This window comes from Dama dama, chromosome 28 (genome assembly GCF_033118175.1).
Source record: "Dama dama isolate Ldn47 chromosome 28, ASM3311817v1, whole genome shotgun sequence".
NCBI classification, from domain to species: Eukaryota; Metazoa; Chordata; class Mammalia; order Artiodactyla; family Cervidae; genus Dama; species Dama dama.
The window spans coordinates 59,669,689-59,937,322 of NC_083708.1; the positions used below are offsets into that span (position 1 = coordinate 59,669,689).

Here is a 267,634-nt window from a genome sequence, read left to right on the forward strand (position 1 = left end):
TGTGAATAAGTACAATAGTATGCCAAATATGGTGCTTAGAAGAGACCCCAGCCAGCCTACAAGCCGTTATGTGGAATTACAATAGTCTTCCCCACTGCACTCACTTACACAATGATTAAACATTTCTTTGGCCCTAGGCAATGCTTGTTCTGAATATAGATTTGAAGTGACTTCTGAATTAGAGCTGCTAGTCTTACTGCTGAACAATACCATTACTCAAACTCAACATGCAAAGTCAGCAAACACCTCTCCCCACCTTACATATTTGCACTTGCCTGCATGTGACATCAGAAAAAATTTGTTTGAAAATGATTTATGGTACAAGATGATCTTCAGGCTCAAGATGATGAGATACTTTGTGTCATCCGGTGATGTATACTTTTACTGACTTCAGTGAAAGAATGACTCATCAGAATCAGATCCTGGGTAATATTTTGGGAGTAGTTAGGAAAGTCTAATACCAGGCAAAGACCAGCATCTTGGTAAAGCAGTTTGATTTTCTCCAGAGGCTTCTGAGATTGTACCAATTAGAAAATACTTGCTAGATTGTTGCAAAACTATTCTAAATATTTCAAGCCTTTAAAACTTGTTATAGGCCTTGTGGGGCTTCCCTGGTGGCTCAGACGGTAAAGAATCTGCCCGCAATGCAGGAGACTTGTAGTTGCCACAAGAGAATTCTGGCCTGTGTAGGTCACTGAAGCCTTTAGCTGTACTGTGTATTTAGATTCATGTGGCCTGATTCGATTTATTAATGTATTAAATATAATTCTTTTTGCCTGTTGATTAACAAAATAAAAATTCATTTTTAAACTTATTAAGACTTAAGGCCATGTTAAGACTTACAGCCTTTCAAATTTTTTTTTAGAGTAAGAAATTTGTTTAGGTTTTTTTTTTTTCTCCTTCAACAGTTTTCTTCTACTCTAAAAGGGTTGCTGTAATGTTTTCATAGGTATCTATCTAAAGGAATAAGTATAATGTGGACTACTGGGTGGATAAGGTGATTAAAAATGTTTAAAAAACAGTCAACGAGTATTTGCAGTGTGCAAGGTACTAAGCTATTGGCCAGGAGCTAACCCAGTAGTGGGAGAGGCAGAGAATTAACAGGCAAAGCAAAGAATTAACAGTACTACAATGTGGGGAGGGTAATAATGAAGATAGGTGTCTCTTTTTCTATAAATCTATAAAACGAATTCAGCCTAGATGTGCTCGGGGAAGGTTTCCCATAGGAGACAACGCCTAGGTTGAGTGTTACAGTAGTTAGGCAAAAGGTATGGAAGAGAACCTGAGCAAAGACACAGAGGTGAATCGGCAAAGTTCCCCTTGTTCCTCTAAACTGAACAGGTTCCTTGGTCACTGGTAGAGGAGGGGCTGCCCCAGCCCGCCCACTGTTTTAATCCTAACAGAGAGCCTTTAGCAGATAGGCAGTGCAGTGGTGATTACAAGGGTAGTTATTATGACTAAAATGTCAAGTTTACCAGATAATCCCTGCCACCTCTACATACAACTCTTTCCTCATTTTCCAGGGAATCATCATAACTCAAACAAACACAAGCCTCTTTATTAGTTTTCTAATAACAGAGTACCACAAAGTGGGTGGCTTAAACAACACAGCTTTCAGTTTTATTGTCTCATTGTCTGGAGACTAGAACACCGAAGTCAAGATTATCAGCAGGGTTAGTTCCTTCCAAGGGCTATGAGGAAGGATCTGTTCCATGCCTCTCTCTCCTAGCTTCTGATGATTTGCTGGCACTCTTTGGCTTTCTTTGGTTTGTAGATGCATCATCTAGGTTTCTGCCTTCATGTGCACATGGTGTTCTGCCTATCTGTGTCCAAATTTCCCCTTTTTACAAAAGGTACCAGTCATATTGGATTAGGGACCCACCCTATTCCACTATGACACCATCTTAACTAATTATATCTGAAATGATCCTATATCCAAATACCTCACATTCCAAGATACTTGGGATTAGGATTTTATATACATTTTGAGGAGACACAATTCAACTCCTAACACTCCTTTTCCAATGTAAATTCTATAATTTCACGTTAGATCCTAATTTCAGAAAATATTTACCAGGAATATAAATGCTTTGTTGCTTGTTTTCCATAGTTAACCTAGCTTTTTCTACTCATTTACATAAAATATGTATATTGTGTTATTTTCACCGTATCATATATTTCATGGAGTGTTTAGAATTTAGTAACAATGTATCTATTAGATGTCACAGTTCAGCTGCTGTTGCATTAAATGTTGATCTTTTCCCAAAGATGGTTATCCAAACAGTATGTTAAAATAAGCACAGCTTAGTTGCTGACACAGAGTGATTAGGACTGCTGATCTTTGAGGAGTTGAACAGTTTGTAAAACAAGAATAAATGTATTAAACTACTGTCCAAAAATGGTGTAAAGAATAATACACAAAATGGTCCATCTTTTAGTTACTTAATAAATAACAAGAATAAATAAGCATTGGAAGCCTGTATTTTATACTTATCATTAGATAATTATGGCATTCCCATAGATAACTAGTTTTGTATTGGACTGGTGATAGCTTCCATATGCAAAGGACAAACGATAGTTTTTCACATAAATCACCTTTTTTTTTTTTTTTTTACTAACGCTGTAGGTACCTGATCAGAAGTGTAACTTTTATAAAAAAAAATTTTTCTCTGCTTACAAAATGGGTCTAATATCTACTCTCTAGACATTCCATTGTCTTTCGATTTAATTTTTACCGTTCACAAGATATACACCAATATTGAGAGAGTACAACTTCTGATACTAGCTTTTTTTATTCAAAGCAGAACAATTCAGTTCTGTGCGTCGTTCAAATCCTATTCATTTACAGGGTAAAGCCGGCTTTGCCGAATAAGTGGATGCAAGCAGCTATCTGGAAAGGGCAACGCAGAAAGTTCAGTTAAGGTTCCTGTAACCTGATAGTATCACTGTTCTCTCCTGCAAGTCTAAATAGGTTCCAAAAATCTTAGTTCTTCCTAGCCAGTCGATGAGACAGGTTTTGTTTCTGGCACTGTTTTAATCAGTCTCGAACTGTTCGGTTGGCTTCGTTTTCAAGTTCCCGGTTGGTAAATCACTGTGGGAGCGTCCCACGACAACGCCTACCGGAATTTTAAAGGTTTTTTTAAAACCTGCTTTCCTCACCGGCCGGCTTTCTTTTCTCCCACTCACGGGCTTTTCTTTTTTCTCTTCCCCTCAATTCCTTTTACACTCAAGCTGTGTAAGGGGGATTTAAATTCCAGTCCGGAACTCGGAATCGCGCGCCTTGAATGACGGGAGTCGTAGTTTTCGTGACTTCTCCCTAACCGCTTTTCGCGCAGAGTCCTTCCTGCAGTGATAAACTACAACTCCCAGAATGCGTGCTCGGGCTCCCGCCCCCCCGCTGTGCGCACGCGCCCTGAGGCCGCAGGATTTGAATCGGCGGCGTTGTTATTGACGCCATATTGGGGCCGGCGGCGGGTGGAAGAGTCGCACAGTGGACGGGGAAGCGGCTGGACGTGTTTGCTGGAGCTCCTGCCGCCGCCGCAGCCTCTCAATCTCGCCGTATCGACCACCGCTCTCTAACTCTGGAAGCTGCTCGGGCGTCTTAGGAGCCGCGTTCTAGCCTCGCCTCTCACGGGGCCGGTATTGACTTCTGAAGAAGCCGGTCTCCGCGCAGGAGCGCCTCAGGCGCGGCGCAAAGCCCGAACGGACGGCGGGGGCGGCCGGAGCGTCTCCCGGGGGAGCCGCGCCTGAGGCGGCGGAAGAGCCCCCCTGACGCGGCCAGCGTGAGCCGCCGCCACCGCCCCTGCGGCTCTCGCCCCGGCCGGCCCGGGCCACTGCCCCTGCCGCGGAGCCGGCGGCAGCGGCTCTGCTGCCCTCGCCGGCGCTCCGCCGCCCGCCTTTCCGCTGTTGAGCCTGTCGGTTAGGCTCTCCGGGGCCCCGCTCTTCCCCGCTTCCTTCGCCCTCCCTTCCCTGACGCCACCCGAGCCCGGCGCCCCGGCCATGGCCTGCGGAGCCACTCTGAAACGGACTCTGGATTTCGACCCGCTGCTGAGCCCGGCGTCCCCGAAGCGGAGGCGATGTGCGCCATTGTCGGCGCCCACCTCTGCCGCCGCCTCCCCGTCGTCGGCCGCCGCGGCCACCGCCGCTTCCTTCTCGGCCGCCGCCGCCTCGCCGCAGAAGTATCTCCGAATGGAGCCATCTCCCTTCGGCGACGTCTCCTCCCGTCTCACCACAGGTGGGACCCGGTCTTGCGGCCGCCCGGGGGGTGGGGGCGAGGGATGAGGCCGCGGGGCTGGGGGTGCAGGACGGCTCTCCGCCCTCAGCAGAGTCCTCCGCGGCCACATTTCTCCTAAGGAGCTCTTTGAATGTCGGAGACATGATGGGAATGGCCTGATACCGGGGGAGGGGGTCGGGGGTGGGGTGGGGAGGGATGGTGCCTTGCCAGGTATTGTGGGGTTGAGGAAGGTCTTTTTCTTTGGGCCCGAATGACTGGAACCGAGCGTTTCCGTAGTCTGGAGAGCCCCAGCGGAAATGATCAGAGAGAGCGCTACACGGAAATCGAGGCAAACGAGGGGTCACACATTTCACCCGAATCTCGATGGCTGTCTCCCAGAATCGATTGGTTGCACCCTTTGACTCTGGAACTGGGTGGTTTGAGGCCAGGCGGCCGCCCCTCTTCCAGTTCAGACATGGCTGATTTTAGTACGGAAGGGGTGGGGGTGGGGGAGGGATGTCACTGGGGCGAGATCTAGGCCTGTCATTAATCACCCACAAGAACGCCACTTTGGCTGAGTCAAGACCTGTTTCCCTAGCAGGGTCAACAACAAAGAAAATGCTCTTCCCGAGTACTGTAATACGATCACACTATATAGGTCTAGACCTTGAGAAACTTGAACTTTTAATGAAAAGCGAGTTATATTGAAATGCGGGGCTGAGTAGTTGCTTTAGTTAAAAGTGCTTTATTTCTGCCCATGAAAGTATTTTGGAAGGAAAGGGCTAGGCCTTGAAAATAATAAATCAACCCAGGATTCCAAGGGACTTCAGAATATTTTTGCTGTTCATCTTGAAACATTTACTGAAAGTGACTGGGGAGCTACCTCTTGACTGCTTTTGTACTGTGTTTGTGTCCGTTTTTTCCTGTACTTTGAAAATGCTTGTGTGCCCCTGGCGTAGTCTTAAGATAGGCTTATGTGGACTGGTAGTGTAAATGTTTCCTTTGTGCGTGTAGCATGCAAAGGTTTCATGTGTGAGCCTTTGGTGATAATAAGATCTGTAGACAAAGCCTTTTCATAGCTTGATTTACGTATTTATCGTTAGCTTTAAAAAGAAAATCTGTGGGCAATATTTAACTCTACTGGTAACTTGGTTTGGAATTGACATAAGTTTTGTTATTTTTCAGGTCAGACTTTTAAAATAATCTTTTTCCAAATATATGGGGAGATCCTCAAATGCCTAGTTTACCATCTTTTGCTGTTGGAACAGTGTCAAGAATGAGTTCCTGGGGATTAATACTATTTTCAGAGTTTGTCTTTTTAGTGAAAGACTGTCACTGAAAATTGAAATGATACTGTGGAATCTGTACTTAATAAGGCCACTTAAAAATAGCTCTAGCTAGCCAGCAATAAATTTCATTGGAGGGGGGTGAATTAATACAGTGTTAGGTTTGGGAGTTAAAGTATATTGCAGTGCTAAAATAGTCTTGAGCATATAAGGTAAGTCAGCTAGGGGCTATATTTGTCCTCACTTTAAAGGGTATTCAGAAAGAATTGTGATTCTTTGCAGATCTGTTATTTCATTGATGTATTTGAAGCATTCACTAATGCAATTGACTTCACATTTTCTTATATTTCAGTTAAGTGGACCATTACTATTATAATAGTAAAATGACTGGAATTATTGAAATTGTTTAAGCCTGCTGATTCAGATTCACATTTTTCCAAACTATTGGTATGTTTTCTGTTTTTCAAGGTGTTTTTGACATCCGCTGTAAGTTTGATCATATCCTGAATTCTAAAGTCACACACTAACTGATATTTATTGAGTTCTCTGAAAAGTGTTTTTTCTAGCTATTTCAATTAGAGAACAGCAGTTAAAACTGATTAACTTTTGAGTTGCTAACATTTACCTTTTTAACTGTGGTCTTGAAGTGACATTTTTTTTTTTTTGCATGTACTTTAATTTAGCCTTATGTTTACACGGCCGGTTTTGGGCTTGTTCTTGTGTGGTTTTGGTAATGGTGTCATAATGGGAGCTGCAGTGTTGTGCAGGTATCACAGAGCTTCCCAGTTTTCATGTCCTCTAACTTGGAAATAATTTTCCAAGTACCTAATTTTTAAATTCCTATTTTAAAAGTGGTGATTCTTTAAGCTTGTCTAGAGTGAATACCATATATCTTTAGCAGAAATAAGTAGCTAGGATTGGAAATGGAAAGCAACTTACCAAAATGAAATTGACTGGGGCTCTATGGGAGTTCTTTCTTTTCATTTCTGTGGGTTCAAATATAATTTAAACAATTCACAACTAGACTACTGAAGTGCAATTTTTTTCAGAACATGTGTATAATTTATTATGAATTTACTTTTGTTCTCTGGATATATTTATATATAAGTATTTTCTGATACGTTGCTGAAGTCATGTTGTCGCTTCAGGAACTGAGTATCTGTTTTAAGCCCTAGCTTTGGTTTTTTTGGTTGTTAGTCATCCCAGGAAGGTTTGACTTGATGACTGTTATTTAAGTCGATATTTTTCAAACTATTGCAACTTAATAATAGGAAAAAGGAAAGAACTGGCAAATAAAGTTTTATTGGAACACAACCATACTCATTTTTTTTGAAGTATTGTCCATATCCCTTGCCGGCTACAACAGAGGGGTCAAGTAATTGTGACAGAGATTGTATTTTCCCAGAGACCAAATATTTACTGTCTGGTTCTTTTCAGAAAACGTTTGTCCAATCCTCGTTGAGGGTGTTGGCAGTGAGGTTTGTAGTAATCTCAGCATGTGGAAAAAGAAAAGTGCATGATAACTGGAGATGGGGGGTGGTGGGAACCATTTGCTGTGGTTGGAAAAATGAATGCCTCTACTTAGCTTTATTCGTACTCATCCTGGCAAGTTAATTGAGAACTGGTTTCAAAGAGTTCTATCCTTGTTGATTGGTTTTTGAAGCCTCTCAGAATATTATCACTTAGCCAAAAGATTGTCATGACATTCCCTGGAGCAAAAATATTTTAATAAAATCGAAATACATGGGGCTGTCAATCAAATCCAACACATTGTTATTCATAATTGTATAGTGAATGAGTGAGTGGCTGAATGAAGTGATCCTTCTGTGAACTCAACCTATTTGTGAATTTGCTAGACAGGTTTATACACATCATTTGACTTGTTACCATTGCTCTAGTCTGCCTTAGGAATTGAGTTGGATGAAGAGTTAAATTCCTTTGTAAAAGCTCATTGTATTTGCTGGAAACTTGCCATTAAGAATGGAAATTGCAGCTTGTGAATGGGGAAGGGTTTACAGGAACTTAGATTGTTCTGTAGACATTGATGCATGTCTGCAAATGGAGACACCAGCTGGCTTAAATGAAGTATAAATGGTTCTACACAAACAAATGAGATGTCTGTTGGAGGAGGCAACATTTCACTTCAGATGTCATTTATATTGAGCCAGAAGTGTTTTTAATATTTTGTGGTTATTTAGACAGCTGTTAGGTTGCTTCTAGTTTCTCGGTGGATTTGGCAAATAAACTGTTTTTAATGGTCTTTGTACTTTGGACTTTAAACCTGATATTTTATTTAGGACTGCGTATGTAGCTGTGGTTATTTAATAGTCCTATGAATTATGCATTTAAGAATCATGTAAGTTTATAAGCCATTAAAAGCAGAGTGCAGTTGTATTCATTATTAAGCTATTTTGTTTTGGAAGTAGAAAAATGAGAGCCTATCTTGAGCACAGAAGCACATAGTGTAAACGTGTCTAGATCAGAGAGAAGATATGCTGACTCTTTGTTAGGTGAAAATGCTCTGATGTAAAGGAGAACAATAAAATTTCTTCAGTTTTCCTGAATGGCTTTATAGGAAAAAGAATATACTGTGTATTACTCAGGCCTTTTCCTAAGTGTTTAGATAGACAGGAAGACAGTGATAGAAATGCTTTCGTTTTGAAAGGCTGAGAAAGAGGTTATTTGGAAGTGCCCATTTTTGTGTGTTTTTCCTCTTTGAAAAGAAACCTTTGATTATTCTTCCACTAAAAGAAAAATGCATAATGATAGCATAGGTTAAGTTTGGACCACTTGGGTAGTTGGTTCACGAAACAAGAAAATGAACGGTATTGGGTCTTTTCTAGTGCTCATAAGTGAATTGTGTACAAGGTTGAGTCGTGTCTGACTCTTTGTGACTTCATGGACTGTAGCCCACCAGGATCCTCTGTCCATGGAATTTCCCAGGCAAGAATACTGAGGTGGGTTGCTATGCCCTCCTCCAAAGGATCTTCCCTACCCTGGTTTCAAATCTGCATCTCCTGCATTGGCAGGAGGATTCTTTACCACTGAGCCACCTGGGAAGCCCCATAGGTGAATTAACTGGCAACTTACAGTCCTTGCAAGTACTTGGTAGCACCAACAGTTACTACTACTAACCCTGTGCTAGTCCAGAATGTTGTCTGTGCGTATGTGAAACCACAGTGCATTTCTTGACTTTGAGAAGACTGCCTCCTTTCAGAAAAGTATGAACAGTGGAATACTTGTTAAAGCCTATATCAACCTGTCTGGCATCTGCAGATGGTGAAGAGGTCTTCACAAATGATCTTAGTTTAAGAGATGCATCTTCAGTTTTACTACTGAGCATAGGACTTCTAGAACTCAGCAGCTTACCATTGTTTCTCAACTTTCTAAACACACCTGAGAAATATCAGTGGCAGTTTTGTAGCAAAGACTGTTGGTGATCCCCAGGGTTGTCCCCTGGATTTTGAGAGGGTAGGTGGGACTTGTCTAGTTTGAGAATTACCTGCTATACCTTCTCTCTCTTAATGTGTTATACAGAGTTTTAAAATATTTACTGAATGTATTTGTTGAATTAAGGTTTGGGCAGTTTAAGATTATAATTTCACTTCTTCTGGACCAGGTTTTCTTTTTAGACTATTTTGTGACAATAAAGCCACAATATGTGACATATCTTAAAACTGTGATGCAGACAAATGAGTAGTAACAAGAAATTTTGCATTTATTTTAGTTTTAAGACTTGGAATAGTATTTTGAGGCTCTTGAAGTACACCAGAAGTATTCCTTCTTGTTTCTGAATAGTGACGATAAACATGGTGCTGCTGCTGCTAAATCGCTGCAGTCGTTTCGGACTCTCTGTGACCCCATAGACGGCAGCCCACCAGGCTCCCCCGTCCCTGGGAGTCTCCAGGCAAGAGTACTGGAGTAGGTTGCCATTTCCTTCTCCACATGGTTATGTGTATTACAATATTTGAAATAGCCCCATTTACAAGGATTTTGCCAGTTTCAAAGATTTTACATGATTTTTAGGAAAAATAATTTGTAATGTGAAGTTCTGAGCTTTCATTTCTAAAGGAATTGAATGATTTTAAACATTTTTTTTTTTTTTTTTTGATGGGAAGATACCGCAATTATAATTGAGCAGGGAGAGAATCCTTGCAGGTAAATCAAAATTCTAGTGTCAACTTTGATATTTATTTTGAGCCCTTTGATCATAGTTTTGCATTGTGCCAGATTGTATAATCTTTCTTATGATGATAGGTTTTTGGGGGTAGTGGTAGTGGTTTTTATCCTTCCAGCACTAGAAAAAGAGCTCACAATATGCTTGTAGTTTGTCTTAGAGTATAACTGCTTTCTTCCTCTCTTTACAAACTAAGTCATTAATTTTTGTATGTCACATATCATAGATCATCCTGAAGTATAAATGCTTACAACATTTTGGTTGTATTAAAACTATGATTTTTTTTTCAGTAATACAATTTTTGAGTTTGACTGTATTTTTAAATTCTCTGTTCATGTACCTGGATTTTCTTACCTTTATTAAAAAATGTAAGTACTTCCTCTGAAAGTCACTTATTCAAGCTTTTGTGAACCTTTGAGTTTCAGATTCTAGGCTGGTTAGGCAAAGAAAAGACAGTCTCTGGGTACCAACAAGAGCTGCAACTGCTGGTACTTATAAAACTATCTAAACGTGAAGAAAAATACCATAAACTTTATGGTTTATCAAATACTTATTTTAATTCTCTGTGGACAGTTGTCCATATTAGCATTATTTTCACCTTTGACAGGCTGAGCATTGAAATTGGCTTACTGATTACATCACACTTTTACTTCTGAAGCTTATTTATTGACTGTTTCTGAAATTGTTTTAGTCTGTAGTGTCCATTCAGACTTTGGTTTAGTATTTATTTTCATTTCCCTTAATGTTAATTCTTAGAAAACTCCCTTTAAAAATCGAACTAAAGGGAGGAAGTTTGGAGAGATGGACCTAGAAGAGTTGCTTTTCTTTCTTTTCTTTTTTTTAATAAAAAGCATAGCATCATTGAACTGATGTAGCAGTTGAATAGAATGGGGGTAGAATTTGAAAGGTTGTAGAAAGCCAGCTTTTCAAACATTGCTTTACTTGAACTTTGCCTTTTGTTACAGAAGATTGCCTTGTTCCTAATGCTGATGCATAATTCTCTGTAAGAAAAACTTTTCTAAGCGGTATAATTGGTTAAAACTGTAGGAGGTTTTAGGTGATTGTGACAGATGGGGGAACCTGATCCATGGCTCAGGGTGAAATAGTACATTATCAGAGGCTGTTTTTGTACTCAGCATGTGTGGTAATGCTGACCTGTCAGTTTAGAATAATTCCTAACTGTTGAAACACCAGTAAATCATTCTCGTTAGTTACAAATGCCAATCCTCAGAGGAAGCAGTTTAGAGACACTTGAAGCATCCCTTGTATAAATATCTGAATGTAATACAAACATTTCTTATAATTACCCTATTACAGTCAATGATTGTATTTGCAGGGCTCTAAGTAGATGAAAATTATGTGCCAAAAGCTTACTACCTTAACAGTCATAGAGTTTGATATTTCATTGCATGAAGTATTAGTAGTACATGGTGGTGCATCCCTCTATTCTAACAGACATTCTGTTTTTCTGATTGATTTTCACTTTAGGTACTCATGGAATATTGGCTAGGTGTGCTAGTATGATACTGGAGAGGGTAGTAGATGTTAAGAGGTTAGGCCTTGAGATCAGGCTTCAGTTCAGTTCAGTCGCTCAGTCATGTCTGACTCTTTGTGACCCCATGAACTGCAGCAAGCCAGGCCTCCCTGTCCATCACCAACCCCCAGAATTTACTCAAACTCTTGTCCACTGAGTTGGTGATGCCATCCAACCATCTCATCCTTTGTCTCGTCCCCTTCTCCTCCCGCCTTCAATCACTCCCAGCATCAGGGTCTTTTCAGATGAGTCAGTTCTTCACATCAGGTGGCCAAAGTATTGGAGTTTCAGCTTCAGCATCAGTCCTTCCAATGAATGCTCAGGACTGATTTCCTTTAGGATGGACTGGTTGGATTTCCTTCCAGTCCAAGGGACTCAAGAGTCTTCTCCAACACCACAATACAAAAAATCAATTCTTTAGCGCTCAGCTTTCTTTATAGTCCAACTCTCACATCCATACATGACTACTGGAAAAACCACAGCTTTGACTAGATGGACCTTTGTTGGCAAAGTAATGTCTCTGCTTTTTAATATGCTGTCTAGGTTTGTCTAACTTTTTTCCCAAGGAGTGTCTTTTAATTTCATGGCTGCAGTCACCATCTACAGTGATTTTGGAGCCCCCCAAAATAAACTCTCTCACTGATTCCATTGTTTTGCCATCTATTTTCCATGAAGTGATGGAACCAGATGCCGTGATTTTAGTTTTCTGAATATTGAGCTTTAAGCCAACTTCTTCACTCTCCTCTTTCACTTTCATCAAGAGGCTCTTTAGTTCTTCTTAACTTTCTGCCAGAAGTGTGGTGTCATCTGCATATCTGAGGTTATTGATATTTCTCCCGGCTTGATTCCAGTTTGTGCTTCATCCAGCCCAGCGTTTCTCTTGATGTACTCTGCATATAAGTTAAATAAGGCTTGGGTTTGCCTTATTCCAGCTGTATGCCCTTTCAGAAGACATTGCAGTAAAGCCTCATTTTCCTCATCTGTAAAAGTGTGCACTTGATAGTGGTATCTGCCTTCTGGGGATGTCATGAGAGTTAAGAGCATTTCCTGTCCCTGAGTGCTGGAGATAGTTACAGTTGGGCAACCTCAAGTGGGACTTTTTACATTGTCCAGCAGTCCTGCCATTTATTCAGTGAATAACCTTGCCTTTTACTTCTACTTCATGGAAAAAATAGAGGCCATCAAATGGCAGCGTCTTCATTTTCCCAGTACCTACTCTACTAGTGTTTTTGAATATTTTTTTTGTTTTTAGTATCATTGAGGAGGATTAAATGAGATAATTAAAGCCCTTTACATAGTGAGGAAAGGATCCCACTTGTCTCCAGAGGAACCTTATCCTCTGGTTTTTGTCTGTCAACCAGATCTTTGCTTTTGGCTTTAAATAGTGTCAAGCCTCCCATTATAAAGGAAATGAAGCATCTTCATTTTGGCTCCTGCAGTCATCCAGATTCCTCCATTTCAAAACTAGATTCAAAGAGATTGCAGATAGTCTGCTTAAGTCCACGGGGCTCTCAACTTACTCCCAGTATATTTGTACCTCAGATGGCTTTGTCAAGCCAGCGATGACTTCCATGGCACCCGATCAGTCCTCATCTTGTTTGACCTTATTTACACTGCTGACACTCCCTTCTTTTTGAAATATCTTGTGTATTTTAATCTTCTGTGACAGCACTGTTTTCTTCCACTCCTCCAGCTGTTCTTTTTGTGTTCATCTGGCCATGAGTTCTTTAGTTTCTAGGTTCATTCAGTTCTACTTCTGGCTGGCTTAATAGCTCCTTTAAGTGATCACACATGCATGCATGCTCCTGACTTCCATTTCCACCTACAGGTGACTTTCTAATTTAAATCTTTAGTTCAGGTTCAGCCATGGGAAGTTTAGACTTTGTACTGTCATACCTTCCCAGAAGCCTTTCTTCCTCCCACAAGTCAGAATTTTCATGAAATCTTTTAATTTTTTAAGTATTCACAGTTAAGTTACAGAATACATGGGTTAAACAAAGATGTCTGTAGGTTTCCAATCAGTGTCTTCTGGTGTGAAGTATATATATATATATACACCATATATATACATGTATATATGTATATACCAAAGTGTATGTATGTATATATATATATATAGCAGAAATAAAAAAGCAAATGTGTTTATTCACTATCAGTCACATAATGAACATGTTGATTATGTTAATGTCATGTGATGAATCTCCTTAAGTAGGACCGGTCAAGTTTAAATTGTTTTACAGAGTTATTTTCCTGGTCGGGAAGGATATGTGTTAGAATTACAAAAGCCATCCAGGTGAGAGTGGCAAAATAAATGAGATCATCCTTAACGTTTTTGTGCTTGTAATAATCTCAGCTGCTACTGCTTTCCTTGTCTTCCTCTCCATTTCCTGGCATGTCCAATAGTACATAAACCAGCCACTTTTCTTTTTAATTGCCACAGTAAGACTTATTTTAAGCAGAGGATAGAAACTTAGATGTCCACAGTTCCAGGCAAGTAATGAGTGAAATAAACAAGATGGGGACTTGTGAATTCCAGTCTTGCTCCTGACCTGCTGCATCACCTGGAAACTCATTGGAAAATGCTTAGCCCAGGCTCCTTCCTTTATAGGGTTCATTTTAACAGAATCCCTAGGTGATTTGTGTGTGCGTTAAAGTTTTAGAAGCACTTGAGAACTTATACCCAAAAGGCAGCAGCCACTCTTGAGCTGAACTTTGCCACATAGTCCAGTACCCACCCTCAACCACTGCTTCCCCATCAGCAGTAGCCAGAAATCTGATCATTCAACTTTTGAATGATGGCCACATTGTTTTGAAAAAAGTTCAGGCCAGACATGTCTTTGGACTCCATTTAATTCATGAATCATCACTTTGCAACCTCTGGTTTCCAGATATGCTGTATCTCTATTTATGTGTGTGTGTGTTTTGGGGGCCCTAATAAGTTGTTATGAGAAACAGGTTAGTTTAGCTTGCTTGTGTTGCCCTATAGTCCTCCTCAAGGAGTCTGCTCTTTCTCCTTCCAGACCTTATCTGGTTTTGATGGCCCATGGTTATTTGAAATAGAAGCTGAAATTTGGCACTAAATGTTTTCCAAAGCTTGCATATTTGGTTTTGGATAGTTCAGTTTCTTCTTTCTTTTCACCATCTATTTCTTTCATTTTTTGTTATTACTCTTTTTCTAGCTTGTAAGCTACTTGAGAAGATATTTGCAGACAGTAAAGAAGTAAACAACAAAAGCAGCATGGTTAGCACACGGAATCTAATGCAACATAAATAGAGATATGAAGCGTCGTGTGTATCGGGGAGGCACCACCTGCTGACTGAGCCTGGCTTGGACCTTGCCTTAGTGCCTCTCACTGCGCAGTTACCTTGTAATTTACACTTAGACCTGAGGAATTAATCAACTGAGCCATTTACTTCAAATAAGTAACTATTGTATAGTACCAGTGAAGTGATAGAACTTGACCTGTACTAATTATAGTTATTCTTCTTCTTGCAGGGGATAAATGAATGACTCTAATGCAGTGAAATGTAAATTTAGAATCTGAGTCAGTTGCCTTTAAAATACTGTAGCCAGTACCCTGGTGTTATATAAATATATGCAGCCATATTAATGTTTATTAGGATTTGTGGTAATCCAAATAAAAGTTAAAACTGTAGATATACCTTGACAGTCTTGTGTTAAAATTTGGTTCCAGGTTCCTTTTAACATAGCAGTAATTGTAAAGTAAATTTAAAATGGCATCAGCTCATTTTTTTAAATTGGATAACTCTTGACTGGATAAGAATATTATCCTTAAGCTTCCCTCAAAGGAGTCAGTAAGAACTATTCTAGTTTCTGATGAGATGATCAAGGAGAATAGTTGAAATTACAAAGAAGGCCTCCATGGCAACTCTGAATTGTCTACTTGATAAAATACAGACACGGCAGTGTCTGTAGTTCGGAGCTCTAGGTTTGGTCTGTTCTTTTATTTGGAACAGTTTCAGTTTTAGGTCTTAATAGCTACTGCAGGTTTTCTGTACTTAATTGTGTACAGTTTTTCCATTTCATTTGTGTTCCTCCCTAGAACTGACAGGCTTTCAAGATTTATTTCATTTTTAATCCCATTGTTTGAGTTAATCTGTTTAGATGAAGTTTTAGCTTGTTTGTTTTCAAAGATACTCCATAGAGAAATTAGCATGTAAGGTGATAATAAACTGGTCTTTCATACCTGAAGTTGAAACTGTTAATGTTTGATCTAGTAATTATGTCAGTAGAAAAACAGGAAGTCCATACAGGTCTGGAGCAAAAATTTATTTTCACATACCACCAGTTTTTAGACATCTTATGGTATGGACTCTACTCTAGAAAGATATTTGATGATGACCCTGCACCCCCACCCCCCCATTTTGTGATTCTCCTTTAAACACATTTCTGATTGCTTCTAATTCCATTTTCCATTTGCTCTCAGTCTCATCTTGATACTATTTCTTTTACCATCATCAGCAGCTTTTTTTTTTTTTTTTAAATCCCTGCCTTCTCCTGTTTATATTGTTCACCTTGTTCATTGTGTCCAGGGTTTTTAAAGCAGTCATTGGCAACTGAGATGAGTAAACAGGCTTTATTGTCTCAGGCCAGGCCTTTTCTTTTCACATTTACCTAGGTTTTTTGCTTATATATATATATATATATTTTTTTTTTTTTTTCCTTTCAGAAATTCCAAAGGAATAGGCTCACTGATAATCTGCTTATTACAGAGAATTTATTTAGCAACTTCAGTGATATTTACTAGATTTGGGAATGAAAATGCCCTTAGTCATAAATCTGCTAATACTGACTTTCACTTAACCTAGTAAGTGCAAAAAGTCTTAATATTTTACAGTTAACCTTTGAACAGTGTGGGCTTGAACTGACAGATCCATTTATGTGGATTTTTTTTCACTAGTAAATAAAATAGTAAATACATGATCCAAAGGTGGTTAAATCCAAGGATGTGGAACCCTGCTGATGTGGAGGAACCATACCCTTGGATACAGGATAGAACTACAAGTTACATGGACTTTCAACAGCAGGAATTCTGCACCCTAAAAATCCCCATGTTGTTCAAGAGTTAGGTATATGTAGTTTTAAGGATTTTGAAAAGGGATATACCACAACCATTTGAGTGTAGATTGTCGTGAAAATACATATTTTGGTCTGTGGCTTGCTGCAAATTTAATGTATGCTTCACGAACGAAATATAAAGTCTGCATGATTAAAACTGGAATGTGCAACTGATGTTAGTGAAGCTTCACTTGACTTTCTTTAATGGACTAGTAAATTTGTTGGCAACACAGTGTCAGATGTTACATGTACTTGGAATAGAATGTCATTTTAGTTCCATAAGAGATGGCTAGATTTTAGTTTAAGATTAGTGAATATAGGTACTTTGTTGATGCATGTAAGGCCTTTATCCCGCTGGTATGGAAGCAACTTAAGTTGACCAGATATGTAAATTGAACTTGTGAATTCTGGAATACTGAATGTTGTGAGATTTCTTGGTTATCGGCTTCAAAACTGCATAGACCTCTGAGCCTATATATATTGAACTTGAGGCTTGTATTACTGGTTGTTACTTTGTTGTTCAGTCACTCAGTGGTGTCAGACTCTTTGTAACTCCATGGAGTGCAGCACACCAGGTTTCCCTGTCCTTCACCATCTGCCAGAGTTTGCTCAAACTCATATGCTTTAAGTCGGTGATGCCATCTAACCATCTCAGCCTCTGTCACCCTCTTCTTCAGCCCTCAATCTTTCCTAGCTTCAGGGTCTTTTCCAATGAGTCAGCTCTTCGCATCAGATGGCCAAAATATTGGAACTTCAGCTTCAGCATCGGTCCTTCCAATGAATATTCAGGGTTATTTAGGAAAAACATATACTTCTGCTTTATTGATTATGCCAAAGCCTTTGACTGTGTGGATCACAACAAACTGTGGAAAATTCTGAAAAAGATGGGAATGCCAGACCGCCTGACCTGCCTCCTGAGAAATCTGGTCAGGAAGCAACAGTTAGAACTGGACATGGAACAACAGACTGGTTACAAATTGGGAAAGGAGTATGTCAAGGCTGTATATTTATAATATTTATAAATAAGCAGCTGTCATGCTGCTTATTTAACTTATATGCAGAGTACATCATGAGAAACACTGGGCTGGGTGAAGCACAAGCTGGAATCAAGATTGCCGGGAGAAATATCAATAACCTCATATGCAGATGACATCACCCTTATGACAGAGAGTGAAGAGGAACTAAAAAGCCTCTTGATGAAAGTGAAAGAGGAGAGTGAAAAAGTTGGCTTAAAGGTCAACATTTCAGAAAAGTAAGATAAGATCATGGCATCTGGTCCCATCACTTCATGGAAAATAGATGGGAAAACAGTGACAGACTTTATATTCTTGGGCTCCAAAATCACTGCAGATGGTGACTGCAGCCATGAAATTAAAAAGACGCTTGCTCCTTGGGAAAAAAGACGAACCTAGACAGCATATTAAAAAGCAGAGACATTACTTTGCCAACAAAGGTCTGTCTAGTCAAAGCTTTGGTTTTTCCATTAGTCATGTATGGATGTGAGAGTTGGACTATAAAGAAAGCTGAGTGCCAAAGAATTGATGCTTTTGAACTGTGCTGTTGGAGAAAACTCTTGAGAGTCCCTTGGACAGCAAGGAGATCCAACTAGTCCATCCTAAAGGAAGCTAGTCCTGAATATTCATTGGAAGGACTCATGCTGAAGCTGAAGCTCCAATACTTTGGCCACCTGGTGCAAAGTACTGACTCATTTGAAAAGACCCTGATGCTGGCAGTGATTGAAGGCAGGAGGAGAAGGGGACGACAAAGTATGAGATGGTTGGATAGCATCACCAACTCAATGGACATGAGTTTGAATAAGCTCTGGGAGTTGGTGATGGACAGGGAAGCCTGGGTGCTGCAGTCCATGGGGTCGCAAAGAGTCAGATACGACTGAGCGACTGAACTGAAATTGGACCATTCACTAACACTGTTGATCACGTGTTACCAGTATTAGAACATCTTAAGAGCACCGTGAGGCTTGGATGACATAGTTCTATCATAATAAGTATAAAAAGCAGTGCTGCAGCATTCAGAATTCTCCAGCTCTGACAAGTGTTGACAAAGATGTGGAGCACCTGGAACTCACATTACTGGTTGGAATGCAAAACATTCAGCCACTCTGGAGAATGGTTTGGCAGTTTCTTAGCCATATAATCAGTCCATCCAGTTCCACTCCTAGGTATTTACTTAAGAGAAATAAAAATTTGTGCACCTATGGGCTTGTACTTGAATATTCATAATAGCCCCCAGTTGGAAACAGTCCAAATGTCCACCAGAAGAAGAATGGATAAGGTGTGATGTATACCATTTATACACAGTGGAATACTAATTAACAAAAAGGGATTGCTGGTTGATGTAACATCATGTATGAATCTCAAAACCATTTTGCTGGGTGAAAGAAGACAAACATCTACTCTTTATGAGTTTCAGAAAACAAAACTGACAGCAGAGAAAGTGGCGGCGGTCAAGGTGGTGAAGGAGAGAGCAGTCGGGCTGATAAAGTTCTCTTCTGTGGTTGTGGCGGTTCCAGAACTACATGCACTTGTCAGGACTCATCAAATTGTACATTTAAATTGGTGAACTCATTTGTAAATTATGCCTTACAGTTCCTGAATAATATCTCTTAAATATTAGATGGTATGGAGATGTATAAAGCTAAAGTTTTAAAAGTTTTACCATACCATATCTTTCTTCTTAGGCTAGAACTTGTTCAAGACTTCCAAATGAACAAGTTGTTACAGCTCTTCTTTTGGTACATTTTGGTTGTGCTTTGGGTGATTTTTTTGTGAAGCAAAAGGAAGAATAAGTAATCTTGAGAACAGTTGTGTCACCACACTGATCAAAGAATAAGTCACACAAAAGAAGTTAAGGCCAAATTATATTGTGCTATTACATTTGAAGTCTTTGTGAGTAAACTTTGAATGCTTTGAATGGCACTTTTGATCAGCATGATGGTAACGGAAAATAAAATGATAAATGAGTGAAGCTTGCTATGAGATCGAAACATCATTACTTTAGAAACCTATTAAAGAATTTTGCTACTGAAAGAGTTTTTTTTTTTTTTTTTTTTTAAAAAAAAAGGATGTGTGCCTGACCTGGTTGGTACAGGATGTTGCACTGGTTTTATTGGACCCCTCTGTGAATCTTAGGAAGCCTGTTTCTCTCATGGTGCTTAGCTGTTCAGTAGACAGCTATTTTATTTCACATTGGTAACTTTGTTTTAAATTAAAATTTCACAAAACAGAAAAAGAGACACAGATGTACAGAACAGACTTTTGGACTCTGTGGGAGAAGGCGAGGGTGGGATGTTTTGAGAGAACAGCATCGAAACATGTATATTATCTAGGGTGAAACAGATCACCAGCCCAGGTTGGAGGCATGAGACAAGTGCTCAGGGCTGGTGCACTGGGAAGACCCAGAGGGATGGGGTGGGGAGGGAGGTGGGAGGGGGAATTGGGATGGGGAATACATGTAAATCCATGGCTGATTCATGTCAATGTATGGCAAAAACCACTACAATATTGTAATTAGTCTCCAACTAATAAAAATAAATGGAAAAAATAATTAAAAAAAATAAAAATAAATGTTACAATTTCACATAAAGGGAAAAGGACTGAAAATGACTGTTTAATATAAGCACATGTTAAAACATTTTGAGAAATGTTCAATACATTCAAACAACCATCCTGAGGTTAGTCATTCCAGTGTGTGATTTTTGTATTCATGTATGTTTAAAACAGATTTGTTTATGCACAGAATTTTACATAAGTGGAATCATCACTAGATGTCTTTAGCAAGATTATTTTTTATTTTATTTGCAAGACTTTATTTTTTAATTGCTTTCTAGTGATAGTAATGAAACTGGCAGAATCTAAATGCTTAAGGGACTGATTGATAGGACCCCTCACAGTCTTGCAAAAGCTTTAAAAGTTCTTACTGGGGAAATAAACTGAGAAAAGAGGTATGAAATTTAACTGTATACCTAACAAAAACTTATAGTATTAAATTTTTCAAAAAGGATTGTCTTCATTTTATATAAATCTTTAGCCTTCAGTTGCATTTCAGTTCATTTTTAAATTGCATCATCTTAGAATGGTGTGGAATTACACTCCATTATATTTACAAAACATTTTATTGCCTGTTACTTTTGTTTACTTTTGCTTTGGATTGGGATTAACAAGCTTCCTGGGATGTAGTTTCCCATGGATATCCTATGAATTTAAGAACTCTGGTGGTGGTAAGAAAATCTGTTTGGAGGGGAGTGGGACTCTCAGGGAGGGATTTTCTGAAGAGGCTGGCTAACTGTCACTATTTTGAATTAGAAGTCTTCTAAAACTTATCCCACTGGCCTAAAGGATATGCTTCTTATTTTTCATTCCTCATTTGATGGTTGTGGTTCAAGAGGATGGCACTGCAGTGTAGTGGTTTTTAATGCATATCTGTGGTGTACCAATCAGTTTACATGGGTTTTTACCCCAGAGATATAGGACAGAACTTTGCTGCTAAGGTTGTGATATTCATCAGTTCTGTTGAGCTTAATAATAAAATAATGATAATAATAATAAGCCATGGCTGCTTAATGTATCACATCAACTGTGTCATCTTGCTGACCTACTGCTGTCACCTCTCACTCTTGTGTACCTGTATTTTACATACTTCTTCCTGCTTCTAATTATTTATGGTCTTGGAAAAGCCTGTTTAATAGTTCTCTGTGTGGTGAATAAATGACCTTGAGTCTGGTACTCTTAGAATCTGAGTGAAATACATGTTTCAGTTCAGACTCCCTTATCTTTACCATTGAATGGAAAGCTTATTATTTTTTTTTTTTTAAACTAATGAGTGCTCAGAAAGAATGGTATTTTGAAACAGCTGGATTCCAGGTGGTCTGTATGTGCTATTTCTGAATGAGTGTCCCCATTATGCTGAAATGAATTCCTCCCAAAATACAAGTTTTCTAGATATTTGAAGAGACTATTTTCAGTAGAACCCAACCTATTTTTTTAACCTGAAAGTGTTTATCTTGCCAAATTTTGGCTTCTTTTCTTTTAGAACAAATTCTGTACAACATAAAACAGGAGTATAAGCGCATGCAAAAGAGAAGACATTTAGAAACCAGCTTCCAGCAGACAGACCCATGTTGCGCTTCCGATGCCCAGCCACACGCGTTTCTCCTCAGTGGGCCCGCTTCACCAGGTAATGAGACAACTGACGAGTGAAAGGAGATGTTACTTACTATGGGGAAGAGGAAGACAGATTGCCTTTAGTCATAAAGCTGCTATTTCTCCTTGATTTTTGACAAAACATTCATATAGGCAACTCATGATCTCTTAAAGATATGGTACAAAAAAGGTAATAGCCACTTGGATTCCCATGACTTAAAGTCAGCTATCCATCCCCTAAGTGGACTCCTCCATAAATGCCATGATTCATAGCATCTATTAAAGAGGAAAAAAAGAAATACAGCCATATGCTTCTCTGTCAGGTATAGATGTACCTTGCCGTGACTAAATACTGCATTTTACGGATTTCCCATAATTATTTAATAATGATAGACTTGAAATTTCTCCTATATACCGTATTTACAAAAATGTCCCTGAACATACACCCTCACACACACTTGTCTTTTAGGATAATGCCTAAAGGTTGATTATTTTGATCCTACATCTTTTTTTACCTACCTTTTATTGGAGAGGATAGTTTGCAAATACACTTCTTAAAATTTAAGATGTAAAACTGAGGGGTATTTGAAGTGAAGGGGATCAGTCAGTTCAGTTGCTCAGTCAAACTCTTTGCAATCCCATGGGCTGTGGCACACCAGGCTTCCCTGTCCATCACCGACTCCTGGAGCTTGCTCAAACTCATGTCCATCGAGTCGGTGATGCCATCCAGCCATCTCATCCTCTGTCGTCCCCTTCTGCCTTCAGTCTTTCCCGGCATCACGGTCTTTTCCAGTGAGTCAGTTCTTCGCATCAGGTGGCCAAAGTGTTGGGAGTTCCAGCTTCAGCAGCAATCTTTTCCAGTGACTATTGAGGACTGATTTCCTTTAGGATTGACTGGTTTGATCTCCTTTTCTGTCCAAGGGACTCTCACGTGAAGGAGATAAGTTGGTGAAATTTGGTAAGGGGAGGTGAGGTTAGATACAGGCTTGTATCAGTGGGAAAGCAAGCTCCTCTATTTGTCAGTTTACTTCTTATAAAAGCAATTAACTGGCAGCCTCAGCAAAGCTGAGATTCTGAAAGTAAATAAAGATAGCCTTAGTTTGGTAGCTGTGGACTAAAGCTGGTGTGCTTTATTCTTGTGTATCAGTACACAAGAATTGTGGTGTTCTGTTAACAGCTGACGCTGGACACAAGACAGACATACTTATTAGTTAACTGGTCCCAGCCATCAAGTAAATAAAGAGCAAGTATAAAGAGGGATTGGGGCAGATAAACAGGACAAACAGTTGGTAGCACATCTGTGTATTTGTGTTTATAGAATACCTGCAGCAGTGTTATCATGGGTGACTGTCATAACTGAGTTCTAAAAAAGATTAATTTCAGATGTTCTTCAAGAAAAGAGGAATGATGTTTTTGGAAAATAAAAGTACTCTAAGTAAATACTTCAAGAGGAATGCATTCTGAAAAATCTATCACTATCTAAGTGGCTGCTACATTAATAGTCTTTAAGGATGCTGAACTGTAAAATTTAATGCTGAGTATTAGGAATATATTCTCAGTATTTATTTTTACAAAGTCTCTCCTAGCTAATTAAAAGCATTTACTTTGTTTGTATTTTGTTATTCTGTCAACTCACCTTCACACTTTCCCCCCTTATATTTGATGGCATACATCTTGCTGTGTCTTTCCAAAGTTGTAAGCTGATAGGATTAAACCTGATTTAAGACTAGGGAAACACTGCTAAAGACTGATGGGAAATGCTTTTATATGGGCACTGAAAACACTCACATGAAACCACCTCAGTTAGATGACGCTTTTCTATGGTGGCTCTAAATCTGATGTGGTTTTTGTTCACTTTGTACATAGGGACTTCATCGGGAACATCCTCACCATTAAAAAAAGAACAGCCCTTATTCACTCTACGGCAGGTTGGGATGATCTGTGAACGTTTATTGAAAGAACGTGAAGAGAAAGTTCGAGAAGAATATGAAGAAATATTGAACACAAAACTTGCAGGTACGAGATGTTTTAGAGTCTTTCCAGAAACTCATCCAAAGAAATTCTTTCTTACATACATTTTACACATCAGTTAAATTACCCCTTGTATATACTGGTAGGAGTATTCTCTAAGAACCAGAGAATTTCAGTTCAGGAAAGGAAATGAACTTGGCTATAGCCATGGCCCTCCTTAGTGACTTTAAGCAATAGTACTTGTTAGCCATGTAGATGAGCAGCAGTATTAGGAAACTAGATATTTCTTTTGGTAATACCCTATGCTTTCGCTGTTTCCAGAGAAGCCTGGCGGGCTACAGTTTGCTTGTGGGTTTTTTTTTTTTTAAAACTCTTGGTTGTTTTTTGTATTTCTAGGTTCTGCTTCTATCTTTTTTTATTTTACTTATCCCGATTTTGAACTTTTTATCTTGTATTGGGGTATTAGCTGATTAACAATGTTTGAGGTAGTTTCAGGTATTGTTAAGATTCCAGATATATATGACACGTCATAGATAATTTCTCCCTCTCTGACTTCACTCAGTGTGACACTGTCTAGGTCCATCCAGGTTGCTGCAGATGACACTGCTTCGCTCTTATTAATGGTTCATAATGCTCCATGTTGTATACATAGACCACACCTTCTGTATCCAGGCCTCTGTCAGTGGACATTCAGGGGGCTTCCATGTTTGTAAATGGTGCTGCAATGAACATTGGCCTGCATGTATCCTTTCGGATCACGTTTTTCTCCAGATACATGCCCGTGAGTGGGATTGCAGGGTCATATGGTAGCTCTATTTTTACTCTTAAGAAACCTCCAAACTGTTCTCCATAGTGGCTGTACCAATTTACATTCCACCCACAGCGTAGGAGGGTTCTTTTCTCTCCACACCTTCTAGCATTTGTTTGTGGATTTTTTGATAATAGCCATTCTGACCACTGTGAGGTGATGTAGTTTTGATTTGCATTTCTGTAAAAATAGCGATGTTGACATCTTTTCGTGTGCATATTGGTCATCTGTATGTCCTCTTTGGAGAAATGTCTGTTCAGGTCTTCTGCTCATTTTGAGTGGGTTGTCTGTTTTGATGCTATTGTCATAAGCTGCTTGTAAATTTTGGAGACTAATTCTTTATCGGTCACATTGTTCGCAGAGGTTTTTGACTTTGTACCTTTCATGATAATTTTGCATCAGTCTGAACACTTGAAATTTAACTGGCACCGCGTACATAATTTTATTACAGTATCAATCTGCTGCATTCTTTTAATTATCCAGAAAATTTTTTTCCATAAAATGTGATAATTTGAATGTAGTAAATAAAATATGTACACCAACATAATCAGACTTTCCCCCTTGATTTTTAAGCCCCAGATTTAATGGATATTGATATTGTAAACTTCACGATTAGGGAGTTAAAGTGCTAATATAGGTGAGAGAATTTGTTAGTTATATAACATCTTTTTCTGTGGCATCTAATTAAGTTACAGGTGGATATTTGGATTAATTACATATTTTACTGTGCTTTTTTGTCCTGTTTCCTCTCATTGTAGTACATTACCATTCACAGACCACTTATAATAATTTTCAGAGGAAAAATATCTTTATTTTTAATAAGTAAAGAAATAAGCCCCACCCAGCTTATACATGAGGTTATGTGATTTGAGCTGATGTGGGTTTCCTAAGCTCCATGCTCTTTCCATTTGATAAGCTATTATTACTGAGGTTGTATGTTTAAGTGCCAACTTAGAATTGTTTCACTATATGTATTGGACTTCTGAGTTTCTCTGGCCTTGATATATTAAGAGGGCATTTTTACAAATCATGCAGTTGACATTTACCTTTATTTATAGAACAATATGATGCATTTGTGAAGTTTACACATGATCAGATAATGCGACGATATGGAGAACAGCCTGCTAGTTGTAAGTATTTCTATCTTTGAACCAAATACAAGACAATCTTATGGAGATGTTTGTTGTAATTCATTATAATTATCTTCATACACAAGAGAACCTAACAATATCAAGGAGGAAAAGTTTGGAGGAAATAGGCAGTAAAGTTTTATTCGGGCTTACTACTTCTGCTTGCTTAAATACCTGGGGCGGTGTATCAGGGGCGAAGCTTGGCGGGCGTTTAAGTTCTGACTGAACTTTCATTTTCCTTTTCTCTCCCTTTAGATGTGTCATGAATCACGTTTTCTGCATTTATGGGCTGCCTTGTTCCTTGTTGAGTTGTTGCAAGAGGTCCCAATTACGACATGCAGCAATGCCGATACCCCTCTGTGAATACAGGTTATTTCAAGCTTTCGTCAGTGGCAACCACTCTTAGGCAGCAACCGGATTTGGAAATTTCCTTGATGTCAGTACCACCCGGATGTGGACCTTTACTACCTGTGTTAATGCCAGTGGCCTCATTTGCTGTATCATTACAATTTGGCTTCTATTAATATGTTTGGCAAGGATTAAAGCTGGTATTCTAAGAACATGCCCTTCACTGGTTGTGTAAATAAAACTGTAGAAAGACACTTCAGATGAAGTTAGTGTGATTTTAATTGTGCACTACAACCAAGCTATAACCAGTTATTAATAATTTAGAATGTAATCCCAGGACATTATTAAGCAAATAGCCTACAGTGCTTCCTATGAACTAGTGAAGGAGGAGGGCATTTCTGTATTCCAGGACTTCTTTGGGTTTCAAATGGGTTTATATGATTTCCCTGTTGGGATTTTTTTTTTTTTTTTTTTTTGGTAGTTTTTATTTATTCTATCAGTCTTTTTAATGAATGTTTATAGCTGCATCCCCCCCCCCCCCCCCAGTGTATCATTGTTTTACTGCCCTTGTAGTACTGGAATTTAGTTGGAAGAATAAATCATTTACTTCTAATCTGCTTGTTTTTAATGTACAGATGGGTAGTATTTGAATAAAGCCAGTGTTTTAAATGTAAGCATTTTCCAGGAATCAATTTTCTGATAAGATTTCAAAATCATTGTTTTCATAAACTGAGTTCTGATTCCAAATTTTCTCTCTTCTCATTGCATGATAGAAGGTTAGTTTTAACGACTGTAGACTTTGAAGGAAAATATATGAAAGCATCATTCAATACATCTAATTTCCATTCAATACATGCTTTCCGGACACAGTTTTCCTATAATGAATTGACCAAAAAGTGCTTCAGTGAATTCTTCTAAATTCTATTAATGTATTTCTACTAATCAAGTCATAAATATACTGAGATATGTTTATAATTGACCTAATTAGTGGAAGACAAAAAGGATTTTTTTCCTTTTTTAACTTTAGTAATTGTATTTCACCAAAATTATATTCTTTGTCTAAAACAAGGCCAAAAAGTGGTATAGGGCCTTGGCAAGACCCTCAGGTAACGCATATGCCCGTGAAGTGCTTTAGAAACACTGATGTAGCACAGAGTGGCTGTAAGTGAGGTGGATAAGCCTACCTGGTCTGAATGGGCTGACGGACAGTCAGGGCCAGACTTGTCTTTGTGGTGGGGAGACGACCGCATGTAGGGTGTTGAGCAGCATGTCTGGCCTCTGCCACTAGATGCCGGTAACGCCCTCCCCCAATCTCGACAACCAAACACTGCCTCCAGACCCAAACGTCAGGCCAGGGGACGAAAACGGTCCCCGGCTGGAAGCCGCCGGTCTAGTGGGACAGCGTTTTAGAATGCAAGGGTGAGTAAAAATACAGAGGAGTGAGGATAGAATGTAAGTAGGCTTTCTCTCTTCTTCACTCCAAAATGAACATTCTTTTTACACAACCACGTAACTTTTAATGCAGATTTTAAGTTTATAAAAGAGCTGGTCTTTGTTTTAGAGGATATGCTGTAAGGAAAACTGGTGCTGGCAGTCTGAATGGGGCCTCAAACATTTTAATTCTGGATTCAACTTTGATCAAGAACAAAATTTCCCCACGGCCAAATTTCTGCTTATCCACCTTACCCCAAAATTCTGTCTTATGGGCTGCTTCATGATTTTAACTGATTGAGTGTGTGAGGTAATTTCAGAAAATGAAAAATGTGGGAAACTTTTGGATTTATTCACAGTTAAGATGTAGATGGACCCTCTAGGTGGTGATTAGTACAGATACAAGCTGCACTTTAGTTCCCAAACAGCCCTGAAATTGCTTCCAGTAAGGACAGAATTTAGGTCCAACAGTCATCTTATTCTTTAAAGGCGGTGCTGGCATTGTGCTGTACTGAGTCACTGTGATGTAACCAGGGTAAATCACCGGACATGATTCTCTGTAGGAAAAACGGGCACAGGCAATGTGGAAAAATGTAGTAAGTTTAAAAATATCAGTGCTATCTTTGGCCTATGGCAAGAACTTACATCCTCAAGAAAATGGTTGCCAAGTGAGACATTTCTTGCATCCGCAAGGTTAACTGGCGCCCTTTGCAGGTTCTACCCCCAGAGACTGCTTTAGAAGACGGAGGGGAGGTGAAGACTTGAAATCTGACATGTTCCCCAGCTGATCCAAGGTTGGAAATGGTTGTATCTGCTTTTTTGGGTTACTCCCCTACTTCAGAATTACACAGTGACTGGTGTTAATAGGTGAATATCCTGCTAAAGCACCTGAGGAGCCTGTCCCTGTCTCCTCATAGATGGGGGGCTCCAGCAGTTACCTGCTCCCACCTTGGCCCCAGCTGGGGAGCATTAGCTCATTCAAAGGCAGGGCCAACAGTCCTCTCTCCTGCACCCATTTTCCTTCCATATGTAATTCTCATAAACATAAAGAACTTAACAAAAGACTAAGTCTTTTGATCCTATAATCCCTCTCTAGGTTATTAACTATTTTTGTGTTCTATAATCTTCAAAGCAAAACTCAGGAGAATTTTCTAAACTTCCATTCTTCTCCCACTATTTTGGTCAGTTTTTATTATGAAAAAAATCAAAAGCTAAAAATACAGTCCGACAATTCTCTTAACAGTAACAATTATTTTGCCGTTTCTGCTTTGTATGTATATTGTTTAAGAACCTGTAGCCCACCAGGCTCCTCTGTCCATGGGATTTCCCAAGCAAGACTGTTGGAGTGGGTTGTCATTTTTCTGACCCACAGATGGAACCCAGGTCTCCTGCACTAGCAGGCGGATTCTTTTACCTCCTACTTAAAGGAATGCTTTCCTAATCTAACATCTAGTCCATATTCAGGTTTTCCCATTTGTCCTCAAAATGTCTTTTGCAGCATTTTTTCTCCCTAAGTGAAGTCGCTCAGTCGTGTCCAACTCTTTGCAACCCCACGGATTGTAGCCCATGAAATTTTCCAGGCAAGGGTCCTGGAGTGGGTTGCCATTTCCTTTTCCAGGGGATCTTCCTGACCCCCAGGGATCAAACCCAGGTCTCCCACATTGCAGGCAGAGGCTTTACCTCTGAGCCACCAGGGAATCCCATTTTCTTTTCTCCCTAAAGCAGAATTCAATTAAGATTCTGACTTTCTGGAACAACTAAGCTTGTCATCTTATTAAATGTTTGTCACTAATGTCAGTAAACTCTATCCCTTTAAACATCTGTAATCTGGAAGTTAAGTCTAAAGCATTTATTAGTTTCATGTTAAGACTTTGGTATAAGATGATGCTATGATCTCTCTCATTATATCACACAAAGTGATGTGACAGGTGAGGCCTGCCAGGCTTTGTCTTGACTCTTCAACCACTCGTTAGCCACCACCATCTCCCACATGGCTAAATCTAATCAACATTTGAGGCACTTGTTCAGTTGGTGGCAAGATACCACCACACTGGCCTGACTGTCTTTGCTTTGCTGGCCGCTGGCCTGGTCTTCCTCTGAACTTGAAAGCATGTCCAGAGTTGACCTGGGGCTCCTTGCCTCTGCTCACACTCACTCACTCTGGTGAGTATCAACTCCTCAGCTGATGGCATCTCCATTCAGAAGTTTTTCAGAGTCCTGAATTCCTCACATCCTTCGTCCAATCTTGATGTCCATCTAAAATCTCAACCATCTCTGCGACTACCCTTGTAGGAGACATTTGTGTCTCGCCTGGAGGATCTCCGTGACCTCCCAGTTGCTCTTTGGCCTCATCTGTGCCTCCTCGCCTGTTCCCGTCTGTCCTCATAGCCAGTGATCCTTTAACGGTCTTTCTGAAGGACGGCTCAGACGGCTTCCTGCCTGTAAAAGGTGAAGGCCTGCCCGTGGCCTGCGGCCGCACCTCACCTGCTCTCCCCGCCGCCTCGTTCAGTTCTGCGTCGCCTCTTGCCCACTGCCCCGCACCGGCCCCCTCTGCTGTTCCTCCAGAGCGGCTGGCGCTCTGCCCTCAGGACCTTTGTCCTGCTGCTCTCTGCCTCAGATGCGCTTCTTCCGTAAAATCAGGGCTAAATCTTCTCATTCAAACGCCATCTCAGGCAGGCCTGTTCAGCAGGATCTGCTTCCCTTTTGTTTTGTTTTTTTCTTTCACATTGTATAACTGCTCTTTGGGACTGACAGGATGCAGTGAGGGCAGAGACCTGTGCTCAGTGAAGTACTACAAGTGCTCATGATACATGCTCAATAAACAATCTGTGAACAAATCAGTCACATTTTACACCTAGATTTTACCAGCCATAGTCAGAAATGAAACATGATTGAGGGCACATCTGACTGAAGGGGAATGGCTGGAATTACTGGGAAAAAAATAGTGACCCAGTTGTTGTGAAGATACACTGGAAAATGTCACAACAGAAATCTAGTCTTTGATCATGTCCATTTGGCAAAGGCTCTGCTCCATGCCCTCGTTTCAGGGACCCCTAGAAGTTTTGCCTCTAACACATGGATTCCAAGGTGTCAAAAGCCTTTTGTGTTTGTGTTTATACATTGGTTCGCATCATGAATTCCTTAATTTCCAAGTTGACGGCCCTTTGTGCATATGTACATGTGTTTCAATTCTGCTGAACAAGAAATCCTGGCATCTTCTAGATGAAGATAAGACATTTCTCTATCTGGACTAATGCTACGCTGGTAATTGTCACAAGGCTTTGTCGGGCTAGACACTTTATGCTCTGGCTTGCAATTGATTCTTTATTTCTGGTACCTTGGGATTTACTTTTCTTTTTAACCCCGACAACATTATGACAATTTGTCTGGGGGTACATTTCATCTAGCACTTAACAGTTTTTGAAGCGGGAATAGGGAAGGGAGCGGTTATCCATTAATGTCATCTTGGCTCACCTTGTTGCCACAGGGCTAAGGAGCCCTTTATACTTACATAATACCTCCTTTATACTCCAGAATTAACGAGGCTTAAGTTATATATTAAGTCTGCTTATATTAAATTTGTCCTCTGAACACACAGACCTACAAGTGCATAGTTCTAAGGTCTTCAACTATAATAGTCCTCACTGAATTTGGACTTTTTTCCTCCCAGTCATATCTGCATGGTAATTTTGGTATGTTAGTATACTCAAAAGACACATCCCAGAATTCTCTTGGAACCAGAACATTAAATAATGAACTTGAGGTCTCTTTGCTTCACTATCTTGATATGAGTTCTTATTATGGAAGAGATTCAGATGTCATTTCATCTGAGCCTTAAGGGTTGATGTGATTTGTAAAGATCTTTGAGGCTCTAAGACTCCATGATGGGTCAACCTGAAGTACATTATTTGCTGCCTTTAAGCAGAAAGCCAAACAACTTGAGACTTTTTAAGTTGTAAGACTCCAGGAAATGGGGCAGTAGAAGCAGTTTTAGAACCTCTGCTGGAGGAGAAATGATCCTCTAGAATATCCCTCTTCTATTACATAATCTACGCACGTGAAGAATACCAGTGCAAGAAACTGGTAGAACAAGTGTTAACACTGTTAGATCAACTGCAGATCAACTGCAGATCAACCGATCCTCCCGGAAAATGAAAGTGAAGTTGTTCAGTCGTGTCTGACTTTTTGTGACCCCATGGACTGTAGTCCATCAGGCTCCTCTGTTCATGGGATTCTCCAGGCAAGAATACTGGAGTGGGTTGCCATTTCCTTCTCCAGGGGATCTTCCCGACCCAGGGATCGAACCCAGATCCTCCTAGATAAAGGAATTTATTACATTTATATATTATTCATGTTTAATAATTTATTCATAATTTCTTCATGACTGAGAATTGCAGTGATATTCTGAGAAAGTTTCTAGTTGCGTGATACTTGTTCGATTTCAAAGTTCTCCAAAGGGGCTTTGATACACTCCTGTTTGGGGTTAACAGTCTACCTTTCTGTTTAAACATCACACAGGGATTCCATACTTCTTTTTTTTTTTTAATAATAATTTTTTTTTTCAATCTAGACATTTTTATTAAATTCCATTAAAAAAAATAGTAAAACATTTGAAAAACTCAAAGTTTATAAAACACACTTCTTGCCAGACAATCTTCTTTGAGCCGTGTGTAAATATGACTGGTCTTCCTCTCTTAAGCTAACTGTTGTCTTTCTGGCTTCACTCATTTGCTATCTAGCAGCCTCCCCATGTTAGCCTTGCCACATGGTCAGTCTTCTGTTTGGTAGGCTTTATAAATCCCAAAAGTTCTAATTCAGAGACAGCCCTAATAAACCGGGCACTGGAGGCTATAGCTAAGGAAATTCACCACACATTTCTAACCAAAAAAAGGGGGTTAAAATCTCAGTGTTAAAACCTCAGTTGGGGAGCTGAAGTACAGTTCAAATGCATACTACTAAATTAAACTGTAACTCTTACTGGAAAACATTAAGTATAATTAGCATCCACTGTCAATGAGACACAAATGGAAAAGTGCTCACCACTTATCTAGTTCTCATCTTTCAAGGAGTATGAAAATTGCTTCCCTGCCAACTTCAAACTACGTCAATAACCTAAGAAACATAGAGAATTCAATAATGACCGTTCTGGGACATTTTTGGTGAACTTTGGAAAATGACCTTTATATAAGTTTCAGATCAAATAGTTTAGATTTGTCTCATTTTAAATTCGAAGTAAGTATTAAGGAACAACTTATTCTGGGATGGTATGGTTCTATCTCTAGTGTAGATCCAGAGAAACTATATTCTGTAGGCTTACTTGGAGGTTGTAGAATTGATTTCAAAAGGATACTGGATAATTTCATTCCTTTCTTCTGAGGTTACAGAATTTGCGTCCATTTTTTCAGCAGCTGTCACAACTGTTGCAAAAGCCTTTTGAGAGACAGGACAGAAGAAGATAAAAATCTCTGCTGTTGTCAAGCATCTTTTACTTTTTTGCTCTTGATGGCTCTGTATTTTTAAGCCAGGTCAAACACTGCTGCTGCTGATAGCTGACACATTTTTAAAAAATTACACCAAATTTCAGGGTCTTAGAACCACACTGATGATCACTTTAAATAAGTACACATTAAAAGAAAGTGGGATGGTTCCCAAGTAATCTTATATTTCAGAGAACTAAGAAATGTGCAGAGAAAAACAATAAAAATTGAGAAGCTGAAAAGGTTGAAAAGCATGAGGCGGTCTTGTATCCTCTACTCCCAACCTCCATCACCCAGGAAAGTGCCTATTTTTCTTGGAAGCAACCAATTACCATATTTTTAAATGGTGGGTGACAAGACATGCTTCAAATAAGGCCTTTAACAAAGTTAACTTTTAATACTCTGAAGAGGGAAAGAATAATTATTAAAGAATAGTAACAGCTGTCCTTTGCCTTGCCAAGTATTCCTTGTTCTTTCTGATTGCTAAATCTGTTGTACAGTTATTCCAATATTTTCTTTTATCCAATAAGGGAAATGCTAGTTAATAATACACTGTTTTATCTTGTGGGACAACAGAACTGACCTCAACTGTTCAGCTTCTGTTAAACATACTAAAAGGTACTTATTTCGACCTGGCAAGGACACAGCATTATTAACAGAATTGGCTTGGTTGAGGCTCATGGGATCAGCCTTCTGGGGCTTGGGTGGAACTGCTGAGCAGTTAGGTGCCTTTTTGGAGAAACTTGCCAGGTGATTTATAATGCTTTCCAAACCAAAGAGAGGTGACTGAGAAAATAAGAGGTGACTTCCAAAGAACCCAAAGTATAAAAACAGCCCGAGAAAGGCCACGGCTGGTCAGACACACAGACAGCTTGCTCGTTCCCCCGACCTACCTCCGACCAGTCCACAAGGTTGATTAGCCTGCTGCACTCCAGGTGCAGTTTATATGCTATGCAGATGTCTGGGGCAACATTTGGAATGCAACCTTCTTCACTTCTCAGCGCTTCGTTCTAAAAATAACAGTAAACTAAGATAACTACCTTTCAGAAATCACAAGGAACAAAATCACAAATTAACTAACCCCCTACCCTGAAATCTGCATGCTAATAAGTGCGGTCTGTGGTTTCCTTTCTTTTCTGAGTTGTGTTTACTCTCCAGTAGCTAACCGGTTGTTGGCCAAAACTTCCCCGGGTCCTGGTCATTGGATGGACATTGCCAGGATCAGAAAACAGGAAGTTTTTTCAATTTCATCATTAATTATTAACCTCTTTTTTTCATTTAAATCATACATTATTCATTACTGAGACTCTGATGCATTTCTGGTTTCCATAAAATTTTATGGAATTTTGTGGATTTTCAATAAACTGCCACTTCCAACACTGCTAATTACCTGAATTCTAGCAATTACTATACTATACTAAGAGACACTAGCACACCCCTACCAGGACTACCAACTGTCCCTCAAAGACGACTGTGGTCAACACTGCAGACCCGAACCCCAGAAAACCACCAGTGTTTCTTCAGCTAATTTGAAATCGATGGTTCTTATTAAGAAACAAAATCTCTTTCAAATATACACATGTGAATTATATGCTCCCCCAAACTGCTGAAATCACACCAGTTCTCTTCTGTGACTTGATACTAGCCAAAAAAAGATGGATTTTATAAAGAGTGTTAATTTGTGGCTTATATAATAAAAATAATTGATATTCTGTGCCTTAAATATGAAATTATTCAATTACCCCACTACCGACATTACTGTCACCATGATTGACACCTCCCTACTCAGCATCCTCTCACAACGCTTGCTTAGCATGTTTGTGTGCCGTTTCAGACGGGAAACCAGTCCATCGGAACCCTCCTCATAGGCTTTATCAGTCACTTCTTAAGTATCCTCTGTTGTAAGATTTCCAGGTGCTTAAGTTGATAACTTATTAACAAATTAGCAATTTAATATTAACTTAGCAAATTACCAACAAATTACTTTATGTGTGTTTATACCAACTAACACTTTAGCTTTCTGAAATGTTTAAAGTGATCATGGTACCTGTCACTGAACTCTTTGTTTAAAGAACAACTTGGAACTGGCAGATATGTCTGGAGCTTAGGAGCTTTACTGCCAGGATATTGCTGGCTGGCCTCTACATTCAGTTTTGGAGATACTCTCAGGGTAGGTTTTTCTTTGGTTCAAAATCCAAGATGAAATTTCAAAGTTTTTCCTTTTTCCATCAGAAATAGTCATTTGGATTTTTTAAGTAATTTCACTGAGTCACAAGGTTTGACCAATTATCTGCTGTTACATCTGTAAGAAGGCTTTCCCTTATTTTCAAGAGTAGTAGCATTATACTCAAGTAACTCCTATGGCCTGGTTTTATTACATGAAAGAGAAGACAATCACACAATGATCAAAAGTTGGCAGTGTTAGTTCACAGGCTCAGAAAAAAGCCCTCTAAAATCTAAAGAGCTTTTTAAAATATCTGAAAGAGGTACAGCCCTGAGCTGCCCACTCCCTGCTCATTAGAACAGCAAATTTACACTATTTCTGTGATAGACACATAAAGCCTGGAATCTGGACTGAGCTGTCAGAGTAACGTCCGCTTCTTACCTTGAGGTAGTAATAGGGGTTGTTGAGTGCGGTGTGGAGGGCTACGCGGGGGGCGGCATTCAGGTGCTGGCGAAGGGCGTGGGCAGAGCTGAAGTAGAGCGTCTCATGTAGAGGCTGGGTGTCTGGAGGCAGGAGGTACTCTCTGAAACAGTCAAAGGCAGCTATCAGCTTTCAGATGAGCACAGGTTCATTTTCAGTATAATGTTTTTGTCACTCACCTTGAAGGACTGAGCAATTTACTTAAAAAGCAAAATCAACAACAGCCAAAACAACATAAGTATCAAATCCAGTGCAGCCATCATCCTCAATTCTACCTCTTCCATGTAATATTGTTTAAAACTTCTACTGTCTGGAGTAAAGGAAACTATATCTTAGTTCTGATTCAAACCTCTAGGAACAAATGTATACAAATTACATTTTTGCTCAAAATCTTTAAGATAGAATTTCTCAAAGTGTCAATGAATACTTTCTTAAATTATTTAGGAAACATGTCATATCCCTTGCCATAGCAAACATTTTAACTCTTGGCAGTGTTAAACACAGGCCTCAGACCTGGAATTAAGAGTTTAAAAAATCTTTTTGGATCATGGAGATAGCTCTCATAGAAGAAATATATGTGAAGTTTATGTATGAGAATTCCTCTTTATAGGCAGAAAAGGCTAAATTTTTGCTTCAGAGTATTAAAAAAACAAATCATTTATCATTGAAATTTCAATTACTGGAAAAAAACCACTAATTTGAGATTCTTTTGTCTTATTTGAGCTAGATAATAAACCAATTTTAATGAAATCTGAATTTTAGAAATAAAGCATTAAAAGCTTCACTGTGAATACATAATAAGCCTGTCAGCTGGTCTGAGCCATTGAAAGTACAGGGTTCCTGGGTGGCCCAGTGGGTTGCGAATCAGAAAGGGGAAACTCTGGTATCCGTAACCCAAAGGCAGAGTAATAAGTCACAGACTTGATTAGAGCAGTTAATTCACAATGCCTTCATAAAGATTCCTGAGACTTAGTCAGTCCTGGGACTGAAGTATTTTGGTCACATGACAGATTCCCACCAGTGCAGGCAGCGCTAAGCAGCTTCCTCAGCCCATCCACCAGGGAAGTCACTCTTCTTTCCGGTGTTCTGGCTTTCTTCCCCCGCCCTGGAGAGGATGACACTGCCCAGAAAAATCCCACAACACTTGCTCCACCTGCGTGGTCTGGCTTTGAGGAGGAGAGGAGGCAGCGGGGGTGTGAACCACGTATATCATGCCCCAGCAACCCCATCCTGCCCATCTCGAGAGCCCCAGACCCTCGGCTCACTTCACTTCCAGATGCTGCTCCTTCCCGAGTCAACTGGATTAGGTGGTTTAGCCGTAGCCGTGGGAATGGTTTCTGTGATGCCGGCTGCCTCCCTGGATGGCTGGCTACTCCTTTGTAATTTCCGACCACAAACTTTTCCTATCCCAACCTCAGGCTGTCCCCAATCATCATACATGATGGTCATTAAAAGATCATGCTGGCGTCCCTACTCTGTAACAAGGACTGGAAATCTAACAAGGCAACCAGATCAGGTCAATTTCAGAAAAGATACTGTCTCATATTTGTCCTTCTCTCCCTTTTTAAAATTCTTATATTTAATGTTTAGAGATTCAGGTAATTACCAAGGTAGAAGACCTTTTTAGATGGGTATCTAAAGAATTTCCATCAGAGTCAAAATATTTGCCTGTATTTTGTTTCCACTGGGCTACATTAGTTGCGCAGCAGTGATGAAACATCACCATGTATTAGAATTCTTAATCCAAATACAAACACGGAGACTGACACAGAAATCTGCAGCAAGGCTGGCCCTGGAACTCTACGTGATCCTCAGGTCACAGTCCACACGCAACAGAGGTGGTCTGAGGGGAGCTGGTACGACCATTCTAGTACCCACAAGGCGCACGAAGCTGAAGCTTGCATTTCGGTGAAACAGTTCACTCAGTGGCAACTTATTCTCATTTCTCAGCAGTTTCAGCAAGAGCTGCTCATGGTATACTGGGAACTCTGCTTGCTTCCTGGAGTCTAATGTTTGTTATTTATCTTTTAAGCACTTCTTTTCTCCTGAACTCCAAGCTCTGTTGTAAACATCTGTGTTGTGAGCCTTGGGGACAGTGTGGGGAAATGGGATGGGCCTTCTGTCACATGTCAGCAGACTGGGGTTGTTTGACTTTCCACAGGTCACAACCTCTCTCGGCTTTAGCTGCCACATGACTCCTTGGTCCCGTTTAGCTCTAAAATACTAAACACTCCTAACCTCTTCCCTGATGGGACACTCAATCTTGGCAAAGATGATACATCCTGGTATGGAAATTTTTGTGATTTCACAACACAATGCAGTTCAATCATGATCAGTTTTATTTCAGTAACTACTCAGAAAGGTGAAAAGTCAGACATATTAATTAGATCAAAGGTCATGAAAAAGGAATGGCTGGTTGGTTGCAGAGCCTACAATTTGGGATCTGTGGCAATTCAGAAAAGAACATGACATTTGACCTATAAATTATGCCACATTACACTGTAAAATTGTTTTTAGCAACTACGATGGTCACAACTTGGGAAAGGAGAACTAGGCTCATGGGTCTAGAAACTAGAAGTGCAGGAAAGCCCGGTGGAGCAAGGTTAATTCTGCGACTTCTCCAAGGTCATCTTTAGCCAGGAGGTCACTCTAGCATTACACTGCATCACTTTTATGTGACACATTTCTCTCACTTCAACCTTCCTTTTGTCACACTTGGTTGACCCTTGTGACTTCTGTCCTGACATTAGTAATTTCTCCCCAGTGACCAGGAACAACAACTGCCCCCACATGGTCCTGGAAAACGGAACTGTTCACTTACAAGAAGGACAAGTAATTTATCAGAAAACCACTCTTCGTCTTCAATAACTGAATTGCCTTTTTAGTACTTGATTCTATTCAGTACCCAGTCTGCTGCCGAGACTGAACTGCCATTAAAAAATAGGATAAGCAATGATAAAAAATAGTCCTTTTCCTACTTTTAAACTATTTGATCATTTTATTTTGAAGACTTCTCATTTTTTTTTTTCTAGATGGCATGTCCCAACTGCAGGTTAGGTGGGTGATTTTACAGACCTGGCTTTTGGGAAATCCAAACTCAGAATGATTTGAGTTTCTCAAGAAAAGGATCATCTTAAAATACAGGCAGGACTGGTGTACTTCTAAATGGACTCTGAGCGCCTTTCTCACCATGCACTGGTGCTGACATGATCATGAGCTGCACTGGTCTCCCTTAGAAACCCTTCACTCAGGATAAAATAGGGCATTACGGCTGGGCTGGGCTGGGTTGTCTGTTTTGTGGGCTTGGCCCAGATCCAGCACGCTCTGAGCAAAGACACAGCAAGGATAAAGCACAATGAAAATACCTTGTTACTAGAAAGGGGAAAAATCATTTTCTATTTCCAACCCCACTTCCCCTCCCCGCTGTCAGCATAATGAACCAGGGTAAATTTAAGCCTGCATTCTACTCAAGAATGAACTAAGTCATCTGGTTAGCTGCTTTAATAAGGATGGGAAAGGAATCAACATTAGCAGTCTAAGCTGCACGGAGACACTTGAGAAGCATAAAGCCTAAGCTGGGGGCATCCCACACTGCTGGAGGACAGCTACCACACCAGCGTCGTTGGGGCAGAAGGCCTGACTTCGAGCTCTGCAGACTCACCGCGCCAGGCTGTCAACGAAGCTCACGACTTGTTCTCTGAGGACTTCAAACCTGGTCTGCCTCTTACTGGCGCTCCTTAACTCCTTCATTTCCAGTAAGGACTGTGGAGGAAAGAAGAGACCTTCTGTTGGGGACTCTGAGACAGGGAGCCCCTCAGAGGGGAGCCCTGCCGCTCCGGCAGAGGCAGCCCATGCCCTTCTGTGTGACAGGTGTAGAGACGGAACCAAATCGAGGTGGGTTGTGTTTATTTGTCATCGTTAACAACTGGGAAGAATCTCTCCTCCTGGGTGTTTTGCTTCAAAAAAACATCAAGTGACTTTTCAAGGAATGAGGAGAAGGGCAGTTTACTTCATTACTATGTTATATGGCAGTGCGCTCACTAGCCACAACTCTTTACTTCGTTTAAGAAAAGGACTTCCAAGAAGAGGAAAAAATCCTTGCTCTTTGCCATGCTAACAGGATGGACTCCATGTGTTTTGTTTTGCTTAGACTGATATTTTATTCTACGTGATCATAACTTGGTATCATGGTACAGAGAAGGTTCTTTATTTTGCCAACCAAGATCCTAAAGTGAGAACTATCTGAAAAACGCTATATTGGACACACTGTGTGGATAAATATACATTAAAAAAAATAAATAAATCAAGGAACGTATATAAAATTAATGACTTAGTCTCTTTGGAGTCTCAATTTGACCAAACTGAAAATCAAATACATCAGATAAATAATCAGATTTCTTTTTGCAACCATGTTCCCATTTTCCCTTACTGATATTAATTAATTCTCTTTCTCCCTGAGGCTATCAGAACGGCTTCTACCTCTATGGGTTAGTAAGTTCCAGATTTCTACAAAGAGAATGAAGATAGCTATGGGGTAAACGGGATGTTCAATTCATAAGTGAGTTTCAAACTCTGCCTTGTTCTTAGCTGTGATTTTAAAATGAAAGCAGAAACACCCGAGCAGAGCTCATCGGGAGCACACAGGAGCATTGGGGACGCGGCTGGGAGGGAGAGGGAGCGATCTGACCTTCTGAAGGTGATAGAGGTCCGTCTTCTGAAGCCCCTTTGACTGTGACTGAGAAGTTTCTTCTTCCTCTTTGGTTTCTGTTTTTAATACAAAACCGACATATAGTAGCTTGGGTAAATCCATTCAAGAGAAAAACACTTCTACTACTCCAAGGGGAATAAAGTTTCATCCTTTTTTCTTCTTTTAATGTGGCAAGAGATCAAGGTTCCATCAGATAAATGATCTCTTCCAGAGACTGAAGGTCAATAAACATTACCTAAGTTACACTACAGAAAGATCTTCAAAAAAAGCAGCTACTGAATTTTAAAAATGTGACCATAATGAAAATAAACTCCTCCAAACTAACAGGAAAATGATTTCCAAATGTTTGTGTTATTATAAATAGCTTTTTAAAAAAAGTTAAACTGTGTTCCTCTGACTATGCCATTATTGATGTAAACAGTACAAACCTACACTCTGGCAAACTTAGCCTTGATCTTCTGATTCACTATATTTGACACAATGCTACTTACATCTAAAATGGGCAGTACGTGAAAGTCTTGAGAGAATCTATGGAAACACAAAATGCATCATGGTTCTTTAGCACAGCAAACAGAAAACTGTATCTTATAAAAGGTGTAGTTGTGTTTCTAAAGATCATGAAACTCTGAAAGCCTCTTCCTGGCGCAGGGCAGGTTTTGGAATCTCACACTCTCAAGGCTTATCTGGCCAAACCTAAGATGCAGCTGGACAATCTGCTTTGTTCTCAAAGAATAAGTTTCTTTTTAGCTAGTGATAATTCTCGGTTCAAGAAGGACATGATTTAAGGTTAAAACACCTAATAAACTCTTCATCCGATTTCAGTAACATGTTGCAGAGCCTTAAAAATAAATCTTGTCTGACACTCTCACCTACCAAACCCTCCAAATGTAATTTTAAACCTAAACTGTAATATGTAATAACTGTCAAGGAACCAGAGATAGCATATAGTCAAATATTACTACTGGCCCAGTATGGGAGGGGAGGGTTAATTTCACTTCATTATTAATAACATGGCACTTCTGAAAATAGAGAAGTACATTTATTCAAGACACTGGTTTTGCTCCAACTTATAAAATTCTTCTGAAGACTGTCATCTTAACCGCCAACCTTCCCATTTCTGAAAGGTGCACTCCTTTATTTAGTATTAGCACAAGAGTTGTTCACTAGCTTCTGTTACACAAATTCTAATTAGAATGATTATATCTGCAGTTTCATTTCACAAAAATCCAAGTCCGATTTTGTAAAAGATTGAAATTTAGCTAATTTATCTTATATTCTTCTAAGTCTTCTGCCCTATTTATATCCTTAAGGGTGGTCCCTCACTGTCCTAGTGACCATAATTAGGTGGTAACTGTGAACTGGAGAGAAAAAAACAATGAGATGGCAGTTAAGAAATATGTGAGCTCTAGGCTGGATGCTACCCTGGCTAGCTGAGATCTCGATTCGGAGGATTCTCTTCCTGGGCTTTAGTTTCTGTTGCAGCTGGACTCAATAATCTCTGTGATACCAGTTTTAGTCCTTTACAACGTTTATGATTGAAACTGGTTCAGCTCAGACCGTGGTGCAAATGCAGTATAGAGCAAGGCCTGTGCATGACCTGGAGGGAGCCCCGGTACTGTGGAGTGTGTCAAGCAGAAGGGCTCTTTCAACTTCCACTGGCTCAGCAAAAGCTGTTTCCTAAATCCAAAGTCTTTAAAGACAAAGGAACACTTGCCAAACACAGGAAAAATTGATAGAGACATTCTAAGTGAAATGTTTTCACCATGCCATGTCCAATCTATGTGCTTATATGTACCAGGTTGCCTCTTTTCCCGAGGCTCCACTAAAATTTCCCTAAATAGGGGAAAATAAGAAGGGCACAGTCATTTTGTTTTACCAAAGGAGTACCATACCTCAGTGCTAGAAAGGGAGCAAGGGGAGAGCCCACGAAAAGTTAAACATCAGTATCAACCCACGGAGCCCCCTCAGAACAAAAAGTCCTGGCCCATCAGGCACAGACAGGCCGCCGGCACGTGCGCGGGCGCCCCGGCATCCGGCAGACACCAGCTCCTGCGCCGATCACGAAAGACGAAGGCAGCTGTGGGTCAACAATGAGGAACGCCAGGCGGCTGCAATCCACTGAGGGCTGAGAGATCCAAGCTTTGCAAATCTGATTAAAGCAAACCTCAAGCATATTGTGGTAATCAGCATACCAATGAGCCTCACTGCTGGGAAAGCAGTTCACAGCTATTAATTTTCAGGCTTACAAATAACTTATGCATGTTTTTGAAATCTATAGAGAACCTGATGAAATGCTTAAGAAACAACATCTAAAAGGGGTTCTTAATTATGAGGCCCTGCTACCCCCTCCAATCTCTTTGATTTCTTTTTGCTGCCTTTTTTTTTTTTTAAAAAGATAAGTCCTCCAAACTGTCCATCTGGAGAAAGCAATATTTTTTCCTGACCATTTGATAGTTTTCATTGTTTTAACCAAAGCTGGAAGAGAACCATTTGGCCTAGTTGTGGTTGTCAAAGATGTGCTATTCTGAGGCTTGGTATACTGACTGATCAAAAACTCATTATCTCTTCATCTCTCAGCACATCAAAACATGGGGTTTTCCATGTTATTCTAGTCAAATGACTGTCATAGCCAGTAGAATTGGCAAGATATTATATTCTCACCATCAAGGCTCTGAAACTGGGCCAGGAACTCCTCTATTTTCTTTGCTGTGTTGCCAAGCTCCTTTGCAGAAGATGACTGAAAAACCTTCAAACAGTTCTGAAGCATGGCCATCAGCTCATCCTTGGCCAACAACCTAGAACAGAATCAGTGGCAAGGAATGTAATGCAACTGAAAAGTCAATATACTTAAAAAACAGCGCTTACATAGTAAATGTCTCTGCTCAGAAGAAGACAGTATAAAATCCTTTATGTGTAGCTACCAACTATTTTTGGAGAGATTTTCCTCAATGGATGTGATATTCACAAGTATTGAGAAGTACTCAGAAGAGTTCTCATGATGAAGCTCAACTTGGAAAATTTACAAAGATCTGGGTCCATAGCCCGGCTCTGGCACTTGCTATTTGGTAATACAGAACATGTTGCTAAACATCTTTGATCCTTGGCTTCCTTGTCTCTAAAATGGAAACAGGAACTCACAAATTTCACAAGTGAGATGGAGCCTTAGGAATTCAATCAGAAGGCGCGTCTGAAGACTAGCACAGTGCTTACTTATCACACAGCAGGCACTGGAAGGTGGTTTTCCTTGCCTTCAGATCTAAATGTAAATTAAGAGACAAGAAACGGCCACTGAGGACATAACAGCACATGCTGAATGAAAGCTCGTTTGAAATGACCAAAAAGTGTATCAACGATTCCCTTATTACCAATTTGGCTAGGCTTTATATCTTCTATGAGCTTTATTAACACCAGTCAGTAAATCCACTGAACTTTAAACTGGTAGGCAATTGTGTTTATTCTATGGCACAGGTGGAACGACTGTGCGACTCCTTCCAGGCCACAGAGAAAACCTTTGTTAGAAACAGAGAAGGGTGAGAATTCGCCTGCCAGTTCAGGGGACACAGGTTCGAGCCCCGGCCTGGGGAGACCGCACCTGCCATGGAGCAACTAGAGCCTGCGCTGCTGAGCCCGCCCCCCAGAGCCCCCGGGCTGCAGCCGCTGAGGCCTGCGCGTCTCAGAGCCCGTGCACCACAGCAAAGAGAAGCCTCCACTCGCCGCACCTGGAGAAAGCCCGTGCACAACAATGAAGACCCGGCACAACCAGAAGAATTAAAATAAAATGAAAAAAATTTTAAAAGGAAACAGAGAAGAAACACATACTCTAAAGTTAAGATCCTGTTTTCAGGGTCATTACTTAGAGGATCTCTCCCCTAAGATCATAGTCAGTAACAGGACAGTGATTACAAGTTCTTAAATTAATCAGGGAAAAACAGCCAAATTCAGAATCTGGGTGATTCTGTAAAAACTGTCTTATGTTTGATATTTTCAAGATAAAAATTAATTTTTCAAAATAAAAATTTAATATTACTAAGTTAGAGAAAAATAAAGCTAAGTAGACTATGATTACCTGGAAATTAAGCTGATCACTTCAACTAGAATTTAAACCCAAACCAAAAAAAAAAAAACCCCACCACAAAGACCCTAAAACAAAAACAAATGAAGAAAATAACCAATAAATGTAGAAATGAGAGCGGTGGACAAAAAGTAAACTTTTTCCACATTTTAAGAAAAAATATAAAATCTCTTCGTCATTCTACAGCAATGAAATAATTATCCAAAGTGTAATCTTTATCTGTGAATGAAAGGCAGTTAACAGGTCAAAGAAAACCAAGCCAACACATTAAAATCTTGATTACATTTGAGATTATTTAAAACTTCTGGCTCCCTATTGTCCAGACAGAATCAAACTATGAAGAGAAGAGAGCTAACTCAAAGTCAGACACACCTGAACAATCTGTCACCCCCGACCTTTAGCCTCACTCAGACAGATGAGACTCAGGAAAGAGCCACACCGCCAGGCTCCCGCGAATCACAGGCACGGGCTTGCTGGCAGGGCTGAGGAAATGCTGGTGGAGGACGAGCCCAAACCAGCAGCCCCCGAGGACTGACCAGCTTCCCAGGTCACAGGCAGCCACGCCTCTTATCCCTGGGCAGCTGACAAAACTGAATATTGAGAAGGGTGAAGCCTATTATTCATCTTCAGGATGCAGGAAAAAATGGCATCATGTCATATAATTTTGAAATCAAACTTTACTAGCCGTAATTTTTAATATGACCTTTGATTTGGGAAGGGTGGCTCTTTCATCTCAGGTATAGAAGACTTCTAGAGATTCAGATACTTATTACTCTTTTTATTCTTAGCCAAAGACTATGTTCCTATTGTTTCCAGAGTAAGAAATGACCTTACCCTTTCTTAAGTATTCCCAGGTTTGATATAAAATAAGACCTGAAGTAACACTGATTAGAGCTAGCAATGTGATCAATCCAATAAAATCATTAATTAAAAATTTTCAATTCAATTATTTACATAAAATGAACCAACAAAGATACCTGCTATCATCACTACTCTTCAACATCATTCTAGAATCTATTCTACAATGAATTAAGAAAAAAGAAGCAAGTAGTACGAATGTAAGCAAGGAAGATGAAATTTATTATTTGCACATGATATGACTGTAAGGTTTTGAACTGTGTGTTGGAGAAGACTCTTGAGAGTCCCTTGGACTGCAAGGAGATCCAACCAGTCCATCCTCAGGGAGATCAGTCCTGGGTGTTCATTGGAAGGACTGACGCTGAAGCTGAAACTCCAATACTTTGGCCACCTCATGCGAAGAGTTGACTCATTGGAAAAGACCCTGATGCTGGGAGGGATTGGGGACAGGAGGACGACAGAGGATGAGATGGCTGGATGGCATCACCGACTCGATGGACATGAGTCTGAGTCAACTCCGGGAGTTGGTGATAGACAGGGAGGCCTGGCGTGCTGCGATTCATGGGGTCGCAAAGAGTCGGACATGACTGAGCGACTGAACTGAACTGACTGTAAGGTTAGAAAGTCTAAGAAAGCTACAAAAGTATTAAAGCATATAGAAGGGTGTTTGGATATGAGGTAAATACATATATGTGTGTATATGTACACACACATTAATATCTTACACGTGAAAGTGAAAGTCCCTCAGTCGTGTCTGAATCTTTGCGATCCCATGGACTAAACAGGCCATGGAATTCTCCAGGCCAGAATATTGGAGTGGGTAGCCGTTCCCTTCTCTAGGGAATCTTCCCAACCCAGGGATCAAACCCAGGTCTCCCACATTGCAGACAGATTCTTTAGCAGCTGAGCCACAAGGGAAGCCTAACTATGGAAAAAAAGAGCATATTCAAAATAGCAACAAAAACTATAGAATGTTATAACAAATGTGTAAGACATAGCAAAGTATGAAAACCCTGAATAGACATTTTCAGTTCCAACCTTCAATACTGTAAATAAATAAATTCATTCCAAATTAATCCATATTTCAACACTTTCTGAAACAAAATTCCAGTGGGCATATTTTAAAAGCCTAAAGAAACATTCTAAAATCTATCTAGAAAAAAAAATTAATGTCCCTAAAACTGAGGAACAATGTTTGTATACTTGAGTATGTGTAGTGGGGCTACTAATGTATCACAAGGGATAGACTGCAGTGAATAAAATCAGACGGTACTTTGTACAGAAACAGACCAGCATGAAATCAGGGTCCAGAAAGAGAGGTATGCGTGAGAATCAGTACATGGCATAAAGGCAGCACTTCAAATCAGTGGGGAGGAGATGGGGAGTATTAGAAATAAGTAGCTTGAAAAAAACTGACCACTACCTCAGCATTGTTCAGAAGGAATAAAAATGTGAATGCAGTGTGAGAAGTGGGGAAAGAACTATTCCATCGATCACGAAACATTAGAAGGAAAAAAAAGCACTTTTTAAGTCTGATAATACCCAGCGTCAGCAAAGGTGTCTGTCTCAGACAGCTATCCGGGGCAGGTGTGCTTTAATACAGTTGTGATTGTATTCTGGACTCAAAGAGTGAGCGTGTGCACTCTGTGAAAATAGTTACACTGATGTGCAGACGCGAACTCACCCTCGTGGTAACTGTGTGTAACAACAGACCATTATAAACAACCTGGACACAGAGCAAACAAGGGACTGATAACACCAAGTCTACACTTTCAAAACAAGAGACACTGTGTATCAGTGGTGAACAGTGACGGAATGCAAGTGATGACAGCTAATATTTCTAAGCACACATGTATACACCAGGCATCATTTGATCTCCACAACACTGTATGATACAGATACTATTATCATGTTAAGAAATGAGAAAACAGAGGCACAGAAAACTTAGGCAACTTGTCCAGAGTCTGGTAACTGGCAAGCTGGCCTCTGAACCTAGTCTGGCTTGGTATCTATGCTTTAACCAATGACATTACCAAAGCACCTTAAGTAGAATATTAGGTGCAAAACAAGTAACTACCAAGACAAAAACCAACCAGACAAATCCAAAAGACAAAAAAAAAAAAGAAAGAAAAATCCAAGCTGCGGAACACTGTAGATAGTATGATTTAACATGTTTGTACCAGGAAAAATCAGGAAGTACAAACTGCCAACAGTGAATGGCTGGCTCTCAGAGTTCTGTAACACAAGCACTAATGTCAGAAAAGCAGTGTTATGTTCTCGTTTAAATTACTTGCCACAAAAGCGGAAGGCAAGAACAAGAAGCAGGAGGTGAAATCAGAGAGAGGGAATGGGGGGCTAGATCATGCAGGGTCACTGTATAGACTGTGGTTTTACTGAGTGGAAATGGGAGTTTTGAGCAAAGGAGTGACATTATCTGACTATATCTCATCTCATGTCATCTCATTTCGTTTTCTCGCCACACCATGCCACCTGCAGGATCTTAGCTCCCTGACCAGGGACTGAGCCCAGGCCCTGACACTGTAAGTACAGAACCCTAACTCCTGGACTGCCAGGAAATCTCTTTATCTGGCATATTTTAAAAGGATTATTCTGACTTTCGTTTTGAGAAAAGTCTGGAAGGGAGCATGCACTGACGCAAGAAGTCAGTTAGGAGGTGATGGCAATAATCCAAATGAGAGATGATAGTGACTTGGACAATGGCGGTACCAATGGGAAAGGTGTTAAGAAGAGGTTTGGTTCTTGAAATATTTTCAAGGCAGAATGCAAGTTTTTGGCTTTGAAAAATCGGAAGGATAGAAAGAATGCAGGAAGATTCTAGGTTTCAGAGGAAAATCAGGCATTCAGTTCTAAACATGCTAATTCTGAGATATATACAGATATCCAAGTGGAGATGTAAACAGGTAGATGGACCTAAGAGTCTGACACTCAGTAGAAATGTGTGGGCTTTCGATTAAGCCCTGAGGGACCGCGATGTTAGAATGTTAGGGAGAAGAGAAATCACCAAAGAGGACTGAGGTGGGGGGGAGCATGCACTGAAGTATGCAGAAAACCAAAAGAATCCAGGCCCTAGAAAGTCATTAACGGAGGAGTGACGAACTGTGTTAGATGGTGATAATAGGTTAATGCAAATGAAGACTGAGATTCAGAAACATGAGGGTCACTAGTGACCTTGACCGAAAGAGTGCAAAAACCAAATCAGCTACGGAGAGACTGGAGAGAAACTAGAGACAGTGTGATATGCTTCAAATTGTTGTGAATTCCATCTAGCACTTGCTTTCAAAGAAACAGAATAAAATTGAGAAGAAAATACTGTTGTCCTTACTGTATTTGTCGGGGGTGGGTTCCAGGACTCCTGCAGATACAAAATCTGAGGATGCTGGAATCCCTTATATTATATGGCACTGTATTTGCATATCTCCTACACATATCCTCCCAGATACTTTAAATTATCTCTAGATTACTTACAGAATCTAATACAATATAAATGCTATGCACATAGCTGCAAATACAATATGAATACAAAGTAAATAGCTGCCAGTGCACAGTAAACTCACATGCATCCCCCCCCCGCCTTTTTGGAACTTTTTAGAGTTTTTAAAAATATTTTCAACCTGTGGCTGCTTGAATCCATGGGTGTGGAACCTGCAGGTAAGAAGGACAAACTGCATCAAAACTTAAAAGTTTGACTCAGACCACTTTGAAGTAGGGGTCCCCAGCCTCCAAGATCTAATGTCTGATGATCTGAGGTGTAATACTAAGAGAAATAAATGGCACAATAAATGCAATGTGCTTGAATCATCCTGAAACCACCCCCTCAACCCAACCCTGGATCTGTGGAAAAGTGGGCTGCCACAAAACTGATCTCTGGTGGGAACATAGGCTGGGGACCGCCACTTTAAAGAGAGAGGAAACGGTGCGTCTGAGACAGGTCTCATCAGCGCTGAGAAGGCTGTTCTGTCCTGAACCAACTTGGTTCAGTGATTGTATCACTTTTGGGTAAATGGGTCAAAAAAGGCTTGTGGTACTTAATGTGTTAAAAGTTCTATGGCTTGTTATTAAAAAAAAAAAAAGTTTCCTAAACTAAGACAGAGAATCATTTAGCAATCATTAAGAGCAATCACCCTGAAGAGCAATGAGTGTTCTGCTTCATCATGCAGAAAGGCAATAATTTCCGGTTAAGTACTGATTATATAAACGTCTGATTGAGAACAGGCTAGAGGAGAAACTGGTCAATCCATGGCTAATGCAAACATCTTCTGAATAATGAGTTCTCAAGTTCTAGACAGACACTACCAGCACAGCTTTGAAAAATATTCAAATATTCTAGATTCAAACCTGCAAGTACTTCAACAAAGACTAGAAGAAAGCAAAACTAAAAGGCTTGCCAAAAACACACTCACAGAGACTGTCTTCTTCCAGACAACACAGCAAAGCAATTACATGTGATCGTAACAAGTGAAAGAGAAACCAAAATTGCCTAATTCCTTCTAAGCCTTGATATTTCATATTAGAGGCCACTTCCTCCAAGAAACAGAGGGTAACTGTCCAGTCTATTAGTTCCTTAGCACACTAGACCTTACCCAACACAGGCCTTGTTATCCTGTATTGTACCTGTCTGTCTACTTATCCACCTTAATCTTCCCTACTCAGCCAAGATTCAGCATGGGTAAGGACCAGGGTCATCACTTTCAACAGGTCTAGTGACTCCACATCCCGAATAGTAAAAAAAAAAAACAAAACATTTTTTTGAATGGGTGAACAAGACAGTGGCCACGCAGTGAAAAAGAATTTCACGACCTCAGGTGAAGAATTTCTCTATTTTCAAACTGGCTCCTGGAGGGAGCACCTTGAAGCCACGGCCCTTTGTGGAGCACCATGCTCTTTGTGGCTCAGACGGTAAAAAATCTGCCTGCAGTGCAACAGACCCAGGTTTGATCCCTGGGTCAGGAAGATCCCCTAGAGAAAGGAATGGCAACCCACTCCAGTATTCTTGCCTGAAGAATCCCACGCACAGAGGAGCCTGGCGGGTTATAGTCCATGGGGTGGCAAAGTCAGACACGACTGAGCAACCAACACTTTCACGCTTTTTGTACCATGTCAAAATGAGTCAATTTTACCATATGGTTAGAAACACTTTAGCAAGATAAAACATGTAAATATTTTTACTGATGTACTACAAAAGTATAACCCTGAGATCAGAAGAAGGAAAGCTTTCAAACAGTTTAATTAGCTACTTCTGATTTTTTTTAATTAATTATTTCTAAGCTACCCATTCCTTCTACTAGCAGAAAAGTGGTAGTAGGCACTAAATGTTTAATAAAGAAAAACTTAAAAATCAAATGCAGATCTTTCTTCTATCTGTTGAGATAAAAACCACAGCTCACTATGAGCAGCAGAATACCTTGGTCTAGTTTTGGAACCAATTTGACACCAACTGCCTAAAAAAGCCATCCAACTTCTTTTCCAGCTTCATTTCTTCCCTCAATCTTTTTGTATTCCTTTCTTATTCTCCATAATTATTTAGAAGCACATTTCTCAAAGTGTGGCCCCTGGACCACCTGTCCAAATGTTGTAAAGTGCTTCTTAAATTGATTTCTGCTGACCATTCCACCCAAGTTTCGAGCAGTCATGTTCAGAATCTTTGGGGGGAGGGCAGAAATTTGTATGTTTAATGCTTCAGCTGATGCTTACATACACTAAAGCCACTCAGCATCTTTTGCTTTAAAATGAGCTTCAACAATTCAGCCATTTGTCTGAATTTAGCAGCAGCCCACAGAAAACTGTGAAGGGCTTGATACGACGCAAATTGAGGATTAGCAATGCCTGTTATAAAGAAATCATATTTTAGTGCTGCAGTCTCAGAGAGCTTCTGCATGGATAAATCTTGATCATGAGAAGTTAGATTATTATTATTTGGGAAGTGCCTCACAGACTGTGGAGTTCTGCCATTTTTCATAACAAGATCTTCAAATATTATCAAAAGTTAACCTGCAAAGTCAGGAAATAATGCATTATTTAGATTCTAAACCTCTAGTCTCTTTGAACTAAGCTAAAGTGATCAAATGTCAATATTATTACTTCAGTCATTTTTTTTTTAAACTCAATGAAAGCTGAGCTGACCTGCTAATATATTACTGTTTAATTCAAAGCCTTATTCAGAAATTAAAATAATCTCTTTCAGCCTTAAGTAAATTCTTCAGCTATCAATGAACTTGAATTTAAAAATCTGTTTCTGTAGCAAACTCATAAGGTTCCACTTGGGACACACAGACTAGACACTGTGGCTCCATTCATTAAAGACGTCTGCACACTGTGCCAACATGTCCTCAGGATGGAGTGTGGGCTGAGTCCACAGGAGCCTGCTCTGCTGGCTCATCTTAAAACTTGGGGTGCCCTCTCAACACGGACTCCTGGCCACAAACCCGTATAAATTTCCGTTTGTGCCACCACTCGAATAACTGGAATAGGGCTGAAAACCTGACTGAACGTGGAAGATCTGGAGTTAAATTCCAGCTCTGCCAACTGCAGAAAAGCCCCTCACTGCTTCCGGCTTTGGTTTCCTTACTGGAGAAAAACAACGTGGTGGCTCGAGATGAGCGATTCTCGGTTGATAGTAGAGGGGCCGAGGGACAGCAAATTCTCCTGAGAAGGTGGGCCCAGCCTGAGAACCACGGCTGCGGGCCCCACTGGTGCTGCTGGGGCAGGGCAGCGTGCCTCCATCCAGCTGAGCCGTCAGCGGCCCAGAAGTGGAGGACTTCATGATTTATGTCAACCCTTCAAATCTTACTACTGAGGCATGATTTTTCAAATTTTAAAAGTCTGAAAAATTCTTGGTCTAGAGTTTGATATTTAGGTGGCTGTCTAGAAATTCCCTCCAATAGAAAGCTAAAATGTTCCTCTTAACGTCTTTCACAGCTGACCAGAAAAACACACTCACCTAGCTCACTGCTCAGTTAGCATAACTTTTTTTTTTTTTTTACCACTTTCTGTTCCCAAGCAGTGTTTTAACTTAAATATATCCTTTTATAATGACACATGCTTGAGTGAAAATTAACCAACTCATATCCTGTATAGGAATGTGGTCTTCAGGCTCCAAGAGTTGACTGACAGAGGAAAGGTTAGACATGCAGAACCACTGCACTCATGTCAGATTATGACAAATTATAAATGCATGCTCTCCACACATCAATGTCTGTTATCTACATTTAAAAATAACGGTGATAAAAAAAATTCTAGAGGTCTTTTTCGACTTATGAACAGTTGACATTTTCAACATTCTTTTAAGTTCCTTGTAAATATCTTTTAATTGAAATATAATTGACATATAACATTACAGGTATACAACATGATTCAATATATGTATATACTGTGACATGATCACCACAATAAATCTGGTTAACATCTGTCATCTCACATAGTTTCTCTTAGCAACTCTCAAGTACACAATACAGTATTATTAATAGTAACCATGCTGTACATTACAATCCTAAGGTTCCTTTATAACTGGAAGTTTGCACCAATTCTGACCACCCCCTTCCCCTGGCAACCATCAATTTGCTCTCTGATTCTGTAAGCTCGGTGTTAAGGCAGCATTCCCTTCTTTTTATTTCTGAATCACACACACAGACACACACACGCACTCATCTGCTACCCACTCATCCATCGATGGACACTGAGGTTGACTCTATGCCTTGGCTATTATAGGCAATGTTGTGGTAAACACGGTGCTGGTATCCTTTCGAGTTATTGCTTTCATCTCCTCCTGATAAACACCCAGGGGTGGAAATGCTGTGTCATAAAGCAGCTCTATTTTTAACTTTTTTGCGGAATCTCCACTCTGTCTTCCATAGTGGCTGCACAATTTACATTCCGACCAACAGGGAAGAAGGGTTCCCTTTTCTTCACACCCTCACCAATACTTCTTATTTCTTGTCTTTTTGATAACAGTCATTCTCATGGGTGATATCTTAATTGTGGTTTTGATTTGCATTTCCTTGATGATTAGTGATGTTTAGCACTTTTTCATGTACCTGATGGCCATCTGTATGTCCTTTTAGAAAAATGCCTACTCATACCCTCTGCCCGTTTTCTACTCAGATTTTTTTCTATTGAGCTGTGTGAGTTCTCTATATGTTTTAGATACTAACCCTCCTCAGATGTATGCCTCACAAACACCTTCCCCCATCTGCAGGCGCCTTTTCATCTTGCTGACGGCTCCCTACGCAGAAGCCTTTTAGTTTAAGACAATCCCACTCCTGTGTCTTTGCTTTTGGTGTCAAAGCCAAAACACCATCGCCAAGACCAATGTCAAGGAGCTCATTGCTTATGTTTTCTTCTAGTCTTATGGTTTTAACTCTGTGTTTGTCTTTAATCCATTTTGAGTTCATTAGTGGTCCAGTTTTTCCAATTCCATTTGCTGATGGCTGTTCTTGCCCCATTGTATATTTTTGTCCCCTGTGTCATAAATTAACTGCCCATGTAGGCATGAGTTTATTTCTGGGTTCTCTATTCTGCCCCATTCATCTACGTCTGTTTTCACGCCAATATCACACTGTTTTGATTACTACAACTTTGTAATATACACTGAAATCAAGAAGAATGTCTCCACCTATGTTCTTCCTCAAAACTGTTTTGGTTCTTTAGGGTCTTTTGCAGTTCCACACAAATGTTAGGAATTTTATACTTTTTAATGGTCACAAAATATTTCATCAAGTAGACCTATGGTTATTTAAACATGTCAGCTTCCAGATAAAAGGGATTTTTTAAGAGAAATACTGCCATTCAAGTAACTCTAAACAAAAAGTTCAAATTGGAAATGTTACTAGACTATGTTTCTAATAGTACTACAGTTCTTCTTTCCAAAGAAACATTCAGTGATCATTTTTAACTTATTTTCTCTTATGACTTCAATTATTTGAAGACAGGAGACAAGAATGTCTGGTTTCCTAAATTCAAATGTTTCCTATTTAGAATGACTAAACTGACAAGTGTCCCTGATTTTTTGTTGACATCTAATCTATACAAAGGGGAAGAGAAGAATTCCAGTTTAAAGGGTGGCAGATTTCTTTCTCTCTGGTAGGTCCCAGATTCTTGCCTGCCCTTGCTGTAACTGCTGTATTTATCTTTAGTTTTTAATATCCATGTTTCTGACCTCAGATTAGCAATATGACTGAAACGTTGCTTTCTATTCATTGGTTCTGCTTTACTCAGATCCCCAAATCCCTATTTTAGACCTGAGCAAAGAAAAGTGGAATGTATAAAAGTTTTAAAGTCAGATCTGAATTAGAATCCTAGTTCCATCAACAGCTATAAGATCTCAGGAAAATTACTTAAACCCTATCTGTGCTTTAGCTTCACCTGCTATCAAGTGTGGCTAACGGCATCTCCCACAGAGGTGCACCTGGGCACTCGACTGGAAAACGCACCCGCAGTGCCTGACAGAGCGGGCCCTCACGGCCTCTGACTGGCCCTACCCCACAGTGCATCCCAAGCGACCACTGTTTGCGGCTCCTTACCCTCACTTAGAACGGGCATTCTGGATCCTGACCCTCACTGACAAATACATCTATGAATTTGCAAATACCCAACTGGAAAAGGAGGGCAATTACTGATCATGAGGTTAAAGAGGAAACCCAGCAAGAATCAACTGGGTGCTTGAGATAAGTGTGCCGACCTGAACAGAAAACCAAAGAAAGCTCAGGAACATTCCAGTTGAAGTATATAAATATACGGAAATCTCTTATTGGCATTTAAAGAAAATGAAATAAAACATAGCTTTTCAGTGGCAATCTAGTTTCCATGGGGAGTTATTTTTCCAGATAGCATAAAATTAGTTTCCTATCTTAAGCTGCACCTGCTGGATCACTAACACTTGCATTATTAAGTCTCGGGACTGAACGTACTCTCGATGTGAACTTTCCTCCCACTGTGCCCATCTGTTCTTTTCTTGTGGACCCAGGGGAAGCCAAGGCTTGGTAAATATTCAGTTCTTAGACTTCTTTACGATATTTTCATATGAACATTTATATCCACTGAGGAAAATTATAAGACTGTGTGCAAAAACAACTCACACTTGGATTCCCTTCTCTCACTACCCAAGTGGTCACTATTTTTATGAAAGACTAAGAAGTCACCATACACATAAGTCGTAAAGACAAGGAAAACAAATAATTATAACTTTAAAAGATAAACTTGTCAGGAATAAGTGATCTTTGATATCTGATAACAGCACCAAGATACCTTATTTATTCATATAATCCTAGAAAAAATTCATGGCTTAGCCAATGTTAATGCTGACAGAGCCAGCTCAGGCTAGCGAAGGCATCGAGACCACCGCCCGGTGGCAGCCACCCTTCACAGGACGCACCTCACTCAGTGATGCTGCTCCGCGACCCAACCAGACTGGGGCCACGTGAGCGTGCCTGCCGTGACTACCTTCCCTATCATGACGGCAAGCTGGCTGGACTGAAATGATCAATACCAAGGTTCTCCCTGTGTGCTATCAACAATTCAGAAAGCAAACACTGATTTCACTTAAAAAATCCAAGGTTCAGAAACAAGGTAAAACTAGCAAAGAAATGGATGGTCTCTACATTAAAAACACTATATAAACTACAAACATAAAATTCAAGATATATACAAATATTAGTTACAATGTGGCTACTTATGAAACTCCTTGGCAGGCAGAGTTCTGGAAGCAGGTGTTATTTATTGGCAGGCTTAGAGTAGATAAAAAAGGAAAAAAACCACACTACCTCAGCAGCTGCAAGACTGATGCATACTCCTCTGAATCCCATATGTTCTTTTCTAAACACATGCAGTACAGCTCTCTGATCTGGAAGTGAACAGCACACTTGTGAGGGACCAAAAACGATCTACTAAGTTTGCACATTACTAGTTTGGAAAAATCATAAATGAGTGGGTCAAAGAAAATTTTTCATTCACATGAAAGCAAAATGAGATCATATTGGGAATGGCTGATGTCACTGGTCACTCTGCAATAAGAAAATTATTAAAACGATGATGTGATTACTAAAAAGAAGGTTTAATGACAGAAAATAAGTCATTCTTACATGTTATATTTGTTCTGTAACCCTCCGAGTTAAGGATGCAAAGATTTAGGAATACAGAATTCTTCCATTGCATCCACTCTAAAGATGGTTCACAGGTTTATGTTACGACCCAAAGGCCAGTAGGGCATAATTCTGCAAGAAGCAAAAGTACTACTTTCCTTTAGTTCTGGGTATAATGCAAGGTTAACCATTAGGCGGTCTCAAACAGATTCCTTTTTTCATTTCACTGAAGTGGAGGATCAGCTCTCTCAGTGTAAGTGACAAAGTATTAAAGAAAATAAATTAAGGTGACTTGGCACAAGCACCCTGGAGGGAAAGCACTGCCGCCTGGATTCACATGGCTGTTTCTGGTTGTGGCCCTCAGAACAGAACACAGTTTCAATCACCAGTAACGTGCACAGCTGGGATGGGTTTAGACTGTGCACACACTGCAAGATGTGGATCTATTGCAAATTCTGAGGCCTGAATGCTACTAAACTCAAAGGGAAAAACCAGTAATATTCCTGCATCAGAGATTCCAAATGAGTTAAGTTCTGGTTACCTGTCGCCCCAATGGGTACTTGGGAAGAGAAGAAGTAAAGTGATGAAGACATCTCAAAACCAGGAAGTACTTCGTGTGGTAAACATGCAGGTTTTCTAGTAATGACTGTGTTTCCTCCTAAAAAAGTCATTACAAATATGTAAGCCAGCAATTAGTAGAATAATAAAGTCTAATTTCCAGAAAACTGATGAGAAGACAAGATTCAGAATTACAAATTAACCTTAAGTCTGAGAATTCATCATGCACACAAAATCTAGGATAACAGTTGGATACTCTTTATTTAGTATCAAGTCTGGTGATATTTTACACATACCAAAACTAAATTAATTTTGTAACTAATTTCCTCTTGTCTAAAGCACTGCCACAAAGACTTGGCCCCTCAGAAACACAAGTGTGCAAACGAGCACCTGCTGGACGCTTGCCCACGTCCGTCACCTGGAGTGTACCACAGCAAGGGATGGCCACCATCCCCTAGCTTCAGGGGCATGAGGGGGTGAGGAGATCACCAGAGCCCCCAGTGCCAACGTAACTAACGGCCACTGCGGTTCCATGATGGTTTAAGCCACCCACGCAGCATTACAGGAGCTCAGTCCCCTGACCTGGAGTCAGCCCATGCCCCCAGCACTGGCAGCAGAGTCTCAACCACGCGACTCCCAGAGGAGCCCCCGTTGCTTCTCCCATGGTCCTACGGAAGCTGTGCTGAAAGGGAAGGAGAGACTGCAGTAGCGACACCACAGGTGACCATGCTACATCTCTGCTTTCTCACTGGGCATCTCGACAACTGGGTTTGTTCACTTTACCGACTAAGCAGGTGAAACTGAAAATTAGAACCCTGAAGCCAACAGCTTTGTAATTTAGAATCCAAAAAGTGTGATTCGGGAGGCAGTCTTAAGAAACCTATGGGACGACCAATCTCACAGATCAGTTTCAAAAGGCTTTTCTTTGGAGGGGTGATGGTTGGGAGAGTTTTCTAGAACTTTCTGAAGTGTTTTAAAAGGGATTTTAAAATACTACACCCTATCATGCATTTTTCATGCTTCAAATCCTTTTATCACTTATTTCTGTAACATTTTCTTAAGACGATTACGATCTGTGGTACCATCTTCAAATTTTTTCCTCCAATAAGAAGTCAAATAAAAAACCTTAAGTACAGAGCTGTCTTTTTTCCTGCAATACCCTGCAGATACCCAAGATTTCAGTGGTCAACCACGCAGAAAATAACTCTCCAGATATCAACGTGCTGTGTTTAGTCACTCAGTCGTGTCCAACTCTTTCCAAGCCCACAGACTGTAGCCTGCCAGGTTCCTCTGTCCCTGGGGGTTCTCCAGACAATACTGGAGTGGGTTGCCATGCCCTCCACCAGGGGATCTTCCCGACCCGGGTTTCCTGCACTGCAGAAGGATTCTTTACCTGCTGTGCTACCCGGAAAGCCCCCAGATATTAATACACTCAAACAAATCTAAGCTATCTAATCCAACAAGTCTGATACACTTTCCTGAACTCTAACTTACCTAGAAATCAATTCCTTGGTCAGCAACCTGAGTCATTACTTGAAAGCACACGGCAAATGAAAGAAAAGCTCTTAGTAGCAAAGTTTTTTCCTGCCAGTATTTGAGTTAGGGGGTAATTTCTAACGAAGGGTATTTTAACTGCTACTGTCAGAGTACACATAAGCTCTATTCTCACTATAAGCTGTAACATAGAGATGCATGGAGCCACTAATGGCTTGCCGTGATATGTGGGTACATAAGCTTGTAAACAGGGCACTGTTCCAGAGAAGAAGGAATCTGTTACTGAATAATGACTGTCCTTGTACCACCTCTTACTTTTGCTTTGTGGGCTAACTATAAAGACAAACAACTGGGTGATACAGTAGAAATGAACATCTTCACTAAATTTACTTGGATGTGGAGAGAAAAGAAATACTTGACACAGTATGGGCAATGTTCCACGTTCCAGGAATTAGATGCCCTGGAGTAACTGGGAGAAGAAAGATACAAACATGTTTTCTCCCAGACAGTCTTTGTACCTTCACACTTTCCAGTGTGCATCACATCCCTGTGATGACTAGAATTCTAGCCTTGAAAAAACATTTTGTCTTCTTTTGTTTTCTTCCTATAACATGGCAGATATTTCATCTGAGGAAATGGAAGTTCTGATTCCAACACTGAAAATAAAACTGGCTACGCGGGACTAATCAGAAGATCTGTTATACCTCTCGAAGGGATTTTCAACAGTGATTCTGACCATCCAAAATCTCTGACTTAATGTGCTGGCTTCAGAACCTAACTCTGTATAAGAAAGATTCCACTATTATTTATATCTGTGTGCTTATCAGCTGCAACAGAAAACATCACCAATGACTAATTTAGCTTTTTCATGTAACCTGTCCTCTAAGTTCTTTGTCTTACTGAGACAGCTATCTGCAAATGCCTTTATGTGTGCAGGGCAACAATTCCTAAAGCACTGTATGAACACGCTTTCATAAACTTCAGCCTGTAAGAGGTCCTGATGCAAGAGAAAATCTCCCTCTTAATACGATACAGCAGCATCACACCACGCTCATGCGGACACAGCCTGCTGAAATAGCTCTCCCGTTTGCTAGTCATTAAATTTTTCCTCTGGAATCTTTTCCATACCCTAGTCATAGCTGCCATTGTTTTATTTCATAATGGTGTTTGGATGGTCTTTTCAACAGAGATGCACTGCCTAGAAATATTTATTGTTTACCAAAGAAATGTTTTTTTCTGTTGTGAAAACATGAAGACCTCCTGGTCTCTACTGATCTTTGAGACAGACACAGGAAAACAGTGAGCTGCAGGAAAAACAGCACAACCAGCCCCCTTGCTCCTCCCAAACATCCCACACAAGCTCCAGCCTCTCGTGCTTTCTACTCGCTGTGGCTCTGCCGAGAATTTCCTTCCTCTGGATTCCTGTATGGGATGCTCTGTAACTTCCTCTTTACTCAAAACTCACCTTCCTGATGAGGCTCTTACTTAAAGTCTCCATTTCATTCCCAGGGCACACTGCCAGGATTCCCTTTCTCTCTCACTGTTTTCTTCTTAGCAATTACTACTCACAAAGATGTTTTACCGACTCACTGTGATAGCAGGTAAGCTCCACAAAGGCAGGGGGATTGCTTGTTTTGTTCACTCTTGTACTAGATTAATACTTGGCCCACAGTAGGCATTCAAGAAGTATTTCTTGAATGAAGTAGTACGTGAATGAATGGAGGCCAACACGCAGTCTCTTTCCTCAGTAAGAGCAACTGCTGGAAAAAAAGACCGACCACTGTTGTCTTGCTGGATACGGGCCAGATTTAGTAGTTTTTCAAAAGAAGACCAAGTCTGAATTCATGATATAAAATTTCTCTATTTGTAAATGCTGGCTCAGATTAAAAAAACAAAACCACCATGGACCTAAAAAATCACAGTGATAGCCAGCTGTCAGCTGCCAGTCAATGTGTAATAAGTTCAGTTCAGTTCAGTCGCTCAGTCGTGTCCAACTCTTTGCAACCCCATGAACTGCAGCACGCCAGGCCTCCCTGTCCATCACCAACTCCCGGAGTCGACCCAAACCCATGTCCATTGAGTCAGTGATGCCATCCAGCCATCTCATCCTCTGTCGTCCCCTTGTCCTCCCGCCTTCAATCTTTCCTGACATCAGGGTCTTTTCCAATGAGTCAACTCTTCACATCAGGTGGCCAAAGTATTGGAGTTTCAGCTTCAGCATCAGTCCTTCCAATGAACACCCAGGACTGATCTCCTTCAGGATGGACTGGTTGGATCTCCTCGCAGTCCAAGGGACTCTCAAGAGTCTTCTCCAACACCACAGTTCAAAATCATCAATTCTTCAGTGCTCAGCTTTCTTTATAGTCCAACTCTCACATCCATACATGACCACTGGAAAAACCATAGCCTTGACTAGATGGACCTTTGTTGGTAAAGTAATGTCTCTATTTTTTAATATGCTGTCTAGGTTGGTCATAACTTTCCTTCCAAGGAGTAAGCGTCTTTTAATTTCATGGCTGCAATCATCATCTGCAGTAATTCTGGAGCCCCCAAAAATAAAGTCAGCCACTGTTTCCACTGTTTCCTCATCTATTTGCCATGAAGTGATGGGATCAGATGCCATGATCTTAAGTTTTCTGAATGTTGAGCTTTAAGCTAACTTTTTCACTCTCCTCTTTCACTTTCATCAAGAGGCTCTTTAGTTCTTCTTCACTTTCTGCCATAAGGGTGGTGTCATCTGCATATCTGAGGTTATTGATACTTCTCCCGGCAATCCTGATACCCACTTGTGCTTCTTCCAGCCCAGCGTCTCTCATGATGTACTCTGCATATAAGTTAAATTAGCAGGGTGACAATATACAGCATTGACATACTCCTTTCCCTATTTGGAACCAGTCTGTTGTTCCATGTCCAGTTCTAACTGTTGCTTCCTGACCTGCATACAGGTTTCTCAAGAGGCAGGTCAGGTGGTCTGGCATTCCCATCTCTTTCAGAATTTTCCACAGTTTATTGTGATCCACACAATCAAAGGCTCTGGCATACTCAATAAAGCAGAAATAGATGTTTTTCTGGAACTCTCTTGCTTTTTCGATGATCCAGTGGATGTTGGCAATTTGATCTCTAGTTCCTCTGTCTTTTCTAAATCCATCTTGAACATCTGGAAGTTCATAGTTCACGTATTGATGAAGCCTGGCTTGGAGAATTTTGAGCATTACTTTACTAGTGTGTGAGATGAGTGCAACTGTGTGGTCGTTTGAGCATTCTTTGGCATTGCCTTTCTTTGGGACTGGAATGAAAACTGACCTTTTCCAGTCCTGTGGCCACTGCTGAGTTTTCCAAATTTGCTGGCATATTAAGTGCTGGCAATGTGTAATACAACCGTTTAAATAAGCCATCTCCAGTCACATAAATTATGTCTGTCTGTCATTCGTTCAAAAATCACTACTACTTACTCAAATGACATGGCCGCCATCATTAAGGATTACTTTTTTTACAGCAGCCAATGACTATGTAAAACTGAAATATATATATTTATAGGTAAATAAAACATGATTTGTAGATTAATATGTGCCATGATACTTAGTTCTTGCATTTATTTCTCTTCTTTCCAGAGTACTATCAGTTTCTTGTCTAGAATTATATGCATGGGGTGAAGGGTGAGCTCAAGAAAACTAAATGAAAGTATGTAAAAGTGACTGAATTTATGCAACTTATTCCTTTCAATTAATTCACCGCTCACTGAAAGGTAGTAAAACAAATTTTAGGATTAAAATGCATCAGCTGTCCAAGAACACAGCATTTTCTTATTTATTATCTTGACAGAACTAAGCGTTATTTTTCTCATTAGAGAGAAATTTTAGCTGAAGATGATTCCCACGCTGGACTTCTCACATGGCAGCTACCTAGAGGACAGCAAACCATGGCTTTCTCCCAGCTCCCTGGGTGGAAGGAGTGCTAATCTTCTCGTCTCTCTCAGCCCCTTGGGCTCCATGCTGCTACCCTGGCATTTATATCAGAAACATTTGAGGAAGGGTTTGGATTGAAACTGCCAATTTCTCACACATTACCCTGTTAACGCCTAGCTTGTCTGATCACATTTGGTAGTTTGTTTGGAGAGATTTCTTTTTTCCTTCCCTTTTATTATTTTTTCCAATAGATTTTCCCCCTTCTCTTGTCTTTCAGTTCTGCATCAAAACAAAACAAAACAAACAACAGAAAGAAGAGGCAGGCGGAGGTGAAAGGCAGGTCTCCACCACACTCGGGGTGAGCATGCTAAACGGTCACCACGAGTCCCTGCCCCGCCTCTAACCTGTTCTGTGACTTCAGATATGTCACTTCTTCCTCTCGGCTCCAGTTCCTCACTGGTAACCTGTTCTGTGACTTCAGATACATCATTTCTTTCTCTCGGCCCCAGGTCCTCACGGGTAACCTGTTCTGTGACTTCAGATACGTCACTTCTTTCTCTCGGCCCCAGCTCCTCACGGGTAACCTGTTCTGTGACTTCAGATACGTCACGTCTTTCTCTCGGCCCGTTCCTCACGGGTAACCTGTTCTGTGACTTCAGATACGTCACTTCTTTCTCTCGGCTCCAGTTCCTCAGGGGAATTAAATAAAATAAGCATGCTGTATCAGGTTATCTTCCTAACAGCAATTATGTTACAACTTTTAAGACCTTCTCTTACTTTCAGCTCCTAATGGAGTTTAAATCTAGTTGGGCACATAAGCTCAGAGACATGAAATACTGAAAAGTCAAAATAATAAAACTTCAGCTGTCACCTGCAAGAGACTGAATTTCAGTCTTCTAATACCATGAAGTTTAATGCTTTAACAGGATGCCACACAGCTTTAAATAAGATTTGAATAAAAATACATAGACTTATTTTCTTACACGAGGTATATGAAATTAGTCACTCATTACATAATGAGCATAATTAATTTCTTGACAAGACAGGATCAACATGTATAGCAAATTATTACTAATATAGAATGTGGCTGGTTTAGAGGGCACAAGACTAAAATGGACCCAATCTTAGATATGATGTTGGGACAGGCATAAAAAGTACTAACTGGGAAAAGCTGTTAATATTCTCCCTCCACCAAAACATTTCCTCATAGAAAGCAAGAGAACTTTTCACTACTTACTAAAAAAAAAAAACAAAAAAAAACTTGTCAGTATATCAAAAACTAGTATTTTTATTATAAGATAAAAACTATGCAAATATGATATGAGGCCAAAATCTTCTAAGCTCTCCTTAATATCTGACTTCAAACAAAATTTCAGGCACAGGAAAGAGTAAAAATTTTCTTATTATGGTGAATTTGAAACTTCTGTTTAAGGCATGTCTGACAGCTCAATTTCTCATGAAATAGAGTTTCATAAATTAAAGATTAAAGTTAAAAAAAAAAAGAAAGCTTGATTGCTAAAGCAAAACTTTGGAACAAAAACATTATAAAAATATATACAGTCACTGTTCCTGCTGTTTCATTTAAATCCTATAGCTGTTTACCATAATAAACTGCCTGATTTAATTTCATTTAAACCTATACACTAAAATGAAATTTTAATGAGGAATCTAAATGATTTAACCAGTCAGAAGAAAAGTTATTAATCTGTTTAATGAACAAATAAATAAAAATTTTAGCATTCTAAAAGAAACTTCAAAGATTATTTGTTAAACTTCTATTAAAGGTTTGAAAGCTATTGGGACATCAGAAGTTTGAATTAATGGGAGCTTGAACAAGTCCATTCTGCTTAAACTTAGAAGAACCTACTTGGGAGCTCTGAGAGCATACTTTCCAGGCATTGTACACAGCTGCCTTGGGCAGACTACTCAGAAATGAGAAAATGCGCAGTCTTGACTCTTTCATCAACTATACATGGCCTTCTAATGTCTCACCTTAGTTTGAACTTCTTAATGAATCTTCTACAAATGTACATGGTTAAGTTAGCTAAATTTTTAGATTTAAGTACATTCAAAAAACTCATTCCTACAGTTTATGAAATACAAAGCTGGTATATAATTTTAAAGCAGTTATTTATGAAACTAAGGGTCCATAATCTTAAGGGAGTTGAAGTGAGTTTTTCTGTTTGCTTTTTTTAACATCTTGATTCCAGTCAGAATACAAGTGAGATCAATCATTTGTTAGGCTGCCATTTACTAGCTTAGTTCTACACTTAAGAAAACAAGGTAAAGGGAGACAATAAATGCTGTTTTCTTCTAGGGAGTCGTCTGGGCCAGTGGTTCGCAAAGAATGGTCTCCAGCGCAGCAGCGTCAGAAGTGCCTGGGGCCCTTCTGGAAACGCAGACTCCTGAGGCTGAGCTCAGGGCGGCACAACCAGAAACGCTGGGCGCGGGGCCTCGACACGCGTTTCAGAAGGGGTTCCGGTGTGTTCTACGGTCTCCAGCAGTCACTGAGAGTAAGCAGCAAGGAGATTCTTAGAGCAGAAGCAATCTTGATATAAAGAATATAAATTTCACTAGATTACACTTTGAGATCTATGTCTCAGAAATGTAAGTGTAGAAAATGAGCACAAAACTAACAGGAGGTAGGTCTATATAACGATATGCTCTACATGACTGTATAAGAGGATTATATATTCTTTGTTGTATGTTCTACGTTATATATCCTATGTCACAGAATATATAAAACAGTACATTTAACTGATATCTTAATTTTTATCATGGTGAAAAATAAATAGTAACTATTACTCTTGCCTGGGAAATCCCATGGATGGAGGAGCCTGGTAGGCTGCAGTCCATGGGGTCGCAAAGAGTCGGATACGACTGAACATCTTCACTTTCACTTTTCACTTTCATGCACTGGAGAAGGAAATGGCAAGCCACTCCAGTGTTCTTGCCTGGAGAGTCCCAGGGACGGAAGCCTGGTGGGCTGCCGTCTATGGGGTTGCACAGAGTCGGACACGACTGATGTGACTTAGCAGCAGCAGCATTTCTGATTTACATTTATAAAAGTTTTATTGTTCTATTTGTTTTAAACTCACTCTCATTTGCTGAAGGACTTTGATTAACACTAACCCTATGGAGAAATCATTACTAGGGATTATCCAGATTCAGAGACAAGGCTATTAAGGCTTAAACAGGGTAAGTGGTTTCCTTAAGTGCACAAGGCTACTGAGCAGTGGGAGCTCAAACGCAGGGTTTCTGAGGCGAGTTGTCCCCTGTATCACGCAGCACCATGTTACTGACTATCATCTGGAATCGTCCCCTGTATCATGCAGCACCATGTTATTATCATCTGGCATTCCTTTCCAATTGTTTTTATTATAGAAAAATACACATAAAATTATCACGTATTTTAAACCAAAAATATAGAAAGATAAAAAGAAAAACATCATAATAAGAATAAAATATTCAAAGATATTTTTGGTCTAAACTAGAAAAACCAATAAATTAATTTTTCAGAGATAACTTCTGTCCCTTGAATTCAGCAGGTAGCCAACATACAATTTTTTCAGGTTAAAGGTGCAAATCTTTGTTGCTCCTTCATATTTCTTACTATGTAAGTCCCAAGAAAATACACCTCTAAATGATTAAATATGCAATCCCAAAAGGAATATGGCAAAGATGATAACAAACAGGTCTGAAAACTGTAACAAACATAAGCACAGTACAAATAAATGCTTAGAAAATACACAAAAAGTTACTGAAAAGCAAAGTTAATATTAGACTATAATGAACAGGTTCAAAATTGGGAAAGGAGTATGCCAAGGCTGTTTGTTGTCACCCTGCTTATTTAACTTATAGGCAGAGTACATCATGCAAAATGCCGGGCTGGATAAATCACAAGCTGGAATTAGGAACCCCAGGAGAAATATCAACAACCTCAGATGTGCAGATGATAACCACTCTAATAAAGAGGAGAGTGAAAAAGCTGGCTTAAAACTCAACATTCAAAAACAAAGATCATGGCATCCGGTCTCATCAGTTCATGGCAGATAGACAGGGGAAAAGTGGAAACAGTGACAGATTTTATTGTCTTGGGCTCCAAAATCACTGTGGATGGTGACTGCAGCCATGAAATTAAAAGATGTTTGCTCCTTGGAAGGAAAGCTATGATAAACCTAAACAGCACATTAAAAAGCAGAGATATAATTTTTGCCAACAAAAGGTCCATATAGTTGAAGCTATGGTTTTTCCAGTAGTCATATATGGATGTAAGAGCTGGATCATAAAAAATGCTAAATGTTGAAGAACTGATGCTTTCAAATTATGCTGCTGGAGAAGACTCTTGAAAGTCCCTTGGACAGCAAGGAGATCAAAAGAAATAAACCCGGAATATTATTCACTGGAAGGACTGATGCTGAAGCTGAAGCTCCAGTCCTTTGGCCACCTGACGTGAAGAAATGACACACTGGATAAGACCCTGATGCAGGGAAAGATTGAGGGCAGGAGGAGAAGGGGGCGACAGAGGATGAGATGGTTGGATGGCATCAGTGACTCAATAAACATGAGTTTGAGCAAACTCAGGGAGACAGTGAAGGACAGGGAAGCCTGGAGTGCTGCAGTCCATGAGATAGCAAAGAGTCAGACATGACTGAGCCAACGAACACAGCAAATTTCTGCAACAGGCCAGCCTAGACATTCTCTCCTTTTGTCATCTCAATGGTTAAAATTACTCTTTAAAAATCCCTCTTGACCTCCGAAAGTACACTCTTGACAGAAACTTCTAGCTGGAAATACACTTGGCAACTCACTGACTGAATAGAGCTAAGCTGTCTAATCTTAAAAAACTCAATAACATGCACACATCCTTTCCCGCTGGTTCTTAAATTTCCTCTATATTGAAATAACCTACTTTAGTGTCTGAAGACTTCCTACACTGCTCTGAAAAGATTACAGACTTTATTAAAATGATTATTAAATCCAATCTAGAAGTGATTTTATATTATGGCCTAGTGTGGATTCTGCATCAGAAATAATGTTTGATAAAGGCCATTTTGCATTGTGATTACATATGTAAACTATAGCTGAACAACATCAAAAAGAAGCCATTCTCAATATATTTTGAGAATTTTTTTACAAGGAGGTAAATTAGTGTTTACCTGTATAGAACACATGCCCTCCAAAAACTAACATTCTTTTATTAAAAATTTAATACATAGGGAGCCCAACCTGGTGCTTTGTGACAACCTAGATGGGTGGAGTGGCAGGGGAGAGAGGCTTAAGAGAGAAGGGATACACTCGTATATAATTATGACTGATTCACACTGATATATGGCAGAGACCACCATAACATCATAAAGCAATTATCCTCCAATAAAAAAAAATTGAAAATAGTTTGTATCAGTAAAACCCACAGAGTGCTAGGGCTTAACTTCAATGTCATCTTAATTTTAGTACAATTTTCTAATAAACTTTTTCCTTAAAAAGATATAAAGAGTCTGAAAATAAGTGTACCATCATACGTTCTAATTGTAAGGGACTTGTTAAATACATGAAGGTACATTCATTCAATAAAATATGATGCCACTCTTATAGCTATCTGTAAAAGAATAAAATTAGAACATTCTGTAACACTATATATAAAAATAAGCTCAAAATGAATTAAAGACCTAAATAGAAGACTGAAAACCATAAAACTCTCAGAAGAAAACAGGCAGAACTCTGACATAAATAGTAGTAGTATTTGCCTGGCTCTGTCTCCTAGGGCAAAGGAAACCAAAGCAAAAATAAACAAATGGGACCTAAATTAAACTTAAAGCTTTTGCAAAGCAAAGAAAACCAACAAAACGAAAAGACAACTTACTGAATGAGAGTAAATATTTACAAATGATACTACTGATAAGGGATTAATATCCAACATATATAAACAGCTCATACAACTTCAAAAGAAGACAAACAACCTGATTAAAAAATGGGCAGAACCGAAGAGACATTTTTCCAAGGAGTAAATGCAGACAGGCGACAATTACTTGAAGATTCTCAACACTACGGATAGACCAGGAAATGCAAATCAGAACCACAATGAGAGAGCACCTCACACCTCTCAGAATGGCTATCATCAAAAGAACACAATAACAAATGCTGGCAGGGATGTGGAGGAAAGGAAACTCTCGTACACCGTTGAGGGGAATGTAAACTGGTTCAGACAATGTGGAAAGTAGTATGGAGGTTTCTCAGAAAACTAAAAACAGAATTACTATATGACCTAGCAATTCCACTTCTTGATATGTATCTAAAAAAAAACCCCAAAATACTAATTTGAAATGATAAATGCACACAATGTTTAACCTAAGTGTCCATCACCAGATGAATGGATAAAAGAGGTGGGGACTACATATATAGTAGGATACTACTCAGCCACAGAAAAGAACGGCATTTTTACCATTTGCAACAACATGGATGGACTTATAGGGTATTATGCTAAGGGAAATACGTCAGGCAAATACTACACATCACTTACATGTAGAATCTAAAAAACAAACTAGTGAACGTTACAAAAAAGAAACAGACTCACAGATACGGTTACCAGTGGAGAGAAAGAAGGGTTAGGGGAATGTGATTAAGAGGCACAAACTACAATCTATAAAATAAATAAGCTACAAGGATATATTGTACAACAGGGAATATGGCCAATATTTTACAACTATAAGTGGAGTCTAGCCTCTAAAAATTATAAATCGCTGTATGATGTACACCTGAAACTTATGTAATATTGTATATCAACTATATCACAATAAAGAAAGTTAATCTAAAAAAAAAAATACAATGCCACTCTTTAGTAGTGATATAGAATGATTTCCAAGATTAAGAAAACAAAACAAAATACAAAATAGTGTATGTATTTATCTTCTGTAAGACAGGGGAATAAACCTCCAAAATATATATAATTACTTGTTACTTGTATATGTGGAAAATATCTCCAGACTAATACATAAGAAACTAGCAACACTGGCTGTATTCAGGGAGGGTAAGCGGGTAGTTGGAGGATTAAGGTGGAAGGGAGAGGGAGGCTTTTCACTGTATATTATTTTTTGCCTTTGAATTATGTACCATGTCCAATTATTATTTATTTAAGAAAGAAAAAAATTCCCTCTTTTGATATTCCCCATGCTGTATAGCTAACTCATAATTTTCTAAGCTCATCACGTCTTTCCTGGCACTATATTATCAATATGTAATGATATTTTTTTTCCAAATCAAATCAATATCCACTTAGCAGTGGGGCCCTAAGTTGCATGGCTTCTATTTCTGACAGCCCTTACAAGAACATTAAATGAGACCACCTACAGATTCCAAAACCACTATGTGGAAAAGAAAGTTGAGATCTGCAAGTGTTTCCAAAACAGACCACAGGAGAAACCTCATGTTCTAGCTTTTCCTTCTTGATTTAAAAAAAAAAAAAATAAAGTCTTCCTTTAGAACTGAGGTTTTACATCACCTTTAAGAATCACATTTCTATAGGATTATCAAGATCCAATACTTCACTATGCAAAGCATATTAGAGTGTACAGTTTTTAAAAAATAAAACTCAATAAGTTTTTTGTGTATATTCTTTTTAATGAAGGGAAACAAAGAATAAAACAGCAACAAATATATCTATACTCCTACCTTCAAAGATTTGTCACTGGTCAACAGTGCAACTTGCTTTTCTGAAGACTGCTTTTCCACATACCTAAAATTTTTACCACCGCATACACAAAAACAGAGAATGAGAATTTTAAATACTTGAATAGCATACGGAAATAAAGAACTACCTAGATTGGTGGCCACATTCTTTCATTTCTTTTCAAAAATAAATTCAAGTCATGGTCAAGTCCTTAAATCAGGTACATTTCTTAGTCTAGGGGTCTAATATTAAACAAAGGTCATAAACCCCAGAAACAGGAAATGTTACTTATAAAAATTAACTAACAAAACTGCAAATTACGCCCCCCTGCAAAAATATTTTTCTTTATGCCAAATGTCTCAATTAAAAACAAATGTGTTTTATTTTGCTTTAAATAAAAAAGTTATTTTTCCTTTACCCACTTCAAAATTAACTGGCTCTGAGATCCCTTATTTTGCCCCAAGTCTTTAACAAGATATACTAAATATGTACTTCTCTTTTTACCTTCTAAATGATGGAAGACGTCGGATGTTTTCACATTGATTAGCTGATAAAAAACGTATTCTTCTCTTGGCTTCTGGGAGATTACAGCACAGAACACTGAGGGGCTGGGAATAGAAATGTTCTAATAGAGAAAGCTGAAAGAAAAGTGAAGATTCAATATATTTGCTGTATTTGGCAGTAAATCTCTTGCTCCATGTCTGCTAAATATTAAGGTGTTTTTTTTTTTTAAAACAGCGAAAGTATTTATGGCACTAATATATTTAATAATGTCACAATAAAACTGCAAACAATGCATAAATGTCTATACACCTAGAATATTTTAGGGCTCCAATTTTGCAGACAAGGTCAGAAAATTGTAATTTCTGAAGTATAAACTGAAAGAAACGAACATAAGTGGATAGATCAGCTATCCACAGAAGCTCCTTACTTACAATAACAATAGCTGTGATGGAGATGTGACTGTGGTGTGATCTAACAGTCTAACAGGTGCTCAAATATTCCTAAGAAAATACCAATCTAAAATCAGTCTAAAAACTGGTCTGCTAAATAAATAAAAATGCTATAAGAGCAGAAGCTTTGCTTACTGATTAAAAAAAAAAAAAAAACACGCAAAATGACGCATGTCCAAAGAAAGTGTATCTTTTAAAACTCAGTTTTGTCATGGAGGAAAAGACGGCACATATTTGGTAGATACATGTGGTCCAGGAACTAGAGTGCTGTGGTCTCTCCAGTACAAGGGGGACTGATTTTCCAGCTTCTACCATAACTCGTAAGATGTATTTTACAAGACTATCCACATGTTGAAAACTCCTGACTCTAAGCAAGCTTCTCACAACCAGTTTGGTTTTTCCACATACCTTGTACCAAAGAGAGAGCTCCCTAGAGAGTGTAGAAAACTAATTCTGGTCACTGGAAAACAGTACTCCCCCCACCAATTCCACACACTAACATCCTCCTTCCTTGCTGACATACGGTTATATTAATGGGATTATATTTATTTCAAAGTTAGCACTACTTTCTAAACATGAGAAAAGTAAAACCAAACACAATATGGGACTTGCTGGGGAGGAGGGATGGAACCAAGTCACCTGAGTTAGAGGACAACTGTAGATAAAACAAGTGTATTGTCAATATTTGGGTCAATTAACAAGTTGGTTGTATCTACCTAATGAGGGAAGGACTTAAACATATAGCGATTATATGCCCTATTGCACCTCCTACAGAAACAAAGACTTACACATAGTATTTCCCACTGATGACTAAAACATACATTCAAAAAACTAAATTTTAAACATTCAAAACATGAAAATTATGGCATCTGGTCCCATCACTTCAAGGCAAACAGATGGGCAAACAGTGAAAACAGTGACAGACTATTTTCTTGGGCTCCAAAATCACTGCAGATGGTGACTGCAGCCATGAAATTAAAAGACGCTTGCTCCTTGGAAGAAAAGCTATGACAAACCTAGATAGAGTACTAAAAAGCAGAGACATTACTTTGTTGACAAGTCAGGTCCATATAGTCAAGGCTACGGTTCTTCCAGGAGTCAGGTATGGATATGAGAGCTGGACCATAAAAAAGACTGAGCACCTAAGAACTGATGCTTTTGAACTGTGGTGTTGGAGAAGACTCTTGAGAGTCCCTTGGACTGCAAGATCAAACCAGTCAATACGAAAGGAAATCAACCCTGAACATTCATCGGAAGGACTGATGCTGAAGCTCCAATACTCTGGCCACCTGATGTGAAGAGCTGACTCATTAGAAAAGACCCTGATGCTGGAAAAGATTGAGGACAGGAGGAGAAGGGGACGAGAGGATGAGACGGTTGGATGGCATCACCAACTCAATGGACATGAGGTCTGAGCAAGCTCTGGGATGTGGTGAAGGACAGGGAGGCCTGGCGTGCTGCAGGCCATGGGGTCACAGAGTCAACACAACTGAGCAATGCAACAGCAGCTGAGGATCAGGAAAACTGGATGGATGGGGTACTGAGATTCTGCTGTCTGATCCTGGCCAAGCTCTTAATCTCAGTCTCTGCTTCTCAAGGGCAAAACTGGAGATAATAATACATATCAAAGGTTCAATGTTAAATAAAGTACCTAACATAAACAATAACAATAATCAGGAACCTAAAAAATCATCTAATCGGATCCCTTCATTTTACAGATGAGAAAACTGAGACACAGAAAGATGAAGTAACCTGGTTAATATTTTAATTATTAACGAACAGTCTTTATTCACACTCATTCCTTTCTGTTTTTGGCTGCCTGGGTCTTTGCTGCTGCACTTTCCCTGGTTGCAGTGAGTGGGGCGATTCTCTAGCGGGTGCGCGCAGGCCTCTCACTGTGGCGGCCTCTCTTGCCGCACACCAGGCGTTAGGCACACAGGCTTCGGTGGCTGTAGCACGCGGGCTCAACGCTCCCGGGGTATCTTCCCCGCCCAGGGATCAAACTCGTGTCCCCAGCACTGGCAGATGGGTTCTCAACCGCTGGGCCCCCAGCAAAGTCCTAATGCGCTTTTTTCCACTCACGTTCGCAATGGTATGTGAGCCTACAGTTTACACTTCCTTTTCCTTCGACTGCAGTGAGATATTCTCCTGCTGGTCTTCCTTCCCGTTTCTAGCGTCCTTTTCTGTGGCTCACTCATAGGGAGCTTGCCTTCGCGGCCTGCTCTTGGTCCTCTCCTCACTCCTCTAGGCGATACTTCATCCTCACGGCACAGCTTCAACCACCTGCCTTTCAATGATAAATCCTAAGTATTTCTAGTCCAGATCTTTCTCCTGGGTACAAATTTTTATATCCAACGTGCCCTAAATTTACCATCCACAGAAAGAAACATCCTTTTCACAAATGGGTCCTTGGCTTTATTTTAACAGGTACACTTAATAAAGGGTACCAAACTCCAAACCATCTGCTAAGCTAGAACCTGTGTGTATGTAAGACGCTCCTCTCTTACATATCCCATCAGCCACAAGATTCTGTCTCCTCTTCACATCTGTCTCCTCCTCCCTGGTCCCACCATCACCACCCTAGTTCAGCCCTCGTCCTGACTCGTCTGGACTGCCATGCTGTGCTCAGCTGCATCCAACTCTTTGCGACCCGTAGACTGTAGCCCGCCAGGCTCCTCTGTCCACGGGATTCTCCAGGCAAGAACTACTGGAGTGGGCAGCCATTCTCTTCTCCAGGAGAACCTCCCAACCCAGGGATCAAACCCAGGTCTCCTGCACTGCAGGTGGGTTCTTTGCCATCTGAGCCACCAGGGAAGCAGGACCCCTCCCACGGAGCTCTCTCCCTCTGCCGTCGCCTTTCCAGCCTCGACCCAGCAAGCTCCTGTCCTTAGGATACACTTCTGTTCACTATGGAATCCCCAGGCATGTTTCTCTTTTTTTTTTTTTCCAGAAAAACATCTACTTCTGAATTTTTTTTTTTTTATACATTTCAGTGGGTTTTCCCCAGGCATGTTTCTCGAACAGCACGGACTACTCAAGAGCTGCACTTCTACTTTTCTGCCTCCTTCAGCAAACAATAAGAAATTTGAGACAGAGATTTCTTTGTCCTCTGTATCTCCAGGGCTTAGCGCAGTGCTTGACTTACAGTAGCCTCTCCATAAACACTTATGAAGTAAATAAATAAATGAATGAAATGAAATGAATGAGAGAAGTAAAATTAGAAAGTTGTTATATTTCAATTTTATTAATATCACACTTCCCTGGTGGCTCAACTGGTAAAGAATCCACCTGCAATGTGGGAGACTGGGTTTGATTCCCTGGGTTGGGAAGATGCCCTGGAGAAGGGAAAGGCTACCCACTCCAGGATTCTGGCCTGGAGAATTCCATGGACTGTGGAGTCCATCGGGTTGCAAAGAGTTGGACACGACTGAGTGACTTTCACTTTCTTTTCACTGCTAAGGTAAATAATATTTTATTGCTTTAAAATACTCCTTTTAAAAAGTCTAAGTTGAAAAAACAAGACACATATTCGCCATAAGAGTTAACACTCTTGTGTAATAAAACACTATAGTGTTTAATGTAAAGGAAGAATACATCAGAGTAAAGAAATAATTTGTAATCTTCATGATTACATGAACACCACATGAACATGAAACATCCTTCTATACTCTTGGGCTGAAGATTACTAATACATAGGTTTTAATGAACTTGACAAATAGCATGTGTTCACAACAATTACACTTTGCTAAGGTATTTCAGGTAGTGGCCAAGAGAAGGAAATACTATTAACTTTGAAATTACTGGAGAATGGGGTCTGTTTTTAAATTAGGTGTTATTTAGATTAGGTTCATGAATTTTCTTCTGGCAATTTATGAAACCTTAGTGGAAATGCATTCACAATATACAGGAATAAATAAAATGAACACACACATGTGCAGGGCACCACAAGCTACAGTCTGTAGCCAAGTTTTATAGACTCAGGAACTGTGACGGAGAAGGCAATGGCACCCCACTCCAGTACTCTTGCCTGGAAAATCCCATGGATGGAGGAGCCTAGTAGGCTGCGGTCCATGGAGTCGCTAGGAGTCAGACACGACTAAGCGACTTCACTTTCACGCATTGGAGAAGGAAATGGCAATCCACTCCAGTGTTCTTGCCAGGAGAATCCCAGGGACAGGGGAGCCTGGTGGGCTGCTGTCTATGGGGTTGCAGAGTCGGACATGACTGAAGCGACTTAGCAGCAGCAGGAACTATAAATCATTTTTTTACACCTTTATAAAGGATTGTTTTAAAAATATATTTCCTTGGCTCTGTGGGGTCTCAGCTGCGGCATGTGGAGTCTTCGCTGCACCATGCAGGATCTTTCCTTGTGGTGCATGGACTCTCTAGTTGCAGCACACGGGCTCTCTACAGTGTGCGGGCTTAGCTGCTCCCAGGCAAGGGGGATCTAAGTTCCCCAACCAGGGATAAAACCCACATCTGCACTGCAAGGCAGATTCTTAACCGCTGGACCACCAGGGAAGTCCCAATACGGTTATGTTTAAAAAATAGGAAGATGTTCAACAGAGACCACATGTATCATGCAAAGCCAAAAATAGTTAATATACAGCCCTTTAAAGAAAAACTTTGCTGACCCTTTATATACATCATTTCTTAGGTAGAAAAGCCCATTAGTGCTCATCAGATTCTCAAAAAAGTAAGTGCCCCCCTCCTCCCCCACCAAATGATTAAGAATCACTGGAAAGGAGAGAGGTCTTTTTCAATTTTTAATATTCTAATTAACATATTCCCTACATTTTGATGCAAGATAACAAAGGATTCACCGAACACAGAATAATATAACTTGAATTTACATAGCCAGATCTTGCCATTTAAAATGCCTAATTATCACACTAAAAAGTCAGTCTGAAATAACACAGAAATTTATTTAGAATCAGCTTGTGAACTTTCAAACCTACTAGTGTCTTCTTACCTGAAGTCCTTTTATAAAGTTTTGAATTGAGAAATCATGATACAAAAAGATGTTGGTCAGAGTCTGCAACACTTTTTCACTCAGCTTAAACGGAAACTGAGTTGTAAGAAGAAGCTGAAGGACAGAAAAGGCAGGCAGGACATACTCCCCGTTAGTGTGCTCTTCACAAACATCAAGTAAATAACGAGGCAAAAAGCGATCCTGTAACACAGTACCTATGAGAGCCGTACCAGTAGCTAGACTTTCTGTAGGACAAATATCGACCAAAACTTTAAAATAGTTTATAAAAACAGTAACAACAGAAGTAGTTATTCATTCTACATCTTCAAATCAAAGATGTCCATCTTCCTCCATCCAATTCCTCATTTGTAAAAGTTATAAAAATATCGCCTATACAATCTCTTTTCTCCCTTCAGAAGTCACTGAAGAAGCTGTAGGCTTTGGAAATTTTTATTATTTGGTAAGATTTCTTTTTCATCTATGCACAGTAATGAAGAGTAACACATTCAGTAACACTGCTGAATGAGAAACCTAAAATTAACAGGTGTCTATTTAAAAATTATTAAATTGGTAAATTTGTATCACTCAGCTAATTTTCAATGGCTGCACTGAAGATTTTAAATCTGAAAATGAAGTCATACTAGGCTTTTCAAACTGAAGCAGAGTTATAGAAGGCCAACTGAATTTGGTCACAACCAAGCAACTTTAAATACTGTAGCTGGAAAATTTCCCTCAGCTGTCAGTGGATACCACCTTTAAGGGGAAAAAATGTCAAAGTGGTTATTAGATAAGTGGGAGGTCATTATGAGTTTAAGTTACACAGCAGCTCAAAGCACTTCTTCAAGGAGCTGAGCTCAGCGACAATTCACAGACGGTCAATACTAAAGAAGAGCATTTCCACTCAGGTAGAAGCAGAAAGCTGAGCTCTGGGAATACCTTAGTACTTACTTTTTGTCATGAGCAGCATGACAGGAAAGAGTCCATGAAAACTCCAAATCATTTAACATAAAATGTAAGTGTCAAAACATTGCTACTGTTACTCGGGAGTCATTAAATTCTGTAAAAATTTATTTTAAAAACCTGTAATTTTCCATTGAGTAATGACTAGTTAATAAGTAGGTAGATATAGAAAGATATGATTGCTTTTTCCATAAAGCTTCTATTTTAAGTGACGAGACCAAACTATACATTATAAAATAAATAAAAATACTAAAACATGTGTAGGAACATATACAATATCATAGTGAGACATACAGAAATTTATCACTAACGTTTATATTTATAATCTACTCTCGGAAGTTTTCTTTTCATCCTATTGCACTGGTACAAGTTTTTCTTTTTACCTTATCAAGTACTGTAGTCAGGTGCTCCTTACAAGACAAAGACTGGAATAGTTCTATACACAACAGAGATGATACCGCATGAGGAAGCAGCCGATGGATGACAACAGGAGATGTGGCAATTCCAAAAATGAGTATTAGTGGAAATTCATGGAGATGTTGACTAGTTTTCAAAGGAAATTACAAAAATGGAAAGTCTTTAGCAAATATATTTCAATACATTATTTTAAAATAAGACCACCTTTATTTAATGCCTACTTTATAACACATTGCTAAGGAAGATCATTCTAAATAATAAAAAATTTTAGGTCATTCATTTTCCTCTGTTATGGGAGCACAGAACTAGCTATTTCCCAGACATTTCAGCTCTGAAATCAATCTATTTAATAGATCCTCTCATTTTAGTAGTAAGAACATGGTGGTCCAGAGAGACCGACTGCTTCCCTCTTAGGTTATACAAAATCAAGTGTTAAAAGAAGTGTCAGATACTACTCAAATTCTCATCCGAAGTTTGAGCCACACCTAGTCTTCCTCATGGTTAGACATCTAGCCTAAGAGTTCAGTAACACGAAGCTCACTAATGTATGGACATTTCTACACACTATGTCATCCCGCCATAATAGCTAAGCTTTAGAAAAATTTTCTTAAAAACATGTAAGATATTTTTAATGGACATAATTTAAAATGTTACATACTTTCCCTGCATTCTTAACTCACACTCGCTGAACATGATTTATTCTTAGCATTACCAGGACGAACACAAACGCCTTGCGCAGACCAGAGCGGCAGGGCTCCTTAGAGCTCCTTAGATCAGAGCCCTCTGCATCGAGGCTGGGGATTTTGTCTGTTCCCTCCTACTGGCTACTGCTTCTCACTCTTCTCCCGGTATGCAGGTCTCCTTTCACGGTATAAAGTGCTAGAACTCTATTACTGCTTAAGTTTTCCCTTCTTACTTTCAATAGTAAAAGCAGTCCCAAGTCTGAATTCCAAAAAGTACAGCTTTTATATCACTATTCTGTACTGTGCATTTTTTCAGCATGTTAAATCTGTTCAGTGTCAACATTAAGAGAAGTCTTAAGAATCTGGAAATCTTAGTTTCAAATGGGGGGTGGGGGAAGGTCTATCAAAGTAAGAATTATATTAATATTAGTAGATTCTCACACAATATAGGTTTATGCAAATATAGCTGTAACTATTAAGCAAGTTAACATACAGAAGATGCCAATATAAATTACATCGAAAAAACGTACCATGAGAAAAGCATGTCACTGGGTTTTTAAATAGGGTTAAGTTATTTTAATTCCAAGTCTCACAGGATTGTCTTGAAGTTCCAGTAAGATCCTAAGTTGTTTCTCATTAGAAACCCATATAAAATAATGTTATTTAAAAAAAATTTCTTGCTCAGTAGAGACATGTGTAACTCAGACCTTCTAAGTGGAAAGGTATCAGAAAATAAGACAAGAACAGCTCAACCTGGAGTAGCTCATCCATCTAGCGGGCAGGTAAGAAACCCACAGCCTCGGGAGAGAAACGACATTTCATTCTGCTTTATCATTCTAATAAAAGCTGGCTAACTTGCCTTTTGAGTCTCATTTTTGGATCAAAAAGCACATGAAAATCTGATAGGAGGTTTTAAACATTCTATTTTATAAACAATTTGAAACCATAATCCATTAGCATCAAAATGAAGATTAAACTGCTATGCATTTTCTCTGCAAAAGGTTGTTTTTTGAGTTAAAAATTACAAGTCTTCTTAATAAAAAGTTTTGTGAAAAAGCCAGAAGATACGCCATCTACCTGCTGATAATGATAAAATCTTGGAGCACTTTTGTGGTGAAGCTTTCCGTATCCTTTAGGATAAGCACAACAGGAGGAGGCTGACACTGGCAAGAAGAAGTCCTCTTTCTCCTAAGCATTTTGGAGTCTGCCTTCTTTCGAGCCATGGTGGAAACAGAGAGTTAAAAGTAAGCTTCACCACCCAAACAATGCTATAAGGCCACAAGTTGATATACTGTCCTTCATATTTCACAGTAACATTATTTCTTTTATTTCTCCCACATAATAAAGAGAAATTCATTCCAACAGTTATTAGCAGTATCATTCTGTGTCTGACATGGGAATAATAACCAAGAAGAAAAAAAATTCAGTAAAATCTATAACTCATGTGAAATATTTATATTTCCTGCTGTCTGAGAAAATGACAAGAAAAGCATGTGGAGAAGAGAATATTTTCTATAAAATTGATTTTTCTGTTCATAGAATGTTATATTTTGCTTTGCTTAGGGGAAGAACCAGTGTTTCTAATTAAAAACTATAATGAGGAACACTACTTGCTGCTCCACTATTGTGAAATTTCAAGTTGAAAAACATCTTAAATATCATCTGACCCAATCCCAACTTTTAAAGATTTCTGACCTAAATCTCAGGCAGTATTTGATTTCCAGAAACAAACTGTGGATCAAATTAACATATTCTGGTAAACATTCAGTCAGTCAGTCAGTTCAGTCGCTCAGTCGTGTCCGACCCTTTGCGACCCCATGAATCACAGCACGCCAGGCCTCCCTGTCCATCACAAACTCCTGGCCGGAGCTTACTCAAACTCATGTCCATCGAGTCGGTGATGCCATCCAGCCATCTCATCCTCTGTCATCCCCTTCTCCTCCTGCCCCCAATCCCTCCCAGCATCAGTACCAGTTTAATAAATGAAGTTTAATAAACTTCATTTATGATGACTTCAGCAAATACATTCAGCAGAAAATGTTACTACAGTAACTTTTCCCATACTACCGGGCTACAACAGCATCATAAACTAAGACTGTGGCTTTTATGGTGCAGTTATTCATGAATCATCTAGGTTACTCAGTTTCACCAGAGATGTCATGGTAGAATGAAACTTCTATTTATAGTATCTGCCTGTTAAACATACTTTACTTACAGAGCATTTATTCCTCGAGAACGCCAAACAGGGAACACATGAGATTTATACATTATGTGTGTGTATATATATCTGTGTGTGTACCTCTTGATGAAAAGTGAAAACGGAGAGTGAAAAAGCTGGCTTAAAACTCAACATTCAAAAAACGAAGATCATGGCATCAGGTCCCATAACTTCATGGCAAATAGATGGGGAAACAATGAAAATAGTGAAAGACTTTGTTTCTACGGGCTCCAAAATCACTGCAGATGGTGACTGCAGCCATGAAATTAAAAGACGCTTGCTCCTTAGAAGAAAAGCTATGACAAACTTAGACAGCATATTAAAAAGCAGAGACATTACTTTGCCAACAAAGGTCCATCTAGTCAAAGCTACAGTTTTTCCAGTAGTCACGTATGGATGTGAGAGTTGGACTATAAAGAAAGCAGAGCACCGAAGAACTGACACTTTTGAACTGTGGTGTTGAAGAAGAATCTTGAGAGTCCCTTGGACTACAAGGAGATCAAACCAGTACATCCTAAAGGAAATCAGTCCTGAATGTTCACTGGAAGAACTGATGCTGAAGCTCAGACTCCAATACTTTGGCCATCTGATGCAAAGGACTAACTCACTGGAAAAGAACCTGATACTGAGAAAGATTGAGGGCAGGAGAAGAAGGGGATAACAGAGGATGAGATGGTTGGATGGCATCACCAACTCAACTGCCATGAGTTTAAGCAAGCTGCAGGAGTTAGTGATGGACAGGGAAGCCTGGCGTGCTGCAGTCCATGGGGTTGCAGAAAGTTGGATACGACTGAGTGAATGAACTCAACTGAATATATAAATATGACTATTCCTCATCAAACAATGGGTACTGAAAGCATAGTTCTACTGCACAAAATTAAATGACGAGGAACCCAAGAGATAATATATTAAAGTTAAAGCCACTGTCATAGAGATAGAATCTGCAGCAGAACAAATTCCTGATGCTGTTTTGTCATTAGATGACATTCTCCCACAAATAAAATGACCCTCTAAGAAACTAAAAACTAGGCTGCATGTCGATAGAAGAAAACTTCTAGATTCTAGTAACCTTAGGAAAAACAAGTAGCTACTACTAAATTAGCTACCTAGTGCTGCATAAACATATCCTTATTAGATGAAAACAGTGCTAATTTCACTATAATTCCAAGTCTCTTCAATCATATGCCAATTTCTTGGCAAAAAAAAAAAAAACTGTCAGTTTACATTTACCTGTGTGACACTCATATACCAAGCGGAAAGAGAATCCATTGAATAATGTACATTTTTCTGGGTGACCCGATCACTTTCTTTTTCTTTGGATTGCACATCTACTTTGCAGTCCATCAACTGTGAGACCAGCTTTTGCAAAAAATGTTTCATATCTACAGAATATAAAACATAAGAAAGAATATTCCCTTAAAACAAATCTAAGACACCTGAAACTTTTTGATTACTATCTCAGTAGAACAACATTTAACACATTAACTATTAAGGTTCATTAGTATCCTCTCCTTAATATTTAAATTTTATTAATTCAGAGTAATACTAGGAGAAAGTTTGTATTTATTTATTGTAACGAAAGTGTTACCTAAGCAAACGTGTAAACATGAAAACTACAAATTCTATCAGGAATAATATACATTTAAATTACACTGGACAGCAAAAGGTTTTTAACAAAAAGAGATCAACAGTATTATTTACCTAAGTTATTTTACTGATTGAACTCTTCCTCATAATCATTTATTTTTTCGTGGCCATCCTATGCGGCACGTGGGGTCTTAGTTCTCTGACCAGGGATCAAACTCATGCCCCCGGCATTGTAAGTGTGCAGTCTTTAACAACGGACCGCCAGTGAAGTCCCTGTAGTCATTTTAAAGATGTCCTAAGGACTTTTACTTAATTTCAAATAGTATATGAACATGAATATAACCACTTAAAGCCCTCTGTCAGTCCAAATCTAAGCACATTTGATTCTATTAGTGTCTACATCCTTCATGATTTAATGGCTCCACCGAGATTAGCTCTGGCAATGGACTATTTTTTTTACACCGTGGTGGTCTTTCAAAGTGGGATGATACAATGATTTGAGGCTGTAAATATGAGCCTATGTATGTAGTCTCTTCTCTGTTGGGTTAAATAAGAGTTCCTCAGTCCTCAATTCTCAACTTCCTGTTCCAAACTGTCCAAGTTATTAAAATTTTACTGGCTTCAGGAACACATCTTGGGAAGTGCCTGAACTATCACTGGTAGTGAAGCTGATATGATAGGGGTAGGGCCAAAACAAACTGAACAAAATTGGTCAAGGCTCTTGCAAAAGTCAAGGTTACTCTGAGAGGCACTAAAAAACCTCATCCTGCCAGAAGTGTGGTGCCACGCTGTTCCCACAAATTAAAAAGGACAATGAAAGCGGGGGACAGAAAAGGATGGAGAAGGTCTGTAACATCTTATCAAGGTTGTTAGAGCATTTATTTTACCTGGACAATCTTTAGCTTGCAATGAGACTACATAAGGAGTGACATTACTCTGAAGGACTTCTGTCAGACTTCTGAGTGTTAAATCATGATCTGTTACATTCACACCTATGGGATAATAAACCAATATTATACCATCATTTTTATTATTAATAATTTAACAGTAAGAAAAGCAACTTCACATGCCAAGTGAATTACTAAGTAAAACATTTTCAAAACATGATTAATGATAGAAACTAAGAAAATATACTACATAAATGAAAAGATCTCCATTAAAAACACATACAAAGAGGCATGCACTATACTTGTCAGGAAAGGTATTTAACACAACTCTTCTTTAAGAAAAAAAGCAACAAAAACTACTGGAGATGTGTAATTGACCCTTGAAAACATCTTAGGAGGAATTTCAAACTCATAAAGAGCTTTTAAAATAATCATTCAAAAATAAGGCCCTTAGTGTGACCCTAACTTAACAACTGAGGAGAATCCAAACATTAATACTATTAAGTGATCACAGGAAAATACAGAAGATGAGTTGAGCTATGTTGATTTTTGAGGGAAAAGTCTAAAAATAAATTAAAACTTTGGGTTCTTTAAAAATTTATTGTATCTCTGGTTCTCATTTCCACAAATCAGTTTTGTGCTCTGCATGCAGTTATCAGAGTTGACTGGCCATTCCCCGACTACTTTGGAAAAAAAACATTCTATACACTGATAAGTTCCCTAACGTCACAATCTGTGATTTCTAGACAGTGCCTTGATGCTTAGGCAGGTTCCAATATCAGACATTGGGAAACAGCTTGAGACTTGCTACTATAAAACTTCAACGGCTTGGAAGGAAAAAAAAAAGTTCCGAGTTATCCAGACCACCAGTAAGCAATTTTTTTACCAGCAAACAAATGAAAATGTTGGCAGGCTATTTTTAAATGGATGTATTTCTGATCCTCTGAGTACAGATATCAAAATGACATTTAGCATGCATTACGGCCTACAAATGTAACAATGCATCTCTGAACAGAGTTGGGAGTTTAATAAAACAATGGTTTATCTTTCACTGACTGCCTTCATTAGCTACTTAACACTAGTTCCTTAATAGATTTGTCTACCGGAAACATGATAATCAACAATGTCTTTAATTGGAAAAATGTTCTCCTCAGACCCCTGACTTTATCACACAACCATGCATCAGACAAACAGATTCAAGGGATTAGATCTGATAGACAGAGTGCCTGAAGAACTATGGATGGAGGTTCCTAACAATGTACAGGAGGTGGTGATCAAAACCATACCCAAGAAAAAGAAATGTAAAAGGCAAAACGGTTATCTGAGGAGGCCTTACAAGTAGCTGAGAAAACAAGAGATGCAAAAGGCAAAGGAGAAAAGGAAAGATAAACCCATCTGAATGCAAAGTTCCAAAGAACAGCAAGGAGGGATAAAAAAGACTTCCTAAGTGATCAATGCAAAGAAATAGAGAAAAAGAATAGAATGGGAAAGACTAGAGATCTCTTTAAAAAAATTAGAGACACTAAGGGAACTTTTCATGCAAAGATGAGCACAATAAAGGACAGGAATGGTATGGACATAACAGAAGCAGAAGATATTAAGAAGAGGTGGCAAGAATATACAGAAGAACTATACAAAAGAGATCTTAATGACCCAGATAACCATGATGGTGTGATCACTCACCTAGAGCCAGACATCCTGGAGTGCGAAGTTAAGTGGCCCTTAGGAAGCATCACTACAAAGCTAGTGGAGGTGATGGAATTCCAGTTGAGCTATTTCAAATCCTAAAAGATGATGCTGTGAAAGTGTTGCACTCAATATGCCAGCAAATTTGGAAAACTCAGCAGTGGCCACAGGACTGGAAAAGGTCAGTTTTCATTCTAATCCCAAGAAAGGCAATGCCAAAGTATGCTCAAACCACTACACAATGGCACACATTTCCCATGCTGGCAAAGTAATGCTCAAAATTCTTCAAACTAGGCTTCAACAGTTTATGAATCAAGAACTTCCAGATGTTCAAGCTGGATTTAGAAAAGGCAGAAGAACCAAAGATCAAATTGCAACCATCTGCTGGATCATAGGAAAAGCAAGAGAATTCCAGAAAAACATCTATTTCTGCTTTATTGACTATGCTAAAGCCTTTGACTGTGTGGATCACAACAAACTGTAACAAATTCTTCAAGAAATGGGAATACCAGACCACTTGATCTGCCTCCAAAGAAACCTGTATGCAGGTGAAGAAGCAACAATTAGAATCAGACATGCAACAATGGACAGGTTCCAAATTGGGAAAGGAGTACGTCAAGGCTATATATTGTCATCCTGCTTATTTAACTTTTATGCAGAGTACATCATGCAAAATGCGGGGCTGGATGAAGCACAAGCTGGCATCAAGATTGCCGGGAGAAACATCAATAACCTCAGATATGCAGATGACAGTACCCTTATGGCAGAAAGTGAAGAGGTACTAAAGCGCCTGTTGGTGAAAGTGAAAGAAGACAGAGAAAAAGCTGGTTTAAAACTCAACATTCAGAAAACTAAGATCATAGCATCTGGTCCCATCACTTCATGGGGAAACGGTGTAAACAGTGAGAGATTTTTCCTTCTTCCAAAATCACTGCAGGTGGTGATTGCAGTCACAAAATTAAAAGACACTTGCTCCTTGGAAGAAAAGCTACACCAAACCTAGACAGAATACTAAAAAGCAGAGACATTACTTGGCTGACAAAGGTTCATATAGTCAATGCTATGGTTTTTCCAGTAGTTATGTACAGATGTGAGAGCTGGAACATAAAGAAGGCTGAATGGCAAAGAATTGATACTTTTGAACTGTGGTGTTGGAATAGTCTCTTGAGAGTCCCTTGGACTACGAGGAGATCAAACCAGTCAACCCTAAAGGCAATCAGTCCTGAATATACACTGGCAGGACTGATGCTGAAGCTCCAATACCTTGGCTACCTGACGCAAAGAGCTTACTTATTAAAAAAGACCCTGGTGCTGGGAAAGATTGAGGGCAGGAGAAGGGGAGGACAGATGATGAGATGGCTGGATGGCATCACCTACTCAATGGACACGATTTGAGCAAGCTCCGGGAGATGGTGAAGGACAGGGAAGCCTGGCGTACTGCAGTCCATGGGGTCACAGAGTTGGACGCGGCTGAGCGACTGAACAGTAACAGCCAACTATCAGGCCGCATAACCTGGCAGGAGAGAAACTGAACACCCAACAGCACACGCCAGCCATCACTGGGCCTCAGTTTCTCATCAGTAAATGGAAGGGGTTTAAAACTAAAACGCACTGAAAAACTGGTCCACGGCATTACAACAACCATCTGCTGGAGTTTTGTTACTCAGGGTGGTCCCGGGATTGGCAATATGGGCATCAGCCGGAAGCTTGTTAGAAATGAGCAAGCTTAAATAACCAGCAAATAAGTCTGGCCCCACCCTAGGCTTATTAATGAAAATCTGTGTTTACTAAGATCCCTGGAGATTATTTGTAGGTACATTAAAGTTTGAGAGGTACTGCCCTGAATATCAGGAATAATATTTAGGTAATGAACAGTGTTAGAGGCAGTATTAAATAATAGAATTAATTTCTTATCTGAGAGCTCACTAATATAAATACCTTGACTAAATACTAAATTGGAAATACAATGAAGAGTATGTTTGGAATCCAAATAAATCCAACTCTCCTTTCAAAAGGAATGAAGAATATTTGCTAATATTCCAAAGAATTTTTTCCAATATCCTGCATTCCAGATGTTTAATTAAAATGAGATATTAGTGATGGATACTTAAGAACCTAAAAAATTTGCAATCTGCAGTCTGAAAATAACATATATATTTCATCCAACCTCCCTGTCCAAACAATTAATATTAACACAATATTACAAAATTTTTAAAAATAAGCACAGGGAAATAAAATTAAGGTCAGAGTAATTTCACCGAAGATATGACTTAAAAAATATAAAAGTCACATCTATCAATATACTGATAGTTTATTACTGAATTCAAATCTCATATTAAAATAACTAATGAAGAAAGAGTAATAGTAATACAAATTTATTGCCCCTTCATTTTTCTGACAAAAAGCTGAGGAGGGTACTAACCCTTGGTCAATTCCTTTTAATTTACAGATGTATGATTAATGTAAGAACACTCAACTGGTTTTCAAAGTATGCAAATTTTGATCAATGTAATTATGCAAATAAAAAAGACAAAACAAGTTTATCAGAACAGGTGATTCCCTACTATTCTCAACAACAAAACCACTTTTTACAAAAAACAAACACACATATTTGTACCTAGAACAAGAGCAGCAGTTGGAATTTCTCTGAGTTTTATTTGACAGCTCCAGTCTTTAGAATTCTTCTGGAGCCCAGAATGAGATGTTTGCAGAAATTCAATGAGACTGTCAAATAGGTTTTTATTTAATTCCTCCTGTAGTCGCTACAAAGAAAACACAAAACTTCACAAATTATTTTTAGCAGTAATCTGATACATCTTTCCAAGTCTGAGAAAGAAAACTGTCATAATTTCAATTCCAAAGATCACATGTAAAATGATTATTATACGAAATTAAAAAATTTTTCTCCTTAAATATCCAGTGAATAGTGTTTTGGATTCTTTCCTTTAAAAAATGTCATTTATTCATTCAACAAGCATTTTCTAATCACCTTACAAGTGAAAAAAATCTCTTCCCCAAGAAAAGAGAAGAACTGAGCTAGAACACTTAACGATTAAATTAAAATACACTGTTCCAATATTGTTTGAGCCAAAGCACCAAGGAGGCGACGCAGGAGGTGACGGTGGATGAAAAACATGAAGAAGGAAGAGGAATGGGCAAGGAGAAGGCAAGCAAGGAGGAAAGCACCAGGCATCTGGGGAACCAAGACAGCGAAGCATAAGGAGCGTGAGAAGTGGCCAGGAACGAGACTGGACAACACACTCAAGGGACAGACCAAGGAAATGCACATCTGACGCTGAAGCCTTAGGATTCTGTCCTGTGGGGAGAACCATTAAAGGGATTTGGGGCAGAGGTATGATTAAATCGGGTTAAGAAGTGTTAATCTGGTCAATCTGTGAAGGCCAGATTAGAGGGATCACAGGAGCTGTACTGGTGGGGCTGGAAAACCCCTGCAGCCTGGCATACGGCTGGACCTGCCCAAATCCTATTGGGATTTGGCCAATGGTGGCACAGGGGTAAGCAACAGACCTGAAGGGTTTGACGTCAGAGGCAGGGACATCAGTTAAGAGGATACATGACCATTCAGATTTTTGAAACTAGAAACCATAAATCCAAACTGCTTCAAGGGTCCCACAGAATACAGGAAGGAGCAAAGCCATCAGGCGGAAAGCAATAGAGGGTGGTGGGAAGCAGTAATAAACTGGAAGTACATAACCCTGTCCCCTAAAGACACAAAGAACAAGAAATACAATCCTGTGTGGTCGAACAAAACAAGTACCCTCAAGACGTTAGTCCCACATCTACAAATCTGCTATAGGGGAGAAACTTTTCAGAGCAGAAATATTAAGAACATGGCAACTGAAAAGGGGGATGAGAGAATGAAGTAGTTTAGAATTAGCTTGATTTCTTAAATGTGTAACTGAATGGATAATTTAAATAGAGTGCTACTATTTATACTCAAACATGTGTATTACCACATGTAAAACAGATGAGCAGTGCAAGTTCAATGCATGAAGCAGGGCACTCAAAGCCAGCACTCTGGGACAACCCAGAGGGATGGGGAGGGGAGGGAGGTGGGACGTGGGTTGGGACGTGGGACACATGTACACCCATGGCTGATTCATGTCGACGTATGGCAAAAACCACCACAATATTGGAAAGCAATTAGCCTCCAATTAATTTTAAAAAGTGCCACTATTTAAAAGTAGTGAAGATATGAAAAGGGCCTATGCACTAGGAGCCACCACTGTAAACATACATCCCAATACCTGAAGCTAGGCTTAATACCTGAAACAAGGGTGTTGAGGTTTGTTTTAGGGTGTACGTATTATGCTTAACCAAGATCAACTATACGTCATCAATACTCTTATAAATTGGTAGAAAGTAAAATGGGAAGCCAACAAACATGAGATGTATGATATTAAAGAAACATTAAATTATTTAAAAAAATAAAAGGGATTCACCTCAGTTTCAGATTTCATCTGCTGCCATATTAACTGGTAAGTTTCAAAGCGAAGCTTACTGTCCTCAGATGCATTTTCCCCTTTATTAAAATAGTCCTCTAAAAACACAGAAAGAAGTCAGTCAGTTTCTTTTTTACATGGTAACACTTAGGAAATCTCTGTGCAAAATCACACAGGAAGTGACAGGACTGAATTTTTTAATAAATATTAGAAGTATATATATTTTAGAATAAGATTCAGTATCCTTTATATTTTATTTACATCTATATTTTTACTATACTAATGGTATTTGTAAGTTCAAAAATCTTTTTAATTTTGATTGTATTTCTATCATTTTTTAAAATTTTCTAACAGTTTATTTAATGGTTTTGGTTTGAGGTACATACATTTAGTATTAACATACTTTCTCTATTTGCTCTTATTATAAGGTTCTGTATACTTCACATATCTGAACTCTCCTTTATTAAATGATTCTCACTCATTTAATTCTCCTTTACGAAATGATTCTCCTTCATTTTTCTGCTACTATTCTTTCTTTCTACTTTCATTCATTCAATTCTCATTCATTTAACTGCTACTATTATTCTTTGTTCAGCTGAAATAGTATAGCATAGCTTTTTATTTAGTCTGCATTTTACATCCTTCTTGAATGTTTTCCTCTAAATGGTTAGCGATTTATCAACATGCTATTTATTGCAACGGTTTTCAAACTCTTTAAACCATGATCCATACTAAGGAACACATTTACATCATAATCCAATACACGTACATCTATGAAAAACAAAAGGTCCTATAAAAGTACTTTTCATTTTCACGTGATAGCAAACATTTTCCAACATGTTTTTTAAAACTGTCAGGACCCACTAAATTGATTTCATGATTCACATTTGGGTTGTAAACTTTCAGTTTAAAAAATACTCACTTATTGAAAAATCTATCCTTTCTCCCACCAATGTAAGATGCCCTTATGGTCTGAATACTTACAAATACACTTGAAACTGTTTTTGAACTTCTTTTGTTCTACCAAATCCAACTCTGCTGCTGCTGCTGCTGCTAAGTCACTTCAGTCGTGTCCGACTCTGTGCGACCCCATAGACAGCAGCCCACCAGGCTCCGCCGTCCCTGGGATTCTCCAGGCAAGAACACTGGAGTGGGCTGCCATTCCTTCTCCAACTCTACTCCTGTACCAATTCTGAACTCTTAATTATTGTAGCTGTGTAGTACATTCTAGTATCAAATAGATCCAGCTTCTTCCTACCACCATCAAACATCATTCTCTTTCAAAAAAATTTAAGACATTCTTTCAAATTAATTTTGTCACTTCTCAAAAACAATTATACTGGTGTTTAACTGGATAAGTAAAATCTGTAGACTGACTAGGGAAGAAGTGATATTTTTAATATGCTAAAAAAAATTCACATCCCGAAATACTACAGGTCTCTTTTTTAATATCTGAATATGTAAAATATCCAAATATTTTACATGCCTTATAGTTTTCCACTTTTCTTCCTATTTCCTGTTGTTTACTGATATTTTATTGCAATAGCTAGAAGTGTCATGGTATTAAAAAACAACTGGCAAAGTACATCTTTTTTTCTGATTTCACTGAGGTGCTGCTAGTATCCTCTGAACAAGTTTTGAAGTTAACTGATAGTTTGGAATAGAAATTTTCTTTCAAGTTGAGGAACTCTTCCTTCTGTTACTTAGTTTTTGATAAGTACTGATTTTTAAAATTTATCGAAAGCCTTAGAATATACTGAAGTTATCATATGGTAAAAGTATAGACAAGATTACAGAATACAAATGCAAACCAAATAAAAGCAAGAAGATACATGATTATTAAAAGATAAAACATAATAACACAGGTCACTAAATAGAAAAAGCTATTTTATTTATTTCTTAAATTTATTTTTTAATTGTGAAAAAGTCATTTTAATTTGAAGAGTAGAAGCATGTAAAACATTAAAGTGGTATATCAAGATATTACTTTTTTATGCTACATCAAAATATATAATTTTAACTATTAGAATTTGGAGGGAAAAAACAGCAGTAGGACACTTTAACCCGCTGTCATTTATAGATCTGGTAGGTAAAAAGTTAAAAAAGTAAGTACTAAGAGGAGCTGAAGACAGCAAGCTCTCCCTGTTGACAGGTTCCTTCCCACTCCTACTCTAGACGCTTCGCTGGGATGGACACCCCCTGCAGAGCCAGGCCTGCTGCCTGGCCCGCCCCCTCCAGCTCCTGCCCAGGTGCCTTACAGACGTGCAGCCATCCGCGCGACGCTGAGGCGAGGGGGAGGTACCACCCTTTTATACATACACGCCCAAGTGTCTTCAAGCCAAGGGGACAGATGGTGAGGAATGCAGAGCATCTTCCTACTTCTTCAGGCAATTTATTTCAAGAACTGAAGCCAGCAAAAGCAAGTGCTAAAATTTGTATTTGTTTTCCTCATTTCTGCTCCACTTATAATCAGGGTCAATTCCCCCTAAGAATTTCATATTAAAACAGTATCTGTTTGCCTTTAATCACCACATACATACCAAAAAAAAAAAAAAAAACCACCTCAAGTACTTCAAAGTTCAAACTATACAATTATACATATTAGCTTTACTAATACTAAAAATCTTTAAACAAATCTTAGTAACTTACAGCTGAAATTCAACACAGAAAGTTCTAAGCAAAAACTTGCCTCATATTATGAGACGGTATTAAGTAGTGGTTAGACCGTAAGCTCTGGAATCAGCTTGATTTCAAATCACAGCTCTGCCACTTGCTAGCACTATCACTGAGAAAGTTCCTTCTAGTCTAAGTATCGTCACATACTTTAGTGGAGATAACAGTCTAACACTTATTTCACAGTTTGCTGAGAGGATTAAACAAATCAACACGTGTGTGTCAGTCGGTCAGTCGTGTCCAACTCGCAGCCACCCCATAGACGGTAGCCCACCAGGCTCCTCTGTTCACAGGATTTCCCAGGCCAGAATACTGGAGTGGGCAGCCATTTCCTTCTCCAGGGGATCTTCCCCACCCAAGGATCAAACCCCAGTCGTCTGCATTGCAGGTGGATTCTTTACAGACTCGGGCACCAGGGACGCCCAGCTAGTCTCAAACTGAAGGATTAACACTTTTAAGGTCTACTTTCTGGGATGATTTAGAAAAATCCAATTTTATGTATTTGAGCTGTTTATTTTCTTAGTCAAACAATAGGACAGTCCAGTTTTTCTTTTCTAATACGAAATTAGTGCATGAGTATACTTAACTGCACATAATTTTCCCATCAGAATGAATCTTCATAGTACTGAATATTGAGTGGAAATACTCAATATGCCTGAGAGGAGCTTTTAAAAAATACTAACACCTGGGTCCCACTCCCAAAGATTCTGATTCAGTTGGTCTGGGATAGGGTTTGGGCATCAGTGTTTTTAAGAAACTCCCCAAGCTGAAATATGAATAAGGGCGACAGGCTGTACCACTGTCAGCTTGCTAGCTGTGAAATTGTACTAAAGGCACGAGACATGCTACCACAGGGTAACTGAGAGCTCAAGGGAACTCGCTCCACTTTTTCCTACAGCTGCACATGAATCTGCAATTATACTGAGAAAATAATCTGTTTTTTTTTTAAGTTCCTCAAGTGATTCTAATCTTGGGACTTCCCTGGGGGTCCACTGGTTAAGACTCTGTGCTCCCAATGCAGGGGGCCCAGGTTGGATCCCTTCTTAGGGAACTAGATCCCACATGCTGCAATTAAGAATTCAAATGTGGCAAATGAAGATCCTGTGTGCCACAACTAAGACCCAGAGCAACTAAATAAATACATAAAAATAACTAATTATCATCTGCAGCCCCAATTGAGAACGAGTGCCATAAACATTTTCTGACTGATAACAACATCTTGAATTGTTTGAAGCAGTCAAGTCTTCTAACTTGACCACTAAACAGATATCTGGATATAAATAGAAGAAGAGGGAGTATTTTTTTTAATAGTTTAATTTTATTGAAGTATAACTTACAAATAAGAAAATCTGCCCAGTTAACAGTTTGGTACGCCCTAACCCAGGTGTACACTTACGTAACCATCCTATCCAGAGAACATTCCCATCACTCAGGAAAATCCCTCTGGCATTTTTGCAGTCAACTCTCCCTACCTCATTCCAAGAAATCACTGGGACTTTTAAGACAATCTCTTTTGAAGAACGGTAACCCTTCGAAGGAAATTTCAATTTGTCTTGTGAAGGTATATTTGGATCCTCTTTTAGATTAGAGCCTAGGGCAGTGCTAACCACTTTGTCCTATGCCTTCAAACATAACTGCTGTATCAACACGGTAAGTGAAGCAAGCTCAGGCAAGAGAATTACTAATGCATTAAGAGTTAGGTTAGTTCAGACTTGAGGGAGGAAAACTAACAAGTCTCATATTAAGATATTTTACCTATTGGCACAGAGATCTTTCTCTTCTTGAAGTTTGGCTTAAACACAAAGCAACCCTACAAAAAAGACAGAGAAAACGGCATAAAGTCCAGGCAGACAAGGAACAGACAAGTCTGACCAACATCGTATTTAATGAACAAACAGGTTTTTTAAGGCATTTCTGTAAAGTGCTAAGAAATCATCTTTCTTCAATCTGAATTATAGAAGGAAAATTCTTAAACAACAAAGGAATTACACATTTCTTTCTCCTCCCTCCCATGGGAAGCTCTTCTTTTGATTTTACTCTTTGAGACCTAATGTAAGAGAAAAAGAAAATAAAAACTGATGAAATTTAAACCCATTAAAGCTCCATTTTTATAAAACCTAGTGAAAAAAGAACATTAATACGAACATTAAGATGATAAAAAATACGGACACCTTCCCATCTCTAAAGAAATATTCATTATTTAATTAAATTCCAAGTATCTAGAACCTTGGCAGGACACAGACAATTCTGGCTACTGATTCACCTTACATATCTTTCTTCATCTGAAAAAATCCTTATTCATTTATCCATTAAAGTTAGACTCAAATTCACCTGCTTTGGGAACCCTTTCCCAATTTCTCTAATCAGAAGAATTATTCCTTCCCCTAACATCTCACAGTACTTGCATATCTTTATTTTGCTTTGTTTTAAATTATTTTCACTCTGTAAGATAGCTATTTATGGGTGTCTCCCCAGTTAGTAAGCGCCTTCAGAGTACAGACTGCATTTATAGCTCATAACTGCATTTATAACTCATAATATTTATAACTCATAACTGTCTCCCCAGTGTTTAGGGTAGTGTTAACATATACATTAGGCAATCAGTATACAAAAATGGATGAATGCTCGTCAAATAATTTTTTTGGTAATTTCCTAGCTACACTGAGTGTCATATTATTTGACTAGTGATACACAGGCCCCAAGCTGCTGGTCCTGTTTGTTCTGCAATCCTAAAGCTGTATCATGGACAGCTTCTTCAAGATTTCCATTTCTATGAAAAATGAAAGAAATACACCTAGGAAAAGCCATCTCAGGATAGATCCAAGGAGTGCTGTACAAATATAAACTGGCCATGTGAATTGTTGTTGAGTCGCTAAGCTGTGTCTGACTCTTTTACGACTCCACGGACAATAGCCCGCCAGGCTCCTCTGTTTCATGGGATTTCCCAGACAAGAATACTGGAGTGGGTTGCCATTTTCTTCTCCAGGGAATCTTCCTGACCCAAGGATTGAACCCATGTCTCCTGCATTAGCAGGCAGATTCTTTACCACCGAGCTACCTAGGAAGCAGGGTCCAAAATAAGAATTGTGTCTTGGACAACTGTATCTGCAACTAATGGAACGATTTAAAATACACAAGTATTTTTAATTTTTTGTTTTTTTTTTTTTTTAAGAAAAATCTTTTGGTGCCATGGCAAGCTTGTCACTGCCTCCTTTCTATAGCCGCCTGCGATTCGGGAGCAGGAAAAGGAACTATGAAGGAGTGAGATATGAAGAGCCCTGGGAATGGATCCTAATATATGGCAGTGGGAGTAATATCATTGTTCACTTTGAACTACTGATCAAGAAATGGTGCTGGAGATGGAAGGAGATGGAAGAAGACGGGAGGAAAGCCAATAGCCAGAAAACATGACAAGGAAAGAGAAGTTTAAAGAAAAAAGGAAGATGGCAGTTCCATAAACCAATGAAACAGTCCTTAAAGATTCTCATTTACACAAGGTGTCCTTCATAATTATGTTAATACAAGCATCTGTTATGTCATAAATGCTTTCCTGAAAAAAGAAAAAACCATAAACCTCTCACAGTCCTGCAAGATATACAAAAACAGGAAAAGCTTAAGCAACAAAAAGGATGAGGGGACAGACCACTCAAAACCTATGGAACCAACAGGAAAGAAATTCAAAAAAGGGGATTTACGTATACGAATAGCTGATTCATTTGTTGTACAAGGACAGGACTTAGCAACTGAACAACAGAAACTAACAGAACATTTTAAAACAACTATATTCCCAATAAAACTTTTTTAAAACCTATGGACTTTATAACCAGGGCAAAATACAAACAGCATCAACCCTAAAAAAAAAAATACTAGCAGTGACAGCTCTTTTGGCATTTGCATCTAGCATCACAGTCGCTCATACTTAGTATGCTTAAATCCTACGGTTTGTAGTTTTTCCCAAATATGTAGTCTTGCAAAGTACTGAGTCTCATAATTTTATTCTAATGTAGTTTTAATCAAAATTAAAAATTAAATCCATGGTATATCCTTCATTAATTTACTGTTTGTACGGAAGAAAAGTCTTTGCAACTATATCTGCATTCACAGGTTTATCACATAACTTAACTTTCAGGAGCTTCCAGCTGTACTCCTAATATTACCAAGCGGCACTTAAGTGTCTAAAGAGGCACTAAAAGAATTTTCTGTAATGATGAAAATATCTGCGTCTATTTTGTTTACCACTTGTACCTCGGTACCTAATAGCGTTTGGAGCACAATAAACAAGAGAAGGAAAAAAGAGGGCAGACTAGGGCACATCCTCCCGGGATCCGACCTCCACAAAACAAAACTTAAAACCTCCTCCGAGGCGAAACACTAAAGCATTTCGGCGTTTTCGCTCCCCAAGCAAAGTTGGCCTCCACTAGACGCAGAGCAAAGATGCCTCAGCTCCGCCCGCCGCTCCTTCCCCTCGAGCCAGGACAACTGGACAACGTAACCTCTGCTTCATCGCTCCTCCACAAGAGAATGAGGCAGCTATGGAGTCCTAGTGGGCGCCCGCCCCCACATACCTTGGACACCGAAGAGGTGGCCATGGCTGCAGCAACCCGTGGAACTCCAGATGCACTCGGGATTTCCCGCGCTCCCTCGCGGCAGCGGGGCAGAGGTCAGTAGCCGGCCACGCTGCTGCTTGATTGGCTGGCAGCAGCCGTCGGGGCGGGCTTCCGGCGCGCGGAGGCGGGGCGTGCGGAGAAGGGAGGAGCGAAGTCCTGGACCTTCCAGCTGGAACCCGCTTCGTGGAGTAAGACATGGCGTGCGGTTTCCGCAGGTCCATCGCCAGTCAGGTACGGGCCCGGGAACTGGCATATGGTGGACCCCTGAGCCACCAAGCCCTTTCACTGCTGCGAGCCGGGAGGCCGCGCGGGTTCTGCTGATATCCTGTTCGTTTTTCCCGCCTGCTTTCGGCTTTCAGGAGGTGCTGGAGCGGCCGAGGCAAACCCCGTCGAGGGTTGAGCCTGAGGCCCAGATCAGTTTTCAGGGTGAAAAGCCTGGAAAGGCGCACATTGCTTCGCTCGCTGCTCACTGTGCTTTCCCTGGAAAGAAAGTCAGTGGGCCATGCCTAGACCCTCTAGAAGTCAGAGGTCCGTTCTCTTAGTGTAGTTGATGATGGATCTGAATGTCCGTTTTGAAAAGAGTTAACTTCAAAACTAGTCATTTCTCTTGCAGTCATTTTGAATGCCAGTCCTAGCGTTATTTTCGGTAATTCCAAATATAACTCCCTATTTTTCTTGATTCTGAGGCACATTGTTCCTGGAAAACAGTTTGCCCCTGGAGGGGTGTAGGGGCAGAAGAGGCAGCCAAACCAAAGATGAGAAGGAAGGGTTTAAGCACCTCAGACCCAAAGCTGAGAGTAAATGGAATATGGGTTCTTTCCCGGCATGGCTCCAGGGTAACTTGAGAAACAGTTGTATGAACTGGTTGCTGCAGTGCAGTGTGTAACCACTGTGTTAAAACCATGTGTGCAATGCTGAGGGAATATGGAGAAGACCTCTTAGTGTCAGAGAAGGCTTTGTGGAAAAGGTGTTGTTGCGGAGAGGTTGAGTAGAAGTATACTAACTGAGGAGTGAGATCTTGGTGGGGATAGGATTTTTCATGAAGAGCATGCCCGTGGACGCATGAGAGAGCGTGGCATGCTCATGAAACCACACTATTTGGGTATGACTGATTCTTCAGGATATACCTCTGATGCTTACTTCAGCAAGTTCTTTTGATTCTGTTTTCAAAATAATATCTTGAATTCATCCACTCTTCTCCCATTGCTGCTGTTCCTTCTGTCCCCCATCCCAAGCCAAACTACCATTGTCACCTGCATCAGCTACTTACAGCCGCATTCTGCTGGGTCTGTCTCCATTGTTGCCCTCTCTCCAATCCATTCTCTGTAGCAACAAAAGTGACTTCTAGAGCATAAATCAGATCACTTATCTGTTTAAAAAACTACACAAACTCACTGTCAGAACCTTAACATCTTTCTTTCCAACAGTAATTCATGCCACTCTAGCCCTTCTTTCTATAGGATTGTAACCACACTGTAATTTTCTTGTTTTCCAACCTAGTAAGTACTTTGCATTGCCATCACATTCGGATTGCATAGATTATTCCCTGTGCTTGAGGAAATGCACTTTGTACCATGACTTCCTATACTAGATGGAAGTTGCACAGAACAATAGTTTGTAATCTATGTGCATCCTTTTCTATTCTGTACTGCTTCATTTTTCCCCAAAAATGCTGGTTGGAACTCACCGAATTTATTCCCGACTGACAACCTATAGTTTGATGAATACGTCCTCCAGTTATTCTCTGTCAGTCCCTGTCTGCTTCTGTCATAACACTTACAAGTTCATTATTTTGTCATATTTTACTTATTTTGGTGTGTAAGTGTCACGAAGACAGCATGTTTTCTTCACTGTTTTTCCCCCAGATCAGAAAAGTGCCTGAAATATACATGTGGGGATGTAATATAAACTTTTCAGCTTCTCCAAATGAGTTCATAATTTTAAAACTGTGAGATGACATGGTAAAAGTGCAAAGAATTCAAACTCCAATCCTTTCATTAATGTAACAGATTTACTCTTGGCAGCTTTTAGTTAATCTGTTAGCTATCAGATGATGGTATTGATTTCTAGTTTCTTGCAAGGGTTGATGATGGTGATGATAATGGAATACCTGCAGCGTTTTGCTGAACTTTACAGGACTACTGATAAGCTTTAATGGTGTAATATTAACACAGAGGCCTTAGTGTTGAAAACTGTGAAGAGTTTGTGATTTTACCCTGCAAGGTAGTCAGCCACAGTTCATGGACAGTGGCAGAAAATATAAGAGCCCTGAGAGAAAGAAAAGGATTATATTATTTCATTATTCCCAGCAAAAGTAGTAGCCAGAGTGTCAACATTTTCTTGCGTGGATTCCCCAAGCTCCAACTCTTCCCAGAGGGTGAGTTGTGCAGAGGGTCAGACGACGTGTGTTCTATAGGAGCGGACCCTGAGACTTCTGTAATGACAGCGGGCCTGTCCCCCTTTATTCTGATGTGCAACACTCTTTTCGTCTCACAAAGCTGTTTGTTATACAAACATCCTTGAAAAGATAGTCCAGGACAAAGAGCAGTTTGGGTTTTGCATAAGACTTGCAGAAACTTAGAGTCCCATAGAGATTTATCCTCCAACCCTCAGCTAGTGGTATGCAGATGAGGTGTTCAGTACTTGATATTAGTATCTCATTTAATCATCTCATCCATCTTGTGCTCTTGGCAGCATTATCTCCACTTCATAGAGGAGGACACTTAGACTCAAGAAGATGGAGAGAATAAAGTCACAGAGCTACAAAACTGTGGAGTTCAGTGACTAACCAACCCGACTGACTCAAAACACAAACTGTTTGGATTCTGTAGAATAACCTTGGTAAAATGCTCAGCGCTCTCTCTGGCTCGGAAACATAATGACACAGTATAGACTTGTTTCCCTTTCTCACTTGCTTTTCCTTTAGGTTTTGATGCTGAGGATAAATTAAGCTAGTTCATGTTAATTCCTTTTAATTTTGAAGCAATTTCAAACTTATGGAAAAGTTATAAGAGTAGTAGAGAGAACTCCATATACCCTTTTTCCAGATTCACCAATAAATGTGTTACACATTTCCTTCATCATTATATCTGTATGGTCTGTTTTGCTGTATCATTTGAGAGTAGGTTTCATAAATTATACTCCTGAACCTCCTAATACTCAATTGTTTACTTCTAAGAACAAGGCTTACCTTAGATAACCACAGTTCAGTTACTAGATTCATATCACAATGATAGACTTTTTCTAAAATTTAATTTACAATCCATCCCAGTTTTGTTGATGTTTTTCAACAGCCTTTTTTTTTTCCAGTATAGGCTCACCGCATTTCATTGTTATGTGAGTGTTACATTTTAAAGACCTTAAGCTCCCCTCCTCATTAATTTATTATCTATTGAATATATAAATTGATAGAGGAGATACACTGATGACAGTGAATAGAAGACACGGCTGCCTGACTGCTGAGGAGTTGTGTTGTCAGATCTCATGTGTGACCTCAAGGAGCCGTTAAACCTGTCCAGTTGTTGTCTTCTAGTCCTAAGCTGGAGTATCTCCCCAACATAAATTTTGCAGCTTAGGACTGATAATTTGGAAAGATACTCTTACACATTCGGGTGAACCACAGCAACGACTGTATTATCTAAGTGTGTACTTTGCTTCCAACCTATTCTCACGAGCTCACCAGCGTTCAGTTCAGCTTCAAACCACAAGTTCTATAAGAGCCATGCTAAATTCTTTCATTATAAATAACTGCAGGTAACTTGCTGTCATATCATTTGGGAAGTTCTTTTTTGATTTAAGTCATACCTTGGACTATGCCAAAACCTTTGACTGTGTGGATCACAACAAACTATGGAAAATTCTTCAAGAGATGGGAATACCAGACCACCTGACCTGCCTCCTGAGAAATCTGTATGCAGGTCAAGAAGCAACAGTTAGAACTGGACATGGAACAACAGACTGGTTCCAAACTGGGAAGGAAGGACGTCAAGGCTGAATACTGTCACCCTGCTTATTTAACTTATATGCAGAGTACGTCATGAGAAACGCTGGGCTGGATAAAGCACAAACTGGAATCAAGATTGCCGGGAGAAATATCAATAACCTCAGATGCAGATGACACCACCCTTATGGCAGAAAGTGAAGAGGAACTGAAGAGCCTCTTGATGAAAGTGAAAGAGGAGGAGGAGAGAACAGCTTTGAAACATGTATACTATCAAGGGTGAAACAGATCACCAGCGCAGGTTGGATGCATAAGACAAGTGCTCGGGGCTGGTGCGCTAGGAAGACCCAGAGGGATTGGGTGGGGAGGGAGGTGGGAGCCGGGATCGGGATGGGGAATACATGTAAATCCATGGCTGATTCATGTCATTGTATGGCAAAAACCACTACAATATTGTAAAGTAATTAGCCTCCAACTAATAAAAATAAATGGAAAAAAAAGAAAGTGAAAGAGGAAAGTAAAAAAGTTGGCTTAAAGCTCAACATTCAGAAAACTAAGATCATGGCATCTGGTCCCATCACTTGGGGAAGCCATGGAAACAGTGACAGACTTTATTTTTGGGGCTCCAAAATCACTGCAGATGGTGACTGCAGCCATGAAATTAAAAGACGCCTGCTCCTTGGAGGAAAAGTTATGACCAACCTAGACAGCATATTAAAAAGCAGAGTCATTACTTTGCCAACAAAAGTTCGTCTAGTAAAGGCTTTGGTTTTTCTAGTGGTCATGTATGGATGTGAGAGTTGGACAATAAGGAAAGCTGAGTGCTGAAGAGTTGATGCTTTTGAACTGTGGTGTTGGAGAAGACTCTTGAGAGTCCCTTGGACAGCAAGGAGATCAAACCAGTCCATCCTAAAGGAAATCAGTCCTGAATATTCATTGGAAGGACTGATGCTGAAGCTGAAACTCCAATACTTTGGCCACCTGATGCGAAGAGCTGGCTCATTTGAAAAGACCCTGAACCTGGGAGGGATTGAAGGCGGGAGGAGAAGAGGACGACAGAGGATGAGATGGTTGGATGGCATCACCGACTCAATAGACCTGAGTTTGAGTAAACTCTCGGAGTTGTTGATGAATAGGGAGTCCTGGTGTGCTGCAGTCCATGGGGTCGCAGAGTCAGACACGATTGAGTGACTGAACTGAACTGAAGTTTCAGCTGATACCTCGTTTGCTGACTATTTGAATCTTTGAACTAGTTCAGACCTGAAGAAAGTCTGCGGATGTGGGAATACTGGTGCACTGGCTTTTGCTGGCAAACATACACCAGGGATCTGGTTATATTAGAATCAGAAATGAGGAATAACCAAGGATAATTGATAGTTTAAGTAATTCAGAATCTGGAAAAATGATCATCTTTTAAGAATTTTGAAAGTCATTGTGTTGTAGACTGTTATCTGGATAAAAATATAGAACTAACTTTCATAAGGTATCAGTTCTGCCACCCTATGTGTTTGGCTGCTAAAGCATAAGGATCTTTTGTTCATCAGCTCAATTAGGATTTTTTATGTGGTTATTGGAGATTTTGATCTTGAACCTGGCAAGTTAAACCTCCTAACTGAATTTCAAGTCTATGTAGACCAGCCACACTGATGGTATATTTTTTGACTCTGTTCAGTTCTTGACGATCAAACGTGGGACTTATGTGTACCTGTGTGTAAGGGAAACAGATTGTTGAGAACTGCCCTCAAGCTGATTGTCTTTTTCATGCCGGGTATCTTGGGAGCCAGGTTCTGTTACATTAGCATCTTTGACTTTAGGTTGCCAAATCCAAGGCTTAGAATTGTACCTGGCACATTTTAAGCATTCAGTAGGTGTTAGCATTATTGTGTTATACACGGGAATCTGTGGTGACAGGTTCCCAAACCAGATCTGGCATGTGTGAATTTTCGCTTTGATTCTCCCTATAAGACGTGGTTCTTCTTTCAACCTCAGGTTTCCGCTTTGCTCAGTTCTAAGTTATTTAGTTTATTTTTCAGAGACTGTGCCTAACGTTTTGTGGTTTTTATTCCTCTGTCTTCAGGTTTAATTTTTGAGCCTTAGTCTTCTTTTAGTGTTTTATTTTCAACTGAATAAACTTCTGAAATATTCTTTAAAAAATTTTTTCAATCGCTATTGTGAGGCCTCAAGTGGATAGCTATCAAAATGCCCTTGTTATATCTGTGGTAGCCCCAGATGAAACCCAGGAGAACACCTTTACCTAAAGGGAAAAAAAAGGAAATCTGTAGCCAAGGAAACTCTTAGGTCACTTTCTCATTAGAGAAAACACTAATTTCAATATCAGAGACAGTTGAAGAAAGTCTTATTATTTCCAAAATAATTCGGAACCTATGAGACTAAGGAAATGAAAAAGCATGCTCTCCAATATTCGATAGTGGTTCTTAACATTTTCTTATTTTTTTGTGTGTGCCCCATCCATTTGAATTATACTCCTCGAATTAATTAAAAACCCTCTCTCATTTGGGCACTGATTGTTAACACAGGAGGCAGCTGGTATATCCCTATGCGGTTTATCTCTAGCTTTGTCTACTTGAGACGGGAATCACCTGAGAAGCACTAAAAACAATACCTAAGCCCAGGTCCCCTGGGCTGTGATGGGGTAGGGGCCTTGATGTTCTAAACCTTATCAGGTGATTCTGATATTCACTCAGGCTTGGTAGCAGCTAGCTAAGGATGACCACCAGCGGAAAGGTGTAGTACAGTAACCCCCATGCTTTACCTCACATTAGAATCAGTCCCAAGAACTTTTGAACATCTGGTGCTCAGGTCACACCCTGTATTAATTAGAATATTTGCACGTGGGAGCCAGACATCAGTGTTTTCTAAAGATCCCTGGGTCATTCCCATGGGGGGCAAAACGTGGGAACCCCTGGTATGGTGATTAAGAATAGAAGATACAGGTTTAAATCCAGCTTCTTTGATAAGTAGGTGAGTTCACTGTACTTCATTTGTAAAATGGAAAATTATTTAGCTACCTTATAGACTTGTCATTAAGATTCAGTGAATTAATATAAATACAGTGCTCAGGATTGTGTTTTATATATTGTATAAATGCAGTATTCATTAGTCATTATTATCTTAGAGTTTTGAGGATGTGGTATTTTGAACCCCCTTGCCACACCACTCTCCCCAGAGGCTGCTGTTGGGGACCTAATTATTATCCACCAACCTAGGCGGAAACTTTAGCACCCGTTTGGTCAGACCATTCAGGATGGCTGTTCCTTGCTCTCTGTATATTCTATGCTGACCAGACCCTGCTTCACTCACAAGACTATCCAATCCTCTTAATTATAGGGCTTAATCAGTAACTGCCTACTTTCTTGACCCCTCCCTCAGCTGCTGGTTTTTTGGTAACTGGTGAGCCAGCCTAACGTCAGTTCCGCCTGTCAATGGTAGCCTCTTTCTTCCCCCAAGTAGCAAAAACGGCTGTTGTCTCGACTGCTCTGCAGGGGGGATGTTTTCAGGTCTTAAGCTTCAGCCTTGTAGGATTTTTCTGTCTGATAAGTCATTAGCGTCGGTCTCTGTCTCCTGGTCCCTTTCTTTGGGGTCTCCAGGCTGGGCGTCAACAAGGCTTTCAGGCCTGCAGGGTGCGGTGCACAGCCCCATGTGAAGTTAGGTAACCAGAAAACTGTTTATGTGAACCATGCTGCTAAATTTTCAATAGGAATTCCTTAACAGTAGATCCTTTTATAAAGTTGTGCTTAATGGAAAAAGCCTTTCTCATTCTTGCAAAAGTAATACCTGCTTATTGTAAAGAATTACAATAAAGGTACCAAGAATTTTTTTTGGAATCTCCCCCATAAGTAGTTATCATCACTAATGTTGACCTTTATTTTCGATACATTTCTTTGCAGGTATACAGGTGGAAAAAAGGAAGGATAGATAGGCTTTTTATAAAAATTGGGCTATATTGTAACCAGTTTTTTTTTTAAGTTTTACAATGAATAATGTCTGACTGCTAAAAGTATAATACTATCATGATTCCTCATATATTCATAACCTAAACATAGTTTTAAGTAAAAAGTGTTAAATACAGTTTAGCTTGAATTTAACAACAACAACAAAAGTACATTTCAAAGAATTATTGATATATTTTCTAAATGAGCCCTCACATGACTATGAGATCATGAACAGCATCACAGTTTGGAGCGTTTATTTTTTTATAATCTTAATGTTTCAGAGACTCCTCTCTACAGAGAAGGAACTGGTGGTTACCAAAGGGGAGGGGCTGGGGGATCAGACAAAAGGGGTGAAAGGAATGAAGAGGAATAGCTTCCAGCTGTAGGATGAGTAAGTCACCAGATACAATGTACAAATGAGGAATATAGCCAGTAATCTTGTAGCAACTTCGTATGGTGGTAGATGGTAACTGCACTTATTTTGGCCGTCATTTCACGCATCGTTCTGTTGTATGCCTAAAACTAATAGAACATTGGATGTTAATAAATTTCTTAAAACCTTGGCGTTTCAGATTTAGGCAGTATACATGACATAGCTGGTGTAACTATCCTTTGCCTTTCCAGATTTGTTTCAGTAACTTTGTCAAAGTTAGTAACACTTAGTAATAACATCCGCATACTTCTATTCTCTTTATTTTTAATTAAATATAATGCTTACCTGGTATATGTCTAATCTTCATGATACATTGCTTAATTGGCTGCCTTTCTTTGTGAGTAGATTTTTCAAGAAGGGCATTTTTTTTTTAACTTTTTTAAAAAAGAAATTATGACTTTTCAGATAAAAAAATCCTAGACATATCAAAAGGAGGGTTAATCACTGGAAAATTAGCATGTTTAAAAATAATATGAAAATAGTAGATTTAGAAATAATATTAAAAATCTTCATTTTAGAAGTAAAGCAATAACACCAGATTGTTTAGTTCTGATTTTGATTTTCCAGAGTCTGATACCACAGATGCAAACACCATACAATAATCTAATGTTACTTTAAATTTTTCTGATTTTCATATATTGGCAACTAATTCAATTTAAAAACCAGCTGAGCAGATGGAACAAGTGTATCATTTTGTAGCTTCTCCAGTAGGTGAAACTGGCCCTACATAAATTCTAAATTATTTTCTTTAACCAGAATGTGATCTTTGTGAACAGGGAACATGGTGACAAAGTAAAATACATTTATTTCACCTCTGGAGTCTTCTTGATTGGGGGCTGTATTTTTGAAATTTAGTGACTTGACCAGGATGTGTCATTTTCTGTGTTTTCCTGATGTAGTCATTAATTTTGATCTGTAGATTCTGTTTGTTTGTCTCTCCTTTTTCCTTTTTAAGATGATCTTTAATCATGGAGAAGAACACTATTAATACCCATGTACCCATCACCCAACCTGAGAAGTAAACTATTACAAATACTATTAAATGCTCCTGGGTATGCATCCCTGGTTGCAAACTCTCTTCACATGTGAGGTTTTGTGTTTATCATATGTGTGCATGTGACTTACTACCTATGAAAGTACCCCATATAGTATTCTTTTGCAAGCTATTAAATTTTATATAGGCAGTAATCAAACTTTAGTTATGCTTCTGCAAGTTGGGGTGTTTTTTTTTTTGTTTGCTTCAAATATTAAAAGAGATTTCTCCATGATGGTGCACGGAGATCAGGTTCTTGTACTGGTGAGTGGTGTGCCACGGCAGTAATATACCACAGTTTAGATTTAGTTCTTTATTTCAGGGATGCTCTCCCTTTTATTGACAATTATGCCCTGTCACCTAGGTCACACCTGATTCTAGCTGTCGCTGATGTGAACAGCTTCACATGTGCTTCCATTTACTTACCATTGACAGCACTTCATCGTGTCGAAAAGGCTGCTGCCAACACAGACTCAGCTCAGGTGGATGGAGTGAGCACTCACAAAGACCCCACTCTCTGCCAACACAGACTCAGCTCAGGTGGATGGAGTGAGCACTCACAAAGACCCCGCTCTCTGCCAACACAGACTCAGCTCAGGTGGAGTGGGGTTAACACTCTCAAAGACCCCACTCTCTGCCAACACAGCCTCAGCTCAGGTGGAGTAGGGTTAACACTCTCAAAGACCCCGCTCTCTGCCAACACAGCCTCAGCTCAGGTGGAGTGGGGTTAACACTCTCAAAGACCCCGCTCAGTCACTGAGGGATGGAGACTCCTGCTCCCTACTTTTGGATCGACACTTTCGGTATACATTGTATGCAAAAGTGAGATAGAAACTAAGCCCCTATTGCCTGTATCAGTGACCTTGATAGCACTATCTTATATTTACTTTTTCTTTTCTCTCACTCTCCCCAGTATATCACTTCTGCCCTCAGAATCACTTCCCAGATAAACTGCCTGCATGCAGTCCTTTTCCCAGGCCCTGCTTCTGGGGGAGCCATGATATATCTATGAGTACTTTCTATTTTTCTTAGGTTTTGTTAATTCATTTCTATGACTGCTGGTAAATAAGACTAAGGGAGGAGACTTGCTAAATAAGACTGCTCCATTCTGCTTGAGAGTCTTTCGCATCTCTTCTTGGCATGCCGGAGCTTGGGTTTGCACTTTGCCTCTAGACTTGCTGCCACTGGAGAGCCAGTGCCTCTCCCTGTCCACTTGCTGCTTGGCGGCTGTGTTTTGGTTTTTTAATTTCTAATTGAAGGGTGATTGCTCCACAGCATTGGTTTGATTTCTGCCGTCCGTCAGCCTGAACTAGCCATAGGTGACACTTGTGCCCTCCCTGGTTAACCCCCCTCCCGCATCCTGCTCCCCCGCCTCTGAGTTGTTGCAGAGTCCCAGTTTCAGTTCCCCAAGTCCCACAGCATTCCCGTTGGCTGTCTCTTATTTTAGGGACACCAGTTACCCTAAAGTCAAGTTACCTTTACCCAATTTTATGTACCTTTGTTGGATTGCTTTATGTTTTTTAAAATGTATATTCTGACTACATTAGCACTTTTATGTTCTATTTTCAGTTCTGACTACACTCTTCCTTTGTGTTTAATTATTCTATACTGTTTGATCAGCAGACTCCCTTTTTATTTCACTGTGTTTCAGTCGTTTAGTTCTTATTATATTCAGACATCTTGAAGCCTTTGTGAAGGATGTCTCTGTATTAACTTGTATTTTTCTTCTAGAGCTCTTCGATCTCTTGTATGCCACATTCCTTTCATTCTGTCTTTTTCTCTTTTTCTTTCAGCCCCTGCCCGTTCTCTCCTTATCCAGCTTTCTTTGAGTTTGTCTGTTTTTCATGCCTGTTCTTTTCCATCTTACTAGTGCTTGACAGCTCTGCCCAGACTTTGCATTTGCTTCCGCATTGTGTGGGCAACTTCCTTACTCTCCATATCAGCATTCTTCTTGGCTCAGCTCACTTTCGTGGTTACAGAATATCACTCTGCAGCTTTCCACTCCTCTTCTGTCTCTCCAGGAGGGCGTGGGGACCTGTACGCATTACTCCTGAACTCTGACTTGGCACATTTTTGCTGCTAGTTCTGACATTTTTCCATCTTCCTATCAAAATTTCTCCTATGCCTCTTCCTGCCCATGCAACATAGTATCAGGATTTCCTCCCTGTGACTGGGGAGTACATTGTGTTTCCATCGTGGAGGCCCTCAGAGTCTGGCCCTGGAGTCTTCACTTCTGCTGGGAAGTGCCCTCAATCACGTCTCTGTTTTACCCGTTCTCGCCTGCAGATCTGCAGCGTCTATCAGTCATAGATGGGAAAAAAACAGAATTCAATGTTTCCTCTCCAGATTTGGTGTATTCATGCGATTGTTAATTCAATTTAGGAGCCTTGCCAAACAGGGCTGCTCTATTTCTTCTCAGAATCTGCTGTATCTTCCTTGGTTTCCATCCTTGAAGTTCATAACTTTGGGCCACGCCTATGGTGTATTTGTTGCTGGAGAACCAACCAACCTCTAACCTTCTCTCCTTTCTCCTCTTCTTTCTTCCTTTTCATTTTAATTTGTTAATGGTTAGGAAATGGGAGATGATTAAAGAAGACTTCTTTCTACTATTAAATCCCAAAGTCTGTCTTTTGGGTTTTAATTGTGGGAAAATACACCTGGTGGGCAACAGAGGATGAAATGGTTGGATGGCATCACTGACTCTGTGGACATGAGTTTGAGCAAACTCCGGGAGATAGTGAAGGACAGGAAAGCCTAGCGTGCTGCAGTTCATGGGGTCGCAGAGTCGGACACAACTTAGCAACTGAACAACAACACATATAACCAAATTTACCTTGTTTTTTTTTTTTAACCTTGTTTTTTAATAGTGTTTTGTTGTTGAAGTACAGTTGATTTACAGTGTTTAATTTCTGCTGTACATCAAAGTGATTCAGTTGTACATATATATACATTCTCCTGTTTTCCATGATGGTTTATCATAGGATACTGACGGTGTCAATAGTTTTCTATGCTATCCAGTAAGATGATATTTATCCATTCCATATATAATAGCTTACATCTACTAATTCCAGCCTCCCACTCCCCCTCTCCTCCACAAGTCTGTTCTGTTTGTCCATGAGTCTCTTTCTCTCTTGTAGATAAGTTCATTTGTGTCATATTTTTAGATTCCACATATTTGTTGTTCAGTCGCTCAGTCATGTCCAACTCTTTGCGACCCCATGAACTGCAGCACGCAGGTTTCCCTGTCCTTCACCATCTCCTGGAGATTCCACATCTAAGTGCTATCATATGGTATTTGTCTTTCTCTTTGACTTACCTCACTTATTATGATAAATTCTGGTTTCATCCATGTTGCTGCAGATGGCTTTATTCTTTTTATGGCTGAGTAGTATTCCGTTGTGTGAGTTTCACTCAGGGACCTTACTGATGACTGTAGCCTGGGAGACAGCCACTTCGCAGCTCTGGTGAATTGCTCCAAAGAGGGAGGAAGAGAAGCCAGTTGAATCATGGGTGTTGGCTAGGGAATGCGCACAGTCAAGTTACATCTCAGTAAGAGATTGCAGCTAATCACAAGGAGCAAATGTCTCAGTTACTTATTTCAGTGCTTCTTCAGATATGGGAAGATTCAAGAATCTGGATTTATTAAAATTCTTTCTAAGGAGCCTGTTTTTCCAAAGCACAGAGTGCCTCATTCTGTTTTTTGTTGGGTGTATTATTGGTCAGCAACTACAGTGGCTGATGACTTAATTTGTGTATAACTGCATGGTGAGTGACAGTCTTTTATTTTTCAGAGAGTTTAGATATATTTAAAATAGGCAAATATATAATAGAAGAATAGGCAGAAGATCTTATTGCTGTGGGTAAGTTTTGGCCAAAATAAAACCCTTTAAAGGAAGAAGGAGGTAACATTTATTACTTGCTTGTGACGTGACACAATTTTGTTAGTCCTCGCAAGAGCCCTGGTTTATTATCAACAGATTTGTACCTCCACTTTTCAGGTAGGAAAACTTAAGCTCATTGATGTAGAATGACTTTGTCAAGGATGCACAGATAGTATAAGTGGACCCTTTATTACTGATGTAGCTGTACTGGCAGGAACATTTTGCAGTATAAACATGAACTATTACAGTCTTTATTTGGTAAATGCTTTGGAACTATTTATCCACTTCTGGGCAAGTGTCTTAAGGAAGAAAGCCTTTTTTGTGAAGTATACAGTAATTCAGTTCCTAAAGGCTAGAATTTAAAAATAAAGACTGCACTTTGAGATTTAAACTTAAAGAATCAGCATATGCTAGGTCAAAGTAGAAATAGAGCATCTTAAACATAAATGATGGCTCCAGGTCTGCAAGTTTTAACCTTTTTTTAGGTTTATGAAATTTACCAATTTCTTTTGATATTAAGAGGATAGATATTATTATTCATAATGGGGGTAGCGGCTTTAGTTTTATTCCTCTTCTTCTGAACACTTACCAACACCTCTGAAGAGGATTAAGATTGCTTCTTAATCTCTTCCAACGTTCTTTTTTTATTCACCCCATTGTTCCCGTTCCCTTCTCTCACCAGCTATGACTTGACCCATTGCAGAGGCTGCATAAAGATTGAGGAACTAGGGGAGAAAGGTGAAGACAGTTTTAAATTCATTATGACTGTGCTGCTGTTTCACTGTTTTGTTTTCATGCATTTCTCGTTGAAAGGATATAGGTATGACATAGGGATTAAGTGTAGGTTCTGCTTATAAGATAGCTTGTGTTCACATCTCTGCTTTTCTGCTTAAGCAAATTACATAAATTCTATGAACTTCAGTTTCATCACTCATGAAGTGAAGTCTACAATAGTGATCCATGGGATTGTTTCGGAGAAAAACTAGGCATGTAAGAAATCCCTGTCATGTGAGAATCATTCAATAAGTAGGAATGTCTCCTCCAACAAACTTCGAGTTTCTGATGAGGGCAATAGTTCACAGCTGTGACTGTTACAGTCCGTCAGTGAGCCTCTCAAAAATGCAAGCGAGTCAACTTGGTAGAGCCTGGGGGTCAGGTTCCCGCCCCCACGTTATTTGTTTGTTTGCTTGTTTAAGTAGCATGAGATTTTTGTCTTTTATTCACTGCTGTATCCACAACTCCTAAAACAGTGTCTAGCACAAAAAGACTTTATGAATGAATAAAAGGCAAATTATCTTTGGTCCTCAGTGGTTTATCCCTACTCTTTGAAGAAAAGTTTTTTAAATTTACAAATATGAAATTCTTCCTTTTTAGTAAACAGTCCTGTTTGCCAATATCTGGTCAAACCCTGGCATGTTTGACCTCACCCGTGTTCACGGTCATCCTCAACTCCTGGCAACCACTGATCTCATCTTCAATCTTAGAGTTTGGGGCTTTCCAGAATGTCTAATAAGTTGAATCGTAAATTATACAGTCTTTTGAATCTGGTGCTTGTCATGTAACAAAGTACATTTGAAGCTCATTTGTGTTGTGGTTCAGCATTTTTTAAAATTGTTGAGTAGCATTCTGTTAATCTGGAACAAATATGTTAACAGTCTTGCTCTGTTTTTTTTCTTTTTGTTTGATTTCTAGCTTTCCAGAGTGTTGGATCTTCCACCAGAAAACTTGATCAAGTCAATATCTGCAGTTCCGATTTCCAGAAAAGAGTTAAGTATAATATATTTGTAATGATCTAGAATGTGATTGATTTTGTCAGTTAACCAAAAAATGCAGTTACTCTCCAGTTTACGAAATAGTCCTTGAAATTATTCTTAATACATGATTTAATGTGTTACTCCCATGGCTTTAAATAATAAAAATTCTGTACTTTAATACTCTGACATGGCAGATTATATTAATATTCTCTTGTTTTGATGTTTAGTGTAATAACTATATGGCAGTCTTTGAGAAATTTGAAATGAGGCTTGATGTAATTCTGTAACAGCAAATAAAAGAACTAAGATTCTAGTTAGAAAATCAGAGTTTTTGAAGAGATCTTAGAGATTAAACACCTATCTAATGCCTGAATACTATTGTACCATGTTTACTGCTAGATTTTTGGTGGTTTTTTTTTGGTTTCAGTTTTTTTGCTTGTTTCCATTTGAGGACCCCCCAGTGATAGAGAACTACTGGCTAGGGCTACATATAATCTATATAGTTGCTACTTGGATTCAGAGAGATCTGTTTTGTGACTTTGGTCATGCTCATTGATGCTTTATTTACCAGCTGACTAGAAAATTTCAATACTTGAATAAAATACTTTCTCAGTTCATTAATAATGACAAGAAATTAGCTACATAGTAGGCTTAATGCTTTAAGCTTAAGTTCTCATTATACTGTTATGATACAATGATACCGTTATTACTGTACCATCATGTCCTTAAATATTTGTCCCCTTAACTTTGTTAGGATTTTAATACAAAGTACAATGAATGTTCTTTTTCCCAGAATAGGACAAATGGATAAGTGGAAAAGAAAGAGAAAGGCTACATATGGTCTTGTAAAAGAGCATCTTTAAAATAGCCTGTTACAACTTCATCTGCATCGAGTTCCAAGAATAGAGGAAACCACTGACCAAAAGATGGGCCTTATATGTAAACTGATAGAGTGTTGCCAACAGTTACCTACTTTATGAATCTGTAAAGGACATTTTGCATAATCATGAAAATGTCTCAGTTTTTATTTTATGTTTCAAAGACCTTTAGTAAGCTGAACTGTCTTGACCCATCTTTTGTTTCTTGTTTTTTTTCAATGAGGTAACATTATTTATATTTCACATAGACAATATTCTGTATACAGTATGGCATGCTATGTCACCACCAAAAATTTAATGTTCCATCTGTCATCATACAGCTGATCCCCTAACCCATTTAATTCTCCAGACCACCCCTTCCCCTCTAGTAACTAGAACTCTGTATCTGCATGTTTGATTTGATTTGTTCACTTATTTTTTGTTCTTTATACTCCACACGTGGGCACAATCATATGGTATTTTTCTTTCTTGGTTGGACTTACTTCATTTAGCATAAAATCCTCAAGGTTCGTCCACATTGTCCCAAACGGCAAGATCCCGTCTTTTTCTGAGGCTGAGTAGCATTCCATCGTTCGTGTGTGTGTGTGTACATCTTCTGTGTCGATTCATTTTGGGGGCACTGGTTTGTTTTATACCTTGGCTGTTATAAATAATGCTGCAGTAAACATATGGGTGCTTGTATCTTTTCAAATGAGTGTTTTCATATTCTTTCGATAAATACCCAGAAGTTGCTGGGTCATATGGTAGTTCTGGTCTTCTTGAGGAATCTCCGTAGCGGCTGTACCAATCTACATTCCCACCAGCAGTGTCTGAGTGTCCCTTTTTCTCCACATTCTTGTCAGCACTTGTTATTTCTCACTTTTTTGACAGTACCTGTTCTGATGTGAGGTGATACCTCATTTTGATTTACATTTTCCTAGTAATTAGTGATGCTGGGCATCTTTTCACTTGCCTGTTGTCTTGGCCCCTCTTTTGAATAAGATTTTCTATACCTGCTTTGAGTTCCTTTGGGCAGTTCCACTTTAGCAGTCTGAAATACTAAGACTTTGTTTCATAGAAAATAAATAATGAGGAGGACCTCAATTTCTCTAGTCTACCAGTTGAAAATTCTGCATATTGAATTTGTTTAAAATAAAGGAATTGGTACTGCTTTGTCTTCATAACCCCAGTTACCCTTTAGAGTACTGAAACAAAGCCTAACTGTCCTGTATTTCTAAAGTGCTATAACATGCCAGGAAAATTAAGAGATACTGTTTTTGTTAATGTGGTTTATTTAACGTGATATGAATCTGTTTGTTCAGGTAGTCTAATTCTCTGAATTATGTAGTTGACCCTTGAACAGCGTGGCTTTGAACTGCATGGGTGCAGCTGTATGTGGCTTTTTTTCCAGCTAGCATGAACCGCGGTACTTCATGATCCATGGTTGGTTGAAGTCAATTGACTACAGAGCCCCAGTGGGTCCAAGGGCTAGTGTGGGCCCCTTGGTGGCAGAGCCGGGTCCTGGAGTCTGTAGCTGCAAGGCCCCCCCTAGTGGTCCTAGTGTGGCAGCCCACTGGTGGGTGGTACTGGGTCTAATATAACCCTGAGGGTCCAGGAGGAGTGCCATCATTGGGGGGGGGGGGCGGGGGGAGGGCGGCGGGCCTGGGCCCTCTGGCGGGCAGGACCAAGTCCCAGGGAAGCTTGGGACTCTGGAGGTCCTGAGATACCTGACCTTCAGCTGGGTGGGGCTGTGTCTCTGCCCAGAGATGCACTTGGCCTGATGTGTCCCATTATTGATGCTGACAAGCTGGGCAGCAGGGCTGGGTCCTGAGGTGGCTGGCTGTGTGGCCAGGGGACCCTAGGGCCTGGTACAGGCCGGCAGATGGGTAGGGCTGGGTCACAAGACAACTGGCTCCAGGGCCCCGGGGATCCTGAAACTAGAGCTGCGTCTCTTTTAGGGAGCTAACTCCGAGGGTGGCTAGCTGCAGGGCCCATCGTCCCAGAGCCAGTGTTAGCCTGCTCATGAACAGGGCCATGGCCTGGAATAGTCCTGGGGCTGGTGATGGCCTCCCGGAGGGCAGGGTCAGAGTGACCCAAGGCTGGCGATCGCCCACTGGTGAGTGTGGCCATGTCCTGACCCGGCTGGCTGAGGTGCCCAGGGTGTCCTGGCGATGGTGTTAGCCTTATGTTGAGTAAGGCTGTGTCTTAGTGGGCTAAACCATATCATTTGCTGCAGGGCCCAGGAATCCCAGGGCTGATGCCCACCCCAGTGAGGAAGGAGGGTCCCTATGAGCGTTTGTGGCAGCCTGGGGATCCCTTGGCTATTGTCAGCCCATTGTTGGGTGGGGCCGTGTACGTGGCCTGGAATACCCCAGAACTGCTGAGGACTGGCTGGGACCCACACTAATAAGCGAGAAGGAGGATTTCAGAATGGTCCTTACCAGCACCAGCTTCCTCATGGAGTGAGCTCCCTAAACTGACTGCTGTCAGTATCTCTGTCCCAAGTTGTGCAGCTATGCTTCGTCACTCAGCCGTGTCCAGCTCCTTTGCGACCCCATGGACTGTAGCCCACCAGGCCCCTCTGTCCTTGGAATTCTCCCAGCAAGAATTCTGGAGAGGGTAGCCATTTCCTTCTCCAGGGGATCTTCCCAACCTCGAGATCGTACTTGGATCTCCTGCATTGCAGGCGGATTCTCTACTGTCTGAGCACCAGGTTTTGTTCTCCTAGTCATCCAGTGACTTCAGCAGGTAGTTGCTTGTTAAACAGTTGGAGTTTTTGTGTGCGTGCAGAAGGAGGTTGGCTCAGGGTCTTTGTATTCTGCCGCCTTGGTCACTGCGCAAGGCTCAGGAAAATTCTTAATGGTTATTATTGACTAGATTCCTTAATGTAATCTGAAGTTACACAATTTTTTAGACGTGTGTCTGGATTTCAAGAATGATAAGGAAGTTATTTGTGCTCCTCTGTTTTGTGTTGAACTGAAAGTCGCACAGTCATGTCCGACTCTTTGCGACCCCGTGGACTATACAGTCCCTAGAATTCTCCAGGCCAGGATACTGGAGTGGGGAGCCATTCCCTTCTCCAGGGGATCGTCCCAACCCAGGGATCGAACCCAGGTCTCCCACAGTGCAGGCGGATTCTTTGCCAGCTGAGCCACAGGGAAGCCCATGAGCAGGTGAGGGGCTAGAAATAGGCCAGACAGACAGTGGTCCAACCCAGCTGTTCTGCCCAGAGTCTCATTCTCTACTTCATTATTAAACATTCAGTGTTGGTGATTATGTGGAGGTTTGTATATTATTTTTATACCTTGAACAATTTCAAACTAGAGAAAATTTATAGAGACTAATGTAATGAATACTCATGTTCACTTTCTAACATGTCAGGTCTTGATTTTTTCCAAACTTTGTTTTTTACACATCAAACATTAGTTACTGTTGAAGCCACCTGTATGCCATCCTTCCTTAGAGACAGCTGCTCTTTGCAGCAAATGATCGTTTTCACTAATCAGTTGCCTGGTTTCTTTCTTGGTTTCTTTGTTTTTGCATTGTTTCATCACCAACCCAATGAAAAGAATGGCAATGTCTGTCTCTTTAAGGAACTACTGGGTGTTAAGAATAATACTTTTCTCATGTTAAAATTCAGATTTCACCGTTTTTTAAGAATTTTGCTTTGGTCATCTGAAGGTCAGTGAAGAGGCTTGAAAGAAGGAAGTATTTGAAATAGTGGAGGAAAATTTGTAGAAGAGGTCAAGAGACTTGAGCTTTTTTCTGACTGTCTATTAGTTGCAGTAGACTTTTAGGGGAGACAATGAACTTGCCAGACATCATTTTTCACATTTGTCAAATAAGGTGGTTGCTGTGTGTCTCTTACAGAGATACCATAATGCTACAGCTGGGTGATGGAAGAGGAAGAATTTTATAAGATAAAGTATTCAATCAGTACATAGTGATGATATTTCTAATTGCTTTGCTTTATATTTTGAAAGCGTAACTTCTTCTGATAAGAATATGTCAGTGTAGAGAACCCCAAAGTGATTAGTCTTTTTTTGTTGTTTTTACTCTGGTAACCTTCTTAAGGTAACAGTCTTTTCCTGTTTCTCGTCTGTCTTTAGAGAGGTAGCCGACTTCCAGCTTTCTGTGGATTCTCTATTGGAAAACAACAATGACCATTCAAGACCAGACATTCAAATGCAAGCCATGAAACTAGCAGAGAAGGTACTTTAGCACTATTACCTCTTTTGACATTATAATAAACATGTTAAATAAAAAAATATCCTGCAGGCTATGTCAGCCATAATAATGGATTTAATAGTGTGTCTTTGTTCAAGACACCTTGGAAAGTATAATTTAAATTTTAGCTGCATACTATAAGGTTAGGATGGTTTTTGAAATTAGTTATGAAACACTCCTCTTGAGCTGACAGTATTCAGTTTTTTGATTAACTACTTATAGGAAGACTGAGTGTTAATTAAATTTATAGATTGAAGCTGGATGGCCTTCTGAATTCTGGAGAACAAGTTTGATAAATTAGAACAGTGGGCTGCAGTTTTAAAAATGAGTTTCTGAGAAGATGAACATTAAAATATGAGAAGAAATGATAAGCTGTAAATAGAACCATGATTTCAGAGAAGTGGTTAGATGATTTAATAAACCTCTCTCATTTCTAATTTCTCTGATGGGCTCAGTATCTAACAGAGGAATTGAAAGGATTGTGGAGAATGACCGCATCTGAATTGTTAGTGTTTAATACCTTCAGAAAGAAAACTCAGGAAGGTTTGAGACAAAGTTGTTTTGTTTTGTTTTAAATAGGATTACTGCATGTGATACTGAGGAAGGCATGGGTATGCTGAAGAGCCCAAACTGTGAGAGTCACTTTCACAGGAAAATGTGTAGAGAATGCGTATGGCAGAGAGGCTCTGGTTGCTAAATAGATGTTCATTTGACCGCAAAAATCACCCCAGATTTGTTTTCTTTTTTTGCCACACTTCACGCGGGACCTTAGTTCCCCAACGTGGAGTTGGACCCGCAGTCTCTCACCCCAGATTTTTATCAGGAAGCATGCCAGGAATAAAATTCTCCTAACTACAATATTTATTTCCTCCTCCTCCCGTGAGTTCTCAAAAATGAAAACTGGTGGCTCCTCTGTAACACCAGGTATCTCTTGAAATAAACTTAATGAGTCTCCCGGCTGCTTTGAACATCTGGATGGTTAGAAATGGAAAGCGTGTTCATTAAAGACCAAATATTTACATTTTTTACACATTTAATGGGGGTGTAAGTTGTTTTAGTAGAGGCCCTAACAGAGTATCATGTTCTATCACTCTTATGAAAGGTGGGTAAAATAGAGAGTTCATTGCATGTCACGGTACGTAAGGTGGGGGTAAAGTGATGGCTCCTTTTTTCCACATTAGAGAATTTGAGGTGAGAGCATGGGAAAGAGGAAGAGAGAGTCTCTGAACAGAGTAGCATCCCAGTCGGGAAAGAAGAAAACGTGAGCACCAATGTAACGGCAGCTGGAGAGACCCGCTAAGCCCAAGTCCAGACGCATGGCTATGAGAGAGGACACACCTGCTGTCCTTGGAAGCCAGTCCTATAGGATTAGAGCTGCAGAACTCACTAGGCCTGTTTTATAACATTCCTGTTTCACTTTATATCTTTTCAGCTAAAATGTGACACAGTGGTGAGTGAAATCAGCGCTGGCCAGGGGACTGTGAATTTCAAAATCAACAGAGAGCTGCTAACAAAGGTGAGGCTGGTCACGGCGCAGCCGCTGCGCCTTCTCCCATTCCCCTGCTGCAGCGGCAGTGTTTTCCCTCTGGTTCTTAAACTGATCCCGCCGCCTCTTGCCTCAGACGTTTTGCACGTTCTGATCCCACCGCCTGGAAACCCCCCAAGTTCAGTCTGCTTGTCCGGCACATCTTGATGTTCCCTGGCAGTGCCTCTCTGACCCCTTCATTCATACGTGCTCTTAACGTGTATATGCCTCCTTGGCAGAATTTAACTGTAGTTGCTGTTTTACATTTTTCTTATTTGATGAATGCCTTTTGCCCTTTAAACTCTAATTTTCATTAGGGCTTAAAGCATCTGTTTTTCTCACATACCCGGTTCCTAGTACAGCACCAGGCCTGCAGTAAGTGCGAGATAACCATTATTAAATGAATCAATGGACTCCGTATTGAATACAGGAAAGGTACTGTGGGGTGCCACCCTTTCGTAGCCTATAATCTGTTGGAAGCATAAGGTGTATACAAGAAAAACCATAAGACTCTTTTTCTTTTAATAAAACAATATGAATTTTCTTAAAGTGATTGGTATAGTAAGCATAAGAAAGACCAGAGATGGCGAAATAGGCTGACCTGAAGAAGCTGGGGAAACCTCACAGAGGAACTGGGTCTCCGCTGAGTGAGTGTGGAGGACAGGTAATCCTAGATAAGCAGGGGTGCGAGACCCTTTGAGTTTTATCTCAGTTGAACTTTAAAATTTATCATAATGCAGTTTGGTCTATTATTTAAAAAAAAAAACACTATTGTTGGGTAGGTCAGGCTTTGTATATACTATGGTCTTTAATTGCAAATAAGGATAAAACCCAAACTTCTAATATAGTTTCTTACCAAGATTATGTAGTTTACAGATATTTACCCATCAGCCCTATAATTCTTCTGAAAGAGTTAGTGTTTCATGCTTGTCTTTAGATCTTTGAACTTTTTTCTTTTATCTTTTTTCCCACTGTTATTTGAAGATTAAACTTGTTAAACCAAAATCTGTCACAGAGACAAGAAAGAAATTTGTTTTGAGCTTGTTAAAAAGTGTCTCTATCTTGTTGGGCTCTTGATAACATTTCTTGTCAACTTAGCAAACCAGTGAATCTAATGTCCCATTTTGAAATAAAGGACCCTTTCTCCCCAGCTGCTCTCAGTGTCTGCAGGAGGGGGGCGGCTCAGCAGTGTGCCTTTCAAATTTCAGGCCCCTTGATGGACGCCAATATTTTACTTTTTTTGTTTTCCCTGAGATGGGAAAATGTGCTATGGTAGATGAAGTTTGCCTTTATAGCCAGCTTAGCTTAAGGAGATGTGGTTTATATTTTGAGGCAAGGCATATATTTTGTTAATAATTTAAAATTTCAATGGTCGTGAGTTTTCATGCTTTATTACAATTAATTATGAGGTTTTTCTGTGGTATAAGGATGCCCACTAGCTCACTCATTAAAAATATTCGCAAATCCCTCTCAGTTGACAATGGGGGGAAAGAGTAAGAGCTTTGAGGTCCAGCTGCTCTTCCTCATGTGGAAACCCTCCCTTCATTGTAACAACTTTGAGGCTCTGGATAATAACGTGATTTTATTGTCCTTAGTTAAAGGACAAGCAGATTGCTTGCAGCGGCCCTGCCCAGTGTCACAGTAAAGATACACCCTAGAGCGCACCCATAGTTTGAGAAAGGAATGTTAAGCATTGTACCTGTGTTATAAGTTATGATTTAATAGTAATTCTTATCTGCTCAAAGCCTAATTTCTTCTACACTTGGCGCCATTATTTTGGGGCCTTAATATTCATTTGTGAGTCTCAAGTTTCCAGATCACATTGAAAAGAAAATTCAACCCTCTCTGGACCATTATAAAACTTTGTTTCCACTTTGAAGTTATCAAGATTAACATGTAGCCAATGATCTATGTCCAAAACTTAATCATCAAGCAGAGAATTATGAGTTTGTCATTGCTTACACATGTACAAATTTAGCCTTGCATAAAATGTATCTGTTCATGCATTGCAATTGAGTTACTAATACTGGCAGAAATGGGATGATTAACTGTTAGCTCAGGTTTGGAACACTAATAGCAGTTTATACTGTCTTCATATAAATCATCCTCAAAGGTAGGAGGCTAAAATGTGAAATTAAAAGCAGTGCGAACTGCCACAGCTCTGGGACTAGATAATACATTTTTGGGGGCTGGAGGAACTTATCACTGTGAAGAGCTCTCACTTTGGCACCAGACTTGTTCCTGGGGCTTCCCTGATAGCTCAGTTGGTAAAGAATCTGCCTGCAGTGCGGGAGACCCTGGTTCAATTCCTGAGTTGGAAGATCTGCTAGAGAAGAAATAGGCTGCCCGCTCCAGTATTCTTGGGCTTCCCTGGTGGCTCAGCTGGTAAAAGAATCTGCCTGCAGTGTGGGACACCTGGGTTTGATCCCTGGGTTGGGAAGATCCCCTGTAGAAGGGGAAGGCTGCCCACTCCAGTGTTCTCGCCTGGAGAATTCCATGGACTATGTAGCCTGTAGGGTCACAGAGAGTCAGACGTGGCTGAGCAACTTTCACTTTCACTTTTCAGAGATGACTTTCAGAAGCAACTGTAGCTTCAATTAATAGTTAGTTCAGTTTACAGGGAGGAAAAACAGAAAATGAGTTTTAACCACATAGGGAAAAAGCAAACAAAATCCTGTTTTTGTTTTTTGGGTTTTTTTGGTGTGCCTTAGAAATAAACAATGAATAACCTCATTTTTTATTTCATATACATGCAGTTTTGTTTGCCAAATTCAACTGTGCATGCTCTTCCAAAACTTAAGGAAAAGAAAAAAAAAGACTCATTTAAGTGTCTCTAACTTTGCTCATTATTTCACTAGTTGAGTTTATGTCAGTAGGCAGTGGTTACATTCAAGTCATGTGTAGTCTCAGTTGAACACATGGAAAGAACATGTTGAACACATGGAAAGCAGAACACACGTTTCTGCTACTAAGGAACTGATCTGCCATTCAAGCATTCTAACTTCATTAGAAGTTCTGTTGAAAGTTGTGGAGAAATACTGACTAATAAAGAATTCAATAAAATGGCAAAATCCATCTACAGAAAATGGAATGGTGGTAGGGAAACAGAAAGTACCAGCCAGTTGGCATAGTCATTAATTGGCTGAAGCAACCCAAAAAGTGAAACTTTTGAAAGATTTAGTTTCTGTTAAGTTCTTTATGTACCTGCATTTACATTACCAAGTATATCTTACCTTTAAACATAAATATTGGTGAATAAATGACCCCTAACTTATTTCTCTTTTGTAATATCAGGGAACTTTACTAGCTCTCTGACATTCTTCTTTGTGCCCACTAATTCAATAAACTCCTTGCTTATTATTTGCCAGGGACTATATTACTGAAATCTAGAGACAAAATGGCATGTGTCCTGGCCTCAAGGAAAGAAAAGCATTGAAAAATCACGATGTAATGTGTAATGGCTAGACACTGGGATGAACCATGTAAAGAAGGCATGTGTAAGATGCAGTCCCAGTGTAAAGAAAGAAGCACATAAATCTCTTCTCTTTTTCCTTCACTCCATCAGAGTAAATCTGTCTTGAGGAGGCAAAAGATAACCTTGAATTAGGATGAAAATAAAGAATATCCTTGGGAGATAGGAGGGCAGGCATTCCAGGCAGAGGGGACAGTTGGGCCAGGGTACAAGGAAGAATACGGCGTTGTCTAGAAGTCAGAAGGTGACTGAGTCTGATTTGTATGTTGGATGGCCTGGGGAAGGATATGACATTACACAGTGGGAAGGGCCTTACGTGCTCTGCCTAACAGTTACAGCTTTTTCCTCTCTCATTATTTCTGCGGTGTGTTATGTGTACCACAGGTGGCGCCTGTGATGATTCTTTGGTATTATGCTAATGAAATTTATTTCATTTTAATCATTATATATTATCTGTTACTGTAAAACAACACTTCTAACTTGTGATTTTTATCAGTATTACAGTGTGCTTTTCAACAAACCAATTTCCTCAAAATTGAAAAAGTAAAAATGATATGCATGTAAAAATCAAACCAGAAACTGCAAAGTCACTTAAGTGGTAAGAAATCATTGAAGCCTTAAAACAGAAAGTAAATCATGGCCGACTCTTTGTGACCCCATGGCCTGTAGCCCACCAGGCTCCTCCGTCCATGGGATTCCCCAGGCAAGAGTACTGGAGTGGATTGCCACTTCCTCCTCCAGGGGCTCTTTCCAACCCAGGGATCGAACCTGCGTCTCCTATATTGGCAGTCGGGTTCTCTATCACTGAGCCGCTAGGAAAGCCCATAGACCTGATTAAATATGTATATTATATAAGATAGGCACTACTTTTCTGTTTTAGTTTTTGTAGCAGTGTAGCTGACAGATGATGAGGGTCTAAACCAGAGGAGAGAACTAGAGTGATATGTAGGAGACAGCACATGCAGAGCTTGGTGACTAAGAGATGACTGATTCTGGAGGTTGAGGGTAGAAGGTAGATCTTAGGAACTCCCAGGTCTCTGACTTGGTTAGCTGGAGGGTTCAGAGTGAAGTTTGTAGAAATGAAGAATGTAAAAAGAAGAGGAGTATGTTCTGTTTGAAGTGCCTGAGAGAGATGCTCAATCCTGGGTTGTGTAGATCAATCTATAGCACACGATTCTGGTAGGTAAGTGGTGAAGTCTTAGGACTTTACACCTAGGAGAAGTGTAAGTAAGGAGCTAGAAGCGAGAAAAGAGCGCAGCAAGGGAATCGGGTGGGCATTGAAAGAGGAATCTGCAAAGGAAAGCAAAAGTCAGGAGAATGATGTCACTGCAACCAAAGAAGGAGGGGTAGTTTCAAGGAGAAGGGAGTCGTCATCCATCAAAATGGTGCTTAAAAGTGGTTACCCCTGGGGAAGGCAGAAAGGGATGAGGATTAGCGCAGACTTTCGCCTTATCTTAATTTGTTTAATTTTTTTAATTTTACAAAAAATGAATTGATAAAAATAATAAACACAACTTAAGTATTCAGCTGGGTTGACATTTAAAATACTGATTTTGAGAACACCTTCAGTGAAGCAGTAGAGAAAGAAACTATATATAGTTAGCAGGTGGGTTGAATTGTCAGTGAATGCTTTGGAAGCGAAGCGCATAAGGTAGTCTTTTTTTTTTTATAAGGTAGTCTTAAAGGTTTTTGTTTGTTTGTTTGTTTATGCCAGAGAAATCAATTATTCAAGAGTCATTTCTTAAAAGAGAATTGTAACTGCCAGTACCTTTTTTGGAGTCTGCCATCCCTTAACATAAAAAGGGATAGAAGGTGAAAAGGCTGGATAAGCCGTAACCTCTGAGTGATCCAAGTATGAATTACCTGTAACATTTGCCGCCCTACTTAGAAGCTCCTTGTGACCCATATTCTTGGAGTAACAAACACTGAATGGGTCCCTCGTGTGCTGTAGACAGTACTGTATTTAATGTCTATATAATCCTTTCTCTCTGCGGCTTAATGCACAGTGTCAGTGAAGGATTTTCTCTGTGTCTAAATGGGAAATGTGGCCCATTTTAAGATTGTAAGGCTTAAAGATAACATAGAAGCTTCTAGACTTGAGCCTCGCACTCTATGGAGGCTTCTTAAAAGTGTTGCTTTGTTGCTTCCTGCTGCCTTTCTGCCTTTTCGATTTAGTGACTGTCTTAACCAGCCCTAATGATAGAATTCTTCATGTCAGAAACTGCATTTTTAGGACTTAAAATCCTGTTTGTAGAACAAAATCAGTAAAAGAGTAAGTAAAAATCTATCAGTCATTTCAAAATCCTACAATAAAAAATAAATAATGAATAAATGCATCATCACCCTTAGCAAAAAATAAAGTATGAATTTTGTGACCTGTATAGTAATTCTATGGTGAATAACTAAAAATTAACCTGGAATATGTTTTGACACTTTCTGTGGTATTGCCTCATTTCTTACTTGGCCAAGAGGCACTTGAGTTATGATTTTTATTTGTTTTCTGCCGTTACTGAGGTCATCAATATCACAGAAGTAGCAGCACCATGCCGAGTTAACACTTAAGCTGTGGAGTGAGCAAAGTTTTTGCAGTGTGACCTAGGGAAAGTTACTTAACCAGTCTGAGCTTCTGTTTCCTCGCTTGTAAAAGTAATACTCATTTCAGGGTAGTAGTGAGGAGTAATATATATAATACATATAAAATGTTTAGTACAGTGCCTGGCTTGTAATCTGCATTCAATAAATATTAGATGCTGCTTCTGGTTTTATTGTTGCTATTTGCTATGGGACTTTTGGCAGTTATCCCTCTAAACTTGAGTTTCTCCATCTGTAAAATACCTACATCATTGGCTGCCGTGAGGATGAATAGACATGATGTGTAACAGGGCACAGAGGCCCCACAGATGTTAACTTGTGTCACGACTGCTCTGATTAGCATTAGCGATCAAAGGAGGCAGTGCTGCTAACTGCTGTAAAATTCTCAGCTCCGTAAATCAGAATGAGAAAATTAGCAAGAATTAGTTCCCAGTAACAAAGTAATTAAGAAAATTGCAATTTTTCTGTATCATTAAATCCCATACCTTTTACTCTTTAGACTGTACTGCAACAGGTGATTGAAGATGGCTCAAAATATGGATTAAAAAGTGAACTTTTTTCTGGCCTCCCCCAGAAGAGGATCGTGGTTGAATTCAGGTGAGTACCTACCGATCATATGCATTCGTTGATCAACTGACTGGGCAGGTGGGTGTTTTACTGTTATCATCTAGGTCTCACAAAATTACACATGGAAAAATGAAAAATCAGTGAGCTTATGTTCTTAAAGTCACAGTGAGTTGATCATTAAACCATGAATAAAACTTGTTGAAATTTAACCAAAAAAAGTACCTAATGGTTATTATGGGTTTTTTCCTTTATTAATTATGTATTAATAGATTTTTTATTTGTTTTTTTAGAAGATCTAGTTCTTCATTTTAGTGGACTCTTAAGGTACATATAATGGTTACTATCATATTAAGAATTGCAAAGTAATATAGTTACCAGAAAACAAGCTTTTTGTGCTTGTGACATATGTGTATGTATTTTTAGCTTTATTGAGGTATAATTGACAAAATTATAAGGTAACATGTGCAGCATGATTTGATATATATATATATATATATATATATTTACACACACACACACACACACACACAGACACAGTGGGGGGATTTCCCCAACTGAGTTAATGAATAGCTCTGTTACCTTACGTATTTACTTCTTTGTTTGTGTGAGAACATATGTTCTACTTGCTTAACAAGTTTCAGTTATACAAGACAGTGTTATCAAGTATACTCTCCACGTTATACTTTAGATCCTCAGTACTTATTTGTCTTACAGCCGGAAGTCTGAACCTTTTACCAGCCTCCTCCTATTTCCCCTGGCCTCCGGCCTCTGACAGCTACTTCTCTATTCTGTTTCTAGAGTGTGACTGTTTAGTCTTTAGATCTGACATGTACGTGATGGCACGCAGTGTTTGTCTCTGTCTGTCTGCTCATTTCACTTGGCATAATGCCCTACAGTTCCATCCGTGCTGTTGCAAATGACAGAATTCCCTTTGTTTTTAAAAGCTGAATCACAGTGCATCATATAGACACACCACATTCTCCTTACCCTTCATCTGCGGATGGACACCTCGGTTGTCTCCGTGCCTTGGCGACCGTGAATAGTGCTGCAGTGCACATGGGGGATCAGCTGTCTCTTCAGGATACTGATTTTCTCTCCTTCGGTTGTATGCCCAGGAGTGGAATTGCTGGTGGCTCAAATGGTAAAGAGTCCACCTGCAATGCAGGAGACCTGGGTTCAATCCCTGGTTTGGGAAGATCCCCTGGAGAAGGACATGGCATCCCACTCCAGTATTCTTGCCTGGAGAATCCCTATGGACAAAGGAGCCTGGCGGGCTACGGTCCATGGGGTCTCAGAGTTGGACACGCCTGAGTGACTGAGCACACACACTCGGATTATCCCAGATCAGGCGCCTTTGTGCTCTTTGCAAGTTCCCATATGGCCTGGCGTACTTTCTTTTTGGCCTGAGATGTTCCAGTCTTGCGCAGACCTGGAATTGTCCATTTCCCCCAAGAAGTCCTCGTTCCCTTTTTGTGAGGAAGGCATTTAGAAGCCAAGTTCCGGCTATAGGAGTGCTTATTACTACTGGAACTCAATTTTTACTGATGTTACCAATTCAGATCCAACATCCCAGGGTCCATTACATGAAATGCATATTATTTAAAATTACCAGAAAGATAGCTTGATGTTTTAATATGGCTCTGCATAGTCTTCATGATAACTTTCTTACATGCCATCAATGAAACCATCTAATCTTTGAATTGTTCTTAGGTAACCAAAAAAGAAAAAGCGATCGCTTTTGGAGTACGGTTGGCAGGTGACCGCTCATGACCATTTTTTGGAGAAATTGTATTTGTCTTATTCAAAGCTAGGGGAAAGTGTCGATGAGCTGTTTTCTCACTTAACTAGAACTTGCTAGAGCCTTTGTCTTAGTATATGTTTTTGTGGAAGGTTTTTTTAAGTGGATGTGGTAAATACGATTTCCAGTTTCTTAACTCATAATTTATTGTGATAACTTAAACTTAGTTATGATTAGCACCTGGATAATCAGAGGTGAATGGGGTTTATTTGTACTGTCTTCTGCCACTCAATCCTGTTCTTAGAAAAAGCAGGCCTTCTAAGACTTGGTAAACTCGTCTGTGTATGACAAGGATTGATTGTTGAGTAAGCTAACCTTCTCATGGAGCAGGTACAGATTATGAATAAATCTTGTGCTTCCAGTGTGCCCCAATCAGGATGTTTAAAGTTCAAACGTTGTTGCGTCGAAAGAGCAAAGAGACCTCTGCAGTCATCCTCACAGCAGAGAGGAGCTACACTAAGGCCATCCCCCAAAGAAAGCTGCTTGTCGTTTCAGTGATCTCTTGCATAACAAGCCACTACAAAACTTGATGCGGGGAATGGCAAGCTTTAGCTCATGGGAAAAATCCAGCCTGCTGTATTTTTGTAAGTTTGGAATACAGTCTTAGATGTTCATTTACTTATTGTCAGAGTGGCTACTTTGATACTCTAATGGCAATTGAGTACAATAGACAAATAATTGAGATAGAGACCACATGGCCTAAAATATTTACTGTCCGGCTCTTTAAGAAAAAGTTTGCCACACTACTGATGAGTGTTTTAAAAGAACAACCAGTTGTTTTATGTTTCATGTATAGACCAGGAAACTGGGGAGAGCATCGCCTAATGGTTTTTTTGCTTGCCTGTGGCCACTTAAGCAACTCTGGTCATCTAGACATTATACTAGGGCTAGAAATCCAGGTAACTCACTTACTTTTCTGCTGTCTCACCTGTGGGCTGGCCAGGCATCTCTCTGTATTCTCTCTCCAGCAGAGTAGCCATACCTCTTTACAAAGGTGCTCAGGACTCCAAAATAGTAAAACATCTGGTCTTGTAACGGGTATATCATCACTTATGTCACTACTGGTCAAAGCAAGTCACAAGATCATCCCTGACTCGGGGCAGGGAAGTAGATTATATCTCTTAACGAAAGAGTGGCAAAGAGTGTGTGGACACTTTGAATTCTTTTCCTTCTGTCTTTACAGTGATGCAGCATACGTACCCTTCTCTGGGGAGGCACTTCAGTACTCTTACACTCCTTGCTCTCACCTAACCAGCAGTAAGGGAATATCAGGAGGAAAGTGGTATAATATCTGTTACTGCACATTCGCCCTTGAAATAGTGCTATTGCCAGTTTCTTGAAATGTGAGGAGTTGCCACCCATGCTCCTTAATGTTCACTTCCTCTTTACCATCCCTTCTCCCCAACCAAAATCAAAATACCAAGACTAGTCTTTCTTAGTCATTGATTCTTTGGTTTTTCTCCAGAGCTTTTATTTCCCATATGATACTCATTTTTGTTTATGCTTATAAGAAATGTCTAAAAATAGCCTGTTCCATTTGAGTTGTATTCTGGAGGCTTTTTGAACTGCAGTTTGTTTACTTACAGATTTGCCTCTCTCAACTTGTTCCCAAAGGAGTTAAGGAAGGCTGGAACTTTTATAAGCATCTGATCATTGATGAAAGCAGAGTCCATTTCCCAGCAGTCATCTCTGCTTTCTGTTATTTTTCATCTGGCATTGGTGGGGGACTATAGCTGCTTCCTCCCTTAGAAGTATTCCAGATTCTGTGATTCTTACTGTGGTTTCAAAAGAGAGACAGAGAGGTAGATGGGAGGGTAAAAAGTGATAGAAAACATCCTTCCTGAATTTCTTCTGAAAATGAGAGAGGGGGGAAGAGAGAACTTATTTAAATATATAGTATCCTTAATAGACCAGGTGACTTCACCCCAGAGTGAAGACATAGAAACTCTGTGTTCAAGAAACTGCCCCAGGGACTTCCCTGGGGGCCCAGTGCTTGAGAGCCCTCCTCCCAGTGCCGGGGCTGAGGGTCGGTCCCTGGTCGGAAACTTAGATCTCACACGCCTTGGGGCCAAAATGCCGGAGCATAAAACAGAAGCAGTGTTGTAACAGGTTCAGTGAAGAGTTTTTAAATGGTCCACATCAAAAGAAATCTTTGAAAAGTGGAAACTTGGCCCTTAAATTGAGATGATGATGGTGATGCTAGGTCAAGGAGCGTGCCCAGAGTCACAGAGCTAACTCTGAATCCTGTATGTTTAACCTTTACTGCCTCCGTGGTACAGTGACATATGGTTAGCTTCCCTATATTTTGTCAGACCCAGGAGGAGTGTGATAAAGTGCCAGGGTAGGTGGCTGTCTGCCTTGGACTCTGGTTTTCCCCGGTGGGCATAGTAAGACCTGAAGCGTCAGCAGTGGTCGCCTCTCTCCTGAGTCAGCCCTTCCTCTTGTGTTCAGATCTAATCTTCAGGAGCACAATCAGCAGCGGCAGCCACTCTTCTCTTGTACCAACACGTGTTTCCCCACCCGCTGCTGTTCCTCCATGTGAAGTGTACCCACAAAACAAATTGACCTCTGGGAAGATGGGAGTCCAGGAGATCAGGGTACCAGTTTTCACTTAGTAACTGATTCAGTCATCTAGAATGGGACAGTTTATTTCTCTAGTCTCTTATGTGTGGAAAATAAGAGTAATAATATCTCTTTTCTTACAAGATTGAGGAAATTACATGAAGTAATACTTCAGAGTTCCAGTAAAGCATCCAAGTTGTAATCCATAGTAGTTACTTTGGTTGCCAAAGGAATTGAATTTGTATTTTCCATTTCATTGTATTCCCTTCTGAGTAGGAATGTGGTGCCAGAGAATGTCAAATTGATATTTCAAGGGAGGTTTTTTGAAGCTCTAGACAGATTTTTCTTTTAATTCTAAAGAAAAAGTACCAAAGTTCTAGCCAAGAGGCACATTAAAAGATGTTCAGCACTGCTAATCATCAGAGAAATACAAATCAAAACCACAATGAGATATCACCTCACACCTATCAGAATGGGTATCATCAGAAAGGTCACAAATAACAAATGTTGGCAAAGATGTGAGAAAAGGGAACCCTGGTGCACTGTTGGAGAGAATGGAAATTGGTAAAGCCACTGTGGAAAACAGTATGGAGGTTTCTCAAAAAACTAAAAATAAAACTACCATATGATCCAGCAATATCTCTCCTGGGTATATATCTGAAGGAAAAAAAACACTAAAAAGACTCATGCACCCCAGCATTCACAGCAGCATTATTTACACTAGCTAAGATATGGAAATAATCTATGTGTCCATCAACAGATGGATGGGTAAAGATGAGGTTTGTGTGGAATACCACTCAGCCATAACAAAGAATGAAAATTACCATTTGCAACAGCAGAGATGGACTTGGAGGGCATTGTACTAAATGAAATAAGTCAGAGGAAGACAAATGCTCATGTTATTATTTATAGGTGGAATCTAAAAATTAAGCTAACGAAACAACAGAAAAGAAACAAGCACAGACAGAGAGCACAGACTTGGGGTTCCCAGGGGGGAGGGGCGAGGCGGGCGGGGCAAGACCTGCAGACTGCTGCGTCTGAACCAGCTGCACGGATGGATCGTGCCGCGCGGGGCAGCATCTTACAGCAACTTTAAATGGAGCTTTTTCTTTAGAGGTTGCGATTCACCGTTGTGCACCTGAAACATACAATGTAAACCAACTGTACTTTTTTGCATTTTTAAAAATGCAAAAGCTATGCAAAAACTGTATTATTAGCTAGTATTTTTATTAGAGAACAACCTTAGTTTTTAACAATTCAAAGAGGACAAAGGCTGTGCAGTGAGAAGGCAGTGTCCCCCCTGCCCCAGAGTCTCCTGTTTCCTTACACAGACAGTCGGCGATGTCAGTTTCCTGCTTACCCGCCTAGAGATCATACACCTTACACATTGTTCTCCTCTTTCCATTAGACAATGTATCTTACATTCCTTTAATATCAGCACATCCATGGCCAGCTTATTTTTAGTTTTTTATAGTTTTCCTTTTAAATCAGCTATATTGAGGTATAATTATACAGTACAGTGCAAATCACTGTATTTCAACATGCAGTTTAATGAGTTTTATCAAAGATGCCAGGTCACATAACCACCACTACCAGTTATGATACCACAATTTCTGTCTTTTTTTTTTTTTTTTTAACCTTCGTCTGTATTACTCCCTTTTACTCTGCTTACTTGGGATTTAGTTTGAGCCTCCCTTTCTAGTTTCTTAAAGGAGAGTCTTCAATTATTGATTTGAAACCTTTCTTCTGTTCTGATATAAACATTGTCACAGTATAGATTGGTCTGCTTTAGCTACACCTCAGGAATTTGCTAGTAAGGAGGCAGTCCTGAGGGTCACCCTGTCGGCTGACCTTCTCCTGGGGATCACAGTCCTTCACCGTCCTGTTCAATGTCATGAAACCAGTGTTCCATAGATCTTTCTAGTTTTCTAGTTGTTTAAGGCAGAAGGGTAATTAAGCCTAAGCCTTGTTCTTCTCTCCTCTTCTCTTGACTAGAAGCAGGAGATTACTTATTTTTTAATCCCATAGAAGAACATTTGCTTTCTTTCTAAATAACGATTACACGAATTTCCTTATAGTTTCATAATTTCACAATTGTATACAGATATCTGTCAGATCAAGGTTTTAAACTGTAATACCTTTAAAAAGGTAAATAACAAGGCTTTGGAGACAGACCACAAGTAAGCTCTTGTTTTTACCACTTTTAACTAGCTGTGTCCTAGTTAATATCTTTTTTTAATATTGAAAACTTAGGAAATTTTCAAACATACACAAAAGAGAGAAAATGTATATTAAGCTCCATATGCTCATCATCTATGTTCAAGAGTCCTCAAGATATTGCCAAATGTACTTCATTATCTTTTTTCCTTTTTGTGTCTCAATTTTCTCGTCAAAAATAAGAGATGAGAGTACCTCTACCACAGTTCTTCTGACTGTTGAGTCAGTGCCTGTAACGTGCGTCAGGCTGCCTGTCGGGGAGTGAAGGTGCTTTAGAAGCATTAGGTGTCGATAAATCTTAATTGCAACTTCTCAAACACCAAGAGTAACAAATGTGTTGCTTGAGAATTTGGAATGGTAAATTCTATTTCTGGTTATCCTGGGAAGCTTTCCACATAAATATTTTTATATTTTTGTTTTAATTTCTGATACAATAAATATTGATAGATACTACTCATATAAACAAAATTCCTTTGGGGTCCACAATAATTTTTAGACATTAAAGAATTGAGAACCAGCACACTAAACTTAATTTCTAATAACGTACCTTGTTTATGTCAAAACAATCTCTCTGAATTTCTTCATCTTTTTACCAGGCCTCTGCTGTATCCGCTTGCTAAGTGTGCTGCTTCTGTGTATGTTAGGTGACTCCTTCTTGAGACACAGGATCAATTTCCTAAGGATGGTTCTTTCTGAGATCTAATTTATCTTTGCTCTAAATGTCTAATTTTTAAAAATTGTTTATTTTTGGTTGCGCTGGGTCTTCATTGCTGCGCACGAGCTTTATCTAGTTTGGACGAGCAGGGGCTACTCTTCATTGCAGTATCTTCTCCTGTTACGGACCACAGGCTCTAGGCGCATGGGCTTCAGTAGTTGTGGTACATAAGCTTAGTTGCTCCTTGGCATGTGAAATCTTCCCGGCCTAGGGATCAAACCTGGGTCTCCTTCACTGGCAGGCAGATTCTTATCCACTGTACCAGCAGGGAAGTCCTCTAAATGTCTAAATTTTTAACTGTCTTTGTCCAAAATTACGAAAGGCTTTTGTCCACAATTATATTAAACTATAGCTATGACCTAATTCATTTTAGAATTCTTGTTCGTAGAACAGAAAAAAATAACTTTTACAATTATCTTGCAGTTCACCTAATGTTGCCAAAAAATTTCACGTTGGACATTTGCGTTCTACCATCATAGGTAAGTGCTGTTAGTTTCACATAAAGTACTGAACATGACTTTTGGAGCAGCATTTGGTAATTACAGCCTTATGGTTTAATGCTTAAGTAGCAAAAGGACAAAGAAACAAAAAAATGAAGTTTGTATGAGATTAATGCTAGTTAAATATGACCCCAAAATGAAAAAAATTGGTTTAAAAATGACAAAAAGAAATTTGTTTCAAAACCAAAAGATTGACTCAGAAACCAGGTATGTATATTTTGATTTTAACTTGTTAAAAGTATGTATGCATATTAAGAAGAACTGAAAGATGCATAAATGAAAACAGTTATATGGGGTTGATAGTCATCCTCCCAATTTTTTTTTTGTTCATATATTTTGTTTTAAAAAATAAGCTCAGTCTGAGTCATATGAGTACTAACTGGAGTTTTCAAGACTGAAAATTGAAACAGGCCTCTCCTAACAAAGATGACTGTGATACTTCCTGGTTGTAATGGTTGAGTGTACAGCGGACTTATGATTTCTACTAAAACATGACATTATATAGTAGCCCATCTTAAAACTGCAGTTAGAATTGTGTAATATTAGAATTGGAAGGGACTTTAGAGTTTATCTCATGTAATCTGTCTTCCAGTATAGAAATCTGTCTTTTGCATACTTAAAAGAAAGTGATTTAATCTATACTGGAATACTTTAAAGATTTGGGGAATGTCCATATTTGTGGAATAGGTTATATTGCACTACAGTCAACTCTCGTTGTTACAAAGTTCTCAAGCAGCATTACAAGAGAGGAAATGACAGGACTTGACAAAAAAGAATATAAGAAATAATACTGTATAAGAAAAGCTATGTAAGTCAAAAGCATAGGAGTAATTGATGGGTAGAGCATGATAAACTTGTTTGACAATTGTTAAGGGACATGCTTGAACCAGGAAGAGATAATATTTATTGAAACTTACCATGTTAAGTGTTTTCATGTGTTATCTGAACTAGTTTCACAGTAGCCCTGATTAGTAAGTCCTGTTGGTTATAGATGAGGAAACTCAGACACCAAAAGTAACTCCCCAAACCAGAAAGCTAGTAAAGTATAGCAGCAAGGATTTGAAATTAGGCGGCCTAATTCCAAAAGCCTAGGTTCAGGCATTTAGTTGGATTTATAAGCCAATAGGTGTTTCCCTGGTAGCTTAGCTGGTAAAGAATCTGCCTGCTATGCAGGAGACCCCATTCGATTCCTGGGTCAGCAAGATCCCCTGGAGAAGGGATAGGCTATCCACCCCAGTGTTCATGGGCTTCCCTGGTGGATCAGATGGTAAAGAATCTGTCTGCAATGCTGGAGACCTGGGTCGGGAAGATCCCCTGGAGGAGGGCATGGCAACCTACTCCAGTATTCTTGCTTGGAGAATCCCCATGGACAGAGGAGCCTGACGGGCTACGGTCCATGGTGTTGCAGAGTTGGACTCAATTAAATGACTAAGCACACACGAGATAATAAGGTACTACAAAAAACGAGGGATACAGTCTCAGTGCCAGCTGCGAAAGGTGAATTCTGTTGCTGGGACTGTGTAGTTTGGGGAAGTCTAGAAGTAGGGAAACTGGAGAAGTAGCTACTGTAACTTGTCAGTTAGGCCTATTGGTTATTTGCAGAAAACTAGATCTCTAGTAAAAGCAGGAGGGAATTTACAATGGGATATTGAATAGCTTGCAGAGTTGTTGGGAGTGCTAAAGACTCTTTGGATTAAGCTTACATAGATGATGCCCAAAACTACCACAGAACTTCATCATCAAGGGAGCTTCTGCCTTTTCTTCGATTACTGCCGCTGCCAGAGTCAGGAACCTACCATTATTCCTGGTTTATTGTACCTTCGAGAATTCAGAGAAGCAAAAGAGGTCACCCCATCCTATCTTTCACTTCCCTTGGAAGTTGTGTGACAGGACACTAGGACCTCCAGAAGTGACGCCACCAAGAGTCAGAGCCTCCACCACTGTGCTTTACAGAAAAAGTAAAGGTAGCTTGCTGCTCACCATCTAGATCACAAAGGAAGTGGGCCTCCTTGCCCGTGACTTCTGGAACCCTCACTGCGAGAGGTTCCGGGGTCTGTGACTGTCAGCTTCCCAGCCTCTGCGGTATGTGCAGAACGGAGTAGATGTCAGAGGTCAAGCCTGCATCAGCAGTAAGAAGGATAGAGGCCTTGGAGTCCTGTGTGCCGTTATTTGGGGAGCAGCGTGAGAGGTTGGACTTCATAATTGAAAGGAGGTGGAGTGAGCTACTTAACAAAAATCCATATGGCTGAGTTCTTTAGGGAACACCCAAACTATATATTCTTTGTTAATTACTGAGACTGTTATTTGCTGTCCTTGGAATTGACTTGGAATCACCATTACTCTGTGTATTTATAACCTCCATTAATGTTGATGAAAATTGTGAGATTTAGAATAATTACATCCTCCAAAATAATTTTTACTCCTTTTCCATATTATAGATGAAAACACAATAATGAATGTTTTTGTTTTTAAAAAAAAGTTAGTAAATTTTATCAAGAGAATTTTCTGTTATGCTTTGATATTAGATGGTTCTTATGCCAAAACATATAAGAATGAGAAATTATGTATTTTATTGATTACTAGGAAATTTTATAGCAAATCTCAAAGAAGCTTTAGGACATCAAGTAACAAGAATAAATTATCTTGGAGATTGGGGCATGCAGTTTGGTAAGTAAGTAAGTTCAAGGTTTTATTTTTCACATCATTGTTAAGTTTAATTTGTTTTAATATCACGTTACTTGATCATCTGGGCAAAATATGGGCCAACTCCCATTGGATGAAGTACTGCCTCCTACCTTTTTTTTTTTTTTCCTGATGGCTCTTTTCCATAAATCTTGTATTTTACTTATTAGAATAATTCTCATCATACAAGTAAGTTTTGGGGAAAGGAAACTTCATATATACAGAAAAAGCCCTGAAAAATATAGACTTTTGTGGTTTTATTAAAGTAGCTTACATTCATTAGTTAGTTAAATGTAGATGTAAGTATTAGGGGAAAAGTAAGACTAGGTATACACCCTTTTCAACAGCCTCTCTGGGTCAACCTATAGGAAATGGGATTTGTCATACCCTGAGCCAGTGGCCTAGAGGAAAAACAAACTGGGATATTTTGGCTTCCCCTTAAATTATACAAGTCATGGGGTGGGCGACTGGTCAAAATGAAAAGAGAGGAAGAAAAGAGTGAGGCCCAAACAGTTGAATGCCACAGATTGTCTCTAATGTCATGAGTTTACTGAGAACTCTTCCCAGCTCATATACTGCAGTAATCAAGGTGTGGGATGACAAGATAATGAAGCTGATGTGGTAGGGAAGGACTAGGAGCATGTAAAATGCAAAGTCCTTATTACAATCTCTGGCAGCTTCCATGTGCATTGTAAGATCCAGCCCCTGTGTCAGCTCGGAAAAGCATTCTCTGACACCCGACACGCCCTTGTCCACCTTCTCGCGTCACCGAGTTCCTAGCGTCCAGCTCTACCCAAATGTGCTTTTCTGTGACTGTGTTCTTTTGTATGCTGCTCTCCCCTGCCAGGTGAGATGTTCCATGAAAGCGTGGGCTATGTCTTAGTTATTCTTGTATCCATTGTGCTTGGCACATAATAGGCACTCAGAATGATGAAAGAATCTGTTTGGGGAAGTCTTTCACAGTCTATTCCAAAAGAAAGGCTTGGTAACGTTTTCAGTACTAAATACCATGTTTCATGTCTACTGAAATGAAATCAGAGTTTCTGAAAGATAAATTTATCATGATCTCTTATGAACGTTATCCTCTCAGTTAATAAAAATCTTTTTTAGACACTAAAAAGGATAGAACTTGAACCTAACAGTGCCCTTACTATTCATTGTGGAGGAACAGAAAACATGCCTCGCATTTAAAAAACCCACCTGCAGCTCACAGTGGGCACTCAGAGTTTTGGGCTCTAAGCCCAACAGTCAGATTTAATAGATGGCATCCACTTTATATGAGTTTTTCTGATTCCGGCAGTTCACAGCCATTAGCAGATATGTGATTATGATATTCATTAAATTTTAGCTGCAGGGTTTTAGTGTAGTGGTTTTTCTGTAAAGAACTACTATGGTAGAAAGAAAATCAGTTTTTTTCTTCCATAGTGCCATATGAGAGCATATTGCATTGAAATAGAAAAAAATTGTTTTTATTTACACCTGAGAATAATAATTGATTCTGTACCTCTCTTGGGGACATTTTCCAGATTTATGACTTCTAATAAATTTGATTGTCAAAAAAAAAAAAAAAAAAAGAACTACTATGGTTAATGATCTGTCGACATTTCCATCAAACCATCATTGTTAAAGAGTTAATTTTGGCTGTTCCCCTATCCCATATTAAAAGTTGGCTGACAGTTCTTAAGTACAGAATTAGTTTTTGGAAATGTATTAGCTTGAATGTCAAATGGAATTGGCCTTTACTTTTCCTGTCTCTATTTTTTAGAATGCTTTGGGTGTCTTTTTACACCCAACTTTCAGGACCCTGAATCATGATCACATTTGCTTTTGCTTAAAAGTGAATAGTGCTGGTACTTACTTTAGTCACCCTTCTAGTTCCTGTCGAAGCTCCAGAGATTACCCACCCTGTGTTTGGTAACAGTCCGCGCTCTGCTGAGCCTGTATAGAAGGATGCACATCATCGAGGCCCAGCAGCAACAGCTTCTTTAGATCCGAGGCTGGATACTGACATAGAAACACATTCATTTTTCTAAATTGTACTGCCTATAATTACTCTTGGCCCAGGCTACATGTATCCTTCAAATCCAAAGTTGTGGTCACCTTTTAGCAAAATACCTTAAGAATATAAATATTCACAGTCTGTACTGAGAATTTCCATTGTCATTTTCAAACCTCAACTATTATTTTTTGAAAAGTTCAAATTAATACCATCTCTGAATTTTGAACTTAGAAAAGACTAAAAAAACCAAAAACTTAAACAAAACAATGGCAAGTGAAAGACAAATACATAGCCAGATAAAAGCATTCTGTCACCTTGAATGAGATGAGAAGAGTGATCAGAGTCTTACTTTCAGTTATTTGAGAACTAGTCACTGCAACACTAATCTGATTCCTGTATTTATTTTCACATCTACAAATTTTAAGAGGCATCATCTGAACTCACTTCCCGTCACTGTCTTTTCACAGGTTTTGAGCATCTACTGTGTCCAGGGCCTGGTAGCACGATCTCCCTCTGCAGAGTAGTTGCTCAGTAAATGCTTGGTTTACTGATATCTTGTAGGGAGGGAGGTGCTGGGCACTGTTAGCACAAAGATAAATTAGTCCCAGACTCTGCCTTTGAGCTCATAGTCTTTTGGTTTCTGTGGAATTAATTTCAGTGAGCCCTTCTATATATATTGAATTTATGATTCCATATACTGAATTCGGCTTGTGTCAGTTTATGGGGTAGTAGGACATGATAGTGTGTGTTTTGCAATATCCTTAGGATGCATACCCGTTCGCTGCCATGACTGTTATCTACTGTTCCATTTTTTAATTTTCTCATTTTTGGATTATTGCGGCAGGTCTTCTAGGAGCTGGCTTCCAGCTGTTTGGCTATGAAGAAAAACTCCAGTCCAGCCCTTTGCAGCATCTCTTTGAAGTAAGTTGGCGAAAAAAAATTAGAAAATGCTTCATCTTTTTTCAGAGTACAGTGCAGCTTGGTAACACATTTTTACTCCTGAGGGACTTTAAACAACAACAACAACAAAACTGTTCCTTAAAACAAGGACCCAAAATTATTGAAAATGTTGCTTATATTTTACTAAGGACTTACTTTAATTTTCTTATCCAAATATTTCTTTTATTACTATTTTAGTTGATTTGGGACAGTGTTTATTCAGGTTTAGAATCTCGGTATAAGCACACACAATATCGGATTCAGCAGAGAATCCTGTTGGTCTTTTATTTGTTGTTATGTACTGCAGCCTTCTTCGCTCTGATAACTGTTAACTCATTTAGACTTGAGGAAACATGAGCTATGCGTCTTTGCTCGTGTTCTCTTGTAGAGGGGAGGCACGTGTATTTCTCCAGACTGTGCGTCCTTTCTCGTTTGTCTTTCAGCTCCTTTTCCTGGCTTTTGCCCAATGTGCACGTCTTTCTATTCTACCTCATTTACTCCCTCGGACACTCTGCTTTTCTGTCCTCAGTTCTTCTGGAGCTCATGAATAAAGCTCTTCCTGTCCAATTAATCTCCAGGAACGTGTTTCCTCTTCATTGTCCCAGTTGTTCTCTCTGGGCCTGACAAGGAGCACGGATCCTACCAGCCACTCTGGTGACATATGAGGGATCAGACCAAGGTTGTTTGTGAGGAAGAGTGCTTGCCCAGCAACACCCTGCCCCTCTAGCCAGAGCCACAGAGAGCACGTCGTTTTCATTTTTGTTACACTATTTAGTAGTTAAATTTAACAAAACACATCTGATTCTTAAAGATCTTTAACGTTGTGATTTCCTCCTGAGCTTGTACCTTCACTTGCATTTTAAATACCTGTGTTTTGATTTATGAAAGTGCAAGTGTTAGTCACTCAGTCATGTCCCACTCTTTGGAACCCATGGACTGCTCTGTCCATGGAATTCTCCAGGCGAGAATACTGAAGTGGGCTGCCATTCCCTTCTCCAGGGGGTCTTCCCGACCTAGAGATTGAACCCAAGTCTCCTGCATGGCAGGAAGGTATTTTACCAACTGAGCCATTTGATTTATACTGTTAACCAAAAGATCCCCCCTTTCCCACTGAGAGTTTTATGGATAGTTGAGAGTTTAAAAATGAGTAAGTCTTTATGGTTGTCAATAAAGTATGCTGCCTTAGTGCCTGGCATTTTACTGTATTATTTTCTAAAACTATGAATAATCATGAGTATTTTTACCATGAGCTTAGTGAACCTTTCATCAGATCCAGGCCCCAGAGACACACCCACAGTGCAGAAGATGCAAGAAACCACTTGGAGATCTTGTGTTGTTCAAAGAACATTCTTTAAGAATTTAGAGTACATTTTGACATATGAGAGTTACTCCTTGCATTTTTTTCCCACCCAATCTCAGAAGTTTTTAATTTAATCCTGATAGTAATAAATATTTTTAGCCCATAATGTTTTAAATATTGTAGTAAAATTTGTTCTTAAACTCTCTGGCAACCTAAACATACATTTTATTCTATGCAGTTTAATACAATTTCCTGCCTCTTGAGACTCATAAGAAGAGGGTTTTCAGATGTCTGTATTAGAGATTGTTGATTGACAGACACACATAAGGAACAGACGAAGGGGGTACTTTAATGAATAACAAAAAACTCAAGGCACAGTAGTATTGCTTTCATTAAGTGTTCTTTTGCCTAATAGCTTCATGGTGGTGGTGTTTTAGTTGCTATGTCATGTCTGACTCTTATGTGACCCCATGGCCTCTCACCTGCCAAACTGCTCTGCCCGTGGGGTTTTCTAGGCAAGATTACTGGAGTGGGTTGTCTTTTCCTTCTCCAGGGGATCTTTCCAACCCAAGGATCGGATCGAACTGTGTCTCCTGCTTGGCAGGTGATTCTTTACCACTGAACTACCTGGGAAGCCCTAACAGCCTCTTAGAGGAGCAGTATTTATAGACAAAAGAGCGCTAGTCAAACACACCCACCTTGCTGTTTGTGATGGAAGACAGCAATCCATGAGAGCACTTACCTGCTTTCTTCCTCCTTTCCTTGCTGAATGGAGGGAGATGCAGAGCCTAGTATGGCAGACTCTAGGTTATCTTATCTTTGCGCTGTTTTTGCAGACCCAGTTTTATTTTAAAATTATAGTTGTCACTGTAGGTTACCTCCAGCAACAGCTTTTAATATAAATGAGAAAGTTTGTCCCTTTTTGAGTGGTAAGCAAATGTTAATGATTTTGTCCTGTTTCTAAACAGAAAACCTGAACCTTGGTCAAAGCCATTTTTTTTCCTTCTCAAGTTACAGATGGAGCTCTTTTAGAGGAAGGAACTGGCTTCTTGGTCTTTTATCTGCAGCCTCAGACACCATGCCTTACAGTAAATGCTTGAATGAATTTGCCTCTTCTGTTTAAGTTATGGCATAAAGAAACCTTTTGTAAAGCTCCAAGGAAGGGCTAACTATCACAGGATACACTATCTAGCATTTGTCCCAAATCTGACTTATTTTGCAGTTTGCTGGTGAAGCACCCGAGTGCCAAGCCCAGGAGTCCAGCACGGGCAGCTTTGCTCCAGAGCGTTCTGCGTGCCGCAATGCCTCACCCCACCACGGGCCCTGCAGAGTGCCTTTCTGGGCCAGTCCTCCCCACTGGCTGTGATTATTCATTAAGTGTTTCCCTTTCTTTGAAAGTTAAATTGCCGCACCCCAGGCACCATTAGTAGTCCAGCTTTCACACTTTGAGTCTTCTGGCGCATTTGTTTTGAATTTGGCTGTGGCCGTCCAGGAGCAGATTTCATGGCCTTGGGTGCCTCTAATCTGCACCTTGACCAGTATCCCCGCAGTTGCAGTTTCTTAGCCAGGTTAGAAATCATTTCATAGTTTCAGCATTTGTTTTCTGTGATGAGAATACTTAATCCAGTCCTTGCTCTGCCCCATTCCCACGCGTGTGCTTTGCTCTGTTTAAAACGTTGTTCTCTGCGCCTGGAGTCATTCTCTGACCGGGACATCTGGCCATGCTGTGCATTGACCTAGGACTTTTTTTAACCAACATTTGAAACCTTTCCTTTTCATTTGTTCTACTAATTTTTCACAAAACAGAGAAGTGGCTTTTAATAGTTCCTCCCCTCCCCCAAATTGGCTGATGAGTTAAATAATATATTTGCTGTTTAAAATTCGCACTATTGATTCAAAGAAAACATTGGTAGTAAGTTTTGCAATAGTTTTCAAAAAGCCTTCCCATTAACATAAAAGAAATAGTTCCTACAATGTTAATAATGTTAAATGTAAATCGTAGACATATGGGGGTCATAATTTACTCAGTTTTAATGATTTTTAAAAGTCATTTCTCAGAGTTCCTCCTAGATTTAAGTTACTTGAATGGACCTTTGTAAAAGCTAACTCTGTACCTTTAAGAACATAGAGCCCAGTCACTTTTTTCTGTTTTCGGTTTTTTGGTTTGGTGGCTTTTTTGTTTGTTTGTGTTTCGCTACAGAAGGTTTTAGAGCTTCACTCGTTGATGTTGCATATTAACTGTATTTTGAGAACTATAGAGATTCCTCTGAAATATGAGCAGCCTCTCATAAGAGGTAAATATGCCAATACAGTGTGTATTAGCCTTGTACGCTATCACTGGCTTTTTTTTTTTTCCCCTTTGGTCCTGCCACACAGTTTGTGGGATCTTAGTTCCCTGATCAGGGAGCAAAGCTGGGCGCCAACCAGGAGAGCGCCGAGTGCTCGCGCTGGACGCCAGGGACGCCCCCGAGCAGTGGCGCGGCGCGTACAGGGCAGAGTGGTCCCTAAAGGATTTCATTGTTTTCACCCTGCCCCTTTTCTAAAGGATGTGAGGTAATCACAGTGATGGGCATTTAACAGAAAAGACATAGAAAGTTGGAGATAACGTATTACTAGGTAATGTATATGTAACAGATTTTACCCTGAGTTTCCCGATATCAGTAGCAAAATAATAAAAAGAAGATAGGGCAGGACCAAAGCACCAATTTAATAAATGATAATGTTTACTTGCTCCCATTTTTTAAAATCAAGACCATGGTTTTTTTTCTTTCTAACTTTAGAATCTCAAAACAATTTCTCAAAGTAAATCAATGCTATTTCAATTCTAGACATATATAAGATTATATATGCAGTTAATAGTTCATATTGTTTAAAGAATTGAATTCAAACGTAATCTGTTGGTTTAATCCACATTACTTTTTTTCAGGGAAAATGATTGTTGTGATTGAGATGGATTTTACTTGTTATAACATCTACAAGAAGTAGCTTTTAAATTATAAACCTGAGTCTGAACCCAACCATCACTTTTGAGAGTGGTGGGAGCCAGCAAGTGAGGGATTCCCCACCTCCCAGGTCACACAGAGGCTCTTGTGTTCATCCCGAGGGAGCTCTCGGGACCTCCGCTTGGCTTCAGTCCACACTACTCTTGACCGACAGGCCCGGGATCCGAGCCTCTGTGATGCCCTGGAGGCGCCCAGCTCTGCTTGTGTGACAGACTGCCCCGGGAGGTCCTGCTGGGTCTGAGGTCCGCAGGCTGAGACCAGCCTCCAGGAGCGGGGACCCTGGGAGCGCCTGCCCAGCCTGTGCTGCCCCCGCAGGCCCTTCTCACTCTCCGCAGTTCTGCCCTCTCTCCTGGCAGCTCCTCTGCGTCACCATTGCTCAGGACTTGTCTTCCCCAAGGCCACATGCTTTCTCCCTCACCCTCTTCCCCTCGGACAGCACTATAGCCTCCCATCGTTCTCTGGGTGTCCTTAGAACAGGAATGGAAACACCGAGCAAGGCCAGACTACATGGTGAGAGCTCAGTCATCATCTCACCCCCTGAAATGTGGGAAGAACAGTTTTTTCAGCAGAAAACAGTATTTATTAGGCATGTGCATGGCGATCCACAGCAAGGCAGTAACTGTCACCCTTTGATAGAGGTGTTAAGATATCATGAATGTAATTATACACAGAGAATAAAAATCAGAAATTCCAAACATTAAAAGAAGATAAGGGATGGTAAAATGCTGTTTATATGCTGCTGCTGCTGCTGCTAAGTCAACTTCAGTCGTGTCTGACTCTGTGTGACCTCACAGACGGCAGCCCACCAGGCTCCTCTGTCCCTGGGATTCTCCAGGCAAGAACACTGGGGTGGGTTGCCATTTCCTTCTCCAATGCATGCATGCAAAGTCGCTTCAGTCCTGTCTGACTGTGCAACCCCATGGACAGCAGCCCACCAGGCTACTCTGTCCACAGGATTCTCTAGGCAAGAATACTGGAGTGGGTTGCCATCTCCTTCTCCAGTTATATGCTGCTAATGATGCTCTAATGAGGAGAAGTTTGGTCATTAATACATTAGTTATATCCAACAATTTCTTTTTTTACCTAGGAAGTTTTGACTTTATTAACTGATATATTAAATTACAGTAACATGAATTTGAATTTCTTTGATATTTCATTTAATATTAGGAATTGGTCTCAACCAGAGAAATTTGTGATCAATACATGAAACATTAAAAAAGCTTGTTTGAATTATAGTCAGGAATTTGTGACATGTTATTTTCTAAAATATGAGATCAAAATTAAATTCATTTTAAGATAGAGCAGATAATGAGATAAAAGAATCTTTAGTGTCAAAGTTACGCTCACCATCCTTAGCAGTTACTTTCAGTTTTAAAAACAAGAATAAGCAGGGGCGGGGTTAGAGCCCTGCATCGAGGAGTTCAGGTGGGCACATGCGGCTCCTGTATTCTAGAATCAAGCTTAAGGACTGAGCGGGCAGTGAGAGCATTATCTGCTACTTAATTCTTCACACTTATTTCTTTCATTTGGGCAGATCATCCCAAGAGCTGATTATAATTAGTCAATTAATTTAGAAATAAAATGTCATGCTTTTTGGCAGTCCCAGCATTTAGAAATAGAAGGAATGATTAAGACTCCTTTCAGGAAGTCTCAGACATTTATTTTATTCTCTTAGCTAGTAATGCCGCTGGCTTTTGCATTCTAGTAACCTAAGAGAAAAATCGCCTCTCCATCCTCAAAAACACTTTTATTCAGCCACACTGTTACATATCAAATGCAAATTTACAATTTCCTTTTTATTCCCTTTGAGTCTGGATCTAACCTCAGAAGGGGGCTGTCTTCAGAATACATACCTTCTGAGGGTAGTGGATTCAGAGTAACTGTATATTGAAAAGTGTAATTTCAGAAATGCATTGTATAAAATTTACTTTGAAGGAAAAAGTATTTCTTTTCTAACATGCTAATGAATGTTAATAGTTTTATATAGCATGTTTACAGGCAGGTTGTTAAATGCTAATTAAGGCTCTTCTATTGTTCTGTTTGATAGTGTCAGTTGATTCTCAGTAATGTCTGGTTTGTCCCTACAAATTGCTGAAATGCCAAGGTTGTCTTCATGAATTAGGAATGGCTTTTTGTTTTAGTTATTTCTATTTTAAATTTTAAGAAAGGGAGAAAAAGATTCTGGTGATGTTTTTCCTAAAATATTCTTATCAGTATTTTGGGTGTATATTAGATTTTTAAATGTTTGACTGTTTGAGTTTAGGATCCTAGATTTTTTTAAAAATCTAATACTTTTCCTCTTCTGAAAATAAGGGGCTTTTTTTGTATATTTACTTCTAAATATACAAATGTGCATGCACGCACACACACCCCACACACGTGTATGTGAGAGAGAGGTGGAGAGAAGAGGGGCGGAGAGACAGAGGGAGGGTGGAGATACTAATTGTGAATAACAAGCCATTTATAGATATATGTATGCCTTTACTTCTGCAGGCTGGGCTATTAAGCAGTTGTCATTGGATAGATCATTCAAAGGTCAGGAAGTCTGCAGATTACTATTTTGCAATGGGTCTCTTTTTTCCTATACCTTACCAAGAATCTTCTTTCCCAGTGTTCTAACTGACTTATTCATAGAACCATGTAGAAATTAATTCTTTATGATAGGTATCAGATCTCCCAAAACCACCCTCAAGTTAAAGATTCACTAGAAGGATTCACAGCACTCAGCCTATGGTTGAACTCACAGCTAAGATCTGTTGTAGCAAAAAGATGCCAAACAAAACCAGCGAAGGGAAAGGCCGATGGGGGCAAGTCCAGAGGGGATCAGGGGCAAGTCTCCAAGTCCTTTGCTAATAGAGTCACCCAGGACGTATTTAATTCCTCCTACAACAAATTGTGACAGCCTGTGTGAAATGTTGTCTACCAGGGAAGCTCGTTTGGAGGCTGATTATGTAGCCGCCCTCTGTGTAGCTTGGTACTAAAATTCCAGACTCTTGGAAGAAAAGCAGATGTTTAGCATAAACCATATTGTTCGCACAAGCAGTTTAGAGGCACTGTGACCCAGTCTTGCTGGTTAGATTGGTAGGAGCATTCTCAAAATTCAAGTTCCCCGGATGGCAGCCAAGAGCTAACCTTGCAGACAACACATTTTAAGGATAGCAGTTTCTAGACCAGCTGTGTTATTAACTCTTTTCAGAGTTGGACACAACTTAGCGACTAAACAACAACAGGCTTTATTTGAAAGCACTTATTTCCTCACTTTTGCCATCCCAGTAATTAACTTGAGCCAGCTATGAAAGATGAGGACTTTTTAGCTTGAGGTAAATGTTTAATACCCTGTTCCTGTTGTTGGTAGTATCCAGTGGGTGTAAGCCACATTGTAGTTTAGTCTCTAAGTCATGTCGGGGTCTCTGCGACCCCATGGACTATAACCCGCCGGGTTCCTCTGTCCATGGGATTTCCCAAGCAAGAATACTAGAGCAGGTTGCCTTTCACTTCTCCAGGAAATCTTCCTGACCCAGGAATCGAACCTACATCTCCTGCATCGGCAGGCGGATTCTTTACCATCGGGCCGCCTGGGAGGCCATGAGCCACATTACGGTTGTCCTAAAGTATTCTCCACAATGAAACCACTTTTTCTACCTGAGTGCTGCTACCATGATATTTTAAGAGGATGTAAGGGTTTAGAGGTCTCATATTTTTTGGTAGTTTATTTGCCAATTTTTTTTTATATCATGCTACTTTAATAGCTTGCTGGAAAAAGTATGAGGCTAGTGAATGTAGTGCTCATGTTTCACCCTGGAAGTGAGTTACAGCTTGTAAGTAAAATCTTTATCGTCCGTCATGCATCACTTCAATATTACTTGAGCTATATTGTTGATATTTTTTTTTTATTGTTGATATTTTTATGTCAGTTATCAACCTTGTATTTTAGAGACTGGAAGATGATTCTGTGAACACAAAATCCTAGCACTGGAAGAGCCCTTAATAAGCCATCCGCCTGCACTCCCATCACTGGCTGGGGCAGAGCTGAGCCAGCCAGGACAGACCGTGCAGAAGCATGCTGAAGTGAATGCTTCCCACGGTTCTCGGGAGCCCAAGTTGGAGTATAATTAAGCTAACTGTCCCACAGGTCTTCCTGTATCACATGTTTGGTTTTCGTTTTTTTTTTTTTTTTTTCCTGGTCTTTGCAGATTTAGAGAAGAGTTTAAAATGTTTTCATTAAAATAACTGCTAAATCATCCTTTGGCCTTTTCTTTCCCAGATTGAACTAATCTATTGTCTTCAGCCTTTTCTCAGAGAAGTCGCAGCAATAATAATTTCACATTTTTTTTTAAAGAAGAAATGCTAGCTTAGTCTAAACCAGGCATTCTTGACCTAGCAGTATGTGAACTTGGATCAGAATAAAAAAAATCACACATTATTTTCATTAACCTCAATCAGAAATTTAATGTTTTCCTCTGTTACTATGTCACAGATATTTTTAAATATTTTGAACATTTACATTTCAGTGTGATTACTTCCTGTATTGTATAATCTTGTGTCTTTCACTTTATGCATTTTGAGAAGGGGTCGGTAGGGCTCACCAAGGGTGCAAAGCAAAAAAAAGAAGAAAAGGTTACACTCGTGAGAAGGGCGCTTAGTAACCTTTAAATAAATCCTCAGGATTGTTTTGTTTTCTTCTTTTCTGTTTTGAAGATAACAGTGACTAGTAGTGTACTTCATCTAATGTACTATGATAACTTTAGGTTTATGTACAAGTTAATAAAGAAGCAGCGGATGATAAGAACGTAGCAAAATCAGCACACGAATTCTTCCGGCGACTGGAACTCGGCGACACGCAAGCACTTGCACTGTGGCAGAAATTTCGGGACCTGAGCATTGACGAGTACATGCGGATCTACAAGGTGCCCCGCTCGCCCGCTGCCCTCTCATGTAACAGAGCGCTTAGCTGGCCTCCTGGCTGCAAAGGCTGCTTCTGAAGCTCAGATCTGTTGTCTGTCACTGAGCTGATAGCTGGGACTCACATGCTGTCCTTTGGGCTGAAAGTGAGAGCTACGAAATAAATTTAGAGTGAACTTCACAGGCTGAATGTGAAGTGGTGTCCTGATGCTTCGCTTCAGTCTGGCATTTCTTTTCTTCTATCATCCCTTCACTTTTTCTTAACCGTTGTTTCTTCTCTTGCTTCCTTAGGCATATATGTGATGGCTATAAATTTGTTCATCTAAGAACATGTTGGGAATGGGAGAAATAACAGTTAGTAAAAGACATATATAAATTCTTTTCTCATGGACTTTACATTCTAACATGGACACAGCAAATTAAACAAATTCAAGTCAGTACAGATTAAATAAGAACGTGACAGTGTGTTCAGTGGTGATGCGTGCGTGGAGAAAAGTGAAACAGAGGAGGGAGGATCAGGTGGGCTGCCTGAGCAGGGTTTCAGCAAAGAACCCACATGGCTGGAGTCAGGACCGAGGTGAAGGACAGCGGGAGCAGGGCCCACGGTCGTAGAGTAGGGCCGGAGACGGGACGTGTTCCAGGCCTGTCCAGGTGAGGTGAAGGACAGCGGGAGCAGGGCCCACGGTCGTAGAGTAGGGCCGGAGACAGGACGTTTCCAGGCCTGTCCAGGGAAATGCCCACACCTGTGCTGTCCAGCCTGGCGGCCTCCTGCTGCATGTGGCCATTGAGGCTTTCAAGGGCTCACACTTCGGTGTGAGTAGTGTGACTGGGAAACTAAATATTCACTTTTCTTTCACGTGCATTTGAATAACCACAGGTGCCTAGCAGCTCCCCTACGGGACAGCACAGTACCACTGCTGGGGGCTTGACTGGTACGGGGGGGGGCCACGAGAAGGGCGGGGCGCCAGAGTGACTTGATTTAATCCTTGTTTTCCCCATCTGTGTGACAGACTGTAGAGCATCCTGTTTTGTCTTAGGGTAAGATGATAGGACTTGTAAGTAACTCTTTTTCCTTTTGTTTCTGAACCCTCTTAGCGTCTAGGAGTACACTTTGATGAATATTCAGGAGAATCGTTTTATCGTGAAAAATCTCAAGAAGTCTTGAAGTTGCTGGACAGTAAAGGACTCCTGCAGAAAACACTGTATGATCAGGTTTCTGTTCTCTAGAAAGTTCTTTGTGTTCTTGGAAGTTAGTATTGGTGTATTCTCTCAGTAAAGACCGCAGTCTGTGTGCAGCCTTCCCGGCATTGTTACCATGCTTTCTGCCGTTCAGACTCGTTTCCCACAGGCTGTTTTGTGCTGCCTTAGCAGAATCCTGGTAAGCTTGGGAGGAAGACTGTTATTTTGTCTTCACATATGAGGAAGCAAGCCCAGAAAGTGTAAAGTGATCTAAGCTCACACAAACTGATAATGGTGTAACTGGAATAGGGAAATAGAACTCTTCATACTCAACCCTGCCTCTTTAAAAAGATCCCATCCTGTTCTAAAGGGTTTAAAACAGCTTCTGAAAATAGCTATAAAACAACCCAAAGCTTTTGAAAGAGTAAAATGAGGAAATCAAGAAGCAGGAGCAGAAAAAATAATAGGAAGTCAGGAATGATATTAGTACGTCATGTGGCACACACTGGGATCCCGCCTCTTTGCTTACCGTAGGTTCCTGATTTAGTTTTGAGCTCGTCAGCCAAAGAAGTGGTTCCTTCATAGGAGCCCAGGTGTGTGTAACACAGAAGCAAACCAGTTGCTTAGATGTACCATTTTGCATAGCACCAACGAGCAGCTTCTCTCAGCATCCTCTTAGGAAAGACAAGAGGGTGTGGTTCACAGCATCCTCCATTGTGTCCTTAATGAAAATTTTTAGATCGCCATATACAGATTCTAATTTTTGATTGGGCAGGAAAAACAGTAACAAAATTTGGTTATTTTATTACTCATAGTTACTCTTGCATGTTAAAAACTAACCCAATATTGAATGTTAAAATAACTTGGATTTGAAGAACATGTTTCATGGTTAAACTGTAGTTGAAATCTCATTTTCAACTCAGTATGTTAAAGTATGAGTTTAACAGTATGAGTTTAGTTACCTCATCAAGCTACATAATTTAAAATGATAAGTAAATATTAAACCAAATACCTACTCTTAATAGTTATTCAAGTGCAGATTGCCTCCTGTTTTTCTTCGTTGTTGGTTATACTGCTTATTGCTACCTAAGGAATAAAAATAGCTTCTGGTTTGCCAGAGATAAGGTTACAGATACTGTATTGTTAAAGGCCTTAATTCATTATGTTGTTTCAGAATTACCTTTTTGCACTTTCTAGAAAAGGCACTGCTGTAGTGGATCTTTCAGGGAACGGTGACCCCTCTGCAGTTTGTACTGTAATGCGAAGTGATGGGACGTCTCTGTATGTGACCAGGTACGTGTCTTACATGGAGCTCATCGCTAGAACGTAAGATCTCATGTTCTTTGTTCTAGGATTAATGTAAGAGAAACCATTTCACTCTCAAAGCTGTATTCAATTCCTACTTTCTTAAAATCTCTTGTTTTCATCACTCAAGATATATTTATTGAGTTTATTTTTATTGCCATTTATAGTTCCTGGAAAGGTTTAATAGCATCAGAAAAGTAAGTGGAAAACTGTTTATCATTAAACATCATAGACTTCCAGCGATGAATACACTTTTCTACAGACTATAAAATTGAAGTGCCTTGTTGCCAACTATAAATATTTTACATGTGCACATTTCCAGAATGTATATGCTACCAGGAGCTCATGTTGGCTCAGTGGTATTGTCGCTCTGTAAAGATCATCTTAACAGGCACAGAAGCGCCAGTCCTCATTCTGATTTGTGGTAGAATAGGCCACGGGAGAAGTAGGCCATGTCGCTTACATTTTGTCATCTCTCTCCAAGAGGAACAGTCTTTATCCGTCTTCACTGGTGGCTCAGATGGTAAAGAATCTGCCTGCCATGCGGGAGACCTGGGTTTGATCCCTGGGTCGGGAAGATCCCCTGGAGGAGGGCATGACAACCCACTCCAGTATTCTATCCTGGAGAATCCCCATGGACAGAGGAGCTTGGCAGGCTACAGTCCATGGGGTCGCAAACAGTCGGATAGATGTGACTGAGTGACCAAGGACAGCACAAGTTTATCAAGCACCCTTATTTCTGGGATAAAGCTAATAGGAAGGAGAAGACAGGACAATAAAAAAGCCACACAAGCAAAACACAGCCAGACTCAAGCACTGCTGACGGAGGTTCCGGTGTCTCCCATCCTAGAGTCTCAGATGACAAACCACTTCTGTAGCATAAAGTCATGGTACATTGTTGTTGTTGTTAACTACCATCATTTTTTTCCCAGACAACTGTAAACACCATCCAATATCTCACTGTCCCTTAGAAAATTATTTTCTATTACTTTTTGGCATTTTTTTATGCCAAAGGCCAAATTTTTATGCCAACTTTTATCAGTTCCATATAATTGGACTTAGGCACTTATATATCTAAGAGTTACAATTCTTTTTCTAGATACAAAGATATACAGTAGAAACTTTTTTTTTCTAATAAATGCTAGCCAATTATTGCTGGACAGATTAAATAAACCTTTGAGTGTTTGTTATAAGAAATGTATTTACTCATAAGTAACAGGGAATTAAATCTGTTATCTTGTAATAAGCTATCAGTTCAGTTCAGTTGCTCAGTCGTGTCCAGCTCTTTGCGACCCCATGGACTGCAGCATACCAGGCCTCCCTGTCCATCATCAACTCCTGGAGTTTACTCAGATTCATGTCCATTGAGTCAGTGAGGCCATCCAACCATCTCATCCTCTTATTCCCTTTTCCTCCCACCCTCAATCTTTCCCAGCATCAGGATCTTATCAAATGAGTCAGCTCTTCGCATCAGGTGACCAAAGTATTGGAGTTTCAGCTTCAGCATCAGTATTTCCAATGAATATTCAGGACTGATTTCCTTTAGGATGGACTGGTTGGATCTCCTTGCAGTCCAAGAGACTCTCAAGAGTCTTCTCCAACACCACAGTTCAAAAGCATCAATTCTTCTGTGCTCAGCTTTCTTTATAGTCCAACTCTCACATCCATACATGACCACTGGAAAAACCATAGCCTTGACTAGACCAACCTTTGTTGGCAAAGTAATGTCTTTGCTTTTTAATAAGCTGTCTAGGTTGGTCATAACTTTTCTTCCAATGAGTAAGTGTCTTTTAATTTCATGGCTGCAGTCACCATCTGCAGTGATTTTGAAGCCCAAAAAAATAAAGTCTGCCACTGTTTCTCCATCTATTTGCCATGAAGTGATGGGGCCAGATGGCATGATCTTTGTTTTCTGAATGTTGAGTTTTAAGCCAACTTTTTCACTCTCCTCTTTTATCAAGAGGCTCTTTAGTTCCTCTTCACTTTCTGCCGTAAGGGTGGTGTCATCTGTGTATCTGAGGTTACTGATATTTCTCCCGGCAATCTTGATTTCAACTTGTGCTTCATCCAGCCCAGCATTTCTCATGATGTACTCTGCATAAAAGTTAAATAAACATCGTAACAATATACAGCCTTGACATACTCCTTTTCCTGTTTGGAACCAGTCTGTTCATGTCCAGTTCTAACTATTGCTTCCTGACCTGCATACCAATTTCTCAAGAGTTAGGTCAGGTGGTTTGGTATTCACATTTCTTTCAGAATTTTCCACAGTTTATGTGATCCACACAATCAAAGGCTTTGGCATAGTCAATAAAGCAGAAATAGATGTTTTTCTGGAACTCTCTTGCTTTTTCGATGATCCAGTGGATGTTGGCAATTTGGTTTCTGGTTCCTCTGCCTTTTCTAAAACCAGCTTGAACATCTGGAAGTTCACGGTTCATGTATTGTTGAAGCCTGGCTTGGAGAATTTTGAGCATTACTTCACTAGCGTGTGAGATGAGTGCAATTGTGCGGTAGTTTGAGCATTCTTTGGCATTGCCTTTCTTTGGGATTGGAATGAAAACTGACCTTTTCCAGTCCTGTGGCCACTGCTGAGTTTTCCAAATTTGCAGGCATATTGAGTTCAGCACTTTCACAGCATCAGCTTTTAGGATTTGAAATAGCTCAGCTGGACTTCCTTCACCTCCACTAGCTTTGTTCATTATGATGCTTCCTAAGGCCCACTTGACTTCACTTTCCAGGATGTCTGGCTCTAGGTGAGTGATCACACCATCATGATTATCTGGATCATGAAGACCTTTTTTGTACAGTTCTTCTGTGTATTCTTGCCACCTCTTCTTAATATCTCTGCTTCTGTTAGGGCTGTACCATTTCTGTCCTTTATTGAGCCCATCCTTACATGAAACGTTCCCTTGGTATCTCGAATTTTCTTGAAGAGATCTCTAGTCTTTCCCATTCTGTTGTTTTCCTCTATTTCTTTGTATTGATCACTGAGGAAGGCTTTCTTATCTCTCCTTGCTATTCTTTGGAATTCTGCATTCAAGTGGGTATATCTTTCCTTTTTGCTTCTCTTTTCAGAGCTATTTGTAAGGCCTCCTCAGACAACCATTTTGCCTTTTTGCATTTCTTTTCCGTGGGGATGGTCTTGGTCCCTGTCTTCTGTACAGTGTCACGAACCTCTGTCCATAGTTCATCAGGCACTCTGTCTATCAGATCTAGTCCCTTAAATCTATTTCTCACTTCCACTGTATAGTCCATAAGAGATTTGATTTAGGTCATACGTGAATGGTCTAGTGGTTTTCCCCACTTTCTTCAATTTAAGTCTGAATTTGGCAATAAGGAGATCATGATCTGAGCCACACTTAGCTCTTGGTCTTGTTTTTGCTGACTGTATAGAGCTTCTCCATCTTTGGCTGAATAATCAATCTGATTTTGGTGTTGACCATCTGGTGATGTCCATGTGTAGAGTCTTCTCTTGTGTTGTTGGAAGAGGGTGTTTGCTATGACCAGTGCGTTCTCTTGGCAAAACTCTGTTAGCCTTTGCCCTGTTTCATTCCGTACTCCAAGGCCAAATTTCCCTGTTACTCCAGGTGTTTCTTGACTTCCTACTTTTGCATTCCAGTCCCCTATAACTGAAGAAGAAAAGGATATCTTTTTTGGGTGTTAGTTCTAAACGGTCTTGTAGGTTTTCATAGAACCATTCAACTTCAGCTTCTTCAGTGTTTCTGGTCTAGGCAGAGACTTGGATTACTGTGATACTGAATGGTTTGCCTTGGAAAGAGAGATCATTCTGTTGTGTTTTGTTTTTTTTTTTTTTTTTTTAGGTATTACTGCTATTTTATTTTATTTTTTTAAATTTATTTATTTATTTTTTCAGTGGGTTTTTTCATACATTGACATGAATCAGCAATAGATTTACACGTATTCCCCATCCCGATCCCCCCTCCCACCTTCTGTTGTTTTTAAGATTGCATCCAAGTACTGCATTTCGGACCCTATTGTTGACTATGATGGCTACTCCACTTCTTCTAAGGGATTCCTGCCTACAGTAGTAGATACAGTGGTCATCTGAGTTAAATTCACCCATTCCAGTCCATTTTAGTTCACTGATTCCTAAAATGTCGACATTCAGTCTTGCCATCTCCTGTTTGACCACTTCCAATTTGCCTTGATTCATGGACCTAACATTCCAGGTTCCTATGCAATATTGCTCTTTACAGCATCGGACCTTGCTTCTATCACCAGTCACATCCACACCTGGGTGTTGTTTTTGCTTCGGCTCCATCTCTTCATTCTTTCTGGAGTTGTTTCTCCACTGATCTGGACTATATTCTTCACAAACACTGAATTGCTATGCTGTACATCTGAAACTAATACAATATTGCAAGTCCACTAGACTCAAATAAAAAAGAAAGAAATGTGTCCACTCAGAATGGAGACTCTGTAACTATTCTTATCTGATATCTTTTGCAGACCTATCATTAGGTCCAGATTTTTCTGTCTATTTACCTTAATACCTGTACGTTCCACTTTTTTTGGGAGAATAACTGTCTTTTTGCCAGGTGTAGAAATGTTTGATTTTTCACCTTGCTCTAATTTCAGTTGTTTCTGCCCCTCTGATGGTTTGCTTATAGAATCAAACTGTGTGTGTGCGTGTGAGTTAAAGGAATTGTTATAACAGACAGACGAAAGGACAGGACGGTACTGACAAGAGCACGGGCTGAGACTCTGCGTGTTTGGTCTGAGGCCGTGATCATCAGTCACTTAACTTCTCTGGGCCGTGCTTCCCTACGTGGTGAACGAGACCTGAACTCAGTGACCTGGCATTTCTGTCAGCTTTCAAATTCAGATTCTACAAACTCAGCCTAGGACTTTTTCTTACATTCATCTCTTTTTTTCATTGGATCAAAAAGTTTCTCTTCATTTTTGTCCTTGGGTCAAATACGAAAATATAATGGAGGTGTATATTTGTGACTTCATTTTTGGGATAATCTATATCAGTGTTTTACAACCATCTTTTATTGTAACACTTCTCAAGAGCGTTTTTAGCCATATTTTTCTTTGTGCCCACCCTCATGAAATTCTGTCACCACATACTTGTCTGGATTACATACGTACGTGTTTTATACATATGTAAGAATTTTTTTTGGCCCCTCACAAGACAGTTTTTGCCTCCATTCAGAATTCATGCTCTATTATATCAGGAGCATGAGATGAGTACAAATGGCATATTGATGACTCAACATTTCAAAGACCTAGGAACTTTTAAAAATTCTTCCAGCGTCATGTAGTGTTAAGCAAAAATATCTTTAATTTTTTTTCTTGCAGTTTACTGAGATACAATTGGCATATAGCACTGTGTAAGTTTAAGGTGTACAGCCTAATGACTTATATACATCATGAAATGTTTGTCAGAGTAGACTTAGTGATCATCCGTCATTTCATGTAGATAACAAAAGTAAAGAAATAGGAAAATTTTTTTCCTTGTGACAAGAACTGTTAGGATTTACTCTTAACAACTTCATTATGTAAAATATGGCAGTGTGAATTTATCATTTTGTACATCATATAAATTTATCCTTTACCTGTGAGTTTATACCTTTTGACTACCATTACCCAATTCTACCCCCCCATCCCTTCCCTCTAAAATTCTACAAATCTAATCTCTTTTTCTGTGAGTTTGTTTTTTAATTATTATTGACCTATCACACTGTTAGTTCCTAGTTCATAGCAATGTAAGTGATTTTGTTTTTCTATATATTCAAAATGATCACCATGGTAAGTCTAGATACAATATGTCGTCATACAAGGTATTACTTACTTATTGACTATATTCCCCATAAGGTAATTAAAGTAACTTGTAAGTTCAATATTTAAATAATGTTTACTTAAAATTTCATAGTTTATGGGTTTGTTACTTTTAATATTTCATATTGTGTGCAAACTGGATACTTAACCAGAGATAAGTAGAATTTTAGTCAAAAGAATTTATGGTATTTTTCAAATACTTTAGAAAATATTGCTTATGAGTGACCCAAGGCTTTGGAAGAGTACCTAGAAGACACCTGTTCAGGTGTTGTATCCCCTCTGCTTTAAGTATGTTCTAGGAAAGCATATCACGGAAAAGTGACAGGAAGGCGATTCTTTCCAGTAAAGGCTTAGCAAATCGTAAAGCGTTTACCTGCGAACACTTTGCCTGGAGCTATTTAGTTATTATTACTACTTGTCCCAGAGCTTTTATTTATTTTTGATCTTTGCACAGCACTTTCATAATTCTTTTCCCAAAGCTGATTTTGTTATTATTGCTTTGCAGCTAAGCATGGTATTGGGATGATAGAAGCATGGGTCCTATACCTGAGGCTGAGGAATAACAGTCGCTCTTAATTAGAAAAGTTTCATTGCTATTAAGTAGGTGAAGCAAATTATTACCCAGATCTGCGTAGTTAGTTAATCTACGGTCATTTTTTTTTTTTTTTTTTTTTCAGAGATCTTGCAGCTGCTATAGATCGAATGGAAAAGTATAATTTTGATAAAATGATCTATGTGGTAAGTAATCACAATAAAAAACAAAAGGTTATGATGCCTGCCTCATGAAAACTGCAGAGATAGAAACTGAAAGCCCTGTTGAAAAACTATGCAAAAATAATTTGTCAAACTATAGAAAGAATTCAGTGGTGTGTTTATGGTGGCAACCACTATGTTTTAAAAAAAAAACTTTAAAAATGAAAGTGTTCACATTGCTTCATATTAAAAGAAAATTACACAAAAGAATGGTTATGTGTAATGAATATATATGTGTCATAATGCATTTTTTAAAACTAGTGTTTTATCTTAAATATTTTAGGACTCACGAGTTTCAGAATAGTAGTTTCCATATTACCTTCACTCTTCCTCAAAGATAATATCTTATAAATGATGATACTTTGTTGACACCAGGAAACTAACATTGGTAGACACCCTAATTAAATTTCACCAATACTTACGGACACTTGTGTTAGGGTCTGGATTGTGGAAGGATGGGGGGATGGTTATGAAATTTTAACACATGTATATTCGGGTAACCTTCACCACATTCATAATACAGAACTGTGCCATCACAAAACAACTTCTTCTATGGCAGCTCCTCAGTGATCATGCCTTCCCCCGAGCCTCACCCCGGCAGCCACTGCCCTGTTCTTCACCGTACAGTTTTGTCACTTTGAGAATGCTCTGTAAATGGATTCACACTAGGTAACCTTTTGAGGCTGGCTGTTTTCACCCAGTATAATGAATGCCCTTGAGATTCACCCAAACTATTGCATATGTCAGTGGTTTGTTCCTTTTATGCTGAGTAATATTCTAGTCTCTGCTTCCCTTCCTTTCTTTCCATGTGAAACCTTCGTTTCTCCTAAGGGGGGGAAATTGCTTTTAAATATCTCTTTAGTGCTTGGTTTGGCCTCCTTGGAGATCAGGGTACCCGTGGCTGAGAGAGGAGTGATTCAGGTGGAATATTCAGTGGGGCGCTGCAGCTGTCCCTGCTCTTGCAGAGCGCTCTGCTTAGACATTCTTCCAGTGGCATCCTCTTCATATGTGTATTTAAAACTGATCTGCTGATAATGACTCCAGCCTGTCAAAACTCAAATATTTTAGTATGATTTATGTCCAACATATTGTAGATTTAATGGGCTTCCCTGGTGACTCAGTCGTAAAGAATCTGCCTGCCAGTGCCAGAGACATGGGTTTGATTCCTTAGGTCTGCAAGATCAACTGGAGAAGGAAATGGCAACCTACTCCAGTATCTTGCCTGGGAAATCCCACGGACAGAGGACCATGGTAGGTCCAGTTCATGGGGCCGCAAAGAGTTGGACACAACTTAGCGGCTAAACAACACCACTGTAGATTTAACTTAAGACTGTTCTTTTATTTAAATACACTTTTTTTTTTTTTTTCTCAAGACAGATAAAGGGCAAAAAAAGCATTTTCAGCAAGTGTTCCAAATGCTGCAGATCATGGGATATGACTGGGCAGACAGGTACGATCTGCATGATTCTAAAGTGCCTTCTCAAGAGCATTCATCTGTTGCTAGATCAGTCATGTCCAAAAATGTACCAGGTTGTTAGACTTTCGTTCAAACTTTACTTGTTTCAAGCTGTTAGTGTGGAAAAACATTTGTTCTTTGCACTTAGTTTTATTATTGCATGGTTATATTGATTTCTATCTTCTAAACATTTAATAAATGGTTTTATTAGATAACTGCTCTCAATGGCTTGATTTTCAAAATGCTTAATTCCGATCTCCTTTTTTTCATAAAGGCAACTAAAAATCTAATCATCTCCTGTGACTGTGAAATGAGGCTGTGTGTTGAACATCTTCTGTGTGGTGTTCTGGCACGCAACACATCACAGCATGTTTCACTTTTTATTGATTACAGGAGTTAAAAGCTCAGACTGTTCTCTATAAATGTCTTGTTACATACTTTGATCAGCAGCTTCTTCCGTTTTCGGTGAACTAATTGCCTGCTGCTCCATTTCAGGTGCCAGCACGTGCCCTTTGGGGTAGTGCAGGGAATGAAAACTCGGAGAGGAGACGTCACTTTTCTGGAAGATGTTCTAAATGAGATTCGACTGAGGATGCTACAGAACATGGCTTCTGTAAAGAGTAAATTCATTGTTTTGTTACAGGCGTAACTTACGTCCACTCTTATGTTTTGCTGGACTTCTTGTGCAGTGTGATTTATTCTGACCATCCCTCCTTGGAACTTTCACTAACCTTGTCAAAAATAGCTTCACTAATTGAGGGCTCCAGGGTTTGGTGCTTGCTACTTGGCTCTGGTTTGGTTCGGTAATGTGAATCGATACACCCCAAGCCTCTTTGCCCAGGCAGCTCCAGCATCATCACGCCACAGCTGGAGTGATCATGCAGAGTTCCTGTATTCCACAACTGAAGCAAGTCACAAGTCTCTTGGCTTTGTGTAAGCTTCACCCTTGGAAAAAGAAGGAACAGAAGTAAAGAAGTCTAATGTCTTACATGGGATATTTGTAAGAAAAATCATGTCTCTTCCCTTTTAATGAAGGCTTGGGAAACATCATTATCAAAGTTAAGTCTGCCCAAATTAGGAGAGTCAAGTACCCACTGTGCCCGTTTGTTCTTGATGCTGTCCACATACGTTTTGGCGGGTTTCCCCAGGTGGCGCTAGTGGGAACGAACACGCCTGCCATTATAAGAGACAGAGGTTTGATCCCTGGGTTGGGAAGATCCCCTGGAGAAGGGAATGGCTACTCAACCCAGTGTTCTTGCCTGGAGAACCCCACGGGCAGAGGAGCCTGGCGGGCTACGACTGAAGAGTGGACACGACTAAAGCAGCTTAGCATGCAGCACATCTGCACTTCAGCCCTGGGTCTTGTCCAGTTTCACGCAAGGTGACCGCAGCTACCTCTGTCCGTTTCAGCGACCAAAGAGCTGGAGAACCCCCAGGAGACAGCAGAGCAAGTGGGACTCGCAGCCCTCATCATTCAGGTCTGTGGAGACTGCTTCCGGGGGGAGAGCCTTTGAATGGGTACTGCGACGACTCCGCATGCTGAAGGTTTCCTGTCGTTTTAGGACTTCAGAGGTTTCCTGCTGTCTGACTACCAGTTCAGCTGGGATCGTGTTTTCCAGAGCCGCGGGGACACGGGAGTCTTCCTGCAGTACACACACGCCCGCCTCCACAGGTGACACGGGCGGCGGGGAAGTACAGGATGGCTCTGGCCTCCTCAGGGTGAGGCCTGGGTGGAGTGATTCCAAGACCAAAGGCGCTGTTTTCTGCACTTCTCCCACATCTGACATTCAAAGCTAGGTGCCGGTGGACCTCCTGTTATATGTGGATCTTGAGAGGTTTTTTGAACATTTATTTATTGCACACCTATGTAACAATGCTTTTCTGTGTATTACCTTACTTAGCACTCAGAATAATCCCGCCAAGGAATATACTCCATTTTCAGATGAAGAAACAGATTTAGGAAAAATTGAGGCATCGAGTCAAACAGTGTTAGCTTCCGTGTCTAGGACTAGATTAAGGAGAATGAGAGTATGCATGCTGGGATGATGTTCCTTACTTGCAGTTACTCGTACCCCAGCTGACTTGCTTAATCCTTTGTTGTGTTTAAACTTCTGACAACAGTCTGGAAGAGACTTTTGGATGCGGCTATCTCAATGACTTCAACACTGCCTGCTTACAAGAGCCGCAGTCTGTTTCCATTCTCCAGCATCTTCTCAGGTATGGGGTCCTCACGAGGTCGTCTGCTGCTGCTCCGTGAGGGACTGTCGTCATTTGCTGACCACTGAAGTGAACAGGCCAGTGACTGCACACAGCCCTTCTCCAAAGATGTGACCAAAGAGTGAGCGCCTGCCTTTAGAGAGCAGACGGAGGGCATGCTCACGGCTGATCCTGAGGCTTTAAAAATAGCATCACCGTTGAATCAGCCCAGATGCCTAACATCCCTTAGGTCGCAGTATGAGAACGTAAAGCCTGGTGAAAGCATAACCTTTTACGTTTCAGAAACGATCATCTTCTCACCCTCTGTGATGAGTGGAGGCAAGTCCCTGCCCTTGTGCACCTTCCCTGAGACCATAAGCCTTTCATTTGCTCTTGGCTCCAGTGAAGCCTCAGATATAGGGGGCAGGGGGCCATGCCTCTGCGCCCGCACCGGCATCATCGGTGAAGCCGTGCTTGTCAGGAGAGACTGATGATCTCGGGGATACCTGGAAGGGATGTGGGTGCTTAGCAACAAGGGCATTTTCTCTTTTTGCCACACAGTGGTCTGCGGTTCTTTCCTGGGAAGAGGGGTTAGTTTACCTACATTTGGCTTACTTTTGAGGAAAAAAATAAGCCAACCTGGTTTTCTTGGCAGTGAAAAGACTCTCCTCGATTATGTTCCTAAACCTGGCTGGAGCCTGTGTACATTTAACAGCTATGATTTAAGTCCTTGCTTTAGGCTAGGCCCACAGGATTTCAAGATAATTTAAAAAGTACCTGCCATGGAGGTATTTGTAAGAAAGAAAAATGTGCCTTCACCTTCAAATTTACACAGGTTGTTTTTCATATGTCTAATACCGCTAATGATATCAAGTCAACCTTTCACTCTCTTTGTCTTAGCATCTTAGCTGAGTGTAATACGTGCCCAGCCTTCCTCTGCCACCCACTCCTCTCATCTTTCTTTCAGGTTCGACGAGGTGCTTTATAGGTCATCTCAAGACCTTCAGCCCAGGCACATTGTCAGCTACCTTCTAACTCTAAGGTACTTTATAAACTTGCTATTTTCAGGCATTAAGTGTTTGAGACCTGATATGACAAAGGACCTTTCTTTCATCTAAAGGCTTCCCATAGACAAGTCTGTCAGCCTAAACAATTACACTTTAGGTCCCAGGGCTTCTCACTTCCTCTTTGCACGTTAGCAGTTAATGTCCGTTCACTCAGTGACTGAAGGTCCTGTCACTGCTGTCCAGTGAACGGGAACCAACAGCTACATCGTGGACGGGCACAGAGAGTGCATGTTAGGACAGAGTGGACATGAGGGCCGGCGTTAGGACTCTCAGCCAGCCTCGAGATTTCAGAGCGGACTTCTCAGAGGAGGGGTGTAGATGTGAGTCAGGAGGAACAAGGTGGCAGAGAAGGAAAAGCCCAGAGCTGAGCGAGAATGTGATGCGTGAAGAGCACTGCAAAGGCAGCTCTGGGGGAAGCGAGAAACCACCTGCAGCCTCTCGCTGTGTCCTGAAGCGTTCCGGCTCACGCTGGGACAGTGAGGGCCATAAAAAGGTTCTAAGCAGAGGCACAGGAAAGTCAGTCTGATCGAGGGTAGAGGATGAATTGGAAAGCGAGTAGGTGACCCTTTGATAGAAGTTTCGCAGTGCTGGTTTTAGAAACTCTAAATAGAGGTTGACTCTTATAGCAACAAAGTTGTATCTTCTTATAAAGCTATTTAAGAAAGGAAGTATTTGCTTTCACTCAAGATTTATTGAAATCAGATTTACTGGGACTTTTTTCTTGACCGTGCTTTCTACCTGTCTTCCCCAGATTTACAGGTTTTTTGTTTTCTTTTAATTTTCACTTAGACATATAGACATGAAGAAGCCAGAAAATCTCTATTGTCACTTAATCATTAAAACCAATGTCATAAGCATCATTTCTCTGGCACAGTATTGTTCTTGCTGCTGTAACGTAAACAGAAAAAATACTTTAAGAGTGGCCAGTGTGTGCAGAATGGGCTGATAACTAGTCCTACGCCACCACCTCACTATACAGAGGAGACAGGCCAGGCTGTTACACGTCTCACCCTGAGGGATGCCTAAGTGAAGGAAAGCTAATGTTAGAAGATAACCCCTGTGCTTATAAAACAGTGAGATCATAACCTTAAAGCAAATGAAGTTGTAATCACAGCGCCCAGTATTATCAACAGTAGCGTTAGTGTTGGTCGCTCAGTCGTGTCTGACTCTCTGCGACCCCGTGGACTGTAGCCCAGCAGGCTCCTCTGTCCATGGGATTCTCCACGCAAGAATATCGGAGTGGATAGCCATTCCCTCCTCCAGGGGATCTTCCCGACCAGGGATCTTACCTGGGTCTCCTGCATTGCAGATCTTTTACCATCTGAGCTTACCAGGGAAGCCCTAACAGTGGAACCAGGACCAAAACTCTAAATCTGGAGTTTGGTTTGTTTCACTTTGCCAGTTAGTGACAAGCAGTGAATTCAGTCTCATCCCTTCAGCTTTGGAAATGTCCTTCAGTGGCTCTGGGCCTTGACCTGTCTGAACTGAGGGGCTGAGACGAGATGTCAGGCTCACAGGTCACTCCTGCTGGTCCTGACCCCGGTCTCTCCTCTCTCAGTCATCTCGCCGCGGTGGCACACAGGACGCTGCACGTCAGAAGCAGTCCTCCCGAGGTGGCCGGGGTACGTCGTCTCGTTTCTCCCTGTCGTCTCTGGCGTCCTCAGCCTGTTGTCACTGAGTCAGTCTGGTAGATGTTCTGGAGCAGCACCCTGTCGTCAGACGGCGGCAGCGTGCTTAGATGCTCAGGCAGTCACTGTAGTTTCGCTGTAACAGTCACTGTTACTTCCCACCACAGACACACGTTCCTGCATCGAGTGAGTGACGAGCTCCCCTCATCTGAAGCTCTGCTTCACACGGTGTGACTGTCACTCCCATCCCACCACCCTGAGTACCAGTTTTCCCGAACAAATTCTAGGAATTTGTCTTTCTTTGCTCACAGCCAACCCTCGGGCACTTGGAGATATTGTTCCTACTTTAATTTAGAAGAATGTTAGAATTACTTCTAAAAGCAGTTTTACTTATTCAGTTACAGTTAGCCTGTTACTGAATTGACCTTTGATCATTCTTTGATTTATTTTGTAGGCCAGACTTCACCTTTTCAGAGCTGTCCGCTCAGTCCTAGCCAATGGAATGAAACTTCTTGGAATAACACCTGTATGTAGAATGTAATTTCTAATTGAATTGCTTTTAAAATACTAAATTCTAGTTATCTATTCTTATATGCCTTGCCATTTAGAATAGAATTGAAACTATTATTCTGTGTCAGAATCTGTATTTTATTGTCTACATTTTATTAAGTGATTTGTCAACTTATTAAATCTTTATCTTTAAAAAAAAATCATCTGAGTTCCCTCATGGTCAGTAAGTGCTAAACAGACTTTTATAAAACTAAGTGAAGTCTTTTTAAAGTCACTTTGGTCTACTGGAGACAAAGGGCTAGAGTTTAAACTCTGGCTTGAGGGGTTTTTGCTTTTTAATAGAAGTACGGTTGGTTTACAATGTGACATTAGTTTCAGGTGTACCTAGTGATTCACTATTTTTATATATTACACTGCATTTAAAGTTAATACAAAATGACTGTTTTTCCCTGTGCAACTCGATATATCCTTCTTCTTTACCTGTTTTATACATAGTAGTTTGTATCTCTTAAGCTCTACCCCTTTCTTGCTTCTCCCCACTTCCCACTGGTAACCACTAGTTTGTTCTCTGTATCTGTGAGTCTGTTGTATTATTTCTGAGATTCCACATATAAGTGATGACAAGAGTATCTGTCTTTCTCTGACTTATTTCACTAAGCATAACAACTCTAGGCCCATCCATATTGTTGAAAATGTCAGAGTTTCATTTCTTTATGGCTGATATTCACGTCTATGCACATCTTCTGTTGCTGGATACTGTTGCTTCCATGTTTTTGCTTACAAACAATGCTGCTGTGAGCACCGCTGGGGAGGGGGCATGTAGCTTTTTGGTGTTTTTGTTTTTCTTTGGATATATACCCAGGAGTAGACTTGCTGGATCACAGCTCTCGTTTTGGTTCTTTGGGGAACCTCCGCACTGTTTTCCACAGTAGCTGCGCCCACTTACCTTCCCACCAACAGGCAGTTACAGGCCTGCTGTCTGCACGGGCGCACACACCCGACTCGAGAGGCACCGGGGCGGCCCCAGCCTCGACCAGCCCAGGGGGCTGGCTGTGTCTGACCAGGGCTGGGCTGCCCAGCATGCCTGGTGAACTGCTCCCTCCCAGGGAGGATTCTCCACCGGTGTGATCGCCCTTCCTCCGAGTCCCCCCGGGGCACCAGACTGCTGCTTCTCCGCCCTTCCTGCTGGTTGTGTGTGGCTCCTTCTTACAGCCTCGGCTGTACAAGCCTTTCTGCTCATTTCCAGTTACTTCTCAGTGAGACCTGTTCCGCCTGCCGATGTATGTGTGTTTGTGGGGCGAGGGGAGTTCTGGCTTGAGGTTTCTTACTATGCCATTCATCCAGAAACTCTTCTTATAAATATTTTTTTTTTAACTTGTGCAGAAAAACCTCAGTTTTCTTAGGATCATGAGTGTTCTTCATAAATTTAGGGAGACCAAAATTAAGCTTTTTTGCCGATACAGCTGACTACTTCCAGAGAACAGATCTTGTACTTACCTTTTCATTGCTGTGTACAGGTAACTCTTGGCACACTACATGAACTGGGGCACTGAATACATTTGAATAACAAGGAATTACTTTACAGATACCGGCTTAGGATCTTTGTAAATTAGTCCATTAAAGCATATTTGGAATGGAGTTTCCCAGTTTCGTGTATCTGCATATTGTTAAGTACATTTTCCTGCTTAGGGAACATGAGTAGGATGTGCTCTGTTTGATAGGTTCAGCTATCCTCATCTGAGAATTTCCATTCTGATCTGCTAAAATTTATTCTAACTATTGCTACTAGAAGTCTTCTGAATACCAATGACAGTCTATTTTTATGCATAGAGAGGCCAATTAGCATGAACTAAAGCTTCTTTAGTTGAGTGAGCTTAGTTTTATATTGGCAAGTATGGTATATACATTGTTAATCTTAGAAAAGACTCCAATTTTAAGTGAATTAGCTTCCAGATTGCTAATTCTCTACGTAAAGTATCAATATTTCTTCAGCATAAATCAGCCATGGAATAAAAACGTTAAGTTGGGACATGTTTTACAGGTCTAGTATCCCCCGCCTCTTTGAAAAAACATTCCCCTTCCCAGATCCTTAGTATTCCTAGCTTCCTTAGTATTTGAATCTTGAGTAAAATGACACAGGGGCAATGATTGTTAGAGCCAGGTCTTTGAAAAAGTAGCTCCGTGAAAGAAATGTACATTAATTCCTATAGCCTAGAGCCCTATAGTCTTCACACATTCCTTTTGTTGTTGTTTAATGCTAGCTAGAGTCTCTTATATAAGCCCTTTTTGCAACTTGATGAAAGTTCGCATATAGAAAGTAGAAAATTTAATGCTTTGGGCTTGTGTTTATGCTTAAGCATTGTCTTAATGGTCATATCTACAATACAAGTAGTGAGCAAACAGATTTCATATAATAAATTAAGTTTATTGCTGAATTTTCCCATATCATAGAAATTTTTTTTAAAAAACACTGAAATTTCACAAATTATCGAGAGCCCAACAGTTACATACTTTATTTAAAAAAGTACAAAAGTGACATTAGAAATATTTTTTGAAGAAAAGTATATCCTTAATAGCAAAGAAATACGAGTCCAGACAATGAATGGCACAGAGCCAGCACTTAAAGGGGCATTCAGTCACCACCCATACGTCACTGTCTGAGTTTCTAGATAGATTCAGTTTGAGAAGTTACACAGTCAGTCTGTTTCTGAACTAGCCTGTCTTGTTTTTGCCTCCCTTTTGTAAGAAAAGAGCTCGGTCTTCACTGCTGCGGGGACTAAAGACTGTACATGCTTGGAGAATAAGGAGGGGTCAACCCTTCTCCCCTGGTACCTGAACAAGAGAACAGTTAGTGCAGAGACGGCTTTGGCACTTTAACCTGTAACATAACCCCAGACCTCACTAATCAAATATTGCAGCCTCGCATGATTTTTTTTTAAAACACCACATCGTCTCCATACTATTGTATGTACATTGTTATATATACAATAATAAAAATCCTTCATTCTTAAAACAGGTTGATTCCAAACAGGTCACATTAAAACTCATTCACATAGCTTTCTTCTTAATTCTTAGACCAGTTTTTGTTTTTTAAATCTACCTTCTGAAATTGACTTAAGGCTCTAGTTTAATATAAATGGTTTAGTCTTAGTAGGAATCTCTTTTGAGGCTAACGTCACACACCGATGACTCTCTCTTTTGAATCTGTTTCTCCTTGTTGGATGGACGTAGTGTCTTGTCTGGGTAATCCATAGAGATATATAGAGACACAGACAAGAAGTGTACCCAGAGCAAAGGTGAGTGCTGGAAAGGAAAAAAAAAAAAAGCTTAATCTGTATTTGTGCCCTTAAAACTACATCACGATGATCAGTTTAAAATTTTGAAGACTTTCAACTGTGGGCTTACACTATCAGATTGTACGGAAAATAAATTTTAAGTGTTCTGTATTTTGATGGTAAGGTTTAGAAAAGTAATCAATTGGAGCACCACCCCCCACCCCACACACCAAAAAAAACAAAATGGTGAGGTCAAGGGAGTGACAGTCACCGACTACATACTTTTCACGAACACACGTATCACTGTCTGGGGTCACTGACCAAGAGCATACCAACATCCCTATATGCTGACTCAAAGAGCAGTGGAACATGGATTTTCCATGACACTAGAAACCTGTTCAAGTTTAGAGTAAGAGGTAGTTGGCAAATTCAGAAAGTTAGGTGACTAATGATTCAAACCTTTGAGGATTCCTGAAGAGCATATGAGGTGGTGATTTATTTTAATAAGGAAGCATATTTTCTGCTAACCTTTTTTTTTAATCTTAATTCTGAAAATCAGGACATAACTGAATTACTTGCCCAAAGTAGGCATTATATAACTCAATCTTTGTGTCAAACTGTACATTCTGTTCAAAACTAAGCCATATTCTATCTTAGGGAGTACAATGGCAGAGTCTTAATATCTTTAAAAAAAAAAAAAATGTCATGCAGAGAAATTACATCGAGCCATGGATTTTAATTCATCCCTAACTAAGAAAGACTAGCTTTTCCTTCAGAAAGGGGGGGAGAGGGTAAATTAATTAGAACATCTAGAGTAGGGCCTAGAAATGGTAAGCAACTGGCTTTATACAGAACACCTGTGTGCCAGGCACTGTTCTAATAAGCACTTCGCCTAAAATAACCCTAGGAGACAGGTGATCTTGTTCCCTATTTACAGACACGGAAACGGAGACATGGGCTAGGTAACTTCCCCAAGGCTGTTCTGCTAATAAATGGCACAAGCAAGATTTGAACCATACCATCAATTTTTTTCCTAAGATACTGATGTTCTTCTATTTGCATTTATAACAAAAGTCAGTTTTAAAATGAAATGTAAACATAGGCCAGATCTGACTCTTTTACTTAATGTTGATATTTGACAGATTTTCCTCATGTATTAGTTTATGGTATAACTGGTAAGTCAGTATCTCTGCTTAAATAATTCAGAAGACAACTAATAGTGGATATGGCTAGGGAAAATTATACTAGAAGGACAAGCATAAAGGAGGTGCCAGAATGCCAGCTACAGTAATGAATTTCTTATTTTACATATTAAATGAAATAAAAGATAGCTTTATAAAAGAAAATTTAGATTTGGATTGTAGTTTCAAAAGCAGTTTATACCCAAGTCTAAAACAGGAAGGTACAAGCTAAGGGGGAAATGAAAGAAGTTTTACTATTCTTCCCTCAAGAAAAAAGCCCAGTTTACTGCAGTCCCTGTGGTAAGGAACCACCTGCTCAGGCCCTTCCGCTCCTTTGCTGTGTCATACTGCACTCACGCTGAAGCACCTGAGCAGCCTTGTATGTAAGCCTGCGGAGCAGGAAGGCCCTGCCTGCAGAAATGCTCTTCCTACTGAGTGGCCTGCTCACTCTCATATAGAAGTAACACCCTCAGTTTAAGCTCTGGACCCACTGAAGTAACCTGAGTCCCGAGAACCCCACATTCCACACAGATATGAGCTGCTGCACTTCTGGGATAAATGACAGCGAAACTAAGCAATGTCTGTAAACACTGGAAGCAACTGCCATACTTAATAAACAATGAACCAAGGAAGTGAGAAGCTCTTCCCTGTCAAAAACCTACAGTACCAACTAAGACATACTTATCTGTAACCCGAACAGCATCACTGAAGCAACGGTAGAAAGGACAATGGCAGCTGCCGCAGAAAAGCCTTTCATGATGTTGTCTGTGTATTTGACCACAATGGACGTGTAGAGGCCTCCAACGCTGGCAAGCACTTGTGGACAGAAAGAAAGAAAGTCTTAACACTCAAGTGAAACATTCTATGACGGTGGGGCACTTTTCATCCTCAGAGATGCCATACTAATTTACCTAGGAAAATGCTGTTTTCCTTAGAAGCAGCCGTCTGAGAGTTTGTACTAAAAGTTGAGTCGTAGTTCCTACAAAACATTTCCAGATGCCCAAAGGGCTATGTACTCTACTAAACTGTACACACTTATTGCTAACACATTAGGTACTTCTGATTGTGAAGGCAAAAATTGCTTTGGGATAGCTTTGCCACAAAAGTAAGTCAATAAAATCAAAATTACATTTTCAAGCTGGTATTCTCAGTATCAAAGGAACAATTTAAAAATGCTATAAAGGCTTAAATGACATCTAACTTTTATTACATACTATATAATATATTCTATATTATATAATCTATACTATATTACATAATATATATTATTATATTGTTAATATTTTTTTTTTAATCTACCTAGAACCTTTAATTCCTGGATACTTACAGATGACAAACCAGACATAATATGTGTAACCAAAGAAAAATCCTTTTTCTTTAATTTCAGCTCCGTCTGACAAGTAGACGCCAACTAATGTCACAACAATCCCCGATAGATACATCTGAATGTTTCTCACCCAAAGGGAAGTGTCTGAACTCTTTAAAACTTTTTCAAAATATACTCCTGAAAGAAAATTAAGTATGCAAATATGAAATAGATATTAGAAATTAAAATGTCTTTCATTTAGAATAAAAATCTAAAGATATGAAGTATATGGTTTAGGAAACAAAACATTTCACACATTAATTTAATGCACGTTCATGTTGCTGGCTATGACACAGGGCATACTGAACATCACCAATCTGTATTTTTACAGAAATAGAATTAATAACCAAGAGGGAGCTTTCTAACCCACATTTAATAGGAAGTTCTTAATATTGTTAAGTTTCTGCCTTTATGACAGCAGTGAGCTAGATCACCAAAGCTGTCTACTATTGCCACTGAAACACTTGGCCTGGTCAGCTAGAAAACTATATTGTTAAGACTCAATTATCTTAATCATACTCCTGTAGTATCTGCTTAGTGATGAATACTTTCCACTTTGCAAAATAACCTATATAATCACCACCAGGAATTTTTTTCAGAGTAAGTAACACAACCAAAATAAAATTTAAGTAGAACTTGCTGAGTGAAGCCACTTTCCTTTAAAACGGGTCCACAGGCCAAGTTTATACACACTGTCAGAAGGAACATGAATTCCCTAACCAGACAGTATGTTTTGTGTATATGCGCATTTTTCTGCGGTTGAGGACCCATCGCTTTTTAAGTGCTCCAGAAGAGCACGTAACTTCTCCCTCCAGAAGCCACGCAGCACAGCTGTAAGTTCTGAACGTAAAATGAACGCGCGTTCAACAAGGACATTAGAGAGTTTCGTTACAAACGCTAGAGACTCCGCCACTAGACCCATCAGCTAAAATGAAGTGAAAACCAAGGCTTTTTTTTTTTTTTTGATGAACCTACGTTGGAAAGAGCCAGAGAATGGAAACAAACATAATGGCTACTCCTATTTCTAACTTTGATTTTCCTCATCTGGAAGAGCCATTTAACTGTTCAGTTCTACTCCAAGCATAGAGGGGTATTAAACCACCTTCTGTTTCCTCACTTGTGTCCTGAGAGGTTGAACTAAACAGAATGCTGGACACACTAACTGTTCAAAACAGTGCTAAAAATCAAACAGTGTGTTACTTCGAGTGTAAGTCAATTTTTGTTTCTGATTTGTTGTTTAAGAATAAAAGTCTAGCACAATGCTGTCATTAAGTTTATTCCTAAATTTAGATCTTCCCCTCTCATCAGATGACTAGAAGAGAAAAAGATTACTTTCCTAGTCAAAAATCAAGTACTATAAAATAAAAAAATAGTCTTAACTCTTGAAATAGCACAAATAAATAATAAAGATGTATAGCTCTAACTAATATACCCTTTCAGTTTCTTCTCTGTTGGAACTATTTCTAAAACATCTCATTTCTTACATTGCACTTAACATTCATACTTTTGTCTCTTCTTGATTCAGTGATGGATTGCTTTTCCCTTACACATGTGAGTCCAGATTCCATTTTTATCTGATGTTAGTGGTTTTGATTCTTCTCTCCCTTTTTGGCGCTTACTTCTGGGTACTAGGTTTTCCGAGGTATTTGCCACCTCCCTTTCCTCCCTACTCCATAATTCCTAATCTGTTGAAGCAGAGGAAGAAATTGAGATTACCAGGGAAATACAGATAGCAAGCTGGTAACTAGCAACCTAAAGCAGCCGAATCTAGCCTGAGGTCAGTGCCAGAAAAATACAAAGAGGTACTTGAGCTTTCTGATGGCTAACTTATTCCATTTTCAGAGGTCTTTTTTCATTTATTTTGGGGTTCTTAGGTGGACTAGGGATAGTCAACGATGACAAACACATTCTTACATAACTGCAAAAATGAGTAAGGACTGAGATCTAAGCTGAGTTAAACACTACTACGTGCTCCCTAGAAAAACAATTTGACAACTGAATCAAGTGGTGCTTTTATGATTTACCTGCAAATCCTGAGCACAATACAGCAATAGCTATAGCGCCAAATCCTAACAGTGGATTCTGTTCCACCTGCAATAGTAATGTTTTAAAAGTTATTCTTAGTGACTAAAAATACAACTCATCCAAGAGACCAAACAAATGAATACAAAACTCTGTTTATACCGAAAGTACGTGTCATCATCAGACACAGCTTTTCTATAGAAGACAGGACCAAACAAATGCCACCCGGGGACAAACGAAAGTACTGAAGTTAAAAACATATCAGTCAGATCACAGCCACAGTGACTGCCTGATAACCATGTGCGCCTTCTTCATAACAGCGGCACCCGAGCACAGAACTGTGCATAGCCCATCACTTCATGGGAAGTAGACGGGGAGACAGTGGAAACAGTGTCAGACTTTATTTTGGGGGGCTCCAAAATCACTGCAGATGGTGATTGCAGCCATGAAATTAAAAGACGCTTACTCCTTGGAAGGAAAGTTATGACCAACCTAGACAGCATATTAAAAAGCAGAGACATTACTTTGCCAACAAAGGTCCATCTAGTCAAGGCTATGGTTTTTCCAGTGGTCATGTATGGATGTGAGAGTTGGACTGTGAAGAAACCTGAGCACCGAAAACTCGATGCTTCTGAACTGTGGTGCTAAAGAAGACTCTTGAGAGTCCCTTGGGCTGCAAGGAGATCCAACCAGTCCATCCTAAAGGAGATCAGTCCTGGGTGTTCACTGGAAGGACTGATGCTGAAGCTGAAACTCCAATACTTTGGCCACCTCATGCGAAGAGCTGACTCATTGGAAAAGACCCTGATGCTGGGAGGGATTGGGGGCAGGAGGAGAAGGGGACGACAGAGGATGAGATGGCTGAATGGCATCACCGACTTGATGGACATGAGTTTGAGTAAACTCCAGGAGTTGGTGATGGACAGGGAGGCCTGGCGTGCTGCGGTTCGTGGCGTCGCAGAGTCGGACACGACTGAGTGAGTGAACTGAACTGAACCGCCTGTCGGCCTTCCCAGGCAACACTAGTGGTCAAGAACCCACCTGCCAAGGCAGGAGACGTAAGAGACATGGGTTCGCTCCCCGCGTTGGGAAGATCTGGAGGAAGGCGTGGAACCCCTCCAGCATCCTTGCCAGGAGAATCCCACGGACAGAGGCGCCTGCTGGGCCACAGTCCACGGGGTCACAAAGACTCGAACATGACTGAAGCAATTTAGCACGCAAGCAGCAGCCAGCACTTAACTTTAACTTCTGACACCACCATAACTCAGGCCCTTATAGGATCAATCATGGAAATGATGACACTTTGACTCGTTTTATTCCCTATCACCTATGGGATAAAGGACTTGTAAGATTTCCAGCTTTACTGAATTTTTATCAAATATTAATAGCATGACTTTTACATACCATATACACTATTTTATAAAGTAAATGAATAAAGAGGAAGCTGATACACAGCTCTGATTCTTAAATAGTTCATTAATGTGAGAGACTGACATGCATATATATTCATAATACTTTGCTAACAGATGCAGGCATATGGACCCCCTACCTATTGTTTCAACTTTATTTCCTCTTTCCTAAACTAACCCTCAGGAGCCTTCATCAGTCTTTGCTCAGAGATCAATGTTATCTGAGTGGTAGCACTCAGGAACTAAGGGTTGAGACACATGACTGTAATGTGACAAGCACACAGCTTGTTCAAAACAAATAAGCTTGATAAAGCAGAGTGTTACTTTAAGGACCTGAGACAGAAAATATCTGCGCGAAGATAAAAGAAGAAATAGAAGATATTATGGACTAATGATTCTCAAAGTATGGTCCCTGGACCAACAGCAGCAGCAGCGTCACCTGTTAGAAATGAAAATTGACAGGCATTCCCCAGACCTACTGAATCATAAACTGTTAGCCTCCACCCTCAAAATCTGTTTAACCTTCCTGTTAATTCTGATGTACACTGATGTTTCGAGAACCACTGCTATAGACTACAATGGATAAACATGGATGCTTTCCTAATATAAACTATAAGACTGGCATAGAAATGAGAAAAAAATAATGGAAGGACACTAGAAAGCTCAGGCTACTAAATACAATGTCTGGCAAATTCTTGGCTTTTCTGCCGGTTTAATCTCTACCATTAGCAAAAATGGTGACAGACACTGACTGCTTCTCTGGGCTTAAAGAAGTCAGGTGTCACTAGTTAAGGGCATCTTCGATGAATTCTTATTTTATAGGAACACTAAGAAAAAAAATTAAACCTACAGTATACAAAACCAAGAGGAACCAACCAGGAATTTTAGTGTCAAAAAAAATTGAAAGCTCAGAATAAGTGGAGGCTTGCAAAAATACTATAAAACTTTGAAGAAGGCCTTTAAAAGAGAAGAAAAAAGTGTTTCTTTGGCTAGATGACGGACTGTTAGCAAGAAAATAAGAGTTACCCAAATCTAGTTTCCACTTTCTCTGTGAATAATGATTTTAAATGAATGAATGAATGGGGAGTTAAGTCCAAGATGTGTGGTTTGCTATCATAAAAACACCCACCTAAATTCAGAAGCATCTTGACCAAGAACAGTACCACGTCAAGGTGTGTTCACTACATCTGTGAAGATTACTGGGGCATGGAAACTGTGCCAGAAAATCTGAATTGGCAAATACTGTCCTGATTTTCAGATAGGCAGAGAGAAGGAAAAGCTGCAGAAATTATCAACAGCAGCTTCAGACGTTGAAGGCAGGCCAGTACACTGACCAAAAGCGCAGACTCTGGAGCCACACTGCCTGGGCTCAAGCAAGCTTGAGCTGTGGACCCACTGCTAAGCTTCTCTGCCTATCAGTTTCCTCACATGAAAATGGAAATAAAGACACACATCTCATATGACTGGTGTGGGCCTAAGTGAGTTAATGTGAGTTAGAACATTGCTAATAACTAGTGTTGACTGCAGTGTTGTTACTGTTACTGAATACAAGCAAAATCACACCACAGATGACTTGTAGAGCTTAAAAAGTCCAATGGTCATCACACACACACACACAAACACACACAAATGGTGTGGCTTCCATAAGACGACGACACACCAAACTGTCTTACTGAAAGGATTCCTAGTTAATTGATGAGGGGAATTCCACAGAAATAATGTTCAGTAAGAAATCTGACAGATTTGCATAATATTTTTGTTATTAAGACAGAGAAATGGAGTGAGGATAACTAGTTCTATTCATAGCTGAGTGAATGCTCATGTAGCAAAGTGCTAATTAACAGAATAAAACCAAGCTAGACCTACCACCACTATCAACCAGCCAGGCATATGAATGAGCCTTGGCAAGTCTTCAGCTGCCTGCAGGCCTGGCTGATATCTTGACTGCAACCTCTTATGAGACCCCTCAAGCCAGAATGTCTAAAAGAGGCCAGAGCTCCAGTCACCCTTGAATTCCTGATTCATGAAAACTGAGAGGGATAACAAATGTTTCTTAAGCAAGAGAGAAAAAAATAGTCAGAGAGATCTAAAGGCATGTCCTCAGAACTCTGATCCCATCTGTCTAAACTTTTCAGTGAAGATCCAGGAGACATGCGTGTTGCATCTGCAGAAAGCCTAACAACATTTCAGGAAAAGCTAACGACCAGTAAAAGGATGCAGAGACCTCAGAGGCTTGAGCGTTAACCCAAAGCTAACAAGATGGGCTTAATAAATATAAACACATCTTGCACTTCGGTTTAGAAGCCTGCTGCACAAATCACATCTGAGAAAAACTGTGTGTGTGTGTGAAACAGCTACATGTGGTTATATAATCAGTTACAGAATGGATAGCCACCTCCAACCAAAAAAAAAAAAAAAAACCCTGATACAACCTTAGGCTGACGGAACAAGTCTAGAGGTAATTAGCGAACTACAACTCAGCTCAGTTGGTAAAGAATCTGCCTGCAATGCAGGAGACCCGGGTTCAATCCCTGGGTCGGGAAGATCCCCTGGAGGAGGAAATGGCAACCCACTCCAGTGTTGTTGCCTGGAGAATCCCATGGACAGAGGAGCCTGGCGGGCTACAGTCCGTGGGGTCGCAAGAGTCGGACACAGCTTAGCTACTCAACCACCACCAACACAACGCACGCTATTCAGTCAACGTCTGGAGACAGTATGAGCTTTGGGGACACACCGAGGAAAAACAATGGATAAATGCGTCTAGAAAAGAAGTACAAGGCAGCGCGGGGACAAGCCAGGGGTCACAGAGTCCCCAGAAGGCACATTCTAGGAAGAAACAGGTCCTCTCAACAGGGGACAGAAAAAGACACGGAAGGTAGGCTTGTGACAGTGTTCTCAGACATTCCAAGGGCCATCATGTGGAGCTAGCAGGGGTCTGAGTTACTCTGACGAGAGCAGGGAACAAGAGGCAGTTACAGGAGGCTGCATTCTGTTCAAGATACGAAAGAACTTTCTAGCGTGCTCCACAGTCGAATTCTCTGCTTTAGCTTACTAAGCTTTTCATACGCGTTACCTGTGCGAGGTGGACATTTGCTAAACATGTAAAGTGGTCCTGGAAGTTCATGTTTAACTTTTAAGTGTTTGCATTACTTCCCAAACAAATTATTTCTCCAGTGGTCTACATCCGAGTACACGTGCAGTACATAATTGATCAGTGTTTGAAATGTCACCAAGAATATAAGCACATTTGAACATCATGTAAAGACAATAAATACTAATTTAAAACTTACTTTCTGAGAAAAAAAATTCTTCGGCCAGGACAGAAAGTACGTAAGAAGCTGCCTTTTCCTACTTTCACAAGCTCTGCATACCTCCCCGGCTGCCTTCCGCTCCTAAAAGACCATGGGCCCGCTACGGTCATACCACCCTGAACTTCTCTGATCTTGGAGGCCAAGCAGGGTGGGACCTGGTTAGTACTTGGATGGGAGAACCCATGGTCTACCATTTGGGAAAAATATGCAGAAGGAAGCTCCTGACCTTCAGGTCCTCCACTGTAGTTCTACTTCCTACTTCTCTTTGGGAAAACAACCAGTTAAAGCATATAATACTTAAAAAAAAAAAAAAAAAAAAAATCAGGTATATACCTTAACATTTAACTCTTGAACTAAAAGTTAGAAGTGAAGGCACCTCTTGCCCTATTTTAGTTATCAATTATCAGGAAAACCACTGCTACTCCCCTACAAGCCCGACTGTTGACGGTGGCTGTATTTACAAAGCGAGAATTTTTGTGACTGCAGGAGAACCTGGAAATTAGATGGGGAAAACTGCCCAGTATTTCTGAGAAAATGTGTAAAAGAGGCCGAGAAGTTCTGAGCATATACACTGCGTGGGAGTTTGCACAGTTTGAGTCACAGGTTAGCTATTAACTGGAACTTTGGATAAGTTACTTCCTCTCTCTGAAGTTACTTCAATTTTGTTATCCATAAAATGAAGGAGGGGCATTATACTGAGTTTAAGATAACATCCATCTCTAACGTATTTTATGCACATTCTCCTCTTTAAAAAAAAGAAGCCAGTATTCCTCTCCTTAGCAATAACATTTTCCTAAGGGGCAAAAAGGATATATGTAAGGCAAAGGTTATTTTCACTCAAAGAAATAACAATCAAGCTCCAAGCATCAGCATGACTGTCTGAACTGCGTAAGGCTTTAAAAAGTTTCCTAGCTTAGTCACATTAAGCATGTTTTCTTACCACGACCTTGGTGGCTTGGGCTGGTTTCCACTGTACAAGTGTGACTCCCCCACACAGCATAAACACTGAAATCCACTGCAGCTTGCTGAGCGTCCGGTTTAACATTAAAACAGTACAGAGAGCAGTGCAGGGAATCTTCAGCTGGTACGTCACCTGAGAACCAAGCAGGCGCCAATGAGCTCAGCTAACACTAGACTCCGAGACAAATCCATCTGGTATCATTAACAGAGCTGAGAAGAATATCTGACAGTGAGAGAAAGGGTTAATAAAAATGCTGTCACCATAAAACATGCCTTTTAAAGACTCTGCACCTCTGATCACCACCCACCTGGTACACCGCCGCATCCAGGTTGCTAAGAGCTAGGAAAGCCATGTTGTTCTGGACAGCGTACACCAAGGAAGGCACACTCAACTTCATCAGCTCCTTGGGGCTCCCCAAGACATTCTCTCTTAAAGATGCCTTGAATCTACCCAGATTACCAGTTTCTCTTTGAAAACAAAAAGGGGAAAGGAGAGGCGGTGAGGAAGAAAATGAAAGGTCATCCTATTAGACACCATCACAGGTAGGGTAGCTACAATGCGTTAAGTTCACTGATAGAATTTAACAAACTTAAGTTTATTTTTAGAATTTTTGACTAATTTTAGGTTTATTAAAAGAAATATACCAACAATATGTGAAAAACAATTACAGTTTCTATTTGGGAAAATATGGCAACTTGGTTTACCATCATCCACCTCTGGTCAAAGCTCCAGGGGCTTCTGAATATATGAAGTTATGAGATAACAGGAAACCAGAATTGCTGATATTACCCATAAAAAATTAATCCCTGCCACTTTCTGCCATTACATCAAGTTTACCCTGATTATTTTTTAGATTACTCAGACTGCATATCCATTTAAAACAATTTTTAATTACAATAGATTTAAATTGCAAACAAAAGAAAAAAGCTTTAGTACTTAAAGAAGTTACTTGAGATTAATTTATAAATTTTGACCTGCATCACTCAATGAGATAGGAAGAGGAACTGAGTGATGTAGGTCAATATTATTTGTAAACTAATTCAGTGCTTGTGCAATACGGTGGACAATAAATCTTTAGATAAGCATATTCTCATAAAACTCAAGTATGTATCTATATAACTTGGCAGGAAATCTGAATAATTAATACCAGAAAAGGTAAACTGTATCTACAATGTACATAAAGTTCACTGCTGCATATTGATTAATGCATGCTTTTAAGTATTTTTATTTTTCTGCAGGAGGAACTATTAATAGCTAATCTGACTCATACTTTCCCCTGCTATAAATCAGCTTATTTATTCCTTGAAAATACATATCAAAGAACACTTTTATAAGCATCAACACCAAAAAATACTACATCAAAAGGCTCCTAACTACAGCTCAAAATATCCTTAAGAGGACCATAATGCTGCATTGGGAAGACTAATCTATGTCAACTCACAATGAGCCTTCAAATTTTCAGTTAACATATTAGAATCAACAGTCACTAACTGGGTATTTTCATACTAAATAGGGCAAAAATGATTACCCAGGTTCTGAGGGGGAAGCAAAAAGTCCATAATGTTGAACTGACTACCCATGCCTTTTCACCATAGAACACTCCAGCACCCAAGAAAATACTTAAGACAGGAAAGTCGGCCTGGACCACAGAAACACAAGATGTCCTTAGTTATAGGCTGTCTGCTGCCAAATTCAATACACTCCACACCACAATGGGAAATCCTTATGCTGAAAACTAACACACACACACAGCTAGAGGGAGGCGACAAAAGCCATCCAGAAGAGGAGAGAATTCAAGAAAGATGACTGTACTGGGAAAATCTACATAGGAAAGATTTCCAGACACCTGAAGTTTAGCCCTTTAAACCTTTAACATTCTTTTTTTTTTTAAACACAAATCTATAATGTTCTATATAATTCTCCACACCTTAAAAGAGTATAAAGAAAAATTTCTCAAATTTTCCCTCAGTTATAAAACTGAAGATAAAAAACAACTAAAAAGAATCACAGAGGTCCAACTCAAAGAGCCATTTTAACAGGTGATATATTAGAAAACATAATGGAACATTTTGTCATAATTCTAAGAAGCCCTTATGATGGAAGAAACATAAACCTTACCGAACCCTGCTTTCACTGAACCGTTACTTTATGTCCTTCCGAAATACTTACTTTTCTACTGATGTATCTTCAGAGTGGTTCCCTAAAGAACTCCTGAGGTACCAGTTTGTACCCATCTTTTATGTTCTACTCACTTTCATGTCTGTTTATGTCCCACATAGGATTCCGCAAGCTCTAGTTTAAGGGCTGTTTATCCCTCCTCTAGTCCCCAGCTACGGGCAGCGCCACCCCACGTCCTCTCCACAGAGATGCTCTAATCCCTCAACAGTATCAAGTGAACTCCTGGCCATCCAGTGCTCAGCGCGGGCCTGTTCATCACTGACTCTCCTGCTCTGCACGAACACGGGCTGCGTCCGGATCTGACCGCGTCTCCTACGAACCACCACGCCTGCAGCGGGAATCAGGGCTGCCGTGGCACCTCTTCTCCATGTCACTTCTTACCACTTCTACACTTGTCAGCTTTCCCATCAAAAGAAGGGCCTGTGAGACGTCACCACTCAGTCTGAACCCTCTGCTCCTTCAGCGCGGCAAACCAGCAGAGTGTGGTGGACTGTGTCCAGATTAACCTTCAGGTCTGTGGCTCCTGATTAGATCCTTTTTATTGGATCTTTTTCCTTGGATGCTTAGGAATTACTACTTCTTCATTGCCAGGAAGGCTTCAGTATCTTTATCTGGTTTCTTCTCTAATGCAGATATTGGAGAAGCCAAGGTCTACCAGAATGCTATCAGAGGAAAGCTCAAGCTTCACCACAGGATTATATCAACATTATGTAATTATAACAAGACATTTGGAAATAAGTTACAAAAAAATAGCAGCGATTGCTAGAAGAACTTGTAAAAGAAAACAAAAGCTCAAGAATAATTAATGACATTGTATAGTAAAATAAAGGTCCATATAGTCAAAGCTGTGATTTTTCCAGTAGTCACGTACAAATGTGAGAGTTGGACCATAAAGAAGGCTGAGCGCTAAAGGACTGATGCTTTCAAACTGTGGTGCTGCAGAAGACTCTTAAGAGTCCCCTGGACTGCAAGGAGATCAACCCTGAATATGCACTGGAAGGACTGATGCTGAAGCTTCACTACCTTGGCCACCTGATGCAAAGAGCTGACTCACTGAAAAAGACCTGATGCTGGGAAAGATTGAAAGCAAAAGGAGAAGAGGGTGGCAGAGGATGAGACGGCTGGAGGGCGTCACTGACTCCGCGGACACCAGCCTGAGCGAACGCCCAGAGACAGTGACGGACAGGAAAGCCTGGCGTGCTGCACTCCATGGGGTCGAGAAGAGTTAGACACCGCTTAGCAACTGAACAATAGTAGAATAAAGAGATATAGGCGGTATAGCAAAGAAGAGATGGGAATCTTAACACACAAAGTTTTAAAGAGGTAAATTATTTCAGTATGAGATTAAATCTTGCTTAATTTTAACGTATTAAGAAAACAGCTCCAAAACTTAGTTTTACTCATGAAAGTTAAAATATATATACACCAATGTATCTTCCAGAAAACACTAGTAATCATCTATCCTTTTGTTTTACCGTTAAGTAGACAAAGATAAATGATCAATTTTAAATATACTACAGCCTTGAATATACTAGTGAAAGAAACACATAAAAACCAAAGGCCATTTTTTCTTCCATTTTTCCTGATATTTTCTTGGAAATCAAATCCCATGCACTTTAATGAGTACATTTTGTTAAAAACAAATTTATTGAATTTAATTATATAAATGACATTGTGAGATAAGAAAAAGCATGTCTAAAATCAAAAAACATATTTAAAAAAATATATATAGCCTGTCCCATTATATTTACTGTTTGATTTTTATCACTGGAAAAGAATCTATGTTCAACCTCTTGTTACCTGAAGAAATGCTGAAGCTCCGTGTTGATTGTAGACAGATTCTGCTGCCGCCTACCCCCCTAAATTTCCTACCAACCGGCTGAAACCAGTTCTTTCTGATCTATGTTTGGTCAAAAGTAGGTCTCATTCTTCCAGCTCCTGATCTGACGAAAACTACTAGGAGACCTAAAATCCTTGGCTAGGTTACCAAGGCACTGTGCAAAATGGAATAATAATACAGCACAAGTTACTCATGAGCTTAAGAAATTTCAGTTTTGCTTACAAATTTCTTATCTGCAAAGTTAATCTTCATTCATTATTCTAGGTAATACTATGAAATAGTAAAATAATTTTCTCCAGTCTTATAGGGATAAGTAGTTCAAAGATTTAAGATGCATTTATTACTAGACACACCCAAAGTAATACGTATATTTACACAGCCTTCTAGGTTTCTTTAGTCTTTACAGGCTGTGGTGGACAGCAGATAACAAAAAGCTGACTTTGTTCTGAGACAATGTGACAATGTTTGCACTTCCTTTTTCGTATCACAAATGACAGGTGTAAATCAAAAGTGTTAATTTTAATAGCTATGACAGAGTTTAGTAAAGCTAACTAGCAATTTTCCTGTGAATTGCTATAGTAATTATTTTATGAACCTAAAACATTTTTACATGTATTTGTTTTATGTTTCAACTGGATTATAACTTAGAAATCAATAACTTCACATTCAAATACTTGCTTTTGCATCAGACTGCTAAGCTGCTCCCCTCTCCACAAAACAGGATGTCTGTCTCCTTTACCACATGAGAGTGGTCTGACATAACTCATACATATGCACAACACTGTACGTTAAAAGATAATTATTACATCTTTGTTTTACAGTTGCAGAAGCCTACATACAATCCAAATATCCATCAATAGAAACTGGTCTATATAATACATCTGTATAATAGAAAACCACACAGCTCTTAAAAATAATAAGAGTTCTATGTATGGACATGGAACCATCTCTAAGATAAAACATTTAAATGGAAAAAAGTTAAAAAGCAAAGCACAGTGTAAACTTTGTATGCACACAAAATTACAAGCATTGTACATACATACATGTACATGCATTTTAGTTACATGCACTAAAATTCCCCAATCAGACCATGTAAACCTTAAACCTTATTTATCAAAGTAAGGTACCACCCATCAATTCTTCCCCCCAGTCCCCATTTTTTTTGCACTAATTTCTGATAAAAACAAGTATAATTTCATATTCCAAAAATTACTGAAACTTCAAAGTAAAATCAAACAAAGATGGTGGAAAACTCCAAATTAATTACAAACAAACCAAAAAGTAAAAACAAACCTGTCAGTTTTTTTCATGAATACCAAAATAACACTGATGGAGAAAAACAGAACTAACCCAAGTATTCTAAAACGCAGTCTTTTTACTGTATGCTCCAAAACTAAACGCAAAAAGAACTGCATACAAATACTGAACTTTAGTTAGTAGGTTTGCTTTTCCACAGCTGTAGGTTAGAAATTCTGAATCTACTTATTATGTATTCTAGGACTGAGCAAATAAGTAAATATCTTTAAGATAATGAAAGTCAAACTTACCATCATTGGAAAAGAAAATACAGAAAAGGGGAAAGTTGTAATGAACCCTGTGGTACTGGGTCAGAATTGCAGGTCTCAACAATACTGAACTCAGTTACATACATACACATACAGAAACAGAGTAACAGATGCATTCAACCACGCTACCCTGCTCTGGTTACTGAAAGGGCCCAGAAGTAATGATAGCCCTCCGGTACCAATGTGCACATCATAAATACAGACTCTGGTTTCTAAATACCATTCTTGTAAAAAGGAAAGGTTTCCTAGAGAAATGTATGATTTCAGGATTGGTGCAGGGAACGCACCCTTTGTTATGCTAAAAGAAACTACTCAAAGATTGGTAAGAATATGAGAGAGACAGAGGAAGGAAAAAAAGACAAAAAAAAAACAAAAAACGGGGAAGCTTGAAGATGATCCCACTGTCCAAATCTGAACAATGTGAGCACAGAAATAAATAGTGATAATAATGGATTCCAGCCATCATAATAAAATAACCCACGAATCTCACTGAGAGGGAGAGGTGGATGGAGGGAGTGGAGGACAGAAGGAAAAGCTTCTTAGAGTGGAATGTCTGTGTGTGTGTTAATTGCTCAATCGTTTCCAACTCTTATGCGACTCCATGGGCTGCAGCCTGCCAGGCTCCTCTGTCCATGGGATCTCCAGGCAAGATACTGCAGTGGGTTGCCTTGCTCTCCTCCAGGGGATCTTCTTGACCCAGGAATCGAACCTGGGTCTCCTGCATTGCAGGCAGATTCTTTACTGTCTGAGCCACCACGGGAGACCCTTAGAGTAGAAGGCCAACCAATCAATGTGTAGAGACTGTTGGAACTGGGAAATTACCATTTGGAAACATCAAATCAAAAAATGAAGAGAAAGAGGATATTTACCTAGTTTCAAAGTATCTCTCCATAAGATACTTATTAGTTACAAAGAGAAAATTGGTGACTTTATTTGGAGAAACCTAGCAGGCACTACCTTAATCAAGAAATCCAAGTTAACTCACCAGTAATGGGGGCAAACAGACACCATGCGCTTCTTGATAAGCCACACTGAGGAGTGTCTCTTCTGTGATGTTCCTGACCAAAAACCTGATCATGACAAAGCGTTCAGCAAACAAACTGAGGGATATTCTACAAGGCAAACGGACTGTGCTCTTCAAGAGTGGCAAAGACATAAGGAAAAAAAGACGGAGGAGCAGTCTCAGGTTACAGGCAGCTAGAGATAAAACTAAAGTGTGATTGTTTTACTATTAAAGGACACCAGTGGGCAACTGGAAAATTATCTAAGGTCTGTGAATTAGGTAACAGTATCACGTCAATGCTAATGTCTCAAATTTGATATATGTGAGTATGTAACAGAATGTTATGTTTTTTTAGAAAGTATGTGCTGAAGAATTTAGGGACAAGGGCATCTTATGTAAAACTTGCTCTCAAACAGTTCATAGAAACTTTATACACACATACAAACGCACAGAAATCAAGAATATGATAAAACACACATGGTAAAATGTTAACATTTGGAAATGAAAACTTAAAAAATAAAATTACTAACGTGTCTAACAATGCTACTACTAAATGCTTGTCTTTGCCCTGGCTAGTCACTTTACAGCTCAATTATTTCATTGTTCTAAAAGACTTATAATCAGAAAAGTGAAAATCAGGGAGCTTTCTAATGCTGTCACTGCCAGTCACTTTCTGGGGATCTTTGGCAAATTAAAACTTCCCTCAGCCTTGGATTTCTCCTTACCGAAGATGAAATAATACCTAAGGCTAAAACAGCGGCAGAAGCATCCAACAAAAATAAGCTGTGTTTACCTGTGTGTCTCCCTCACCTGCTCTTAAGGGGAGAATGTTTCCTCAACACCTTCCTCTCTGGCAGCCTGCCGTCCTCAACAGCAGCAGTCCTGGCCGACTGAAGACGGCAGCTGCAGTTGCTGCATCTTAAAAGAGGATGTTTGGCGCTTCACACAGCACATCTGACAGTGATTCACGGTGTTCCAGAGTCTGGTCATATGTTCATTGGGTTTTCAAAAATTCATTTTTTCACAACAGACCCCCAAAGAAGCATTATTCTTTGGTTTTTCTAAGGAAATTTCAATTTATTATATATTATAGCAATAGTGCTAAGGTGCTGGCTAGTGTTCCTTCGTGCCAGAAAGCTGTGGTGTGCCTTATGGAGAAAACACGTGTTAGATAAGCTTTATCCAGGCATGAATTACAGCACTACTGGCCCCGAGTTCAATGCTAATAAGTCAACAATACATATTAAATGAGGTGTCTTTAAGCAGAAACAAGGTTCTGTGGTGACCAGCTGATGAAAATGTTGTGCCAGAGGCTCACATCTGCTCCTCTAGGAGCAAGTTCAGTGATCACTAATTCAGTGTTTGTGGGAACTACTGAGACAGCAGGAATCAACTGTTTATCCAAAGCCATCACCAGGCCTGTGGCCTCTACTCTGAGAAGCAGACGCTTCTCTTCATCACTCACAGTCAGCATGCCCACAGTCCTGGGCTCTGATAAGCTTCCTTACCCCCAATTCCTAACAACCTTCTCGTCCATGCTCCTCAAAGGGGTCACAGGGACTCACCATAATTGGGGCGCCTTGTTAGTCCCTGGCTTCACCCTTCTGGTGATTCCCTAATGCACTTGAGAGAAAACCTGGACTCCTTCACAGGCCCACAGTTCTTCTCGACACCCTGCCCGCACCTCTCCCCTCTCACAGCTCTCCAGTGATCTGTGGTTGTTCTCTAACACACTGATCTCTTTACCTTCTCTCTGCTCTTTTCCTGCCCATCTTCTGCTCCATCTTCAGGTCTGTGTTAATATAACTTCCTCATATTCAAATGGAGACCCCCCTCTTACTTATTTACAGCATCCTCCATTTATCCTCTGGTGGCTCAGCAGTAAAGTAGGAGACCTGGGGTCGATCCCTGGGTCAGGAAGATCCCCTGGAGAAGGAAATGGCAGCCCACTCCAGGATTCTTGCCTGAGAAGTCCCATGGACAGAGGGGCCTGGAGGGCTACAGTCCATTGGGTTGCAAAAGAATTAGACACAACTTAGCGACTATGCAACAAACTACTTATCCTCTTAACACCACTCACTGATTATTCATTTGCTTAACATCTAGTTCTCCACCAGACTCAAGCTCCATGTGGACAGAATAGGTCTTTTTAATTTGCAGCTATATTTCTTACATCCTGAAAAGTGCTGAGCAAATAACTGGATAAATGAATGAATCTGACTATTGCACTACATCTTTTTAGCAGTATATTCAAACAAAGCATGACTATGTTTAAAATGTTTGTTTGGGACTTCCCTAGTGGTCCAGTGGTTGGGACTTTGCCGTCCAATGCAGGGGGCGAGGGTTCCATCCCTGGTCAGGGAGCTAAGACCCCACATGCCTCCCCGAAGCATAAAACAGAAACAAACCAAAAAAAAAAAAAAACAAAAAACATAAAACAGAGGCAATATTGTAACAACTTCAACTTTAAAAAAGCCAAAACATAAAACAGAAGCAATATTGTAACAAATTCAATAAAGACTTTAAAAATAGTCAACATCCAAAAAAAACTTAGAAAAAAATGTTTGAAGGTAGTGAACCACAGATTATTTGGACATGGCCATGACACATTTCTAAGTGAACTTAATTATAAGCAAGACGTTAAGAACTTTTAAGAATTGTCCTGAGTATCTGCCCCCATCTCCACACAGTATAAAATGATACGTACTTACTTTAACAATTAGCCAAGACTAAGCATACTACTGAGCAAAGAGCATTACTCGAGAGACCATCCGGGGCAAGCTTTGCACAGGTCAGAAACAAGTGAGGTTCTAGAGTTGTCAACTCAAAAAAGTTATTGCCCTTTAACATAGCGTAAAGCGTGGGAAGAAGTGAATAAGCTTTTACCTCCTTTAACAGTTTTTTCCATTGAAATGGTAGATCACTTTTTTCCTTTTCTGTCATTATCTAAAACTTTCCAATCAAAATTTAATATTATCTAATTTTTACATTATTTTTTTGGAACATAGGGAAAATGTATTAATCATGAAGATCTAACTTATCTTTTTTCTTCTCAGAAGAGTCTCCAAGTTCTAAATCTTAAGTTATTTCTAACATAATTCTTTCACATTCTCCCACGATATCCTGAAATCGTCATCCTTTCTCTCAGATGATAAAGTGTTGCTTCTACTTTGAAAACAAAGTAAAAAAAAGTCCAATGTCATGTTTTTAGCTTTAAAGAAGGAAATAGTTTAACATCATGTGGTAAAGCATTTTCAAACAATATAAGCTCAAAATTATGAAATCAATTTGTTTCTTATGTATACCAACCAACAAATCAATTCCTAAAATTTCTGAGTAACAAGTATCTTCTGATATTTAGAAGTCTCTCTATCACAGCAAATAAAGCACTGACATCCAACCTGGCTTTTTTTGGACAAACTACTTAACATCCTATTTGCCTTTGATTCACTTTTTTTAAATTGACGATTTTAATATGTGTATAAAGAAATTACAGCATAGAGAATATCTGGAAAGTCTACTTCGCAAACTTCACACAGCTATACCAAAAAGACAAATATAAAGTTGCAGGTGCTTTCATGTGCTCCAGCTCTTAACTGTTCAATCATAGTCCAGCCATCTATTTTATTCATCTTGTCCATATTCCAAACTGCTTTGGGTGAACCGTTATAAGCTAGTGTCTTTCAAGATCTAGAATCAACTTGCAACATTTTCACTGGGTATGTTTCCCACACAGCTCTGATTTCGTTTCATTAGCGACTGTCTCATGACATATTGCTGAATAAGCTGAACAAGTAATACACAATGTCCTTTCATTTCATTCTGTAGCTATCAACCTGTGACCTAACATTGTAAGATAATTCTTTCACTGTTTTACCATTCCAAGAAATTAACGTTTTCACAGATGCCCTCTTTATTTGCTCCAAGAAATTGTCCTACCAACGTGTTTTGAATAACCACATAATGTGCCAACATGTTTCTCATTAAAAATTACGTTTGCTTTAAAATCCAGTAATTTCAAATTCATTTCACTTCTTTCCTGCTTTATAATTTTTTTCCAGTGTTTTTTCCCACTTGGAAATTCCTTGTGTTTTAAATGATTTTTCTTCGCAGCCAAACTCTTGCTAGCCATGTCATGTCAAAATGCCAGCCATGAAAACTCTGTATCATAATTCTTTACTTTTTCTCTGATTGTCCCTGGTCTTGTGAACTCTGCAGGTAATGTTTATAAAAGAGGCTCTACATTATCCTGGGCTTCCCTGGGGCTCAGCTGGCAAAGAATCCGCCTGCAATGTGGGAGCCCTGGGTTGGGAAGATCCCCTGGAGAAGGAACGGGTACCCACTCCAGTGTTCTGGCCTGGAGAAGTCCATGGACTCTATAGTCCAAAGGATCACAGAGGGTCGGACACGGCTGAGTGACTTTCACCTTCACCACATTATCCTGGTGACATAAACAGCCATCTGGTTACTGATGCTGATGACAATCAAAGACAATATTTGGTTTTCCACAGTTGTTTCAACACCATTATCTAACTTATCTGGTGAATTCTTGGAAACTTTTCTGCTTTTATATTAATTTCAAAGAAAGTTTCCACGAAACAAACTTCAGCTGACCACACCCGTAACACTGAATAGCTTGAGAATAAGAAATACCATACGGCGAGCGGCGCAAAGCTGGGAGAGCATCAAAATAAGACAAAAAGTCTCTGCAGTGGGTTGGCAGGACACTAGCCCAACTGCTGAGTTAAACCAAACGCTTCACTGCTTTTTAACAAATTCTTAACAGTTACAAAACAACTGAACCGTAATTTGATCTTACAGCTTTAAATAGCAGATAACATGCTTAACAGTCCTATTTCATTCCTGGGTCATAATTTTTTCTCCCTAAGGAAGCTGGGGGATAAGGAGAAGAAATGTGCTCCCTATGTCTCTTTTCCACTATCTCCATTTTTGTATTAAAAGAAGTTAAGCCATAAGATTTTTACTAATTTATTTACTCCTAAATTGGTGGTTGTTCTGGCATTTCAAATATAGAGATGCTTGCCTCTGGAACATTGCCTTTTAAAGATACAATAAGGCCTCTCCTTTACCTGACATTCTCCAGAAGAGTGGAAGCCAAATTTCCTTAAAAATGGATCTTGTTAAGTAAGAAACTGTAAGGGTCTGAGATTTTAACCTATTTGCAACCTAACAAGTTAGCTCTGCCTGTAAGACAAATCTCAGACACAGATTTTCTATCAGAGCTTTCCACCATCTAGCCTCAATTATTTTCCTGTTCTTTTCTCCCTCTCCACACCATTTTTAAAGTATTTTTTTCAGATGGATTATTTGTAATCATGCATGTGTTTTCTAGCATATTCTATCTCTTCCACTAAACCTAAATGTGAAGCAAGCAGGAACCATATGTTTCATTCATACCATAACATCTATTTCATTTACACCGTATCTACGCTGTGGTGTAGTGGCTCAGTCCTGTCCAACTCTGCGACCCCATGAACTATACAGCCCACCAGGCTCCTCTGTCCATGGGATTTCCCAGGCAAGAATACTGGAGTGGGTTGCCATTTCCTTCTCCAGTCTATTTCTATATCCAGCACCTATTATAAAACTGTCACACAGAAATCACTTAATAAATATCTGTTAAATGAAATTTAAAGTGTTTAAATGTAATTTAAACCTACACACATGCTATTCTTCACTGCTTCCTACGCTCAGCAGCCTACATCTTGAAGCCGATCCACATCACTTGTCCACATGACCCAGGTGGGTCCTCATCTCGTACATCTTTCCCAAATATGGGAATTCCCTGGTGATCCAGTGGCTAAGACTCTGGGCTCCCAATGCAGGGGGCCTGGTCAATCCCTGGTCAGGGAACTAGATCCCACAGCCACAACCAAGACCCAGCAGAGCCAAATAAGTAAATTAAAAAAAAAAAAAACTAAAAAAAATCTTTTCAAGTAATTTCCTACCAGCTTTTAATTCTCACAACTCTATTTTCTCCAGTAAAAAACTGAAGAAACTATACAACGAACCCGAAGCGCGCCTTCTCTTGTCTGCCTCACTTTCCTTTGTCTTGCGTTCCTGTTTGCTCTCGTCCACAGCCTGCGGCTGTTCCCCTCTATCCTGAATGGACTCTCACCCCTGGTTTTATAGACACAGTGTCCAGAACTTCCCTTTGCATAGATGTCCCACTTTCCCTTACTGGTGGTGAGAAAGTCACCTGATTTTTATTAGACTTAAAATATTCCAGCCTATGAATATCATGTGGGAAATGAAAACGGACAACTAAAAAATTGCTGGGCTTATGGGCAGCACTGAAGACTTAAAATGTGAACTTTAAAAAAAGAAAAAGAAATAGAGAAACTGAAGCTTAGGAGAAGAGGAGAAGCTAAGGAATATATGGAAAGTAATAATCCCAACGAGTCTAGGACTAAAATTAGGTCTCTATCAACCCTGTCTTATATTTCAGCCTTGCCAAAACAACTTTCACCCATTGTTACTGATCCAAAGCCCCCAGGGCTGCCCATATTAACAGCATGATACTGAGGAATTATCGTCCTTACCTAAAGAATGTGTAAAGCCCAAACGAGGTGACTAACGAAAAGCACTTACTACAGTGTCACTTCACACAGAAAAGACTAAAGAAATGTTAACTATCATGATCGCTTTACTCCTCTATAACAGACGTCAGCACGTTTTCTGTAAGAACCAAATGGTAAATAGTTTACGCTGTGTGAGCCAATCTGTGTTCCAACAAAAACAAGCAGCAAACTGGACTAACCAGTGGGCCATAGTCAGCCAGCTCCACCTGCTCTATGGTGGAGTTTTTCAGCTGTGGCACCACTGATGTTTGGGGCTGGAGACTTCTTTGTTACGGATTGCTGTCCTGGGGGACACGGCATCGCGGGATGTTTACCAGCACCCTTGACCTCCACCCGCTTGAGGTAAGTAGCATCCCCCAAGTTGGGTCAACCAAAATAATACCTCCTGGGGAACAAAAATGCCCTGAGCCGGGAAAGCTTGCTCTAGAGCAATCAAACATATGAGGATATAGCTTGAATTTTCTAATAAAGAACGTAACTGAGTAAAAAAGTAATAATTTAACACACTAGAAAGTATTTATACTCACTTAGCTAAAATGCCCACACTTAGCAATAACTTTATCACCTCTGTGATACACACGGCTGTAGTTGAAAAGTAGAGTTCTTTGTCTGATGTCCTTGTGTATCTTAAAGCTACGGTGTAAGCTGCGGCCACCAGGGTCATCACTGCCAAGCAGTATAGCTTGAATAATAAATTGACATTTTCTGGAAAATATGTGCAAAGATATTATTTAATAGACAACATTACATATATAAAAGCTAATCAGTGTTATACTTCAAGATGCTTTCCAATTTTGAGCACAAAATACATTAAAAGTTTTTTTTTTTCCCCCAAAACAATGCTCTCAACTACATGAAAAGACACACACACAGGCACGCAATACACAGCGGACTGTCGGTACCAACTGGCCAGGCACAGGGCTTGTTCCTGGGGAGGGCTCAGCCGCAGGATTGTCTGGCTTAACTAACTGCAGTTTAGGATGCTACAAAGTACATGCATTATGTACCTTTATAACTCACACTTGTGAAAGCAACACATGATGGCAGGATGAAAACAATAACGTGCATGCTAAACAAACAGAAGGAATAAGGGAATGATAAAATAATACAGATTTTTATAATATAAATTACATCCAGCCTCTCATTTTACGGCATTATATGAAAGATAACTCATGACACACACACACACAGAAAAGAGAGTATGAAGAATGAAGTTCTGTAAAACCTGACATCAGGAAATATACACAACTGATGAACACTCAATTTAAGAACTTATTGTAAGTGTATCTGAGCATCAGCCATCACTCGGGCACCAAGGCCAGTCCAACTTCAATAAAACCACAGGCGCTGGGGAGCGAGGTCTCCCTCAGTACTCCCAGCCCTGTCCTGAGACAGCCATCACCTAATACTCAAACTGTTTCTGCTTTTTTTACCCACTTCATACTTCCCTCATCCCCAGCTTTATTCAACCTTCTTTCAAAAATCTTCAGGCACATGTTAAACAGGGATCAGCAAGTTTTTTTCTATAAGGGCCAACAGTAAATATTTTATGTTTTTTAGGCCAGGAGGCAAAATTAAGGATATCATGTAGGTACTTAGGTGACAAGAAAGAAAACATATTTTCACATTTAATTTATATTTAATTGGAAAAATTCAAAATATAATAATAATTGAGTACAATGCTTTATTGTATTGAGAAGACAGGAATTCTGGGGGTGGAGGTGGAGGCAGGTAACATTTTGCTTCACTGGTCTTCAAAGTTGCTGTTCCATCAGATCAGCTGCAAACGTTCATCTGTAAAAACCATTCTTAGCTCACAGGTCATGCAAAAACAAGTCATAGGCTGGATTTGACCAATGGGCCATACTTTGACAACCTGGGTTAAGAACCAGAGGGAAGAGGTTGCTCTGGGTTGCTACTATAACTACATTACATCTAAGCATGCTTCTTAACCATTTTGGAAGCCTAACCACAGTTCAAAGGTGACTTGCACAGGAAAATAAGTTTCAAACAAATCATCTTTATATGGTAAGGTGGAAACTTACTAGGAAAACAGGTTCTTCAATATAAATGTTTTTCCCTGGGTGAATTAAAGAACTGTTTGGAAAATTCAGGCAGATGTTTAAAAGCACATTAGGTCTTAACTAAAAAGTTGGATGGCAGAACAGAAAAAAATAGAACTTATCTCTGCCTAAAGTTTCAACCGATCTTGAGGACCCAAAAAGCAATGTTAATGTAAAAGAGATCGAAGGGGATCACAGTAATACTTCACTTGCCCTAAAACTCTCCTACACAAGGAGGAAATGTAAGACAAAAAATAAACAGCAGTACAGGAGAAACCATTTCCCATCTTCTTGATCAGGGGTGAACAAAGTACATTTCCTCTCATTTTTCTATGATCTGAAACCTGAGAATAGGTTTATATATTTTAATGGTTGGAAAAAAGTTTTTAAATAACCTTTTGTGATACATGAAAACTACATGAAATTCAAATTACAGTGTCACAAAAAAAGTTTTATTAGAACATACTTATGTTCTTTGTTTCCGAATTATTAATGGCTTTTTTTTTTTTTTTTGCCCTGCAACAGCAGAATGAGTAGTTATGACAGAGACCATCAGCCATTAACAGAAAAAGTTTACCAACCCACATGTCCTAAATTATAAATACTTTCATAAATAAGAGGTTAGGACTGCTAAACTAAAAGTTATGTCAGCGATTATATAGGTTCCTGATTCCAAAACAACAAAATGAATGGTTAAAATTTTGAAAATACACCTATTAGCATAGTGATTAAATGCGAATATATATGATATTCCTGAAAATAACTGATTAAAGAGCAAGCAAATAAGTTTAGACATCTGTATAATGAAAGCGCAATTATTAGCAATTTCAGTTTGTTTCAAGGTAATATCACAAGTCCATACAAGGACTTCCCTGGTGGTCCAATGGTTAAAACTCCTGAGCTTCACTGCAGGGGGCAGAGATTCAATAGTTAGTTAGTCGAGGACTAAGATCCATGCGGTGGCAAAAAGTCCACAGCTCAGCTGCGTTGTTGAGTGGGCACATCGGCTGTTTCCTCCTCCTCTCAAAGCTCCCATCAGCTCCCACACAACCTCTGTTTCATGTGTAGAATCCCACCACCCCGCCCCGCAAAAGAAATTTACAATCTGGAGTTGTATATTTTTCTCAGTTATAGTTTACTCTACTTTAGAGTGAACATTATTTGTAACACCTGAGAAGGTGAAAATTAGGAAGTCCCAGAAATAAATAAATTCTTTGTGAATCTCAGGAAGTTCGGGATTCCAATTTTGTATTACACAGTTCTAGCGGACATGTAAGATTTATCACATGACCCAGGCACAACAAATATGTATTGGCAATAAGCCTACATCTGTAAATTGAGCAACTATTTCAGATGATTTGACTTAGGTAATTCTGTAATTGCCTTCACCATTCATCTTGCTAATTTCATTTTAGGTCAATTATCAAAATAATTCTACTTTTTCCCTTTATTTCGCGTGTTGCTATAAAAGACTCTTAAAGGTGGGCTCATCTCAAAGGTGAGCAGCATATGCAACTGCAGACAATGCCCCTGAGCAGGGCTTGAAAGATAAACGTGGCCTCCCCAATCAGGAAAATAATCCGCCACCCATGCAAAAAGCTATTGTTCAAATATTTGTTCCACGTATATTCAGGGGTGAAGCCAAGAGCTCTATGGAGGAAATATGGAGAAAAATCCGGGTGTTGCCCAATCTCTCGTAGCTTCACCATTCAGAAACTCAACTCCGGTTTTAACTTACCCCATTCAGCAAAGCAAACAAGCTGCAGTTAATGATACTTAGACTCAGGCAAAGGCAATTAGTCATCAAACATGATTACTCTAATGAGCTATCCCTGGGAAAGGGGCAAGGACAGGGGCGGAGGATGCCTATCACCCTCCCCACAAAATATTCAAGTGTTCCTTCTAAACCACATCACATTCTCAAGAGTATCTGTTAACCACAGCTTTCTCCGTCTCTTCACAGTTGCAAGGCTGTTCTCCTGCCCGAAGGATGTTTTCAGTGTCTGTTAGGCGGACCAGCCGCTGCTTAGGCTCTGCACCCAGAGCATGCCCTGAAGGCTCTGAGCATCGTAGTGTAGGAGGCACCGCGGACACCGCAGCCGCGGTGACCCCGGCCCGGACTGAGACCCGTCCTGCCTCCCGCCGGGTGATGCGGCTCCAGCCCGGGCCCGGCGCCCCGACCCCGCGCCCGGTCGGCTACAGCCCAGGCCTGTCTGAATTCTGTCCCCACCCACTCGTCCAGGCAGGCGCGGTCTCCGCCGCCGAACCGGCTGGCGCTGAGTCCGCCCCCCGGGAAGGCAGCCGCAGTGGGAGGCTGGCTGGCCCGCGCTGCCCTGACCGGTGGCAGCGCGCGCTCAAGCCCGGGAGCCGCTCAACACAAACCCCTGCTCCCCGACGCCCGGGCCTACCCGCCGGAGACCCGAGCCCCGCGGGCGCGGAGGATGCTCGCCCGCAGAGAGACGCAGACAAGCGCTGAGGCTGGCTCTGCAGAGCGCCCCCGGCCCGGCCTCCCCAGTCCCGCCGGCCGCGGCCTCACCTCTTGGGGCGGCCATGGTTCCCGACCGCGCCGCGCGGAACTGACCCGCAAGCCCTCCGCGCGCGCCGAGGGCGCCCGGAACCGCCTCCCGGGGTCATAGAGACGAAGCCGCGCGGCCTAGAGCGCCTCGCCGCCGGCCGGCCGCGGGCTCCCGCCCAGCCAAGCACCCGGACTAGGTTCACGAATCCGACAACCGCAGAGAAGGGGCGGACCCGGATGGAGAGGAGACCGGGGCCGCCCAGTTGCTGTGGACAAGCGCGTAGAACTAGGTTCACGGCGATCTTCTGTAAACTACAACTCCCGGCCGGCCAAGGGGGCTGCGTCGCGAGAGCCGAGCGTTGCCTTCTGGGAGCTGTAGTCCTCACCAGGTGACTTGGCGGCGAATAGGAATTGGGCTTCGATTTAGGGATTCTGGCAAAGCTGTTGTAGATCCTCCCAAAAGCCGGAAAGTAACAGAAGCTAGGCGACTTCTGTAACTCGCACGAACTTCCTCACTCATTAACTTCTGTTGTTACCTCTCATTTAAACGTAAAGTTTGTATTATATATTGTTCAGTCCGTGGCTGTGTCCTCGTGGCCGGCATCGCCTCTGACTGCGTTTACCTCACCAGACGTTCCAACTGCAGTCTCCGCTTCACGAAGTGAGGCGTGTCAACAGGCACTGACTTCGACCGCTATAATCTCCACGTTCACGAAGCATGTTAATTGGCATAATTGATATTAGAAATGGTTCACTGTCAAATGGTTTTCAAGATATGTGGATTGGTTAAAAAGACTGTTGAATATAAGTACCTCCATTCTTACAGGGACATGGATACAACATTCTGAGATGCCCCGCAGCCTACACCTTCTGTAGCATGATCTTTCCCCCAAATGACTTTCAGACTTAATTGAAGAAAGTAGGGAAAACCACTAGACCATTCAGGTATGACCTAAATCAAATCCCTTATGATTATAGAGTAGAAGTGACAAATAAGATTCAATGGATTAGATCTGATAGAGTGCCTGAGAACTATGGATGGAGGTTCGTGACATTGTAAAGGAGGCAGTGATCAAGACCATTTCCAAGAAAAAGAAATGCAAAAAGGCAAAATGGTTGTCTGAGGAGACCTTACAAATAGCTGTGAAAAGAAGAGTAGTGAAAGGCAAAGGAGAAAAAGAAAGATATTCCCATTTGAATGCAGAGCTTCAAAGACCAGCAAGGAAAGAGAAGAAACATTCCTCAGTGATCAATGCAAAGAAACAGAGGAAAACAATAGAATGGGAAAGACTAGAGATCTCTTCAAGAAAATTCGAGATACCAAGGGAACATTTCACACAAAGATGGGCACAATAAAGGACAGAAATGGTATGGACCTAACAGAAGCAGAGATATTGAGAAGAGGTGGCAAGAATACACAGAAGAACTGTACAAAAAAAGATCTTCGTGACTCAGATAATCACGGTGTGATCACTCACCTAGAGCCAGACATCCTGGAATTCAAAGTCAAGTGGGCCTTAGGAAGCATCAGTATGAACAAAGCTAGTGGAGGTGATGGAATTCCAGTTGAGCTATTTCAAATCCTAAAAGCTGATGCTGTGAAAGTGCTGCTCTCAATATGCCAGCAAATTTGGAAAACTCAGCAGTAGCCACAGGACTGGGAAAGGTCAGTTTTCATTCCAACTTCAAAGAAAGGCAATGCCAAAGAATGCTCAAACTACCACACAATTGCACTCATCTCACACACTAGCAAAGTGATGCTCAAAATTTTCCAAGCCAGGCTTCAACAGTACATGAATCGTGAATGTCCAGATGTTCAAGCTGGTTTTAGAAAAGGCAGAGGAACCAGAGATCAAATTACCAACATCCGCTGGATCATCAAAAAAGCAAGAGAGTTCCAGAAAAACATCTATTTCTGCTTTACTGACTACACCAAAGCCTTTGAGTGTGTGGATCACAACAAACTGAAAAATTCTTAAAGAGATGGGAATACCAGGCCACCTGACCTGCCTCCTGAGAAATCTGTATGCAGGTCAAGAAGCAACAGTTAGAACTGGACATGAAAAAACAGACTGGTTCCAAACAGGAAAAGGAGTACGTCAAGGCTGTATATTGTCACCCTGCTTATTTAACTTATATGCAGAGTACATCATGAGAAATGCTGGGCTGGATGAAGCACATGCTGGAATCAGGATTGCCGGGGGAAATATCAATAACCTCAGATATGCAGATGACACCTCCCTTATGGCAGAAAACGAAGAAGAACTAAAGAGCCTCCTGATGAAAGTGAAAGAGGAGAGTGAAAAAGTTGGCTTAAAACTCAACATTCAGAAAACTAAGATCATGGCATCTGATCCCATCACTTCATGGCAAGTAGATGGGGAAACAGTGACAGACTTTTTTTTTTTTTTGCTCCAAAATCACTGCAGAAGGTGACTGCAGCCAGGAAATTAAAAGACACTTGCTCCTTCAAAGAAAAGTTATGACCAACCTAGACAGCATATTAAAAAGCAGAGACATTACTGTGCCAACAAAGGTCCGTCTAGTCAAAGCTATGGTTTTTCCAGTAGGCATATATGGATATTTCTCTATAAAGAAATAAAGACTATAAGGAAAGCTGACTGCCTAAGAATTGATGCTTTTGAACTGTGGTGTTGGAGAAGACTCTTGAGGGTCCCTTGAACAACAAGAAGATCCAACCAGTTCATCCTAAAGGAAATCAGCCCTGAATGTTCATTGGAAGGACTGATGCTGAAGCTGAAACACCAATACTTTGGCCACCTGATGTGAAGAACTGACTCATTTGAAAAGACCCTGATGCTGGGAAGGATTGAAGGCGGGAGGAAAAGGGGAAAACAGAGGATCAGGTGGTTGGGTGGCATCGCCGACTCAAAGGACATGAGTTTGAGTAAACTCCAGGAGTTGGTGATGGACAGGGAGGCCTGGCATGCTGCAGTCCATGGGGTCACAAAGGGTTGGACACGACTGAGTGACTAAGCGACTAAGATCATTATTTATATATATATCCTGTTAATATTATTGCAAAATTTTTCATTCCTTATTAGCATCACATTAATGGGGGAGTGGGCTTCCCAGATAGCTCAGTGTAAAGAAGGCAGGTTCTATCCCTAGGTGGGGAAGATCCCCTGGAGGAGGAAATGGCAACCCACTCCAGTATTTGTGCCTAGGAAACCCCACCGACAGAGGAGCCTGGCGGGCTACAGTCCATGGGGTATCGAAAGAGCAGGACTTAGCAAATAAACATGACTTAGCAACTAAACAACAATATCAGAAAGAACTCACAGAAGGAGACCATAGTTTATGTAGTGAGACCTTTGATTAAGCTCAGTTCAGACCATGTTGAATCTCCCTTCTGCCTGGTTCTATGTGTGCTGACTGGTGCTAATCACCTCTTCCGGTAATTGGCACAGTTCCCACTTATGCAGTTATTCAGTTCCCTGCTGTATGTGCTTATACATACCCATATACACTTAAAAACTCATATCTGTACTTGAAATTAATTGTAAAAATTAAAAATATTCTATCATAAATTTATTGTTTTATATGGTTTATTTATCTCCTATTTTCGAGTATCATTATAGTCTCAACTTACTTCAATTAACTATAATTATTCTTTGGACACTCAAATTGCCCCATATGGACCCTATAGGTCCACTCCTTTCTTTAAATCTGCAGCAACTTATTGAAACATTTTTGATTTCTGGCAACAAGGTCCCAGGTTCCAGGCCAATCTTGATTTTTCCCTCTTCTAAGCCATGGGATCAACTACACTTCAAGAAACTATGGCTCCTTCTGGGGGAGAAGAGTGTTACACACATACACACTGATCATAACTAGGGTGGTGGGTAAGATGCTTTAGAGCTAGTTTTGTGGCATTTCTGGTTCACATAATGTAAATTTTCCTTCTTAAAATTTTCATTGCCTACAAAGACTTTCAGCTCTATTACCATGAGCCTCGACTAGATTCTGATGCCTCTTGGCCTAACTGATCTGCCCAAAACCCACCGGGGACAACCCTATAGTCAGATAGCGTCAGGATGATCGGTCCATTCCAGTGAAGGAGACTGCACATCAGAATAAACTGTGGGAGGTCTCAGGAAACAGAGGAAAAGACAGTTACAGAATCTGGGGGGAGGATGGACTTACTGTGTATGTTTGCTCAATCATGTCCAACTCTTTGCGACCATATGGACCACAGCCCGCCAGGCTCCTCTGTCCATGGGATTTTCTAGACATGAATACTGGAGTGGGTGAAACTTAAAAAGAAGCAGTCCTTTGTTAGATTCAAAGCAGGGCTGTGTGTGAAAAACTCAACATCAGATCGGAACAGTCTCAGGATCCTGTTTCCTGGAAACCCCAAAGTTATTGTATATGCGGACTGTTACACTCAGGAGTCCCCTAAATGAAGGCTTTGCAGCTAGGTTGGAAACGGAAGCTGTGTCTTTGGATCAAAGTGACTTAAATCCTTCAAGCAAGAATAGAGTGTTTCGTTGTTACTGATACAATTTCCACAGCAGGGTTCCTAGCAGTGTATGATTTCAGAGAACAAAACTTTTCAGTGAATTAGAAAGTAGACACTCAAAAAAGGGGGGTGTTTTTATACTTTACAACTGCAGCATATCCTTGAGAGAGATGTTATTTCCTGTTAACTTTGAAGCTGGGATTTTTGTGTTTCTCATCCCAGCCCAGTGAATGGCCAGGCAGACATTTACATTCTTAGTTTAAGGTAATTTTTATTTTCTCATTTCAAATTATCCTAAGTCTTCCAGGACAAGTATCATTTCACTGTGTTTCTTTTACGTATGTCTAGTTGTCTGTGCAAACCTTGGTTAGAGCAAGGAGCGGACATCTCCATCATGTGAGCCATAAGATCATTTGCCTCACAGCGGCTGCTGCTCTTTCCATCTGAGCCCCCAGTGACTTTTCTGATTGTCACCATCACACTGCAGTATTTGTCTCGATACCCTGTCACTTCTATCTCTGCTTAGGTATCAGAGCTACCCTAGTCTCAATGAATTGTATGAAAGGAAGCCCACTACTATCTCCATTAGCAACAAAGTAAAAGTGTGAACTTCATTAAACAAAAAGACTGTGCAGGAAGCAAACACCAAAAGGCTTAAGAAGATTGTAGCTCAATTCAAGTATGGTATTTGTACAACAGATTATTAAAAGTGGTGAGGTTTAAAGTACAGTAAACCATTAAAAGAACTGTGTAGACAAATGCAGATTAAGCATATTACTCTCATTCTTCTATTTTAAAAAATCCCAAACTAATCTGAGACCTGGATTCCTTCCCTGGGTTGGGAAGATCCTCTGGAGAAGGGAAAGGCTACCCACTTCAGTGTTCTGGCCTGGAGAATTCCATGGACTGTATAGTCCATGGGGTCGCCAAGAGTTGGACACAACTGAACGACTTTCACTTTCACTGTGATTTTAAAACAACTCTTTCCTGTGGTATAAAAATTGCTAAAGACAAACCAGAAGGATTGCTGCATCTTAGAACTGAGAAAATTTGTTTTAAAAATACAAAGACACAAGGTAAAATTCAGTGTCTGAACTGAAAGAGTTAAATGAGTGATAATCATCAGAATCTAAATACTTCTTTTTTTAAGTTAATAAATTTGATGTTTTCTTTTTATTAGAATATAATGGCTTTACACTGTTGTCTTCGCTTCTGCTGTTCAATGAAGTAAATCAGCCATATGCCTACACAGATGCCCTCCCCCTTGGACCTCTCTCTCACCGCACCCCCTAGCCCCTCCTCCCCTCACCCCAGGTTAAACATTGCTTATTTGAGCTTAACTCTCCCTTGCCTCTGCTTCCAGTTTGAGTTACCATAATCCCATTTCTCTTTTCCTGCCAAACAGTCACTGATAAGTAGTCTGTACTTAGTTCTACAATTTTCTGCTTTGCTGGCTACAATCTTATTTCAACTCAAGCCAACACTGTTCAAACAGCTTGGCAGCTGCCAACTCCATTCTTCATCCTCTTGTGTTTGTTCATCAGACATTTAAGGAAAGTCCTAATGTCCCAAGCATTATTCTAGGTACTGAGATCTAGAAAACAGAAATCTGGAAAAATGAGGGTGGGAGTGCAGCAGACACAAAACACTGGGGGATGCCTCCTCTCTTGGCTACATTAACGAGGCACCTACCAGACAAACGCGTTACACATGTTCACTAACTGGTCAGAAAACTAAGATCATGGCATCTGGTCCCATCACTTCATGACAAATAGATGGAGAAATAGTGAAAACCAGTGACATACTTTATTTTGGGGGGCTCCAAAATCACTGCAGATGGTGACTGCAGCCATGAAATTAAAAGACGCTTTCTCCTTGGAAGAAAAGTTATGACCAAGATAGGCAGCATATTAAAAAGCTGAGACATTACTTTGCCAACAAAGGTCCATCCAGTCAAGGCTATGGTTTTTCTGGTGGTCATGCATGGATGTGAGAGTTGGATTATAAAGAAAGCTGAGCACCAAAGAATTGATGCTTTTGAACTATGGTGTTGGAGAAGACTCTTGAGAGTCCCTTGGACTGCAAGGAGATCCAACCGGTCCATCCTAAAGGAGATCAGTCCTGGGTTTTCATTGGAAGGACTGATGCTGAAGCTGAAACTCCAATACTTTGGCCACCTGATGTGAAGAGCTGACTCATTTGAAAAGACCCTGATGCTGGGAAAGATTGAGGGCAGGAGGAGAAGGGGACAACAGGGGATGAGATGGTTGGATGGCACCACCGACTCGTTGGACATGGGTTTGGGTGGACTCCAGGAGTTGATGAAGGGCAGGGAGGCCTGGTGTGCTGCCGTCCATGGGGTCACAAAGAGTCAGACACAACTGAGCGACTGAACTGAACTGGTTTAATCCTCTCAGGCAAGCCAATGAGTTGGGAACCATTATCCCAATTTTGATGATGAAGAAACTCAGCAGGGAGAGACCAGATAACACAGCTAATAATAAGGAGAAGACCTAGACCTTACTTCCGTGATCATAGAGACTGCTTTACATTTTTTCCTACTCTTCTGACTGCTTCTCTGTCTTCTCTTCCTCCTCATTCCAGCCCCATTCATTGGGAATGATCCCCCAAACTACCCTTCTCCAGATCAAATTCTAGTCACCTAGCTTTTCTTTGTCATTTCTTAAATTCAAAATTTCTAGTACTGAACACATTATCTTTTTTGACCAACCACTTGCCCTTCTCATATCATCCTCTGTTTCCCAGGGTAGAAACTCTGATTTTCCCTTCCCTTTCCTGGGCTGTTATATCGCCTCCCTTAAATCTCACTTTTGTCCCTTCCTGTCATCCAACACCACGAAGCCCTGGTCCTTGTTAACAGCTTCCTCTCCATCTCACTCTGGTGGCTCAGCGGGTAAAGAATCTGCCTGCAATGTGGGAGACCTGGGTTCAATCCCTAGTTTGGGAAGATGCCCTGCAGAAGGGAAAGGCTCCAGTATTCTGGCCTAGAGAATTCCATGGACTATACAGTCCATGGGGTCACAAAGAGTCAGACACGACTGAGCAACTCTCACTTCCACTTTTCTCCATCTCACCAATGCCAGCATCTCTCTCCCTCAGTGGATCTTCTGTCCCAGGATCAGCCACAGTTTTTTGTTGTTGTTTTTTTTAAAATCATACTGCAGAAAGGCAACACATTCCTCTGTCTTTCAGAGTTCTCCAAAATCTACACCAACCCTGCTCATCCAACTTTATTTTCCACCAATTTCCCCAAAGATGATCTCCCTTTTCCTCTCTGTGTTTCTTCCTTTTATTTTCCAATAACTACTTTGCCACTGAACCTTGACTATTAAAATAATCACTCAACCAATGCCCTGCTTCCAGTCTGTCCTTTGTTTCATTCCCTTTTTAAAAACTTCATTCATCCAACAAGATACAGTAACAATACTAGGGATGTAAAAATGCCTAAAACACAACTCAGATGTCAGGAAATGCACAGTCTAACAGGGTGAATACAGAGGGACACATACAGACCTTTTTTACTTCAAGCCCTATTATAGTAAAAGTATGTATAAACCCCTGTGAAAACCCAAGGAAGAAAAATTAATTCTCTCAAAGGTGATGGGGAAAACCTTCACTGAAAAAATGAAATCTGATAAACAGATGTTCAAGCTGGATTTAGAAAAGGCAGAGGAACCAGAGATCAAATTGCCAACATCCGCTGGATCATCAAAAAAGCAAGAGAGTTCCAGAAAAACATCCATTTCTGCTCTATTGACTATGCCAAAGCCTTTGACTGTGTGGATCACAACAAACTATGGAACATTTTTAAAGAGATGGGAATACCAGACCACCTCACCTGCCTCCTGATAAATTTGTATACAGGTCAAGAAGCAACAGTTAGAATTGGACATGGAACAACAGACTGGTTCCAAATAGGAAAAGGAGTACGTCGAGGCTGTATATGTCACCCTGCTTATTTACTTATATGCAGAGTACATCACGAGAAACGCTGGGCTGGAAGAAGCACAAGCTGGAATCAAAATTGCCGGGGAAAATATCAATAACCTCAGATATGCAGATGACACCACCCTTATGGCAGAAAATGAAGAAGAACTAAAGAGCCTCTTGATGAAAGTGAAAGAGGGGAGTGAAAAAGTTGGCTTAAAGCTCAACATTCAGAAAACTAAGATCATGGCATCTGAGCCCATCACTTCATGGCAAATAGATGGGGAAATAGTCGCAGACTTTATTTTTGGGGCTCCAAAATCACTGCAGATGGTGACTGCAGCCATGAAATTAAAAGACGTTTGCTCCTTGGAAGAAAAGTTATGACCAACCTAGACAGCATATTAAAAAGCAGAGACATTACTTTGCCAACAAAGGTCCATCAAATCAAAGCTATCGTTTTTCCAGTAGTCATGTATGGATGTGAGAGTTGGACTATAAAGCTGAGCACCAAAGAATTGATGCTTTTGAACTATTGTGTTGGAGAAGACTCTTGAGAGTCCCTTGGACTGCAAGGAGATCCAACCAGTCCATCCTAAAGAAGTTCAGTCCTGGGTGTTCATTGGAAGGACTGATGTTGAAGCTGAAACTCCAATACTTTGGCCACCTGATGTGATGAACTGACTCATTTGAAAAGACCCTGATGCTGGGAAAGACTGAAGGAGGAGAAGGGGATGACAGAGGATGAGATGGCTGGACGGCATCACTGTCAATGGACATGATTCTGAGTAAACTCCAGGAGTTAGTGATGGACAGGGAGACCTGGCGTGCTGCAGTCCATGGAGTTGCAAAGAGTCGGACACGACTGAGCGACTGAACTGAACCGATGAACAGATTTCATGGGGACAAACATTTCCTAGGGCTGTCTGTGGAGTCTATTCCAGGGGACAAAGGTATATTAAAGACTCTAATATATTCAGACCATTTGGACTCGCCTACTATGTACATAATGTATACAGAGAGCATGGACGCAGAAAATGCAACTGAAAGATAAAGGGATATATTTTGAAAAGTCTCACATGTGTTAAGGAATTTTTACTTTATCCCCTAGATAATGAAAAAAGTGTCTTTTTAAGTAAAGGGAGTGAGGGTTGGCGGGGAGGGAGCCAGGTGATCTGATCAGATTTATATGTTACAAAAATTATGCTGGTGAATCAGGCAATAGTTCTAAATCCTAAATTATGATAACAGCAGCAAGACTAGGAAGACACGGGTCTCAAAGGCAGCTGAAGCCAAATCAACGGGGTGCAATGACTAGTTAAGTGCAGGGGCTGTGGGAGGCAGTCCAGAAGTTTTTAATTTATGCTGAGTGGGCGGTGATGCCTTTGACCACAGAAGGAAATACAGAGGGAGAAACAAGTTTGGCAGAGAAAATGAATTCGGGCCAGGGCCTGCGGAAATGGTGCTGACCACTGACACTGGGCCCAACACGGTCAGACGTCCTCAGAGAGGGCCTGGGAGAGGACGGGTTGCCCTTGTGACCTAGCTCCCTTTGTTCTGATTCTTTTGTTCTTACCAGACAGCTTTCTGATACTAGCTTTTCAAATTGTATTTCATGTTTTTATTTGCATGGCAATTCCGCTTTCAGCCCTAACTTCAGAACCCCAAACTGTGGTTTATCGGCCATCCTTTTCTGTGTTTAGGAATCTTGTAAGATCAAAAGAGGGTTGATTAGAATAGGTAAAATCAAATTCCTGAATTTGTAAAGGTTAGTACTACCTTTAATCATCCCACCATCTTCAGGGACAGAGCCCTCCCACCCCCACTCTCACCCCCAGGGTTTTTGCCTCAACAGCCAGCCAACCGATCTTTAACGTCACTTTTAAATGACAGGTATGATAAACAGCAAGGTCCTACTGTACAACAGAGGGAACTAAATTCAGTATCTTGTGATAAACCATAATGGAAAAGAATATAAAAAAGATAAAGTGAATCCCTTTGCTTAACATTGTAAATCAACTCTACTTCAATTAAAAAATTAAACTATAGGTATGAAAATCATGACAGCTGAGGAGCAGATCTGTTTTTTGAAGTTTACCTCTGTAATATATGTGGAAAATGGATTTTGAAGCATATCATGCTATTAATATAAGTAACATTTAACCTATATAGAAAACAAACTATACAAACCCCTTAGTTAGAGTCACCTAAGTCAAAAAAATGTACTAAATATAAATGACCCCCAGCTGCCGAGGCAAGTTTTAACGGCCCCTCCATCTGAGAGTCTTCATCATCCACCCATGTGTATCAGGAGTCTGTAAGGCGCTAAAACAAGGGCTCTGAAAGTCAGCTATCATAATTCACAGGGGCCTGAAACACAGCTGCCCGTGCAGTCAGGCAGACAGGGCGGACGGGTGAAGTGGGGGCCCCGGAGGCTGCGGGAGCTGCACCTGCTCCCTAAGATGCAACCAGATGCACCCGCCCTACGGAAGGGCACCGTCACCGCTTACAGCAGGCTGGCCGAGCACTGCCCAACAGTCCAGGCTTTTCAAGGGGCCAGACTCCATGTCGAGTTTCCAGATTTTAAAAGACATCATGTGATCACAACTGTGATTTAAGATTACATTGTAAGTACTATTACAATTAGAAAAGAGAAATGAGAGGTTAAAAAAAATGAAGACGTGTTCAACAAATTTGTGCTAGGTAAAAGATAAACATAAAATAATCTGAGTAAAGGAATATTGAAGTATTAAAATCAAGACCTCAATTGGGATAAATAAATAAAAATAAAAACATCATGTGGGCCTTTGTTTTAACTGCTCCAAATTAATGAAGTCTTATATCAATTTAATTTATGTTACATTGGATAGCTAATGAAGCTGAAACTGTTAACTACATTTAAATTTTTTAATGTTCAATGTTAAACATGATTTTAGAAATAAACTTCTATCCCAGGCATAATAATCTGATATTAATGTATAAAAAGTTATCTAAATAAATTTCCATCCCAAGCATAATAATCTTATATATATAAATATCTAATCATATTTTAATATATTAATATCTAATAATTTCAGTCTCGATGCTGCCAAATGTTTTCTTAGAAGTCAAAGAGGAATGGACAGAGTTTTACCTTTCCATTTTAATAGAATGAAAAATGTATTACAGAAAACAACGTTCCCTTTTTTGTAGGAGTTTTGACAGTGCATATAATGAGAATCCAAAAACATTCATACCACCAATGAATGTACCAGCCCCCCGCCAAAATCAGTGAATTTTCACAGATGCAAACGTACTCTAAAATATTTGCCACTGTTCATAAGTTAGTGGTATCTACATCAAAACCTCGGGCTCTAACTAGGTCTCATCAACCGCTCTAGTTAGGTTCACCTTGACTCCATGGGTGGCCTTGGTCTGGCCCCCGCGGAGCCCAGCCACGTAGACCTGGGGCCGGGGCACGCGGCTGCTGCCGGCCCGCAGGGACTGTGTGCCCACGGTCTTCCAAGGGTAGACCTGAGAACAGTTTTCTCTCCTCATGTGACTGTGATCAGTCTGCACCGAGTGCGTGACTTTCCGACGCAAATTGGCCTAAGTAGAAAGAGAATTACACAGGGATGAACACTCCTCTAAAGAACAAATAAAATACTCTAAGATACTAGTTAATATCTGCTTTTTACTCTAAGGTAATAGCTAACATCTGCCTTTTTTTCCCCCTCCTCTCCATCCACAAAGAAATTAGTCCTACAACACAGCACGTTTCTACAAAACATTAAAATATTAGACAATTTAGAGCATATTAGAAAATAAATACCCTTTGCTGAGAAGTAGGAAAATAGATAAATGAAAATGGACATAAAAACCTAAAGTGAAAAACATACAGATTCAAATGTACGGTGAGCTCAATTCATTATTATACTTTGAGAGTCATGCCACTTGGATTTTTTTCCCCCACCATTCTTGGTTTATTTGTTTAAAAGGCAAAAATTTTAAGATTTCTATTGTCTTACTTAAATGGGCTTCACCCAACACTTAATTTGAAATGCTCAGATGTTTCCAGATAATATTTTATATTATTCTACATTTTCCTTACTCCTTTTACAGATTACTAGTAAACTTGAGGTTAAACAGATTACTCCAGCTGGGAAGCAAGGAAGAGCTTATATAAAGGAGAAGAAGGGTTTTACTGAAGCTGTGGTGAAGCCCCAGGAAAAAACTCAGAAGGGATTAGAACATGTGAGTTAAGAAGGAGAGACCTAGAATTAGAGGAAATGTCGGGAGCCGTTATGGGAGGTCCCGCCCGTGACGAGGTCATGAAGAAAATACCGGGCAGGCAAGGCCGTCTAGGATAAGGGACCCTCCAGGTTGGCCTTGGCCTCTGCCCCACCCTGTATCCTCCCCCCTTTTCTGCTGTTGTTCCTGTTTGCCCTGCTGCGGATTCTTGTGTTGCCTGCCGAGAGCTCTCCTGCTCCTCTTTCACTGAATGAAGACCAACTTAAAACCCTAATTAATAAATCTCCTGGACGCTGGTACCCTATGAAGGGGCCAGGGATGAAGGAAATGCTTCAGTTCAAACCCTTTTGCTGGCATTCTGGCTTGTTTGATAAATGTGTGCTCTCATTGCACAAAATGCTCATGATTGTTCTAAACATCCTAAGCACAGTACGCTAACAAAAGAAACTATTTAAGCATAGGCCCCTTCGAGGGGTGAGAAAAGCCCCACAAATATTATAGCCACATATACGCCTAATAGAAAATAGTTTAGATAGAGATTAGCTGGCGACTTCTTGCCGGTAATTAACTTTTAGACTAAGAGCCTGTTTTGTGCCATATCTGCTGTTTTTGCAATCCTTTGCATTTCTGTTCTGTAAAAAATGTAATCCTATCTAGTTCCCTTGGAGATGACACCTAATAGAAAGAAAATAGATTAACCACAAAAAAGACAGGGTTGGCTACTGAAGTTGCTTAAAGTTGCACCAGGTGCAAACCATAAATTGTCAACAGGCCTGAAAGCCAAAAGATATTATACATAGAGATTAATCATTAAAAAGGCCCTAATAGGCACAGAGCCCTTTGGGGGGTGAGGAAGCCCTATTAGAAAATACAAAAAATATTGTTTTAAAAGTGGTTATTAGATCAACGTTTGATTGATGTTAATGTGCTGAGGTTGTGCAGTGGACACTATTGTTAATATAGTTAAAGATATAGTAAAATAAGAGTTTAGCCCTAGTGTAAAAACAATAAGATAATTGTTAATTTTAACCAAGAGCGCTAATCAGGGGCTGCCTCACCAGAGCCACAGAGTCTTTGTGTGTTAAACTTTTTAGATAAATTTAGCTGAGAATTTCTGCAAAAAGACTGACTTTATGTTAACAGGATTGTATTTCTATTATGTTACAACTTGCTGTACCATGAGACTGCCAATTTTCTGTTTTCTGCTAAGCTCAAGGCCAGAAGATAATGTACAAAAAATCTATGGGAAAAGACTCTCGTAAACAAAAATATACAGAGCACACCTGGTTTCGTGAAGGACAAGCTGATAAAATGTTAAACTAAGTCTGTGTGCTTATCTGCCCCTTAGAAATGTGCCAACTTAGGGTATAAAGGCTACGGTGAAAAATAAAGCAACTGCCAGACTCTGCTGCACATTCCTGGTCTGGTCTCTTTCTTTCTCTCTCTCTCTCTCCCTAGCAGACTTGGCCCTATCAAGGCCGGTCCTACGTGTCTCTCTCTCGCCGACGCCGTTCATCCTGAGGGTTCCCCTGGATCCTGCCGGGGCTGGACCCCGGCAAGGAAATATTTCAGAGTTTGAGATACTGCAGATGATGGAGAACTACTTCTGCACACAACTTATTGTCTACATTAGTAGGACTTTACTATTCCTATGTCTTCATTAGCATAATTTTACTATTCTGAGAGTCTCTTGCCAAAGCAAATCACTTGACTTCATTACAGAGCATCCTGAAAGATGCCTCAGCTCTTCAGTAGTAAGCATTAACACAGAGAAGAAACCCCAGGAATCTGTATCAGTTGCCTTCAGATTCATCTTGCTTATTTCCATCAATCCTGGACTGCTTTTTCATGATCTTTACCCAACCCAATTCAAGCCCCCAACCCATCCCCCGATTGATCCCAGGCACTGGAACATCTACCTTCAACTAAACTTCAAAGTCTCAATAAATCCTGACCTTGCTCTTCCCCACTCCGAGACCCTGCAAAGCTCTGCTGAAGGGGTGGTTTCCCTTATCACTGTAAGCCATATGCTCAGTTTTGTCTTATCAACAAGTTGTACTGGGTAATATATGGGGAGCTGGCATTCAACATGTTGCAAATCTGGGGGTAATTTGGTCTAAGGTGGGGATCAGAATGAAGTTGAAGATTGAGAAGAGAGGGTCCAGTCACTACAAAGTTCCGCCCCACTGAGCACTCCATTATCTTTTTAAAATTTCCAGCCCAGATCTAACGTTTACTTCTCACAGTCTGACCAACCACCACCCCCCCTTCCCCATTGCCTATCTGTCTCTCAAGGCCAACTTAATATGCCACCTCTGTCAGTGGGGTAGAATTTTTACTTCGCTTCTGTTAAACCACTTAACAGAAGGGCATCAATGTCACCTGCTAGACCCCCAGTCCCTGAAGAACAAAGCGGCGGGGTATGTAAGCTACCCAGTACACATCTGATGACTTCGTGCAAGTCTAGCAGATAATAGAAAAGAATACAGGGAATGGGAGCTTCAAGAACTACGAGAGAGTACCTGGTGAGGATGCTAATGGATGATGATTGGAAGATACACTAGGAAGCTGAAGCTTTCTCATCTCCAGAAATCAGGGGCTGAGAAGTTCCCACCAGAGAGGGGAACAAGGGAACTGGTATGGTCAGTGACAAGAGAGACTGAACAGACAGACAGACAGGCTGGGCCTTATGTGAAATAGAGCTCTAACCGACAACCTCTGCAGCAACCAGTCTCAGAAGATAGACCGCAACCTCAGTAGCTGTAGCGATCAGCTCAGCTGCCTCCCCTTCCAACTCTGAACCAATCGGAGAAAGCCTAACATGCTCACTAAGCCAATCACATAAGATGCCCTGCAGCTAGCTAGACCCCTCTAGTTAGGCCCCCTCTAATTTCCTGTCCCTTGGACTGCAAGGAGATCCAGCCAGTCCATCCTAAAGGAAATCAGTCCTGAATATTCATTGGAAGGACTGATGCTGAAGCTCCAGCACTTTGGCCACCTGATGCAAAGAACTGACTCACTGGAAAAGACCCTGATGCTGGAAAAGATTGAAGGCAGGAAGACAATGGGATGACAGAGGATGAGATGGTTGGATGGCATCACCGACTTGATGGACATGAGTTTGAGCAAGCTCTGGAAGTTGGTGATGGACAGGGAGGCCTGGTGTGCTGCAGTCCATGGGGTTGCAAAGCGTCAGACATGACTGAGGGACTGAACTGTACTGAGGTTCCTGTCATCTTCCTCCAGAGGAATACCCAAGCCTCCCCCTTCTTCACTATAAAACTTTTTCACTCCTCTCCCCAACTCTGAGTCCCTGCCCAACACAAGTGATAGTGACTGACTCCCTGGATACAGCAATCTTTAAATAAATAGCTTCTGTTCTCACATGAGTAGTCTTTATTTCCATACCTGATTTCAGTTACAGAGATGGATAAAATATACTGAGAAAAGGCTACAGATAAAAAAAGAGTCTGTTCCTTCACACCGTATTTGCTGTTTAAAATGACAAGATACTATAAAAAGGATGAGTGGAGGGAATTCCGCTGAGTCAGATAAGGATGAAAGTTTCAAGGACAGACTTCCAGGGTAGGTGCATGCCTGAGCGCTAAGTCACTTCAGTCGTGTCCGACTCTTTGCAACCCCATGGACTACAGCCCTCCAGGATCCTCTGTCCAAGGGATTCTTCAGGCAAGAATACTGGAGTGGGTTGCCATGCCCTCCTCCAGGGGATCTTTCCGACCCAAGGATTGAACCTGCATCTCTTATGTCTCCTGCATTGGCAGGCGGGTTCTTTAGCGCTAGCATCACCTGGGAAGCCCTCAAGGGTAGGTACCTGCTGTGATTAAGATAACTAAGAATCAGAAGGACAGGCATGTCAAGTGTCTGCAAAACAACAAGTTGACAATAAGAGAAGAACATATCTGTGATATAATAGAGGTATATTTCTGCTTCTCAAGAAAGTCCAAACAGGAGAAGAGTATGCTTTAAATGATTAGAAGAAGCTGGAGGGCTTTAGATACTAGCATCCCATGCTGCTGCTGTTGCTAAGTCACTTCAGTCGTGTCCAACTCTGTGTGACCCCATAGACGGCAGCCCACCAGGCTCCCCCGTCCCTGGGATTCTCCAGGCAAGAACACTGGAGTGGGTTGCCATTTCCTTCTCCAATGCATGAAAGTGAAAAATGAAAGTGAAGTCGTTCAGTCGTGTCTGACTCTTAGCGACCCCATGGACTGCAGCCTACCAGGCTCCTCCATCCATGGGATTTTCCAGGCAAGAGTACTGGAGTGGGGTGCCATTGCCTTCTCCAGCACCCCATAGGTTGGCACAATAGATTAAAACCATTATATAGATCAATAGAGAGACAGAAGGACAGCAACTATTATTGTTATAGTTACTGACTGATAAAATTTGAGAGCAACTTCATGCTTTTATATTTCTACATATGCTTAATACTAGAAGATAATGTTGTAAAGCTAGAAAATAATAAATTATGCTAATTATTTTTATTTTAGCAAAAAAACTGTACAACTCACTATTTCATGTAAATAATGTAGCATACCAACTCTATGAATAACAGATTAAAATTCTTCAAAATTCTCCAACTATAAATAATTTAGAAGATAATATTGTTACAAACCAATTTTATAGCTTTTCTTCTTAATTCCCATTCATTCCACTCATATGATCTCACAATTGTTGGTGGCAACAAGTGCGTATCTGTCTGCGTGCCAGTTTCACATTTTGTAATTGGTTTTATATAACGTCTGTCAACCTCTTTCATCTAAAGAAGTAGAGTTTTATAATTAATATTCCTAAAAAAATAAACATTATTTTACAGATAACTAAAATATTTAGCTAAGATTAACATTAGGAAAAGAAGAATATAAAACATACTTGTAAATATCAGCAAAGAAAAAAAAGAAAAGCTCATAATTAAAGTGAGCCAAATGTAATTAATTTCCTGGGCATTGTGATTTTGTGCCCGATTTTATGAACTTAATGAAGGAGGTGTATTTTGAAAGGATAAAACATGATATCACTTGTTCCCAAATCAAATGCCCCTCTCCAGTTTCCACAATGTGAAGCATAAATGAACACCTTCTTGGAAATGGCTTGAAGCTTAGAATAGCTATTAGGTATAAATCACGCTTGTTTAAAGTATCAGAACACCTTTAGAATATATCTTAAAGAATGTATACACAGCAGATTATTATCCATTTTAGTTGAATACATTCATTTTTCTACCAAAGCACCCAGAAGCTCACTACAGTATTAAAATATTGAGTATTCAATAATTCCAGGCTAAACAAGTTATGATTATACTGGAAATGAGGCTGCTGGAGCAGGTGGAGAGGCTTAAGAAACTCCAGTCCCAGAGAAGAGGAGGGCAAATAGATTAACTTCTTTCCCCAAATCAAGAAACAGACGATTTACTAAATGCCTACTATTTAGCATAAGATATAATTTCTGCCTTCAAAATGACCTTATGATATAATTAGGGAGATTAAAAGATGCTGAAAGATAACAATATTATATCAATACAAGTAAACGGCAAGGAAAAATTATGAATACAGTATTGAAACCTGGAGCGGGAATACTCACTTCTAAGGGGAGTGAAGGTTAATAAAAGATTAAATACACAGAAAGGGAAAACCAGGATTATAGGGGGAAATTGTCCTTTAATAGAAAAGATATCCACACTCAGCACACCTCTCTGATTACCCGAGTCTAGTCTTTCCCTGTCTTCCTGCTACCTTAAAAGGACAGCTGCAGTGTCTCAACAGACTGGCGGAAGGGAGTCAGAACAAGAGCACCAACAGCAGGTGCCTTTCAACCACGTCATCCCTGGCTGGTTCTCGGGCTCCTTGCCCAAGCGTTCAGACCCTCCTCCGTGCCTCACCATCCCTAGCCCCATCTTCTGCCTACTGGTTACTGCTGCGGTCCTTGCCAGCCTGGTGAGTCCAGCCCAGACCCACGTGCTTGATCATTAGGATGTGATACATATAAAAAAATTCATAAATTATGTATTGCAGGGTTTTACTTGAGTGAGTTGAAAAGGGGTAAATTAAACCAGAGAGGATGACAGAGCAATTAAAAGCCGAACAGTGAAAATGAGAGGCAAGGGGAAAACGAGGATCTACAGGAGCAGAACGGGAACGCCTGCAGGCAGGGACTGTTACCGCTCTGCTCACGGCGCCAAGAATCGTGCCCGGCACACGGCCAGCAGTTCAGGACACGTCCACTGAATGAACTAGGGGACAGGCACCATCTCACACAGAAACACGCCTTCAGATTCACTCTGCGGCCTTCAGACTGCTGCCACTTAAACCTGCTCGCTGATCTCACACCTCTGAGCATGAGTTAGCACCTGTATTCCTTGTACTGAGTTCCTTCAGTTTAGACAAGGAAATGCTGTAGTTTCAATGATTTATCCCAATGTAGTCTTGTCCTTCCAGAATTTTTCCAGTCTAATTCATCAGTCTGACTCCTTATCTTGTTTTCACTTATTCTTTGTGGGGTTCCTTCGTTTCCATCTTTGGATGTGAACGTCTTTCAGATAACCTGGAAAGGCCCTCATCATCTGTCTCCTGCCTGGACTTGGGGAGCATTCTACAACAAAATATCTTTTTTATCAACTACATTTTTAAATGTCATAAATTCTTAAAATGTCAACCCTGCTTACCTGAGAATACTGAATAAGGGTTTCAAACTGTTGATGAAGTTCCAGTAGCTGAATCAATTCTGCATTTTTTTTGGCTTTTTCTCTAATTATATCAATGTAATTTTCAGGGTTTTCTGCAAATGAATACGCAGCATCTCTGGTATTGAAAGTATAATACTTATCTTTATATTTCAAAATTCCAATTGATGGATTTCCTGAAAATTAAGAAAAGGAACTAAATTAGATAGGAAATACTCAGTGATTCTACGTTTATAATACACTCATAGAACCCTTCCCTCATACTCCATTTTTAACACATCACATGTCTTTATTTAGCTAAAATGTTACAACTAGCAATTTTAAGTTACACATTTTGTTAAATTATATTTATGTAAAATTCAAAAGAAATTTATTTTATATTTTTAATTTTGGGGGGGGGGGCACACCATGCCACATACAGGATCTTCCTTCCCTGACTAGGGATTGAAACTATGCCCCCTGCATTGGAAGCGTGGAGTCTTAACCACCGGACTGCCAGGGAAGTACCATATTGTTAAGCTTTAAATTATGATTTTATCTAAATATAGTTCACTATCCAGATATAAGCTGCTTAAAAATCTTCTATGTGAAACCACTTAGTCATCTAGCAGGTTTTTCAAATATCCTTAAACAAAACCAACTACTAGAAGCATTGTTTTAAACATAATTTAGTAAGAACTACAAAAATGAGACATTTTTCCCAAAATGTACATTTGCATGTTAGGAAGTATTTCCCACTATGAAAAGATACTACATAAAATATGGGTTATAGTGCTCACTTCGGCAGCACATATACTAAAGTTGGAACGATACAGAGAAGATTAGCATGGCCCCTGCGCAAGGATGACACGCAAATTTATGAAGCATTCCATATTTTTATCTGAAAGAGACACGTGCACCCCAATGTTCATCACAGCACTGTTTATAATAGCCAGGACATGGAAGCAACCTAGATGCCCATCAGCAGACGAATGGATAAGGAAGCTGTGGTACATATACACCATGGAATATTACTCAGCCATTAAAAAGAATTCATTTGAACCAGTCCTAATGAGATGGATGAAGCTGGAGCCCCTTATACAGAGTGAAGTAAGCCAGAAAGATAAAGATCATTACAGCATACTAACACATATATATGGAATTTAGAAAGATGGTAATGATAACCCTATATGTAAAACAGAAAAAGAGACACAGAAGTACAGAACAGACTTTTGAACTCTGTGGGAGAAGGCGAGGGTGAGATGTTTCGAGAGAATAGCATCAAAACACGTATATTATCAAGGGTGAAACAGACCACCAGTCCAGGCTGGATGCATGAGACAAGTGCTCAGGCCTGGTGCACTGGGAAGACCCAGAGGGATCGGGTGGAGAGGGAGGTGGGAGGGGGAATCGGGATGGGGAACACGTGTAAATCCATGGCTGATTCATGTCAATGTATGACAAAACCCACTACAATATTGTAAAGTAATTAGCCTCCAACTAATAAAAATAAATGAAAAAAAAATATGGGTTATAAGTATCCACAGTTTGTGGGAATTATATAGGAAACAGTAACACTTTTAATTATTCATTCTTTCACTTATTCAACAAATACTTACTGACCCTGTTCTTGGCACGGAGAATACAGTGAAAACAAATCAATAAATATAGCACAGGCTCTGAGTGATCAGTGCTACAGAAAACGAATAAGTAAATAAGGCAGGTTAAACAGTCGAAGGAAGGAGGGTGGGATTGGTATTTTAAACTGGGTGAACAGAGAAAGCTGAATAAGATGAGGGAGCAAGGTATGTAGCTATGTGGGGGCGGGGAGAGAGTGGTCCAAGCAGAGGGAATAGTCAGTGCAAAAGCTTTGAGGTGAAAAACGGGCTTGGAATGTTCGGGAATAGCAAGAAGGCCAGTGGGGCTAGAGCAGTGTGCTGGGGAAGAAGGGGCCAACAATAAAGTCAACGATGTCATCTGAAAGGACTCTGTCGGGTAAGCCCCAGCATCACCTGGGGAGTCAAGCCCTGTGATCTGCAGTCCTGAGGCAGGAGGGACTCCTAAGCATTCCTCCCAGGCAGTGGAGGTGGCTACTGCCCAGGAAACGATGTAGAAGTAGAAGCAACGGAACAAGCAGAAATGAAGTCTCCAAAGTAGCTGGTTCAGAAAAGATGCTAAACCCAAAGCCCCACAAAGTCTACTTTTCTCATTCTCCTCCTTTCTCAGAATCACAGTGATGGGAGCTGGAAGGGACCAAAGAGATTTCCTAACTGGTCCTTCTCCTTTTCTGGACCTGGAAACTGGGGCCCAGAGCACAAGATTTGCTCAAAGTTACTCTGTTTACTAACAGACAATGGGGACTAGAAACCAGGCTCTCCACGCGAGGGTCCATAGCTTTTCCAGTCACACGGAGGTACCACTCGCTTCACTCTGCATCCATGTTTCTATCTCATGACTCCCTTCCCTGCGTATTTGTGGGGAGAGAGAGAGAGAGAGAAGTTGGGGTAGGGGGGCGGGAAGGGAAGGAAAAAAGAGAACAGGAAAGAAAGAAACCACCTCCATTCCTTCCCTTCACTTCTTCATGGCTCTTGTTTGGTTTCTCCCCAGGATCAGCGACCCTCATGGGACCTCAGAATACTATTCTCTCAGTTCCCCAAGGTAAACCTTTTATTATTCCCATAATAAAAAAATCGACTACCATAAAAAAATGAGTCAATGTATATGTTCTCTACGCTGCATACACACAATCCCAATAATTCTTTGTAATAATTCTATTTCTAATTCACACGGCACTTTTTGAATAATAATTTACTTTCCTCTCAATTTCTGATTTATTTTGTTTTGGAGAAGTTCTAGTAATACATACATAGGGGAATTTGACTTGATGAAACACTGGCCATTTCTTTAGTGGGATCTGACTTACACAGAAATACTGATCTATGTTAATGGGATAGAGCCATAAAGTGACAAAGAATATTTTTTAATAAACACCAGTCACACTAGTGTTGCTCTTTCAAGTAATCACTTTGGAAGATGACATATTTTAGGAATGCCATATAATGTTTCTGGAATCCTCCACAGACATATGAGTCATCCCCCTCTTATGACATTGCAGCACTCATATTTCATTATATACATTCCATCACTTATCACTTGCATTGTAACTTATTTATGTCAGTTTATCAGGTTATGCTGCAAGCGCTTCAAAGATAAATACTTTGTTTGGATCACACTTGTAGCTCCTTTCCTAGTTCAACATTAGATTCCATGAAGTTTTACAAAGTGAATGAGTGACAATAAACACACTTCAATTAAATAAAAAAAATTGGAGAAGGGAGAACAGTATTATTTCCAATGACGTACCTGGAAGGAGAAGACCATCTGTTGTAGCAAAAGTGTAAGCACAAAATCCCCGATACTGAATCAATAATTTATCAAAATTGGCTGTTGTTTCTGGGAAAAGCCACTCCAGTTTTTTGAAATCTGCCACATTTACTCTATCTTCTAAAATGAAAGAGGAGTACAAGAGAGACCTTATTCATTGGGCAAATGAGCCAAGAGACTGGCTGCTATGTGACTAAAACAGAAATAAATTAACTTCTTTCAAGACAGCGTAGCTCTTAGTAACATAATAGGCGCAGTGGCAAATACTTTGTGACGCTTACATACTAGGACCGTCTCTTCTTGAAATGGTTGAGGATGAGCAGAAAGAGTCACAGAAACATCTCTTAGTAACTTAATTTTGATACAAGAAGTGCAATTTTTGTTCTTTACACTTGTAAAAAGTCTTCTTCATGTTTTTTTTTTTTTTTTTTACACAACTAAAAATGAGCATTGACAAAGCACGGATGCCCGAGCGTCTTTGCTTTTGCAATGCTACCCACACTCCTGTTTCTGGCTCTGTATCCAAACAGTAGACACTATAAATGATCCCATGGCTACAGCTGGAAGTAAATGCATACTTTAGAAAAAACGAACCTTCTTCCCTCTTTTTTCCTGATGTGCCTGAAAGCGTCAAACAGTGATGGGATGTGGCAAGTATAAATTTTTTCAGAAGAACACTGGGTCTCCCAATTCACTGGAGCAGTGACTTGATAAATTGTGTTCTAGTGCATCAACAATTCTGATTTCTAGCAGGAGATGACACACCTTGCTAATATGGTTGAGTTTAATATCTACTGCTGAAGTGGCTTTAACTTTTCAATTTCATTTAGTATTTGCATAGATACGCTGTTTTAACAAAATGACATGAGTAGGAAAACTTTAACTGGGAGGATGTTTTAAAGTCTTTCTGATTTAGTGTTCAGGTTTTATGTATTCTAGTAGTTTAAGAGTGAGTGTTACCACCTCATTTTATTTTTCAAATTCAAAAACAATAGAATTTGAAAAGGAAATTTAGAGTAAACTATTTAATTTCACTTTCTTGAAAAACTTTCCTTTTTAGGCAACAATTCAATTCCCCAACTCTATTTTGACATTTCTTATGAATTTTGAGTTGTATTTAACCAAATTATAGAAGGGGCTAAAAATATAGAAAGAAGTTTATTGGTAAAGACAGCCTTTCTCTAAGAATCAGTGCATCTATTAAAGGGTCTAAGATAAGCTCAATTTTATAGGAGTAACATTTATTGATTTGTAAATGTCCACCTGAATCTGGGGTAGACATATGACAGATAGCATCCTGAAAAAATGGAGTTTTGTTTGCACAAATAGAGCAAGGATTAACATCCTTTTTCACTACAAACCAATTAACAGAATCACTAAGACTATAGCTGAAACCCATAAGCACATGAAATCACTCTTAATCAAAACACTAATAATAACATCAGGAATGGTTATTGTTGTTCGGTTCCTAAGTCATGTCTGACTCTGTGACCCCAGGGACTGTAGCATGCCAGGCTTCCATGTCCTTCACTATCTTCTGGAGTTTGCTCAAATTGATGCCCACTGAGTCGGTGATCCCATCCAACCATCTCATCCTCTGTCGTCCCCTTCTCCTCCCGCCTTCAATCTTTCCCAGCATCAGGGTCTTTTCCAATGGGTCAGCTCTTCGCATGAAGTGACCAAAGTATTGGAGTTTCAGTTTCAACATCAGTCCTTCCAATGAACACCCAGGACTGATCTCCTTCAGGATGGACTGGTTGGATCTCCTTGCAGTCAAGGGACTCTCAGGAGTCTTCTCCAACACCACAGTTTGAAAGCATTAATTCTTCAGCATCAGCCTTCTTTATAGTCCAGTGGTTATTGCTGGATAGCAAACTCTTCAGTTTATATATTTCCAGTTTTCTACGTTTTCTATAATGAACATTGATAGTCTTATAAGCAAGAAAGATGTTCAAAATTTTATCAAAAAGATAAAAGCTGAAAATTTTAAAACAAAAGAGTGGCTTTATTCCAGAGCTAATTTTAACAGGAAGAGGAAATAATAGCTGATTTCTATTACCTATGTGCTCTTTCATTCTACACACGTCAGTTTTCACAGTCACTCCATCAAGAAGAGCCTGCATCACTTTCTCAGGAAAGAACAGGTCATGAGCCCCCAGGAACGGCTCAAGATGAGTAGTTAAGTTACTGAGGACGCTAATCAAGACAGTTTCATCCTGAAAACTAGTCCACAGGTTGGAAAGCGCAATGAAGACGGGCTGCAGAGGAGATACAAGTGTTCAAAATGCCACTGTTTAATAAAACTATAAACCACTCTCAAAAATACACACGAATTTCTGCTCTGATAAAGAGATCAATTCTCTCGTAAGACAAGTGAACGTCTCATGAAGTTAGATGATAGAACCAGTAGAAATTCGACTGACAGACAATACTGGTATCATGTACTTTGGTAGCAATTGCTTACTAAGCGAATCCTCCCATTCAACTTAACAACAACCGAGTTCTATGGTTATTAACGACAAAATAAGCAAAAAGAACAGGATCAACTTGTATAAAACTAGTATTACATTTTCCATGTTAAATACAATTAAAACTACTTTCAATCCAATTTTATGGGACTTCAAAGTTCATTCACCCTTAAACAAGTTTCAAAGCTGACGACCAATGCTTACAAAGACTTGTGATGTTGGGACGGCCGTCTTTGACTTTACAGTCAGTTTTAATTGTTCCAGCTGCGCTTCTAACTGCTTTATCATCATTTCCACTTCTTGAGCACAGGTGATTATATCTGACTGTGAAGACAACATAATTTGCATGAATATTTTGCTACACAATTATGTATGTCTTAAGCCCTACTTGGTCCCCACATCTCCTGAAGGGGAGCTCAGTGAGGGCAAGGATTCTGCTCTCTGGGGTATCCTGAACACCAAGAACAGTGCTAACACATGAATAGGGCCCCAGAAACGTCTGATGGATAGATGAGCCCTTTGAAGTACAATGGCTATAATTTTTCTCAAATGTACACAGGTACTCTCTGATATTCAGCATAACTGCATTTCTAAGCAGCGGATCCTGTGACATGTAAGCCCCACAATAAATATTCACAAGTACAAAAAGAGGTAAGTACAAATGAGAGAAGCGAGGCACAGAAAGGCAAGTAAACTGCCCAAAGGACACACAGCAAGTGAGGGACAGAATCACAGCTCCACACCAGACCACCTGAGCCCCTGGCTCCCACCCCAAGCTGTGACCAGAAACGGCAGTGTGAAGCTTAATTAGTACCAGCAGTGTTCAAGAGTTACAATCACTGGAAGAGAAGAAAAGCTGCATTTGAGCTCTCAGATATCTGTAGCCTAATGACATGCTTTACTAGACTATTTTTAAATGACAAAAAATAATTATAAGAAATATCAAATATTAGCCCTGCATTTCAACTAATGAATTTTTTTCATTCACTTATATAATATGTATCCTGTTTTAATTTTACCTGTGCTATTCTTTAAACATCTCCCCTCCTCTTTCCTCATTCTCCCATTATTTATTATAATTTTATAAATATTTTCTCAAAATTATAATAATAATTTACATATCATTTATCCTACCTAATAAGTCTCCTGTCTACCCTTCTGTTCTTCCCCCTTGACTGCTAGCTTTGTTTTAGAAATCAAAATATGAAAATGCAGTCCTTAACTTATTTAGATTTGTATACAAACAACCAGAAACAAATAAATCTGCCTACTCCAGTAGGCCTGGAGTAGCTTTACTTACAGGTTTTAAGAGGTGTGATGTATTAAGTAAAGCTACTCCAGACCTACTCCCCCAAGCTATGACTGTAGGCTCCATCTACAGATTAGGCACACAGAACTTCTTGATTTTTCCTGACAGTGTCCTAGAACAATCACACTGTCTACATTTTACTGAAAAGAACTTGTTCACAACTATGTAGAATTTTAACTGCAAAGCAAGTCCTCATAAATAAAGGGAAAAAAAAACACTCCGCGCTCCGGGATTAGAAGAATTAATACTGTTAAAATGACCGTACTACCCAAAGCTACCCGCAGATTCAATATGATCCCTGTCAAGATTCCAATGGCATTTTCAGAGATATAATGAACAATCCTCACATTTGTATGGAATCACAAAAGACTTCAAACAGCCAAAGCATCTTGAGAGAGAAGAATAAAGCAGAAGGCATCATGCTAACTGGTTTCAAACTACTACAAAGTCACAAAGTCACAGTCATCAAAGCAACCTGGTATTGGCATCAAAACAGACACATCGACCCATAAAACAGAACAGAGAGTGCAGAAATAACCCACACAGATACAGTCAATTAATCTACTGCAAAGCACCAAGAATATACACTGGAGAGAGGACAGTCTCTTCAATAAATGGTGCTGGGAAACCTGTACAGCCACCTGCAAGGAATGAACCTGCACCACGGTCTTACACCACACACAAAACGCAACTCAAAGTGAATGAAGGACTTGAACGTGAGGCCTGAAAACAGAAAACTCCTACAAGAAAACATAAGCAGTAAAGTCTTGACCTCAGTCTTGGTGACGTTTTCTTTTTTCCGACACCAGAAATAAAGGCGGCAAAAGCAAAAATCAACAGGTAGAACTGTATCAAACGGAAAAGCTGCACCGTAAAAGGAAACCATCAATCAAACGAAAAGGCAACCAATGGGATGGGAGAAAATATTCACAAATAGTGTACCTGATCAAAAATCTATTTAAAAACCCATACCACTCTAGCAAAAACAAACAATACAATTTTAAAATGGCCAAGAAATCTGAATAGACATTTTTCCAAAGAAGACATATAGATGGGCAACAAATACATGAAAAATTGCTCAGCATCACTAGTCACCCCGAAAATGCAAATCAAAACCAGAATGATGTATCACTTCACATCTGACAGAATGGCTACTATCAAAATGACAAGAAAGAACAAGCATTGGCAAAGATGGGGAGAAGGGAACACTTGTGCACTGCTGATGGGAATGTAACTCAGTGCAGCCAGTATGGAAAATTTGTAGAGAGGTTCTTCAAAAAATTAAAATAGACCCACCGTATGACCCAACAATTCCATTTCTGGGTACTTATCTGAAGAAAATGAATACACTAACTCAAAAAGATATATGTGCCCCCCTATTCACTGCAGCATCATTTACAAGGAAATCCTGCCATTTGCAGCAACATGAATTAACCTTGCAGGAATTTTACTAAGGGAAGTATGTCTGACAAAGACAAATGTCATATGATCTCACTTATATGAGGAGTTTTTAAAAATTGAGGGATAGTTGATTCACAATTTTGTGTTAATTTTTGATATACAGAAAGTGATCCAGTTACACATATACAACTTTCTCAGGTTCTTTTTCCATGATAGATTATTACAATGTATTGGGTATTGTTCCCTGTGCTCTATAATAGGACCTTGTTGTTATATGTGGAATCTTTTTTTAAAAAAAAAAACTGAGCTCATAGATACAGAGAACAGACTGGTAATTACCATTGGTGGGGGGATGAGGTGGGCAAAATGGGTGAAGGGGATCAAAAGGTACACATTTTCACTTATAAGATATATGTCACGGGGATGTAACACACAGCATGGTGACTATGACTGTAGTTCATAATACTGTATCGTACAAGTGAAAGTTGTTAAGAGAAGAGCTCTTAAAAGTTCTCATCACAAGAAAAAAAACTGTAACTATATGTGCTGAAGAGTTTAACTAGATTTATTATGGTCACCATTTTGCAATATACACATATATGGAATCATTATCTTATACATCTGAAACAAATATGCCAATTGTATCTCAATTAAAAAAAAGCTATTTTCACTATCCTTTCACTATCCTTGATATTGCAGTAAGAATTATTAATTTTATTGAATTTTTATCTTTATGTGCATAGTTTTTTAACAATCAGATCAAATAGAAAGTATACATAAAACACTTCTGTGAAAGTGGAAGTGAAAGTCACTCAACCATGTCCAACTCTTTGTGACCCCACAGACTATACAGGTCTATAGACCCCATGGATGATACAGACTATACAATTCTCCAGGCCAGAATACTGGAGGGGGTAGTCTTTCCCTTCTCCAGGGGATCTTCCCAACCCAGAGATCAAACCCAGGTCTCCCGCATTGCAGGCAGATTCTTTACCAGCTGAGTCACAAGGGAAGCCCAAGAATATTGGAGTGAGTAGCCTATCCCTTCTCCAGTGGGTAGCCTATCCCTTCCTGACCCAAGAATCGAACCGGGGTCTCCTGCATTGCAGGCAGATTCTTTACCAACCAAGCTATCCTGCCTATTAAAACACATAGTTCTCTTACATGACTAGGTTGCGAGCTGAACTAGCCTTTTTCTCCCCTCTCTAGTAGAAAAGCATTTTTATATGAAAAGAACAACTGGCAGACAAACTATGATTTTTGAGCCTTATCTATTGGCAGATAGTTTCCTGAGAGTCAATGAAATGAGTCTGTCATTTCGGAAAAGGATAGTTTTTGTTATCCATGATAAAATTCACATTTTGAAAAACTTGTATCTGCCACCACGAACTTGACAGCATCCTAACACAAAGCTATTTCTAATGAGATTGTTGGAGGCAAAAAAAACAAGAATAAAGTCACAAACTTTCTTTTCATAATGCAGTCCAAAAAATGCTTGGGGAAAGCATGTGTACCTAGCATTATTCTTCCTCTCCCCCACTTTTTAAATTATAAGCTTCTCATACTTTCTTCTATGAACATTTTCCAACAAATCTAAAACAAGAACAAATTCCACCTAACTGACATTTTACTTGCATTTTCAGAAAAATCAAGAAGCCCTGTGCAATCTATTCTGCAAACACAGCCTGGACAGAGGAAGCATACAAAAGTCTTGACTTATATATTTTCAGAAATGTTGTATGTCATGCAACTTTTACTGGTACAATAACAATAAGTGGCCTTCTCTCTTTGGTAACTGCCGTGCTCATCAAAAGCCCACAGAGGGTGGAATTCTGTTCTTTCAGCTAAGACAGTCAGCAAGACTGCAATCACCCCTTCCTTTCTCTTCCAGAATATTTGAATTTGTTCACTATAGCAGATAAAGTCCTGATCAAAAGATAATAACTCACTATCTTACCCAGGATACAACCAGATTTTCCAAATGTCTACATAAATGTAGCATTGGCAAAAGAAAAATTTTTGAATCAAAATCAATATTTCAAAAAATCTTATTAATATTTGTTCAAATAATATGACTTAAAAAAAAGAGTATTCATAGATTTCATGGACAGGAAAAGGTTTCAGCTAAATATAAACTGAGTTATTTTATAACCTAGCAATAATACTCATTAAATTGTATCCATTCTGTAACAATCAACCTTAAACTGTAACTAAGGCAGATTGATGGGGGAAGGCTGGAGTATTAAAAACTATCATATCCTAGCCAGCCATCAAAAGAAATTTTGCCATTTGCAATGGCATGGATGGACCTGGAGGGTATCATGCTTAGCAAAATAAGTCAGATAGAGAAAGACAAGTACTGTATGTCACCACTTATCTGTGGAATCCACAAAATAAAAGACTAGTGAATATTAAAAAAAAAAAAAGATATAGAGAACAAACTAGTGGCTACTAGTGGAGAACAGGGAAGGGCAAAATAGAGATAGGGGATTAAGAGATTAAAAACTACAATGTATAAAATAAATAAGCTACAAGGATATATTTTTATAGCACAAGGAACACAGCCAATATTCTATAATAACTAAAAATAGAGTACTATCTTTAAAAATTTTGAATGACTGTTGTACACCTGAAACTAACACTGTAATTCAAGTATGTCTCAATAAAAATAAAAACAACAAAAACAAACAGTGATTAAGCAGCAAGAAAGTCAGAAACTTGAGAAAACTCATTCTAACGCTGACTAAGGGGAGTAAGAAAGAGTCGTGAAGAGTGCTAAGGTCAGAATGTGAACTTCCGCAATAACACGAGCAACAAAGGGTCTGGAAAGGAGATATTCCAAGAAAGCTAAGAGCCCTTCAGCTCGTGCCCCTGTGGGAATGAAGTTAGAACCGCTCTGCTAACGCCCTGACGGTGATGATGGTAAACACTGCTTGTCGTCAGGATCATCGTCATCTGCCTGACGACACCGCTCTACCTTATTTACCTACTGGGGACCACCACTGACCCCTTTCTACAGATGTGAGGACTAAGGCACAGAGACGTCAAGCAACTTCATCCAGGACACACATTTAGTAAGTAGCAAAGGCAGGATTAGAACCTGGGAAGTCTGGCTGCAAGATCCACACTTAGCACTTCAACCCGCTGCTCACCATCCCTCCCGTATAGATGTAAGAGTAAGAACGCCAATGAGAATTTAAGACTGTCGGGGAATTTAAGACTTTCCTGGTGGTACAGTGGCTAAGACGCCTCGTTTCCAAAGCAGGGGGCATAGGTTCAATCCTTGGTGGAGGAAATAAGATCCCATTGAATGGCACAGCACCCAGTTGGCTGAATATGGTTCATGTGCGAAAGCTGTGAGAAGATACTACAGAATGAACACATCCTCCACGACATCCTGAGAGTATGTCTGACAGTTTCCCAAAGTTCTTTCTTATAATATCCCTTTTGAGCATGAAGGACAAAAGTAAACATGAGATTCTGCTCCTGTGGACCCCTACGCACTCAAACTGACTGTGAAATCCTCTTAGTATCTGACTAGTTACACAAGGTGCTAGCCACAAGTCCACGTTAGGGGAGCATCCACCCTAAGGAGCGGTTTGGTTTCAGAGAGCTGAGTTAGAGTCCTCCCTTCTGAAGGCAAGCGGAGAGCAGGCCAGCTGTGAGGACCCCCCTAGTTTGTTGCCATGGATTCCCGTCTTTGGGTGTCATCGTCTCCCCTCTGGAGTGGCGGCGAGGAGAGAAGGCAGATCTAGGGCATCCGAGAGCCGTGCCAAGGGATTTCCCCGGTGGCCTAGCGGATGGGAATCCGCCTTGCAAGGTGGGAGACGTGGGTTCAACCCCTGGTCGGGAACTACGATGCCACGTGCTGTGGGGCCATTCAGCTGGTACGCCACAAGGAGACCCCGTGTGCCCGACTGCTGACGCCAGCGCGCTCTGGAGCCCGCACGCTGCGCCCGCTGCGCCTGCAAGCCGCAGGCGGGGAGTCCGGGCAGCGCGGCGAAAGCGCTCTCGTGACAGGGTCCTGAGCGCCGCACCGGAGACCAGACACAAGCCGTGCCAAAACGAAGGAGCAAAGTGCTCCTGAGTCACCAACCACACGTGAAAACAGGGCGGGGGGCGGGACGCAGCCTGCTGTGCCCCTCAAGACGTTAGTGCCCACTTGCACACAACGCAGTTCCGCCAAGCCTGCGGTCTCAGGGGTCCTGGAAAATGAGCGGCTGTGTGCAGCTAAGCAGTGACCAGGGGGATGGATGCGTTAATCAATTCAGTGGGGGAATACAGAGGTATATCAAATCAAAACGTTGCACAATTTAAGTATCCTACAACTCTGTCAGTTACACCTCAATGCAGCTGGGGGAAAAATCAGAAAAAAGAACAGTAACGGGTAGAAACTTGGTTTGCTGCCAGGACACAGTTAACAAACTGTGTTCCCTGGAATCTTCAGATGGCTTGGGAATGCTCCTTGAGGAAAAGGGCCTCTGATCCTTTTGTCTAGATACTTGCTTTACATTTTTAGGAGTAAGCAAACTTCTTCTGAGTAAGTTTCTATCAGAAAGGGCTCTGATGCTTTAAAAAAAAAAAAAAAAAAGTTGAAAATCACCACTTTACCATACCATATCTTCCAACTCTTTGCGGGGAGAGTGTTTGGTTTGTTTATTAGATCTAGAGAAGCAGAAAAAAAAAATCTTCTCCACCAATTTTTACAATTAGAACAAGTAATTACATCAGAGTTCTCTGAGTGCCAATGACCTGCCAAACTATATGTTAGACACTTGCTCTGAATGAAAGCAAATAATGCAACATGTCTGACACACAGACATACACGTGCATCACCATAGCAACCATGCAACACCACCAAACATCCTCTCGACACACCTTCACTAAGATCAGCGTCCAACTCTCCCACTTCCATTTCAGCCCTGGATCCTACAGACGCAATACATGCTGAACAGTTATTAAGGTTGTTTCTTTATCAATGACCTGGTCACCCCATAATATATAAGGAGTTGTGATAAACAACAAACAAGGCCCTACTATATAGCACGGGGAACTATATTCCATATCCTATGATAAACCATGATGGAAAAGAATGTTTAAAAAGTTGGAACCTGGATCACAGAAAGTGCTAAAAAAAAAAACCTGTTTATCAGCTAAACATGTAACTCACCAAAATGACCTGAAGGAAGATCTCGCATTGCCTCACGTTATATAGGGCTTCTCTTAGCATGTAGGGCTGAAGCTCTTGACCCACGAGGGGGCTCTTTGCTGCCTTCTCCAGAATGGCTGTGTAGCGGTATGCCTGGTCCTGAACTGCCTCAAGCTGGGAATCAACATGCTGCGTGGTGGCTGGGATTGCTTCCTGTAGAATAGCTGGCACTGGTTTGAAAGGTATAATAACACAAACATGAGGCAAGCTAAAAGAATTCAGGGGATAAAAGCCTAGAAGGTAGTCATATTTTAACAGTAGGTTGAGTCTGTTTTTATTTTTAACCAAACTAATAATAAGGAGGCAGGTGTTTCATCACTTCTAAATCAGGAAGGAAAGAACCCCAAAAGAAAAACCTATCAACAAACAAACAAAAGAGAACACCACACGGCCAGAATAAGAACCCAAAAGCTAAAGCAGGCCACCTTTGGTCAATAAAATACAGAAGAGTCTAAAGAACAGACAGGCTTTGGCGTTGTGTGCTATTAATTACATGCTTCTAGAAAAGCCACTATATCTCTTCTTCTGTGAACCTTTTTTACTGCTTGTAAAAAAGGAAATAAAAGAGTACCGCTTAAGAAGCTCATTGGGATACAGAAAAACAACAGAATCATCTAGCAAAGTAGGGAAATTTGTGAAGAATGGGAATTGGACTTCTTAGAACACTTTTTAAATTGCAAAAACAATTACCCTATTGGACTAAGTCAGTGATCTGGTAATAGACACTAACACCTTCTCAGTGGGCCTACATATGTACCAAATACACAAGGAATTTACTCCTACTGGTTGGTCTTTGAGCAAATATTTCAACAAATGCTTTCAAACTTACAGATAATGAATGCATTAAGTATATAATACCATAGTAGAGGCTCTGGATTTATAGACTTGCAAATATTCTCCTCTTATTTTATTTCATTCCATTAACTACATCAGCAACAGTTTTCTTTTCAGGGTGATTTTTATTTTTTAAATCACTGAATTTTATTCCATTTTGGTTATTTGGCTTGGAGGGCTTCCCAGGTGGTACCAATAGTAAAAAATCCAGCTGCCAATGCAGGAGATGCAAGAGACGCAAGTTCGCTCTCTGGGTTGGGAAGATCGCCTAGAGCAGGAAATAGCAACCATTCCAGTTTTCTTGCCTGGAAAATCCCATGGACAGAAGAGCCTGGTGGGCTACAGTCCGTGGGGTCGCACAGAGTCAGACACAACTGAGCACATATGCGTGCACAGAACATAAAGGCCCATTGAATGGGGGAGGCCAGACTCTAGCAGGTCCTCCCAGTCCTTTTACTGATTCATGCCCCGTACTAGCTTCATCTGCGGTGCGTGCTCAGTCGTGTCCGGCTCTGCGACCTAATGGACTGTAGCCCAGCAAGCTCCTCTGTCCCTGGAATTTCCAGGAAAGAATACTGGAGTGCGTTGCCATTTCCTACTCCAGGGGACCTACCCAATGCAGGGATCAAAGCCCCTAGCTTCATGGTACATAAAAATGTATGGTCTTGCCCCAATAAAATGAAAGATTACTGTACATTATGAACAGTGGCAGCACCTAAGGTATAGTCAAAACTGCAAACGTTAAATCCAAGAATGCCAGTGGTGTACTGGGTATTATTTTCCTCTGTTCCCATTAAAATTTAAACCTGTGTAACCTATAGAATTAACCTAATGATATACCTACAGTCATCGATGCCTTCTCCTCCCTTTCCACAGTCTCGGTTAAATAAACGGATTCCAGTCACAATCATGGTGAGTTCTTTCAGCTGGCATTCTTTGTCCTTCTTAGAAAGGGTTAGAAACGTCCCAAGCTCAGTTTGAGGAAATACACTCTGTAGGGCAGCTAAACAAACCACCAAAAGGACAACAGAATGGTAGAATAAAGACACCAGAACTTAAATAACAAGTCTCTTTCAGTAGAAAGCTAAGGGGCTTGTCTTTATAGAGTTACTTAGACTATTCTTTAACTGTCTGATACCTGATTCCAGAATACTTGGCAAAATTTAGCATACATCAAAGCGGAGCTGCTAAAAATAACGCCATTGCTTCACATCTGTTTCAACAATTATGCATCCATCAGTAATTTTTTGGCAATGGGCATTCAAACAGGCTTTCTAAGTAGGAGTCTGAGTAGGGAAAAAAAAATGATGCTTTAAAAGAATTATGGAAGAAAGCCGTGGGAAGATGAGAGATATTGCCTATTCCTTATCTTTTATACGAAACTGGGCAAGTATTTCCTAAGGATGAAACAGTGCTGTTTACCTTCATCCATCCTAGATGACAGACTCGACTCCTTTCATCAGTATGAAACTTACTCTCCCAGCACTTCCCACGCCTCAGTCAGCCTGGTCCTCTTAATCATGCTTCCAGCGCTTCTCTAGTGAGGAGTAACAGGCCCCTAGGTACATAAGCTCTAAGAAGACGAACATATTCACTTCCCAGAGGTGCTGCTTGAGTTTTAGTGATGCTACACTGTGTAAGAGGAATGTGGGTAAATTTTAACCTCGTATTTGTGCTATTTTTTTTTTCAGACAAAAGGAGAAAACTTCAACGTTCAACACTTGTAATTCACCATATTTTATCAGATACGATGTTCATGTATGTTCACACATGGAATGGAAATGGTGTAGGTTTTTTACCTGTTGCCTCTCTGACAATCTTGATGTCTGTCGGGGACCCCAGCCCAGAGCGCAGTAACACGTAGCTGACGATCTTGCGGTAGAGGCTTTCCAGCTCCTCTCGGGCACACGCTCGACTGTCTGTAATCTCTCTGCTGACAGAACTTAACCTAGACTCGATGACCCGGTGATGTTCTTCAAGAAATTCCTCTAAAAATGGCAACAGACAATGTTCCATATCTTGATACTTAGAATTCTTCTCCCATAATAAAGTAGAACCAGAGGGGGAAATGGCATGGTATGGCAATTCTACTGCATGAAAACAAGTATTTTCTGAGGATATAGTCATCAAAAAAATAAATAGTGGCCAGCAAGTAACTTCAAGACAAAAATCTAGTGGGAAAGATGTACTAGTGATTTAAATGGCATACTTTGTCAAAACATGTAAGACTTTTAAACAGACAATCCAAACATAATAGATAGGGCTAAAACCTCCTAGTTAAGCAGAAAGTATACAAGATATTTTACAATATACATTATAAACATATGCGGTATAAATATAGGTACTACCTATATGCTGTTGGTAAGCACATGTAGTATACTGTATGTCAGCAAATATAAATACCTGTATAGATAGTATAAATATTCCTCTTCAACTATGTGTGTCTCTGTTTTAGTTCTAGATAAATTTCCTTTGAATGGCATGACCGTAATGCAATGTTGCATCAAGAACTGTATCCCTCTCCCCTCTTCCTGTGACACGATGAGGTTTAAGCTTAATTGTGGCAGGAGCCACCTTCACCAGCACTATAATTGTTGTAACTAAGTCCATTAGACACCCTTTAACAAGGGCAATAATTAAAATATCAACCACACACAATTTATGGCTCTAACTTTACCACAAAACCTCAAACTTTGAAATTAAGAAGAATCTAAATTACATCAATTCATTACTATTGTTTTAAAATGTCATTGTGATGGTTTAGTCACTAAGTTGTGTCCGACTTGTGACCCCATGGACTGTAGCCCGCCAGGCTCCTCTGTCCATGTGGATTCTCTAGGCAAGAACACTGGAGTGGGTTGCCGGCTCCTTCTCCAGGGGATCTTCCCAACCCAGGAATCAACCCAGGTCTTCTGCATTGCAGGCAGATTTTTTACCAACTGAGCTACGAGGGAAGCCCTAAAATGTCATTATTATTAATCAAAAAAGCAAGATACATGATTTTACACATATAGCATAACTAAAAGTTTAATACAAAGAGGGAAAAAAGACAATGAAAATCACCAAATGGTTAATAATGATTCCATTACAGTCAAGCAGAGGCAATCTTTATTTTCCTTTTTATCTTGTTTCCAGTTTATCTCGGATGTATATAATAAACAATTTACACACAAAATATGTTCTGAGCTTATATTTCCCATCATTCACTTCATTTTTAGGTAAGTTACACAATTTAGGGAAACATTATGAGATAATAATATAAACCAGGAACCAAAAAAATCAGCAAATTAAAAATCTGAACTTCAGTGGGCTGGCTGCTTTATGCTATTATGTATGAGTCATGTAACAGTTAAAGCACAACAGACTCAGAAACTTTTGACACTCATTAAGGCCAATGGTCTCATTTCGCATCTCCAATGTTATTACATTCTTCAAAGTTGGAAAAAAATTCAAAAGACAGACAGAAAAGTTAAATTGTTCTTCACCAACCAAATGAAGCCCTATAACCTGAAATACAATATGAATCTTCTTTTTTTTTTTACGAATCTTCTTTTAAAGGGTATCAATATAGGTAGATACATGTTACCTCGACTTGTATAATTCATATCAAAGTAGACTTGCATCTTAATGGTGTCCAGGGAAGGATTTTTGCTGTCCAATAGCCGATTCACACAAAGCTAAAAGAGAATATCACATAAATGCTTCTCAATCAGAAGTTATTTTTAAAATCAAAGAGAAACATCAAAGCAATAGCTTCTGATATTTATCTACCAATAACCTCTTGTATTATTTTTTTCCTCAGAACTTCATGCTTTATAGATTATTTAACCAGTAACATTTATTAAGTAATAAGCTATTTCCCCTGAGTTAGCCAATATTACCAAACCCAGGTGGCTAGTAGTCTAGTTGGAGGCAAGGCCCTCACCAAGGTTAGTCTCTGAAGACTCCGTGTGAGTGGGCATTTCACGAAGCTTACGCCCACGACTGGAGCTCTTCCTGAGTTCCTCATTACGTTTATTTGAACCTTCATGCTCCTTCTTCTTTTTAGCTGATGCTGGAGGTCATGTGCATTTTATAAGAAGCTGCTGTGGTGACCATCCTCTGCTCAGGGACAATCTCTGAGCCTGCCTTCTGTTTCAAAATTTCTTCCTCTGGTCTGTTTTCTCCTGTCTGCCCTCGCCCGCCCTCTCCCCGCACCAACGCACATACAGATAGCTCATCCTCCTCCTCTGTTTTGCCCTTTGAGGATAGATCGTCCACCCGAATTTTTCTTTTCTCCTCTCTTCTCCACCCCCCAGCTCCACTCTTCCCTATCTCATGTGAGACTTTATGTCTGTACCTGGCGGGCACACCAGCTTCACCCAGCCCACCTCCCAGGGCACAAGCACCACTTTCCTGGGAGAAGGGAGAGAAGGCAGGCGTGAGGATGGGACACCTGGACCGATCCCCGTGGAGAGGTGCCAGGCCAGGCACAGACCTTACAAATGCAAAAGTTAGCTCGTCCACATGATTCTTAATTGAGGAAAAAGGAAACACTCTTTATCACTTGAATTATGATATAAATTGACAGTTAAGGTCCAGGTCACATTAACAGTACACTGAGCATAGGGAACTATATTCAACATCCTGGGATAAACCATAATGGAAAAGAACATGAAGAATTTACATACGTGTATAACTGATTCACTTTGCTGTGCAGTGGAAATTAACACAATACTGTAAATCAACTACACTTCAATAAGAAAAATAAAATTCAAAAAATATATCAAACTTTATTCTTGCCAACTGAGTTGAGTTAGAGGGGGGAAAATTGCTTCCCGAGCCACGAAAAGGAGAAAAACCCTTTCTGCCCCTCCTTGGTTCTTCTCCACAGCTTTCCAACGAAATTTCTGACTGACCATTAGTCATTTCCCCTATTGCCAAGAACAGGCTTCATAGCACATTCTCAGTTTCAGCACAGAAAGACCCAGCTCTCAGCTGCCATAGAGAATCATGGAGTTTCTTCTGCACGGTTATCCTAACAACATATCCCCTAGTTCCAAGCTTCCAAAGCTCTTCCTGATCCTCTAACATCTGCGGACAGACCTGTGTTCCCCTATGCAAATTGATGGCTGAGAGAGAAGACAGACATGATAAAAATTTTCTCTACCATTTGTTTGAGCTCAGAAAACATCCACATACAAGTCTGGGAACGCTTGTTTCAAATATTTTGTGTGAAGGAGGGAATTAAAATAATTAAGCCCAGGGGAAAAAATAATGTTGAAATTTTAGGAAATCCATTCACAAATATTTAGAAAATAAACATTTAAGCATCTAAACCCAGTGAGTCAAACTTAAAACATATGGAAAAATTAACAGTATCTAAAGTTCCTGCCTTCTTTAGTTCTTACAACTGCTTTTCAGGCACATCTACTTGATTTCTTTTATTTTTTTTCTTCTATAGTAGAGCCTTTATGGTTAGCTCTTCATTTCTTTTAAATACAGCAGTGTATAAATGTCAATCTCAAATTCTCAAACTATCCTATGAATCATTTTGTTCTTGGCTTCAAATTTTCTTTTAGAAAACACAAATTATGTTGAATCAATAATTATATGAATATGAATTTGTATATAACTGTATATAAATCAGTTAATAATTTTCTCAATGTCTCATTAGATGAATAAGATGTCTCTAAAATACTGTGGCAGACATTGCTACCCACCAGTATCCATACCCCTCCTTCCTTACTAACAAAGCCTCAATCTGGATTAAGCCAGAGATTTCCTTTCAGCTGAAAAAGGAAAGAGGAAAACAATCAATATCCCAGGCTCACTTGCAATATCATTCCAATCAATAAATGCAAGGGCTTCCCAGGAGGCACAGTGATAAAGAATCCACTTGCCAATGCAGGAGACACCGGAGATATGGTTGGGAAGGTCCCCTAGAGAAGGAAATGGCAACCCACTCCAGTATTCTTGCCTGGAAAATTCCACAGACAGAGGAGCCTGGCAGGCCACAGTGTACTGGCTGGCCAAGAGTCAGATATGACTGAGCACGCACGCAGGCCATAAATGGAAAGAGATGGGAGGGATTCTGGGAAAGCCCATTATTTTCCAAAAACAAACTGACAGATCCAATTGCACACATACTTTGACCTTTGTCCTCTCACCTTATACCTGCCTAAAGGTGGAAGAGCTTTCTTGTGACCCTGGGGTGAAAACACATGCATGATGGTGACCTAGGAAGTCAGGAAAAACAACCTATGAAACTCTAGACTTCATTTTATGAGAAAAAAATTAATCTCTCATTTGTTTGCACCACTGTTCGGTGGGGTTTTGTTTCATGGAGCTGGAGGCACTATAGATCAACACAAATCAAATATTTAGAATTGAGAGTAAATCATTCAAAATTTGAGAAACGTTGGATAATCACCTTTACCAGTTTCTGCACATCACTTTTTGTGAGCGTTCTATCCGTGTTAAAGCCATTACTCGGGTCCAGAACAACAGCTTTCACCTGAGAGTAGGAAAAAGCCCATTACATTTGTTTCATATTATTACAACATTAGTTTAATATTTTTCCATTTTTTAAACAACTCTCTCCTGGTTACCCAGGGGTTGATCACTCAGCTGAATTTCTCACAACCCAATTCATCAGCGTCTTCATCAGAAACTGGAGAAAGGGAGCAATTTTACATTGGGAAACTAATCGGAATCTTTTACCATATTTTATTGTGTATCATTAAATGAAAAGCAAGAACAGAGAGATATCAAGGAAATGAGTAATTTTTACAACAGTGAAAAATACATGTTAAAAAGAAAAAAACTTACAGCACAGGAAAAACATCATTGATGTTTCTAAGATTCTTTGAGATCTTCTAAATCAGTCTCTTAAATCTAGAACTAACATGCTTTATAGACTTAAAAAAAACAACAACAGTATTTTTGCCTGGAAAAATCCTATGGACAGCGGAGCCTCGCAGGCTACAGTTCATGCAGTTGCAAAGAGTCGGACACAACTGAGCACACACGAACACAATTTGTCCAACAATATCCATAGGTTTTCAATGGAATAAGTTAAGAAAACATCACAGAATTCTAAGAGCAAAATAGGCACTGCTGAAAAAAAATTTTAATAAAGCAGTAATTCAGAAAAATATTTATTCTTACCATAAAAGCAACTAGAGTTTCAGGAACAATCTCTCCATGGGCTGCACATTCTTGTCCTATTTCTCGAATGATACTCTTTATAACACTTTCAGCCTGAGTGGGAAGCATTCTAAATAAAAAGTTTTTAAATTGTATTTATATATTATTTTTTCCTTTTGAGATTCCACCACTAATAAATTTGTAAAGAGTCATATTATTTATTAACTTAATAATATTTACTAGTATATAGGCCCCTCTTGTTTTTCATTAGTTGGTTTCATATTTATAAAAATGAAGGACTGATAATAACAGTGAGAGCAATTGGGAGTTAATGATTGAAACATTTCCTCTTTATTTAAATGATGGTGCTCATCAAAAGTACCCTTATAACATGATATTTTTAATTAAAAAATGTTAAACAGTATTAGAGACGGGGGATGGGTGTAGGAGTAGAATTAGTGAGAAATTCCACTATGTAGGCGGCAAAGTCAGCTTGAAACAGGACATGCTTATTTCATCACATTCACTAAATGACCTTTCATAATTTTCAGAGACTCTTGGAACACAATTCTTGCTCGAATCATCAAAATTCTATTTCTTGCACATCCAAGTCAAGGTTTAGACTCTTGATTAAAAACATGAAAACAAAAAAAGCAAAACATATTATGAGTCATGGATCATGGGGAAAAAAATGAACTCCTGGAAAGGTGGTAGGTGGTAGGTTTTAATAGTGATCAGGTTTTCTGATTTGTATCTGTAAATAAGCACAGGGGAAATGAGCATGCAGAGAAAAACAAAGGCAATGCCAGGTAGGTAAAGATCACTTTCAGCATATTAGGGTTCAGGTAAGGTTAACAACACCCGGCATCTAGTCCAGGAGGACCAGAGAGCCTGGTTCCCACCGAGCCCCATTTCCTAACTGAAACCTTGCGGATTTCCTTAACTTCTCTTTGAAGTGATTTTCTCATCTGATAAGTATAAATCCTACTAGTACTCTCTCCCTGGAGCTGTCCTGAGGACTGAGTTCTACATCAGCTCAGTTCAGTCACTCAGTCGTGTCTGATTCTTTGTGACCCCATGGACTGCAGCACGCCAGGCCTCCCTGTCCATCACCAACTCCTGGAGTTTACTCATGTCCATTGTGTCAGTGATGCCATCCAACCATCTCATCCTCTGTCATCCCCTTTTCTTCTCGCCTTCAATCTTTCCCAGCATCAGGGTCTTTTCCAATGAGTCAGTTCTCATCAGGTGGCCAAAGTATTGGAGTTTCAGCTTCAACATCAGTCCTTCCAACGAACACTCAGGGTTGATCTCCTTTAGGATGGACTGGTTGGATGTCCTTGCAGTCCAAGGGACTCTCAAGAGTCTTCTCCAACACCACAGTTCAAAAGCATCAATTCTTCGGCGCTCAGGTGTCTTTATAATCCAACTCTCACATCCATACATGACTATTGGAAAAACCATAGCTTTGATTAGAGGGATATTTCTTGGCAAAGTAATGTCTCTGCTTTTTAATATGCTGTCTAGATTGGTCATAGCTTTTCTTCAAGGAGCAAGCCTCTTTTAATTTCATGACTGCAGTCACCATCTGCAGTGATTTTGGAGCCCAAGAATATAAAGTCTGTCACTGTTTCCATTGTTTCCCCATCTATTTGCCATGAAGTGATGGGACCGGATGCCAAGATCTTCGTTTTCTGAATGTTGAGTTTAAAGCCAACTTTTTCACTCTCCACTTTTACTTTCATCGGGAGGCTCTTTAGTTCCTCTTCACTTTCTGCCATTGGGGTGGTGTTATTTCTGTATCTGTGGTTATTGATATTTCTCCCAGCAATCTTGATTCCAGCTTGTGCTTTATCCAGCCCGGCATTTCGCAAGATGTACTCCGTTAAGCAGGGTGACAATATACAGCCTTGACTTACTCCTTTCCCAGTCTACATACTTAGTGGTTAACACAGAGCGTGGCAGAAACCAAGCGCATCAACCAGCAGCTGGTAACTAACACGCGCCTGCTCCACGGAGCGAAGGCCCGCGTGTGCGCATGCGCCGTCGGTCCGTCCCGGTGCTCCTCGGTCCCCGCCCCCCGCCCCTGCCCACACCCCCGGCCCCAGCCTAGGCCTCCCGAGTTCTGGCCGGCGGGGGTGCGAGCGGTGCCCAGCACGGGTCAGCCGTCTGACCTGGGGACCTGTGAGCCTCCGACCGGAAGCGACCGCTCCTTACGCTCAGCGGCGGGGCCTGGAAAGAGTCCTTACTGTCAGCGTCGCCTGAACCAGGTTAGACGACGTGCTCCCGCGGCCCAGGCTCCGTCCGCTGACCCATGCCCGCCTCCTCGCGAGGTACACCCCGGGGTCAAGGGCGCGGAGCCCGGGCTGCGCTGACCTTGGCTGTAGTGACGAGCTGGAGCCGGGCCTGCCCGATTCTTCCCTGGGGCTTTCACGGCAGCCCGGCACTCTCGGCGTAACCATGGAGACCAAACGCTAGGGCCCGAAAGGGGCGGGGCCTGGGCGTGGCTGGGTCCAAAAGAGAGCCTTTCCTGGAAGGGATGGGCGAGGATAACTTTAAAAAAAAAAAAAAAAAAGACACGCAAGATACAGAGGGACCCAAGGCCCAGACAGAAGAAGACAGGTTCACTACAACTCAGTGAGCTAAAAGATGTCAAAAAGTAGATTTCTTAAACAACCGTATTAACTTAGCAGCATGGAAACCTATGCAGTGTTAAAGAAAGAGAGATATGGGCAAATTCTCTGCAAGTGTCTTGAAGCAAGACTCTTGATTAAGATTCTCTAATGCACCTGAACAGTATTTATATGGATGTTCACTTTATAACTATTTAATGGTGCATATGTTATACTAACCTTTTCTGTATATGTTATAGCTCATAATAAAAAGTAAAGTAAAGGCACAATAATGGAGAACTTCTCCACTTTGGGTTATCCTTTTGGGCTATATATATATATCATTAAAATAGAGCTGCATCCTGGTTTCTAGAAATCCTCAAAGTTAAAATAAAAATTCAGATCTCGTGCTTTTCACCTATCTCACTCATGTTCTCTATTATTATCCATACACTATGCAACAGTTGGCTATTTTTTCAAGACACAAATCATCATGTTAGTCTATGTAATATGTGTGGTTTACCAGTTTTGAAATGAAGGAAGTCATAGTCTTAGAATTAGCTGACAATTTCCTTTTCCAGTTTAACTTTACTTCTCCACAGAAATGCTTGCTAATGGAGTGGGTAGCTGAATTTTCAGAGTAATGATGAAAAAGAAAGCATTGCCCAAGGAAGACAATGCAAGTCATTCTTACTGAAGTTTCCCTTAGAAAAAGCATTAACTATTTTTAGTCTGCTTTCCCACATCCTTTCAGTCAAGAAGATTCACAAGATCATTTCTTAATCATCTTCCTTAGAGAGATTTCTCTTTAGAGTTAGTTACATGGGCACAGATATGAAGAGCCAGAAAAAAAGCAAAATTTGAGTTTCCTGACACAAAAACAGCAAGCTTCTTAAGTTCATTAGCATGCATACATGCTAAGTTGCTTCACTTGTGTCTGACTCTGTATGATCCTATGGACTGTAGCCTGCTAGGCTCCTCTGTCCATGGGATTCTCCAGGCAAGAATACTGGAGTGGACTGCTGTACCCTTCTCCAGGTGATCTTGCCAACCCAGGGATCAAACCCATGTCTCTTACATCTCCTGCAATGGCAGGAAGGTTCTTTACCACCAGCACCACGTGGGAAGCCTAAGTTCATTAGACTTACCCCTAAAAATTGGCCTTTCTTTATGGTTGTCAATTACCTTTAAAGGTAAGATGAAGGATGAGCAAAAGCATTAATTATTGGTTTCCCATCTTTTTCTCCATCACATGCCTCAGCTCTCGGGGAAACAGCAAACCTTAGGGTCAGATTTTCACAATCTAGGTGGGGGTGTGGCTGGGGGCTGACTTGAAACACTTACTGCAGATCCCCAAGCATGGGGTCCTGTTCTTTCAAGTGTTACAAGAGAAGTGGAATTACAAGAACACACTGCAAGGAGCTCCAACCAGTCCATCCTAAATCAATGCTGGGTGTTCATTGGAAGGACTGATGCTGAAGTTGAAACTCCAATACTTTGGCCACCTCATGCGAAGAGTTGACTCATTGGAAAAGACCCTGATGCTGGGAGGGATTGGGGGCAGGAGGATAAGGGGACGACAGAGGATGAGATGGCTGGATGGCATCACCGACTCGATGGGCATGAGTTTGAGTAAACTCAGGGAGTTGGTGATGGACAGGGAGGCCTGGCGTGCTGCGATTCATGGGGTCGCAAAGAGTCGGACACGACTGAGCGACTGAACTGAACTGAACTGAAGTGTTTCTTTCTTAAAAGTATTTCCCCCTCAAACGAGGAAAATTCCATATACATAGTCCTAATGAATAAAACAGGATCTAAAGCATAAAACCCTTTACGTTATAGCCTCTGTGACAGTGATCCTCAACACTGGAGAGTGAGAAATAGCATATCAGAAATTCCTTGGGAGTCCCCCATGATGAATTCTGAGATCTATTTACCTACTTTGTATATGCAGATAATGTTACTAGGTAGCTTTTTAAAAGGTGAGTTTCTCCCTGTCTTTCATCCATCCACTCCCACACTCATCTTCTCAATCCTTAAATTAACAACCCAGTCTTCATTATTGTCTCTTGAATCAGTTCAAGTCTCTCCATTTCCACTTCTGAATTAATTAAAGCAACTACTTTTTCTTCTTTTTTTTTTGGCCTGGATTACAGCAGCCAATTAAATGAGCTCCCCTCTCCAGCCAGGGACCCTCCAAATCTTTGCCTATACTAAAGTTAATACTTAAACAGTGGAAATCTGATCATGTTATTTCCCTGTCTAAAAGCTCATGAAGGCTTCTCAGTGGCTTTGGGGCAAAGTGCAAACTTCTTGGCGTGGCATATAACATGCCCACGACCTGCTCTCAGCTCACCCACCCAACGTCAGCTCTCACAACCACCTCCCTCCCCCTCCAGACCACACTCTTTCTACTTGCTGGCCATGCTGCATTACTCGTCGGCCTCCAGATCTCTGCAGAGGTCACTTCCTCCATCTGAATGTCCTTCTTCCCTCTTCATCTGGTTAATTCCTCCATGTTGTCAGTAGCCATGTCTCCTATGAAACTTTCTCTGACCTGTCAATTGGGTGTAGGGTCCTAAACCTTCACCTTCATCTGATTCCAAAATATTTCCACCTACTCCAAGAGGAACGTCCACAGTCACTAAGCAGTCACTCCCCACGCCTGTCCCCCAGTACGTACACCCGACGGAGTTCTCCATACTCTCAGAGAGTCTGTTTTCTTGTCTGTCCCCCCACTAGACCACAAGCTCCTTGAAGGCAGGGAACATATTCTGTGGAATCCCCAGCACCTAAGAACAGTCTGGGACATAACAGTCATGCAAGACAGTCTGGGTTAGGGAGGCGAGTTTAGGATTCGGAGAGTGGAAAAAAAAAAAAAAGGAGAGAGAAAGAAATTTTAGATTCTTTACTATCTTTACTGAAAAGTTAGGGTGATTTTGGAGGGAATTATAACTGTGGAGGGAGAGGAGGAGGCATTGAAATGACAGGCCTTCAGGAGATCTTCCCCTGACTTCACTTTTGACTCTCATGCTTTGGGGTCTCCTACCCACCTCTAAGCACCCCTTTCTGTGTCCCCAGGAAGAAAGCTTGCCCTCAGGTTTGCTCCTTTTGACCATGCCTCAAACTAGAGTCTGCAGTTTCCAGTGGTGCCTGGGCTTTAGAAGGGTGGGACTTCTAGGTTTACAGATTTCTTGGAAGAGCAGGTGCTGGAGATGCGGATGGTGCCTGGTGATTTGGCTCCAGACTGACTTCATCTTTGTGCTTTCCTTCTTCCGTGAAGGGGACTATGGCTTATTAGCTCGCAAGGACAAACTTTAATTTGGTAAAGTCTTGTTTAAAAAAAATAAAATTTTCAGGATCACAGACATAAAAAATAAACTTATGGCTACCAAAGGGGAAAGGAATAAATTAGGAGTTTGGGATTAATAGATACACACCAAGTGAAGCCGCTCAGTCGTGTCCGACTCTGGGCAACCCCGTGGACTGCAGTCCACCAGGCTCCTCCGTCCGTGGGATTCTCCAGGCAAGAGTACTGGAGTGGGGTGCCATTGCCTTCTCCAGGTGACCTCCCCGACCCAGGGATTGAACCCGGGTCTCCCGCATTGTAGGCAGACGCTTTATCATCTGAGCCACCAGGGAAGTGGGTCATATATACACACTTCTATATATTTAATATATAGATACACACTACTATATCTTAAATAGGAAAACAACAGGATCTACTGTATGGCACAGGCAACTATATCCAATATCTTGTAATAACCTACAATGGAAAAGAATCTGAAAAAGAACAATCTGTACATCTCCCTTTCCTGTATATCTGAAACTAACACAACTATAAGTCAACGATACTTCAATTTTTAAAAACGAAATAATTTTTTTCTCAATTATCAAAGAACTCACCTTACTCTGTAGTCTGAGAGTCCTCATTTTTTTGAAGAGGAATTTTTTTGACCAGTTTGCTGAAATTATAATACAGCTGCATTCCACTTTCAGGGGCTATTTTGTTGTGGCTAGATAATGGTCAAACATTCCATCAGTTTATTTTAATATAAGTTGTTCCTCCAATGGTGAGCGCTGGGCTGCGAGCCCCTCCTGGCCCACTGCAAGAAGGAAGATAGTAACAATTCAGCCGAATTTCTGACATACTCCAAGCTCATTATCTCTAACATGATCCATGCTCATTATCTCTAACATAAATCTTCTCTCAAAACCCATCCAACTCGACATTCTTTATTGGGGTGAACTGTCAGTAGTAATTAATAGCAGACGCAATGACTGAAGAATGACTGAAGCAGCCCAGACCTGCTTCAGATAGTTCTCCTCTCTCTCCATCACCCTTCACATGCAGACTTGTCACCAAGCCAGCGCTTTCCTCCTTCTGAGCATGTCTAAAGTCCATTCCCTTCCCTAATTACTTCCCTCGTTACTGTGTTCTGAGGGCTCTTAAATGTTTCATCTGCTTCTTGTCTGCACCCCCTCCTAAATGCAAAGCTGATCAAACAATTTCCTATGCGCAGCTCTTTGAGGACTACAAGAAAACAGTCAGTCCCACTAGAATGAGATACAAGTTCTTCCCTGATCTGGCCTCTTGTCTCTCTACCTGCACTGTCCAATATGGTAGCCATCAACCATAAGAATCTGGTCAAAATTACGTGAAATGTAAAACTGAATTCCTCAGTTGCATGAGCCACATTCCGTTAGTGGCTACCATATCTGACAGTGAAGATAACAGAATTTTCCCATCATCGCAGAACGTTCTACCGGGCACTTACGCCTGCTGCTGCTTAGTCACTAAGTCATGTCCAACTCTTTTTTTTTTTTTTTTTTTAGTTACAACATCTGAAGTGAGATTTATTTGACAAATTGCATGAAATTTTCAGAATATTTGCTGCAACTCAAGTAGAAAAGAGGCAAGTGTTCACATAATATGTTAGCTTGTAGTCAAGAAAGACATTTCAACTAAAATATGTCAACCCCTCAATATGAAATCACTCAGACATTACTGATGTAGTATTTGGATGAATTTCTATATAGAAGATTTTTCAGACTGACATTGTACTCAGTGCTTCAAGGGCTAGGTAAAATTAGTTCTCTTTTGCTCAGCAGTGCCTAACTTCCACTAGATGAATCTTGGTCTCCAATCCCACTGTCCAATGCCTGCCTTACATGGAGTTGTACTTCACCGGACCACATAAAGTGTTTACATTATAAAAGGCTTCCAGGTCACTTGGTTCAAATGTAATAGCCGGTTTCATTAATCTTCCAGGAGCAAGGGAACTCTCTCCTATAATTCTCAGGTTGATAAATTTGATTTTCCAAGTATTCTCCACAAAAGGGCAGCGGATGAGTCCAAAAATTTGTTCAAAAATGCCCAAACAAGTGTTTCCTCGGTGGACAGTCCCAGCAACTCCAACCATAACGAGACCGTGGGGAGAAGCAGCACATTTTAGTCCATGGGAATCTAGGTTGGGACTGAGGAAAAGATATTCCTCTTTCACTAGTGACAGCAGACGAAGGCTCACAATTTCTGCTCCATGGTAGTCTATCACATTTTGTTCAGATGTGTTGTAATAAAACCTAAGCTTGACATCGTGCCAGAAGTGCTGTGGCCCCCACTCATCTTGAGGTGGTCCCAGAAGAGGATTCTGAGAATTCAGAAGTTCAAAGAACCACTGACAGAATTCTTCACCTAATCGACGAAAATCAACCTTTTCGGCCTTTTTTTCTTCTTTCTCCTGCTGTTCAAAGAGTCTAATGTCCTCTGTCTTAACTGGCTCTGGTGTTTCCTTCAATTTTGGTTGTAACTGGTTTTTCCAGTAATCTTTTGCATGCTGAATAAGATTGTGTTTTTCAGTAGCTGGAGGTATAATAACACTCTGTGTTGCCAAATACTTAAATATGATTTCTCGGTGGACTTTTCTTCGCCTCAAAAGTTCTTCTACACTTTGACTGTAGACTAATATTGCACGAATGGCATCTTGACGGTCCTCAGACTGCACCAGACGGTTGGTGATAGTGTCGCATAGGGCCATGATCTCGTCGTTGTCCAATAGGCTGAGCAGGTTACGACAGCCCTCCATCTCCGTGTAGCTGAGCCCCGTCATCTCGACCCCCAGAATGGGGGGAGAGGACGCCGCCAACAATGTCGCTTCCTTAGGCCCACCGGGCCGGCGCCTTGGCAACAGAAACCGGAAGTCTCATGTCCAACTCTTTTGCGACCCCATGGACTGTAGCCTGCCAGGCTCTTCTGTCCATGGATTTCCCAGGCAAGAAAACTAGAGCAGGTTGTCATCTTCTGTCCAGGGGATCTCCCTAACCAGGGATTGAGCCCCCATCTCCTGACTTGGCAGGCAGGTTCTTCACCCCTGAGCCACAGGGAAGCCCATGCTGCTGCACCTGAACTCAAACTTGCAAATGACTCATACCCGTGAGCATTCTATGCTTTGGCCAAAGCAACTTCCTTCAATCAGATTACTTGCCCTACCCAACTGTGCTTTTCAAGACAAAGCTCAAATGTCACCCTATTCCCACCCTCACACGGTCGGCTGGTTCCCCCTGGGCCTCCATAGCACGATGCAGACCTCCGCCCTGGCCCTCCCAACCCTCCTGATCACCTGCTGGTGTTCATGTCTAATTCCTTTTACTATGGTGTGAGCTTGCTGGGGGAGTGGGCCCGATCATACTTATCTCTGTGTTCCTGGCTCCTAGACCAAAGCGTGACATATAATACACACTCACTTTTTTGTGAGTGAATACATGTTACAAATAAATATTCAAAAGGTCAAGAGTCTTCATAAATGGCTAACGTTCCAACTTAAATCCTTCGCTGACAGGTAAAAACCTGGAAGAAGAAATATGTTGTCAGTCGGGTCATCAAAATATATCCTCTCTTAAATCACAGTCTTATGCTAGAGTTGCATTTCATTTAAAATTAACCCATGAGCAGTATGACAGTTTGAGCAGGTAATTGAAGTATTTTGACAGGTGTAGCAAGGTGAGACTAACGTACAAGGAAGCAATTCTGGCTTCAACAATGATTAGATACACACCTATAATATTAAAAATGTGAACATTTGGCTAGCATTTTAATATTTATTAAGGGCCTAGTATAAAAACAGTTTGTTGGGACAAAAAATAAATGCCCAACACAACCCAATCAGAAAACGGACAGAAGACCTAAACAGACGTTTATCCAACCCGCTTCTCATGGGTATGAAAGACATTCCTTGTATACACACACTGAGGGTGGAGGGGGGCAGGAAGTCCTTTGATGTCTCTTCTTATAAGCAAACTAATTGCATCACAGGAGCTCCACCCTCAGGACTTTAACTAAACCTAACACCTCCCAAAGACAGAACTTCCCGATACCATCATATTGCTATCCAACCTGAACCTCAGCTCAAGTCCTGTCTCTTCCACGAGGCTTCATGAAGCCACACGAACCCCTGCTCTATCCCCACCCCCGTCTTAGTGGTACTTCATCATACATGCACCACTTCATGGTGGGCTTCAACATAATAATTTGGGGAGGACAAAACCCTCAGGTCATAACAGTGCCCTTCAGAGCGCTCTGACAGAGATGTCCCTCATCGCTGCTGAAGGACATCACCAATATCTCTAAGGCCCTCTCTCATTCCCCTCCCCCAACTTCCTCCGTCCTCTTCCCCTTTATTCCTGGACTTGTAACAACCTATGGTGGAAAAGAATCTGAAAAAGAATATATGAGGAAACCAATCCCATTTTTGCCACTGTGGAACAGTCTTTAGTGTTTAAAAATTTTTTATTGATGTTTAGTTAATTTACAATGTTGTGCTAGTTTGGAGTGCACAGCAAAGTGACCATACATGTGTATATGTACATTTATACAGGGACATATTTGTGTGTGTATAGACGAGTAACTTCCCTGGCTTCCTCATTTCAGAAAACCATCAAAGGAGGTGTATGAACCACAGGAGACCTGAGTAACCTCTCAGCCCTGTAATTCTGTTATTTTAAGTCTACAGTGGCCTATATTTGCTCTTTTTGTGGACTTTCTCCAGCAGCACCCTAAAACAGGGAGCTGTAGCAAAGCTCAAGCTGACATGGAGAGTCAATACCCGACGAGGGCTGAGCTGACCAGGGTGGGACTATGCTTACACCGCTGGGTGTCAGGAGGCCCAGCTGGCAGAAAACTGTTCCTTCTCATGCCAAATGAAATGATGTTGAGGTCTGTGGAGCTGAACTATCAAGAAGTGATTAAATGAAAGGTGACTGGTGCCTCATCGGTGCTGTTACAGAAATTGTGCTCTAATGTTGAAAGGTGGGAGGTCCAAATTTGTGATGCTCCCAGCATGTAAAAGTGAAGTGCTACTGAAGTCCTCCAAGGATAGAAATAAGGGAACATGTCTTGCCGAGTATCTGACTGTCATTTGCAGAAGGAACAGTGATCAGATTGTGATCCTCAGAGGTAAGCATAGCACCCAAGAAAGAAGAAATTCCCTCTTGCTGTATGAATGTCATCTTTCCGAAAAAACTCAGCGCAAAAAAAAAAAAAAAAAAAAAAATCAATGCAAAAAACTATTTCCAAATCCAGCCTCAAGGACATACAACCGCTCATAAATGATCCCTGTGTAGACCACAGGGCCACTCTTGTCACCTGTGTGTGAGGGAGCCACCTGCTGTTGAAATAGGATCCTGTGGCTACAATTTCTTCCATTTTTTCCCAACTACATAAACCGCATAAGTTTAGCTCCAGTAATCCAGACCAAAAGTTCTATAGAATTTAAGAAACCGACATAACTTTTAGGGATAAGTAACACACAGTACCTTCCCTGTCTCTTTTGCGAGTCAAAAAATATTTGTTACGCATCTATACCCATTTATTAACACTTTGAAATTCTCAAGTTTCTGGCATGCAGGAAATAATGAAGCTGTCTGTATTTTGACAAATACAAATAACAAATGTCCCTGCCAATTTCCTTCTCAGTGTTTTGGGGAATACTATGAACTTGACTTGCCTATCCCAGTGCTATCCAACCTGCAGCCCCAGCTCAAGTCTCATCTCTTCCATGAGGCTTCATGAAGCTACATGAACCCCTGCTCTATTCCCGAGACACCCCTCTTATTGGTACTTCATCATACATGCACTGCTTCATGATGGTATATACCAGGAAACTAACATTTACCCTATGTCAGCAGTGTTGTAAGCATTTTACCTTTATGAACTTATTTACTTCTCATATTAGCCCTATGACGTAGTCACTATTATAATCCACATTTTGCCAGAGGAAACTGAATTCTAGAGAGATTTTTTTAAAAAAAAATCTTGTCCAACATCATCAAGGTTGTTAAGCAATGGAGCCACAATTAAACCCATGCATCTACCTTTCCAACCTGTTTGTGAGGACGCAGAGGACGAGAACTGTGCTATAAGATTCTTTTCAGTTCTTACAGCGCCTAGGCCGGTGCTAGAATCTTAGGAGCTGATGTTTATAGTTTTACTACAGTTTGCTGATTTTCCAAGAAGTCAGAAGACCCATGGAAGAAGATGGTTTGGTCCTGTTAATCAGCATGATATAAAACAAGTCTGGGGAGAGACTACAGTGATAACAGAGGACTGGTACTGAGGATGCACGGTAAGCCTGGCGCTGGGCTAAGTAATTTTATATAGTCATCTATTTAATCCTATTAATAAATCATCTCAGAGAGGCACTATTACACATATTGCATCACTAAGGAAACTGAAGCGCAGAGAGATGAAATAACTTGCTTGAGGTCACACAGACTCCAGCCTAAGCCTGACCTGTATGCTATCTATCAGCATCACACACCTACTGCAAAAGGATGTTTATCTGCAATGGATCTAGAAATTGTGGAGATCACACAGTGATGAAGATGCCTTCCCCACTGAACACCAACTCTAAGTCTCAATCTCTCAGCAGTTTGCACAGGTCTTCAGGGATGCCTCTGGTTATTGCTGCCAGCACCAAACTGGCCTCAGGGGGGCACTGCTTCCCTTTTAACGCCTCCGTTTTTACATGTTTGCTTTTAAAACCAGTGGCAATCCTGAAGCAAGGCTGGAACATTTAAATCAGAATTTACCAAAGTCAAGGGTATTAACTGAGAGCCGGGTTTGATCTTTGGGTCGGGAAGATCCCCTGGAGAAGGGCATGGCAACCCACTCCAGTGTTCTTGCCTGGAGAATCCCATGGACAGTGGAACCTGGCAGTCCATGGGGTCACGAAGAGTTGGACACGACTAAGCGATTAACGCGAACATAAAGGGTAGTAACACAAGTAAAGAAAGCGTAACAAAAAGTTCCATAACCTGGTTACAAGGTGTGGCCCGCTCTCCAAGGCTTGAACAAAGTGGAAACTCTTGAGCATCCTTCCTGCTCAGGCTCCATCCTTATGTCCACCCCGAGAAACACTAGCCTGACACCTGTCCCCTGCAAACTCAGGCGTTAGAGCGCTGGGTCCAGGGCAGGGCGGGACTCTCCCGTGCGTTGAGACAGGATGCAGAACCCCTGTGTCCTGGACGAGGGCCCGCCTTGCCCACAGATGGTGGACACGGGAGATGAGTGCCCTCTTGGGAGATGCCTCCCCTTCACCCACTCCTCCAGAAAGGAGACCTATTCTTAAGCCTTAGCAGGACAAGTCCAACGTCTGTATAAGATATTTACACGTAGCAGGTGGTCACACATCAACTCCTTTGGTCAAGAGAAGCAAGAGATGAAAGGAATCCTCACACCAGGAGACTGAAAGAAACTAGTGGAGCCAGTCAGGCGCGCAGCCGGACCCTCCGGGTGCATCTGCGCTCGCGCCTGTGAGCACATCTAGGGGGCGGGGACGCACGTGGTTTGTTTCCAGATACGCTAGTTTAAGAGCTAATGAATGAGAGACCGCCAAGAAGCCTGCCTGCGGAGACAAGATCAAGGACAGCGCGTCTCTGATCACACCCGCTGATACCGCCTCCTGAGCTGCCGGGAGCCTCGCTGCTTTGAGAAGAACCAGACCTGTAACCGTTGATGCTCAAAAAGCGATTCGCTAATTTTACCGAATGCTGACCTGATGCAATTTATCTTTTAAAACCAACTATTTCTGAATCCAGCAACAATGCTTTAACTTAGCAGTATTTTCCTCTGGAGCTTGAATCTGGGATTAATTTGCTTTTTGCCTCTCCAATGCACCCCATCTAGGTCAGGATAATATAGACACTCACGTGGTCCAGCAATTCCTTCTAACATGGAGCACACCACAAGTAGAAGACACTGCAGAGACTGCAGTTACTGATGAGAATAGATTGAACAATTTCTTTACTTGAAAAAAATTTCCTTCCTGATTATTTTGAAGTAATGTTACCAGTCTTCTAAGAAAAGCTTCTGTGGACACAGACATTTGTGATACCCTCACATAAAGTCTGCAAATGACAGCCTTACTTCACTTAAAGGAAGGTCTGCAAATGACAGGATGACAGCAAATCCATCCCCCTGCTGTTTATGTATGGCTTACAAGCTAAGGAGGATTTTTATACTTTCTTAAACAGTTGGGGAAAAAAAACAACAACAAAGAACAATATTTTCTGACATGTGAAATTCAAATATCGATGTCCCTAACAAAGTTTGATTGGGACACAGCCCCACTCATCCTAAGTCTAAGGCCGCTTTTGGTCCACAGGGGCAGAGTTGACTAGCTGCAACAGAGATGACAGGGCCTGCAAAGCTGAAATAGTCCACATTTGAGCCTTAACAGAAAAAGTTAACAACTCCTGACATAGTGTGACAGACGCTTTTCCTTTGATGCATAAACTACATCTTAATTTTCAAATTACCTCAGTGGCTTTATTTTACAGACAAAGAAATGAGAGGCCCAAAGAAGTTATAAACAAAATGATCTAAAGCTTGAATAAAACATTTGGCCAAACCATTTAAATTCTCTAAACCTTAGTTGCATCACTTATTAAAAATAGCATTGACCTCATACAGCTGGGGTGGAGGTGGAAGAAAATAATACATATATATGAGGTTTATCAGTGTCTGGCATCAGTGCTTAATAAACAGAGCTATCTTTATTAGTTAATAATATCATTAAGTGAAGTGAAGTGAAGTTACTCAGTCTTGTCCGACTCTTTGTGACCCCATGGACTGTAGCCTACCAGGCTTCTCTGTCCATGGGATTTTCCAGGCAAGAATACTGGAGTGGGTTGCCATTTCCTTCTCCAGGAGATCTTCCCAACCCAGGGACTGAACCCGGGTCTCCCACATTGTAGGCAGACGCTTTACCGTCTGAGCTACCAGGGAAGTCCAATTTTTATTACTATTAAAACTCATCTTCCGATGAGATCTTTCAATTCAGTACCATTTTCATTATCATAACCTCAAAAAAACCAGATTATGTAATTATTGGCTTTAAAATGTTGTGTTTTATCAAGACTCTAGATAGTTTCCACTCACTCTCCAGACATCTAATCCACTCATGTGCTCAGGTTTCTGCCGAGGTGACATCATCACGACCACAGATGGCTTGTGGGGAGATGGATATCACCGACTCAGGAAGATCCTATGACCATTTTACCGTCTATGATCTGTAAAAGCAGGAGAATGGTTGTTCTACCTAACTGAACGCTCAAAGGAGATGAGAGACAGGAAGGCACAGTAAAACCAAACATCTATGATGTCTTTTGCAAAAGCAGGCAGTTCCTGAAATTGTTATCCTTTTATTGGCCATCAGGAGGCTTGTCATCATGTGAACTATGACCTAAATCTAACCCTTAGGTTTTCTTTATTCCTTGATTTGGAGAGGAGCAAGCAGAACTTTTGGAGAAGGAAATGGCAACCCACTCCAGTACACTTGCCTGGAGAAGCCCATGGAGAGAGAAACCTGGTGGGCTACAGTCCGCGGGGTCGCAGGGAGCCAGACAGGACTGCGACTTCGCACAGTGCACGAGCAGGACTTTGGAAAGGGGGCCAGCGACGGGAGAAGAGAGGAAGCTGTCGGCAGAGGGAAGTGACAAGATCAGGGGTTTCTTTCTGAAGCTTCTTGCCGTCTGTGTACCTAACCATCACTCAGCTCCTCACCCCATGTCTCTGCTACGGACTCTGCTTACCTCCATCAATCCACCTTCCTTCCCTCCTCATCTTCCTTTCCCCTGCTGTCTCCCCTGTTTCTTTCTTCTGTCTCCCTTCCCCCACTCCACCCTGCCTCTCCTTTCTCTCTTTGTCTGAAGAATGTTATTTATCATTAGTTTTTATAGGAGGAAACACTATCCCATGTCCTTAATGTTATATTATTCTTCCTGTCATGTAAATGGTTGTTCTTGTTACTCAAGAAATAAAAATTAAATAAATAGGACTTTATTGTTTGCAAATGTGTTGTTTTGTTAATAATAGGTTCTCTCAAAACCCTATTGGAAAATAGTGTTCCAAGTGACGAAAGTGATTATTGATAGCTTTCCCTCTATTTTATTTTCCTAAATAGGAAAGTGTCTCTTGACAACAAAAGAGCTTCCTGCATTGTGAACTTGGAGTATCATCTGGTTAATTTAGCTCTTTATTTTTGCATTTTACTGTGGACATCTTTCTTTGATCCACTTTGAAGGTGTTCATAGTCATGCCATTGCCTAGCAAATGAGTTCTGCATCCTCCAGGATGGCGTGGGAGAGGGTCTGTGGTTAACCTGACCTCACTCTCCAGCCTTCCTTCTCACAGCCTTCACTTTACGAGCCACATCAGGTGGCATTTCCTGACGGTGCCTTCCCTCCTAGTTTCTCTCTGCTTGGAGTACCCTCCCTTCTTTCCCAAATCTGCCAACTGAGACTGAACTGGCCTTTCAGCCCAGATCAAAACCAGCCATTGTATTTCTCTGAACTCCTGTCTGCATGCTGTCACTTCTGTTGTGTCTGACTCTTTGTGACCTTATGGACTGTAGCTCACCAGGCTCCTCTGTACAGAGGACTCTCCAGGCAAGAATACTGGGGTGGGTTGCCATGCCCTCCTCCAAGGGAACTTCCCCACCCAGGGACTGAACCCACATCTCTTCTGGCTCCTGCACTGGCAGGCGGGTTCTTTACCACTAGCACCACCTGGGACACCCCTGAACTCCTATGCCCCTTTATTAGCTCCTCCACTGGGGCAGTCCCCGGGTTTGGAATTGTGCTGTTTCTATCACTGTTTACAAATGCATCCTCTCCCCCCGCTCTCTGATCGATCGCTATGGTCCCCACGAACTTACACAATGACTGCGCACAGGCTTTCTGTGAATGCTTAAAGAATGAACAACCTACTACCTCCAGCCTAGACTCATTTAAGATCTGAAAAAAAATTTAATTCAAAATGTTTTCATTTTTTATTTTCATTCCATTTAGGAGTCAAATGCTTATATAATACCAGATTTTACATTAGTATCTTTGACCTGAGCTTGATATGCCACTGCGAGGTGGTTCTCTACCTAAAATCTTAGTTCTGGGAAAAATAAAAACATCTGCCAGTGGTACTTATTCAAGTGCCATCGTCACAGAGGACTGGAAAAACATGACTGTGAATCTGATTCTGACCTTTAGGACGGCTTTAGGTTTGGCAAAACTATTACATGACCTCAAAGCTGGCTTTGCTTTTAAATTCCAGTAATCCAAAAAGCATTCTGAATTATTTATTTCTCTGTAATGGGTCTTAAAATGTGACGTTAACATCCTGGAAAAAATTACATTTGAATCCACTTATAATTGAAAGACAATAAGGTTGATGGTATCTTTTGGATGTGCCCCTCTCTACAAAGAAAGTAGGAATAGGTTATGTAATCATTTGTTTTAAAATGTTACTGGTGCTTTATTAAGACTCAAGACATCTGATCCACTAACGTCCTCAAGTTTCTGCCAAGATGACATCATAATGACCACAGATGGTCCTTTGGGAGATGGATATCATTTACTCATGAAGCAAAAGCAATATATTTTTGTCTCAGATTTCTTGGCAACATAAATTAATTTTGTTAAAATAAAAAGTTATTCGGTCTAAAATCTGCTGTTTTTCCTCTTTTCAAGTTCAGCAATTTCCTCCCAAACCAAGCCTTTTCCATGACATTTTAGAAGTAGAAACTCTTTTTTTTCTCTTGTTAGACATTTAGTTGTGTCAGACTCTTTGTGACCCATAGACTGTAGCCCGTCAAACTCCTCTGTCCATAGAATTCTCCAGACAAGAATACTGGAGTGAGTAGCCGTTCCCTTCTCCAGGGGATCTTCTCAACCCAGGGACTGAACCCAGGTCTCTTGCATTGCACGCAGATTCTTTACCGTCTGAGCCACCAGAGAAGCCATCCTCCCCACCCCCCACCCCTGTCTTTTTTCCTTTTACAAGTTTCTTTATATCTAAATAGAAATAAATGTATATGGGGCAGCAATACTATATTGACTTTATGTAAAATAGGAACCAGGAAAGCAAGGCAGGTGGGCTTGGCCCTGGGATTACAGAGGGTGAGATGCGTCTGTGATGGAGGAGAAAGTCATCGTCATCGTTCCCATCTTCTCAGCCACCTTCTCCCTCTGCAGAAAACCTGAGTGTCCCTGACAGGGCCCCTAGTGGGACTAAGCAGGAATGCAAGCATTCCTAAACCAAGGTCCCTGATGGCATCCTTTGGGATGAAATGCGTCTTAAGTATTCCATAACACCCCCCAAGCTGAGTTCCTGATTTCTTGGAAGAAATGACTTATAGGTTAAATCTTCAGAAATAGGGCTTATGAGTAAAATCTGGCTGATTTGTTAATCGTTAAAAACCATGCCCAAAATCTTCCTTTTCTTCAGCACATTCCCTCCCTGACCCTCTGTCAATGTTTGCCCTGCTTCTGGTACAAATAAATAAACACATGCACATCTAAGGGTTATCATAGTCTCAGGGGCATTTTTGGTGAAAACCATTTATTTGAAGCATTTTCTGTTGTTTTTTTTTTTTTTTTTGACCACACCACATGGCATGTGGGATCTTAGTTCCCTTGCCAGGAGTTAAACCCAGGCCCCCTGCATTGGAAGCACAATTTTAACCACTGGGCTGCCAGAAAAGTCCCTGGAGCAATTTAGATACTATCTTAGGCAGTTTGCCAGAGATTTAAAACACCGAACTATTCCTTCCAGGTGTTCCCTATTTTATCAATGAAATAGACAGGTTTGCAAGGCTAGGCTAATTAGTTTCTTGGAGGCGCTCTGCCTGAAATTACGGTAGTTGTACACCAAGTTGTGGGGCCAGATACACAGACTCATAGGTTCCTTATTCTTATGTAGAGTCATCAGTTCCTGGTGACTTTTAGTGTCCCGATAATATTTCATTGCATCCCTAGGCCTAAAGGAGTGCCTAACTCTCTGAACCTAGGCCAGAACCAGTATCCCATAGGCCTAGATAAGCAATAGGAGTGTGTATCTGACAAACGTCACTGTGTTTTCCTTGATATTTAAAAATATCCTGCTTCACCCCCATGAGTTTGCTACAGTGTCCTGAAGTAACTTGACACACAGTTTGAGAATACAGTTTTAATGTTTTAGGGCATTTAGCAATAAAGTTGAGTTGCTCAGTAGTGTCCAACTCTTTACAACCCCATGGACTGTAGCCTGCCATGGGGTTCTCCAGGCAAGAATACTGGAGTGGGTTGCCATTTTCTTTAGCAGGGATTTAGCAATAATCCAATTCCAATTCATGTACAGTTCCCTTATAAAAAATAAAAAAATAATTTCTTTGATTCCACATCTCTCTAGATAATAAAACAGTGACATGTATCAAACATGGATAGCTCTCAAAAACAATCTTAGGTGAAAATAGGCAAGTTGCAGATTAATGTATACAAAATAATAGGGTCTTTTAAAGTTTATATCTTATCCATGAATATAAATGTGTAATAAAATGAGGGCTGAAAGGATGCACACTCATTTAGGAGAGTGGTTATCTCAAGAAGAAAGGGAACAGGACTGAAAGAAGAACCAAGAAGACCCAGATTTCACTTGTAATATTTTATGCTATTAAATATAAGAGGCAAACATGACTGTGGCATAAATGTGGCTCATAAAGCAAAGTATGGGCTTAATGTGTTCTCCCAGAATTCACATGCTGAAATCCTAAGCCCAGGGTGACGGTATTAGGAGGTGGGGACTTTGATGGGTAATTAGGTCAAAAGGATGGAGCCCTCATGAATGCGGTTAGTACACTTATAAAAAGAGCCCTGAGAACTGGCTTCCCCTCTTTACCTTCTACCATGTGAGGATACAATGAGAACAGCCATCTACAAGCCAGGGCGCGGGCTGTCATCAGACACCAGATCGGCCGGTTCCTTACTCTTGGACTTCCTGGGCTCCAAAACTGTGAGAAGTAAATCTTTGTTGTTTAAGCCACTCAGACTATGACAATTTGTTACAGCACTTGCATCTGATTAAGACAATGACCAAATGTTGGCATCTGTTCTTAATTCCATATAGGTGCTTCTTATATGTTTCTTATATGATTTATATTTTTCTGTATCAAAACAAAAAACACACAAATCGGAAAGTATTGAGATGGAATTAAAAGAGATCAAACATTATTTTTCTAGAAAAGCTATGATCAACTGTATTTTTAGCTATTTAATTTAATTTGGGATCATAAAATCTGAATCTTTTCTGAGGGTCCAAATAACCATGTGATACCTACTTTATTGTATCAAAAAAAAAAAACCCCCAGCAGCTGTGCTTTATAAATCAACTGTTTGCCGACACTAATAAGGTATAGCTTTTGCTCCTAATTATTTCCAACAGGTAGATTTACTCAAATTTAGCACATTATTATGTTTAAAAAGAGACCATATCTTGTTAATTTTTTAAAAATTTCAGTATCATATATGACAGATGTTCAATAAATGTCTTTGGAATCAGAAAAACTAATACCCTTTTCTCAGCTTTAAAAAAAATGTTTTAACAATGAGGGAAAAAAGTGTTTAGGCACCATTACACAGAAACTGTATAATGCAGCTTGTAATTTTTATCACTTTTAAACATTATATTAATTTTTACCATAATATATTCATATGGTTAAAAATTTAAAGGTCTAAACTCACTATAGAATGAAACCTAAGCCTCCATTCAACACTTGATCGCTAGCCACTCAATTCTCTCCTAAAGAATCAATCAAAATCTCCAGTTTTTTGTATTTGTCTAGAGGTATTTCATACATACACTAGCAAATACACAGTAACATACTTGTACTCTTGGCTCTATGCACCATCTAGAGATGACATTGATTAAACAGTTGTTTGGATATAGAATCGATGTTTCAGATTCAACTTGTTCAAGCTGAATTCCTACTCTTTTCCCCACAAAAACTCCTTCTGCAGCTCTCCTATCCTGTCTGTGCCGGCCTGTGTTCATCTAGCCCATCATGACCCCAGCCCATCACAACCCCAGCCCATCACAACCCCAGCCTTCAAGCTGCTCAGCCAATCCCTGACTCCTCTGTTTCACGGGCTACATCCAGTCTCTCAGGAAAGCCTGCTGACTCCTTTGAAAATGTTTCCAGAATCTGGTCTTGGCTTGTCCCCTCCTCTGCTGTCTCCCAGATGGTGGCCACCAGCCCCTTGACAGGATCCCTGCCTCCATGGTTCCCAGAGCTCTGTCCCCTCTACCAGAATGTAAGCTCCAGTATGGGTGAGATCTTTGCCTGTGTGGCTACAAGCACATCCCAAGTGTGGAGCGTGATGCCTGACAGACAGCAGATGCTCAACGGTATTTGCTGAACAGGTGAACATATACATAGATTAGACTGTGCATAGCATTCACACCTTGACTTTACACTTAATGACATTCATTCAACAAATACTCTCAGAAGTCTTGGAAGTTTTTTTTAATCAGCACATACATTTTTTTCCCTCCTTTCTTATAGAAGCTTATTATTTCATTGGAATTGCATCATTGGAAAGATGTACCATAACTGACATAAACAGTTCTATTGTTTCTAGTCTTTTGCTTTTACAAATAATACTGTAATGACAATCTGGTTCATATACTATTTTACATATATAAGAATATCTGTAGGATAAACTCCTAGAAGTGGAATTGCTGGGTCAAACAGTATATGCTTTTAAATTTCAATAGGTATTGCCAAATTGAATCCCATAGAATTGTATAATTTATGTTCCTTCCAGCAACGCATGAGAGTGTTTTCTCACACTTTTACCAGCACAGTTTTATAATTTCTTATCTCTCCCAGTCTGATAGGTAGAAAATAAATTTTTAATGTAATTTTAATTTACATTTCTCTTATTTTGATTAGAACATTTTTTCATAAGTTTAAATGATGTTTGACTTTTTCAATTTTCCATTTATATTTTTGATCTATTTTTATATTGGATTGTTGATCCATTCTTTATTGATTTCTAGATATATATAGTAAAGAAATTATCCCTTTGCCTTAATAGGAAATGCAAATATTTTCCTCTTATTTATGGTTTGTCTTTTGACCTTGCTTATGATTTTGACCTAGCACAATTTTTAAATTTTTATTAAGTTAAATTTATCATTTTTATTAATACTTTTTTCTTCTAGGCTTTATGTCAAACCTAAAAGGCTCTCCTCAATCTGAAATAAACATTCTCAAACGGCTTCTTCCAATATTTTTACAGCTTTGATTTCATTTTAAACCTTTGATCCACCTGGAGTGGGCTTCCCTGGTGGCTCAGAAGGCAAAGAACCCACCTACAAAGCCAGAGACACGGGTTTGCTCCCTGGGTGGGGAAGGTCTCCTGGAGAAGGGAAAGGATGCTCGCTTCGGCAGTGAGACGGGAATGGCAACCCATTCCAGTATTCTTGCCTGGATAATTCCAAGGACAGGGGAGCCTGGTGGGTTACAGTCCATGGAGTTGCGAAGAGTCAGACACAACTGAACGACTAACACTTTCACTTTTTCACTTCTTCCAACGGGAATATACTCTGATGAACTGAAAGATAGGGTTCAATCATTTCTGCCCTCACAAGACTACCTGGTTACCTCCAAACAATTAATTAAATTTGGCATCTTTTTTGCCCCACTGCTTCAAAATGCCATTTTTGTCATATGCTGAATTAATAAGCAATATTAAGGAGAGTTAGATGGAATATTCCATAATTTGGGACAGCAACCCTAAGTTTCTCCTATACCTTTACACTTCATTCTCAAACCCTATTCTGTGCCATTTATTCTCTCTGTTCGTGCCCCAGGACTACTGTTTCAGTTCTAATGGCACAGAGTGAAATGTGAGTGGCCCATCATCGCATTTATTGTCAGAATTTCCCTTAAAATACTTGCTGCTGAGTTTCCCACCTAAAATCCGGAATCAGCTTGTCTATTACACTCAAACAATGCCAAGAGCTCAAAAACAACGGTAGCAACAGCAGCCCTGTAGTGTTTCGGGGTTTCTATTACATTCAGACTCTCCATGTCCAGTTTTAGCTATTGCCTTTAGTGTACTGAAATCAACGAAAAACAGGCTTTTTCTGTTTTGTCTCTGAGCTAATTCTTGCTGGACTTAGGGTTGCAGGGACAGGCACAGTTTCATCTTTACGACTGCCTTGCAAAGTTGTTTTGGGCTCTGAGCCCCAACAATCCTGATGTCCCTCTATTTATTTTTTTCTTGTCAGTTCATGCTATTTATTTATACAATAGCATGAACAAGTAGCTTGTTCAAAATCATAATTATAAGGGACTTACCTTAATACACCTTTTATTAACTTCTTTTACATGGAAGTCTTACAGTCCTGAAACAATCTCACAGTCATTCCAATCCAATCTGTAGGTTGTGATTCTGCCCTTTAAACTTGTAAACATACTTTCCATTTGAGTTCTAACAGATTCAGACACAGGGCTGGTTTCTATGCAACCACTCAGGTGAAGTACATATTTTATCTTGCAGCTGTGTGTTCCTTAACAAAGTGCTTAACATCTGTAGTCAATAAACAGACTCCACAGGGTACAGAGATAAAGGAACTGAATAGAACAATTTTAAATGTCAGCAGGAATCTCATAAGATTAAATTTTTAAAGCTAAAATAAAGTTATATTACATTGACTAAATAGACTTTAAAATTTTCAAGCAGTAGATAAATGATAATTCACACCCATCTATATCCATAAAAGACTGAAGAAATAAGACTAATAAAATTGGTACATTTTAAAAATTAGAATCAGTGGCTATAGGATCTGCATGAGAGATGACGAGCCATATGTGACTTGTGATCTAATTTTTTTCCCATTTATTTTTATTAGTTGGAGGCTAATTACAATATTGTAGTGGTTTTTGCCATACACTGACATGAATCAGCCATGGATTTACATGTATTCCCCATCCCGATCCCGCCTCCCGACTTGTGATCTTATTTTTGTAGGGATGAAAAATAATAACTAACTTATCAAATACTACTTGTTTGTCAAGGAGTCTTTTCAGGCATTCAGCATCCTTATGTTGATGACTAGAAGAGGCAGAGAAAGGCCTGGAGATAAGACCCAAGGAGTGACTTGGTCACACCCTTCTAAAGTGGCACTCTCCCTGGGCAACTTGCCTAAACCATTCAGCAATAGAACCGTGGGGTTTATTCCTGCAATGCTCTCATTACTTGGAGGAGGCTCACTGGCAAAAGTCCCCTGAGTGTATCTGTGAGACCAGAGAGGATGAAGCCAGACCGTGACCCCGGACTCTCTGGAATGGGTGACAGCAGTTGCCTCACTGTCTTCTGTGTCTTCCTGAGGCCTCGCCCAGAGATGCTGGAATTCCCTTGTATTCTGAAGAACCAGAGATGGTATTTGGTTAAGTAAGATTCTGTCAGCCTGGACCAGTGAAGGAAACAACCATCTTCTCTTGGCTAACTGACCACCTCGAGATGAACAAAACCATGTGAGAACTAGGAAAATTTAACTTTGAGATTGTAGATTCCACTTTGCTGAAAACAAAATTTAAATCAAGCCATTCCTCAGCCTAGATGGGAGGGGAGTTTGGGGGAGAATGGATACGTGTATATATATGGCTGGTTCCCTTCACTGTTCAGCTGAAACTATCACAACATTATTAATCAGTTATCAGTTCAGTTCAGTTCAGTCACTCAGTCGTGTCTGACGCTTTGCAATCCCATGGACTGCAGCACGCCAGGCTTCCCTGTCCATCACCAACTCCTGGAGCTTACTCAAACTCATGTCCATCGAGTCGTGATGCCATTCAACCATCTCACCCTCTGTCATCCCCTCCTCCTCCTGCCTTCAATCTTTCCCAGAATCAGGGTCTTTTCAAATGAATCAGTTCTTCACATCAGGTGGCCAAAGTATTGGAGTTTCAGCTTTAGCATCAGTACTTCCAATGAATATTCAGGACTGATTTCCTTTAGGATGGGCTGGCTGGATCTCCCTGCAGTCCAAGGGACTCTTCAAAGTCTTCTCCAACACCACAGTTCAAAAGCATCTATTCTTCAGCGCTCAGCTTTCTTTACGGTTCAACTCTCACATCCATACATGACTACTGGAAAAACCATAGCTTTGACTAGACGGACCTTTGTTGGCAAAGTAATGTCTCTGCTTTTTAATATGCTGTCTAGGTTTGTCTAACTTTTTTCCCAAGGAGTGTCTTTTAATTTCATTTAAAAATCAAGCCATTTTGTCACTACTGTGGACAGGACTTAGCACAGAGCAAGACTACCAATTTGGCCAGAAGGCTACTGATGACAGATATTAACCGCTCAGCAGTACAACATGACACGGGTTAGGGAAGTGAGCTGTGAGTACATTATTGCTACTTCTCCAGCCCTCAACAGTGTTATAGCACATGTATTCACTATCCTTGTACCTACTTAGCTGACTTCTCAAAGACTAAGGCCCACCAGTACTTCTTATACCAAGAACCTGAGCGTCTAACACAGTACCTGATACAGTAGGTTGCTCTCTACTGCATGTTGAATAAACAAAATCAATCACTAATATCCCATACATCTCTATGCTTTCTAAAGATGTAGATTCTTTAAAACAGATTGTAGAGCTTCTAGAGATAAGTAGATTTCTAGTTGAACAACTCTGTGGATGTTCTATTATGTAATTAAATGATAATTCTTCAAATGGATCAATAATAGAAATAACCCTTCTTGGTAACCCTGAGTTGGGGGGGTGCAGTGAGAAGATGAAAAATACTTGTGCATAGAGTGATATGTCAAGGACACTGTCTGGCCCTGGAGTTTGCTATGGGTCCTCAGCAGAGTCTAGTGAATTTTAAAGTTCAGCTGTAGGAAATAGACACCCAAAGCAGGTGAGATGGAAAGAATACTCTGAGAAACAGTATCACATATGGTTACAAATAGGGAAAGGCAGACCAATGAACTTGGATCCCTGCCAATTTTAAGACCTAGCACGCAGTTGCTATGTATTAAAGAAAAATTTGAACTTTGTTCAATTCAATATTAAAGTGTTAGAACTAACTAGAAAGAAACAATTTGTTTTCAATTCTGCTATTTGGAATCAGACGGCGATGAACTGAATGCATTTGCACTTTTCACATGGAGTGACTTGATGCAGAATACCCAAGCTCAATATGCTTAAATTTCTTTACCTGGTTATTGTGAGGCAGAAGTTGAATAACAGAGGTGAAGCACTCATGCATGGCCTGACTTCTGATAACTGGACAGCAAATGCCAATGGTTTCTTCTTTTCTCTTCTGAGTGATTTCAGCCAAGCAGTCAAGCAGAAAGGAGAGCTTATTAGAGGTAGCAGAATGTCAAAAGCTACAGTGGAAATAAGGCCCCAAAGCTAGGCTATGCAGGCTTTAATAGGTCAAATGGAAATCAAAGTTAGAGAAAGACAATATCAGAGTGACTTCTTGGTCACATAAAAGTCCAGGGATTACTACACAGTCCGATCCCAGTGCTTCGTGACTGTTACAGGCACGGGTAGCTTCTTCATCTCTCCTAGGAATGCTAGGCACCTGTTTCCCAGCCCACAGGGTTATTGTCTCTAAAAACTAGGTTCTTGTCTTGGTGGAATGACTTCTAGAAAATTAAACTACAGTAATTTCTAAGGGTCTTCATATTAAGTTTCCAGATGGTCTCCAGGAATTAACATAGCATTCTAAGTATTAGAAACCATGGAAGCTGGACTTCCCCAGTGGTCCACTGGTTAAGACTACTGCTCCAATGCAGGGGGGGTGGTGTGTTCGACCTCTGATTTAGGAGCTAAGATCCCACGTGCCACAGGAAGCAGCCAATAACGAAATAAATAGAACTTGTTTTAAAAGACAGAGAATTAAAATAAACATCCACACAGAAACAGACTTACAGACTTTGAGAGTGAGCTGATGGTTGCAAAGGTGTGGCAGGGGGAAGGGGAGGGGAGGAGATGAGGAGTGGGGGATGGACATGTACACAATGCGACATTTAAAATGGATAACCAGGGCTTCCCTGGGGGCTTAGTGGTAAAGAATCCACTTGCCAATGCAGGGGGCATGGGTTTGATGCCTGATCTGGGAAGATCCCATGTGACATGGAGCAACTAAGCCCATGGACTGCAACCATTAAGCCTGTGCTCTAGACCCTGGCCCGGGAGCTGCAGCTGCTGAAACCTGCACCCCTTAGAGCCTGTGCCTGGCAACAGGAGAAGCCACTGCAGTGAGAAGCCTGCGCACTACAGCTAGAGAGTAGCCTGAGCAGCGATAAAGGTCCAGCACACCAAAAATAAATAAAATTATTAAATAAAAAAGTTATAAAAAAAAAAAAAGGATAACCAGCAAGGACCTACCATACGGCACAGGGGACTGCTCAGTGTCATTGGCAGTCTGCACAGGAGGGGAGTTTGGGGGAGGATGGGTGCCTGTACATGGATGGCTGAGTTCCTTCGCTGTTCACCTAGAATTATCACAACATTGTTAACTGGATATACCCCAGTGCAAAATAAAAAGTTAAAAAAAAACAAACCATAGGAACCACAGAGACTCCTGCTGGACAGGGAGCGTCTAAGACAACAGAGAAAAATGCACTCTCGATTTGCTTTTTAAAGTAACTGTCTAGGGAATCCCTGATGGTCCGGTGGTTAAGACTCTGAACTTCCACTGCATGGGGAGAACGGGTTCCATCCTTGGTAGGGGAAGTAGGATCTTACAGCCTTAATAACTCATGTGGGGCTTAGTATCAAAGGTCTAGAGCGGCCTCTCCAGGCCCTGTACTCAGAGTAATTGGTACCGGGAGGGTTACTAACTGTTCTCAAGATAAGCTATACTAAAAATTGGTTCACTCGGGGAATCTTACTTTTTGGATATACCCTGATTTCATTTCAATCAGGTTTTGGCAGAAAACTTGAGTAAGGGTTTCACTGAGATTTCAAAGACATCTCTCACTTTCAATTTTCACTTGACATTGAGATTCTCACCTTTGAGCACCACGCAGTTGATCTCTCTCCAGAACCGTGGCGGGAACCTGCCCTTCTTGACGCTGGTGTGAGGAGGGGGTGCTCCAGGCTTCGCCCCTACATCAATTCCTCCCTGGGCTCCACATCAGGGGGGCTCTGCAAGCACATTCAGGGAAGGTTGATCGATCCTTGACTCTCGGCCCATGTCCACTGGAAGAGTAAGTGTTCTGCACGGTAGTTTAGACTTGCCCGCTACAATTCCAATACACTTTGAAAGCAGGGCATCCCTCACACCTCCTCAGTGTTTGCACAGACACTAAATTAGGCTGATGTGCTGCGGTTGCAGAACACAATGGGTTTGCAGTCAAACAATTCTGTGATTTTTCAGCAATCGATTTTACTTCTTTGAATCTTAGTTTCCTAATTTTCAAATCAGAGGTAACAGGAGGCATCTTACAGGACTGCTGCGAGATTTCTGTTAAGGCAGGTTTAGAAGGAACTCAGCGCAGCAGCTGACACACAGCAGATGCTCCGTCGGTGGTCATTGCTACATTTTCCGTTCTTTTCTTTTACCCACAGGGATCATCCTTATCAGTGCCATAGAAACAGGAGGCTGCTGAGAGGCACTGGGGCTGGGACACTCTCATTTTCAGTTTACTCAGCCTTTTCTGCTCCGTAGGCCGTGGACTTAAATTCTCAGGGGTCTATCATCTTGGAGACATTCAAGTTAGAAATAACTGTGGTGTGAAGCGATCAAATCAAAGTGAAGGAGTTGGATAAGAATAAAGATGCTGTTTCTGTAACGTGGCCTTGGGACAGGCAGAGCTGAGTGAGGAAAAGGAATGAAGAGGTCCCTCCCACCGCGCAGAGTGCTGACTCCAGGCTACAAGGTGGAAGGCAAGTGAGAGTCAGGGGTCAGGTCCGTCTGTCCTGACGGGGCCCCCTGAGATCGTCCATACAACATGAGGGATGATTAGCATTTTGGGGGAGGGGGTGGAGGAGTCCTCTGGTGAGCAGGTCAAGCTGGGATCAGGACAGTAAGAAGATCTCTAACTCTACCCTTCTCAGAAGCATCCAAATTAAAATCCTTAGGAAATGTCCCCGGTGGCTCGGTGGTAAAGAATCTGCCTGTAATGCAGGAGAAACGTGTTCGATCCCTGGGTCAGGAAGATCCCCTAGAGGAGGAAATGGCAGGCTACTCCAGTATCCTTGCCTGGAAAATGCCATGGACGGAGGAGCCTGGCGGGCTACAGTCCACGGGGCTGCAAGGGGTCGGCATGACTGAGCACAAGCAAACACAAAAGGAAGCTAAGAGCTGGGACTGGGGAGGGAGCTGAGGGCCAAGCATAAACAGGGAAAACAGTGAAGACAAAAAACAGGGATCATGTGATTTATTCCAATCTGGCTGCAACCTGAGAAACTAGATTCCTTTTTCCAAACCAAAAAACAAGTCACCTTCTTTCTGTTTATGTTATTCACTGTAGCACTGATGCCAGCAGAGACACCTTCACTGTGGCCATGAACTGAACCCCTTCAGAAGATGCTCTTCTTCTGCTCCTCCACAGAGTGTGCTTAGCTGAAGATCTGCTGGGTAACTCCAATAATTCAGACACAATCCTAGGTGCCACTTCCTCTCCCTTCGAGGAGAGACAAAAGCGATGCATGGCAGGCAAGGACAAACCACGTCCTTCCAGTCCTCATCAGAGATGCCACAAAGACACACAGCCAGAGAGTCAACCAGCCTGGCACCAAGGCCTTTATCTCTGAACAAAATCATGATGCAAGGCACGAGCTACAGACCCACTTCCTGGATTTGAAACTGGCTATGACCTTTGCTCACTGTTTGGCACTGAGACAGTGACGACCTGTCCGCACCTGAGTTAATGGTTCCACATGAACACAAGTGAGTCCACGTGTATACGCCTGTCTGGCACACACTAGCAGTCCCCAGGGTCAGCTGCTGCTCTTATCTACTCAAGTCTGAAAAACCCAGGTCCGCGTCTCTTTCATGCCTCTCTCATCTGCCTGTGCCCCGTGATATTCTGAATTCCCACCCTGTCACCAGCTATGTGCCCTGGGGAAAGTTATTGAATCTCTCTGAGCCTCAGTTTCCCTCCTGATAAACTGGGTACAATTACAACTACTTTCAGAAATCATTGTGAGGATTAAATATTAATGTTTGTAAAGTGCTTCTCTGTTGATGGGAATGCAAATTGGTGCAGCCATTATGGAAACAGGATAGATGTTCCTTTAAAAACTAAAAATAAGCAGATGAATGGATAAAGAAGCTGTGGTACATATACACCATGGAATATTACTCAGCCATTAAAAAGAATTCATTTGAACCAGTCCTAATGAAATGGATGAAGCTGGAGCCCCTTATACAGAGTGAAGTAAGCCAGAAAGATAAAGAACATTACAGCATACTAACACATGTATATTGAATTTAGAAAGATGGTAACGATAACCCTATATGCAAAACAGAAAAAGAGACACAGAAATACAGAACAGACTTTTGAACCCTGTGGGAGAATGTGAGGGTGGGATATTTCAAAAGAACAGCATGTATACTACCTATGGTGAAACAGATCACCAGCCCAGGTGGGATGCATGAGACAAGTGCTCGGGCCTGGTGCACTGGGAAGACCCAGAGGAATCGGGTGGAGAGGGAGGTGGGAGCGGGGATTGGGATGGGGAATACGTGTAAATCCATGGCTGATTCATATCAATGTATGACAAAACCCACTGAAATGTTGTGAAGTAATTAGCCTCCAACTAATAAAAAAAATAAAAAATAAAAATAAATAAATAAATGAAAAAAAAAAAAAAAAAGAAACCCTCCAAAAAAAAAACAAACAAAAAAAAAACTAAAAATAGAACTACCATAGGATCCAGCAATCTCACTCCCGAGCACATATCCAGAAAAGATGAAAACTCTAATTTGAAAACACACATGCACACACAGACATGCACATGCATCCCAATGTTCACTGCAGCATTATTTACAATAGCCAAGACATGGAAACCATCCAGCTGCCCATCAACAGACAACTGGTTTATATCTACACACTGGAATATTACTCAGCCATAAACAAGTTGCCATTTGCAGCAATGTGGATGGACCTAGAGAATAACATACTGAGTGAAGTAACCAGACAGAGATAAATATTATATGCTATTGCTTACATGTAAAATCTGAAAATAATACAAACAAAGCTATATACAAAACAGAAACAGAGTCACACAGAAAAGAAACGTATGGTTACCAAAGGGGAAAGCGGTGAGAAGGAGGATAAATGAGGATACGGGATTAACACACATACATACTACATATAAAGTAAGCAATAGGGATCTACCATCTAGTGCAGGGAACTATATTCAATATCTTATAATAACTGACAATGGAAAATAATCTGAAAAGTAATATATGTGTTACTTCGCTGTATACCTGAAACTAACATTGCATATCAACCATACTTCAACTTTAAAAAGTGCTCCACACACGTAAACATATTAGTACGTAGTAGTTGTCATTTTATCATTTGTCAAGAGGGATAACCTCCACCCTTGTCTAGTCTATCCCATTGATCGTTGTGAGAAGAATGTATTGCAAGGAGAAATGTACTGGGGACAGCAGTGTAAAGTACGATGTAAATGTTCTGGCTTCCAGCCCCGAGGCAATCGATGGTACAGACTGCAATCGTTCTGCAGACTCAGGAAGCTAAACACCAGGAGGGTGTAGTCCATTATGCAGTTGTAAACACATCGTTGCCTTCACCATTAGGAAATCCCGGACCAGTCAATGTAAACAAGTCCACCTGAGGCTTGCTTGACTACAGCACTTTTTAATTTACTGAACACTGCTTTCCAGGTATTAATTTTAAAGCCACCAGTATAGGCTGGTAATTAATAATTTAAGGATATTACATTAAAATGGATGATTCTTTTTTTTTTTTGGAGAGTTCTTTATGGCTTGGGTTTTCTTCTATTTTAATTTAGTAGATGATATGTTTGTTCGCACTGTGGCATGTAATGATTTTCTGCATTTTGACGCAAAGAAGATGAGGTTGAAGTACTCCTGGGCTTGGCTATAAAACAAGGGGCCCACCCCCCTCAGTTCCTGAGGCAAGGAATCTGACCTCGAAAGACATATTTATCTTTCACAAATGGCAAATATAAGGGAATTCTTTCTGAATTATTTTACATAGGGTTCCCAGAATTTAAGTTTTATCCTATTGAACTTGAGAAACATTGCTTTTTTTCCTACAAAGCTACTGCAGTTCACCAAATAATAATATCTAGGCTAGGTTACTAGACAGCACACCTCTCCACAATGGAAATCCTTGAAGTACACGACCTTTTATTTGTTTTTAACTGCAATAAATACTAAAAGAGTTAAATGTCTGATGGAAACACATGTAAAGCCAGATATACAAGTTTGTTTAGACTTCCATGAAATCTTTTTTCCTGCTAGCCATTTTTGTTTGCTTTTTGTTTTTGATGTGAACCATTTTTAAAGTCTTTATTGAATTTGTTACAATATTGCTTCTGCTTTATGTTTTGGTTTTTTGACTCCAAGGCATATGGCATCTTAGTTCCCCAACCAGGAATCAAACTCACACCCCCTGAAGTGGAAGCATGGAGTCTTAACCACTGGACTGCCAGGGAAGTCCTAAAACAGACTTTTAAGAAACAAGGTATATAACTGATATGACTGCATGTTCCAGGGTTGACTGGAGATGAGCTGGCAGTAAGCAGAGCTTTGGGGAGACCACTAGGTTAGATAAGGAAAGCATTTATGTAGTTTAGGACAAAGCAATGACGTTGAAAATTAAGAGAAGGGACAGAATTTGGGAAA

At 40.4% G+C, this 267,634-nt stretch overlaps 6 protein-coding genes and 1 non-coding gene across 23 annotated transcripts; 3 read left to right on the forward strand and 4 right to left on the reverse strand.

Annotated features, from left to right (window-relative positions):
* Positions 1-3,451: 3,451 nt before the first annotated feature.
* On the forward strand, positions 3,452-26,380 carry AKIRIN2 (akirin 2). The gene is made up of 5 exons (XM_061131915.1): positions 3,452-4,234; positions 21,340-21,483; positions 23,316-23,465; positions 25,287-25,358; positions 25,614-26,380. The coding sequence occupies exons 1-5, from the start codon at positions 4,000-4,002 to the stop codon at positions 25,622-25,624; spliced, it is 612 nt and encodes a 203-aa protein (XP_060987898.1). The 5' UTR covers positions 3,452-3,999; the 3' UTR covers positions 25,625-26,380.
* A 5,283-nt stretch (positions 26,381-31,663) lies between these two features.
* Positions 31,664-95,764, reverse strand: ORC3 (origin recognition complex subunit 3). Of its 5 annotated transcripts, none has more exons than XM_061131963.1 (20): positions 95,677-95,764; positions 92,867-92,921; positions 88,439-88,536; positions 86,593-86,737; positions 82,290-82,394; positions 81,046-81,197; positions 78,675-78,808; positions 76,881-77,040; positions 75,538-75,651; positions 70,117-70,220; positions 69,615-69,678; positions 56,531-56,647; positions 55,672-55,751; positions 42,628-42,761; positions 39,946-40,022; positions 38,920-39,020; positions 35,220-35,361; positions 33,508-33,624; positions 32,488-32,567; positions 31,664-31,978 (listed from the first exon to the last, which is right to left on the reverse strand). In XM_061131963.1, exons 1-20 carry the CDS (start codon positions 95,698-95,700, stop codon positions 31,873-31,875), a joined length of 2,109 nt encoding a protein of 702 aa, XP_060987946.1. In that variant the 5' UTR covers positions 95,701-95,764; the 3' UTR covers positions 31,664-31,872. The 5 variants fall into 5 exon arrangements, with proteins under 5 accessions (XP_060987946.1, XP_060987945.1, XP_060987948.1 ...); XM_061131962.1 differs by having other exon boundaries at positions 70,117-70,250; XM_061131965.1 differs by lacking the exon at positions 75,538-75,651.
* Positions 95,765-95,853: 89 nt separating this feature from the next.
* On the forward strand, positions 95,854-179,965 carry RARS2 (arginyl-tRNA synthetase 2, mitochondrial). 7 transcript variants are annotated; one of them, XR_009690938.1, is made up of 22 exons: positions 95,854-95,949; positions 110,651-110,724; positions 115,679-115,781; positions 117,229-117,312; positions 123,885-123,982; positions 131,668-131,723; positions 134,328-134,411; positions 137,270-137,346; positions 146,415-146,573; positions 147,664-147,770; positions 148,945-149,040; positions 155,538-155,598; positions 156,987-157,063; positions 157,565-157,689; positions 158,480-158,547; positions 158,632-158,741; positions 159,191-159,286; positions 160,233-160,307; positions 161,891-161,954; positions 162,415-162,486; positions 178,319-178,685; positions 178,806-179,965. XR_009690938.1 is itself a non-coding variant. In XM_061131571.1 (21 exons), the coding sequence occupies exons 1-21, from the start codon at positions 95,914-95,916 to the stop codon at positions 178,368-178,370; spliced, it is 1,818 nt and encodes a 605-aa protein (XP_060987554.1). In that variant the 5' UTR covers positions 95,854-95,913; the 3' UTR covers positions 178,371-179,965. The 7 variants fall into 7 exon arrangements, 6 of the variants coding, with proteins under 6 accessions (XP_060987554.1, XP_060987553.1, XP_060987555.1 ...); XM_061131571.1 differs by having other exon boundaries at positions 178,275-179,965; XM_061131570.1 differs by having other exon boundaries at positions 178,319-179,965.
* SLC35A1 (solute carrier family 35 member A1) lies at positions 164,875-193,935 on the reverse strand. Of its 2 annotated transcripts, XM_061131577.1 has the most exons (8): positions 193,783-193,935; positions 189,711-189,888; positions 176,303-176,462; positions 175,975-176,127; positions 170,317-170,383; positions 168,254-168,430; positions 167,608-167,742; positions 164,875-165,773 (listed from the first exon to the last, which is right to left on the reverse strand). In XM_061131577.1, exons 1-8 carry the CDS (start codon positions 193,796-193,798, stop codon positions 165,646-165,648), a joined length of 1,014 nt encoding a protein of 337 aa, XP_060987560.1. In that variant the 5' UTR covers positions 193,799-193,935; the 3' UTR covers positions 164,875-165,645. The 2 variants fall into 2 exon arrangements, with proteins under 2 accessions (XP_060987560.1, XP_060987561.1); XM_061131578.1 differs by lacking the exon at positions 189,711-189,888 and having other exon boundaries at positions 193,783-193,895.
* An 11,395-nt stretch (positions 193,936-205,330) lies between these two features.
* On the reverse strand, positions 205,331-237,289 carry CFAP206 (cilia and flagella associated protein 206). Of its 6 annotated transcripts, none has more exons than XM_061131677.1 (13): positions 237,084-237,289; positions 234,856-234,964; positions 234,119-234,202; positions 231,293-231,383; positions 229,506-229,694; positions 228,551-228,709; positions 226,834-227,042; positions 219,158-219,277; positions 218,545-218,743; positions 216,465-216,605; positions 213,105-213,298; positions 211,059-211,202; positions 205,331-205,780 (listed from the first exon to the last, which is right to left on the reverse strand). In XM_061131677.1, the coding sequence occupies exons 2-13, from the start codon at positions 234,961-234,963 to the stop codon at positions 205,550-205,552; spliced, it is 1,869 nt and encodes a 622-aa protein (XP_060987660.1). In that variant the 5' UTR covers position 234,964; positions 237,084-237,289; the 3' UTR covers positions 205,331-205,549. The 6 variants fall into 6 exon arrangements, with proteins under 6 accessions (XP_060987660.1, XP_060987659.1, XP_060987661.1 ...); XM_061131676.1 differs by having other exon boundaries at positions 237,009-237,289; XM_061131678.1 differs by having other exon boundaries at positions 237,211-237,262.
* LOC133048343 (U6 spliceosomal RNA) lies at positions 213,894-214,000 on the forward strand. The gene has a single exon (XR_009691005.1). It is a non-coding gene; the product is annotated as a U6 spliceosomal RNA (small nuclear RNA).
* A 4,992-nt stretch (positions 237,290-242,281) lies between the features above and the next one.
* LOC133048285 (uncharacterized protein C3orf38 homolog) lies at positions 242,282-243,641 on the reverse strand. Its single transcript, XM_061131970.1, has one exon. It carries the CDS (start codon positions 243,554-243,556, stop codon positions 242,615-242,617), a length of 942 nt encoding a protein of 313 aa, XP_060987953.1. The 5' UTR covers positions 243,557-243,641; the 3' UTR covers positions 242,282-242,614.
* Positions 243,642-267,634: the final 23,993 nt, after the last annotated feature.

What these genes read in the sequence shown, in the direction of transcription:
- AKIRIN2 (XM_061131915.1), top strand. Translation starts at nt 4,000, where the DNA reads ATGGCCTGCGGAGCCACTCTGAAACGGACTCTGGATTTCGACCCGCTG. An exon ending in CAGTGGGCCCGCTTCACCAG is followed by an intron (nt 21,484 to 23,315) that starts GTAATGAGACAA and finishes CTTTGTACATAG; the next exon opens with GGACTTCATCGGGAACATCC. An exon ending in ATTGAACACAAAACTTGCAG is followed by an intron (nt 23,466 to 25,286) that starts GTACGAGATGTT and finishes CTTTATTTATAG; the next exon opens with AACAATATGATGCATTTGTG.
- ORC3 (XM_061131962.1), bottom strand. Translation starts at nt 95,700, where the DNA reads ATGGCCACCTCTTCGGTGTCCAAG. An exon ending in GATTTTATCATTATCAGCAG is followed by an intron (nt 77,041 to 78,674) that starts GTAGATGGCGTA and finishes TTTGAAAACTAG; the next exon opens with TCAACATCTCCATGAATTTC. An exon ending in TCAGTCTTGCAGCTGCTGAG is followed by an intron (nt 42,762 to 55,671) that starts GTAGTGTGGTTT and finishes ATTCTGTTCTAG; the next exon opens with GTTGTTGGCCAAGGATGAGC.
- RARS2 (XM_061131570.1), top strand. Translation starts at nt 95,914, where the DNA reads ATGGCGTGCGGTTTCCGCAGGTCCATCGCCAGTCAG. An exon ending in GTTCCGATTTCCAGAAAAGA is followed by an intron (nt 110,725 to 115,678) that starts GTTAAGTATAAT and finishes GTCTGTCTTTAG; the next exon opens with AGAGGTAGCCGACTTCCAGC. An exon ending in ATTCTCCAGCATCTTCTCAG is followed by an intron (nt 159,287 to 160,232) that starts GTATGGGGTCCT and finishes TCTTTCTTTCAG; the next exon opens with GTTCGACGAGGTGCTTTATA.
- SLC35A1 (XM_061131577.1), bottom strand. An exon ending in AGTGTGGGCATTTTAGCTAA is followed by an intron (nt 176,463 to 189,710) that starts GTGAGTATAAAT and finishes TTGTTTTCAAAG; the next exon opens with AGAAACTGGTAATCTGGGTA. An exon ending in ATTGTGCTCAGGATTTGCAG is followed by an intron (nt 168,431 to 170,316) that starts GTAAATCATAAA and finishes ATTTTCTTTCAG; the next exon opens with GAGTATATTTTGAAAAAGTT.
- CFAP206 (XM_061131677.1), bottom strand. Translation starts at nt 234,963, where the DNA reads ATGCTTCCCACTCAGGCTGAAAGTGTTATAAAGAGTATCATTCGAGAA. An exon ending in TCCCAACATCACAAGTCTTT is followed by an intron (nt 218,744 to 219,157) that starts GTAAGCATTGGT and finishes TCTCCTCTGCAG; the next exon opens with CCCGTCTTCATTGCGCTTTC. An exon ending in AGATGGTCTTCTCCTTCCAG is followed by an intron (nt 213,299 to 216,464) that starts GTACGTCATTGG and finishes CTTAATTTTCAG; the next exon opens with GAAATCCATCAATTGGAATT.
- LOC133048285 (XM_061131970.1), bottom strand. Translation starts at nt 243,556, where the DNA reads ATGACGGGGCTCAGCTACACGGAGATGGAGGGCTGTCGTAACCTGCTC.